This window comes from Melopsittacus undulatus, chromosome 6 (genome assembly GCF_012275295.1).
Source record: "Melopsittacus undulatus isolate bMelUnd1 chromosome 6, bMelUnd1.mat.Z, whole genome shotgun sequence".
NCBI classification, from domain to species: domain Eukaryota; kingdom Metazoa; phylum Chordata; class Aves; order Psittaciformes; family Psittaculidae; genus Melopsittacus; species Melopsittacus undulatus.
In genome coordinates this window covers 56696062-56966214 of record NC_047532.1, presented here as the reverse complement: position 1 = coordinate 56966214, position 270153 = coordinate 56696062, and the positions used below count along the sequence as shown (strand labels likewise).

The following is a 270153-nucleotide window of genomic DNA, read 5'->3' as shown; positions in this document are numbered from 1 at the left end:
CAGGTTCCAACCACTTATTGCAGTCCATTCCTTTCCCTCCATGACACAGGATTCCCTTTTTCCTCAGCCACACACTTACTCCTCTCCATTGGTACTCATAGTCAACCCTATTTCTCCCCAGCCCTGGGTGTTGCATTCAAAATAGAGTATGTTCCTGGGTGGCTTGTATTTTGGGAAATGGTTGATTCTCCCAGCTGTGATTCCTCTCTGTGATCCCATTCCTGTGAAATGCTCCTGAAATTTTTTAGCACAAGATTCAATCTAAAAATAAGGAATGTTTTCTAACAAAACAAAGCTGAAACATAACCAGGTTGCTTTAAAATACTTGAAAAGAGTAATTTACCAGGACATCTAGTCTAGGTCATGCTTGCCTAGAAAGATGATGCCTAGAACAGATGATGCTTGAGGTCTCTTCCAACCTGGTATTCTATGATTCTTAGCTCTTACATTCAGCTCTTCAGTGAAATATAAGAGCTTGCCTACATGAGAGCCAAAAGTAGATTTAAAAATGCCACTAAACTTCCTAGCTAGAAGGCAGTCTGGGAGACAACTTTTTTCCAAACTGGGAAGCCTAAGAATTTTCTTTTCAAATCTAAAAGGAAAAAAGTTCCTGCCAGGCTTTCACACCGAAGCAGAATGACCTGATTTTCAGCTCCATCTAAGCTAGTGGGTATTCCGGGAATTTCATAACTTTGAAAACTCATTGACTGGTACTGAAATGCCTATATATGGGTTTGAATACCTGTTTAAAGGCACTCTGGTTAGAACAGATTGGCTTTAAGCAATAGAACCAGATGACTGGTTTCCTAGTTCCTCCTTGCGCCTTGGCTCAGGAAAGGAAAACACTTCCTCTTCCTTCTGAGGGCCCCAGATTTCCTGTGCCATCTATTTATACAACTGTTGTAATGAACCCCAAGTTAACCACTTCCTTGCCTAGCCTGGCTTTACATCTTTTCAGTCTCCTTTCACTTTATGTCTTTATACTCCAACTGCAACTTCTCTTAAAGGTATGGTCAGAGCTGCTTCCCAGCAAACCCATATTTGAAGTATCTTGGTCAAGGTTTTCTCTTGGCCAGTGGGCATTGCCTGGAGATAATGAAGTAGAGGAGACTTAGGTTGTGTCCTGTTGGCCTTTTTACAGCAGATGTAAAGGAAAATTGTATCATCTCAGCCATACAAAAACCTGTTGAAAAGTTTAGATGGGTGAATTTGAAAGGGCATTGCAAGACTTGACAAAAGACTAGTGATTAAAGGCTTTAGTTGTACTTTTCATCATGAAGGCAGGATCGAGTTGTAGAAAATTGTGTTCAACCCTTGTACAGTGAGTGTACAGAAGATGGAAGGGAAATTGGTAACTCGAAGGGCCTGCAGAATTCAGGGCAGTTTCTGGAGGCCAGGAGACACCAGGACATCCTCTGGGAAAGGAGGTCTCCAGCCAGAAGGGCTGAAGTCAGAAGATCTGAGAGTCCACGGTTTGTAATGTAGTTGAAATGGCTGGGCTCGTCATGACAAGTGTGGTCATGTTCAGCTTTACCAGTCTCCTCCAAGGATACAGCAGGATCTGGACAAAGAGGCAGCATGCGGATTTGCCAAGGGCTTCCTTAGGGACAGCAGTGAGGCCTTATGAGGTCTCTGATCCCAGTGTTTGTTCTGTTTTCAGGCTGAAGCAGGATCAGCCAGCTGGGAGAAATGCCTCGGTAGGATAGTCAGCACTGAGATGCTTCTAGAGACATGGACACACACTCCCCCTGTGTAGCCTGACTGTGCTGTCTCTGCCTGGCAAGGTTCCTCAGGATCTAATGTAAACCTCCTCTACTGCAAAGTAAGCCAGCCACATCTGCTGTCCTTGAGGGACTTCCCACACTGCTGGTTGCCATCATCTTCATAATAGAATGTAAAACTTGTAAGACTGTGCTAGTTTTACAAGTCTCCACATCAAACCAGTCCCTGGCTTCGGAGCCTTCCTCCTAAATCACAGTTTCCAGCTCTTCAGCCATGCCCATATTTTTTCACTAGGACTCTATATGGATTTCTACATGTTCCATAAAAAGTGCTCTAGGCTGGACACAACACTCCATCTAATGCCTTATGGCACCAAGTACAGCAGAAGAGTTTCTTCCTGCATCTCATATGACACTCCTACTAATAGATCTTAGAAAGGCACGCTTTTTCTAGTGCAGTTTCCCACTATAAAATTCCTACACAGCCTCTGATTCATTATTATCTAGATTCCTTTGTGCAACTCTGCTGTTCTACAGGCTGTTCCCTATATTGCGTATGTTCACTAGGTGTTTCCTTCCTGTATGTCATGGCTGTGAGCAGTGCAAAACTGAGGTACCAGCAGTGGTGCCATGGAAGGAGTGCCTGTGTCCTGGGAGCAGTGTGAGCACAGGTCTGGGGGATATGTGTGTTGCCATGGAGATGACACTTGCCATCCACGTTTCTAATGACTTGGAACAATTCACTTGGCAATTAAAATGAGATCTATCCTGTGATAACCCCGAGGAAATACTTACTAAATGGCAGCGGGAAGGGGGTGGGAAGTGGATTTCATTGTTGCGCTCTGCTCGGGTGGCTCCAGCTTGCTCTGCTTGGTTTTGTTTGCAGTGCTGTGTTCCACGTCTGCACCTTCAAAAGCCTGAGCAAGTTGGCACGAAGTTTAGGCTCCATTTTGCCTCACTTCTGTCATGCAGTGTGGTTGTCTTGAGGACATCTATTCAGAGAGCACCATCAGTCCAGTTTTCACTAATGCACCCTGCAACGCAATGTGGAACGACTCAGTGCCAGTATGCAACTATCCATCACTGCTTTTCCTTCCCAACCTATAAATCTTTGCCACAAGTTCAAGTGTGAAGAAAGCATATGTCCCAGCTACATGCTGCTTTCCTTACTTGCTGGCAGTGCAGATTGTTTGACCAGCCTTCAGGTAGGTCACCTAAACATGAGCGCTAGCTGCAGCATTACTGAATCTGGTTTTCTGTGTTAAATGATGCTACGCAGCCATCATTTAATGAGCACGAGCAGTGCTAGGCTGGGAACACATGGCCTGGGGGATAGTTCTATTGTGCTGTGGCTGGTAGCAAAGTTATGGGCTGTTGGATCTTGGGAGGCTCACACAGCATTCATCACTAGTGGTATCTGAGCACCTTGCAGTCATGTCAAACAACATGACTAACATCTGCAGGCTTTGTTCTCATCCTTTCCCCAGGGGGAGAAGCAAGTGCTGTGGCAAGGTCTTGCCTTTGCTGTTCTCTGTCCCAGTTCCAACAACATAGTGTTTGCTGTGCCTCTGTGCAGAGGGAGGCAGAGCAAAGCAGTGTGCCTTGCTCTGTTGGGTGAGTGAGGAAATCTTGGGGGTGCCTTGAACCAACAGGAGCTCATTTCATAGTGCAGGCCAACGGGCAGAGAGGGTTATTGGGCACTGCTTTGTGCTGGAGGGGCACGGCCCTTCCCACACGCTTCCTCTTGAGGCCCTTGCAAATAACAGCAATAATAGTACAAAAGAAAGTGAGTGAGAATAATGCAGCAATCTTTACTTTCAGGCTCTGGTGATGGCAAAGTTAATGTATAGCAAGGTGGTGCTTGCTGTGGCTTTTGTGGTGCAGGGCAGGGCCTTCGAGCTTCCCCAGTGTGAGTGGGTGCTGAGCAGGTTTGAGGGTCCCCATACTTCCCTCTGAGCCTGACCACAGGTGGTTCCCTGTTTCCTTATTGCAGCTCCTACTGTTTCTGTGCAGCTGCCTGGGATACATGTCAGCTCTCTGTTGAAGTTTGTCTCCAAATATATGAAAATACCATCTTTTATTTTTACTGCGTGCTGTGGGGAGTTGGTCCTTTCTATCCTGACTGGACTCAGGGAAGGTGGGTTGCTGGAGGAATGTAGACTCCCTCTCTTTGGGAATGAATGATCTTGGTGAATGAAAGACCAGCTCCTCCTCATGGCCACAAATACCAGTGGAGAGAGTAGATGGTGGCATTCAAGGAAGATGGCTGGAGATGGTGGGAAAGTACCAGGGCAGAAAGGATGCATAACAGTGGGGCTGCTCTGTGCGTGTATCCAGCTACCGAGCACGAGCTGGGCGTATGGCCACTGGGGGAATCTAAGCAGGACCACAGGCTTTGGTCACCTCTTGAAACGTGGTGCAATGAGTTAGAGGAAGGAGGCCTGTTACAAAATGCTCCCTCTGGTTACCACAGAGACCAGCCCCGTTTTAGAAACTGAACTGTCCTTGGCAGCAAAAAGTGCTAATTCAGCCTTTCCTCCCACTTACATCAAGGCTCCATCTGACCTTGAAAGAGCTGTGCAGGACAATCCATCTTCTTGCAGGTGCTCTGGGAGAGCAGGAGCTGAGAGGAAAAACAAGGCTGAGAAGACAGTACTTGGGCACTGAGGGTGGGAGCGATGTTTGCAGGGGTGGGATGGAGGAGCTTCAGGGACAGTCATCCATCAGGGAGATATGGGAGAGCAGGAAGATAATGTGGTCTTTGGAAAGTGAAGTAGGAGTGTGAAGACAACTTTGGAAAGAGGAGGAGCCAGGGTAGACTGCAGTAATTCAAGAGGTGGGAGAGCACTGATGGCAAAGTTTTTCTCCTACAAATATGCAGATGGCAAACCCTGACCATCCTGTTTACCCTTGATGAGTTTCAGGTCAGAGCGTGTGCTCTGATGGGGCTGATGCCTTTTTCCAGGTGCCCTTTGGGATAGCTTAGGGCAAAGCAGTCCATCAAAAGCATTGTCTCCCATGTCAGTCCATCTATGGGTGCTGTAGGTGGTGGGCAGAAGGCAGCCCAGGCAGGTTAAATCCAGAGGATGAAGTGTGGGTAACACGGCCATGAGCTGGGCACGAAGGCTGTGCTGCCATCCTGCAGCCAGTGCTGCTAACAGAGCACTCTGGGCTGCCAGGGGGGACTGCTGGTCACAGCTACAAAATAAGCGCAAAAATGGGGATTTTGGAGCAGAGGAAGATACTGCAGGAAATATGAGCAGAGAAACACAGAACTGAGCTCTTCCAGGTCTATCCCAGCACAGCACCATGATTGCAGGATCCTTTCATATGATGGATTAGAGCTGAATGCATTTTCCTTGATGGTTTTCCCTGATTCCCCACCTTCAGAGTAGGCATCAAGAAGCAGAAGAGCTTTTGAGAACCAAGACACTATTTGCAGTATCTGGTGTAAACCATCAGTCACTCTGATCTTGCTCAGGTTGTGCTGCTCTAGCCAAGCAGGACCTGGCCTATGCTGTTATGGTAATATGAAGTTTTAAGCAGCAATTTGTTTCACCACCTCTGGCTTCACAAAACAGGTGTTTGCCCAAGCATTGCCTTCATGCTGAATGCGACATTTTCCAGGGTACAAGAATAACAGATGTTGATGAATGCAGGAACGTTCAGGAGACAGAAAAGGAGCCTGTATAGGCAGAGCTCTCAGAAACATCACACACGTTTGTTGCAAAAATGTGCCTTTCAAGACATGTAAGTGTAGTTAAAAACGATGCCAGGCCTGAGGGCACTGAGGGTTTCAAATGCAGTTCAGTATTGACAGGACTGCCCTAATTTCTGTCTCAAGATTTTGTTCTTTAGGAAGAATTAAAAGGAAATGTTGTTGCTAGGACTCACTGAAGATACTTTTCTGTGTTGTGCTCACCATGAGTAATGCTCTTGGTTTTGCTACCTTTGCCTTTTAAACACAAACTGTTAACAGACATAGAATCATAGAATAGCTAGGATTGGAAAGGACCTCAAGATCATCTAGTTCCAACCCCCCTGCCACAGGCAGGGACACCTCACACTAAACCATGTCACCCAAGGCTTCATCCAACCTGGTCTTGAACACTGCCAGGGATGGAGCATTCACTACCTCCCTGGGCAACCCATTCCAGTACCTCACCACCCTAACAGGAAAGAATTTCTTCCTTATATCCAGTCTAAACCTCCCCTGTTTAAGTTTCAACCCGTTACCCCTTGTCCTGTCACTACAGTCCCTAATGAAGAGTCCCTCACCAGCAACCTTATAACCCCCATTCGGATACTGGAAGGCTGCTATGAGGTCTCCACACCTTCTCTTCTCCAGACTGAATAGCCCCAACTTTCTCAGCCTGTCTTCATACAGGAGGTGCTCCAGTCCCCTGATCATCCTCGTGGTCCTCCTCTGGACTTGTTCTAACAGTTCCATGTCCTTTTTATGTTGAGGACACCAGAACTGCACACAAGACTCCAAGTGAGGTCTCAGAAGAGCAGAGTAGAGGTGCAGGATCACCTCCTTCGACCTGCTGGTCACGCTCCTCTTGATGCAGCCCAGGATACGGTTGGCTTTCTGGGCTGTGAGTGCACACTGCTGGCTCATGCTCATTTTCTCATTGACTAACACCCCCAAGTCCTTCTCCGCAGGACTACCATGAATTTCCTTTTTGCCCAACCTGTAGCTGTGCCTGGGATTGCTCCGACCCACGTGTAGGACCTTGCACTTGGCATGGTTAAATTTCATGAGGTTGGCATCAGCCCACCTCACAAGTGTGTCAAGGTCCCTCTGGATGGCATTCCTTCCCTCTAGCGAATCAACAGAACCACACAGCTTGGTGTCATCGGCAAACTTGCCGAGGGCACACTCAATTCCATTGTCCATGTCAGCAACAAAGATACTAAACAAGACCGGTCCCAACACCAATCCCTGAGGGACACCACTTGTTACTGATCTCCAGCCAGACATTGAACCGTTGACCACAAGTCTTTGAGTGCGACCATCCAGCCAGTTCTTTATCCACTGAGTGGTCCACCTATCAAATTGATGACACTCCAATTTAGAGACAAGGATGTTGTGTGGAACAGTGTCGAATGCTTTGCACAAGTCCAGGTAGATGACGTCAACTGCTCCACCCCTGTCCATCACTTTTGCAGCCACGTCATAGAAGGCCACCAAATTGGTCAGGCAGGATTTCCCCTTAGGGCAGCTATGCTGGCTGTCACCAAGCACCTTTCTCTTTTTCATGTGCCCTAGCATGCCTTCCAAGAGAATCTGCTCCCAGATTTTGCCAGGCACAGAGGTGAGACTGACTGGTCTGTAATTCCCTGGGTCATCCATTTTCCCCTTCTTGAAAATGTGGGTTATATTTCCCTTTTTCCAGTCATCAGGAACTTCACCTGGCTGCCATGATTTTTCAAATATGATGGCCAGTGGCTTTGCAACTTCATTCATAAGAGACTGGACAAACACAAATAGTGTATAAATAAGCTTGTTCAAACTTGTGTTAAAACTTTGTGTATGTTAATTTTTACAGCCAAGAATTGCAATCCAAAAAGAAATTAAAATACCCTGCCTGTTAGGCAGACTGTCTAAAGTGTGGCTGTATAACAAGTTACTTCAAATTGGAGGCAAAGCTTTCATTAGTTAGTTGCTTACAGTGTTTCCTGTGCAAAATCTAGCTTTATGCATATAAAAGAGTGCAAGTCAAGCCTGCCATTAGCGTCATCAGGTCTTCCTTTTGATTGCCCACCGCTGCTGTATCCTGGGTTGTGAGCAACTCCCCATGTTAATCTTTTAAGTCAAGAACAGTTCTGTGGGCTGGTAAGCATCTACTCTGCACTGTTCTGCCTTGGGTCCTTTATGTTTTGCTGCATGTGTAGACAGGGCTTTCTTAGGCTGGTTTCTCTGGGAAAACCTTGCATCCACAAAAACAGCACCCCAGTGGGAAGAGCATGCCCTGGGAAGAGCTTTGGTTACATGTTGCTGTGGATTTGGATGGTACTTAGGTGCAGTTCTGGAGGTAATGAAGAGCTCTTTCTTTTGGTCAGTAGGTCTGTGCTGAGCCATTACAAATCATTTATCAGTCTGTGGTAGGGCCCTTTGTTGAAGCAATGGGCAAGGGTTGTGTGGACGGCAGCTCTTCTTGCCTGGTGAATCCAGCAGATTCACCATTTGCACCAATACATAGATATAACTGCTCTAAAGCTTTACCTCTGAAGACCTCTATAAACATCATATCCCTGTGTTTGCCCTCTGCAAGTATCCATTTCCTGAGATCAGTGGCCAGGGCTGTGCCAGAAGTGGGTTTAGTCACAGTTAAAACTCAGCTGGTGAGCTCAGTGTCATGCGTGGTGCATTCACCATCCTGGCTGTGTCTGGAGCCTCAGCTTTCTCAGTGACAGTACCTTGCTAGCTTGTCTCACTTGAGCCTAGTTCTGGGCCTTTGAATCCTGGAAGGGATGCTCATACCCAGCTTTAGACATGTTTATCTTGCAATTTCACAGCAGAATTCTTCCTGGATAGTACAAAATGTAATACAGTCCAGTAATGCTCTCATTAGAAGAGGGAATGCAAAAAAAGACTTTATTTTTAAAGTCTTCCTTTGCTTTGAAGCCAAGCACACTGACTCAAATGAGAGAGCTCTTCCATTTGGCTTCAGTGAATCTTTGAGGTTGCCATTTTCGCTGACTCTGGCTGGGACATGTGTGTGTTTATATCTGTTTCTGTTTGTACTGCAGGAGTCCTTCTGCACAGAGCCTGTGGTCAGATGGGCACTGAGAGCTGGGCTGGCTGACTACAGCAGTAATGGGGTTTTCTTTATGACTTTGTTTTTCCTTCTGTGAGGAGTGTTGTTTCTGCAGTAGGAAGTCCCATACCATGACAGCTTCTGTGTTCTGTTTCAGGCATCAGAGGGTGTTCCTGTGAAGTATTTTGAGAACTTGGTGGAATTGATAGAGTTTTACAAGAAGGAGAACATGGGTCTGGTATGGCACCTCAAATATCCAGTGCTAAGGGAAGCAGAGGAAGCTGCAGATGAACCAGAGGAGGATGCTGGTAAGAAACCCATGATGTGACTTGGTGATACTTGCCACTGACCCTTGACACATCCTCTGGACTGGATATACACAGTGCAGGCAGGGGGGTTACAGCATGTCATGGAGTAAAATGGAGCAGGGTGTAGAGAGGCCTGAGCTGGCAAGACCTTGAGGCAGTGAGACCTCATGGCTCTGGAATGGTATTGCATCTGAAGCATCTCTTTAGCCCACCTGAGGGAATACATTCAGACTCTTTGCATTATATTGTGTCACATACAGGGCTGAGTAATCTGTGGTCCTTCATTTGGACTCAAGATGGTTTATATCCAGCCATCTCGCATATCTCTATACCCTTCTCCCTTCACTGCATCAGTAGGGCCACTGTCTCAGCAGCAGAGGTGCTCTCCTAGAGACTAGGAGCATATCTCTCTGCAGCTGCTGCAGGTCTTGATTCATCTGGAACTCAGGCTCCCTTATCTGCTCTGATCCAGAAGACATTTTTAACAGCCATAACCAGAGGGTGCAGATGTTCAGTGGCAGAGAGCCTAACTTTATGTATAAAGGAAGATGTATGATGATGAGGTGTGGTTGGCATCATCCCAAATATTTTATACGAAATGTCGCTGTGGGTTCCTGACACTTGCTGGTCTTGGATCGTTCCTCAGATTTTTCCTGGATCATCTCTTAGATCTGTCATTGTTCTCCTTAATCCCAGGGGAAGGTCATACCCACAGAGCCATCCTTCCTGTCCTTTCTGACGTCTGTCCGGAAATGACTAGCATTACAATAAAACTTGTCTGAGGGACACAGTCCCTGTGACTATGACCCATAGTCCCTCATAGTCTGCCTGTGACAGGCAGATAGGCGTGTGCACTAAAGCAGATTGATGTGCCTGGGTACATTAATGCAATCCAATGGGTGTCTAATAGTAGCTGGAAGATTCTGGTGTGCAATTCTCATGAAGAAACAGAACAAGATTTTGCAAAGTTGCTCAGGAAAGATGTTCCTGGTTTCTGGCCAGCTGCAGAGTCTCCAGCTTTCATGGTGGAGGAGGGAACTACAGCAAAAATAATACACAGAGAGGCGAGCAGAAGGGAATTATGTTCTAGCCAAGACTGAAAGCCTTTAGATGAAGCAATACTAGCACTGAGGCTGGGCTGTTCATGTCCAGGATTTAATTTTGTTAAGGCACCTGTTGCCATCATGCTGGAGACATGTAAGGCCTATAGATGTCTGGCCACCTTACACATAGAATTGCAGAGGTGGAAGATGAGCACCCTGCAGATGCACAACCCAGCTGTGCCATTGCTCAGTGCTGCAGTGGCTCTGTGAATAACAGCTTCTGCCCAGGAGCAATGAATCAGTTTTAAATGTCTCTTCGTAATGAAAATGTCACCATTAGGAAATAACCAAACAAAACCTCACAACTCAACCAGCTACATACAACATGTGTAACAAAGTGTTGGAGCAATTGCTATGAAAAGAAAGACAACCGTGAACCATGGCTAGGATAAATGAAGATGAACCTACTCTTCTCCCAGGAGAGGAGAGTATGCTGAGCAACAGCATTACAGAGCAGGAAAACCATTTATGCTTCCAACTTGATGCCCTAAAGACAAGGCAGGATGCTCAGCCCCTCTGTGTTGGATTATGGGTTCTATATTCTTCATCTGTGTTTCCTTACTTTAGCTGTTCATTTCTTTCTATTATCAGCTTCTGGTGCTCTTTCAATCATGTCCCTCCACCTGATTCTGCCCCAGTGGCAGATCTGGTAATGATATGTATGAGGTACATCTATGCTGTCTAAGCATTATATTCAAAGTAACTAATTAACCTTCATAGTGGCTGTGCAGATGGGAGAGTCAAACTGACTCGGATGAGGTTACACTGCCAGGCAGAGGCACACACTGCTTGTACATGAAGCTTGGCAGCTCAGCCCACTGATCTCACACCACTGATGTCCCCAAGAGCAGAGCTTGGCCAGTATCAAGCCCTGAGCTTTCCAGCTCTGAAATCAGAGGCAGTTCAGAATGGATGGTTCCTGCAGTGACTGCCACTGTGGTATAGACTCTGCCCTGCCTATGGGTGAGGGGGTCAAATTGCCATGCTGGCGGTGACTGTACCTTTCCCTTCCTCCTTGCCAGACCTGGTACCCACGCCTCCTATCCTGCCTCTGCGCAACATCCTCATGACATTGCCAAGCAGCGAGACAAAGGAGGTATCTGCTCTCCCTGAGAACTCCAAGATGGTAGATGTTAACAAACTGTCCCTTTCCGAGACACTACTCCAGCGGCTGCAGCACCAGGACACAAGCAGGTGAGGATGGATGGCAAGTCACAGCGCTGCAGAATCAGCCTTCAGCCCAGCTCTGTTCTTTCTGGGCCTCTCTGTTTAGACCTATTTGATTTCATGAAACTACTTATTCATACTAACAAATGAAGAACAGAATAAGATCTACAGTGCATTGGCTACTCTTTACAGTCCAGCTGTCATCTAGAAAAAATACTTTTTGGAAGTATTAAAATCACCAATAGACTTTCTCTGCTGGGATATAGGTTTCTAATATAAAAGCTGTTAATATCTGAGTGAACTTGTATCAGCTATGTACCTAAAACTACAGATTGTATCAGAAAGCACCAGCCAGTGGTCAAAAAGAATAAACTTGTGTGAGGATTTCCAGGTACTCACTGATTTACTGCAGCTACAGGTCTGACTCACATTGTCCCACCTGCTGTCAAATCTGGACATGCACTGAAGTTGCAGAGGAAGCCACATGACATTTAATGACTAGATTTAAAAGTAAAATGAAAACAGAATCAGAAGGCATGGCTGTTGGCAGGGCAGTGAGGGGTTGTGAGCAAACAGGGGTCATGGATGGCAGCACAGGTCCTGTTGTGGTGGCTTGGTAGCACACTGGGAGGAATCTAGTTTTGTTCAGCTGCCTGCACCATTTCATCTGCATCATCAAAGCCAGCTGGGACCTCCTGCATTTATCGAGGCACAAGACAGCACAGTCTACCTGGTTCATCCTTCCCTGTGGTGCTGGAGTCCAGGCACCACAGAGACAGGGAAGAGAGCATCCCGTTCAGCTCTGTGGTCTCAAGCCCCTTAGGACAGTTTTGAATTATCTGGAGTAAAACCTTCAAAGTGGGACTTGGTGAGGTGAAAGGGAGCCTTCTTGTCCCTGGAATCTCTGAGCTGTTATTAGCGACCTCACAGCAGCCTGGCTTCACCTGCCAAGGCTAATGATCCCACAGCAGTTTTGACAGAGCTGGGTTTCAGAAGACTTCTCCTGACATAGTAGCTCAGCAGTCATGGGGAGAGGATTTGGTATGGAAGAGGAGGAAGAAAAGATGTCACCAGTGTAACAGGGAATCTGTGTTTCAGTTCTGAGAACTGTGTATTTACACTGAAATCCAAGGGAAATTGCTTCCCATCTGTCTATGCAACCAGTGGAAGTTTCAGAAAAATAATAGAGCTGTGTATATTAATAAAAATAATAAAGCTGTCTGATACTTGGGAACAGGGGGAAGAGCTGGCTTTTGACCTGCCTGTTTCTCTCACAGTGTCCCTGATGAGCATCTTAGGCTCATCCAAGATTACCTGCGAGTTCACATCATCAGTGACTCTGAGATGGTGCAGACTGGCTCAAGCAACCTTCCTCAGCTGAAGAAACTGCTTGCACTTCTTTGCAAAGGACTCTTCAGGTAACTGGGGGCCGTTTTTCAGAGTATAGTGTTGTGACACTGTAGTCTAACACAGGTTCCACGTGCATGCATTCAGAACCTGTATTTCTGGCACAGGAAATCGGCTTACCCTCAAAAACATTATATTTAGATCTCATGACCCGTGATTCTGGTCCAAAGCTGTGAAATCTATATAAAAGAGACAGCTCTGACAGCGAAGTTCCCCTGTAGGCGGTTTCAGTCAGTGGAGTATTGTTTTTTTAGGGTTTGTTTAGAAAGAAACAAAATGAAAAATGCTCTAATGATTAACTGCATAATTTGGTAATACAGAAGTGACACCCACAGAATCGTCAGGCAGGAATCATTTATGGAAACAAGCACACACTGGTGTATAGCTATGTTTTAAACACTGATTTTTCCTTCCCACTAATGCACTGTGAACCTGGAGTGGTTCCAGTGATGTCAATGAGGTCCAGCTCAAATGAAAAGAGAAACAAGCCTCAACTCTACTAATTTTACCTTTGCCATTTATAGACCTTCCAGGTCCCAAATAGGTAAACTCCAATAGGGAACTAGAACCTTGCAGAGCTCCCTCTTTCTCTGGTGAAAGGATGTGATTCCACCCTCACTCCCCCACCTTGCTGCTTGTAAGCAAAAGAGGAAGTTATTGCATACGTCTGCAGAGATCTTAGAGTACTCTATGGCAGAGGGCACATAGTTCCACACTTGTATCTGTGGCTTGCAAAATCCTTCTCTCCGGTGTATTTAGAAGTGAGGCTGGTAGTGCTAGTGGCCCGATCTTGTTTTCCAAGTAGCCTAAAATGAGGGATGTATATTACTGATTTGCTTGGCTTTTAACCCGTGGAAGAAAGGCAGGGAGTGAGAGGCTCAGTTGCTTGGTACCATGATTGCTCCTCTGAAGTGATCACTGTGCATGTTTTACCAGGCAAAAGGGGAAATATATGCAGTTCTGTTCCTTCTTTGAGAGCCCAGCTGCCCACAGGCAAGCCTCTGGCTTGTGCAAAATGCTGCCCTTCCTCTGCGCCCTGCTTGAAGGTTTTGCTTCTCTACACCCACAGAGAGGGAGACCCAGGTGGCTTGCTAAGAATAAACCTGAACAATGGAAACTAAAATCTAATGAAATCACAAGTGAGAGTTTTGTGTTAAGAAAATACCTCCACTACCGCTGTTATGATGAAGGTTGGCTTTTTCCATTTCCCACTTACTCCTCTTCACCTTATCTGGGTTTTACATTCCTGCTCCTCACAAATGCACATGGGATGGCAAGACAGAAGATACAACAAGGTCAGAATCCATTCAAGTATCATAGAATCACAGATTGGTTTGGGTTGGAAGGGACCTTAAAGTTCATCCAGTTCCAACCCCTGCCACGGGCAGGGACACCTTCCACTAGACCAGGTTGCTCCAAGCCCCTGTGTCCAACCTGGCCTTGAACACTGCCAGGGATGGGGCAGCCACAGCTTCTCTGAGCACCCTGTGCCAGTGCCTCAGCACCCTCACCGGGAAGAACTTCTTCCCAATGTCTAATGTAAATCTCCCCTCTTGTCAGGTTAAAGCCATTCCCCCTTGTCCTGTCCCTATGTGCCCTTGTATAAAGTCCCTCTCCAGCTTCCTTATCGGTCCCTTTAGATAATAGAATGTTAACAGGTCTTCCCATCCCTTCAGCAGAATTTTCTCCCCACACCTGCAGTATTTCAGCAAGATGAAGCTGCCTTCTCAGTTTTCTCATGAAGTCCAGAACTGCAGCCTGTTTCCAGTCCCAGATCTCTCTGAGAAACCTCTCCTCCTCTGTTCAGATTGTCCCATGGATGTCTACCATCCAACCAAGCTATTTGCTTAGCCTTAGCTGACTAATAGTCAAGTGCTTGGGTATCTTACTGCTTTCTGCAGTCTTAATCTCCAAGGTTATCTGGGTTTTAGCTTACTTCCCTGATTGGACTTCTGAACTCTCCAATTTAATCAGTGGCATTACCTAAATTTAGTTTTTTATTTACCTCAGCTTTCTTCAGCTTCACAGGGATTCCAGCCAAATGCACAGGTAATTCCTAGGCTGCTGCTCAGTGGCTGTGTCCTCTTTTTCTTAACAATGTTCAATTTCATTATTTTCACAATATTCCAGAACAGGTTAAACAAACAGACAAGAAGAAGAAATTCTAATTGGCACAGCTTGAGCTGATGCTCCTTTGAATTTCCTGGCACTGCCAAGGGCTCAGAACGTGCAGGAGGACACTCGCTGTGGCTGTTTGTGAGCCACACTGATTTGCTGTGAGCCTGAGGTTTTGTGATGCTGTGTTCTAGCTTCTCCCTATCTCCCAGAACCCAACTGTGCCATCTTTCAGAGCTGCTCCCAGACACACTGCCATCACTGTGAAATACGAGCACCCTGATGACTTTTGTCTCACTCACTCCTGCATTTTGATACCAAGCTGTGGGTAAATACTGACTGCCATTGCTAGCAAGGTAGAGGGGATGTATACTGGAGCTGCTGAGTGGTTAGGAGAAGAAAAGAGCTTATAGTGAACCACTGGATTTGGAGAGGAGTTGGGCCAACTGTTAGTGACCAGTCTGTGCCTTTTGCAGTTCACATATTACCCATGGACAGGCGCAGGACCCATTTCTGACTGACAAGCTCAAGCACTGCTAGGCTACAGCAGACTGGGAAGGCAGAGTTTGAGATCAGTTACCCTTACCCTCTTCACCATTGATCACTGATTAATCCAGGAATGACCAGACCCCAGTATGCATTAGAGGCACTGAAAGCTCACTAGGGCTCTCTATGGCCAAAGAAGTCCAGACAACCATGTCACATCTTCTTTTCAGAGCCAGAGGGACAATGGGACAACCACTGTTGGGAGAGGTTGTTCGCTCTGGCAGCTCATATACTAAAACTGAAGTTAAACAGAGACTTGTAAGGCTCATGCATACTTTTGTGGAGCATCCATTGCTAAAATAAATTGGCATAAAAGGGTTTCCATGGTCAGGGAATCCTCTAGGGGCTGGAAAACTGATTCATGAAGAGCTTTGTGCCACTGCAGCACACAGTGGGGATTACCCATGCAGGTAGACTTTGTTCAGAGTTTAATACCAGCTTGAAGTGAAAAACTCTAGTAGAGGCCTAGTCAGCCTGCTACTGTCTGGAGCCATGATTTGGTCATAGATCACTGTTCTGCATGCTTCTGTTTATTCTCCCTCACTGGATAAGTGGTACATGGAGTCTTTTCAAGCACTTGTGATACCAGCATTTGTGCAATTGTATGTGTACACACAGGCCTCTGACACTTCAGTGATGATCACTATATTTATTTCCTTTTATTCTGTCAAGAGCAGAAAACAAATGGAGTTATCAGTGCTATTAAAACCACTTTGTGGTTTTGTTGAGTTTGATTGCCTGCACTTGGTCTTCACCCATCCTCACACATGTGCTACATGTTGCACTGTACAGTAAACAGAGGGCAGTTTTCCTATAAGAAATCATTTCTGAACTGCTTCAAGCAGCTGCTGCTCTCTTTTCAAAAGATGGCCTACACATCCTGCACTCTTGGTCTTGTCCTTCTGTGTGCCCCATAGCATTTCGTGTCTTCATTTCATCTGCATCTTAATTTCAGTCTGAATTTCTTTCAGGCTGACATTTCAAACATGAGTCCTTAATTTAGGCAATTAATCATCCATGGTTCAGCACCTAGACAAATATCTAATCTTTAGACAGTCAGGCATACTTTTGCTTTGAAACACTTTTCCCAGCAAACAGGGCATAAAATCCAGTCCGATCAGGCTTAGGAAAGTGAGGGAAATCATTAATATCCACTGTTGACTAGGCACAATGCAAGCATCCTAGCGCCACTCACCACCACTACCTTCCTTTTGACCTGTGCTCCCTGGCTGCTCTTTCCCTGATAAGTCTTGTCATTATCACAGCATGGCTTCTGTGCCAAATTCGTACAACAGTGTTTTGACAAATGAGCATCCTGTGGAATCTTAATTGGGAAATGCTGAAGGAGTCTCGTAATCTCACAAACAGTTCCCGTTCAGGAGATTAAAGGCTGGCTTTTCCACCCCCTCGCTGAGTCCAGCCCCTCTTTGGCATGTGAGCTGAAAATCTGAAAATGAGTTTCCTCTTCATGCAGTGTCCCCAGCATCCTGCGTCAACATCAGCAGCTGCATGAGACCTTTGCAAAACCGAGCTGCTCCCGCTGCTGCAGCCTTCATAGGTACCAAACCTTGCTGGGCATTGAGATCTCTGAGTGCACTTTGGTCTGTGAGTTGGCATAGTTATAGTGATGCTCCATCCCTGGCAGTGTTCAAGACCAGGTTGGATGAAGCCTTGGGTGATATGGTTTAGTGTGAGGTGTCCCTTCCCATGGCAGGGGGGTTGGAACTAGATGATCTTAAGGTCCTTTCCAACACAAATCATTCTGTCATTCTATGACACTTGCGAGAGCAAGCCTACTGTGAATGCATGCCTGTAGTGACTCTGTCTGAAGAAAGCGCTAATCTACCCAAGGACCTCACTACAGCCTTAAACCTCTGCCATGTCTCTGTTCCCAGTGAAGCCTCTAGGACTCTCCCATCTCTGGAATCCATCCAGAAGGTGTTTGAGCAGCAGCTGCACACTGGTATCCATCAGCGCTCACAAGTAAGCTGGGTGAAAAGCAGGAGAAGGAGGAGAGAGGAGTGCGGGTGGCTATCAGCATGGGGGGAGAGCACAGCAACGACCCGTGGGATTCTGGTGATCAGTTACAACTTCTGTTCTCTCTAGCCTCTTTGTGGCTGCAGTGCAGAGGGCACACAGTGAATTGTATCCCCACCGTTTCACTTATCCCGTAGTCCGCTCTGCCTGCTCCCATCTCTTGCCCCAGAGGCAAGTGCAGTGAACGTCAATCTCCTCACTCTTCCTCAGCCTGTGTGCTGGGACTGCACATCTCATTCCATAAACACTCCAGGATGTTTCAATGCCAAATCCTTCCTTTCCCCAAGCCCCCTTAAGCCCCATGACCTTCCTCTCCCTACCAGCAGCCCAGAAACCTCAAGTCCAGGACTTCTGTATGTCCTGGTCATGCAAAAGTGTCCCCCAGCAGCAAGCTGAGTCCCTTGCGTGCCCAGCTGCCTTTAACTTATGGACAAGGTTTACAAATTCATCCTTCCACCCTCCCATACTTCTGCTTGTTGAGCCAAACTCTGTGCTCCTGCACTGCCTGTTAAGGATTAGAGTAGCAGAGGAACCAGTGCTGCTCCTTGCTCTGTTTGTGAGGTGTTCTGGGGCGAGACTGCTGCACTTTCAGGCCATGCCCTGTGGTTTAGTAATGATGCATATCTCTCTCTTTTTGTTTCTCTGTTGTGGTTATCAGATGCTCGGTGAAGCTAGTCCAGTCAATATTGTATTGAAACTCAATCAGCTGATTTCTTTGCTGTCTTCTATTGAAGAAAAGGTAGAGTTTTAAAGCTATTTATATTACCTTCTTGTCATATTTTGCCTCTAGTTATGCATCTTGTTCATCATCAGAGCAGTTTTCTGCTACAGTAGGATTTCTTTGCTTTGACTTCATTACTCTCAATGTAGTGCAGAATCACCAAATGCAATCTGGTGCACATCAATTCCTTTACAGGTGAAAACGCTGTTGATTGAAGGTCCCGATTCAACACACCGGCGCTCCCTCATCCCCCCTGTCACTTTTGAGGTAAATGTTCTTTTTCGACAATGCTGATCACAATGTGGCAGGGCAGCAATGCAGATTTTTGTTGACATCTCGGTTCCTGAGAACTTTGCTGTGCTGCCACAGAGATAACAGCTATTCCTGGATGCTGTTTAGCACCATGCAAATGCTTGAGATGTCTAGTGAGATTGGCAGAATGATTATATGTGTCCATGAATTCAGGAGGGTGTTGCTTTTGCAATACACAACTGAAGTGTAGATTGCTTATGGAAAATGTCTGTTTTCTAATAGGTGAAGGCTGACTCCCTAGGAATTTTCTCAAAAATACATCTCAAGGTTGATGTGGAAATGGGAAAACTGATTATCAAGAGAGCTAAGGATGGTCCAGAGGACAAGTTTTATACCCACAAGAAAAGTAAGATGCTTAAGTTCACAAATGCTGGGCTAGATTCTCAGTCCCTTGAGTGATGGAGAGGGGTTCTCTTTGGCCCCACTGAGGGGAAGGTTTTTTCCCAAAGCGCAAATAGCTCTGCTAGGTCCTGGGTGTTGCGCAAGGCTTCAGTCAGTCTAGACTGCCTAGCCACAAAGTGGCCTGCAGGGAGTCATCACTGGGCTAACCAACTTACACAGATTGGTTTAAACCTGGCCTCTTGGTCTAAACGAAGACAGAGGTAGCAGCGAGCAGGTTTTGATACAAGATTCCTCATAAAGCTAGTTGCAATAGATCCATTTTCTACTGAAATTCAATGTCACTTGAAAAATAAGTTCTGCTGGAACATATTAACTTCTGTGACAATTTTTGGTGGCAGAAAGCCAGATACTCGGTTTCAGTAACATTTTTCAGTGAATTTCCCTTTGGTTTTGGGTTGGTTTTTGCTGGCATTTTTTCTGTATGTGAATCAATATCTCTACTGATGAGCATTGCTGGTTTGGTCTTGGACGGCCCAATTCAGACAACTTCCCTTTTTTTTCTGTTGTGTTTCTAGACAGGCAGCTCACTGAGATTGAGCCAAATGGATTTATTAGGGGGAAGATGATACCCTTGGCCTCTTTCCTGCTAGAAAATCAGCCTGTTGCTGGCAGTGATTTAAAAAGATTAGTTATCATGCATGGCTTTCTCCTCCTGTCATTCATAATTACTTTGCTGCTATTTTAGATGGGGAGGAACCACCTTTATCATCAAATGAGGTTTTACCTCCTCTTTCAGAGGTGGGGAAGGAGTATATGTAGTCTGACTCAGGATACAAAGAGATTACCTGCAGGAAGCCAAGGTTTCACTTCGGACAGGAGGGCTTGGTATGGACAAGAGCTCAGGCAGAATGAGTTTTGGAGGGGTCCTCTTCACTTCAGAGTCCAAATCTATTCATATAGAAAACAGGACTAAGCAACATTACAATGTAGTTATGCGGGGCAAAGTGAGCCTCAGACATAAAAGACCATATAAGAGTCTGTGAACACTGTCATATTAGTTTTGGTGGGATTCTAGTCTCAGTGTCTGTAGCTCATGAAACTCAGTTTCTGTTTAGTTCTGCAGCTGATCAAGTCCCAGAAGGTCCCAAACAAACTGGTCATTGTGCTGGAAACGGAAAAAGAAAAAACACAGCGGAAGGAATATGTTTTCTCTGATTCCAAGGTACACACACAGTGTATTTCCCTCCCACCAGCCTGGAGCAGGTAGCAGGTAGCTGGGTGGGAGTGGTACAAGGGGCATTCCTTGGCAGAAAGAGGACCTGATGAGGAACAGTGGTTTTTGCACTGCAAAAATGAAATTCCTCCTGTGTTCTGGAAGCATCCAGAAAGTGAACAAGTGTACCATGTAAAGGGATAAACTGGAAAAGGCAACCATACTGCGTGCTGTCACCAAGGCAGGAGAACAGTGTCAGCAAGCAGTGAGAAGAGGCAAGGAGTCATCTGAGGGTAGCTGCAAGGAGATTCATGTAGACAAACAAGAGGGAAGCCTAGGTTTTATTCTGACTAGCTCAGCACTTGTTAAAGTAATACACAAGCTAAGTGCCTAAGAAAATACCACAGGAAACAGAGCCTCCCTCTTTGAAGGTTCCAGATAGTGGGGAGCTAACATGCCCTTCCAGTGTGGAGGGAATTTCCTGGTTCAGCTAGTTTTCCAGGATGTTGTGTTGGAGAAGTTAACCAACTTGTTAATTGTCTCTGCTCCTCCCTGTCTAGAAGAGAGAAGGGTTCTGCCAACTTCTGCAGCAGATGAAGAATAAACACTCGGAGCAACCAGAGCCTGATATGATCACCATCTTTACTGGGACTTGGAATATGGGTATGGGCTCATACAGTCCCTTCTGATGTGGGCATTCCTCTGAAGGAACAGACACTTCCCAAAATGTGTGCTCACCTGTCATGATATGCTCCAGACACTGTTTTTGTTCTGTAGCAGATCTGTACACCAGGATTTTACTGGTGCAGGGGAAGAGCTGATCTCTAGGCTAATTCTTGCATATGGTTTGACAGTTTTAATGGTTCCAGTCAAAGGACCTTAAAGGGTACTGAAGGATTCCTCCAGTCACAGGCACTTGTGGCCAGCATGAAGCTGCCACAACAAGCAGCAGTGTATGCTATCCTCCACCTTGCATGCCAGCTGCTTCTGAACCTGACTGTTCATGTCCAGCCTGTGAAGAGAGCTGAGTATCTGCAATATTTAGGGAATGGGACAGGGTGTAGTTGAGGACAGTGGAATTTAAGTTATTTTTCCAATGTGGAGAGAAAAGCCTGGTTCAGCTGCTGTAAGCTGAGCTGTCTGTGCTCAGTCATACTTCAGGGGTAAGGTAAATGCAGTGGCAGACCAGGACTACACTTGGCTAGCCTTGGCCTTGGTAAGCTAATGAAAGACAGGAAGATGGCCAAAGCAGAGTCAGTCCTTCATCAGTGACTCAGTTAGGGTTAACATCTTTGTCATCTTAGAATAGTGTGCCTTGGCTAATAGGGAACTGGTACAGGACAGAGTACATGTGAAGCCTATTATTTCTGTCCCCATGGATTGTCTGTATCCTCAGTCTGACAGAGCATACTCTGACTTACTTTGGTGTTTGATTTGCTAATAAAAGGTGCTGCACCTTCCCCAAAGAAGATCACCTCCTGGTTTCTCTCCAAGGGCCAGGGGAAGACCCGTGATGACACTGCTGACTACATTCCTCATGACATCTATGTGATTGGCACCCAGGAGGATGCCCAAGGGGAGAAGGAATGGCTGGAGACCCTGAGGCAATCCTTGCAGGAAATCACCAGTATCAGCTTCAAAGTGGTGAGAGGTTATTCCAGCTATTGCTCAGGCATATGAGGAGAGTAGATTTTGTGCAAATAAGAGACAGAATAAGTTGTGTTTTGCCTACATCTCCTCCCATGCCCTCCCTTTTATTGTAATTGCATTTGGATGAGGGAGAGTGAACTGAATCTGCCTGTGGACTCCACAAGATCCTCCCCTCGAACTTGCTAGATGGGCTTATTGCTATGGATAGTGACCCCCTCACTGCCAAAGCAGGGACCCTGCCTTGAGCTCCTCTGCCTGCCAGTCTGTGAGCACTGCAGATGCTGAGCACTTGAGTCAAGTGGTGGTGATATTTTGACCTTCATAAAGGAAGAGACTGTAAAACTTTCTGAGCCAGTGGCAGCCTAGATCTCACCCATGGCTAATGCACTTACAGTAGGATGTAACAGCACACGGGTATAATTATAAAAGAAACTGGACCTTATTAAGACCATGTTCAGACATTCCTGAATTTCCATGATGTCAAGGAATAAATCTAAACATATCTGGAAGGCCACAGTAGAACAGGACTTATGACTCTCGTGATAGTTAGAAAACTGCAGATTTTGTACAAGCAAGGCAATCCAGTGATTAACTAGAAAATAGCACTAGCAAATACCTAGGTCCTTCCTTCCACCTCTGATTAAAACGACTAAAAGCGTATCCTAAGCACAGGAAGAAAATTTGTGTAGGAGAAGTACTACAGAAGGAGCCAGGATGGCTGCAGCTACAGTGCAGCTCTGCAGCACGTGAAGAAATGCAACCTCTAACCTTCCCATCCCTGCAGATAGCAATCCATACCCTCTGGAACATCAGGATTGTCGTACTGGCCAAACCAGAACACGAGAACCGCATCAGCCATATCTGCACAGACAACGTGAAGACAGGCATTGCAAACACACTGGGTAAGGAACAGACCTGGTCTTGTCCAAAGGACTGAGATCTGCTCAGTCCCTGCCAATGCTGTCCTTGAAATGGAACAGCTCTTTCCCCACAAGACTCCTCTGACTGCAGATATGTGACACTAGTGTTACTAAAATTATATCCCACTAGCACTGATTATAGGTTACCCTGTAAAAAAGGAAATTTATTTGTGTGTATACTTAGCACATATATATTTATATTCCCAGCAAACACCTTTGACTGGCTATTGGATTGCTTTCCCTTGGGTTTCACAAGGAAATTGCACTTCTTTCTCTTCAACTAATCTTTTTTTTAGCATCCTTAGAAAATTTGTTACCACAATCTGTGCTGTATGCACTAATTCTTTCTGTGCTGATTAAGTTAACTTATTTCTTTCCTCCATCCTCCACTTCACTTCAGATGTACTGGGTACTTTATTATCTTTGCTAGACTCAGCCTGGAGGTGGATTGATTTCTTGACATTTTTCACTTACCTTTTTCCAGGTAATAAAGGAGCTGTGGGGGTGTCATTCATGTTTAATGGAACCTCCTTTGGTTTTGTTAACAGCCATTTGACTTCAGGAAGTGAAAAGAAACACAGGTAAGACACATCCTTCCCTCTCATCCCTGCCCATGGCAGGGGGTTGGAACTAGATGATCTTAAGGTCCTTTCCAACCCTAACTATTCTATGATTCTATGATTCTAAAATGGATGTTGTCCCAAGATGAAATTCGCTGGGCCATGTTTGGAAGGAGGCCCCACCAGACAGTCACAAGCATGTTTTTCTGATCATAAAAGATTATTAAATGTCTCCTGTGAGGGCAACCTGTGCTAAAGATACTGCTCATTGTGTCACCATTTAAACAAGGGACTTCTATATAGCCATTCCACAGGGGCACAGGTGAAATGAACAGCAAAATACCTTCAGAGCCAAGTGTAAATGCCATGCAAGCCCAGTACATGAGGAAAACAGTTTCCTGATCTACAGTATTTTGGAGACATGTGGGAAGGTTTTTCCCACCCCAGAATCATGTGCTGAAGGGTACTGTCTGCCTCCTCACTGTGGGCAGTGCTGCGAGCACGGGAGCTGTGGTGCACCCTGAGGCACAGATCCTGCTGGGCAGAGCATTCTGTCAGGAATACCAAGAGGGAGTTGTGCAGAACAGAAATACCTCCATGGTGGCTAATTCTCTATAGCCAGCTGTGAAATGAGTATCCATGGTCTAGGCAGGTTCTCTGCTGCATAGGATTGAAGGCAAAGGTCCTGCCATTGGTGGGAGATATGTGCCCATGCTGGGAAGAGATGGAGCAGTCAAAGGGATGGTCTTGAAAGCAGAGGTCTTGAAATGGAGAGTTTGGCTTTGCCATCTTTTCCAGTCCAGGACCCAGAAAAGATACAGTGTGGAACTTCTGCACAGTATCTTTGCCACTGATGGAGTTAACCTCTATGGAAGGGTTCCACAGGGCTTGGAATAGCTGCCAGAATCTAGGAATGTGTTTGCTGCTGAAACCCGAAGGCAACAATCTAATGCTGGGTTTCTAGGACATGCAGCTCAGAAAAGCACAGCCCCAGGAGACAACAGAAGTGGCTTTAGGATAGCTTTCCAGCTTTTCAATTCAGGGGGAAGCAGTCTGACACCCAAGGAGCTGCTCTAAATGCCACTGCCCCTCCTCAGAGCAGGCTGCCCCCCAGCTCACCAGGTACACACCGTACAAGGTGCAGCATGAGCTGTGCTGTGTTACTGGTTGCATTGAGTAGGCTGGGAGATACTGAGCATGACACCTGGGCCTGTCTGCTGAGGTGCAGTGCCAGACAGGGGTGGCAAGTTCTCAGCTTCTGTTGTGCTCTCCTCTAGATGTCAAGCCAGATTGGTTCCTGCCTGGTAAAGCATCAGTCTGTGCCAGTGCAGGCACTTAGAAACTGCATGGCAATTTAGTTTGTCAGGCAGATGTTTCTTGTCTTGACAGACGCAACCAGAACTACACGAGCATCCTGCGCTTTCTGACACTGGGAGATAAGAAACTGAGTCCGTTTAACATCACTCATCGCTTTACTCATCTCTTCTGGCTGGGAGACTTGAACTACCGTGTGGAGCAGCCCCCAACGGTTAGGGATACTGTGTGAATCCCTGGGGAGAGAAAATACTGTGTTGCCATAGAAGCGCTGTCTTTTCCCAATCTCAGGCAACATGGCAGAGACAGTGGCAGAAAGAGGGAAGGCAGAGAGGATCCCCAGGGCACAAGTGTGACACCAGTTGAGGGAGGAAAGGAAATCCCTTTTGCCCTCTCCAAGCATTAATGGACCCAGGAATGCCATCTGGCACACTCTGCTGCTCCAGGCAGCATCACTTCCCCAAACTCCCAGCTCCCCTTCCCACTGTGAGTAAGCATCTGTCTGTGAAGAGCTTGATGCAGAGATTGCCTTTTTGCACTATTTGGTTAGCTTTTAACAGCTCTGAATCGGCCTTCAGAATGAGGCAAGCCATAATAAATACTGGATAGATTTCAGTGGGTAGGAGACAACAGTCAGCCTGGTGTTGATGTACATCTGTCGGTGTATGTGCTTGGGGGGGGGGGGGGGGGGGGGCTGTGTGGGCATTTTGATGCATGTTTTGATAGAAAAATGTTTGGTCATGCAGAAAGACTGGGGCCTTTCGGTGAAGGGCACAGTGGGGAAGTGGCAGAGGCACAGCTCTGGGAATCAGTTCAGAAGCACTTGCTGGCTCCCCAGTGAAGGGAGCATTTATAAGGAGATTTTGCATCATCTGCAGCTCTGCTGTTTCCCTGTTGGCAGGAAGCGGAGAATATTATCCAGAAGATCAGGCAGCAGCAGTATCCGGAGCTGCTGGCCTTTGACCAGCTTCTCATAGAGAGAAAGGACCAAAAGGTGTTTCTGCAGTTTGGTAAGATTCTGAGGTTGTTGGCAGGTTCATCTCCCGTTTCCACCGACTTTCTCTGCCAGACTTGATGTGGGGCAACGTGTACAGAGCAGTGTCTGTCTCAGCCAGATGAGGGTTCTCAGTGGGCCACACTGTAACAGCTATCTCTCTGTTTTAGAGGAAGAAGAGATCACTTTTGCTCCAACCTACCGCTTTGAAAGAGGAAGCCGGGAGAAGTATGCTTACACCAAACAAAAAGCTACAGGGGTAGGTGAAAACTCATGTCTCTTCAGAAGTATGTGGCAGAGCAGGGAAATAACTCCTACAGAAGGAAGTGTCCTAAACCAGTCCCTGCATTTTCTGCCCTTGTACTGTTTTGAAAGGAGTCAATGCAAAGAAAAAGAATTGACACAAATCTGTGGTGCTTGAGCAAGTGAATTTCCTGTTCTTTTGTGAGCTGGTCCTTTCTCTTCTTCTTGACATCACTTCTCCTTTGGTTTGCAGATGAAGTACAATTTGCCATCCTGGTGTGATCGAGTGCTCTGGAAATCATACCCCATGGTGCACGTTGTATGTCAGTCCTATGGTGGGTAGATAACAGATTGTAGATAGCAAAGCAATCAGTCTGAAGTGGAAATGATTCAGAGCAGTCTGTAGGATCTCCCTGCACTGCCAGGCACACAGCACAGAAGGACCTGATGTTAAACCAGGCAGAGTGGAGCCAAATCTCTGTGCCTATAACCTTACAAGGTTGGGAATTAATTCTGATACTCATTTATATGCAGAATACCCCTCAGACAGATGCAGCTATCCAGTTTCAGGCCACTCTGTACGATCATTTAACACTAGTCATTTCTTGGCAACAACAACATTTCCTGTGCAGTTACCATCAGGAGCTCCTTACCCGATGGTGCCAGCAGGGTACTGGGTACTGTGTACTGCGTGCACAGTCCAGTCTGAGGCTGGAGCTGCAAACATCCCTTTTCTGTCAAATCACATTCCAGAAAGACTGTATGGTACCAAGAACCTGTTCCCTTTCTTGCTGAGAAGCATCACAGAAATGCAGTGCAGGAAAGAGAGGAAGCTCTCAAGACCTGTTTAAAAAATGACTCAGAATTTCATTGAGTCTGTGTAGGACCAAGCATCTGAGTATGATGTTGATGGTTTCCTGTGTATGGGATTGAGAAGAGGGCTGTAGATGTCTCTTGGGGTATAAGGTGGACTGTTCTGATCAGAGAGCCTATGATGATGAGGTGTGTGATCAAATAAGTACCCCTATAAAGTCTGTTCAGTGGACTGGGCTTGCTAGAACTCAGTGTGCACTTAGGTCAAGACAGGACCTTTCTCACTCATTGTTAATCCTGAGCCATGAGTTGCAGTGTAGCCCTGAAGCAGCACCAGCGTATTCTTGTGTGATTTCCTGCCATATCTGTGCTTTAGCTGTGCATGTTGCAGAGGCAACCAGAAAGCCTGTAACTGCTTTTTGTGCTGGAGGAATCTAACACTGACAGTCGCTTGCAAAATGATATGGTAATGTTGTGTCCATTAACCAAATCTTTATGTATTTTGACAGAAGAGTTGCATTACCAAATACTAACATGAGATTATGTAGAAACACCTTTGACTGGAGACAGTTACCACAGCGACAGTTATGTTTGCTGGAAAATTACTGAATAATATTGCTATTGCAGTGATTTCACCAGAGCAGAACACAAGGCAGTAACTCTCCTCCCTTTCTCCTTGGCAGGCTGCACCACTGACATCATGACAAGTGACCATAGTCCTGTCTTTGCCACCTTCGAAGTGGGAGTCACCTCACAGTTTGTTTCAAAGAACGGTTAGTCAGTCTGGGTACAATCATGCTGTCCTCACCTTTGGGCACAAAACACAGTGCTTTGTATATGTTAAAAGAAAAAGCTGACCCTTTAAGAGTCGAAAATGCCCTCTCTTTATCTCCCATTGAAAATGCTGTTATTTTCCCTTCCTCTTTTCTAGACTCTAAGTACACGAATTCCCAAGGGGAGATAGAGTTCCTCCACTGTTATGCCACTCTGAAGACCAAGTCTCAGACCAAGTTCTACATTGAGTTTCACTCCAGCTGCTTAGAAAGTATGGTTTTGCCCAACTTTATTCTTTTTGTCAGAGTTTACTGCTTGTTTGGGTTAGTTCCCCTTCCTCTTGCTTGGATCTCAATAAATAGCTGTGTGGATCACTTGTTGCAGTGCAAAAAAGGGATGTTCTAGAGATCTGTTGTAGTTTACGAATCATCCTATACTGTCAGCAATACAATCCAAAACACACAGCCATTTAGCTGTAATCCATGCTTAGACATGTAGTCTTCCACCATTTCTTCCATCTTGTTTGGCAACCTGATAATTTCTTGAAGAGAAGCACATGTTGTTCTTGCTTATTACACAGGCAATCTCTACTGAGCAAGCACACAATCAGTTGTATTTCTGACTGTGCCATTTGTAAATGATCATCTGCTTTCAAAGCAAAGCATCTGCTTTAAACTAATAAAAATAATTGCCCTGGTTTAAAAAAGAATAAACCAGAGGATCAGCTTCAGGTGAAAGGAAAAGGAGTGATTTGACTCTGTAAATGTGCCCTCCAGTGCTGCAGGTTTTACTCCCTGTCCCTGTGCTCCAGGGCTGAGCCTCAGCTGTTTATGTAATGCAAGCCTACATGCCCTTGCTGTGTGTTTTTTTTAAGCGGCTCCCCATCACAGGACAGCTCCTGTAAGTGGGACAGCATGCCTTCAGTGTATGCTTCATCACATTATCGCATGTCAGAGCGCCGTGTCAAAGACAGCTCCATAAAAGATTATTTTTTTGGCTGTATCGAAATTTGCATAAATTTCTATGGAAACAGTGTATTACGAATCTTAAATTAGAATTTCAAAAGTGTGCTATCTTGAGTGGCGTAGGAAGAGCTGTCATGTTCTTATCCTCCAGTCCATGTATGCACTGAGCTTCTCAGTACCAAGTTTAACTGTAAAATAAAACCATTTAGCAATGCACCAGGAAAATCACTTGTAAAGTTACTGTGTAAACATGGGTCCAAAGCTCAGACTTGAAGATTCTTAATACTTTTAAAACTTGTGTGCAATTGGGATAATAATTGTAGGTGTTTTGGAGATCTGGCATCTGAGGAGGATTCATAGCCAAGTTCTTGGTGTCTTTCTTCTGGCAAACTCCTTTCTCATCGCTTTGCAGGTTTTGTGAAGAGCCAGGAAGGAGAAAATGAGGATGGGAGTGAAGGGGAGCTTGTGGTAAAGTTCACTAATGCACTTCCAAAGGTAAGCAAGGACTACATTTCCATATCCATATGGAAGAGAAGCTTTCCACTTGCATCCCATAAGCAACATAAAGTCTTTTACTTACATAAACAGTATTTTCAGGAACATGGCTGTGGTTTTGTTTACACTCAAAAGAGGCTGTAAGAATGCAGGATGGGCTTAAGCTAACCAGGGTATGTTATAAGCAGGAAAGAACTTTCTTGCCAGTATACTATAAATACAATATACAGTCATCTCTATTAGGAATTTTGCTGGTGTGATCATGTCACTCAGAAGCATGGCTTTCTTCTTACACTTCTAGTGACCATAACTATGCTGACAAGTCTTTTAAGCAGGCCCTATTGTTTTTTAAGTTTAAGATGGAAGAGAAAACATCTTACAGAGCAGCTCTACCCTGGAGTTTCTCTGCTCTGTCAGGCAAAGTTTTTCTCAGTATTTTATAGAAAAGTTGACTATTTTTTAGTTAAAGAAGACCATGAGTGGCCAGACCTAGTGTTCCATGTGTCAGTGTCAGAGACAAGTCCTATCCTTGAGATCAGAGCTCTTCTCCATTTTCTGGCATGGTGAGAGCTGGAAGAACTATCAGAGCTCCTGGATTTGGAGTAAACACACGTCAGTGCCCTTCTGAATAGCCCAAAAATTAACAGCTGCTGACTTTGGAAAGAGTGCCTTAACACTGAAAGATTGGGGAAAGGCTGTACAATAGCGATTGTAACAACAGCTAAACAGATTTTGGGGAGCAAACTGAATCAAAGTCCAGATCACTTCCTCCTAGAGCAGTTTTTAGTCCTTCACTGCAGAAGAAAACTGCAGCTCAGGCCGTTCGTATTTGATTTATAGCATTCCGTCTGCTGTGCTGGGAGGGAGAGTGGGGGGACTCTAAAAATATGTAGCCTCCTACCACAGATCTCTGAACATCATCAAAGAGGCTGATCCTGGAGGTGGCATGATATCCTCATGGGTTTGTCCAGCTGAGCTTTGCTCACTGGGGACTGAGGCATGATATCCTCATGAGTTTGTCCAGCTGAGCTTTGGTGGATGGGGACTGAGGCACAGGGATAACTGTTCGTGTAGCCCACCTATTGTATTGACCCACATTAACTTGTCTTTGCAGCTGACTCCCATTATTTCAGACCCAGAATACCTCCTGGATCAACACATCCTGATCAGCATTAAGTCATCAGACAGTGATGAATCTTACGGTAAGTGTTTAGCTCTAAAGTTATGGATGAGTCAAAATCTACTTGGATTTTTCCAAACTGCTGAAGGAGTGGGAGAGAACAGAAGTAACTCTTACAGACTGAACATCCATGATGCTCTGACTTCTGATTTGGAGCTCAGTACACACAAGAATATATTGTGGGCAATAATTTGTGAGCTAAGGATGATTAGAAGGAAATTAACTTGAAGCAACAATCTGTGTGAGCTTACCAGCCCCAAAAGAGCAATGGCTTAAAACGAAAGTACAGAAATTAAATCAGGAGTCAGTCTGTTTAAATTAGTTAACTCAGAACATACAAATCCTGTTTTATGGATTTGGCTCATGTTTTCTTTACCAGTAATGGAAGCTCAGAACCCTGTAGCCACCTGCAGCTGTCTCCAATGCCCAAATCCTTCACACATATGTGAAGAAGTGAAATGAATGCCGCTGATTTCTCCAGGGACATTACATTCCTTACTGTGATCCAGAGCAGATTCTCTCTGGTAGTCTCAGCCCTGTCAGCACAGTGATAGTAGATGACTGACAGGAGAAAAATACTTCAATGCTTTTTTTTCCAAGTCCCAGGCTCGTTGTCTCCTTGTCTCTAGGGGAAGGCTGCATTGCCCTGCGAACAGAAGCAACAGAATCCTTAGTTCCTATCCACACTGTGCTGACACACCATGGTGAGAAAACAGGAGTCTTCCAAGGTGAAATCAAGTTACAAACATCACAAGGAAAACAGAGAGAGAAACTGTATGGTAAGGAATGAGATTATCTCTGCAGTGCTCACCCCAGAGAATATCCATCTCTAAAGACATCTGTCAAGGAACTGAAAATTATCCTTGCAGTGCCTTTTTGTCCCAAAGAGGCAAGAACTTTTGATGCTGACTGCAAGATGTGAGTATCCTTAGCTCTCAGGAGTATACCTGTGCTCTTTCAGAAAGGCACAGCAATGTGATTTGGGTTTTTTCCTTTTACATCATTCAAGTAAATTCAGCAGACTGAGAGAGCCCCCTGTCTGTCACTAATACTGGTTTTATTGAATGGCGATGCCTTAGCTCCACTTGTGGCCATACGACAAGGTGCCGAAGCTCTCCATGCTCTGGTCATCCTGGGGAACATCAGCAAAGAGCATGTGAGGCTCTCAAGTAGCACTTCCTTAGCTAAAGGATCACAAACGCTGCTCATTTTCGCCTTGCTACCTGTTGTTCTCTTTCAGAGTACAAAAGCAGACTCTACATTTACTATTATTCTTGATGGTAAAATGACCTATATGTGGCTGTTTGGTGGATCATGACCTTTCTATTTCAAGAAACACGATTTTCCCTGTGTCAATGAACATGATATGAATTAGTGGGCAGTTGAAAACAATACCATCAGCTGCTTAAAACTTCATTCTGATAGTCAAGAGAGATGCCTTAATACAAGCAGTAACATAGAAAACTTATGCAGTCATACTGTGAAGCTGCCAAAACTCTTTTTAGTGCCTTTTCTTTCCTTCAGATTTTGTCAAGATTGAATGTGATGAAATTGCTGGGCAAAAACCAAAGAATATCAGCAACTTAGAGTCTAACAAAGACTGGGATCAGACAAACAGGTAAAGGGCAAGTGTGTAAGCTGGTTATGGAAAAGTAGTTGACTCAATAAAGGTAAAGCTGTGCTTGCTGTGGGAGCAGTACTAATAGGCATGCTGAATGCTGGGAAGCTGCCTTTCTGGCTCTCTGGTCAGGGCTGGTCAGTGCTTCTGTGCCCAAAGCTTTACAAGCTGAGAATGCATTAGTCAGCTTAGGTTCCTGCACTTCACTTAAAATGGGCCCTTTTATTTCCAACAGAAAGTCAAAATCTACTCATCTGGTGGCCAGAGAGGCAGCGGCCATTGCTCGCTATTGGGGGAGTGCTTCCTCTTCTCCAGACAACCTGGGAAAGGAGGATACATTACGGTAATCTTGCTGCTTCACCTCTGCCAGCTTGGGGTGGGAAGCTGTGCTCACACTACCTGTCTTTTCTTTCCAAGAATCACAGGGTTACAGTTTCATAGGTGCATTTCTTTGCAGGCAACTTCCTGCCTTCTCCCTGCTAGTCTATATATAGGTACACCTCAAAAGACCTCTCCTGTTGTTCCTTATTCCTATGCTGTGCAATGCTGCCCAGTGTTGCCATTTGCCTCTTGCTTGGAGCCATCCTGCTGCAGCTTCCAGCTGAACTGCTGGGCCTAAAAACCGGTATAAGCCTCTGAGTGCTCTCTGCAGCCTGGAAATGGAAGTGTCTGTGACAGCCAGGGAAACTATTTGGTGCTGGGGCCTTGACCCAGCTGCATCCTCTCCAATGACCCAGGGCAGAGAGAGGCACTAACAGGACTCCTAATTATTCTCTGATTCCAAAGCATCAGTGGCCAAAAAAAGAAGTAGGTGGCACTAAATCTAAGCACTCAGTGGGCACTAACTCTTTAGCTGGCAGGGAGACAAGAAATGTATTTGTGCATGTGTCTTCCTAACAGTACTTTTTCTCTTCAGCAGCTCCACTCCCACAGACATCAGCAACCCCAACTACCTGGGGATGGCTGCTTTCTCTCAGCAGCCCTCTGCAACTAGCCAGCTTAAGCAGATACCTTCACCAGACCAGCCACCTGCTCTAGGGAGCTACGAGCAGCAGCCCAAAGAGACTACGTCTGTAATGGGACAGAGTCAGTCATCCTCCACATCACCCTCTGTGTTGCCTCTATCTCCAAAATCATCTCTCCAGCCTACAGTAAACAGAAGCATTTGTAGTCGAAGCCAAGAGTACCTGTAAGTTGCACTGGGGCTTAGTGGCCTCTCTTCTGTCATTCTGCACAGTCACTGTTTCATGATCTGTAGAGAGTTCAAGGTGCTGCATATTCTCTCAGACTTTCATCTCTAGAATTAGAGAAAGATAACTGAAGGTCACAAGCGCAGCACATTACATACTCAAAGAAAACTAGTATAGCTAGTTTTGTGAAAGGGAAACACAAAATATATGTGTAAATTTCATTCTCTACCAAGAGAAGGAGAAGGCCGCAGAGTTGGTAACAAAGAAGAAAAGGGAAGAGTGGCATAGATCTTTCCACTGGATGGGAAGGAGGAGAGCTCCTTCACATGTCCTGTGTGAAGTACTTAAACTGAATTTCTGTGTATACTACTACAAGTGTCCAGCTTGCCATAGAAGTTAGCATCCATCTACTGCATCTGTTACAAGTCTTGATGCAGAATTTCCATCCAGCAATTGAAAATATCCCATCCATACACATCTAAGTAAAGTGATGAGGCTACTCCATCCTAGTGTCTACACACTGTCCTCGTTCAGACCTCTTATTCATAGTGACAGATGCTTCCTGTGTCTGGGCTATAGTTCACTATAGAATCATAGAATAGTTAGGGTTGGAAAGGACCTTAAGATCACCTAGTTCCAATCCTTCTGCCATCGGCAGGGACACCTCACACTAAACCATATCACCCAAGGCTTCATCCAACCTGGCCTTGAACACTGCCAGGGAGGGAGCATTCACAACCTCCCTGGGCAACCCATTCCAGTGCCTCACCACCCTCACAGTAAAGAATTTCTTCCTTATATCCAGTCTAAACCTCTGCTGTTTAAGTTTCAACCCATTACCCCTGTCCTATCACTACAGTCCCTAATGAATAGTCCCTCTCCAGCATCCCTGTAGGCCCCCTTCAGATACTAGAAGGCTGCTATAAGCCAGAACTTGCAGAATTCAGAGCTGCAAGCAGTGCCTCAATCCGTTACATACCTGACAAGGCTTCATCATGCTCTCAGCTCTTTTCTTCTGCATGCACTGGCTTCCAGAAAATAACTTGAAGCAAGAAGCACAGTTCATTTGAAGACTTCCAAAGAAAATGTGCCACTCACAGCTATTCTCCTCTGTTCGGTGATATTGTGGCTGATCTTTTAAGTAATATGATGGCTCTCCAGATGAAAGCCTTGCCAAATCAGGTCAAGTCATATAAAACCCACGAAACCTCCCTTGTCCCACTGTACAGCTGTGCTGTCATTCCAGGCTGAGCCTCAATTCAAAGGCCTCAGCTATGAATTAACAACGATTGCCTCACCTACAGAATTATAACTATTACTCATATATAGTGCATTTGAGTGCATTAAGGAGTCTTATCCCTTCCCCAGGAATACCATGTAGCATTGGTAGTGAGAGGAGATTGACCTAGTTGTAGAATGCTACAGTATGATGTGAGCTATGACTCAGTTAACTGTCCAGACAGACATTTCAATCCTTTCTGCCAAACCTGAAGATTCCTTTTAGTATTTAAATTCAGATTTGTGTGTGTCACAGAGCCTTCAGAGCACTTGGCACAGTTTGGCTCAGTAGCTTATCTCTGTTTGAAGAGAAGCCAATTACCACTTGGACAAAGACTGTAGTCCAGCAGGGAGTTTACACAGTACCATGCTTATCTGGTCTCTGCTGTCATACTAATAATGATTAAACAAAGTAAAAACAGTGCATAATTCTGTTCTCTCCCCAGATTTTACTGTTATTCTGCTACCCCTTTGCACAGTCAGTTCAGTCTTATTATACTCATTTCCTATTCACTTTCTGTTTAAATCAGTGTCTCTTGCCTGCTATTTACAAGTCTCTCTTCACACTGCTTTGATGACTCTAGGCCACCTGAACTGGGGAAAACCATAGCAGAGCCTTCATTTCAGGAGGAGGGGCAGCAAAAGCCAGAGATGTTTGAGAACCCACTGTATGGCTCTATGGGGTGTAAGGGCAAGGTGGCACCAAAGAAAGAGCAGGACTACCCCAAGGCCTCGCGAAAAGAGCAGCCACCACTGCCTGACCAGAGCTGTCATCTCACAAAGCCCCAGGAGCCTGAGAGCAGCAAGGTCCCCAGCAAACAGTCATCACCACCTTTCCTGGTCCCCACACAGCGGTTTCGGTCCTATACCTGCTCCGGCCAATCCGAAGAAAAGAATACAGGTGAAAAGACTCAAGGCAAGACGAAGATTACCACACCATTAGAAAACTCAGCACCACTCAAAAAGCTAGTCAAGCCACTGAGGTCTGAAGTCAGCCCAAGTAGCCAGGGGCAGCAGAATAAACCGCCCCTTCCCTCGAAGAGCCGGGCAGTGCTGGACATGCAGAACTCCACAGGCCGAGACTATCGGGACAGTTCAGAGCTGCCGCACTCTGGGAAGCATTGGAGAGAAGAGGGACCTGTCGGCAGGACAACTACACCGGTGTGTTACTTGTGGCAGTGGGCAGGGTAGAAGTTGGCCTCACAGCAGAATGCTGCTAGAGTGGCACTGGCTTAATCACTGTGCCCTTGCTCTGCTTTTCCTAACCAAGCTCAGAGCACTACCAAGTCTACAGGGCCTGCAGAGCAGGGAGTGTTGTACAGCAGTATTGCTGCAGAAGGTGTCATGCTGTGAAGCCATAGTTTTGCATGAAGTGTTAACTTCTTCTGGAATGTTTAAACTTGATGGCCAGAAGAGGAACACATGTAGTCAGCTCCTTCATTATTGCTCATTTGGTGCATACTGCATTATTCCTGAAAATGTCCAAACCTGGCCTTACAGCACAAACCTACAGTATTGGCTAAGAGATGTGCTTTGCTATAAATAATAAAAGGAAGATTAAAAGTAGTTATCCGTGGGAAGCACTTATCAGCTTAGAGCAGTGGTGTCCAAAACCATTACTGAACCCCCACAGAAATAATCACACATCTACTTCTCTGGGTGGTGGTTTGGTTTTTTTTTTTTGGGGGGGGGGGGGAGGTTATCTTTTTGCTTGGTTTTGGAGTTTCTTTTGTTTGTTGGTTTTGGTTTTGTTTGGGGTTTTTTGTTTGTTTGTTTTGTGGGGGGTTCTTTTGAGTTTTTTATTTTTTTTTCTTGTGGGTTTTGTTTGTTTGTGGGGGTTGGGGTTGGTTTTTTTTGGCTTGGGTTTTTTCCTCCAGAACATCAGGAGCTGGATGGGAAGCAGGGGAGGTCTCCGTAAATGGGCTTGGGAGAAAACAAGATCCCACTTGGGAGAGCTGTAGGACTATGGGTTTTTTTTCTTCTCCATCAAGACTTTGAGAATTGACACTAGGGAAGCTGATGTCTTCTCTTGTCTCCACAGTGACAAAAACACAGCAGATGGCACCCTAGGAAGAATCCTGATGGGAAGAAAGATGGAGATCGCTGCTTTGTTCAGACTGATGTCCTCTGGTCTGGTTCTAAAAAGACTGGGAAGTTTTACTTCTGAGGGTGTATCCCTCCCTAAGATTATGAAAATGTTCTAGCTGAGAAGTTTATCCTATGTTGCTCAGACCAAGAGGAGCCAGGACCACAATACCAAATGCAAGTTAGCTTTTTGTAATGTCACCCTGGTACTGCTGTTAAGAGGCAGGTGATTCAGTACACGCATTAGTAAACGTTCTGAAAAAGAGGAAGGTACGGTAAAAGGCCCAAGAGACAGAAGGGGTGTTATTTAAAGAGCTACCTTTCCACAAAAGCAAAATTTTCATTTTGTGTTACAGAATCCGTATTGAAGAGTGATGCGTAAAAGAAAGCATTTTGAAAGCGGTACAGCTCCAAAAGCATGCCCTGCCTGTGGAGCAAGGAGTTAGGGGAGGGTGGGAAAACAGTAGGAATAGCAGATACTGATGAATAACACACACTGCCAGTGGAGCCAGCTTTGCCTATAGCATTAGCTTGCAGGCTGCATTCATGCATGATTCATGCAGAGTGTGAGGGCTGGCCCTTGGCAATGTGGCTCTTTTTCTTTTAGCAGGTAGTGCTTTTATACACCTAATAAACAAAGGGAGCTATCAGAACTACATGCAGGAATGGGAGAATAGGCAGGACCCCATAGGCAGTTGAGGAGTATAACTGCCTGAAGGGATGGACAGCAGTCATTCCAGCCTGTCTTACAGCAAGCACTCTGCTTTTGAAGGATACTGTCCAGCTGGTTTTGTAGCATTCTTAATAGATTAATGCTGACCTTACTGTACACTTATGTTCAATGACTGAGAATGAATAATATTAACATACTTGTAATATCTGTTATATTCACATTAAGTATTAATGCCGTGGTTACAATTAGGCTATGCCTGTTTGTGACTTCATTGTTGCTACTGTTTCCATGTTGATTACTTAAAAAATTAAAAAATATTCACCTTCTGATCATTCTTTACTGGAAATTCAGCACTGCCTGCCATGATTCAGCTTCAGCTGGGTGCTACACTCAGTGACTGTAGTCCCTGGCCAGAAGAAACACCAAAGGCACCAAGGAGTGCAGGGAAGATACAACTGAGAACTTATTTGTAAGTGTGCGTGTGCACAGACCCTTCATGGATACAGCTGGTTTGAAAACAGCACCTGTTAGCAGGTACAGTTACAGTTGTGTGAGTATAGAAAATGCACAGTAATTTTACTGGAGCAGAAGATGCCAAGCATAGGCTTGTGAGAATGGGTGGAAAAGGTAGAAACCTTTTAAAAAGAGAGATTTTTCTGCCATGCAGTTTAGAGTTTCAAGGCATCATTACTGAAATACCTGGCACTCCACCTAGAAGTCAGCAAGACAGGGCATGAATTTACATTCCTCTTGCTTTATTCAACAGAGTCCTCTCTGTGTAATCCTCATAATTCAGTAGCTGTGGTGTCTCCCTGAACATGGGGAGTGTTTCACTTTTCCAGACTGCAGAAGAATTCATACAGCTGCAGAGTAAAACCTTCTTGGATCAGGTGAACTTCATGTGCAATATGGAGAGTGAGATCTCCACGCTAATCCTGTGTTCTTGTATGGTCAGAGATGGAAATGTGACAGGATTTCTACAAAATGCTTTTAACTTCTCAGCAATGAGACAGGGTCACATTTTCTCTGTTTATCCACTGACTTCCTAAGCTCTAGAAAAGAAAGTAGATTCCACAAAGTTTGTGAAATAAAGGCTTGATATAAAGCAAACAGAGCTTCTTGCAAAAATATTCTGTTTGGGAATACTGCTTAAATTTGGCACAGGTTTGCAGATGAGCAGAGTTTGAGAACATGGGACTTACTAAGGCAAAACATAATATCCAGGTACTTAATCTGGCCTGTTCTTTAGAAAGGTGTATTGCTGGGGAGGAGAGAAGCTCTCTGCCAAGTTTCCAGCAGTAAGAAAATGCATTTCCATTCCCTTGCTAAGAATGCATTACCTACTAGATTGAGAGCTGGGTAAAAGTTATCACTTGTGGCTACAAAAAGGGTCTGAGGTATCTTCTGTATCAGGAATGATGGAAAATGCCACCAGACTTTTTGCAAGTGGAAAATGTGCAAAAGAAAGTTCTGTAAAGAGTTTTCTGAGGCCTCTGCAGAAGACAGTTCTCAGGTGTGCAGTTTAGACCTACAGTGGTAGAGATAGGCTGGTGCAAAAAAAGTAGGGGCACACTGCACAATACTTGTCTCTGTGGTAAGGCTAGCAGAACCCTGAGATGGCAGAGTTGGTAACACCAACTGTGGGAGCTTCCCAGATGTGAATATTAGAAAAACTAAATTTAACAAATGTCTTGTGCTTATGTTTGTTTTATATGTGCTTTCTGTCATAATGCCTTTAATATTGAAAGGTTTTACTGCCTTGTCTCCTGAACCAGATGAAACCTGGACTGAACACAAGCTTCTTCTTTCCCTTATCTCCCTGGGCTTATGAATTTCTTGCCAAACCAGGCGCATTATTCTGCAGTTAAGTTGGTACAGACAGTACAAATAGAAGACATGAAGGGTCTGAATTGATCAGTTTTCCTCATACCTGTCTGCAACCTTCCAGCATCCTTTAACTTCTTAAAACAGCTGCAGTCTTAGTGTACTTATTTCAGTGTAGACCCAGCTGTCAGGAGTGCTTTAAGTTCCAAATTACAGGATGTAATGTGTTGTTTAATGAGCTTTAAAATCCTGTTTCCTGCCTGCACCTGATGCATCTAACACAAGGCTCTGTGTCCTCTCAACTGTGAAACTACCACAGGGCGCTGGTAAATCTCTTCCTAAAAAGCTGTAGTTGGCTACATTTTTCCCTCCTGTTGAAGATAGGGTCTTACAGAAAATGGCTCAAGGAGGAGGGAAAACAGAAGGAAAAAACCCAAAGCAAATGAAGATGAGTTAGTCCCTTCAAAATAGCAATGGGATAATTTTTATGTTGGTTACGAATTATGATGCTTAGGCCTCTAGTCTGCTGGGGCCAAGCACTCTTTCTGTACAGCTTAAAACCAAGCATTTAGTCACTATCTTTCAATTTGTTTTTTAAACTTCAATTTATCCTAAAGTCTTTGTATTTTTCTGTTTTCCTTGTCATAGTACAGTTAAATTAGGGATATATTGTCCAAAAATCAATTGATACCCCCACCCCCAGCTCCTAATTTTTATAATGAAGGCTCAGTTACTTGTGCATGATTAAACTGTGGGTGCTAGGACTAGCTAACTGACCAAAGTGATTCAGGGCAATTCCCAGAGACCTCCTAACCAATGACTCCAGATGGCGTTAGACTGATTGGAAATGCACAATATCCAAATGTTTATTTATTTTCCTAATCTCTGCCTAAGAGCAATACATGCTTTTCCCTCTGGGACATTTGCTGAAGAGACTCCATCCCTACCCTCGTTTGTTATATCCCTTGCTGATAACATAAATGAGAAATGGACTGTGCATCAGGAAAGTTAAGGTGATGGTGAAGGCTTCCCTTGATCTGCAGTTATAACTGACAGTTTGGTGCCTTAATATATGTCAGCTGCATCTGGGTGGTGCTTGTTTTGTGATGGCTGAAGTATTGAATGAAGGAGTCGATGACTTTCCTTATTTTCTGTGCACAGCTAAAGCAAGAGGCCAGCACAACCAGAACTGTCCTGTAACTGCTCACATCTGCCACCCCAGTGCCTATGGAGGGGGCTCATTATGCAAGTGATATAGAATCCAAATAGTCATTTCAACATGCCAAATTTCCCTAGTGTAGAAAAGGTGTTAGCCGTAGGGGTACAAGATGTTCTTTCTATATATATATATATAAGCAAACATCAGTTTATTATTCACAGGAATATGAAAAAGATCTCCTTTCTAATTCCACAGAGTGCATGTGGTGTTGTTTCAAATGTGTCTCTTAATAAGAAGTATTTTAAGATTGCATTTGTGTCAAAACTTGTGAAGTCTTTCAGAAGCTCTTTCACAGTTGAATCCCAGGTTGACTGAGGCAATTTCTTTTCACCTACTGTAATTTGCTCTATTTTCTTCTGATGCATCACCAAATTTCCCTGAACTTCTCTTCTCAGTTCATCACCATTATCCTGTTTTATTAATTTTATTTGCAGATCATCTTTGTACTTGCTCCCAAGTCAGCTAAACAAAAGGTACATTAGGCATGCAGAGATTCATTCAGCTCAGCAGAACCATTCGCTGGTTCGTAATGTCATGTGTATGAATTCAGTCTATATTGAAGCCGTGGTTTATTTCTGTCCCAGTTCTGCTTCCTTTTATTTCAGCTTCTACAGATGGATAAAGGTTTTTGTCCAAAAAGACTCAGTTTCTGCAAACACACAGAAGGGCTTCAGTGTATCCTTTTAAATCAAAAATAACATTCCTCTGTAGTATTCAGGAAACTGTAATCAAAACTGTATTCTCAAAATCCCTGTTTTTCAGCAGACATCAGGAACATTAGCCATGAGCATTTGTTGAGATTTAGTTGGACTTGAGGATTTCCAGAGGCCCATCCAGTCTCAACTATTTTCTGCTTCTGTGTTTATACTTAAATGAAGTCAATCTGTGCCAGAGATGCTGATCTGCTACACATTATGGTTATTACTAACATTTTATTGCATTTTTTACAGGGTCTGGTGTAGATTGCATATAGAATAAATTAATCTCTGATCATAAAGCATTACATTATATCATAACTAACAGAGATATAGATGGCACACAACAGAGTAGTAAATGGTTGACTCGGAAAAGAATTAATGAATCGGAAAGGATGAAGCAGACAGGGTAGAGCAACAAGCAGGAGGTTGCAGTAAAGCAACCAATGAATTGGAGACTGTGGAATGAGAGAGAATCCAGCAGAAAGCAGGTGGGTAAAAGCCATCTCTAAGAGAAAGGTCGAGCCAGAGAAGGGAAGAAGGAACAGAAAAGAAATTGGAAGAGAAACAAGAGACCTGTAACAGACAGGATGAAGAGTTAGCATGGAAATTGTGTCTGCTCCGTACTTTACAGCAATTTGCATCTTCACAATTACAGCTTGTAAACACAAAGAAAAAGACAAGATGTGAGAAATGTTCCCTCTTTTCAAATGTAAACTCCAAGATCCAAAACAAAGCCTAATTTGCAAATGGAGCTTTGAATTTAATTTAGCCTTTGGGGAGTACACTGATGATCAGCATCTTCCCAGAAAATGAGTATTTCCAGTTCTGTCATGGTTTAAGCCACTGGATTTCTGTCAGAAAGCAGTGTCGGTCAGGACATGACCCTCTCAGCATACAATTTCTGAAAAATTAGACTTGAAGGGACCCATGTAATCCATTCCCCATGCCAGCAAAGCATAAACTGCTAAATCCTTCATGGGGAAATGCTTTTACTGACCTTATACACCTCCAGTGTGGAAGTTTCTCATCTCCCTCGAGCAGTCTGTTCCAGAGCTTTACTTGCCTTACCAGCCCTTCCTTGTCTCTAGTGGGCATTTCCGGTGGACTTTAAGCACTTTTTAGATATAATCTTGTCCCCCTTGAACAAGCAGATCAGGTTATTGTCTTCATTTTCTGATGCCCTATATTTACATACTGCTGTCATGTTTCCCATCAGCTTCCTCCTCTTTAGCTTAAACAGTCCCAGCTTCCCAAATCTTTGCTCTGGGCCACTCCTTATATGTATTTTGGCCATTCCTTCTATGCTACTTTGACACTCTGGATTTTTCTTGATATGTGCTGGCTAAAGATGGACATGTCTCCACCAGAAGCCTTGCTCTTGCTGACTAAAGGGGAAGGATCATTTCATGTCTCTTGTTGACAACAGCCCTGTTTATCTCAGAGGTGAGGTTTGCCTGTTTCATGATAGTATGCTGCTGCTGACCCATGTTCAGCTGGTGAAAAAGCACAAATCCTACGTCCTTTCCTACAGATTTTTCTGCATTCATGTGTTCAGTTCCTCCTGCCTGAGGTAGTGCCTTGCATTTATCATTGCTGAACAGCATCCTGTTCATCAAGAGAATTTTGACCTGGAAGTCTGCTCACCAGCATAGTTGCAGTCTTCAGTCTCTGCCTGTGAAACTGCAGCTGCTACGGGTGTTTGAGTGGAGCTTGCTATCAGAAACAGAAATGGATTTAGAAGCATGACAGAGACCTCAGAAAATAGACAGCACCTTCTAGGATTGCTGGAGTTACACAAAGTGCTGGGTGAAAATCCTTTTTAAACACAGATTATAGCATATAGCTTTTGTCTCCTGTGGCACCTCAGTGCGGTACTGGGCTACATTGAGATACTGCTGCTTCTTCACATCCTTTATTTGTAAGTAATGAAGCACAAATGGTTGTAACCTGGGGTTAAGGAGGACACTATGCCTCATGTGGAGGTGAGTTTAATCTCACAGCTAGGATGCACAGCCTGCACCTGCTTGTGTGCTGGGGGAGCTGGTGAAGATGTATGGCCCCACATACAGGCACACCTGAGCGCAGAAGGAAGTTGTCCCAGCATTTTTTCTTTTACCCAAGAGTCTGTAACCAGTACGGTGCATGTCTCACTGTTCTGCCTGGCTCCACTATGAACCTCTCTGACAGGCACTTCATGTCTGGCCTATCACTTGGTACAGAACTGGCCTTCACGGCAAGGCAGTCAGTGAAACAGTTTTATATTAACCTTTTCTGTGCCTTTATGCAATATGGCATGCTTGCTGCAAGAATCTCTTAATACCTGAAATAGCCTCAATTTGTTTCCCTTTCATATCTGCTGAAGAGGGTTTATTCTCCTTTGCCTTTTTTTGCTTGCACAACTTCCAAACCCACAGTAAGCTTCCTGTGGGAAGTAAAGTTTCAACCTTTAGAGATGTAGAGCACAGCACACTCTCACTGGAGACAGAGTTTTCACCTTTTCACTGTGGGAATGGTTTTCTGAACATCATCAGAGTTGTTAGAAGTCCTGAATGTTTATCCCTGAAGGAGGCTGTTGAACAAATCAGCAGATCTTAATGGCAGAGGTAGCAGAAAGGTGCTCTAGGCAGAGAAAGAAGCCACTTCCAGTCTGAATGAGCTATTTTATCCCATGTGTTCTTGAGCTCTTGTTCATATGAAAGGAGAGCAAGATGACAGATGATGACATGGAGCAGGCATGTGCTATTGGAAAGACCGTCAGAAGCTTAAGATGAGTTTAAGAAGAAAGAGTTACTTCGTGCTGGAGTGGAAAAAATTGTTACAGGTATCATATAAAATGTAATCAGGATGTCCTGCCACTGCGGAAATCATAGATTACAGAAAGGTGGATATCTTCAACATAGTGTGGATTTTCTAAGACTCAGACCTATACAGACGAGAATTGATTGGCATCCTTCTCTTGGAACAGTCTCGTTGTTATTCTAAACAGTAAATACTGTGTTTCCAGTACCCAATTTATCTAATGCTTGAAGACACTTTTCTTTTTGTATTTTTTTCCATGCCAGTTCTGCTCACATTGATTCTTTCCCCTGCCCCCCTGAAAGAAGCAGTGGACAATTACTTTCTCTCCCAGTTTTAGTGGGAAAAACCTTCTCTCAGAGATGAGCTGAAGGATTTTTGTTGGAGAGGCTGGCAGCAAGCGGTGGTTGGCCACTCAAAGATAGTGAGGCACTTTAGGGTTGGTTGTATATTAAGGCCAAAGTAAAAGCATCAGGAAACAAGTACCTAAGTCTAACCCCTGTATTTTTCTCTTCTCCCTTTTTCCTCGTGCTCTATGTTTGGTTTCTGCTTTCTCTGCAGAGCATTAAGATGAAGAGAAGATTTGGAAGGATGAATTTCAGCACTGCCCTTCGGGAGTCCAGTAACTGTATCTGTAGATTTAAGACTTAAGCTTACAGTTTCAAGTAATTTCATGTTTTTAAACATCTAATTTGGTTTTATGATGTATAAGCAGAAAAAAAGTAGGCTGCGTGCTTACAGTTGGCTAAATGAGTTTCATAGAGAACATGTATAACCTTGTGTATTATGTACTTGATAAGACAGAGCTGTGCAAGAACTATTATTAGCTCAGCTCCAGCGTAATAATTTAGTGAATCATCTGTTTTATTCTGTTACAATTTAATAACTGCATCTTCATTCATTTACCCAAAAAAGAAACAAAGCTCTTTAGCTAGACCAAGACAAAAAGCTTTGTGCACCCTGAGCAGTTTCAAACTGAATTACAATAATATGGTTACCTAACCATACTTAACAAGCCAAGCAGTTAAAAGTAAAGCAATTAAGCAAGAGTTAGGGATTTTTACATTCACCAGAGCACACATGGTTTCTTTGTGATGCTGTGCAGGATGTGCTGATGCTGTGCAGGTTGTGCTAGTGCTGTGAAGGCTGTCCTTGTAGTTTATGCTGTGTTCCAAGTAATTTTTCAAAGTAATTCTATCTAAAAATCCCCAAACCGCACTTTATTTCACTGCTGCCCTCCTTGAACAGCTTGCAACTCAGTAAAGCTTCATGACTGATGCTCTGTATGCAGTGCAGGAACTGGATGTTGTCTTGTAGGGAGATCTGGGGGGAAAGGCTACAAAAAATAAACAAGTACTGCAGGTGTATCTCGGGTGATGCAGTACATCACCCTTCGGGTAGCTGTGGGGCTTTTAATAACTATTTAATGTTCATTCATTCATAGCAATAATAGGGTACGAACGCGAGGGTAGAGCCCTCTTAAGATGGCGGCTCGGGCTGGACGGCTGCGCTTGCCGCTCTCAAGATGACGGACGCTCATCCGGGACAGGACATAAAATGGCGCAAGGCCCCCTCCCCTCGGAAGGGTGTCCTTGTGCCTGCTTGCCGGCGGAGGCTGACTCCGCGGTTGCCGTGCAGCTTCGCCGTGGCATACAGCCCGGTGCTGAAGCGAGGTGGTGTGCTCAGCGGTGCCGGAGACCGCCGGGTAGGTGGTGCCAGGCAGTGGTGGCGCAGCCGCTGTCGCCATTGCTGTGCGCCTCTGAGGAAAGAGGGCCCCTGACAGAGCGCGGCCGCAGTGCCATGGCGGGCATGGGGCGGCGGCTGCGGGCCGAGCCCCGGTTCTGAGCAGGCACTCCTCGGCCCGCGGGCCAGGCACCGGCCTCCCGCCGCCCTCTGGTGCTCCTGCCCTCCTCACCCTCCTCTCGGGCCGCCGGCCTGGGCCGCGCTCGCCCTCGCTGCCCCTTCCCGCCGCGGAGATGGCGTCGGGGCTTCGCGCCGCCGGGTTCCCCCCCTGGAAGCGGCACATCGCGGCGGAGCTGCGGCGGAGGGACCGGCTGCAGCGGCAGGCTTTCGAGGAGATCATCGGGCAGTGTAAGTGGGCTGCGGCTCCCCCCGCGGGGCCGAGGCCCAGAGGCTCCTGTTCTCTCTTCTCCTCAGAAACGGGGGGAAACCGCCTTGGTAGGGGGCCCGCAAGGCCTCGCCTCTGTCGTTTCCAGGTCACTGGCTGGGGGATACCTAATAAAACTGAGGAAAGTTGGGGGCTCCTCATTACTGGGGTAAAAAAGTAGTTCTTCCTCTCAATCCCCTCATAGGCTAAACCGGGTTTGTGCTGTGGACAGTGACTGAATGTCTAAATTGTCAGCACAATACCCACTTAGATGTTTGTGGAATTGAGAACAATAGCACTATTGACCGTGTTCATGGTCTTCTGTAAAATTTGGAGCTATTCAGGGCCAGTGCTTTCTAACCAGTGCTTACTTGCCCATCCCTTTCCTGCCTCAGCTATGACAGGACTGAATAGGAGTGGACGTCACCTAAGAGCTTCTGACTTAGATGCTGAGGGGCTGCATGTTATGGAAGGGGGGAGCAAACACACCTTGACAGGACTGTGCAGTGTTGGATGTGACCAGATTTTTTCATTGTTATCGCTGGAGGGGCTATAAAGATTTTTGTACTTTGAGCTTCTGTATTGGCAGATAGCAGGACACTTGGGCAACCTCTTAAGACCAGTCCCACACAACTTCTGAATTAATGAGGAATTCTTGGAGTTGTAGCTGACTGCTGTTTTAGACATCAAAGAGGAGTGCATGCTAATGTGGCTTGCATAGCATTAGCTTGTGTCAGTATAATTAAAAATACTAAATCTTAGTTGTTGGAAGAAGAATGTGGGAATCTGGTTTTGTTTTTTGGTTATTTGCTTACTTGTACCTTTTGCCCTTTCAGATAACAAGCTACTAGAGAAGTCAGACCTTCATGCGGTGCTGGCTGATAAGCTTCAAGCAGAAAAATATGACATGCAGAGCAGACATGAGATCAGGTATTTAAAATTACTTTTCTGTCAGTCAGCTCTCGGTCATACACACTGTAACCTAAACTATTCTTGGATGCATTACACAAACAACTTCTAGGTTACTGCAGTAACTTGGAATAAAACAAACTGGGAAATCTGTTGATATAAAACCAAAATATAACTAACTCTAAACACATAATGAAGTTACACTACATTTGCAGGATATGATGTAGGAAGATCTGACCAAGTTTGGTCACATTTTTATCACAAACTTGAGGCATGGAAGTAGACCAGAATGAACTGCTTCTGATCTGTTTGCCTTGTAATGCTTATAATGTTTACCTGGTGTTAGTTCCTCATGATTGTGGTGTGACTCTTTAAGTTGTTTGATCTTGCAAGCAGTACAGTGGAGGGAGAAGTAGATACTTGGTTTCTTTCAATCTGTGTTATCACATAGAAGGGTAGAAAGGAAAAAACTAATGATTGTAAAGTGTCAGTCCTAAATAAGCATCATATTCTAAAGAGAATCACAGAATGGTTTGGGTTGGAAGGGACCTTAAAGCTCATCCAGTTCCAACCCCTCACTGTGGGCAGGAACACCTTCCACCAGACCAGGTTGCTCCAAGCTCCATCCAACCTGGCCTTGAACACTGCCAGGGATGGGGTGGCTACAGCTTCTCTGGGCACCCTGTGCCAGGGCCTCACCTAAAAGCAAGAACCATCACTGGTTTATAGGAATCTGTTTCTTGTTGAGCACCTACTCTAAGAGGTGAGGCTGGAGTAGATGAGTAGATAAAGAAATGCACAGAAACAGCATCTTCAAAGTAAATGCTAAGCTGAGCTTTGATTCAACATTTTTTGGAAACAGAATGAAGTCCCTAATCCTAGTTAGCTGAGGAAAAATGCTTTTATTTTCCTTAAGGCCAAGGAGGAGTATCTAGCTCTGGCTGTAGGGGTGTGCATGGCCAGAGTTGTTGGATGTGTTGGATATTACCACAGGTCCTGGCTTCCTGTCTGCTTGGACACATTTTCTTGGAAATGCAGTGTTAGCTCAGTCAGGTGTTTGGTGCTGAGTGTAAAGTTACTAATAGCACTGTGAGACCTTTCAGCTTCTGGATGCATTATCTGTTTCCCATTGGACCATTATAACGCTGAATGACTGCAGAAACAGATGCTTGCAATTACCTTGTATTGTGTGTATGGTATAATAGTAACAAATCTAAAATTATTACTTTTAAAAACGGTAATTTAAAATGTAGCTGCTAACTTGCTCAGAGTCTGTGTGTGTGATGTGTGTGTGTATGGTGTTCTGGTGTGGGGATATCACAGCTTGTGTCATGGTCTTACTGATTTGTAAAACACAATTAATATGCCAAAACTTTTACAAAGGAAGAGGCTAGAACATAGGACAGTGGAGGAGTGACTTGTAACACTTGCGACTATAAACCTAGGGGCCTGGAAATGTACCCTTGGTTCCCTGGCTTTTGGTTCTGTGCTCTGTATAATGCTTTCTCCAGATATCTGTCATCTTCATGGTCCATCAGCTCAATTGAAACAAACTCAAGGTGCTAAAATATTTGTAATTCTATCAGAATTTGAAGAGGGTACTTCTAAGACTTGGTTGTCTTAATGCAGATTAAACCAAAGCTTAGTTATCTTTCATTTGAGTTTGAATTCTCTTTTAGAAATATACAAAAGGTGAATCGAGTTCTCAATAAATTTAATTTCCAGTACTATATAATGTCATTTTGGTTGGTGAGAAGTGTGTTGAAGGGGAGCTAGTTGTGGTTTAATTCTTCGGGAATGACCTGCGTTTCTGATGTTGTATGGAAAATCCAGGGGAGGTAGCATCCAGAGTTCAACTATCAAAGCCACAGAACTAATTAGGTTCTAGTTTGTGACATGTCATTTTCATCTCTCTCAAACTCCAGTCCAGGACATGATGGCACATGGAATGATGCTCAGTTGCAGGAACTGGCACAGCTGAAGATAAAGCATCAAGAGGAGCTGACAGAGCTGCATAAGAAACGTGGAGAGGTTAGAAAACCTTCTGTTCTGTATGGTGCATACTTGGCCTATTGTGAACATGACCTTAATTTTACCAAGATTAAAAAAAAAAAAATAAAAAAAAATGAGATGAGGAAAACCAACCTTTTTAAGCTCCTTGTGTTGATGATAAAAAATAAACCAGAGATGGCTGGTCTTTAAAACTGACAGATGGGAGATGAGAACTTGCATTGTCAGTATAGCATGAGTGTTAAGAAGTGCTTAATTTTGTGTTTTCATGAATAGGTTTTTAACTGCATTTATTAGAGGGGGAAGAAACTCTTTAGAGCTGTGCATAACCACTAGTTCTACGTTGTCAAGACTGAGCAAGTGAGAGAATAGGTGGCTGTGTGAGGTTTCATTTGTCTCCCTTCGCAGCACAAAGAAAGATTGATGGTTCTGTGGTGTTGAACTGAAAATGGAGTACTGGTTCTGCTGTGTATATGCAGTAAGGAGCCCAGGAGTCCTGTTAGCTATGAGGTTCAGGCCTGGGAGAGAGGAAAAGCTGCTCCCTCTCATTTGTTTTCCTTTTCCCTTTCTTTTTGATGGGAAGATGTGGAAGCTTCGTCGGCAGAATTCAGTTTTTCAAAATCCCAGCAGTGGTTTGAGTGTGCCAGAAGCTAGTACCTGAATGGTGCTGCAGACTTCAAAGAGAGACCTGGAAAATGTTGTCATGCTCATTTTCTCACAGAGGAGACAGCTTTCTGCAGGAGGTGTGCACTGACTAGTCAAAGCACTGAAAATTCCTTCTTTGCCCCCAGCCTGGTAACCTAAGCCATATACCCAGGCAGGCACCTCTCTCAAAACTCAGTCTTTCTTTTCCCTGGGCGGCTGAGGCTCTGCACACCGTGGGGCTCGCTGCTGCTCCTTGTCTGGTTGTCACTGATGACTAACTTGTCATTAGTGCTGACCTCTGCACCCCTATTTCCTGTAGAGACTCCACAAGCAGCTTCCTTTGTGGGAAAGACCTGTGTGTACAGCGTGTGAACATCTCTGCCCTGGCCATACCAAGAATATTCATTGCTTAGTTATTAGTACTCATCTGTTGGTTTACTTACTTGGCAATTTTTAGGTTCTATGTTGATTTTTCCACTACCTCAAAAAATGTCTTCCTAATACATATTCTGTTTGATGTGACTTTATTAAAGAAACTTTCTGAGAGAAGGGGTGAGTTATCAAAGGACAGTAATTTTTGACAACTCATTTTTGGAAGTGCATTCTGTAATTTAATGACCTGTGTGATAGGTGAAGTCCACAGATCTGTATAGGAACCTGTGAAAGAACAGCTAAAGGATGTGTTCCATGCTTGTTATATTAGATTGCTCTATACTCCTGCTGGTTGCTGCTCAGTGTGTATTATCCAGTTGGCACCCCTGCATTTTGTAATATGATTTTCTACTTTCCCCAGTTGGCCCAATCTGTAATTGATCTGAATAACCAAATGCAGCAGAAGGACAAAGAGATGCAGATGAATGAAGCAAAGTGAGTAGGAACTGTTTCTTCATCAGTGTGGTTAGTATGAGACTCAGATTTCTGGTTGTTTATTACAGTTATAATATTCTCTTAGGGTCTTAGTAATGGGCTAAAAATCCCTTTGTTAGGCATTGTGCAAAGAGCACAAAATGATGGCGTATGTCCCAAAGGAAAGCTTCATGGTTTTATATGTTTTGTTGTTCCAGGATTGCAGAGTATTTGCAAAAGATCTCTGAACTGGAAACAGAGTGCCAGGAATTGCGTAGCAAACTGCAAGATCTTGAACGAGCTAATCAGACACTGAAAGATGAATATGATGCTCTCCAGATCACCTTCAATGCCTTGGAGGAGAAACTGAGGAAAACTACTGAAGACAACCAGGAGTTGGTCTCCCGTTGGATGGCAGAGAAAGCACAAGAAGCCAATCGTTTGAATGCAGAAAATGAAAAGGATTCAAGGTGAGGTTGATGACTTCTTGTCATGGTTTGAGCATGTTTTGAGGGTGTTTTTGTTCAAGGTTTTTTCCAGCCAGGTGGAGGAGGGGAGTCCGGGAGGAAGGAGAGACAGGACACCTGACCCAGGCTAGGCAATGAGGTATTCCATACCATAGCACGTGATGCCCAGGATGCAGACTGGGAAAGAGAAGACAGGAGGGGTAGAGTGGGAGAGGAAAAATGGAGGAGGGAGCACATGGTGCTCGGCCAGGCAGGGTGGAGTGAGTTATGGGTCGGTGGCTGGTGGGGTGTTGTATTCTTTTCACTTGCTGTTTGCTGCATCATTATTATTTGTAGTAGTAAATGGCAGTAGGGGTTTTGTGTTATGCCTTAGCAATTAAACCGTTCTTATCTCAATCCGTGGGGGCTACATTCTTTGGATTCTCCTTCCTAACTCTCAAGGAGTTGGGGGACTTGGTTTAAACCACGACACCTCTGTTTAATAAACAATTTCACAATATGTATTTGACTAATAATGAGTGCATAGGATAAAACCAGATTTAGTTTTGGTTTGAAATCCCTGTATTCTTGCAGAACATGAGAATCCACAGCTTTGTGTTCATCCTTCTGGCCAGCACAGATGGATGCTTTATGAAAACATTCCTGTCTTCTAAATGGATAAAACATGTTTTTGTTTCTCGAGAAACACCTGACTATGGCCTTTAGATCATAAATCAGATAGAAACTGTTGGGTTTTTTCTGGTATTCAATTTGAACGTCTCTTGTTCATATTACATCTTGAGACTATTTGAAGTTTTCTTTTTTTTGACTTAACTAACTTCAGTGTTTTTTGCATTCTGCTAAAAGGAGCAGCTCCCATGAGACTAACCTGTGTGTAACTTGCAAAAAGAAGTTTGCACATTTTCTTTTTTTCCCTCTGCAAAATAATATTTTTTTTCTTCTGAATTGCTTCAGCTTGCTTGCCAGCTGTGGGTGCTTGGAGACTAAGAGCTGTAATTCAAGTCTTGTAGCACTTGGCAGCTTTGTATTTCCTAACAGTCATTGTATTACTAATATAATTAGTATTTTTGCAAGTTCTTGCACTCCAAACAAGTCCTCATTCTTGTGGGTCATAAAGGGCCATAGGTACATTTTGCCTTGTTCCTTCACTTGATTGACCTTGTCCTATGCTATTCATAGTAAGAAAACTGCCTCTCCTGCTCTCAGTATCTTGAAAAGCAGGATAAAATTAAGGTAGTGGTCTGATTTCCCCATCAAAACTGTGCAGGGTAACCTTTGAAATGAATTAAGGGGTTTTGGTGTGGTTTTGGTTTTCTAATAGCCTTGTTTTCTCCTTTCTTAGGAGACGACAAGCCAGGCTGCAGAAGGAACTAGCAGAAGCTGCCAAAGAGCCCCTGCCTGTTGAACCGTAAGCAGTCTTGATTTGTGGAGTCTCCTTCATCACTTCATGCTTCAGTTTTATGCAGATGTATGATAGATGGTATTTTTTCTGTTTCTAAATTTGGTGACATAGAGGAGTGTTTAAACTTTGGTGTAAAGTCACAAACGTACAGTAACTCTTCCTACTTGAACTTTCAGAAGAAGGAGCTCTGTTACAACTAAAAATAGCTGCTTGGACTGAAAGTCTCAAGAGTTGTTCATATGATGAATATATATTAATATTTCAGCATTAAAACATCTATTATGAAGTGTTCTTGGTTTTCAGAATAGTTCTTCATTTGTGCACTCTGCAGATGCCTACATTTTCAAGTGTTAGGCTACAAATACATTCATGGATTACCTATAGGAACAGGTACTGAATGAGTTAAGGGGGGTGAAAATATACTTCCATACTGGGAGAGATTTTTTTTCCCTAGGAAAAAAGTCAGATGTGGAGTTACTTTTACTGGCAAGCCAGAGCTAGATCTCTCTAGTCTCTTGTTCTTTTCACTGCTGTGTTTACTCCTGGGTGATTTTTAATCAGGTAACTGAAGTAGGCAGCTGGTAGTATAGGTGTTTTGCACCAGATTGATAAAGTTATTGGCACTTGTTTTAGCCAAATCCAGAAAAACTATACCTGCTGCATTATTATTGCATTACATCGCTGAGAGCTCTTCAGAGCACAGTGACAGAGCAGTGTGCAGGCTTTTCCTTGATATCTGTTGTCTTTGTAAACACACATGGAATATCTTGGAACTTTAAGCTTTTAAATAAATAATGTTGCACTGAGAAGGAAAACACACATACAATGTCTGTGGCTGTTTTCCCTGTTAAGTTTCTTCCTCTCCATTACCCAAAGTGAGATCTTCTTATCTTAGACCTGAGCTCAGAGGTAGCTGTAGCACAGCAGCTTGAATTTTTGCTTCCTGTTGTGGGGGGGATGGTGGTCTCAGTGTTTCATAAATAATTTCAAATAAGAAATTGAGAAGTTAAAAAGAAGCCTGTTAAAATCTGTAAAATCTATAAAATAATTGTTTCTGTGAATGACTCAAACTCTGCTTCACAGGTGTTTTTGATTCTTCTTTGATTTTGTAATTTTAGAGGGTTTGTGTTATTTAAATGTGCTGCTTACTGAAGGGGGACTTGCAGCATTTCAAGGAGTGTGCCCTGGTGTTTATAGTCACTTCAAAAATAGGTTAACATGGAAAGTTCATGGAAAGTATGAGCAATTTTTTAAAATCTTAAGTCTGAGCTATTACAAGAAATATCAACAGAACTTGGTAGTGTTTCATTGAAATATCAGCCTGATATTTTAAATCAGAGTATGTATTTTCCATAGCCTTTTCATACATACTGTCCTCCAGCATCTTAGGACTTGAAGTGCAGCTGTATTCTGAAATGAGAGATTAAAAATGGTCCCATCCTTTCCAATTCTTTCCCAGCAGGGTGTTATCTGATGGCAGGAATTGGTTTATTCCTTCTTAAATGCTGAATTTAAACTTCCTGTTCAGTCAAATGGCATCAAGTTGATAAAGCGTGTTTAAAAATAGTTTGTCCTGCAAAATCAACAGTGGAAGAAAAATCATCACTGAAGGAAAAAAATACTAGACTGTTAGAGCCTATGATGATTAATGGGGAAAATCCTTTTAGCATCAGATGAATACTTGAGCTGTATTCAGTAATGTTATATGTATTGGAACCTCACACTTCTGTTTGGTCATTCACGAACACTTCAATGAAGTGAACCAAAACATCCCTTGTACTTAGTGGAGCAGTAACTGAAGTAAAACCACGTAGAAAATATCAGAATGTCTTTAGCATGAATGAACAAGGAAAATTCAGACTCTTGTGGTTTTTTTATACGTCCTTGTTTTGGAATAGCAAGAAAAAAATAGTGATGTGAAGAGAGGATATCACCCATATCTGGGGTTGCAGTAACTCATGTTTTTACTGTTCTCTAATTGTTCCAGCAAATATTCACTCCATAGGAAAGTCTTGCTCAGATGTGATAGGTCATTATAATGCCATCTGTAGTGCTGCAAGCTGGAATATAATGTCTTTAATGGATGCCTGTCAACATAACCCATAACCATCCAGGAATATAATGTCTTTAATGGATGCCTGTCAACATAACCCATAACCATCCAGGAATATAATGTCTTTAATGGATGCCTGTCAACATAACCCATAACCATCCAGGAATATAATGTCTTTAATGGATGCCTGTCAACATAACCCATAACCATCCAACACTGCTGTCAGTGAAGAGTGTAATTAGCAGCTGCAAAGAAAAGATAAACAAAACCTAAAATATATATAGGTGCATATACTTGTTTGCAGATACTGTATGTTAAATGTAGTACCTCTGGCAGTGACAGCCAGATCAGCCTTTGCATTGTCTGGATATACCTACATGTTACTACAGCTCAGTACACCTAGATGTGGATTGGGTGCAGACACTTGCAGACCGTGGAACATGTCATCCATTCAGTTCATATGCATCAGCAGGTGGTTTCCATAGGAAGCTCTGACTGATTGAAAATGAGGTGTTTTCTCTCCCTTCAGCAGGGATGATGATATTGAAGTGCTTGCAGATGAAACCTCTGACACAGCTGAGGAGACATCTCCAGTGCGAACTGGCAGCCGAACAGCCAGGTTTGTAGCCCAAAAGATTTCTGTACCATGTCATTGAGGAACAACAAGGGGTGTAAGAGAGTTGGAACTATGCTACTTAAGGTTCTTACTTGCTTTTCAGCTGGAACAGAGTTTAGTGTTTTCCCCGTAGTATAAAACTCCTGTGCTGTGTTCTGTGTAACTGTGCTATAGATAGGATGTTTTTCATTTGCTGTTTTAACTAAATTACACAAGTGTTTGAAAAATCTGTGTTTAATCTTAAAACCAAAGGTTTAAAAACAAAACTGGCAATAACATGCAGTGCCTGTTGTGTTATGCTTCTGTGACCATTCAGATTATCGAGGTGACTTTGCAAACAGCCAGGTTTTTGGATTTAGCTAAAATGCTGCAAATAATCTTCAGCCAGTTTAAATGCATCTTTTTTCTTCCTTTAAAATAGCAGTGAGTGGAAAGTAAGAGGTAGTTACATGAGAGCACAGATTAATTTGACTGAAACTTCAGACTTGTTATATCTGAAACCAGTGATTCACGAGGTGGAGGTTGAGGGGAAATTGGAGAAACTTCATGTGCAGATTATGTCCTGAGTTGTAGTTGCTAGTGACTTTTGAACTGATGACTGCCTCTGGTGTTTTCTGTCTTTGGACTGGGGCTGCAGGGGAGGGAGTCTTTCCAGAGACTTGTTGCTATGAAATGTGTTTGTGTTGATCTTTATGTGGAGAAGCTATTCACAAGGTTTAAACCTGTCCTCCCCTCCTTCAGTAAGCGACTCTCCCAGCCAGCTGGAGGCCTTCTGGACTCTATCACTAATATCTTTGGGTAGGTTAGAACACTTTCGCCTCTTTGTTTTGTATATTGGTTTAAATGTATGCCAAAATCTTGGTGATGCAGGGAATGCAAACAATAATTTCAGCTTTCTTCTAGCTTCTGCCTTTTTTCTTTTCTTTTTTGTTCTCCTCAACTTCCTGTCTCTTCCATCTTGCCGTGTGCTGACCTCTGACCTTTCCCTCCAGTCTGTCTGAGTCTCCCCTTTTGGGACATCAATCTTCTGATGCTGCCAGGTGAAAACATTATCCACTCTTAGTCCAGCATGTGATTGTATTCCATTGAAGTAAAGTGGAACCCAGCTGCATTATCCTGATTAGATTTCAGATGTTGATAACAGTGACTAGAAACTGTCTACAGTTAGAGAGGCAATGAGCCCCTCTTTGTGGAGAGAATACATGGGGTCTGCTCTTACTTTCCACTGAACTTTGCTCCTTTAATAGGGCTATATAAGTCACTGGGTTCTGTGTGTAAGCTGCACAGGGGAGCCACTCCTTCTAAGTTAAGCTCTGCTTTATGTGGACAGTCTTTGGTTAAAGCCTGAGCTTTTGAATGGAGCTTTTTGCTGCCTGGGAGGTAGTGCTGCGATGGTGTTCCGTTTCCCCAGGCATAATGATGGAGTTGCAGTCTCTCCAACTGAACTCAGCTGCAGTTATTCCTATGTTTCTCTTTGCTATTAACAAAAACAAAAGGCTACTCCAAAATGAGGTCAGTAATCAGTTCAGGTAATTTTTCTGGCATATCATGGAACATCTAAAGCCACAAGTGGATGTAGTGTGATGACATGTAATTGTTGAAAGATTTGATAAAAGTTAAAACCTCCTTCCCCCATTTCTTACTCACCATGCTGTGTAGTTAAGTGACAGGTACAGATCTGGATGAACTCAAGAGAAGCAGCATTCACTTCTCATTTTAAAATATTTCTAATTTGTTTCATCTCAGGAGACGTTCTTTGTCCTCATTCCCTGCTCCCCAGGACAGCACAGAGCCACATCCAGGTGCCAGTAAAGAAGTGAGAGTGCCCACTATTGCCATATGTGTCTTTGTAAGTACAGAGGGAATTCTTGGGTTTAATAATCCTTTTACTGTCCTTGGAGGAAGTAAATTCCTTATGTGTGGGAATTGATCTCCCCAGACTTTTTACTTATATTGCCAAACATGAAAGGAATTTGTGATTTGGTAGCATGGTTTGTTCTATTTAATTCTTAGCACAAATGCTTCTCAGAGCCAATGAGCTTGATGTCTGTCATACAGAGGTCAATGATGACTTAGTAAAAGGTCTGAGGGCACAGGGGGATTACACTCTATTACCCTTTTGGCTCCCAGCAGTCCCTGTTCTGTCATGCTATAGTAGAGCTATGATTGAGGAAGGGATGGCTGACAGTTTGGGATCAATTCAGTTCCAGTTCCCCACAGTGAAGGGAGTTGTGGCACTGCATGTTATCCAACAGAGCTGGTTAAGAGGAGCTCATGGTAGTGGGGTGTCTTCATTTTTTGTGTGTGATCTAAAGTTTTCAAGCTGAGACCTCTTTCATGTGTTGTTTTGGCCTCTGAAGGGCATTGCCTTCTGAATGAAAGATACGGGGGTAAATTGTCTTGTACCGTAGCTACTTGTTTCAACACTCTTGAGCTTTCACAGGCACTGCAATGCTGGATATGGATATTTCATGCGTATGAAATGACTTAACTTTTTTTTTCATCCAGAATAAGAGTGACTCACAGCAGTATGGAAGCTTGTGTATTCTTAGCCTGCCCTGTTACCATCTTCTCCAGTGGAAGTCATGGTGTGGAGGGAGTACCAGTGTTACTTTAAGTGCGAATAGGGTCATAACTTAAGTGACAGCCTGGTGCTGGCTTGACTAGGGAACATCAGAGGAGGTGTTCATGGCAGCAGTATGTGTTGCAGCCTCTCTCCTCTTCTGGCTATGTATAGCAAGCAGAGTTGATGAACAGATATAATCCTGACTAATTTCATCAAAAAAGGTGTTGGAAAGCTATATGTGTGAGGCTATGCTGTTTTCACTCTTGATGTTCTTTAATGTATCTGAACTTACAAGAACAGTGCAGCCTGTCTTCCTGATAGAGGGGGCAAACCACAGTAGGCTGTGCTGACCCCCTAGTCTTGGCAATGTGGGGAGTGGTGCCTGTCTTGCAGCAGGACTAGGAACAGCTGCAAATGTAAGCATGTCAGACTGTTGCACTATGGAGGCAGTATGTGGTTAGCACTGCAATACTTGAAGGAGAAAGTCCCTACTGTTCCATGGGAATCCATATGATCCTTCTAGAGGTGATCTGTGTTACATTTTAGCTCCTGTGTTTGGTGGTGGAGGTGAGGACAATGTCTAAGTCTAGCAGAGCATTCTAGGAATTAATGCAAGGACTGTGTGCCAAGGGTTTGGCAGATACAGAGAGCAGACCAGGCTCACTTCCTGAGAGATGAGTAAAAGAACAGGCTTGGAAAGGCAGAGAAGGTAGTCACTTCAGCCATTATTCTCAGGCATGGTTTCTGGGCAGGACATTTGACCAGTTTTGTTCTGAATGGCTCTTCTGCACTTGTAGAAAGATCAGATTTGAAGTGTGATGACCCCTAAATATGAGCTGGCAGACCAAATTCAAGCAACAAGTTCCAGAAAAATACAAGTTTCTAGGAAAATGGATTTTGAAAGAACAGTTACTGAAAATACTTAAAAAGGAATGCAGCAAATGAATTAAGGATGTGGTATTAATACCGTGTGGTAAGTAGTATAAAGCTGTGAAGTTAACAAAGGATACAATAGAAAGGAATCTTACATTTTTCATATATTTTAAAAGGTAGAAGAATCACTATTAAGAGGCCAATTCAAATTTCAAAACATTAAGGTGTGAGAAAGCAGGGGTGCAGGGATGTCTCTGCACCTTCAGGTAGGAACCACAGCTCCACCCCAAGTTCACCTTCAGAGAAGGTACTGTCAGAATTGTGCTGGTACTGCTAGAAGCACCAATATAAAGTAGCGTTATCACCAATACAGTAAATGAATGCAGTTAATCTGTCATACTGTTTTCTAGCAGACTTTCCTAAATCAAGCGTGACTTGATTGTTCTGTGATTGCATGAACTGATTGGATCATGTTCCATGGCTAGCTCTAGGTGAAGAAATGAAAAGTTAGTTTCCTTCTCTGGCGTATCATCTGTTACTGTTTTCTTTACATGTTGTTTCCTTTTGTTTTTTTTTTCTTCTGGTGTACTCTTAAAAGCCTTACCTTATAAAGCCTAAACTTATGAAGCATTGTAAAGCTTCTGGCAATTTATCTCTGTTGAATCCTTGCTAGTGGTTTTTCTTTATGTACTTTTGTTTTTACCTTTAGATAAGGATCAGCCCTTTTTACTCTCTCTACACTCCATCTACCACAGCAGAGTGTTAGTCTGTGCCTTTGTTTCCTGTATGCTGTCAAAAGATCAGCAGCTGTGGTTCTGTATAACCTTTAAGTTCTATAGCTTTCTGATCTGTGGGTTTTGGGTCTAATTTGATTTTGGGTGGCTGTTCTGTTCCTCCCATTCCTCAGGATGCACATGATGGAGAGGTGAATGCAGTGCAGTTCAGCCCTGGCTCCAGGTTACTAGCAACAGGAGGCATGGACCGGAGGGTTAAGCTTTGGGAAGTCTTGGGAGGTAAATCTTTTGCTTTGGCGTATGGTGGGATGCTAAACCAACTCACAGTTCACGTTGTGTCAGCTTCTGTTCTAATCTACTGCTTAAGTTTTGTTCATCTTTCTTTGTGCAGACAGGTGTGAGCCCAAAGGTTCCCTCTCTGGTAGTAACGCTGGGATTACAAGCATAGAATTTGATAGTGCTGTGAGTATCTGAGCAATACCCACTGTTTGTGATGGAGAATAAAATAATTCAGTTATGTTGTGGTCTGCTATCAGTTCCCATTTTAACACTTTGAAAAGTTCCTTAAGAATGAATTAAAATACTTACAAGAGTAACTGCAAATAGTTTAAAACTGTACAAAAGATTTTTATTTGGTATGCTACAGTCTAATTCTCTTATGCTTTACAATTCAGAAGATGATATGCAGCTCAGCCATTGGCTGTTATGGGCTATTATGATAAAATTACAATACAGTATGCTAGGTTATGTCTAAAGTAAGAAGTCAGTCTCCAGCTTCCCACTAAAGCTGGTAACAGCCTAGAAGAAACAAATACTCTGAGGCTTTATTTCTGTGAAGTTTATTTTCATCAGTGCTCTGCTGAGGTCTGATGAATAGAAAAAGATCTGATTATCCCAAATACTTGTATTTCCATGGCCTTTTCTCCCAGCAGTTTCTCAACAGTCACAGCACAGTAATGTTTGCTGGCACCCTGTGGTGTATGTGGTTCTTGTTAACCTGAAGTCTCAGAGCCATGATTGGGATCAGCATCCAATAGTCCTACTTGGAGGAGTTTGATGTCTTGGATTGTTCTAACTGGACATGTGATCTGTCTTTTCTGCTCAGACCTCTTTCACTGTGCATGGGCAGTAGACCAAAGCTGACATTTCTTCCATTCAGTGATTCCAAGTGCTGAACTTCATTGATACACACCCAAAGGGGTCCTTCCTTAAATGCTAACCAGCTCATTTGAGGTTGCTAGCACCATTAATTTGCAGGAGATAATTCTGATTTTGGCAAGTTGCTTGAACGCATCTGAGGCAAGAGCTGCCTGAAGTGAGATGCTGGTGGTCTTTAGATGTTCAGGAAAGTCTTTTGAGATGGACAGGAGTGCAAGCATAAATCTTATGGTGACCATTCTCCATTATGGCATGAGGAGCCCTAAGCCTAAAGTCATGAGCAAGTCATTTTTTCTATCCTTGGACAGATTTAGTTGTTGGAATCTTGTTTTAAAATGTTAGAATTTTAATGGAAATTGCAAGAATTGGGTGAATTCCACTGAGGCATATCTAAGCAGTTGGTACAACAGCTTTCCATCATGGTTTTGTAGTTTTATTTTCCCTTGGCAATATAGCACTAATGTGGTTTTAATGATTTACTGGAAATGCTTTTGGGTTTAATTTACGTATTGACTTGCAGAAGTAATTTGAAATTAATTTTGTGTCCACAGGGTTCTTACCTCTTAGCAGCTTCAAATGACTTTGCCAGCAGAATCTGGACAGTTGATGACAATCGGTTGCGGGTGAGTCTCTTGGAGGCAAAGCAGTGCTCAGGCTGTTGCTGTCTTGTGTTTCCAGTTTTGCTAATGGGGACATGGTGATTTGGGAAGCTGGGCATTTCAGACACTTTAAATAGTTCTTTAGTTAATGGGATCTTGTTTTCTTAAGGGTCTTCACAGCAAGGCATAAAATACAGTGTTGGTCTCTGCACAGACTTGCAGGAAACTCCAGTTACTGCATATTTTCACAGTACAGCCCCCCCCCCCACTAGCCACATAAGTCCAGTGTACTTTTGCAGTCCTCTCTGTGGAAATTTAAATGCTTCTTACGGTCTTTTGAGAACCATTTATCCTCAATCCAAGGAACGAACTGCTGAAGAAAGTTTGCAAAAGAGGGATTCTGTTGTCGTAAGTCAGGAGTGGTGTTTTTGGACTCTTCTGGCTAGCTTTTAAGGTCTTACAAGTCTTTTCCAACCTATTTGATTCTATGATTCTGAATGTCTTTTGAAAGATTCCTCTTCTGCTCCTGATTTCTTCATACTCATGTTCTTCTCCAGTATTTAGCTCTAGTTTAAAGAAGAATTTGCCTTTGGCCAAGAGAAAAGCTTATTTTCATCTTTCTGAGAGCGTTTTTATTGTCATTCTTACGTACACTTTTCCTCAACTTTTTGTTTAGGAAGATGCTACTTTGTTCTGAATCTTCTGACATCTCACATGTCAGTTCTAACCTACGGTTGCACTGCAAATCACTGGGTAATTCTCAGTGTGGAGATACCAGGAATCATTTAGGAAAGTTAAGAATACCATTTCTTTTGCAGTTTCTGTTTGGCTGCAAAACCTACTGTTGGATATGAATTACAGTGAATAAAAGTTTAACAGACTAGAGATTACTCACAGCAGGAAGTTAGTTATCCCTACAAACATCCACCTGGCTTCACAGTACCTTCCTGTAGTTCTTTGGTGTCCTGGTGACTGCCAGCTTTGGGCAAGTGCATTCACTGTTTGCTGAGATTCTTTGTGCATTCTTGGTTTCAAGTATGTGTTTCTTATGGCTTGCACATGAGTAGGAGGCAGTGAAGCTGAAATCACGGTAAATTTTGCCAAAAACTCCCTATTTAAATCGAAATATCTGTAGTAATGACTGTGCAGCAGGAGAGAGATATAGAGTGAAGGTTTAGATCCTACTTTCTGGAATTTGTGTCCTTAAGACAAAGTGGGTTTTATGGGATGATTTGTTCATTCATAGCTTGTGAACTGTTTTGTTTTGTTTTGTTTTTTAAGGTTTGCTTCTTTTCCCCCAAACTTTGCTCCCATTCCTTTCTATTCTTAAGGGATTTTTATTTCCCAAGCCCAGATCACTTTGTGTAATTTGATATTCCTTTGAGTATTAGGGAAAAGAAATAAATCTAAGTGCATGCCACAAAGGCTTCTCTCTTGTTTTTCACAGTTCTTACTTGCAGAATCCCAGACTGGTTTGGGTCGGAAGGGACCTTAAAGCTCATCCAGTTCCAGCCCCCTCCCATGGGCAGGGACACCTTCCACTAGACCAGGTTGCTCCAAGCCCTGTCTAGTCTAGGCTTGAACACTGCCAGGGATGGGGCAGTCACAGCTTCTCTGGGCAACCTGTGCCAGTGCCTCAGCATCTGTCTCACTTCAGTCATTCATTACCTGTTTTACGATTTTGGTATGTAAATATTCAGCAGTTTGAAGTGAATGTGGTTCATGTTCTTGTCAGCCCTATAAACTGCTCCAGGGAGTTCTTCCGAAATCTCTGGTTGCCTCGGCTTTCAGGCTTGAAGATAGTAACAGCTGAGACTAGATAACCTGTTGCATCCTTCACAGAAGCTCATTGTAAAAACCTGAAGGCACAATTTCCATTTTCAGCTTGCTTTAGCCCCTTCTCATAGTTCCTGCAAGGCTGTGTTGCAGTTGCCATCTGTCTTGAAACATAGGTATATGGAGTGTTGAGGAAGAGAGCTTGCAGGTTCCCTGAGTAGATGAGGAACTGCAGCCAAAGGTGACCTGTGTCTCCCAGCTTAAGGTTGAACTCCGTATTGTTGACATTCCTACTCCGTGTTAATCTCTGTGTTTAACTATAATAGATTGTCTTTTTTTTCTGCAAGCAATGCAGTACATATGCCAGTTATGATTTAAGATTGTCTTTGAGCTGTTAAATAGCAAGCTACAGGGAAAGGGAGGAAGTGGAACTGTGCAATTTAATCACGTCAGTCTCTTGTTCTCAGCACACCCTGACAGGTCACAGTGGCAAAGTTCTGTCAGCCAAGTTCTTGCTGGACAATGCACGCATTGTTTCAGGAAGTCACGACCGTACCCTCAAGCTCTGGGACCTCCGCAGCAAAGTTTGTAAGGAAACCTAACTTCTGTCTTTAATCCATGTTCTGTGCTTCTGCTAAATGTAAATAGAAGTAGCTGGATTATTTCATCTGCTTGCTAGTCTAAAAATAAGCACGAACTATCCCTCCCATCTTGTGTTGTTATTCAAGTAATTGGATACTTTCTGCCTGTTACCTGAAATAAGAAAGCATGTGTACGCAGGAAGCACTGTTAATGCTATTACATTAACAGCAGCTGTGTTCTGTGAATGTTCTTTGTTTACCAGTCTGGGGGTGGGTATTTTAGTCTTCCACTAAAAATCTGGTGCCAGTTCAGAATTTTTAACCCTAAGGTGGATGGAAATGTCTCTTGGAAGTGTACAAAAAACTCACATGAAAGAAATGCTAGGATTCAGATTTTTCTTTGGGAAAAACACCTTATTTCCTTGGCTTGTCTCCTTATAGTTCTTAAACATGCTTGCACTGATAGAGAAGTGGAGATTCAGAGTTACCTTGATACCTGGACTGCAAACATAGGTCAAGGACACAGTTTCATGTTGTTCAACAGCAGCAAATTATAGCTGTCTAAATACCAAGTGGAAGCAAAGCAGTTCTCTTGGGAGCCTTTAAAGGGATATTAACCATAGCAAAGGAGATTGAGCAGGGCAGAGAGGTTGTTGAAGACTTAAGTCAGGATTATTCTAAGACAGAATTTGTCTGCCCTGTGGCACTCCTTGGACACTGCTTGTGTGACCACTGTGTGTGCATGTGGTATAATGATTTTTCTGTCTGTTTTCATTAGTCTGTACCGTCTAAACTTCAGTGTGTCACCATTAGCTTATCTTTTTTTAGGTATAAAAACAGTGTTTGCAGGATCTAGCTGCAATGACATCGTATGTACTGAGCAATGTGTAATGAGTGGACATTTTGATAAGAAAATTCGTTTCTGGGACATCAGGTAAAACTATTGTAAAGAGAGGTAACAGCATAGGAGTGGTTATGGGATTGCCGTCTGAGTAGAATCTGAACTAGGGAATTTCTCTTCCTGAGCTTGGAAGCAGATGATGTGTTGTAAGAGTTGCAGAAGGCCATTGGAAGAGACTTTTGTTACTGCTTTTACGCTGCTTGGTGGTTTGGATTTGGGATACTTTTTTTTTTTTTTTGAGGGGGGAGGGATGACTTTTCCAAAAGGGCAGTTTGCTTTCTTACAAATATTTTGCATTGGTTAGTATTTGTCATTCTGGACACTGTTTAGCCTTTGGAGGGTGGGTAGTGATGACAGTAGTATCTAACTATTGTTAGACAGCTGGAAGTGTTATCCACAAAGTGAGATCTAGCTTGGACAAGAATCAAAACATGAGAATAAACCAATAAACTTTTTCTCCTCTTCTTCCACACTGGGGCAAGTCAAAGCTTTAATGTGGAGGTGGTTTGGACTCTGGATGCTTGGTTTACCCTTCCTTTTTTCTGTCTTTTTTTCTTCCTTTCTTTCTTTCTGTCTTCAGGACTGAAACCATAGTAAAAGAACTGGAGCTGCTTGGAAGAATCACAGCTCTGGACCTGAACTCAGAGAGAACAGAGCTTTTGACCTGTTCCCGTGATGATCTACTAAAGATCATTGATCTACGGGTTGGTGCTGTCAAACAGACATTCGGGTGAGCCTGTTCTCCACAAGAACATTATGAATTTCAGTGCTTTTGGATTGCAGATAGAAGTGTTTTTCAGTATCTCCATGGAGAGAGCAGTCTCCAAGATGTTTTTCTACATGGGTAGCAAAGTTCTCTCAAGCCTAACAGCAAAGATCTGCTCTGGTGGGTCTCTTCATTTATCTTCTTAAAGAAGATAGCTTGGCTTAGAAGTCTTTGGCCTAAAGGAAAGAATTTCTTCAGGTGGAGTTGAGGGTTGGTGTGTGAGAAATGCCAATTGTGATAAAGAGGCACCAGAGCTTATTCCAAATCTCTCATAGAAATCCTTACCATACTCTTTAGTGAAAACCTGCAAGTCTACCTGCTTATAAATGAATTTATAATTATCTGATTCTTTTAACTTTTCAGTGCCCAGGGATTCAAATGTGGCTCTGACTGGACAAGAGTTGTGTTCAGGTAAGGTCAGATATGTAAGCAAGATACCTGATAAATCTTCCTCCAGCCAAAGTCAGTGATTTCTGTTGCTTGGCTGCATTGTCCCCATTTACAGCAAAAGTAACTGGGGCAGAGTTTGTGATTTGGCCAAGATTACATCTTGGTCAAGACAGAGTTTATCTGTAGGTGTTGATACAATAGGTTGTAAACTTTCTGATTTTAGAGGGCTTTCACCGCGTTGTGTTAGCAGCTTGTAATACTACATAACTCTTGGAAGACTTTAAAGCTGAGTTGCTTGCTTAGGAAGCTGCTGGTGAAGTGATTATGTGTGCTGATAAATTGCTGACTTGACAATTGTTCTCTGCCTTCTGCACCTTCTGTTCTCATAGCCCTGACGGTAACTATGTGGCTGCTGGTTCAGCTGATGGGGCCCTTTACATCTGGAATGTGCTCACTGGGAAATTGGAGAGGACACTAACAAAGCATCACAGGTGAGGGGAAGCTGGCCATATGATCTAAAGCAGGTATCTGGGTTGTGAATCTTGCTGAGCTATGGAATAATTATAGTTGTACAGCTCCGCAACTTACATTGGCATGTCAGAATTCTTAGTATGTAGATTCTTTATGGCTTGAATTAAGGTTGGGTTTGTTATTTTTCAACTTCTTAAACTGAAATATGATTTTAATAAAGTACATTTGATATAGTCTAAAGAAACTGTATCTCTCATAGGCTTATGAAAAGCCCAAGTCTCCTGAGAGCTGGGAAAGTGCCTTTTCTTTGATAGAGTACTGTAATACTTCATTCCAGTGTTAAGTGCTGTTGTGGAATTCAGTGTTTTTGTGAACTTATATGTCTTCCATTTCAGTTCTCCTATCAATGCAGTTGCGTGGTCACCAGCGGGTGCCCATGTGGTGAGTGTGGACAAAGGAAACAAGGCTGTCTTGTGGTCTGAATTCTGACTGGATGCAGGATGACAGGCAGAGCATCTAACACCTCTGAGTATGGTGGTGCTGGTCCGTGGCTGAACAGAATGGAGACCCGAGCCCAGATCCATCCGGAGCCGGGATAGTGACCAGCGCATGGGCTTCACTTTCCAGAGGAAAGTTCTAATGCAATGGAGAAGGAGCCTGAGTCAGAGACTTCTTAATGCCATAACTGCACTGTGGCACTCAGACTCAGCAACAGATTTGCTGTTCTGGATGGAGAATGCTACTTAGTCATGCCTTTACATGAAGTATCTATGCACCAAGTGGAGCTGAAGATACTAATGGGTTTCCCCACCAGTCAGCTGTGCCAAATACCCTGTAACACAAATGTATCCAAGCACCTCTGAGTCGGTAATATTGGAAAGAAGTTACTATGTATGCTGAGTTAATACATGTCCTGCCTCCTGTGTCCTGTTCTTGTGGCCTAGTTCAGGCATGGGGTGAGAAGATCCTGAATTGTGGACAGGTCCTAGGCAGCCTGAAGTGTTGGAGCAGCTTTTGAAGAGTCTCCCATGGTTCTGGCAGCTCTGCCTTTGGGTTGCCAGATCAATTCAGATCTGTTCTGATTCTGACACAGGTTCTCCAGCACTGTTGTGTGAACTCTTTGTATCGGTTTCGCCTGTTCTTAAGGCAGTGGTCCCTTGTTCAGGACTTCAGCACCCTTTTGTTAAAATGCCTTTCAACAGCTTGGGTATCACAAAATAGGAGATTTTTAATCTTTTTATTCCACAAGCAGTTTGGTTACTGGGTGTGAGGAGAGAGAAGTTGAGCTTCTGTTGTGCTGCTGTGATAAGGAATGTAGTCATACTGTGATTTCAGTACCAGAATATCCATGTTTGGTCCCTTTTTCTGTTCATCCGTCCTGTCCTGGCGGCTGTCAGCAGAGCACAGGGGAGCAGTGGGTTTAAATCCCAAATCCATTGTTTTGGTGCTGGCAATTCCCGGCCACTTGCCCCCTTCTTGAGCACATGTGCAATATCCCCATTTGCGCTGGAGCCCTCTCTGTGCTGCGGAGTGGAGTCTTGGCTCTGTCCCTGTTGAAGCATCCAAAACCATGGTGTGGCTGGGTGTGAGCTACCTGGCATACCGTTATCCAGCCAAACCTTTCCACATTGTCTGGGCCTCAAGACAAGCCACCAGCGGTTTATTGCCTTTTTATTTGCACTTTATTTTTTCTTTCCTGATAGTGTTTTACTGAGGAAGTGTGTTCATTGGAGGGACTGGATTAGGGGGCAGTTGCTGTAACAGGCATCTCTTTAACCTAGCCTTTTGTTCAGACACTTTCTGCAGAGGGGAATTAGAGTATATGGGGCAAAGTTTTTTTATTTATTCGGCTGCCCATAAGAACTTGATTGTAAATAAACCTGTGTTCTGCTTTTAAACCCCCACAATGCCTGATTCATTTATTTCAGTTTGTGTGAGATCTTCTGAATGAGATCTTTATTCTTCTGAATGAAGACGGGATCCTGAAATGTGTTTTCCTGTGCTGTTTTCCTGACGAGTTGTGGATTTGTGTTCAGCTGCATTGTGGGATTTGGTGTAGAGCAGGAAAGAGGATAATGCTCTTAGATTGAAGCTGGCCATCCTGCAGATGCACCTGTTCTCGCCCTGTCTCAGGAATGCTGCCTTGAGACTGAAGGAAGTTTTAACATGTTGAACAAATGCCTCTGTCTTTGAAAAGTTGATGTGTTCTTGGCTGTTTTGGATAAAATATTGAATTGGGGAAATGGGTATCTGTTACAGACACCACTGAAAATAGAAGGCTTTTTCTGCTGTGGCACTTTGACTGCTACCTTGTGAAGTTTCTAAGCCAGGAATAGGAGTTGCACGTTTCTTTAGAAAACACAAAAACCCTTGTTGAAGTTAATGCTCTTGTTCCTACTTCAGAGTAATGAAGCAAAGCCTTCAGCTGTTCAACATACAAATTCATACATAACTAAGAGCCATCACTAACCATCCTCCTGTTTCTGTAAGAAAAGAAGCCTTCTGTCCAGTTCTTGGGAGTGAGAACTGTAGCATTCACTTCGGCATTCTGAAGCATTTCTAGAGACGAGTCATTTTCTGTTCTGCCTGTTGCTGTTGCAGAAGGTCCTGAAAAGGCACCTACCAAGAGTCCAGGTGACCTTGGTTACTGCGGGAAAGCTGATCAGTAAATGACAAGCCAGCATGATGAAAGATTATTGGAAGATTAATGTAATAAAAACTGCAGGCTCCACTGAGGAGGATCAGAATGGGTTTAGGATGTTTATAATTCGGGCTGCTACATTTGTGGTTTTCTACAGCGTGGGCACAGGTCTTACACAAGGGCTTTGTTTCGCCTGCTGATGCTGTTATGTAGTAGGTTAATAAAACTCAAGGATAGGGTTAGCTAGCTAAGACCTTAAGCATTTTAGATTAAAATTCCGTAGGACCAAGGTATGTAGGAAATTCTGGTAACCAGTTTTTTCCCCTATAGTTTATTTATTTCTGTGACCCCCTTTTCTGCTTCAGCCTGCGGAGGGAAGAGAAGGAATTGATGTACCTGTTGTGCAGAGGTGGCTGTTGCAGTGTTTCTCTGCTAAAGGTGCAGCTGCCCTTCAGGTGGTTTGGGGGGTAGGCACTTTCTTCAGACATCAGGGTGCATTAGGAACATGTGCTACAGCAGAGCTGCTTCCAAGCTGCCCTGAAGATGTTTGCAGTGGTGCATTTACCCACAGCTCCCAGGCCCTCAGAGGAGTAGCAGGTATAACAGAAATGCTTCTTCCTCTCCTGAATGACTAGTAATCCTGTAGTGGCAACAGCACAAACTTAACAAACCCAGCTTCTCTCTTTTGCTTTTGCACTTCATAACTGCACAAATGTGTTGATTTTTGTGGGCTAATTTACGAGGTCTCTTCCCTGCTTTGTGCAGCCAGGATCTGGCTTTTCTTATGCAACACAGGCATGTGTGAGTTTCCATGGTTTAGGGCTGTCTGGTTTGTCTTTGCCAGATGATTAGGCAAAGCAGTGATTAAGCTTTCCAAATAATCCACCTCCAGTTAATAAAATATTGCTCAAATTTGGAAAACACTGAAAGAGCTGATGAACGCTGGTTCTGTATTCATTTTATTGGGATAACTTGTGTACCCAGGCCACTATACCCAGGCAAATGCTGGTGATTGTTTGCAAGAAAAACGATCTTGATTTGTGGCAGCAGGATTGCCTGAGATGTATGGTGCTGTTCAAGCTGGCAAGTGGATGGGATATCATGTGATCCTTCTAATCAAAGTAACAGATGCAGCCCAGAGGAAAGCTACAGCTGTTTATTCAGGTCGCAAACCGAAAATTATACATACTGTTGTACATAATAACAAGACCAAATTCAAGGAGGGGAGGGGTAGAAGCTACGCTTAGACATTCATCAAAAGAAAAGCTAAATTGACTGAAATCTCTGTTCATGTCTTAGATCTTGGGTGTTGTGCCTCAGTCTATAAGTCAATTAAGGAGGGGAGGTATATTAGCTAGCAATATACTGTTTTGCATCAGTATGCCAGTGGGATGCTGGTGGTGCAATAATAAACAGCTTAGTCGTTACGAGAATAACACATTGTTCTCAATGTTTGGTAATCTTTCATAATGGCATCTATTTATAGAGACTTTGTTTGGTGTTTTATGAACTCCCTTTTTCATAAATGGCTCTTCTCTGTTCAGTTTGTCAGGCTGGATGGCTTGCAACCTTAGGAAGAAGAAGATAGAGCTTTAGAATAAAGCTGCTTTCAGTAACTATCTTGTTCTATGTAAGTCTGTAGTCTTTACAGATGTGAGTTTGACATTGGAGACCTCTTCGTTAATAATCTGAGCTTCCTTAGGTAATGCTTCATGTTGCTGACTTAGCCACTTTCTAGTAGAATCTTAGCCCAGGTACAATATTTGCTTTTGGTGGGGGATTAATTCTTGAAATCCTGGATGGGACGCAACGAGGGACGTGCTTTCAAATCCCCTACAAATTGTCTTCCTTGTTTGAGAAGAGGTTAGTGATTCTGTCTGGTAGATGTGAAGAAGAATAGGACACAGCTGCGTGGAAAATCCATCTTTCTCCAGTAGTTAGGAGTTCATGTCTTTGTCCTGTGGCAGCTCCTGTGGCATTTGAAACACAGCAAGGTATTTAATTTTATTTGCTGGTTTGTTTATTTGGGTCTACAGCATGAGTAGGGTGTCTGTTCAGCAGCAAATACTATTCTGCAGTTGGGAAACTTACCTGTACTTGATAGAAATTCTTAAACGTGTGTTAAGTCTGTCCTTAATTCTTAAACCTTACTTTTTTTTTTCCCCTAGCTTTCCAAGAAGGGAAATGTTTTCTTTTCTACAGCTTGTTGCATGTAAATAAGGCCTAGAAATTATTTCTACTCTTGAAACAGTTTTTAAATGGGAAAACAAGCAGAAAAATAGTATGGAAGCAGACTAGAAGGACAGTCACTGACACTGAACACTGTCAGACCAATAGTCTCTAACACAGTATGGTAATTCGCACAGGTCTGATAGACAGAAGTGCGTGAACAGGGCACATGTAGCATCATCCTTTCCTGATGCTGCTCCTCAGCTTCAGAGTCTTAGGGGGTTAAGGTTGCACTTGGGTTGTCCTGTCCAACATCTGCCAAAAGCCTTTTTTCCCCTCTGAACACATCTAACTCTGAATCCATTCATGTTGGTGATTTCCCTTTCCCTGAAGAATCATATTCCACCTGTTTTATTCCTTGGATACAAGCTGTATCCTACCCCTGGATATAATTGTTACCTTTCTGGGCCCATAGCTGGACTCTTACATTCTTGAAGTGTGTTCTGATTTGAGTTTAGTGTTACCCTGCAAGCAAGGAGTTGCATTTGGTTCTGATTTAGTAAAATGCAGTAAGATGAGTGAGTTAAGTTCTTGTTTCGGGTTTGGTCTGACTGCTTATCAACACATGCCACCTTTTTAGGTCTTAGACTGAAGATGCTGTATCCCAGATGTGGGTATGTAAGGAGCTCTGAAACGGTATAAATGGATTCTCTGTGTTCTTGATTTATTTCCTAATAACTATTCTGCTTATATCAACACATACTCTTGATGTGATACCAAGTGTAACTGCACGTCGGACTATAGTTGTATATTCCTTGAGTGCAATACTTTTCACTTACCATTATAGAATATACAGTATTTCATCACCTATTCCATCTACATCATGAAGGGATCCTCCAGCTTAACATAGCTTAATTTTGGGGAATCCAGAATAGCTTTGTGTCTGTGGGCAGGCTTTTCACCCCTTATCTAGGCTTCTTTCCATTCATTCAAGGATATGCTCAGTAGTAATTGTCCCAGCACAGATGACATTGCACTGTTGAATACTTGAGGTAGTGGTAGAAAAAAACACCAAACCAAAGCCAAGCAACCACCCCACACACACCTTAAAACAGCCAAACCCCTTAAGCACTGATACTTCTTGTTTCCTGTATTTTATCTGATTGTTAACAAGTGAAATGACTTTCCTTCTTATGACCCCTTAGAGCCTCTGATGACAAATCTTGAGGTAACTTCTGAAAATCCAAGTACCTTGTGTTGATTAGATTAGCTTTATCTGTCCTCTCACAGATTTCTTCACAAACTTACTCACTACAAAAGTCTCTGCAAAGGCCAAGCTATCCCTTCCCCCCCAGGTTTTTCTATTAGTCTATTAATTTTTATATACAAATTAGAAGTTCTTGGTCTTTTGTAATATTCCTGAAGACCTGTTTTTAAATCATTGTTATGGGGGGGGGTTTAATGAGGAACTACTAAAATAAGAAGAAACCCACCTTCTGTGCTGTGCCTGAGTACCTCTTGAGAAGAGTCTTTGGTGAACTGTACATGGGAGTGTAGAGAGCTTTACCCACCAAGTATAATTCAGCTTGTATCTCATCCAGCTATTTTATTCTGACATCTTCCCCAGGGCATTTTGGGGCAGAAAATCTTCATTTGCCGACAGTCACATACCCCTCTTTGAGCATGAGCTGCCCCGAGGCGCAAAAGACAAATGGGAAAAATGCTGGTTCTCAAAAACAAGTTATCTTCAAAAAAAGCACCCGTGACAAAGCTGTAAGTACCATGATTATGGGTTTATATAGGTATGAGTTTTCCCTGTAGTCAGACAAGTAAAGATTATTAGAAAGTTATTTCCTGTCTCCTTCATTCCTTTCTGAAGAAGGACCATGAATTATATTTAGTGCTAAGTTTGAGAAGATGGTGTAAACAGAGAATAGGGCAGGCTTCCATAATACAACAGGAAGGCAACTCACTTCTCACTACTCCTGGGTTGTACTCCTGCCGGTAGATGTTTAACAACAAAGGTAATTTGGTGTCTTTCCAGCCTGATGGCCCCAAAAATCTTTATAGTTCCTTGTCCTGTGTGCAAGAATTAATGTTGTACTCTTGGGAGTTTGTCTACATCTGGTCTTCAGTTCTGATGTCCTGAAGCATGTAAATAGTTCTGTTGCCTGGTGTGAGTTGCATGTTTGCTGGAAAAGAAAATCCATTTAAAATTGAATTGTTTTGATCTCTACAAGATTTATTGCTCTGTGCTGTGTGTCCATCCATGTGACACACAGCCATACAACCATCAATATTTTGTGGTTCAACCATGGTCTCGTATCTCCCTACAGCTGACTATCTACCTGGGAAAGCGGGACTTCATTGACAACATAGGGAGTGTGGAGCCTGTAGGTAAGTCCACAAGGATATATGCTGCCCTTCCTGCTCTTTGAACCCTGGTTATCCTCTGATAATATTTGTTATTTTTTCCTTTCTTTCAGATGGTGTTGTGTTGGTGGATCCTACACTTCTCAAGGAGAAAAAAGGTGTGAGGTTTTATGCACTATATGTTTCAGAGATTGTCAGTCCTCTTTTGAAGTGAGATACTGAGACAGAATCTCTTACTTTTATTGTTTCAAGGGTACAAATGTAACTTTCTTCCCTGGTGAATGGGCTTTTTGCTCAATGTAATGTATTTTCTTACAGATGATGTAAGTACTGGCTAGGTTGTGTAACACTGTCGAAATGGGTTTCCCTGGCTCTGTAGTGTATGAAGAGTTTGCATCCTGTGCTGGCTGCATTGTTAGCTTGCTGCATGATTTACCCATCGTGTGCTTCTTTTCAGTGTATGTGTCCCTGACTTGTGCTTTCCGGTATGGCCAGGAAGACATTGATGTGATTGGCCTCACTTTCCGACGTGACCTGTACTTCTCTAGGGTCCAAGTGTACCCACCTGCTGACAAGCCAGAGACTCTCTCCCACTTGCAGGAATCTCTGCTAAAAAAGCTGGGGAAAAATGCTTATCCCTTTTTCTTTACGGTAAGTATCTTATAGGAGCCTCTGACCCTCCTCTCCTTGCCTGTTATTATCAGGCTGCTGAGACTTGGTGATGGAGAGAAGATGGGGATTAATAGTGAATTCATATTATGCAAAATTCCAATATTGAGTTACAGGCAATCCACCATTTTTGTTTCCTTACTGTCCTAAGTGGTAAAGTGCAAGTAGATCCTAACTGTGTGAAAAAGTCCTTTTCTTGAAAAGAGAAAGAAATATGCAATGGCTATATGCTAGCAACAGTCCCATATAGCCTTGTCTTCCCATTCCTGAGGGGATGGAATACCTTCTACCATTGCCTCACTGCTCACAGAAGAAGTGCTAAATTCTTTCTCCTTAAAAACTTTATGGATCAAACAAGTGGATGAAAAGCTCTTTACCAGATGTTGTCAACACGTAACAGCTTGTTGCCAAACTCTGATTCTGACAGGATATGCTTCCAGAACTGTCAGTGACACGTCTGCCTTAGCATTCCCTAGGAAGACCCAGGTTTGAAAAACAGATGCTCTGATACAGCAATAAGTCCTTGAACAATTCTGCCTAGTGGGTTGTTGCCCACTGCAATGTTATGAACAACTCATATACAAGTAGTGATCTTCAAACCACTGGAGTCTCTAACAGGGTGTTAGTACTCAGTCCCCATGAGTTACTCTGCAGCCTTCCCAGTTGGTGTCAGGAGTTGCTGGCCCTGCCCAGGCCAGGAGCAAATGGATACTGGCTGGTGGCTGGCTGGTTGGTTTCATGGCCTTGTGTTTCTGACATAGACACACTTTACTCAAACTTCAAACCTATGTGAACAGTGAGTACCACTGCTGTAAGGTGTATTGAGTATCTTGGATGAGGAGGTAGATGTGGCAGCATCTACTCCAGGCTGTGCCTCTAGGGCTCTGTTTGATTTTTAGACCAGCTGTTTCATGTGTCTTTTGAAGTTTTTTCTCTTTTGACCCCTGCCCCTTTCTTTGCTATTGAAGTATTTCTGGAAGAGAGGAATGTGTTCATACAAGGCAAAATAAGGCCCAGCGTATTAAGGCCCCTATCCTAGCTAGAAGTTCAAAAAGCTGTGCACAAGTATGAGGAGGAACAGCTCAGGGAACTGCAGGGGTTTAGTCTGGGAAGAGAAGGCTTTGGGGGGACCTTATGGCTCTCTACAACTGCCTGAAAGGAGGTTGTAGGGAGGTGGGGGTCAGTCTCTTCTCCCAGAGAGCAAGCAATAGGACAAAAGGAGATGGCCTCAACCTGCGCTAGGGGAGGTTTAGACTGGATACTGGAAAAAATTCCTTCACAGAAATGCAAGCATTGGAACAGGCTGCCCAGGGCAGTGGTGGAAGCACCACCTCTGGAAGTGTTCACAAACAGTGTAGATGGGGCCCTCAGTGACATGGTTTACTGGTGGCCTTGACAGTGCTGAGGAACAGTCGGGCTGATGATCTTCAAGAACTTTTCCAACCTAGTTGATTCTGTGATTACAGTGAGGGGCCTGTTGTCTTCAGGATTGCTTTGTATCTTTTCTGAGTGATATGTTAACTACAATATTAACTGTATAATATTGCTTTTGGGTATTTTTCTCTTCTTCCACAGTTTCCTGATTACCTGCCTTGTTCAGTCTGTCTGCAGCCTGCACCTCATGATGTTGATAAGGTGAGACCAATGGGACACTTCTGCTTATCATGGTTGAGGGAAGTCAGATGGAAAAATTGATGTGAATTCATTTGGCTAGCTTGAGAAAAAAACTTATGTGATAATGGGTTTTACTGTGCTATGCCACAAATATCAGGAACCTGACTTAAGAGCTGCAAGGGAGTGTCACGGAGTTGAAGTTCTCCAAACAAGAAAGGGAATCTAGTCTAATAGCAGCAAGACTACGAAGTCTGCAATGCTTGTAGTTTCCTTAAAGGTACCACATGCTTTTCAGGTTGGCTGCACATAAAATGATTGCAGCTGTCAGGCGGCATGAGACAAAAGCAGAGTGCCTAAAATCTCATAGTACTCTATAAATAGCATGTGTTAGGTCCTACTTCAGAATTAAAACAAATGCAGAGAAGGACTGGCCTTTACGTGTTTGAACAAAACAAAAACCCTGGAGTAAAAGTCACAATAAGATGGTCTGAAAGATTTCTGACACCATTTAAAATAGTCCTTCTCTGCTTAACAGAGTGCTTCTCTGAACGGCAGAGCTAGGCTAACAGCTGAAAAGGTGGATGCAGGTTGTAGAATCCAGCAGAATCCAAGGATAAGTTGTGGGTTTTGTCAAGGGATGATATTCCAGCAAAAACTTCTATATTGCTCTGTTGAGAGCAATAAATCTGGGAATCACAGATGTCCCATGGTGGTATAAACCCATAAATCTTAGACACTGGGAAAGATGAAGACTAACCTTGAATCAGGAATTGGCATTACAAAGCCAACTGAGAAATTCAGTTCAGAAACCTAGGGTGGACTGGAGAGCCTTGTATGCTGGTCAGTCTCATAACCCATACCATGCTGTAACACTGCAGCACTGCTTTCACAGAAAACCTTTCAGGAGTAGGGATATCATCTGGCAAAGATTGGGAATTAAGCCTCATTTACTAGAAGCAGCATGGAACAGGTGGATGCTGCCATACTGCTTGGCAGGGGGCTCTATTACAATGGTAGGAGGCTGGAAGAAGTTGCAGTTGGCAGGAGTCTAAGAATTTCTGGTGTACAGAAAGATGTTTAAACACCTGCAGATGTTCTTGGCTTCTGACACTGATTTCACAGCTGTCCTCTCTCTGTCTGGCAGACCTGTGGGGTGGACTTTGAGGTGAAAGCTTTCTCAACAGAGAATCTGGAAGAGAGAATTCATAAGAGGTAACAGAACCTTTGATTCTTCAGCTTTGCTTTTCTTAAAGGGGATGGGTTGTTGGTCCAGTAGTGCACCTTGGTTGCTTGTTCAGCTTTACCCCACTTGTCATTAGACTTCTTGGGTGTTAGCACATGTGAATGCAGAACTCCTGCCTCTGCCAAGCACAAAGTACCACCTCATTCTCCTCTGCTGCTTCCCAGGAACTCTGCACGTCTGCTGATCCGTAAGGTGCAATATGCTCCAGAACAGCCAGGACCCCAACCTTGTGCAGAGACCACCTGGCAGTTCTTCATGTCCAAAAAGCCATTACACTTGAAGGCTTGTCTCAGTAAAGAGGTGAGGAATTTGCCCTGGGCTGGGGACATCATAGTATTGGTGTGCCAATATGCATTTCACTGCCTGAAGTAGCTACTTCTTGTGTTATTCAAATGGTCTCAGCTGAAACTGACTTGTCCCACCACTCAAGGGTTCTGACGTATTTTCTGTCAGTAGCTACTGTTAGGAGAGGCTGAGACCCTATTACCAGATATATTTGATGCTAAATAAGTCATTGAAGGGTTATGAATCATTGGGAAGGGCTTCTGTTCATTTTGTCTTCTGGCTTCTGTGAGGACATTTAGTCTGGGATGACTAGAGGGGTTTAGGGCTTAGGAGAAGGCTCATGGCTGGATATATGAGCATCACATTTCTTCCAGGTATACTACCATGGCGAACCCATTCCAGTCACTGTCACCATCAATAACAGCACAGAGAAAACAGTGAAGAAGATACAAGTCCAGGGTATGTTTTTACTGTTGCTTGAGGCTCTTTGAGGGCAAGAACACTGAATGATGGAGGGACTGAGAGGAAACCAGAATTGAGTGCTTGCAACACCTTAAGCAGGCAGTATGGGACAAGTTGGGAATTTGTCCCTCCACCCTGTTTCTATTTCTTTGCTGTTCATCAAGTGATACACTACAGCTTTTTACCTGACTCTCATGGTTACCCCTATAGCTTAATTTCAGGCACCAGTATGTCCCCTCTAGTACAAGGACGTATGCCTCTAGGACAAGTCAGGTGCCATGGGGGAAAAGCCACCTTTTGGGATGCCAGTGGGAAAGGCTCCCCTGTCAATGTAATGCTTCTGCTAAGTGTGATTGTGCCTTAGATTGCATACAATTTTGCTTGGGGTTTCAGACACATCTGGCAAAGTGAGAAAGGCTGCTCTGCCAGTGATGGTGTAACTCCTCCTGAGGAAGCTGTGGTCAGGGGCTGAGTTTCAGAGAACTGTGCTGTGCCTGTGCTTTACTTGTGGCACTGCATGTTTTCATTCCACAAACCCCATTGCATTTGGACCTGTGGAAGACAGTCTGTGACATAAAGTATGAGAAAGAGAAGGAGGGAACAACATTGCTGAGGTTTTTACAGAACTCTACAGCAGTGAAAGCCAGTTCAGAGCTGGTCTCAGATGTACTGTCTAGCAATTCCCAAATGTTTTCAGCTGACAGACCTCTGTCAGATTTAAAAAGACCTTGTTGGTCCCCACATTTTCTCCTCAAATCAAGACTGAGTGCCTCTCAGGGAAGATAGGAAGGTAGACTTTGTCCATTTCCGAGCTCTTGGTCTCCATCCAGGTCAGGCTGTCTGACCTGGTGATCCCTTCAGGCTCCAAATGGATGAGTTTTCCTGTTTTCCTCATACTTTCTTCCATTCCAAGACTTAGCTATGTTGTTTCTGATGCTTATGCAAAACTGATTGTCCTCTTTCTCACTCAGTGGAGCAGGTTGCCAATGTGGTTTTGTACTCCAGTGACTTCTATACAAAGGTGGTAGCTTCTGAGGAAGCACAGTGAGTAAATGCTCTGCTTATCCCTTCCTGCTCCTTCACACCCTTCTAATTACCCTCTTCCTGGGTACCCCTAGCTGTAGTCTGGCAGTTGCCTACTATTATAATACTCTCTCCTCTCATCTTTCTTTGTGCATGTGTCCCACACCACCTGTACTGTTTGGCTGCAGGCAGCTGGCCTCCTTTGCGCATAACCAGCAGGGACCCTGCACCTTTATTCAGAGAATGGGGAGTTTGCAGAAGAGGTTTGAAGAGTAATTACCTACTAGAAAAGCTTAGCAGGGGCTGTGGAAGGCTCCCCATTGTTTGAAAGCTTTATTAAATAGAGATGCAATGTCTTTCTGAAATGCATTGCTGTTTGGGTGGAGGTCATGGATGATCTAGCTTGAGATTAGTCTCTTCCACACCATTTGATTTGCTTTCTTCTGGCCTTAGAAAGCCCATTAAAAACATGAGCCTGTTGGCATTGTGGGGAGCCACCTGCTCTTTGTACTGCACAGTGCAGGACTGAACTTCACTTTGTGAGGAGGGTTAGACACACCAGACACTTTCCACTTTTCTGGTGCTTTGCTCTATAGCTCAGGGATGTGTTTTCCACTGAGCATTGGTCTTTTCGACTAGGATATATTTTGTCCAAATTTGGAGGTCTGCAGCATAGTTTAGATCTGCTTTAGAAGTCTGCCTTAATGTGAAATGGGTTATTTTCTGCAACTGCTTGTTCCTCTGTGATTACAAAGGGAATTTATTTACTAGCTTAGTTGTAGACATCTGCATTGTAGACAATTTGGAATTTGGGCGGATAAATCCCACTCCTTCTGGTTGGCTTTGTAATCTGTTTTAGTTGGGTGTGCAACACAATTCTGAGTGTATCACTTTTCTCCTCTCACCTGCTTCTTATTTTCAGGGAAAAGGTGCAGCCAAACAGCAGTCTGACCAAGACACTGACACTTCTGCCATTGCTCGCAAACAACCGGAAGACACGGGAAATAGCTCTGGATGGAAGGCTAAAGGATGAGGACACCAACTTGGCTTCTAGTACTATGTGAGTAGAGTTTTAAATGGTGGGTTATAAAGAAAAGAGGAGGATGGAGCAGACATTTCTATCAGGAGTTTGTAGCTGTAAATGTGTGTTCAGATGGGTACATCTAAGTTGCATTACTTACCCTACCATATTCATTTATGTTAACTAGTGACCACAAATCTGGAGAGATATTGGCTGTCCCTGAGCCTTGTCTGCTTTATCACTTCAAGGAAAATAAGATGTTCACCTAGTTCTCACTCCAGCTGTACATTGTCCCTATGTGCTATGTTGCACTGTTGCCACCTGACACTGCTGTTTTCTCTGATAGTATTAAGGATGGAATAGACAAGACAGTGATGGGGATTCTGGTTTCCTACAAAGTTAAAGTGAAGCTCACTGTTCCAGGGTAAGAGTATCAAACTTTTTGCTTCTGCATAGATTTAAGAGGGGAGTGTGTGTACTCCATTGATAAGTGGGGAGAGGGTAGGACAGTGTACCCCAAGAGAAAGGGCACAGCTATAGGACATGAGGATCCTCTAAAGCAGAAATTTACTGATAATCAGTTTTGGCCTGTCCAAAGGATTTGTCTTGAACCAGAGGTGTTGGATTACCTTCCGTAGATACCAGATGACTTTGCAGCTGAAGTATGAATCTCTGGTTTGCAGTTCATGTGAGGCTTTATGTTGGTATTCTTATTCTTTCAGAGCAGAGGTAGAGACATCTGCCTGAGAGTCATAAATACTGTGAGTCATAAGTACTCATTTTCTGTACTGACCCAGCTTTCTGGGAGAAGCTCATGTTATAACATGAATATAGAGTGCCAAAGAATACCGGGATAATAACTCTGCGATGCTTGTCACTGCTTATATTTGTATTTCATTCATCTGTCCTTCTGTCTGGTATAAAAATGAGGCAATGACTTGCCTAAAACGTGATAAAATGACTGCTGCCTTCTGTAGTCCTGCGATTGCCTTTGCCCTCTGGCTGTCAGAAAAGGAGCCATGCCCAATACTCGGTCAGGAGTTCAAAACTTAGATTTTTTTCTTCATGAGAAGGGCATGAAAAGTTAAAATTACCTTTTTTAAGAAAAAGTTTATTTGCATGTTGTGCTTTGTGGCATGTAGAGAAGAGTACATGAGGAAGGTGATTTCAATAGTACACCAGTAAAACATTAGGTAGAGCACCGGCACGGAAAGGTACTAAATATGCTTCTGTTTTTCTCCTTGTTTTCTTCTGTAGCATGCTGGGAGACCTCACCTCCAGGTAAATGTCATCTTCCCTTTCAGATCATGCAGTTATAGTTGATAATTTGTCTTTTTTTACCCTCTTACCTACTCCCTTTCCCACCTCTCCAAAAAAACATAACTATGCATTTAGCTGATAGAAGCCTGCGCATTCAGCTGTGAAAATGAAGCACTTACAGAAATACCTTGGCTTTTATGTACATGCAAGTACATAATAAATGCAGTTTATTAAAGCAGATGTATCTGGGATATTTGTGGATAAATCAGAGTTTAACTCTTTTTGAGGAGAAACTTACGAGTAGGTAAAGATGGAAGAATGGGTGAAGCTGGAGTTCAGGGCTTGGGCTTGGCCTGAGGTGAGAAGGGGATTGAATCAGGCATGAATGGAGCTGTGGATCTGACGCATTCTATCTTCTTCTCAAAGTGAAGTGGGCACGGAGCTGCCATTTCGTCTCATGCACCCCAAGCCTGATGAAAAGAACTCAGCAGGTCAGTTATGATTGGATTTTGTCTTTTTTCATTAACAGACTCAGATGAAATCTTACCATTGCAAGGCTTATAGTGATTTGTTCTACAGGAAGCCTTTAATGTCTACAAGAGTCCAGTATGGGGGCTGCTCTGTGTGTGTGTACGTGTATTTGCATGTGTGTATATATATATATATATTGTTCTTTCAACCTCAAACCACAAGTCAATAGGGAGGGTGGAGGCTAGGGAGAAGGTAGAAAGGGATCATGTTCTGGTTTTATCTTACATCTATGGAATCAGAATTTAAAGTGCAGTGCTTGAGGAAGCAGTTAAATCTCATGACTGCTGTGCAGAATGTCCTGAATGAAGCTGTCAGCAGTTCCCAGATAGATCCCAATATAGCAAACAAGCTGTCACAGAAAACACCTAAGACATGAGCAATGTAAAAAGCAAAATACTTTTAAGCAAAGAGGTATTAAAACTGTACATGATTTTATAGTTCCCATTATCTTTATGTGGCCTTGACCATGGTATCTATTCAGTGGTTATCTTGGAGGCATGTCTCTTCAGAGTCAGGTCAGTTAGTAGGAACTTTAAAACAGTGTAAGGAGCTAGCCTTCCCCAGCCATGTGAAGGCTTGAGATAAGATGCCAAAACATTCTTGAGTATCTGTGTTCTTCTCCCACTTCCTCAGGCCCTGGCTGGCTCTACTCTCTAATGGTGAACATACAGAAACTGCAAGTTGCTTGCACTGAATCCAAAGCTCCTGTACAGCATCTGAGGCAGCTACTGAACAAAAAACCCCACTGTGTCAGCCTTTCAGTTTTGGGGCTGTTGTAGATGGATCTTCTTGTCCTGCCCTCTGTATTTGGACAGAGTTACATGGGCTTCAAACAGAACCCCATGGCTGCTTCTGTGATGCTTTTCTTTTTCTTTCTTTTAATTTTCTCTTTGGACCCAACCTGACCTAAAGCTGCTGTTTCTCTTAGAAACAACTGGACAGTGATGGAACCTGTAAGAAGAGTTATCCTGAGACAGGTGATTTGCTCTATACTGGAAGCATTAGAAAGGACATGAGTTCTTATTGTATGAAATTGTTGGAGGAATCAAGTGTGAGTGATGAGGAGAGACTGGTGATCCACTCCACATTCGGTTGCTCTGGTTAGGAATCCGTGTTTGCTAATTATGGATTTGCTGGAGTGAGCAGAGTTAGGTTTCTTCACTCCTCTGAGAACTGCATTTTAGGATATTCTCATTTTCACTGGGAGAAGCCCTGCTGTGAGCTGTGCCAACATGGCCTGCTAGCACAGGGACAGAACATGCTCATAGGAGAATGCATGTTATGCCCCCATCAGAGTAGCACAATGAGTCTAGGAAGCACTTTCAGGACAAATCCACAAGATCTGTTCTCCTCTTATCCCCTTTATGCTGTGGCTGCAAAGGAGACAGCCACGTCATTGAGGAGTAGCACAGAACACCCCACAGCAGCATGCAGCCCAAACCTGCCCCCAGCTGTCCTGTGAAATGGAAATTGGGTCCTCAGAGTTCGTCCATAGGACTAACAAGGTTGGATCACCTTGGAGAAGCTGCTGTGAAGCAAATGCTTTTGTTGGCACAGCTGTGTCCACACTGTGGGTTTCCCTTTCATGCTGCAGGCCAGCAAAGCTCTGCAAGCAAAACACCGAGATAGCCACACACTTGATCTCAAATGGGTGCCTCACTGAGAGAACTGGTTTGGCAAGGGTCTTCTGTCTCATCTGCTAGCTTGTACATGCTGAAGCATTTCCCTCACACTTTCCTGCAGCAGTTCCCCTGCCAGGAACTTGGTGAGGGGCTAGGGCCAGGAGCAGTAGCAGGTGAGGGCCATTCAGTGTCAGTGGGAGCCCCATAGGGCAGAGGTGCTGGGTGGGCAGCTTAGGAGCTTTCATGAATATGGAGGAAAGGAACAGGCTGCCCAGGGCAGTGGTGTAATCGCCATCCCTGGAAGTGTTCAAAACTGTGAAGATGAGACCCCGGTGATATGGTTTAGTGGTGGCCTTGGCAGTCCTGGGGTAAAGGCTGGACCTAATGATCTCAAAGGCCTTTTCCAATCCAGCTGATTCTATGATTCTATGAAAGCTTGAAAACTTAAAACAAGGATTGTCCAAAACCTTAGGCAACTGTCGATTTTATATTTTTAGAATGGTGTGATTTTTTTTACATGAAAATTTTTGGTGTTAACAGTGCCACCATCCCTTTTTTATTACTTATGCTTCAGGCAGATAATTCTGGCAGAAGTATTTGTAATATGAGGAAAAATGGAGGTAATTTTTCTGTTAAAATATCATTTCAAAGGATGGCTGATATACTCCTTTATATAGGACGCTCAAAAGGATGTGGGTAGAAGACTTTACAAGGGAAATTAACTGCAATATTTCTTAGATCACTTCCCCCAACACATCCTCTTAACCAAAGGCACAGCCCATGTATTGTTTGCTACATCAAAGTCTTCTAGGAGCTGTCAGAAACCAGCTGTGGTTCATGTATTTTGCACAGGTTGAATTTTCAGATTTCTTATAAACTGAAAACCTGTATTTTTCTCAGTTATAAGAAACCTGAAATTTCCACCTTTCAGGAGCTATCCCATGGGAAAGCCTTACGGATGGTTAACTCCAGAAATGCTTTCTCATGAAAAAAGATACTGTAACACAACAGCAAATTCTTCTGAAGCCTGCACAGCTGACTTGAAAACTGTGTTGGAATGTGGTGTCTGAGCTCATTATAGGCAATAAGACAGCTTCCCATTTGAAGCTGGTAAATGAAAACTACTTTTAGCTTTATAGTTGTCCATGCGCTGTGCCTAATCATGCTTCCTAATTGTGAGTTAGTGGTTTTAAATTTTTATTCTACTACCTTAGCTCATAAATTCTGAGAAATCAAATGTGTTTCATTAGTGAAATACCATCTAAATTTGGAACCAAGCGAATCACGACTTGATTGCAGAGATGGAGCTTCAACAGTGCTTAGGCTCTCAAAGGCCCCAAAAGATGAAGTCCATCTTTTTGTTTGTTGGCTTGTTCCGCAGCCTCTGCAGTGGGTGTAGACAGGGATGCATGCACAGGGAATTCTGCAATCACTTCTTATCTTCTTTTTCCATTCCCTTTTGTTTTTATGGATGAGTCAGTAGTAACCAGTTTGCCTATTGCACTCCCTGCTGACTTGACTTTGGTTGGAACTAGATGATCTTGAGGTCCTTTCCAATCCTAACTATTCTATGATTCTATGATTCTATTCATCTTAAGGCACAGCTGGGAAAAAGGAAAGAAGTCAAACCATCTTATAGAGTCAAAGCTAAACTGGGATGAAAAGACACCGCATACTATGATTTATTCCTTGCAGTGGAGCAATATAATTTTCCTTTCTCTAGCCAAGATGATTTATGGCAAAGATAAATAAAACATGTGTAGCATCAGTATATTTAATCATAAAGGGCTGGTTTGAGTGTAGAGAACCTCAGAAAGATAAGCTTCTCAAGAGCATGGTTTCATTTTTTGGGGGTCACAGTGGGGTTAGTGTGATGAACTTATGTGTGCTTTATTTCACAGCAGATTGCTTTGCCCCTTTTATTTGTCTGTGAGTGAGCTGTGAAGCACTCCACTTGGTAAAAAGCAGGTCTCTCAGAGTCTATGGCTATTGCAGCTTACTTGATCTCTGTGCCTGGAGGAGACAAAAAAGGAATGGCTTGCTGCCTTTCCCTTACATATTTATTTATAGCTTCCTTGTCTTGGTCTTGTAGGCCAGCATTTGCATGTTTCATGTGTGCTGGTTTTGTAATTGCTTTTGTACCCATGTGTTTCACAGGTGGTTATTTTCAGTGCAAGCAGCTCCTGTCACTTTGGCAAGTCTGTCTTTTCCACCTGTTGACAAAAATGTAGAAAGATCTGTTTCATTTAAAGAGAGACTCAAGCTGGGCTGTGTCTCTTCATGCTTCCAAGACCTTTCCTGGTCAGCAGCTAGCCCAGAAGCTCCTACTGGGTTTTTCTCAAGGCTGTGGTCTCAGCGTGAGTTCTTTGGTCTGGGGTTTTCCTGCTCTTCTGATGTTTTACATTTTGTGGGCCTATGTCTTGGATACTGCCCTTTGTTTTGGCTGTTGTTCAACAAAAGGTCATTTATCTGCTCCCTTGTTAAACCTGCATGAAAGGGCCAGTTTGAAGAAGCCCATAAATGCTTTGTTCCTTTAATAATAAGGTTATACCTGCCCTATACTGGTATTGTAACTGTGAGAAATTAGGGAATTTTAAAAGCACTTGAATGTCTTGAAAAATAACAGTGCTTACTCCCTTCCCCCCCCCCCCCCCCCGAAGTTAAGAGAGGTTAAAAGCAAGCTTATAATGAAAATTACCACATGCCACAACTTTAATTATATGGAATCATTTCTGTGGCTGCCTAATAAAAGCTTACGGAAAACCCTCTGCAGAGAGTATGATGCCATTCTGAAACCTCGTTGTTTCTTGAACACAGTCCTTTCCCGTCCCAACCCTCAAAACAGCTGCTGGCATGGCAGTTAAAAAAAGGAAAGTCTTCCCATTTTCAGGCTCCTGAGAATTTTTCTGTGTCATAATGTTAAATAAGCCACAGGGCAGCAAGACAACTATGTGGAGTGGGCCTAAGCTGCTAATGTTGCCATTTAACAAGCACATGGGATGTAGTATAGCAGCCTGAAGGTAAGGTAGTGCATCTTTGAATACATCTGGTGTATATGATAAACATTACTCCCAGCAACCCATGTACTGATTCAGTAATAATTTATCTGACAGACAAGTATATCTCTAACTGAAACAATACTAATTTTGTAAAATCGGCTTCAAACTGCTTTGGTAGGTATCTCACTTAACTTCAGCCACACCACTGATGTCACTGTTCCCATAGTAATGCATGTACTTCAAGTGGGGAAAGAGAGCAAGCTATTTAAAGAATAGAAATTGGAGGAAAAATTAAATGGGAGCTATGTTTTATGTGTTGGAAATTAAAAAAAAAATCTAAATATTTCATTTTTAAAAATATGAATATATTTTTTAAATCCATTTCAGTCAAGCATACATGCCCTGAGACTTTCCAGACTTCATCTTGGCTTCTGTGAGTAGAGGAAGACATCCTTTCTGAGTCTGGATGGGCACCATCATGAATATCTTTACAGAATCCATGCTTTGAGGCATTTTGGCTAGAGTGCCCCCATTTGGCATGCTTTTAATGCTGACTTTTCCAGCAGTGCCAGTCACCTCTTCTTGCCCTTGATTTCAGTGTGTGTTGTGGGTGGGAATTCTCAAGGTAGTGAGTTATCCAGTCACTGAAGCATCTCAGATCCCAGATGGCTTCAGGAGAACAATGAACTAGGTGCATCTTGCTCTATGACTTCAACTCATGAGAAGTAAACAAGTGAAGTGACTGTTACTTGCTAAAGATAAAGTAACTGTGAAAACAAGAAGAAAAAAAATACCCACCCCTATTTCATCCCTGCAATACAGGCTGCTCTGCTTATTTTAGGCTGTGCTGGAAACAGCTGCCAAGGAATGCTGCTAGCAAGCAGAGTTTGTTACCTGCTTGTGGTGTGGTTAGCAAAGATCTCATTGAAGAAGTGTATGTGCCAAAGGTCTTAGGATTACATTTAGGAAAAGATGAACAGGGGTATTGCCTCAAGCATGTAACCTATCTAATGAGAGACCACCTAGGCCTTCCTGTATTCTGACCTCTGTTTGATTTTAATACCTTCATGTTTATTAAATGAGAACATCATCTTCATATCAGCTGACTACTTATATTACAGTGACAGACCAATTAAAACTAACATCAGGTCATGCAAGCACTGTCATCTCTGAGTAGAAATGTGTGCACAGATGTGTCTCTCAGCTGTGATCACTAGCAAGCCTAAATGGGCAAATCTGTCTATTTCCTAGCTCTTCTGATGTCTTGGGCACTGTTGCTTTCCTGTTTGGGAGATCAGGTTTTGCTCCATGGGGTGCACGTATGCACATTTTGAGACTTCCTGGAGTTCTCCTTGTACTGCTGCAAATCCTTCTGCTTGTCACTATTCTGTCTTGTCGGTTTGTAAGTTTTTGCTGGTTTTAGCATCTGCTGTTCTAACTACTTGGTGTGTCTTTTTTCCTCCTGTATGGCATGCTGATGACTGCAGGGAAGGATGGGTAAGTTTCTTTTAATGTTTCACATTCTAGCTGAAGTTGGGAATTGACTCTTTGAAAACTCCTCAAAACGGTCTGAAAATCTGTGGGGTTCACAGAGTACACTTAACTCCAAAGTGAGAAAGTTATTGTCTTGACAGGTTACTGATCAGTTGAACTGCTATGACTGACCATGTGAAACTAGTCTAAGAGAACATGGTTTTGCCTCACAGTTGGAGGGAGGAATGTGTTTGTGGTCAGCTGATATTCTCTAAACCTGAGTTTCAGGAACTCAATAAACTTGACCATGTGCCCTCTTTTACTACAGAAGGAATAAAGATGGAAGGTTTCACAGTTTGTATCTAGACAAAGACTCTCTCAGGCTGCAGACTATTCAGTTAGCTGATAAACATTTAGCTGGAATTGACATGATTTGGTACAGATGAAAACCTTCTCAGTTTGTGTCCTGACTTGCTCAATCAACTGCTTTTCATGCTAGCTAGAATACTACTAATTAAGATGGTGCCTGTGGGAATGTGATCTAAATCCCTTTGAAGACAAAGGAAACATTACCAGAGCCTGCTCCAAGTTTCTCTTCTTCCTCCTATATGTTGCCTGTAGTCTGCTGGTATAAAAAATTTGGTAACTGTGTGGTTTTGTTTCTTTTTTTTTCCGTTTCAGTGAAGCAGAGCTGGTATTTGAGGAATTTGCTCGCCAAGGCATAAAAGATATGGCTGATGATGAAGACAAGAATATGCCCTCTGCTGATGAGTGACTAAAAGAACAGGCTGCCAGAGGAGATACATAGTCTGGCATCAATTAGAAATGTTAGGACCTAGGTTTCTAGTAAACTGCATGTTCTCAGTGCATGCCTGGTCTTCCAGGGATCAGCCCTGAGGTCAGTGGACATAAAATTATCTCTACTGCTTACTAAAAGTTTTCCCTTTAGAGGAATGTAGCAAGCTCAAGACCTGATGCTTACTTGAGCTGCCAGAGGAGGACAGGGAAGGCTGTTGTACCATGACTTCTGCTTTTAGAGCTACCTAATAAAAAGTTTGGTTGCTTTCAGCACTGCTGGTGGTTTGTCCAGCTGCCTAGACTTATTCTGTGTCACTGTAGTGATAGGACAAGGGATAAAGGGTTAAAACTTAAACAGCAGAGGTTTACATTGGATATAAGGAAGAAATTCTTTACCATGAGGGTGGTGAGGTACTGGAATGGGTTGCCCAGGGAGGCTGTGAATGTTCCATCCCTGGCAGTGTTCAAGGCCACGTTGGACGAAGCCTTGCATGGCATGCTTTAGTGTGAGGTGTCCCTGCCCATGGCAGGGGGGTTGGAACTAGATGATCTTAAGGTCCTTTCCAACCCTCACTATTCTATGATTCTAAAAGTCTGATTTCGAAATGCTAGTGAATCAAATCCTAGTCTGGAACACTGGCTTACAGCCCCTGATGATTTACTGAAGTTTCTCAGTGGACTGTACAAAACTGATTTTATTTCCTTTTGGTTGCTTTTTTGTCTATGCTTTACCAAACTCATCTAGTGAATATTGTCACTGAGCTTGCACACTTCACTGTGGCTTATACCCACTTTCTGTACTGTGGAGACAGTGTTCTCACAGAAAAATGAGTATTTGGTAAATGAGCTCTGAATAACTCCAAGGGATACAGCAAGGCTGTGGGAGGCCTGAGGAAGCCTAAGCAAGCAAGATAAGAAGAAGCTGTAATTCACTGAGTTATGAGAACTGTGGACTGTTGGCAAGTGTTCGAGGTCAAGTTCTCACACCTGTGCTTAACCAATTATATGTTAGTCACTAAGGGTCTTCAAGACAAGTATCCAATCATGATATGCCAAATTGTTGTAGGTGTGTGTAAGCAATAGTATATAAGGAGTTAATGCTTTGCAATAAATGGCTTTTTGTCTGATCACATTGATCTCTGACTGAGTCCTTTCCGCGGCAAATGGTGCCCGAACAGGGACCCTCTATAAGTTCACATTGAAACGGAAGAGGGTGTGAATCGCTGGGCTGTGAAGAAATCGGCTGGAATCGATCTGGCTGGACCAAGATCGGGAGGCAGAAGCCTCGGAGGAGGGAATCCTCGGATTGGAGCCTTGTGAGCCTGGAAGACACTGCGCAGTGCAAATAAGGTGAGTAGCTGGACAGTTGGAAGTGAGCTTAAGGAGGGAAAACAGTTAAGTAAAGAAGAAGAAGTAATACTTAAGCTCTTCCAACATATCCTCTCTGTGAGAGGACAGACTATGATGAAGCTATGCTAAAAAGATTGTTGCTCTGGAGTAAGAAGTAAGGAGTTAATTGCGGGAGCCGGTGAAGCTTTTAATCTCGAGACTTGGGAGAAAATTACTAAGGAAGAAGCCCCTGATTTATGGATGTTTTCAGTCCTTCTTAAGGTGAAGGCAGCAACCCTTAAAAGAGACAGACTTAAAGTTAATGTTGAAATGGTTGAAGACGCATTATTCAGAGTTTGATGAGTCTACTGGATTTGAGATACCCTTGTGGAATGGGGCAGGAGTTAAACTGTGGAATGCAGCCATGATAGGCAATGACACTGTGAAAAGTTTGTTAGTCATTTGGAGAACTGTTTTAGAGATGTTAAAGTCAAAAAATTAGATCATGGAGACCAGCGTGCCCCCCCCCCCGCCCTCCCCACCGAACCTCCGCTATGGCTGCGAAGACTGAGGACAAGGATGAAGACGATCCTTTCAGCTCAGACCCTATTGACCCCAAGAAGGAGCCTGCGCATTTTCATCAGTTTGCTGTTGCTGCTCCTGAGATTCTGACACCTTTTCTCACTTCATGTGGGCCACTCCCCTGGCTGGCGAAGCAGCACGCCATGTAATTATGCATCTACGTGGCTGCTTCGCAGCTATGGGAGTACCTTTACAGCTCAAAGCAGACAATGCACCTAGCTATTCTTCTTCAACACTTTCTAAATTTTTGAGCAATTGAGGCGTTTCTCATGTTACTGGTATTCCTCATTCTCCTACAGGACAAGCTATCATTGAACGAACACATCAAACACTGAAACAGTTATTGGAAAAACAAAAAAAGGGGGAAGAAGGGCTTACGCCGGTAGCAAGAATACAGAAAGCTGTATATGTTATGAATTTCTTGTGACTAACAGGAGACTTTAATGACCCTCCTGCTGTAATACATGGCCAGGCGTTAGGCTCAGGTTATATGAATAAGACTCAGGGTATCCTGGTCCAATACAGGGACATGGAAACTGGCGTTTGGAAAGGTCCTGTGGAAGTAAAATTAAGTGGTCGAGGATATATGTGTGTAATTACAGACTCTGGCCTGCGGTGGGTGCCAGCTCGGTGGGTGAAGCCCTGGAAAGAGCCAGCAGCACCAAAGGAGAACCAGGATATCCCCCTTGTCAACAGCTGAATGAGTTAACTGGATGAACTCTGAACTTCTTTACTGTAAGAGTGACAGAGCACTGGAACAGGTTGCCCAGGGAAGTTGTGGAGTCTCCTACGTTGGAGATATTCAAGGTCTGCCTGGACAAGTTCCTGTGTGACGTACTCTGGGTTACCCTGCTCTTGCAGGGGGTTGGACTGAATCTTTCAAGGTCCCTTCCAGCCCTTGGGATTCTGTGATTCTGTAATCTATCCAATACATGGGTCTTGTAAACTGTGGGTCTCTCATGAGTGTTTAAAATATAAATGATGATTATGGGTTAGGTTACCCTTTTGCACAAAGTCGGTCTGTGATGCTTATGAGCTAGAAGTTAGTGAATATAAGTATATCCATGTTTCCAGTGACCTTTGGAGACCTTTATAGATATGGCTGACCACTTCTTCCAACATAGGCTGGCCACCTGTGTCGGAATGAGTGTGCTTTTTGGTCAATATAAAAGCCCAAGCCTCATGCAATGTGAGGGAGGCAGAGCCTCTGCGGGGACGCCCGCTAAGGTTGAGTCTGCCACCTCGCACTGCAATGATGCTTCTTGGAGCTGATTTCCTGATACTCTTCACAAGGTCCTTGTGCCATGCTCTCTATGTGGGACTGTGTAGAGGGACTAATGATTGTATGGATTTTGTGTTTCAAATATTGTAGTTGGGTGAAGTGTGCTTGTGGGATCCCAAGCGTGTGTGTGTGTGTGATGAGGGCAGACAGTGTTTTGTTTTGTTTTTGGGTTCATGTAATAGTTTTTACACCTATTAGGTAAGAATTTTATGCATGCTAAATAATTAACTCACTCTAGCTGTTATTAATGACTGCAGTTTTGATGTATATTGCTTCAAGCTTGTTTTCCAGACAATATGCATGTGTGATCAAAAAAAAAATAAAAGGGTAATGCTACAGCAAACTTGACTGTTAACACTGTACAGTTTACTTCTGCAGCTGCTTCACATCCCCTTTGCATTAGAATGCTTCTGCTTTAAGGAGTCACTTTAACCTGTCTACTTCTCAAGAACTGATAACCCGGAGGAAGGGGTATATTTCTGTCCTCCTACCTACAGGTCCATGGCGGCTGCCTGCGAAGTTTGTCAAACTTTGCCATGAGCTGGACAAATGAGTGGAAGAACTCGATGCATCAGCTACAGGAGCTGACCATGAAAACCCCAAGCATAATGAGATAGAGAGAAAGGAATGATTGTAAAACATCACTTGGGGGCAACTGAAAAGTAACAGCTTGAATATGTATGCTTGTAAAGTAGCTATTATTAGAGGTTGGGATTTTGCATATAAAACCACCTGTATTTACTAGCCAGTTGCTAACAAGAAACAATACCTTGTATTGTATGGATTTGTCACTTGTAAAAGAAATGTTAAAGAATGCAAATTTGCAGCAGATGCTAGAAAATGCTAAGGCAAAAGGTAGAAAGATTCTAATATGATGGTACTGTTACAAAACAGGTAATGGAACAAATTAAGAGGGTGGGAGAACTCCACTGTAAGAAATTTTTTTGGTTAGTCACTCGCTGTCATCAGCATCTTCAACATGCTGATGCACTCTGTGATAGTTACTCTGCTAATGTAAATCTATGTGTGCTTTGCTGTAGTAGTGACTTGTTACTGGGTTAAGCAGGTGAAACTCTGCACTGACAATAAGGTTCAAGGACTGAGATTGACCAAATGCCTGCTACCACAGTCAGGGGAAAGACTGGGTTGGCCTCTGTGTTTGCCACCAAGAAGAACCTTTAGCTCCGCTGCTGGCTGCAACCAGCAGGTGTAGAGCAGTGGAGACACATGCCATGCCAGACCTTGATGTGAGGGATGGCCTTCGCTGTTATCAGAGAGCCATCCAGGAGAAAAAGGGTAGGCCCAGTTGTGTACAGCTATCAACAGGACCATACTGGCTGCCAGCGAAACGTACAAAGCCCCAGATCTCAACAACATAAAGAAACAGCAATGACAGAAATCTTTGTATTATCTGTTCTATTATGTGTGACCGTGGGTAATGGACAAGTATACTGAGCACATCTGTTAAATCCCCATTAGTCCATCCTGTTACATGGTGTGTAGGATTCACTGGTTATGCCACATCTTATAAAGGTGACTTCAAGTGACTTCAAATCAGACTAATCTTACTGAAATAATGCTTCCTAGAGTAGTGGGTTATTATGTTACACAAGCCCAGCAGTGATAGAGCAGACATACCAAACTGTAAAAAACTTTTAGTAAAACTAAAAAGGGGGAGATGTGGAGACAGTGTTCTCACAGGAAAATGAATATTTGGTAAATGAGCTCTGAATAACTCCAAGGGATACAGCAAGGCTGTGGGAGGCCTGAGGAAGCCTAAGCAAGCAAGATAAGAAGAAGCTGTAATTCACTGAGTTATGAGAACTGTGGACTGTTGGCAAGTGTTCGAGGTCAAGTTCTCACACCTGTGCTTAACCAATTATATGTTAGTCACTAAGGGTCTTCAAGACAAGTATCCAATCATGATATGCCAAATTGCTGTAGGTGTGTGTAAGCAATAGTATATAAGGAGTTAATGCTTTGCAATAAATGGCTTTTTGTCTGATCACATTGATCTCTGACTGAGTCCTTTCTGCGGCACTGTACCATTAAATTTCTTGCAAGTTATTGTCCACAGCAGCTATAATGCTGAGATACAATATTAGCTTTCTAACAATATGCTTAACAATTTCATTATTAAAGATAAGAGAAATGTGAACTATTAATTCCTTAACAGAGCTCCCTTTATATAACCCCAAATAGCGAACTGCAAGTCCAGACTGATCCTGTATGTAATCTAATTTTCTGTATGCAACAGTGCTTCAAAAGAGGGTGCAGTAAAATAAAGGAGGAAATTATGGGGCAGCCTGCCCTGAAGAGCCTTTTCCAACATCCATCTTCCAGAGGTTGGTTTATGCTTTAAGAAGTTAGATTGTCTTCTGCAAACTTCTCACTTGTTGATCTGGATATTCTCATTATCCATGTAAATGTCTAACCCTTTCCTGAATTTCACTTAGATTTTGGCCGAAGTGAGTTGCATCAGCTAATTACATTTTGCATGTAAAACAACTGGTGTTTTCTTTCTCTTGTTTTTGCTCTAAATCTCATTTTCAATGTCTCTGGTTTAAATCTGGAAAGTCTGAATGCAGGGCCTTACATTTTTTAATATAAACTTACATTTTCCACCCTATGCACCGGAAAATGGAATTAAGAGCTTTCCACTTAGTTAACAATGATGTGTTTTTGACAGAGAAGAAAATGAAGGAGACATTGAGATGTCTGCTTCCTCCTGGCAGGAGCAGGACTGCTGCTGAAACCCTGCTGCAAGCATGATACAATTCTGTCCTGCCTCACACTGCAGAGGCTGATGAACCGAGCTTGCCTTCTCTCTGGCTTAGGTTACTGCTGATAACTGTGACAAGCTAAAGCAGTTAGAGAAGTGTGGGCTGTGCTCTGATACTTCTTCAGAATCACTCTATATACAGGCCTTGTTTTCTGAGCAAAGTTTTGTTTATTTTTTCTTACACACCTCATTATGGTTACAAGCCCTACTTTTACAGATGGGTCAAAGGCATTAACCAAACAGCTTTGTATGTGGCCTCTAACACAAACAGATTGGGTTAAAAGTTAAGCCTTCTCCTATTTGTTTCTGTAAACTGGTCTTGATTAAGATGAATTAAGACCACAGCTGATTTCACAGTTCCATCAGTGTTCTCACCCAATACCTCTCGGAACCATGTTTGGTTCCATTAGTCATAACTGCCTCACCTTAGATGAAATTGCAAGAGTCATATGTTTGCTCTGCTCTTTTCTGAGCACTATGTGCTTTGCTGCTGAATAAACCCTGTGGCCATTTTCAGGTGTTTGTGGTCAGTGTAATTGGTATGATTTCTGCTTTGGCTTTTGGAGGAGGACTAGGCATTTTCACTTAGATTTCTGGTGAGGCCTTTCTAATAATTGTCCTGGTATTTTTATTGCCAAGTTCTTGGTGGCTTGTGAAGAACACAGCAATACAGTAAGGATTGAACAAATTACTCATGAATATGATGATCTTGGAGAGCTAGTATTTAGGATTTAAAGATACTAAGAAGAGGTATGACAATCTTCTAGTATTGCTTCAAAGTGTGGCTTCTTCCACAGAGCGGTTTGCTTCAGTATTCGTGGCTACTGGACCCATAACTGTGGGACTAACAAACTTAAGAGGCCTGATGCCTTTTTTTCTTTTTTCTTCTTCTGTGTCATCCTTATTGAGTTACCTCTCACTGACTTTCAGATTCCTCTCAAATTCATCTGTGGTGATGACTTCTGTAAGCTGTATAACAAAATCACAGTGCACTGTTATGCAGCAGGGAGAAGTTGAAACGGTTGTTAATCTGTTCTTTTGCCTGGCCTTAGGAAAGCACTTTCAGACATTGACAGTTTGTTTAGCCATGTTGGATGTTTGCGTATTTACTCAGAGAGCAAGGGCTTTCTGCTGGTTCCCTCACCTCCACGTCCTGTTTCAGGCCAAGTTGGACTTGTATTCTCCTGCCCTTCAGTCAGCAGATGCTGAGCTCTGTCAGCAGAAAAGAGGTCTCTATCAGGAACTGTTTGCCTTTTATCTTTCCTTTCTTCTGGTTCCGATGTTGCATTGATCTTCCACCAAGTCAGACCTGTAGCCTGCTGCCCCTATTTACAGCTGGGGGAGAGTGATCCAATTTCCTGACCTTCTGCCTTTGATGTGGTGGGACTCCATTTACAGAAAGCCTGCCAGCTCTGGGAGAGGGATGTGCTCTGGTAGCGATAGTATCTCTGAAACATACGTGGCCTCCGTGCTGTAGCTGTCTGCTGATGGACTGGTTTGGTGACAGATGCTTCCCCCAGAACATCTTCATGAAATCGCAGCTGAGATGCTCAGTAGTGTCCCATAGCTGCAGCTAATGCAATGTTACCTTATGGAACCCATGAGGAATGGTGTGGTGATCGGCCGAGTCAGGCAAGAGTGTTTCTCTACTGCAAAATACAGAGGCATTTTGGCTGCAGGAATCAGTTTTGGTGCTGTATGTGATTAAAAGGATGCGTGAAGTGGAGGAGTTGCAAAGTCCCTTTGTCTGCAGGAGGTTGGTACAGCAGGTCTTACCTAGGGAGAGGAGGATTTACCTACAGTGTTTTATTAAACGGAACAACTGCAGTACTGCAAACAACCCCTGTGCTCGCCACCTCCCCGACGTCAGAGCTGAAACCCATTTCTCTGGCTCCAAGCAATCACGGTGCGCTGGGGCAAAGCAGGGGCCGGTGTGAACAAGCTCGGGACCGTGTCGGTTCGCACCCTGTCGGGCTGCGTGGGTAGGGCCGGGGCCGCCGGCCTGCCTGGGCCCGCCCCGCTCCGCCTCAGCGGCTCTCCTCCGACCTGCGCCATTGGGCACGGCTCCCGCCAGGGGGCGCCGCAGCGACGGGACGGGCGAGCGGCTGCAGAGTGCGGCGGGAGGGGGCGCCGGCCGCGCCGCCCCGCACCGTGCAGCATGGCGGCGGCGGCGGGCGCAGAGCAGCCCCAGGCCGGGGCGGTCGCCGCCGCCAGCGCCGCGGCAGAGGAATCGTCGGACAGCGAGCCGGAGCAGGAGCCGGGCTCCCCGCAGAAACTCATCCGCAAAGTCTCTACGTCCGGGCAAATCCGCCAGAAGGTGCGTGCGGCGGGCGGGGGCCGCGGGCAGGGCCTCGGGCTCCGGCAGCGCTGCGGCCGGCTCTGCCTCTGCGTTTCTCAGCGCCGCCGCCTCCCCTCCCGCCCGGCAAGGCCTGCGCCTCCGCAGCGGAGAATGCCCGCCGGCGACCCCACTCCGCCCCTTTTGGAGTTGCCGAGGACCCCCCAGCCTCTCTCGGTTGCCTGCTGGGGAGCTCCTCCAGCCCGTCCCTCAGGGAGCTGCCGGCGATCCCTTCTCCACTCCCCCGCTTCTCAGGGACTTGCTGGCGACGCCCCGTTCCCCGCAGCCACCCCTCAAGGACCTGCCACCCATCACCTCACACATACCCTGTTTCTCCGGGACCTGCCCGCCATCCTCTCCCACAGCCCCCACCGCCCCTCACGGACTAGCCGTTTTCGCTCTCCCCCTTCCCCACCCGCCCCTCAGGGACATGCCGGCGACCCTTAACCCGCACCTCGGAAACCTGCTGACAATACCTTCCCCAGCAGTTCTTCAGGGACCTGCAAACCCACAAATGCTTCTCGGGGATCCCCGTACCTAACTGTTTCTCAGGTGCCTGTCAGTAGCTGCCCCCTAAATGCCCTTCAGTGTATGCCAGTGACCCCCTAACTTCGCTCGGGCTCTTGGAATTGCCCCCAGCCACCATGCAAGTAGCACTCCCAATCTACCTCTCTGGAGTCATGTAGGAACCTTCCCAAGAGCCCAGCTTAAGCCACCTTCTTCCCAGTGCCTAGGTTCAGACGTGCCAGGGAGCGTTTCTGTCTTAAGTGATCAGTGTGTCCAGGCTGAGCGGGACCCTGGCTTACCTCTTCCTTGCTTTCTTCCCCTGCACTGTTTTCTTGGAGTCATGGAAGTCAGATCTGAGCTGTCCTCTATTATCTCATATATCTGACATATTTGAGCTCTAAGGGCATTCCCAGGCCCTGAAGTTGTATCTCCTCCTTTTTCCCCATATCAGACTTGCCAGGGCTCCCCTCCTCACCTCCCTTTGCTTTCCCTGAAGGACCCTGTCACAAGCTCTCCCCCACTGCCACTTTCCTAACCCTCTTCCTGTGGCCCTGTTGGACGTTTCACAAGTCACTGTGTCAAAGTCAAAGCACTGGGGTTTGAAAGGTGCATCCCTCATGGTGGGTGCTTTCCTCAGCATCTTCCCATCCTTTTTATGGTTGCATCCCAGTTTTCCCTATCTTTTATTCTTGTATTTTTCCTTTCTGTAACCATATAGTCTCCTGTCTGGTCAGCAATCACAGCTGGTTAGTCTTTGCGCCCATCTTTTTTTGCCCTGCTTTGCCTCCCTGGTCAGGCGACAGTGTTTTCTACCTTGCTTCCCTGGGCTGAGTCAGGTTTTACCCCTTTGTGGCTCATTCTGGAACTATAATGCCATTTTGAGGGGCAGGAATGGTGTTCCGCAACTGCAACTACAGCTGTAGTTCCTCTGTATTGTTACTGTAACAGAAGATGTGAAGGTTTCCTTGAGCCTTAGGCTAGGAACCACCCACAGGGAGTTGCCCTGTTCTGTACTATTTTTATTACAGCTGCATGATTTTTCTTTGTAGCCATTAAAATCCTGTATAACTCTTGGATAGTTGTGTGATATGTGTCTTCTTAGAAATACCAGGTTAAGTTACTCTTGTGCCATCAGCTTCCTGGAGCATGGGCAAGCAGCTCTGTGGGTGCAGAAGGCTTGGTCAGTGCTGATGCTGCTAGCTCCATGTTGAGTATCTTGTATTCACAGTGAAAGAGAGTAAATATCTCTTCATGATGCAGTGCTGAAGGGTTATTCATAGGGATCTTTTTTTTTTATTTTGTTATTCTGCTGCTCGTCATTATTATGCTGCATCGATTCCAGGTCTGAAACCCTGTTGACAAAGTATGGTCATGCATGAGGACCGTGTGCTCGCTTCATTATGCATGGCAATGCTGCTTCCTCCATCTCTGCAGTGCTGCTGATGCTGTCACTCATGGATTTAAGTCACTGAGGGTCTGGGCTGTGTGAGTGAGACAGTTCTGTTGGCCACAACAGGAAACAGTGAAGCCCTCTACATGGGTTGGTGTGCATTGTATCGAGCAGATCTGAGCCATGCTGTAGCACCAGGTGACTTGCTCTAGTCTGCTGTGAAAAAAAATAAGCCTTTTGAGATCTTTTCTTGTGCACAGGGTGCTGAATATGAGAAATTTGTCTCGCTGGAGAGTAGATGAACCTTGTGATTTCTTAATACCACTTGTGATGGGGGTTCCATGTGGGAAAGGAGGAAAGATGCCATAGTCTGATTTTTATACCTACATGGTGGTGTCTGTCATAACAGCAAGGATAACTTTCTCAGTGCCAGAGCAGGGACTCCCACTTACAGTGAGACGTTAGAGATGCTAAGTTAAAGGTACATTGGATTTTACTTTTGTTAGAGTATACCAGAACATGTATTCATTTTTCTGCTTGTTTGCCCTGTTTTACATACTTCCTGCATCAGCATGGCTGGAAAAAGCCTAAAGCAGCCACTTGTACTATGTGGACATAAACATGTTAAGAGCAAGGATTATAAACAAATATTGTCTACAGCTATTAAGTCTTCTGTGTGTTAATCTGCAGAAGACCTTCTAAACTGTAAAATTTTCTGAGTAAGCCCAGTTATTGTGATATCAAGGATTGATCTGTTCTGTTGCTTGTTGATGTCTTTTTGTTTCATCATCTTTTCTGCATGCTGCTGCATGTATACTTCTTCGCAAGGAGCAAAAGCAACTTTGTGAGAAATCATTATTCTGATGAGAGTTTAAGGAGCTTGCTTCCTCTGTAAAAGCAGGCCTAATTCTGAATCTGTCTATTGAGTGACAGAGTGCACACTGTAACCTGCAGAAGCTGTTGGACAGGTCTGTCAGAGTGACAGTAAGAGATGCAGGCAGACTTTTACTGTGCCCTGAGGATATAAATCTCTTCTAACCAAATCTTCTGCTGTAGGTAGCTCAAGACTATGCCTGTAAGTACAGTTACATCACCATGGGTACCTACTCTTAGCACAGCTTGAGTGTGAAGTCAGCTGTACCCATGGAGTTCCTCAGAATTTACTCGTTTGTCAGTCATGTTGAAGATATGTTTTCCCTACTCTGGTCTTGTCATCTGTTGATTTTCAGGAAGCACTGTAAAATAAAGCTGCTTGCTTACAAGACCCTAAAACTTCCCTGAACTTGTTCCTGAGCCCACAAGTTGCCCAGGTGTGTTTGACTTAAATACGTTAGTGTGGTAGTACTGCGGGGCAAATACAGTTGTTTGGATGTATAGGCACTGTGACTTTGTCAAGCAGTGTCTGAAGGCAAATCATAGCTAATATCTGTTTAGCTGAAAAATCTGTCCCTTATGAAGATGGAGGGTGGGGGAAGGAGTAGCAAGAAGCTAAGTGTTTGGAAAGTGAAATGTACTATGTTGTAATGTTTTATAGTAATGTAGTAATATTTTTTGAGGAAGAGAAGAGAAATATGTTTAGTAGTCTCTTGATTATTATTCTGGGGAAAGAAGGATACCTTCTATGATCAGGTAGTAGACAGTCAACAGCTAGTGTAACTGCTGTCTTAGTTGGCAAAGAAGTAGAGGCTGCGTAGAGTGCCTGATCAGCCATTTTGAGACCTGTTAGACTTGTACCAGCATCAAGCTTCATAGTAAGGTGCATTTAGCCCCTCTCTTCATCTTAGGCTGGCATTGGTGCAGAAACTGTTGGTCAACTAAGATAAAGTACTTTTGAATGGATGGGAATTAGGAAAGAGGTGAAATAAAGTAAGGCAAAGATGATGTGTAAGGAGGAGCAACAGTTTCTAAGCTTCCACCTTCTAAGCTGTGTTCACAACTCAGCTGGAATCAGCTAAAGTGGTAATATCATCTCAGGTGTCACCTGGCATGGATGAAGACACAATAAGTCAGAGGTGGTCTTGTGAGAAGAGCGTGTGAAATGGAGGAGCACTGCACCTTCCATGAGCTCTGATGGTAACACATGCTTCCTCCTTTGAACTTGACCTTTCATTGCAAGCGTCAGGTTACAAGCCTCAGAAAGCAAGAGTGTGGATGAACAGGACATGTACTTGCTTCATTCATTAGTTAGTGTGATTTCCAGCGTGACAGCTTTGGTATGTTGAGGCCTCAGCTTGTTTACCAGGCAGGATTTCAGCGATGTCCTTGCGTGGCATCAGGAGGACTTCTTGTTTAGACTAATTCAGTCTAACCTCTGTTCACTTTTATGAGCAATTTCTATGTAATATTTTTAGGTTTTATAACCATTTATAAAAAGTTTTAAGGACAAGGTTGCAATATATATTTCAACAGAGTTGCAAACAGAGCAAGCAGCTTTCCAAACTTTCTGGGATACTGGAAGCTGCCTGGCTGCAGTAGCAGAGATATGTCAGGTTAATTTATATTATGAACAGCAGGATAAATTAACTGGTATTGAGCTTTATGCTGTGGTGGACAGACTTTGTTCAGTATCTAAACTAGCAAGTTTCCGATTTCTGTGCTATGCAGCAGTCTGTGGTATAGATAACTTTAGCGCTATGGGAGGTTGTGATTCTCTTTCTGATCAGAGGCTTTGAGGTCTAGGAGCCACCCTGAAGCATACAAGCAAGAAAAAACAGGAGGAAGCAAAATGTTTCTCCTCATTTTTGTGCAGGTTTCCAGAACAGACGAAATGAGTTCTGAAACATATGGTAGGCAGCATTAGCAACTGAGGAAAGCTCATTTTGATTCTTCTTGTATTGCCTAATGGATAAAAGTCCATTTTTATAGGTAAAGTAGTGTTATTTTTACTTCTGGAGGGCAAGTTCTGAGATGAGAGTGAGGAAATAGGGAAGTTTATTAGTTTGATACAAGTATTGAGAGAAGTGTTATGATAGGAAGCAACGCATTTCAGTGAAGAGACAATATGAAAGAGATATGCAACAAGTGAGGAGGCAATTTTCAGTAATATATAGCTTAATTCATGTTGTGGCTGTGGCATCTCCACTGAAATGTCAAAATGTCTGTCTGGTTTTGTTATGATGCCTTCTAACAGGGTGTCTAAAGAGGACATTTTAGGAGCTTCACATGGTGTAAATTGTAGTGGCTCATGCTTTAGTCCAGGTAGAAACTGGGAACTCATCACTTAAAGAGGTAGATAATCACTGCAAAAGAGAAGTTCTTGTGATTGAATTGAAACCGAACATCTTGAGCACAGGTTTTATGAGCGTGAATTTTCTTGGATTAACACCAAACATACTAGTTCCTTCTCTGTCACTACGGAAAAAGGGAGGATTTTAGGTCATGGTGTATTGATGCAAGAATGTTTCTGTCCCTTAATCTATGCTATGTTTTGCGTGCTCTTCAGTCTCACCTGTTCTGACAAAATTTGGGAGGCCTCCCAGTGCTGTTACCAGTGGTGTACTCTTAAGTTTTGCCTCACTGCTGGAGAGTTTTGGATGCTATGTGAAAGCAACAGCTGTTACTTCCTTTAAAAAAAACAAAACCCAACACATAAACCAACAAAACAAAGCACAAAACCACACACACTTGTAGCTTTTCTCATTCTTTCTAACTATAGTTCAGGTTCCTGGAACCAAAAAGCTAACATTAAACTGTTGCATGTTTTGAGAGCATGGATTTACTTAGACCACATTGCTAAAAAGTACATTGTCAGGCAAGTAACTGTTCTCTCAAATTAGAGACAAAAATAACGTGGGTATTAAAGGGTTTGGTTCTTTTTTAAAATAAAACTAAGTGAAATATTTAGAGTATTTCCTCCTACCTAAAATCTGTTGTTACCAAAAAATCATTGATATTTTACTTTGGAGGAGTACTGGATTGTGAATGAAAACTGTAGAATATCTATCTCAAGATTACCCGGTGAGAAACTCTAGTATACTATCCGAGACACTGCTTAACTTTACCTTCTTTAATTACGAGTCCAGTGGGATTCTTTCTAAAGTAGCAGATATACCTGCATACTTATGAGAACAGAAATAAAGACAGGTTTTTCTATTCTCCATTTCCTTGAAAGCTTAAAGTTTAGAATAGATAGTGGTACAGCATCATTGGAAATTTCAGGGCAAAATGCTGGCCCAAGTGAAAAGCACCTTCCTCTTGGAAATGTTTTTTAAAGGTTTCAAATGTACAAATGATTATTTAAAGGTATTTTTATTAACTCATTACTTAAACCATTTGTTCCCTTCTTTTTCCTTACTAAGTGGTTATTGCTGCTTGTTTCACTAAGAATTTATGTGTCTCTTAAAGAAACATGTTTCTGTTTGGTTCTGCAGACCTGTGGGACAGTTCAGCTTCAGGCAAATAGCTGAGGCAGCAGCACTGACCCATCTCATCTTTTGTGGTTCCGTATAGCATGCTTTATATAAAGCACTCCAGAAAGCAGTGAGCTTATTGTACATGCCTGGTTCAGTAGTGCTGCACCCCTGCAGAAGCAGGCCAGCACTTCTATAGGGTATGGTGCTTACTGTCTGGGCTACACATGGAAATGGAAGCAATTATACAGAGGAAGACATCCAAAGCCTGCTGCACTCCTGTCATCCAGAGCGGAAAAAAAGTGGCTTGTCTGGTTAAAACATTACAACTGTTAAGTTTGGTAGTTGATTAGTAGGTGATTACTCAGTCTGGGTTTGGAGAAAATCTTTCCTCACAGTGTAGTTGCTATGTTAGAAAGTTTTATATCTGATCCCTATTCTAATGTTGTGGTTTGCTTTTTTGAAGAAGTTAATACTGTCTTCCTTACGTAATCTTTGCATCAAGCATATTGTGTTTCAGTCTTGCAAGTTTTAATCAATTTAGCTAGGTAATATCCTAGCAGGGAGAGGTGATATCATCTCAGTTTCCCATACAGGGAATTGAGATGCATGCTGTTTGTATCATGTACACAAAATCACATAGAACATCCCCAGGTGAGCTGGGCACTGAGGCAAGTATCACAAGCTTTGGGGTAATGTCTTGACCTGGGGGACAGCTGCCTTTGCTGGGTCTTGAAAGACAAGAGTGTGGCTGATAAAATAGTGTGTTTCTTCTCCTTTGCGACAATTCTATCTCTTTTTAAGTGAAGAGTTTCCAGTTTCTACTTGGGCTAAAGCATGAGCTGGTATTCTTTGCTTTTCAGTCTGCTCTCTGCCAAAGCAAGTCAGAGCTGTCTTTCAGAAGGTGTAGATCTGTCACTGAGAACTTATTAGAAATTAGTATTATACAAACTCACACCAGCCCCTTGTGTTCTTTTTAGCTGAAAGTTAACAAAACGGTGTTCCCAGGGTTGTGCTGATCTTCCTTGTTGTTGCTGGTGCTGACCAAGATGTCTTGGCGTGGTCAAAGGTATTTGCAGGACATTAAAACAGGGAAAATGCAAAAACAAATTAAAAACTTTGGAGTATCCTTTAAAAACTATGTTAAATGGATGAGGAAAAAAAAAACTTGCAAGCATAGGTTGTTTAATACATAAATATGGAAAATCTGATAATGCCAATTGTTACAGATGAGATAAAAATAAATTCTAAGATACCTTAAGTATTAATTAAATGGCCAAAGGCCAGAAGTTGCTTTCTGCTCTCAATAGTGTAATCCCATTGGAATACCAGTTGGTGTAAAAGGATCAGGATTTGGCCCTGCATCTACCAGCCACTACCAAATAAGGCTTCTTGCAGAATTCCGTAGCAGAGTTGATGGGAATCCAGACACAGTGGGAGGAAGCTTTCTCCCAGCCTCCTCGACACAAGAGCAAAGGATTTAGTTTTCTTCCTCAAGGTATAACTTTTACTTTCCCATGTCCTGAAGTCCTCGTACCAGTACTTTCTGCTGGCTTTTCCTTCCTACTTGGCCAAGATCTCCATGACATTTAGCAGAATGGGAAGGATGGGGTGGTTATGATTGCAAGGATGAGATCTACAGCTGTATTCTGGATGTGCTTTCCCTTATGTTCACTATTCTTTGAATAGCTCTGATCTCGCCTTCCCAGCCCGATACGCTCGTATCAAATGGCCCTGACAGGCTGCTATGGTAAGTCTCTGCCTCATTCTACCTGCCTGTGAAGTGGATGGGTGGGCTTAGATGGGCAGTGGTATTTTTTGATAATAACTTGTCTCTCTCTGAACGCATAAGAGTATTACTTAAGCTCTGGTGGTACAGACTGCAGCATTAGAGGGTTCTGTGTACGGTGCTGTGATTTGATATGAGATTATATTGCTGTGTTTCAGTGGCAAAGCCCTGTGCTTCTGAGCTAGTATAGGGGATTCCGTGGTGGTGGTGCATAGCTATGTGCCAGAAATGGCTTGGATATGAAGGTTTCACAGCAGGCAAAGTGTTTTGACATTTTTTGTGTGTGGGGAAAATGCCCCAAGGAAGGGATGTAGTTGTGCATGTGTAATTTGAGATGGTATAAAAAATAGCAGCATATTTTCATGTTTATACTTTAAATGCATAAAGCTCATGTTTAATTAGTACTCTTTAAAATTTTACTCTGTTCCGAAGTTTACAAGTAGCTTTTAAACTGTTGCTTTTTTTGGTTTGGTTATCTCTTTGGATGTATTTGAGCCCTTATCATCCAGCTTTGCTATAGTCTGCTGGGATGACCTGAGCTTTGTGCTCAGTTCCTCTCTTGTGATAAATGTGCTTGGGAAGTATGCCCAGAGCCTATGGAAAGCATACTCTGAGGGCTTTAAGCAGTTAACGTGCCAGGAGTTGTCCAGCTACTAACTCATCCTGAATCAGTGTGCTGGTGTGGTTTTCATTCTCTCTTCTAAGTAGCTGACTAGAGTATTCATCTATTTTAAGTACTTCATTTGGAGCTCTCTAACTGAGCTTATTTTACCAGGGAACTGCATGATGATATGCTGGTATGTTGTATTTCCTTTCCCATATATGTGCAACCTTTCTGTGTGCTTTCAAATTTGTTTTTCTTTGTTAATTTGTTCACTTTAAGTCTGTGGGTGCTTCTTCCTTTTAGAAAGAAGAGAATCATTCACAATAGTAGCAGCTGAACAGGATATCGAAAAGAAGCTGCTTCAAAGACCTGCTCTTTTCTTACTGGCTGCAGCATTAACTAGTGAAGAATAAAGTGTATTTGTTTCTCTGTGCCAAGGTAGATTCTAACTCAAGCTGTTTCAGTATTTTTTTGATGCAAACTGTTTTTCACTGCTGATCTGGGGAGTAAGCTTCATTTCCTGTTTCAGTGACATCTCAGATATGCTATCAGCAGCTTGCTGCACTCTGTTCTGGATTCTGCTTGTCTTAGTAGTTGCAGAGAGGCTGCACTGAGCAGTCAGCCAAAGCTTCTGGCTGGTCTCTCACTGAGTATGCAGAGTCCAGCTCTATCAGCAAAGCTGGAAGTTAGAAAAGAGGATGGATTGGGAGGAGGGTTGTTTGGGGAGATTTTGCAGGCTTCCCATGTGCTGGGACCTGACATGGGTGCTTCCCAGTTTATAAAACATAGGTTATTAAAACAAAATGGTGTCAAACAACTTACACTAAAAGCCTAGACAGTACCCCCTTCATCAATGGAGAGTTCTGCTCCTGTTCATTGACTGGCAGCCCTAGCTTCTACTTTGACATTGATTCCAGTGGCTGACCTCTGATTTTCTTTCTTTTTTCCCCTCTTCTGGAGTCCTTTTGTTACTGTGAATACACATAATAGCTTGTCTTTTTGATACCAGTGGAAGAAACATTTATGCAATTTTCACTTTTGCGAAAGGCAAGTGCATTCAATGTAGAATTCCCAAACAGGGCTACATAACCTGTGTAGTCCTAATTCCTTGTGCTCCCCTATGGATCTGTATAGCAGTCTGTGTGTCCCATACTTAGAGTTGCTTTGCTGATCCAGATTTCCCCCCTCCAAGCTTCCTGGAGTTAATTTCCAGGGTGTGACCACTGTCTGGTGGAAGGATGTTGCTCTCCGATTAGCTTGTTAACCCCTAGCCTTTTGACCTTTCATGTCTTACTCTGTGGAGTTGTTTAGATTTATTCCTGTAGTTTCTGTGTTGGATGTACTGTATTTCATTTGATTTTTAAATAATTATTAGTTCCGTATTTGTGACCACAAAGAGCTTTTATTGAACCAGCTACTAAAACTCTTTTACCCACAGCAAGGTAGAGCACTCCTGATTTGTACCTGCTCCAACATGGCAGGATGCTGCCATGTTGCCATGTTTAAGTGACTGCAGATCTACTCGTGTCTTGTATGTCATGCTTACCTGAAGTCATTGACTGGATGAGGTTGCTGGGTGTCTGGGGATCAGCTGCCTGTAAAATTCCATAGTAAACATGTATAGAGATAGTCAATTCTGCATATGCTTTTCAATTTGTTTTCTCCTTTTCTGTGCATTTGGTGCTTTCTTTAGGCAGTTATTTCTTGTTTGGCATCAGCACCCTGCTCAAAGTTTTATAGTATGTACAAATAAAAATAGGCTGTGCCCTGAAGTTTTTACATTCTGAAGACACATGGAAAACAGAAATCCAGATGCCGAGGATTTTGGTGTTTGGATTCTTTAATGGCTGTTTAGATAGATTTGAATGGTTTTCCTTGTACACAGTTCTTTTTCTACATTGGAAAGAAGCACCAGTGGATCAAACTTTGTGTTTCAGATATGCTGCACTGAGTAACTGCCCCTAAGAATATGTCATTATCTCAGTTGTAAAATAGGTTGCATTGTTCTTCCTCTGTCTATATTGAATACAGTTTGGAGCCTCCCTGTGCCAAAGGCCTCTTGTCAGCTTGGGTATGGTTGAGAGTTGTCTTTGCTCTGCTAATAGGGTCTTGTTTACCAGACTAGGAAGTTGGTTCTATCAAGAGCCGTACTTCCACATGGAGGTAAGAGGCTTAAGCTTCAGGAAGGAATGAGCTACTCCTGTGTTGCACACAGTGAGCAGTACTACATACAGGAGAACAAGGGATGCGGTCTGAAAGTAGCTGAAATCTGATGTGATTGTTCTTAACTTCCTGCTAGAATCATTCAGTTTATCAGTATAGAAAGCATTTAATCTGTGTAGGTTGGTGGGCTGATCTCCTGATGTGGGTTATTGGGTATAGAGACTCCTCTGACAAGTAATGCTGAAAAAAATACAACTCTGTCTTGCTGGTTTTGTGAATGACTACTGTTAATCATTTGGCTTCTTATTCTTATGAGGTGGGACTGTGTGAAAGGGAAGCAGTTAATCACAAGCCTCTCCCTGTATTAAGTCCTTATATAAATCCTCTGAGTTGTTTGAAACCATTCCCATTGAGGTCAGTGGCAAAACTTTTCTTTCATCATGTCAGGATTAGGCCTAAACCCTGCCTTTTTTTTGACAGGAGAAATCCGAGAACATATTATTTCTCTTCCTAAATATCAAGTCTTAAAAGGGGATGAGTTGGGGGAGGGTTGTGTGTGGCTCACCCTGAACTGAACTTTTTTCTGCAGGAAGTTGCTTTTCTTCAAGGCCAAATAGTGAAATACTAGAAATTTCCTAAGCCCTGCCTTTCAGCTGTCTAATCATATTCTTTGCAGAGATGCTTAGGACTCTCTGCTGTGTGCTGTGGTGCTTTAAATTGTCAGTTTGCTCAGTAACCTTTTTTTACACTGATTTTTAATGTGATAAAAGGTGGTCGTTATTGAAACTAGTCGCACATCATTTTAAGCTTGATCCAAGTTGTCTGCCCATGGAGTGCCGTGCCACAGGACACACCGTGCTGGAGATAAGTGTAGCTGGATAGAAGGCAGTCTGGATAGTTTCATCACAAACAATTTTTGTATTTACCCTTGATAGGATGCACATAATGAAACCTCTGATGTTTCAGGGCAGCAGCTTTTCCTGCAGGATTCAGTGTATGCCACTAAAAATAGATTTAATTCTCTTTATTTGTGTTATGGGAGAAGTAATTTCACTTTTGTCTTGATGATTTACATGCCTGGTAATCTGATCAGAGAGATCTTAAATTAAAAAGGCTACAGAGAGGCTGGTGAGCAGAAATAACTGTTCAGCTCCCCCCTTCTCTTTTATTTGCTGTCACTGCTGTCAGGTCCTTACCCAAGTTAATTCTCTTCAGCTGCATTCCTCTTCAAGTAGCAAGTCCTTTGGCTGTAAAATTAAAACAGAGGAGGAGAAAGGCAGCAATGTCTGAATCATTTTATAAAGTCATCTTGATCTTATCTCCAGCTCTTTCCGCCCAAACCCACCAAACTCTTTACTGAGCTGAGTGCCTATAAATAGAACAGCCGCTCTGGTGCGGAGATGGGCAGCTCTGAACCAGAGGCTTGTTTTCTCTGAGCAGTGTGTGCATGCGAGAGCTTGCTTCTCACTGGTCTTTCATGTCTGAGTTATGTAGCTGTGAGGTTTTCTATAGACAGAGTCCGGCAAATGACATAAACTGCAGCTTAGGGAGGGGCAAGGTGACCTCTGGGATCATTGCCTTTTGGTTATTAAAAAAAAGAGGGTTCTGTTTTAAAAGAGGAATGGAGGAATGCATGTCTTGTGCAGAGGTGAGTGAGCCCTACTGAGGTGCGGGGAGCTGAGCAGGGCAGGTGGGAGCTGAGGCAAGCAGAGGTATCATTCTGCTGGGAGTTACTGTTCTGGTGGGCTGGGCAGGAGTTCAAGTGGCCAGAGCGCTTCTGACTGAGCCTGGGGAATGCTGAGCTCTGGCTGACCCCAGTTTAAGCATATCTGAATAGGCAGAGCTCTGAAACCTCCTGCAAGTTGTTATTTTTTGATCAGACTCCTGGCTGACCTGATATCTTTGGGCTTTGCATTCTGGGAGTCTTCCCCAGGATTTTTAATTCCTCTCAGACTTTGGGTCAGGGCTTTGCAGAGTTCAATGGCTACTTTTCCCTGTCTCGTTTCTAAATTTTATATGCTTTTGGTCAAGAATGTTCTGTCTTAATCTGGAAAATCTGTTGCTACTGTCCCATTTTCTTCCCTTCAGAAAGAACTGCAGAAATGTGTGATTTCTTTAGCATGGTGATTTAGACGCTGTTGCTTTGCATTTTGCTTTCATACTCAGGTGCTGGAGGATAAAGTAACTCATCAGAAAGACAGACACACACATATGCATATTCTAGCAGGACTCCACAGAGTTAGTAGTGCTGTTTGTTCTACTTGGCAGATGGGAGGTGGGTACACACAGAGTGAAAATAGCTTAACTGGGGTCTTGCAAAAAGTCCAAGGCAGAGTAGGAACCTGAATGCAGATGGTTTCTGGTTCCAGATGATTGCCTTCAGCTCAGGCTCGCCTTCAGGGTCATTTCCACAAGGGATGCTGTTGGGTCAGTCTTTCAACTCAATTTTCTTTTACACTGAAGCTTCAGATTAAGATCATGGCCGAGTTTCATATTCTTTGCATGGCACCAGCTCTACGTTAGTTTAACATCCTCTTTTTGGGTATAGCTATATAGTGTGTTTGACTTCTGGACCCAAGAGCTTCTCCCAGATGCCTTATGGCATCTTAAGAGTGTATTCCTACTGTTCTATCCCTGCTGTGACTTGTGGAAGATGTGTACCCAGATGTCTTTCAGAGTCTGGGAAGCTGATGCAGGAGGTGGCCATTTTTTTATATGAGCTTAGTCATTGATCTTCCATTTTCATGATCTCTTTTCATTTTGCTGGAAATACTGTGGAGTTTGGTGGTTCCTGGTTGAACCACGCACACTGAGCTGGTGTTTGTCTGAGCACTGACAGGTATTCTTGCCAGAGTGCAGGTGGCTTTGTGAAACAGAACACTGGGAAATGGTGAGATTTGATGTTCGCTAGCCTCAGAGCTGGCCAGGTCCCAGCCTCCCAAGGTAGATGAAGCTTCTTTTGGAGGAGACAGGGGAGCTGTCACCCTTGTCTCTTTCCCAGCACAGTGGAGGAAGGTAAATAGTGGCTCCTATGGCTGGCAGCTCTCTTTCAAATGCAGAGGTATGCAGGAGCCCACTCCTTTCCAGCTGAGTTGGGAGCAGGGGAATCACCATGCTGGTCCAGGCCCTATGATCTCTCAGGCCAGTTTGAGGACAGCTCAGTGGAGCAAGAGAGAAGCATGTATTGTCAGATGGATGTTTCTTCTTGGAGTCAGCATTTTTTTCCCAGTGCTTTTTGAGGAAACTTAGCTTGGCAAGGGCCAGTGTGTGTGGAAAGTATTAAAATCTGCAGCTGTTTCAGAAAGGAAAGACCCACATTAGAAATATGTATAGCATTTTTAAAGCAAGCTTAGTGCCCTGGAAAGGATTTCTAAAATGAACTAAACCCTGTGGATCAGTAAGAGTATTTATTTTGTGCACTGCAGTAGCTTGGCACTGTACATTTAGCACTGTGTTTGTGAATTGATAATCATCAGTGACCTGACTGTTACAAACCTGAGCTCCACTGAGACCTCTGGTATGTTAAAGCTGTGTAATTTTCCTGGCATCAAGATACAGAATAACCTGTCTTACAAGATTGTTGGACCGTTTGTTTCTTGTGTTTTCACTGTGTGTTTATCGCATTGGGCTCTCTCAGCAAGAAGCGGGTTCCTGGGAGCTGTTTCTTGGGGAGAAAAGTAGGTATCTTGTGTTTCTGAGGCATGACTTAACACCCTTTCCAGTTCCTAGGCAATACCCTCAGTTAGTAATTTGCGGCTGAACCCTCAGCTCTGACTTTTGTCTTTCTAAGCTGCATTTTTTGAGATTATTTTCATGTAGCTATTCCAGCGAAGGAATCAAATCTATTTGATGAAGTAGAATGAAGTGCATGTGGATGAGATACATACCCCTAGGTATGCATAGTATGTGAGCAAGCATATGGGACTGTGTATGCTGGTATGTCAACCTAGTTATAAAGCAGTTAAAGGGGGAAAAAAGAGGCAGTGTGTGTAGACAGTTTTGGCACGGCAGCCCTGGGAAATGGCTGCCAGCCAGAGAGTGCTGAGGCTGGGCCAAGACTATCTGAAGAATACCAAATGCTGAAGTTGGATATAGCTCCTTCTTCACACTAGTTTCACTCTACCCTGTGGGCCTGTAGCTTGCCAGCTCTGTGCCAGGTAGATGCTGATAATTTTGCAAGGCAGAGCTGGAGATAGGGACAGATATACTGTGGTGTGTGTGTGTGTAATTAAATGCCTCTTAAAGGCTCAGTTACCCACAACTGAAATCTGACCACAGCAAGTTTAACTGTTGCACTCCCTGAGTCCTTGTTAGACTTTGAAATGCTCATTCAGTCATGAGTTCTTTATCTTGTTTTGGTGTTAACACTGGAGATGAAGATAAAACTGCACCCAGTGTGGGCTGTGCACTGTATGGTTTGATCTTAAACTTGCTCACTTTTGGTAGTGAATTTGTTAAGCATTTCCAGCAGAGGGCACTAAGATTATTGATCTCACGATTCAGTCTTCTTTGGTACCGGTTATGTAGAGGGAAGCATAAAAGATGCCTGTCAGTAAAATATGTGCTTCACTCCTCTCCTTGTTTTGTAGACTATCATAAAAGAGGGGATGCTGATGAAACAGACCAGCTCCTTCCAGCGCTGGAAGAGACGATATTTTAAGCTGCGGGGACGAACTCTCTACTATGCAAAAACTGCTAAGGTAAAGTCTTGATGATACATGAATCCAAGGAAAGGAAGTTAGTTGTGGGAGCTTTGGAGGCAGATGGTTGTCTGTGAGAAGGCAGCCCTCAATAGGTGGAAGAGCACTGCTGTTTAAGCACCTGTCTTCAGGCTTTATAGTTACTAGAAGATCACCGTGTCTTGCCTCATTCTTAGAAATCTTTGAGTTTTAAGTAAAGCATCATGTGGACATGTGATACTGATCTTCTGATCTTCCGTTCCCCCTCCACCCCCCCATTTTAGTAGGGAATGGGCTCTGAATCAATAGAAACTGACAAAGAAAGGGAAAAATGTGAATGAAAAGAGTTCTTGATATAAGTATGGCTCTTTTCACAAGAACAAAGCCTACTTTTTTAAAAAATTCTGTAATAAAAATAAAGTTGCCACGTTCACTGACTGAAGACAGGCAGGTGTGAGCCCCAGTGTATGTAACTAGATATCCAAGTCTTTCATGTGTTGGTGCTGGGTTTTTCCTTCAGATTACATACGGTTGTGACGGAGTCTGCCAGGCAGGCATACAAGCATGTCCCTTTAAGTGTGCTGCTTCTATGCTGGATTCAATAATTCATTGGGGTTTTGAATTTTTTCTTTCCAGTCCATTATTTTTGATGAGGTGGATCTGACTGATGCCAGTGTGGCAGAATCCAGCACTAAGAATGTCAACAACAGCTTCACGGTAGGCTTTTTTGCATTATTTTCTATTCTTGCATCTTTTCCCCATGTCTCTTCTGCAGAGCTTAAAAACATCTGAACAATCTTTGCAGCATCTTTCACTAAAAAAAGCTACTTGTTTTTCCTCATAACATCGTAATTCATCTCCATGCATGTGAGAAATACCATGGGTTACTACGTATAGTGCTAAAACTTTGCATTCAGGTATTTTCTTAACTATAAGGTAGGAGGATTTGGTACAATCCGTTTATGCAGTGGGACAGAAAAATTTGTTCTGCGGAGGGAATTGGGGGTGATACTGATGTTTATGCTGGAGATCTTCCTAAAGGAATTTAGTTTTCCCTTCAGGCCTTAAAATATGTAAACTTTTTTCTCTGACTTTATTTGTGTGTGGCAGTATGTGTATTTATATATGCACACTATATATAGTGGCAAAGCAAAAGGAGGAACAAAAGTCATAGAGAAATAACTGTAGAATTGATTTAGAATACTTGCTAGGTGTGTAGTATGATTGGAAATGTCATGGTGTCACTGTTTAATTTTCTCCAGCCTTAGTAACTGGGAGAAAAAATGTATTGCTGAGGTGCAGGTGTTCCACAATCTCCATTTTGGGGGAAATGCCTGGCGCACAGAAAAAAGCTTTTAACAGCCATGCAGGGTGAGTGTCAAGCAGCAGCATGAGCTTTGGAATTGGCTAATGGCAGTAACCTTCATGCAGCCTCTGAAGAGCTCGAAAGGGAGCAAAGAGGAGAGTGTGGAGAAAAGAAGCAGCAAAGTGAAGGCGGAAGCAGTCCAGGTGGAGAGAGGAGGCTGATACTGTAGGTTGGTGACCTGCAGGTGGTGACCAAGGCTGACTCAAGGTGACTCAAGTGTGCCTTGAGTTACTGCTTTAAACATCTGGCAAAGGGTGTTTCTGTTACACAGCTGTAGCTTTTTGCTTTGCAGTACCTGTGCAAAGTGGCTATGGTGCCCAACCTATGTTCAAATGAAATCTCAGCACTTACTCAAAGTTTGAAAACACTTTCTGCATCCATAATTGGACATATAGGAGACACATTTGGATCTCATAGTGAGTGTAATAAGGTGTCAGTGTGTGTGCACAGAGAGAAGGATTCCGCAATGATTTCAATAAGGGATTGCATTTTCAAGTATTTGAAGTTATTTACCTGGAAATAAAGATTTTTTTTTTCTTGGGTCTTACTTCAGTTGTCCCATATGCAAACAAAGACTGAATTTTCAGGTTACTTTTTTGCTTATTATTATAGCTGGGAGAGATCTAATCTCTATCAGGCATACTGTGTAGGGACAGGAAGAAATAGTGTGTTTGCTCTCTGATTGCCCCATCTGAGTTCAACAATGAAGAGTTATTTCCATGCTTATGGTATCAGGCTCTGCCTTCCCTAGGGTGTAAAAAGTATATGATTACTTTGATGCTCAAGTAGCAATCAGAGTTTGCACTGTCTCCAGCTGATCACTATATAATGGGGCTCAGGTAAACTTTAATTGAAACATCTCTCCTCTTAATTTCTATCAACTTTTTCTGTCATGGCCTGCAGAGGGGTTTGACTGTGATTTACCATAAGCTATAAAATTACTTAGAAAATCAGAAGGTTGCCTTGTCTTGCTGCTGTTTGATCTGCCACATCACTGCCATCAGTGCTTTGGATTCCTTGCAGTCTTGCCATTTCCTCTTGGTTTTCTTTGAGAGCACTCTGTTTTCCCCTGTATCCCCCCAGCTTGGTTATTTTCTAAAAATCAATGTTCTCTCATGCTTTTAATGCTTTTTATCTGTTTCGGATCAGTGGGACTTACTGAACTTTCATCCTAAACCAAAAACTTCCAACATTTAGTGTTGTATAGCAGAGAGAGTTATTCTGGAGTTTTAAGTGTTCTGGTTTTCTTTTTGTTTCTGTGTTTTCTTCAATGGAGACTGGTGGGTTTGGATTTATGAAAGAGTGGTTGCTTTCTGAGGAAGCTCATCCTCTGTCCAGGCATCAGTACTGCTTAACGTATAGATTTTGAAGGTCAGGTTGTGTTAATGACACTTGTGAAGTACTAACAGAAGAGGTGGAAAGCCAACACTAGATAAACCACTCCAGAGGAGCAGTGTGGATCCAACACAAAGAGATAATAAGGGTGACCAGTCAGAGGAGAAACTGATGAAAAGAACAGTACATGGAGAGACAGCACTATGAGAGAAAAAAAACAGAGCATGAAGCCAACAAAGGTTATATCACATAAATAGAGGAATAAAGGTTAAAAATACAGCTGTCAGTAAGCCTTTTACGTAGGACATAAGTCTGACAGCTGATTTGTTTGCTGTTAGCAGACAGGAGAGGAAGAAAAGTGAGTATTACAACACCAACCTCTTTCTCTAAAAAGAAGAGTGTGTAATACAGGTTCCACTGTTGTTTACTTAGTTGATCTTGCATAGATTCCTTCAGTAAGTGTATCCTGTTTGGGGACAGTTTTCAGGACTGCTACGCAGAGTTAATGGATATGTGACTATAGAATGGGCTGGGAGTATGTGACTAGGGACATCTTTGAGCTTAGGATGTCATAGAGCTCTGTCCGCTGAGAGGTATAAGGAAAATCTTTATGTTTAGCTATTGTTCCTTTAATTCAGGTCAGGCAGAGTAGCTGCAGTTATTTAGCAGGAAGCCTCTGGGAACAAATCAGATAGGAGTCCCATGCCAGGCTCTCTTCTTTCAGGAAGACTGTAGGTGTAATATTTGTTGCTTCTGTCACATCTCTGCCACTGGTGCCCTTCCAAGTCATCTATCTAGAAGGTAAATTATTTTGGGATGTCTGGGCTGTAAGTAGCTGGTTCTTTCCATGTATGGTCCCTTAGTAGCTGGTGCATAGATGTCTCACCAGTGGAGGTTCCCAGGGCTGCTGTCTTTCACAGCACCTTAGAGAGGATCTGCTGGGGTACAAACACAACCATCACAGAGTCACAAAATTGTGAGTGTTGGAAGGGACCTCTGGAGATCATCTAGTCCAACCCCCTGCCAGGGCAGGGTCATGTTGAGCATGCTACACAGGAACGTGCCCAGGCGGATGTTGAATGACTCCAGTCTGGAGAGCCCAGGGAGACTCCACGACTCCCTGGCCAGCCTGGTCCAGTGCGCTGCCACCCTCAACATAAATAAGTTCTTCCTCATTTTGAGGTGATATCCTTGTGGTTTAGTCTGTGGCCATTGCTCCTCATTCTGTCACTGAGCACCACTGAGAAGAGTCTGGCACCATCCTCTTGGCACCTGCCTTTGAGATATTATATGCATTAATGATAACCATGTTATCCTGGTACTTCAGACCCATTTATTTCAAAGATAGTGATCGTCTTCTAGCCTGGATTCTTGCTATTGATGTGTGCCTACATTTGTACTCCTTATGGAAAGAGAGATCAGCAGCATTGGATGGGTGAGGTCAAAGTCTGACCCTGACTTCTGAACAGAGCTTTCCCAGCCACACCCTGTGATTTCTGAAAAGCAGACGATTTGGGATCACATGAGTGCCCTGGGTCTTCCCAAAGAGTCTTCAGCTGTTTTCATGAGCAGTTTTTTCTTGGACAGTGCAGTTTTGCAGTAACTTGATTTGTGAATGTGCTCACCTAATGCAGTTTGCTTTTGGAGCTTTACAACACAATGCTTGATGAGGATGAGTTCTATACTTTGAACCTATAATAGTTTTTGATCCAGATCATTCCAGGAAGCCTGGATTTTGGAGATACGAAATGTCTGCTTTACTTGTATTATGGACTTGAACTATCCAGCATTCCCATTCTAAGCTGTGAAGCTTGTGAGGTTTAGGGGGCACCAGTGGTTCTAATTATTGCTCAGGCCAACACTTTGCCATCACAGTTATCCCCTCAAGAGTCTCTGAAAGGACTTTGGGTCATTTCCTTAGGCCCATTTTTGTAAATACTTGTGTGTTTAACAAATCCTTGCTCCTCAGGTTGTTGGTGTGTTGCCTGAAGATCCGCCCTTTTGTAGAAGGTGCCAACTAAATTAAGCCTGCTGCCTTCAGTGCAATTGGCACAGCTGAGGGAGGGATTGCTTCATTGACCCTTTCCTGCCTTGTGCTGCATTTGTGTAAAGGCAAGGGGGGGAAGCCCCTAAAATATTTCCAAAACCTGAACTAAAAAACACCTGTCATCAAAAGGAGAGGGCCAAGGAAGGACGTTAGATCTTTCCAGGTACATATTTTGTGTTTCAGTATGATTCTCATGTGTTCCAGATATTGCTAGGAAATGGTGATGTGGTGGTGTGGACTTTTGCCCTCATAATTCACATAACATGAATTGCAACATTCACTTCCCATCCCATTTTATTTTGAGCTTTGAAATCCCATAGGAGGAAGTTCCTCTCTGTGGAGGGACGTGTAGTTTCATCTTTCTGATGCTTGTGTGGAAGTGAAGCTGTCAGGAGCTGTGCTGCTGACCCCTCCTTCCTAGTTAAAGGCTCTTCACTGGAAGAGGTGGAGCCTGAACTCCTGAGCTCCTGTAAACCCTCTTGTGTTGTGAAGTACCTCTCAGCTCAGCCACAGACAGGAAACAGCATATTATTACAGTCAGGGGCTGCCTCTCCTTTTCACTGCCATCAGAAGGAAACTTATCCCAGCTCCTCCTTAAGCAGACAGCTAATCGGCTTGTGGCAAGTGGAACATAGCTCAGGAAGACTGACCACAAGAGGAGACTAATCCTATTAATCGAGTGTCAAGCAATCTGTTCAGGTTTCTTTTTTTTCTGAGGGAGTAGTCTGCTCTGGACAGATTAGAGGAAGATTGAACGTGAAAGGTAAGAGCAGGAGTCCCAGGTTTTCTGGACTGAGCATTGAGAACCATGGTACCTGTGCCAGCATACCAGATCATTAGATGCTCAGGTTCTTTGGAATAAGTTTGCTATGAGCTCTCAGTGTTCAGATGTTGTCTCCTGTGTGGGTTTATTTAGGCAAGTTCTACAGCACAAGCATAGAGGGAAACGTGTCTGCAGTGCTGTTGAAAATGCTGCACCCATCAGTTTAGAAAAACTGTTTATTAAGTGATGATTCATCCTCATCAGTGGCACGGGAGAGAGGAAGTATTGAGATTAGAGTAATACCTCTCTTCCAGAGCACTTGTGTGTCTGGAGGCAACGCTGGTTGTGGTAGGTTGAGGAACACAGATTTCCTGGTGCTCCTGAATCAGCGTGCTGTCATCTCTGAGAAGCGGTATGGATGTCATTCTTCAGCTGTATGGAAGCCTGAGGTGTGCTATAACTTTTTGTTATTACAGTGCTGTTACTTAGTGACTTTATTCAGTAGCAGAAATACCAGTTTCTGTCATGTGAAGCTTTATTGTGACTGATCTCCTTCAGACTGTAGGTTTTTTGCTGTGTTGTCCTAGAGCTTGTTGATGCTGTGGAGAAGTAGGATGAATCCTCCTTTTTGGGGTAATTAACCTTTCCTAAAAACACAGGGCAAAGAGCTTGAACTTTGACAGAAGATGAAAGTGCTGAGGGTGCTTCCTGATGGGGGTGTTGATGTCTGCAAATACATTTCACAATGGAGGGAAAGTACCTTTGCCTCTTCTGTGATTTTGTGTCAAGTTGAATTATTTGTATTAGTGCTTTTAAGTGAGAAGATCAGTGCTTTTTAGTAGAGAATGCACTCTGAGAGTGCATACTCTGAAGGGTATGGTTTTGAAAGAGTGAATAGCACTGCTGAAGCTGCGTGTCAGGCAGAAAGTCTTCTGCTTGTGTGTAGTGCAGGAGCTGTGTGCCTGTGAGGCACTGTTGAAATGAGAACCCAGATCAGAGGTTATTTGTGCTGATTTGAAATAGAAGCTTCAAGAAAGAGCATGTGACTTAGTTTTATGAGGAGAATGAATATAAGAACTTCTGTTACAAGCTGTTTGCAGAAAGTCAGACTTGGACTTCCAGCTTGGGCTGATAGAGATCAGGGAAATCTGCATGGTTTGACACTTGCACAGGTTCCCCAAACTGCCCTGTGTGGCCTCAGCCCTTCAAAAACAAATGGGCCTGAACAAAAAGATGGGATTGAATGTATGCAGCAAGGAGTCACTGGACTTCCCAGTGAGAGAGGTGATCTTCCTCCCCTGCTTCCTCAGCATGGGTGTGAGGGGACCGGGGGGAAGATAGCTGTTAGAAGTGGGCAAAAAGACTTACTGTCTGGGGACATAGTTACACACAGGGGAGTCATCAAGTGTCCTGATTCCTCACCTTGCTCCTTTGCACACAATCATGGATTGCCTTGTTAAGGTTTGGAGAAGGGAACAATTGGAAAAGAGGGATTTGTAAAAGGGATGGTTCTTTCCTCCTTCTTTTTAAACTCTCTTCTCTGAATTGAACAAAATTAGTGTGCATTGGAAATGTCAGGCTTTGCTGGAGGTTGTTGTCTCTTCCTCACCCATGTGTGTACACATTCAGGAATTGTACACTCTCTGCTAGTGCTCTTACCCTGTTTATACTGGCAGCTGTCAGAATTTCCTTTATAAGCAAGTGAAAATACAAGTAGAGCCATGAATTACCATGTCCAGAAGCACTCTGCTGTTCTTCCCTCCCTCCCTTCATTAAGTGCAGTTCAGTCCCCATTTCCTGTCAGAACCACTGCAGTTTCAAAATACCTTGCTATTTTAGTAGTTTGAAATCCAGACTCAGTGCAGCCTTTTCTCAAAGAAAAGGCTCTTTGGTAAACAGACCATTCTGAGTCACTGTTAGTCAGTGAAAATAGTCATTTAAAATCCTTTAGTGACAAGGATTTTTTAGACTCTTAATCCAGGCTGCTGCAGGAGCTGGTCATTAGGCTGCTTGCACAAAAGAAGGAAAAATGTGGAGAAAAAAACATGGAAAAAGAGAGTCTGGAAGAAGTTACTGTGCGTGGAGCGATCTGGCGGTTGCTACTGTACATTACAGAATGACCCCAAAATATGCTGGGAGTTTTTGAGAAAGATGAGGCTACTGTAAGAGAAAGAGATCAGACTGTGCTTTATGGATGTTATTGTCAGACAGAATAGATAAGAGAGCTGGAAAGTGAAGGTGACTGTTTGTGAACAGCTTTTGTTTCCCTAGAGGGAAGTTTACTGCTTTGAAATCAGTGTCTGTTACTGCCCTTGTGCCTGAACACTAGCAGCCTTTGTTTGATGATCTCTTTGTAATCTTCCTGCTGTGTTGGTGTTTTATCTACCATCCTGGGCAAGCCTGAGGATTTTGGCATCTTCTCACCCTTCCAGGTGAGGACACAAAGGCAGCACAACCTGTGGTAAACAGGTAATTTGAGAACATGATGGGTTTAGTTTTACATGGGAGCTGCTCTAGAAGGAAAAGACTTTTTATGCACATCTCCCTACTTCTGGTGCCTCTGATGGTTTCATTGCTGCAGTGTGTGGAGTAAGACTTGTCTTTGACTGATGATCCAGTGTGGAAAGCCCCTGGGTTCATCAACCTGTTGAAAGCTATTAATTTCCTTTTATGCTAACTACCAGCCTCTTTTCAAAAACTGAGGTTGGGGGACTGTGAGGAACTATTACTAACAATAAGCTGTCAGTAACAGGTCACTTTCCTACAGTGGACAAGGTCTTTTATTGCTCGGTCTGTGATTTATTAGCTGCTAGCCTTGACGTGTAGGAGCCCACTGAGACAGCAGTTCTACCACTAGGGAACACTGACCTGCCCCTCTGTTCTTTATGGTTTTGCTTCTGTTTGAGTGACTAGGAATGTTTCTCAGAAATATCCTTTACTTTCCCAAATGCACTGCCCTTTCTGAACAGGGTAGTTCTGTTTGGGAACTTCAGGAAACAGATGAAGGGATGAGTGTGTGCATCTGCTGCATGAAGTAGAGAGTGGGTGGACAAGGGAGCTGTGATAAGGTTCTCTGGCACTTGGAATGCCCATCTGGTGCTGCTCCATCCATGTAGATCTCTAGTGATTAATATGCATGAATTACCAGGATTGTCTGCTAACAGTGGCAAAGACCATGCATGTTCTAGGTTTTGACTTCTGTTAAGTCGTTATAAAGTCACAAAATCCTTTCATTCTCTGTGCTCCTCTTACCAATTGCCAGGAACAGGAATGTGCCTTGTTTAGGAACAGAGTTTCCAGAAGCATGTCGGAATGTGACCCTGGTATGAGAGATGATAATTTTCCCAGGGAACGCTCTGTCTGGTCTGCTTTCCTGCTGCAGGACTGGAGAAGATAGGGAGTGGGAGAAAGCACAGATGGAGGTTCAGTATGAGCTGAACTTGATCTGTGGATACAGCAAAGTGACAGTAAGTGCCAGTGCTCAGAGATGTGCTTGTAATGTGTAGCCCCATGGTAGGTGAGGTACATATTGCCATACAAATGAACCTAATAATGTAAAAATGGTCCTAAAGAGACCACACCATATGCTGTACTTATTTTTTCTGTAGAAATGAGCTGTCCTGGAATTTACAGGTTGAAAACCAAGGTAAAACAGCCACGTGGAAGTTGGGGATAAAATACCTGGTATAGTGTAAGCAAAGATTTAGGCATATAGGCCTCTGAGGAAAATCTTGTTATTGCTATAAAAAAGGACAGAATTTGGCTCAACTGTAAGAACATAAACAACATGTTTTATTTGGTGAAATGAGAGTTTCAGTAGATGAAAGGTGGTCATTGTAGCAGGAAATAAAGATCTGGCACTATAAAACTAAATATAAAACTGGTGCATTTCTTCAGTGTCATATAAAGAGCTTCTTTTTCCTTCCCGCCTCAGGGTAGCATCCAGGTTTTGAGGAAAGACAATTGATGCAGTTCTGGAGAGCTCTAACTGACTTCTGCAGTGAGTTAACAGGACTGAACTTCTTAGCAAAACGGGTGAAAACTGAATTGCAAATCAGAAGGGGGGTGTTGTCTGTGGAGGAAGGGAAGCCTTGGTCCCCCATGTGTCTAAGGCTTGATACTCATAGTATTTCTCTCTTCCAAACTATAAAGACTTACTAAAATCATGCCACTTGCTGTCTAAGGCTTTGCTGGCCTGATGCTCAATTCCAGCTGGTTTCAGAAGCTAGTGTCAGTGAGGCAGGCATTTAAGGTTTGGATTTAAGATTTGGAGTGTAAAGTACTGGTTTCAGTCTGAAACTCATACTTTTATTTGCATTTCTTCTCCAGTTTTCACAGTCCTCTTTATAACCTTCTGCACTTGCTGAGGGAGTAGCACTTACTTAATCCACTCTTAGTCTACTTTTTCCTGAGTTCAGCAATCATATTTGTAATGTGTAGGGCTTTGCTGATTTTGTGAATCTTGCTGATGAGCACAGGCAAGGTGTTTTCACATATACCAGTGCTCATTTCACTGCTGCTGTTGCTGGAACATGAGCTGCAGTGGATAAAATGGCTGGGCCCTTATACAATCTCACCCAGTTTTCCTTCCTGAGATTTTATGTTTGTAGGATACCAAGAGTTTATTCCACTGTACAAAAGCAGATGCAGCAGTTAGCTACAGATGGTGGATGTTTTTGCTGCCATATGTGATCAAGCTGACATTTTTGCCTGCACCAGCACTGTTCTGGTATCTATTTTTTTTTTCTTTTTCTAGTTGCAGTTCCTAGGTCTTTTGAGCTCCAGAAATTCCTGTTGTTCTTGTACCCAAATCATCAACTGTTTGAAATAATCCAGGATCTCTTTGGGGGATTTATGGCTAGCACCTTTGAACATAGTACTATATTTGAACAGGATGTGAGTAAAAGGAAGCAGTCAGAATGAGCAGGTGTTCTCATACACCCACTTTTGGCCACTCTGAGAAATGTATCACATCAGAAAAGCTATATTTAACAAAGTTTTATGTCCCCTCTGCCCCATTTCCCCCAGCAGCATTTCTTCAGCCGGCTCCGTGATTGGGCCAGTGTGATCTTAAACTTGTTTTGCCGTCTTTTGTGGTCACTGAGCTCACCAGATCTGCTCTGATAACAAACAGTCCCAACGCATACTTGGCCAGACTGTCACTGTTTTTGCTGAGAAGTTTCTGGGCAGCCAGAAAATGCTGAAAAGAGGAAGTGAGCAGAAATGATAATGTTGTCTTTGATGGCAGCAAGACCAGAAGATTGAAGTTAATGCTGCGGCTGTTGGGTGGAGGAAGGTTGCTCAATACAGCCAAATGCCAAAGGGTGAAGTATAGCAAATTTCTATTTAAAATTCAGTCTAATGTAAGGGATCTTTTTTGAACCGCCTTTCTAATCCAGTTATTCACAGCTGTTCATTGGGGAAGGACATCCAGGGACATCCAGTCCATTTTTAGAACATGAAATGGGGAATTTTCTTTGGTTGGCTCTGTTGTTTGCCAGCTGGCCGGATTTGAAATGTCGGTAGTGTTAGTTTTGGACGGGGGAGTGTGGGTCCGCATGAGGGGTGGAGGTTAACAGCTGGCAAGGGGGCATGTGCTGTGTGAGGAAGAGTCAGAGGAGATGAAGCTAAATACTGGAGAAGTGATGCTGCCATGCATATTGGCACAAGACAGACAGTGAAGGCATGGCTTTTTTAAGCTTTAGGTTTGTTTTGATTTAGAGTGAGCAGGCTTGAAAACTGAGGGTTTCTCTAATAGACCTGAGATAGCTCATCTGCACAGAGGGCACATAACTGCCTGCGGACGGTTGACCCGGTGGGTAGTTGATGGTCGCTGTAATTCCCACAGCTGGTATTTCTGGGGATTCAAATGCAGTGAGGAATTTGCAAGCTAAACTGTGTCCTGATTTTAAATGTCCTTAAGCTTTCCTGCCATTCATCATCCTTACGGCTCTCCAGGATTGGTTAGGGAGATCGGCAGATTTTTTTTCCCTCATGACTGTTGTTGAGCTCTTTTCCTGGTGAGTGTTTAGGTCTGGATAAAGTCACCATGTAGTGAGATCTGGGCACAGGTATCTGGGCATCCAGTTCTTACTGAAGAGTGAAATCTAAAGAACCACACCTGGAAGTTCAATAGCATTTAGACTCAGAAAATTATGTTATTTTTTAATACTACCTTTTTAGGAAGAACAAGCACTCTTCATTTACATAATTGCTCATATCTAGATAAAATTTTGCACTGTTTCAGGGCAGGAACAGTCTGAGTTCTGCCAATCCCCAAACAAGCCAAAAATTCATGAAGTTATAAATAAATCTTAGAATCTTTACTGTGTTTTCTTTTTAACTCCCAGCAAGGCAGCCCCCATCCTAACTCAAAAGCAACCAGATCCTTGTTTTTGTGTTCTCCATTTATATGAGAACAAGAGGTCACTGGATGACATTACTGCTTTGTAAATTTAGAACAAATAAAAGGAAATGCTACTTCACCTAGTGCGTCGTCATCCTGTGGAATACACTGTTCCAGGATGTTAGTCTAAAGCTGTAGTCGGAATGTGAAAAAATAGCTGGACCATGCTTGTTTCTAGCCGTGTTTGCCAACAAGGATAACCAAGACCCGTGTTCCAGAGCATCAGTTCATCGTGGGTGTAGCTCAGAGCAAACACCCCAGGCTCCCCAACTGGGAAAGGACAACTTTTCAGGGGAAGGCTGCCTTAGCTTCTTTTAGAGAGGACAAGATTGATTTCTTTTATTTGTTTGTTTTTGGTGTGAGATGCTAGATTGATCGTCAGTCTCATCTAGACAGTGCAGTGAATGACTGCCTTTCTTTCTCTGTTAGTATGCTTCAACAGGTGGGTGTCTGGCCATTACTGGCTCAAGTAGAAGGAGTTAAAGTGGTAGGATCAGTGTTTTTTTCCCTGTGAGTGAGAGCATTTTTCTGTTAATCTCATTTCTGCCCTTACTGAGGGCCAGTGTAGTAGCATGGCTGTTGTACATCAGCCTGCACAGCAAGAGACCTCTGTCTGCCTGCAGTGCAGGGAAAAGCGGGAGTGTCTTGTGCTCACAAGGTACTTGGCTGTGTGTGTTGTGTGTCTGAAGCTGTATGAAAGGTGAGGACTGCTGAGCCACTCTGCAAAGGAAGTGTCCCTATTAACATGTTTCTGGATTCCTAATTAACCTCATTAAAATGTTTAATTGTAACACCACTGCATGGTAAGCAGAAGAACAGGTTTGTATGGTTGCTTAATTTCCCCAAAGAATTGTTGTGCTAATTACATTAAAATCTTATCTGTCCCTCACAGTGAAGCCTGAACTGTTCCAATTTGTTCTCCTTAGAATAGGAGTGAGGTTTAAGATTGTATTCTTTTATTTCCCCTCTCTGATGATACCACTAAATCCCAGTGTAAATGTTGCTTTAGAATTGCCTAATGGGGAATGCTCTTCATAAACTTATCTTGCACAAAGTTACATTTTATTTGCAGTTTCAGTTACATAGCAGACTCTTAATTCTGTGACTCCTCGTCTGGACAGTTTAAGTACAAAGATCTTCTTGATCTTTTTATTTCTCCTCTTGTCTTACAAACTTTATTCTTTGAACAGAGGATTCCCAACACTGAATATAGAGATTTTTAAAATGACAGAGTGATGTAAGAAGGAATTAGTGATTTTCTATGTTGGTCTATCCAGGGATCTAGGAAGTAAGTAGCTTCTTATCAAAGGAGTGTCTGTATTTCTGTGTTTTATGCCAATATTTGAGATTTCATGTCTTCCAAGCTGATCTAAAACTGATACTATGTGCTTTGCATTTTCCTTTTTTCCTTTTTTTTTCTCCCCCAGAAAGACACAAAATTAGGAAAAGGGACATCACTGAATAGGAGTGATAATAAATCAATTTTACCAGCTGTTTTAAATTACTTTACCCCATTGCCCAAGAGCATGCCAGTGGCTTGTTGAATGATCTGGTGGTTCCTTTTAAAAGATGACTGGTTTTTAAGTGATGAAAGGTCCTTGGATGCTTCATCCTGGGATGTTTGAATTTTACATAGGGTACTGTTGTACAGATGCAACTGTAGATATTTTTGGCTTTGCCGCCCTGTGCTGTCTGAACAAATTATTTTGAACTGGGTTTTACTTCCAGGGAAAAAGCTCCTTCCTCTTAGCAGGACCTCAGAGATGCTGCTCATTATTCTCTAACATCATACGGATTTTTGCAGTAGTATTTCATGTTCTGTAAAGGTTTTCTCTAGGAGAGCCATTCTTACATAGCACAGTTTTTGATGGAAATGCAGTTAACCACCCAGTTTCCCACTTTTCCAAGGAAAAAGAAAGATTCCTGTGATTATCTTTGGGAATAAATTTTATCATAGCCTTTTTTTTTAATAGTATATTTAAAGGAAAAGTCAGGGAAGAGGGAAGGAGCTCTTCAAAGTTTTATTTTTAGAAAACTGTCAGTATTTATTTGTGCTTGCTTACAGCTGATACAGATCAGGGCATTTTGTCCAAGAGAGAATGCTCCATGCCAAATCCCTGTTTCTAATATGAATGGACAGCCCTTGCCTTAAGAAGGTATTTGGCTCAATTCATTGCCTAAGTTATGTGTCTGTAGCACCCTTTTCTAGGTATTGGTAATGCCTCCGGATAAAGTTAGTGTTACTGCAGATGAATGCTGCAGCCTATCGTATGAAAAGAAATATATTCTGAAAATGAAACAACTTAAAATAAAGCAGACTTTACAGGTGTATCCTTTTTATTGACATCACTTACACATTTTTTAGTGGATGCTCTGAGGCACTTCAGCCTCAGCTTGGTGTTGAACTTTCAAGTTTGATGCTCAGCTTCAAAGGTATTTATTTTTAATCTGTTTTATGAATGATAGAGAATTGAGAAACAGATTGGGAGGTGGTGATTAATAGGGGTCATGTGTTGAGGTGATGTGTGTGGTTTTTTAGTGTTCATTAGCAAAATCTGGTTGCATGCTTGCAAGAGCCTCACAGGCTTTACCAGCCTGATACAATCTAGTTTGGTTTAGTCATTCTTAAAGATGTAAGGCTACAATTTGCTGAAAAACAGATGATGTAGATGGGCTTTTTATATACAAAATATGTAGAGGGGTGTGGGAGAGTCTGGGCTGCTGAAAGGTTTTAGAGTTGGCATAAAGGAGAGCCTTTTGAGTTTTGTTAATGGAGCTCAACTTAATAAAGCTTTTTTTACATCCAGGTCTTGCAAACACTTCAATATTGGTCTGCTTTAAGAACTCAGTTTGATGGAAATTGATACTGAAATGTACGGAAAGAGACAGTGTTAGTAAGATAAGATAATTACAGTGTGGGAAAGAAAGACTTTTGTCTTAGGAAGAATGAATGTTGATTTATAGTCAAGTCTGGACCACAGCTGAATGGGCTGGCCTGTGGGCAGCAGACATGGTCCTCTGGAAAGCTAGGAGCTTTTATTTCTCTCTGCTGCCACCATCTGACAAAAGGAGAAAGTATTGATGATAGGTAACACAGACTCATCTGCTTTCCTGGGCAGAGGGGAGCTTCGGCTCCCCACCTGTGCTTGTCTTCTACTCGTTTGGTAAAACACTGAACTGAGTGTTAAACACAGGGCAGCTAATGCGTGGGAATTAGCCCAGAACAGAAACACATTGAGGGCAGTATTTTTAGAGGAAGGAAAACTCACCACAACCTCAAGCTGCTAGTGTTGGAACACCTTTTATGTAATACGTGTAGAACAAGCCCTTAGGAAACATGAGGTTTCAAAATGCAGTGATTTATCTTCTAAATCACTTATTTGATCTCTCTTGCTGTGTATTTTGTTTGGTTTCTCCCCTCCTCCCTGGTCATAACTCTGAACAGATTTTTAGTATGTTGTTATGGAGCATGTTCTCTAATTCATTAATTGTTAGAAACTGATATATTTTACTGTTAACAAAATATTTTAATGTGTTGTCAATTTCAAAAGTAATCAAGTACTTAAACTAGATGATCTTAAGGTCCTTTCCAACCCTAACTATTCTATGACTTTATGTAATATACTTACTCTTACTGCTCTGTGCTTGATTTGTGTTGTGCTGGTAGCTAGTTATAAGATTTCTTTAGTCAGTACAGTATTGGGAATAACAGCTAAAACGTCTGTGGTTCTGAACATTTAGGAAGGAATTGAGTATGTTATGGTGAACAACATGGTTGAAAGGTGCAGATACTTTCTGTTGTGCAGCTCATTGCCTCTGAAAACAGCTTCAATACCCTACACTAGTATATTATAGATAGATACAGTATAGCTAGATATTATAAAGAGAATGTTCTCTTGCTGTCTCTCACTGACATGCCCAGAATGCACACTGTTCATTTTCTCTCACTCTTCAGATTATCACTCCATGTCGGAAGCTCATCCTTTGTGCTGATAACAGAAAAGAGATGGAAGATTGGATTGCAGCACTGAAGACTGTACAAAACCGTGAACATTTTGAGGTAATAAGAAAATGTGTTCCTTTGCACTCTGTGTTTCATCTCCTACCATTATTTAATGTTATTCAGCTTGGTTTGAGATTGGAGTCAGCTTCCACAAAAGTTAACAGAAGTCATATTATTTGCTATAATGGGTATAGTGTTAAGCCTTCTGTAAAAGCTATCCCAAATACACTGAAGTGATTCTCCAAAGAACACCTGTGGCTTTGTATACCCTCCCTTAGTAACTTCAAGAGCACTTTTCTGAATATGGGTAGGTTATGAAACACAGTTCTCTTCCCATTTTCTTTTCACTCTTCAGTTGTCCTCCCTCTCCTAATTCATGTCTTGCTGCTTGGTATTCTGCCTACTTCAGAACATCTGTTTGCTTTCTGGGGCTGTAGTAAGACCAGCACTGTCACCAAAAGAAGCTTTCTTGTGTTCTCCCCACTCTGATGCTTGTCTCCTCCCTTATGCTGGCACAAGCATTCCTCTGCTGCACAGTAAGCCAGGTTGGGGAACTGATCTTACTGAAAACTTCATCCAGCAAACAACTGGGGAAGGGAAGGATCAACTCTCCAGCAGATAAATTCTCCAGTTTATTTCCCTAAACGCGCTTGTAGTGAGACAAGGATGGGAGGTAGGACAGGAGCAGAAATGAAGGTGTGTCATCTTCTTCAAGTACTCTCTTCTGACTTAAAGACAGGTAGTGTGTATAAACTGCACATGGCCTACTCTTCCCTAGTGAAAGTGTTCTGTTTCTGACTCCCATGTGCAAGTCTTTGTTTTACAAAGGAGAAAAGGTCTTGTTGTTTTTGCTTTCGACTTGGCTGTAATATATTTATTTTATTAGTCTACCCAGTACAGCATGGACCATTTCTCAGGGATGCATAACTGGTACGCCTGCTCGCATGCTCGGCCAACATACTGCAATGTGTGTCGGGAGGCATTGTCTGGAGTCACATCACATGGGCTCTCATGTGAAGGTAAGCATGCTCTCTTGTCTCCTGTTTTGGGATCACCAACTTTATACCTCAGTGCCATGTTTCAGAGGTAATTTAAGAGGAATATTGCTAGCAGGCTGCAAAAAAGATGTAGAAGAATGCTGCGTAATAAACTTGAGACAGCTCCAGGCAGTGTATGAGTAGAGGTCTTTTCCAGACATGATGCTGAATCCCTTTGCTGTTGAATCCCTTTGGCTTTAGAGAATTTTCATGCAGAAGTCTAGATCAGGATTTTGGCATTTTGCAAAAGGATAATAGATGTGATGATGTTTTCATGCTGGTTTTAGTGTTGTACCTGGTAGTAATATAGCTGATTCCCTCCCCTCCCACCATACCCAAATATTGCCATCCCTTACCTTATTTAAAATCATGCTTCTGAAGTGAACAGGAATGTACTTCTGAGGCATCAGAATATTCATAATAATACTTCATAAGAATAATCATATTTGTAAGAACCTCATTGTTATGTGTTTGAATGCCAGAAGTTTATTCTTTTTCAGCTTTGGCATAGCAGACATGCCTGGCTGCTCATAGCTTGTTCTTCTAGCATGAATAAGGTTACACCCACACTGTGTAAAAGGATGCAGGGATGTATGACTATGCAAATCATGTCAGATTTAACAGGGTGATAACTAAGCTTTGTACAAGCAGCTGGCAAAAGTGACAAGGTAGGAATAAATAGCTAGCTCATCTTACTCAAGATGCTTAGAGCAGATAGTTTTGGCAGTGCTAACAGGGGTAGTGTGTGCCCATGCTTGCTTCTGGAGCCAGATATAGTCACTCGGGAAAGCTTTTGCACAGACTGCCACATTACACATTCTGAGACAGGATTAATATATTCTCTTCCTCTCTAGTGTGCAAGTTTAAAGCCCACAAGCGGTGTGCTGTGCGGGCAACCAATAATTGCAAGTGGACAACTCTGGCCTCTATTGGGAAGGATATCATCGAGGATGAAGATGGGGTAGGTGTTAGTCTTAACTCTTTCAGCCTTACCTTGATGTGGAAGCACAGCATCTACAGCTTTCTTGACTGTACAAGGCAGCAGATTCTGCCTCTGTGTGTTTGCAGTGTGGAAAAGGCCTTTACTGTCAGAACACGATATTCTGTGTGATAAGTCTGACCAGGTTAGCAAGGACTTCCTAATAGGAAAACCCTCCTGTTATGGACTGGGGGAGCTGAGGTTAAGTGATTGTAAGTACAGGCAGCCTGGTGCAATTTTTGGCAAAAGGAAGATAAATGAGTGGTTGGAACAGTACCTTAGCATATGGGATGTCTGATGGATGCCAGTAGGTGTTTCTTGGGTACCCTGGGGTGAGTCACTTGGTCTTTTTGTGCTTGTGCAAGATGTGAGAAGGCAAAAGACATCCTCAGGTGTTTCCTAGAAACTGTCTTTGCTGCCCTTAAACAATGCATATAAAGACTTGCCTCTATGTCTCAGTGCCTCAGGGCATCCTGTGCCCTTGAGTTGGACTCTGAAAAGTCCACATTACTTCTCTCCCTCTGTACCATTTGCAGATCTCAATGCCACATCAGTGGCTGGAAGGAAACCTGCCTGTGAGTGCCAAGTGCACTGTGTGTGATAAAACTTGTGGCAGTGTCCTGCGACTGCAAGACTGGCGCTGCCTTTGGTGCAAAGCCATGGTGAGTTGAATAAACATGATCATTTCAATAAAAGTATAGTCTTTGATCAGCTCTGTGGTGTGTTTTTTTTAATGACATTTACTTAAAAAGAAATCCCTAACTGTGCTATCAGTATTTGCCATGAAGGACTTTACTGTTCTTTCTCCAGATGATAAAACAGCCTGCAAGAGAGAGAGGAATTTAAATTTGTGCTGAAAAGTATCATTGTGATGCATAAGAAGTATCTGACTTCTCTGCAACCTCATTTTCTTTTGATAGTGAGCTTTCATAGAGAATCTAATTACAGTAGTTATGAATCAATGCCTTGTGAGATGCTGGAATCATTATTTGTCATTTCTGCAAGTTGAAAAGGTAGTAGAAAACAGGGCAATAAAAAATACTAAGCTATTTTAATAATAGCAGTTTCCCTTCCCATAGGCTTCTCCTGCCTGATCACTGCAGTGATGCAGATCTTACTATGTTTCCAGTTGTCTATAATACTAGTAAGAGAAGTATCACAAATACGTTTTTATAATGCAAATCCTTTACTTTGCAGTCTTTGTGTACCAGAAATGATTGAAGTGCCTACTCTGCTTTGTATTCCCTTTTTCATTGGGTGGCTTGATTAATCTCTTCTTCTGCTATATCCCTCATGTCTTCCTGCTTTGTTTTTGAATTCTGGTTTGCTTGAATCCCTAGGTGTTTCTTTTGTGCTATTTCTCACCTCTCAACTGAGGCTCAGATTTTGAAAGCAGAATGGCTGAAAACTCTTAAAACCACAGAATCTGCTACTTGGTCCTCTCAGCTCTCAAAGTGCTAGTCTCATAAGTTGAAATGGCAGAAACAGTACACACTAATGGAAGGAGGAGAGTTAGTAGAAGACTAATTAGATAATTCTTGAAGTAACTTTATTGATTGACATTTCCTTGGCTTCAGTCCTTCTTCCTTTTTTGCTCTTTCTTTACAACCTCTTGTGAGACTTTATGAGTTATACCACAGCACCCCAAAGGGTTTGAATGGTTTGTTTTAATTCTTCGACTTTTTGTGCTGTTTTCAGGTACATACAGCGTGTAAAGAGTTGTTGCCAAACAAGTGCCCTCTTGGGCTGTGCAAAGTATCTGTGATTCCTCCTACTGCTCTTAACAGCATTGATTCAGATGGTAAGTAGAGTTAGTAAGTAGTGCCTTTCCCTTCCTCTCAGTCCCAGTCCCTTCAGCTAACAGTATTAATGGCATTAATTCATCTGAATATTCTGTTTTGGTGTTGCTGAAATTCCAAACTGGAAGACATTGCTGAAATATGGCAGTGAACTGTTTGCTTTGGGTTTTATTTGCTTTATTACCCTGTAACATCAGTATTTGCTGAAATGCAGCTGTTAAAATTTATTGAGAACAGCTATATTGCAGAAGCAGCTCAGGAACTTTGGAAAAGCTGAAGATTTTGGCATACTGCTAGGAGATAAGCATAACATTTGGTAGCACAAGGTGTGGTTCGTGCTGGGTTCAGGGCTCTGCGCATTTGGCATCTATCCAGTGAGTGCTGTAAGCACAAGAAAAGTATTAGCTTCCTCATAGCTGTCCTGGGCTCTGGGGTCTTGTTTTCTCTCTTCATCTCCATAGGCAGCTTTACATCTCTTGGTTTTTCCTCCCTCTCCCTTCCCTTTTTGCCCCCCCAACAGGTTTCTGGAAAGCTACTTGTCCCCCTTCTTGCACAAGCCCTTTGTTAGTATTTGTTAACTCAAAAAGTGGAGACAACCAAGGTGTAAAATTTCTACGAAGATTCAAACAGCTACTGAATCCAGCCCAAGTCTTTGACCTCATGAATGGTGGACCTCACCTTGGGTAAGCAGATACTGTGTGGAAGTACCCGTTCCTTGTGAACACCAGAAAAGTATGAGTGATTTATTTGATTGTAAACTCGTCCACAAAGATAGCAAGGAACCTATTTCTCAGAGAAGACTGAACACATGAAGTTTGGAGGGGTTTTCCCCTCTCTCTGTTTAGTGTTATTGGTTAGCTAAAGCCAAAAATGTTGTTGAAAAAGGTTATTATTTCCATCCATCAGTAACAGCAGGACAGCTTGAGGAGGTTTGGGGGAATTCCAGAAACACTCCTCTGGAAGAAGACCAAACATGGAAAGCTTGAATACAGAAGAAAACTTGTCAGCAGACAGACTTCTAACAGGCATCGTGAGAGATAACTTCACTTAAATTGGGTGAACAGATGTCATAGGTAGCAAATGAATATTGTCAAAATGAGATTTATCCAGAGATAACCTGGGAAGCTTGGGAAGTATGTGGTGATGATATTGGAGAAACATCACTTACGAGTGCTTTTGGTAAAGTTGGTTCTGCACTGGGGTACAGATGACATTTCAGTCTTATCTGCCAGCTTACACTAGAATATCTATGGATTTTAAAAAAAGTGAGCACTGTGGAATAAATTCCTTGAAGGTATTTCTGCAACTCAGTTTAAAAAAAGACAAAAAGTTTGCTCTCTAGTTTGCCTCCTTCCAAATATTTCTCTGTTGCTTCATATTTGAGTAAATTTTATCATGAGTGGGTGCTTCTTACAGTTAGGGCAACACAAGGTGAATTTCCTTCAGATATGTCTAAATGTGGCTCAGAGTCTGTGGTTGAGATCTGTAGATGCAGGGTGTTAAATCTAGGAATGTCCACCCCTGGATGGATGAGTGACCATTAGGTTTTGCTCTTCTCAGAACGGTTGTGGTTTCTTGCCATATTGCATTGCAAAACGCTGGCCTTTAAAACCACAACATACTGTCCAGGGGATGTGTTTGGCTGATAAATAATTTACAGAAACCTTTTAAATACTCTTTTTCTTCTCCCGAGTTGGGGTGACTGTAGAGAGGAATTTTGCTTTTAAGCAGAAGAGAAGGCAAGAGAGGGAATCAGTAATTTTCTCAAGCTGTGGTGCACACTTCTGAAGTAGCTGCTCTTGGATGCTTTCTTAAAAAGGAAGTGATGGTACATGGTAAAGGCTGCTGCTTGATGATTTAAATACTCTCAGCTGTTGCCAGTCAAGCTATACCATAAGATGTCATTCTGACAGCCATTTTTTATGTGTCAGCAATGCCTAAAGAAATAAGGATTTCCATGCATTATAGCAAATCCTGTTTATGAGGTAATAAATCTACAAAACCAAAATAAAAGCAGGCAGTAGTTCTAGAACATATTAACATATTCAGTAAGAAGCGCAGTTTCAAACAGCTTAAGAAGAGGTTGTTTTTAATATTCTGGGAAGGGTGAATAGAGAAAGTCACAGTTGTCTTGCTGGTGAGTTATTTGCCTGCCTGTGGCACAGACAAGGCACCAGAGCATTGACTTATGTTGCTTTCCCAGAAGAGGGACTAAAGCTTGTGAGACTTCACAGCCTCTTACAGTTGTTTGCTTATTGAATGACTGCATAAAGTTCCCACTCTCGAAACATTACTTTAGCTTGTGTGGCCTTAGTGCAAAGGCAGTGACATCAGAGCACTCCAAACAGTGACAAATAACTAGCGTTAGGCTTAACACAGCAAATCTGCAGAAAAGAATTAGTTCTGTGGATAATCAGCTATCACATGCTTGTTTCCTCTTCTGTTCAGACAAAAGTGCCTTGCTTTAGTAGAAGAGTGTGTCTGGGACATATTTCTTTAGTGAATAGCTGTTGTAAATCCTTCACTGTATTTATAATTTCTTATTTATAATAATTTTAACTAATCTGTAATCTGACAGTGGCCCATATTCATTGCAAAATCAGAGCCTACTTTAAGCAGATCTGCTATATTTATTGCCTAGATTGGAATTGTTTATCGTTTCTTTCTGTAACAGCGATTGTTCTTCCCTCCTGCTTTTTTCTTTCCCTTCTCCGTAGTTTGCGCTTATTCCAGAAATTTGACACTTTCCGGATTCTAGTTTGCGGTGGGGACGGAAGTGTTGGCTGGGTTCTCTCCGAAATTGATAGCCTCAATCTTCACAAGCAGGTACCTGCCCAAAGAGCTTGGTTGGATGAAGGATTGAAGTAGTTTCAACAGCATAGGTTGAAGAGAACTTTCTTTGATTGTACAGATGTAGTTTGCCTGAGGACTGAAGCTACTGAAAGCTTACCTCAGCAGTGCTCTTGCAGTAGTTTCCTGCAAGAAGTAGTGCTGGACTAATTATTCCTATCTCCAGTGCTCCTCCACAACTCTCTCTTACATGATCCAGCTTTTGAAGTAGCTCTGAATTACTCGTGCTCCATTGCCAGCAGAGGCTTACATTTGGAGAGGGCTGCAGTTAGTAAACTGGGAGTTCCACAAGATGCGCCTCATCTGTTCCCTTTAATTGTCTGGTGTAGTTTCTGGGTCTTAGGATAGACAGAAACTTCATTAGGGCAGAGGTATCTATGCAATGTTTAGTTTCCATTTTGTCTTGGAGACGTCTATGTTGATTTTACAGAAGCGGCAATAGCACCACCTGGTGGTTGACTGAATACACCTGTAGGAGGGGTTACTTTCAGCAAGGTGCTCCTCGAGATGGTAGCTGTAACACACTTCTCTCTCAACTAACAACTTCAGTAGAGGACATTTTTCCTTACTTGCCTGCTCTTCTGGCTGTTTTCCCCACCCAGTTACTTTCTCCTCACCCTGGGACTAGCTGTTTCTCAATGACTGGTCTGTGTAAAGAATCAGTCATGTTACTTGTGGCTGTTTGTGGCTTGTGTGTTCCCATTTGAATATCAGTTTTTCTTTCCTTTTCTCTAATGCAGTGCCAGCTGGGAGTGCTGCCTTTGGGAACAGGGAATGACCTTGCTCGTGTGTTAGGGTGGGGGTCTGCCTGTGATGATGATACCCAGCTCCCACAGATCCTGGAGAAGCTGGAGAGGGCCAGTACCAAAATGCTGGACAGGTGGGTAACCATCACTAATGCCCTCAAGAGTTGTGTGAAAATACCCTTCCAGGATAACTGGCCAGTTCTTGATTTTGCCCACCTGCTGGACTTCTTATTAATGCCAGTTAATGTTTCTTCTTCTCTGTCCCCCTTTAGCAACAAGACATAGTCTCGTTTTCTGTGTCAGTGCATCAGAATAGTAATGAGTAAAGTTGTCTGATGTCCAGTGTCCTGTTTTGAGTTCTAGAGTTCTCATCAGTTGATTCTGTTAGCCTTACAGTCATGGTTTATTTTCTTTAAGCTATTTTTTTTGAACCATTTATCTTGAAATTTGAACCAATTTATCTTGAGCTTGCCCTAGAGATGAAAGCTGGATAGAGTAACTGATATATTTAACCCTAGTATTAATATTGCTTATGTATGTTTCTACATTTAAAAATGCTTCTTGTCATTAGAGTTGCATCTTGGCATCTATTATGTTGTAATGCCCATATTTCTGTGAGAGAGGGAGGAAATATAGAAAAGTTCCTTGTGCTGTAGGGGACTTCTTCATAGTGTTATCCTTCCCTCTTCCCCCAGTTCAGCCTCCCTGCAGTTCCATTGCACCCCTGTGGCTTCCATACATCAATCGTGCCTTAGCCAAAGTGCAATTTGCTCTGCTTTACAGTTCTAACCTGTTGCGTGCTTTGGATAAAGGAGGAAATCATCTACCTTGTACTGACAAGTGTGATCCCTCCTTTTCAATAGGTGGAGCATCATGGTTTATGAAACCAAACTCCCCCGCCAGGCCTCCACTTCTACAGTCACTGAAGATTTCAGTGAGGATTCTGAGGTATGTCATGAGATGCAGAGGGCAGCAGACTGTGAGCAACAGCCTCAGCACAGACAAAATAGGAGGCAATGTTGAGCTCAAATGGAGCAGGCCTAAGCCATGACTTTGATGTAGCAGGAGCTACAAAGACCTGGGAGCTTTAAGTTAATGAAATATTACGGAGAAGGATGGAGGCTGGGTCACTAGAGTCAACAACTGTAATGAGGGATGAGAAGAAGATGCTTTAGAAGAGGACAGAGAGGAAACAATTGACTTTTATTTGCTGTCATGACCTGAAGTCATTGAAATTGTGGAAAGCTGCATAGCAGTCATACAAAAATAGTTTTAGATCCACAGTTGGTCAGAGACTTTAAGAACTGTGCTGATGACGATTCAGAATTAGTTTCTTCATCAGATTCAGGACTGAGACCTGAACAACAGAACTTCTCCAGGGCCAAAGAACCTGTAGAAGGATGGGTACTCTCTGGGGAGCCAGGGTTACACTGCATATGTTGTGATGTTGGGTGGCCTTTTTCTGCCTGTCTCCAGGTGCAGAAGATTCTCTTCTATGAAGATTCTGTGGCTGCTCATTTGTCCAAAATTTTGACGTCTGACCAACACTCAGTGGTCATCTCCTCAGCCAAGTGAGTACTTAGAGAACAACTGCTCTAAGTGAAAGTTGCACTCTGAAAATCCTCAGACAATCCTTGTGTGACTTTCTCTTCATTACTTTCTTTGTCTAGGGTGCTTTGTGAGACAGTGAAGGATTTTGTGGCTCGAGTAGGGAAAGCCTATGAGAAGGCAACAGAGAGCTCAGAGGAATCAGAGGCCATGGCCAGGAAGGTAAGCTTGGAAAAATTGTTTTCTACTTCTGAAGTGAAAAACTGCTGTTTTCAGAGAACCAATACAGCAGCAGTTCAGCAAGCACTAAAAGAATGAGGTACCCAGTCTACTGTTAGTTATAAGCAAATGTTGTTGTTCTCCTTGTAGTGCTCTGTCTTGAAGGAGAAGCTTGACTCATTGCTGAAGACATTGAATGATGAATCTCAAGCATCTTCATCTCTGCCAAACCCTCCTCCCACCATTGCAGAGGAAACTGAAGATGGTGATGGATCAGGCAGTGCTTGTGATTCTTCTAGCGACCAGTCAGTGGGCTTGTCATGTACTGCACGGCCCCAGATATTTCGTCCCCGAGAACAGCTCATGTTGAGAGCCAACAGCTTGAAAAAAGCCATTCGTCAGATAATAGAGCATGCAGAAAAAGGTAACCTGTTTGGAGTCCTGCTTGTGACTTGTTACAGGCTCTTGAAAAGTATACATTTCCTTTATTCCGTAGGGGAGTCATGTTCTTAATTAAAGACAGGTGTCCTGAGCTACAGAAGCTATTCAGAAAGACTGGCTATTTGATTTCAGTATCATCTCTGCCAAGCCCACCTGTTTGAAACATTGCTTGGTAAATGGGCCCGAAGTTCAAGATACCTTGTCTCCCATTGGACTGGTTTAGGAAGTTACTACCTTCCCACACTCTGTTCATTTGTATTTACTGCCTGTCCCCACCCATACCACGACTGTGTCAGCACAACTGTTTGTGTGGCCTTGCCCTGAAACAGATCTGAAAATACCTAGAAAGAAAGTACTTTAAATATTTTAACTTGGATTGTTTCAGAAATCTTTTCATATTAGAGGCCAGCAAAACAGTGCAGTGGTGCAGTGGTACAACTGCAGGAGAGGGCAGGGACTTCTTAAACTAGCATTGTAACTGGGAAAATGTTTTAATACTGCACCTTGAGGCAAATCAGTTCTTTTCCAGTGTTAACTTCTTAGGCATGTGACCCTTTTCTCCACATCTTGACCCTTATCTCTCTCCAGCCCACTCATACACATAACTCAGAGTTCCATTTCCTTTGAAAGGCGTCAGTCTCCCAGATGTTAGTCATAAACTCAGTGGTTTAACTTAGACCAAAGGAAGTACCTAACAGCCTATTTTGTAGATAAAAGCGTTGAAGTTGCAGATGTGACATCCACGCACACCTAAATGTGCACTACAAGCATCTGTGTAGTAAGTTACACAGAATTGTAATATTGCTTGGATTTCCAACATTTCAATATTGCATCCATCCTATCCTGAAGGTGAAGTTATATGAGATGATGGAAGTAGGGTGGCCAGCCTGCTTCTTATGAAGTAGAGTTCTTCACGTCACTGCAGTCCCAGTTTACTGCTGCTTACCTTATGCCAATTTGATGTTCTTTTAGAGCTCAACCAATTTGCTTAATCCAGCAAGAAGCATTGCTGTTTCTGCTGGGCTTGGATTACCTTGTGGATAGTTTTGATGAACTCCAGAGTCAGCACAAGGGAGGGGAAGAGACTGAAAGAAGCTGGGCTTGTCTCCCTGCAGAGGCAGTGAGCTAGCAGATCAGCTCAGGGCTGTACCTGGTGAGGGGTTGCTGGAGAGGAAAGCGTGTCGATTGCATGCAAAGGAAGCTTGATTTCTTCAGGCAACATACTGGCATTTATTTCTTACCAGTTCTTGGGCAAACTTCAGTTACATTTCAAATGTATTTGTTTAACTTCTCCAAACTGTTTTTCTCCTTCCAAAGTATGTAATTCAGTTCTTTCCTTTGTATTGCTTTCTACCAACTGCTATTTTCTTCCCCCTGACTGTGTGTCTAATTGCTCTTTTCAAGTGGCTTATCCTATTGCCCCAGTACAGATTAAGCAAACAGAAAAATCATTAATCATTTAATATCCATCTGGTTAGAACTTCTGGCAACATTTAAATGCAGGTAAATAGAAGCCTATCACCTGTAGCACAGTTTACATCTCAGGGAGCCTGAATACCTGTAACATCAAAGGTGGACACTTCTGGTTAGAACCTCACTGCTAAAGAGATCAGCAAAGAAAACAGGAGGCTAAGCCAGCCCCATTCCGAAAGCTTTCCAGAGCGGAGCTTAGTTGAGGCAAATGATGTAGGAAAGCTTTCTGTTATTTCTGTTCTTTCCTTTAAGGAATTGAGGCCTTTAGACTTCCATCTTATTGTTATTTACATGAGTGGGAGATGTTCCTTTCTAGAAGAGCTGAGGCACTCACTTTCTCTCTCCTTACAGCTGTAGATGAGCAGAATGCCCAGACCCAGGAGCAAGAAGGCTTCCTCCTTAGCCTCTCAGCCTCTGAAGAGGGCAAGGAACTGAGGAATGAGGATAAGATCTCCTTGCAGTCATCACACAGCAGCAGCTATGGAGTGTCCAAAAGGAGGAGCCAGCGGAAAGGTACTGCTCTGGGGCTGCCACCATGCGGATCTTGCCTGTGAATTCTGTTAGTTATAAAAAGTGAGGGAGGTGGTACATGTGTCACCTTCCAGGTTCTGTTTTTCTCTAATTTTTGGATGATTGCCCTTCAGATGCCAGGCCTTGCACATTTCTAGGCTCTAGCCTGTGCATAATACACCCCACTTCACTACATCTCTGATGGCTGGTCTGTGAACTTAGTATCTGGAGCCTAGGATTCACAAATTTTCTTGCACCTTAGCCAGTAATCTGGGTTCTCTTGGCTTTCACTGCTTGACAGGATTGGTCTTGAGCATTTTTCATGTCATTTACTTGATGACATTTCCCTGTAAGCCTCTGACATCGTTTGCAGATGACAAGAGACCAGAAGCCAATTTGCTTTAATACCTGTATTATGTGAGTAATTTATTAGAGCTCCCTGATCACTGCAGATTTATTTGGAACTTATCTGAGTATTGATTGGAAGCTAATTACCCTGTCTGTTGTAGTGCTGGCACCAGCTTTTTCTCATCTCCATTTCTAATATTTGAATGGGGCATTTTGGTCCCTCTTGTCTGTGAGCTTTTCTGGCTGCACATGTGCCACATCTCTGTCTCCTAATGACTGATTCTGTCAGCTTTTTGTTTTATGGTGGCTGCTGCAGTGTTTTGCTGTTGTGTGCTTCCTAACCCAGCCTTGCTGCTTGGGCTGTGCTGCTATGTGCTGGTCTGAATCACAGTGTTATGTTTGTCTATAGCCATGTGTTTGTTGTGTTTTACAGCATCCAAGTCTCCCTGTGAAAGACTAATAAACAAAGGAAGTTTGTCACTGGGCAGCTCTGCATCTCTTCCTCCCCAGACAGGAAACCGAGACAACTTGCCAATGCTCAACACAAAAATTCTCTACCCAAGTAAGTGTAACACCTGCCACTTCCCACTGAGGCAGCCAACTGGGGTACGGGTGACAGCAGCACAGGCTGCAGTCTCCACATAAAAGCATGAAGTTGACCTGCCTGATGTCCTTTTGTGCATGGTCAAATTAAAGAGAAATTCATTGCTGGATAACTTTCCACTAGGGCTGAAAAGTGGAGACTTGGAGGGAGCTGTAGCTCTTTCCAGTTTGTAGCTGAGACCTAGACATAGATGTGCAGTGGCAGAATTTAGATGCCAATTACAAGGAAGTACTAAGCTCAGAGTAACCTTAAGAACACTGGTAGAATGCTGCTGAGAGGTATCTGAAGAGTGGCAGCCACTGACTGAGAGGAGCAGTCCCTTCATGTGAAGGCTGAAGTCACTGGAGGTGCACACGCCCAGCAGAATTCAAACCTCCCCCATCTTGTGTAGCAACTTCCCATCACTGGTACTGTCCTTCTGCTTCTTCCCTCAGATTACTTGTTCAAATTGTTTTTTCTGGAGGAAGGTTGTTTCCTTTCACTTTAACAAATCTACTGTTTCTGTGTCGCCAGCTAATCATTTAAGAAACAGGAGGGAGTAATTCTTGAACAACTTGAAGAATAACTTGAGTCCTACTCTGTCTTTCCTCACTGAAGCAAGGATGTTGCATGTGTTACCCTGGAACAAAAAAGCTGAACACACTCCTATTTCCCGTTTCCATGTGTCTGTTACAACTGTGCTGCTGGCCTTAGGTGATACCATGTCAATCAAAACCCCTGCAGGTGGCCTCAGAAACCCTTCTCTTTATTGAGAGAGCTAAGCCATCTGTAGTGGAAGAAAGCACTATTGCTCTTTGCTTTCCACAGTGAACAACAAGAGTTAATATGTTCTGCTCTGTTGTCTCTGAGATTGAAATTACCTGTTTTCTGCTTATTACCAATCATGCTCTTCCCTGTGGTCAATATTCCTACAGATATCCGTGCTGGTATGTCTGGTTCTTTACCTGGGAGCTCTGTCATCAGCCGATTGTTGATCCATGCTGATCCCTTTAACTCTGAGCCTGAAAACCTGTGAGTATGTCCAGGAGGCTGCAGGGAAAGAGTGTGTATTTCTAAGTGGACCTCAGCAGAGCAGTAGATTAGTTTATAGAGCTAAATAATGGGCTGCAGCAGCCCAGGGTTACATGAATGAATTAATATGCTGAGTGCCAGTGAGGGTCAGTACATGCAGTTATATACGTGTGGTTATGCGTTATGCATTTTTAGGGTCTAGTGAGAATGAGATCTAGATCAGCCTTCCCCCTAGACTCAGAGATGAGTCTGGCTTCTAGTTAGTGAAGAGGAACCTATGGGGAAATCACTACCCTTTCAGCATGAAGGTCCAAGAAAGGTCATGGGCACACAGTTACAGGGGAAGCAGGTGGGAAATACCATGTGAAGGCTTTCTCAGGCTCTTTCTGCTAAACTGTTTACCAGTAAAAGCCCAGTGATACAATGACTTTTACATTTTTTTGCATGGGGTTCAGTGCCCCTGAGATGAATGGCTGACACATTTGAGCTCATTTGTCAGGCTTTCTGTAGGTAACACCTAATATATATATATGTGTGTGTGTGTATATATAGGCGCAATTAGCATTGCTAATGTTTCGTGACACCTTTTGCACAATGTGGTGACCAGCTCTTTGTAAATGAAGTGTAGGCTTCTGAGTTTCTGTGGCAAGGGGAGAATTCCTGTGCAAATCCTGGCTGTGGAGTCTTGCAGACAGAGGCTGCAGGCCAGGATCCTCTGCTCATCAGTAGCTACTTCTATGGTATTCCTTGTGGGTTTTAGGCATTTCCCAGCAGTGCTTATCAGAGCATGTTGGCATACAGTGTTCTTCTTTTTCACCATTTTATGTAAAAGGATTATGAAGTGGCTAGAGGAGGCATGTGAGCTGTATACCAAATGGGAGTTTTGTTCTTCTGTTTGGCAGTGAGTGTTACACAGAGAAGTGTGTCATGAATAATTATTTTGGAATTGGTCTGGATGCAAAGATTTCTTTGGACTTCAACAACAAGCGTGATGAACACCCAGAGAAATGCAGGTGGGTTTGGCTTTGGCTGACCTTTGGGCACTGCCAAAAGTGACTGAAACCACTTTATGTGCGGTTTTGAAGCAGATTGTGTACAAGTATGCTCAATTAGCTTATATTGTCATTCTTGTCTGCATAATCCTCCTTTAAGGCTTAAAATCATGAGGGAGGAGATAATTTACTGATTTATTGCTGATTCATTATGCTGTTGTGGCTAGTATTAGGATCTTTGAGTAGCTACATTGGTATGGATATAGTGCATTGGTTCTGTTCATGATCTCACAGATTTTACTACTGGACTTGCTGTTTAGCTGTGAAAGAAGCACATCTCAGCTCTAACTGCTGTGGACGCTGATTTTGGCTTGATTCTAACTTAATATAAACCATGAGGTTTGGCCTTTTGAATACCTGGGATGCTTTATGTGTGATTGGTACATTTGCTATACTTGAGCTCGTACAGCAAAATGCTGTTGATGTCCTGGTGCATGAGGTAATAAACAGGTTCTGTACCAAGGGAATCTGTGTATCTTTCTGGTAGCATGTGTTACTCAGTTATCCTCAGTTCCTATCTGTCATTAATTTAAAGGGGAGTAGTTTCCAAGCACATGCAGTGACCATGTTGAGTGCTTGACCCTTTTGAAAGCAAAGCACCTTTGTGTTTTAGGATGTAGGAAATAGCATTTCTTTGTGTTTTATTTTTCCTTCTAAGTGAAAAGGTAAATGCCTGTGCTTTTCCTCTTTTAATTTGGCTCCTTAGAAGTCGTACTAAAAACATGATGTGGTACGGAGTACTGGGGACCAAGGAGCTGCTACACAGAACATATAAAAACCTGGAGCAGAAAGTCTTGCTGGAGGTGAGGAATTAGCATTCTCTTCTGTTCCTAAAACTGGGATGCCCTTCAAACACTTGAACTTTGGTGTAGTGATTCTATTTGCTGACATTAGGGTTTTTCTTCCTTGCCTGCCTGATACAATGTACTTGCTGTATCTCACCCTGAGCTAGCTAAAAGTGGCTTCTTCTGATTCTGCAAGGTGACTTGTATTCTCAGCCCATAAAGTGTCATTCTGTGGGAAAGTATTAGCTGTCCCTACTCAGTATTTAGCATAGGTAAGATTGTTATATGTGGTATCTCATGTGAATACATCATTTTAGATAGTAGGTGCAGTGTAAAGCTCTCAGTGTAACTACTCTATAATGCGCATCAAACTAGAAAAGAAGTATTCTTGTATAGGCCATGTACAGCATAAACAAGTACCTTGTGGAAGAGACCCTCATCACAGCAGACTGCATAGGTGTTTCAGGACTTTTATTCCCCTTTCTTGAAGAATAAACCAAGAGGCTTTGCCAAGCGTCTCATAGGTGCGCTATTCCTGTCTGGGGAAAAGAAGCAACAGCATCTCTCTAAAATCTGTGCTGCCGAAAGAGATGTGGTTGTTGAGACATGAGTGGATACATTCTACCCTGCTAAAGCAAGAGTAAGCTGGAGAAAATGGGAGTAATTTATTACTAAGCTGTGCGGGCTGTTTTCTGTTCTTGGAGCATGTGCTCCTGTGGGAGGGGGTCCTGCTGTGTTGAGAGTAATGTTGCCTTCTTTTCTGTGCAGTGTGATGGGAGGCCAATCCCTTTGCCCAGTCTCCAGGGAATTGCTGTACTCAACATTCCCAGCTATGCAGGAGGCACCAACTTCTGGGGGGGAACCAAGGAAGATGATGTGAGTATTCTCTAAGGCAGTATGGGAAATGTTTCTACTTTACTCTTGCTTTTGAAGGGACAGCCCCTGAGAGTAGTGCTTGGAAGAAGAGGGCAAGGGGCCCATGCGCACGTACCTGCTATGTGAAACGAATAAGATACTGAAATCCAGTCTTCAGCAGCTTCACACCCAACAGGCTATAATGACTCAGAAAACAAACAAACAAAACCAGACCATTTGGACTTCCAGGAGGTGCTTGAGATTCACCTTGTCCTCAGACTGTCTGAGTGGTAAAGTCCCTTGAAGGCAAATGGAGCTAGATCCAGTCAGAAACATTTTACATTTGAGATGAAAAAGTGCCTACTCTCGTAAGAATAATGACTGTTTTGTGGCCTACAGCCTTTGTGTTTGAATGATACTTTAGCTGTCACTGGAAGCCTAGTGACAATACTGGGGCTCCTGTTTCTCTCACTGCAGATCTTTACCTTCTAGCCTCAGCTGTTAATTTTATACAGATTAAGTAGTACAATTGAAAGCCAACCCCCAGATCTGCACCAAAAGGGGGTAAAGGTCTCCAGCAGAGCTGTATGTCAACTGAATTCTCTCTCTCTTTTATCTGGGTAGACATTTACAGCCCCCTCCTTTGATGACAAGATTTTGGAGGTGGTAGCAGTGTTTGGTAGCATGCAGATGGCAGTGTCACGGGTGATAAACCTACAGCATCATCGAATTGCACAGGTATCAATTGCTTTTGTGAGCTCTTGTCTCCCCCATAATCCATTTTGTGATATTTTTGCCAGTCAGTAAAGCCCTCCTTTGTGCTCTCTCTGGTCCATGGACAAAGCATCTACCAGGGCTGAAAATGAGCATATTCAGGGGCAATTTGGGCACAGAATTGTTTGCTAGCACTCCTTTGGTAGGAGTTAGACCTGCAACTCAAGTACAGATTTGTCCAAACACACAGCAAATGGTCCCTGCTGCACAAGGGCAAGGCATGCCCTGCCACTCAGGCACATGTGCCTCTAGTAGCACCAAAGAAAAAGTACCTGGAGAAGTGCTTTGGAAAGAAAGAGATTGTCTCATGCTTTCGGAAAACCAACATTTTAGAGCTTCTCTGATTCAATCATTTGCAGTGTCGGACAGTGAAGATAGCAATCCTTGGAGAAGAGGGAGTTCCTGTGCAAGTGGATGGAGAAGCCTGGATCCAGCCTCCAGGTTACATTTGGATTGTTCATAAGAACAGGGCACAAACCCTCACTCGAGACAGGGTAAGAGCAGCTTTGCATATACTGTGTAGTACAGACACGTTTCGATGGCACATACTCTCAGGGAGCATGGTGAGCTTATCTCTAAGAAGTGTATTTTACTACATCCCATAGCGTTTTTTTGGAAGAACATGGTTAAACTTGCATTCTCCACTTGGGAAATCACAGAAGTTAGGTTGTTTATGCAAGCTTATTTTGCTTCCTTGTCTAGGTACCTTGGGACAGTGTTCCTTAACACGCCTGCATGCTGTTTTTTCCACAGGATGCCTGCTTCACTGAGTGCCATGGATTGTCTAGAGAAAACTGCTCATTGTTTTAATTTCTCATTATTGTTCAAGATGTGGCTTATACCTTCTTGACCAAGTAAAGCACTGCCTTATACCTTGTTCAGCAGCATGTGTCTTTCTCATGTCATAATTTATATCTGATGAATACCAGCACATAAGGAAGTGTCCTAGTTGGTTTACTGTATTCCTGAACGGTGTAAAGCTAGAGGAAAGATAAAGGCCTTGCTGTGTTACAAATAGGCTTTATAGTTCCTTGCAGCTCTGTATACAGACAGTTTGGTTGATAGCAGCTGTTAATACTTTCCAGCATAACACCTCTTTATCCAGCTTCCAGAACAAATCAAAGTCCTCTACAAAGGACTCACCTGCTGCCTAACATGAAAAGAGAGAATAATGAAGAGGAAAAAAGGAAAACAGTCTGATATAGGCCTGATGCACATTGTCTGGCAGGAAGTTACAAGTATGATAGTATGAAAAGAAAGCAAAGGTGGGCATACAGAGCCCCTGTTATGGTAGATCAGGGCAATACCCAAGACCCTTTGAGCTGGAAAAGGACATTTTGATCATAGAATCACAGAATGTTTTGGGTTGGAAGGCACCTTTAAATGTCACTAAGTCCAACCTTCCTGCCATAAGCAGGGAAGTCCTGCTCAGACCTTGTCCAACCTGACCTTGAATATTTCCAGGTTTGAGGCATCTACATCTTTGGGCAACATGTTCCAGTGTTTCACCACCCTCATCATAAAAAATGCCTTCCTTATATCTAGCCTGAATCTGCCCTCTGTTAGGTTAAAACCATTGCTCCTTGTCCTATCACCCCTTGATGCAAATGTTGTGGGAGAGGATGAGACAGGAATAGTGCACAGTCTTTTCTGGAGAGAGTTTCTGCAGCGTCACATGGAGACTTGGAGGGGAAGTGACCAAAGGAGATAGCACAGAGGAGAGACAGGATTCCTGCAGAAAAGGTGGGAGGGAGAAAAGGAGAGTCAAACTACCTGTGGGTAAGATGGGAAAGGTGGAGTGAAGCACAAAGAGGTAGAGAGGTCACACAGGTCCTATAGTGACTGTGCTGTGTGTTAGGCCATCTGAAGACATGGCTATGATTGTGCCATCCAACTCCTCATTGCTTGCAGACCCAGTTTTGCAAGCATGGAGTTGCTGCTGAGGAAGAGGTTCCAGTTTTGCAGAACAACATTCTGTTTTTGTCTTGATTGTTGGCTTATCTTTATTTTTCCTGCCATCCTTGAGATCACCATTGCATATGTAACTATATATATATATATATATGCATATTCCAGCAGGAATATCGGTAAGGGTGTAAATGGGACAGGTCCTAGTTCTGATTTGAGCTGCTCCGCCCACCAGGGAGGCACAGTTTACTTCTAGATAAAGAGGAGCCTTGAACATACTTAATTCCAGCTCTGAGATGTCACAGTAATACTGAAATGTAGAGGTGATACAGCTGCTCAAAGAAAAGGCTGCCACCAGTGGGGAATTGGTGGGTTCTGCTGGTCTGGCCCTTAGAACTGGCCTGCAATTTTGGCTAAAGCTGGCCTTAAGGAAAAGTTGAGCCAAGGCAAGCATGTGGCACGGAAAACTTCAGCCCAGACAGCTAGTTAGCAAAGTTATCATCAGCTGAATAACTGAGTCCTGCAATGGGAAGTGTCTCTACCAGATCTACATGTTTTACAGGTATAGGCACAGTTATTGTTTTTTATAGGATGTTTACAAGGTATCTTATAGTTTGCTTGCTGTGGTTTTAGGCATTTGAGAGCACCCTGAAGTCCTGGGAGGACAAACAGAAGTGTGAGTTGTCCCGACCCTCCTCTTTCTCTCTGCAACCAGAGATCATGTCCGAAGAAGAATCCACCCAGATCAACCAGTTTGGTCAAGCTGCAGGTGCTCTGATCCACAGGTAGGACTCAATTTGCTTTTGGTGAACAGAGCCCTCCTTTGGTGCCTGAAGTTCTTTCCTAGTCCTTTTTCCTGGAGATATTTCTGTTCACTCTTTCATAGTGCTGGTAAATGTCACTGGGCATACCATCATTCATTGTGCACTGTCCCGGCTGCACAAGGACTGAAACTGTATACATTTCCTTTGGCCATTCTGGACAAAAAATAAAAGTTACTTTCGTGAGCCAGCAGGAATCCTTTAATTGTGAAAGAGCCCATTATCTTTAAATATCAATGATTTTTATCGGGAATGAAACAAAAACTTCTCTAGGAGCTCAAATGACAAGTTGAGTTCTTGCAACCCCTGATGCTCAGCAAAGACTTGTGGAGGAAGTCACTATATGCTGATCTCCTCATCCTTTAGTTGGACATTCAGCTCCTTGATCTGGGCATCTGAGAGGAAATTCCCAGAGACACATCAGAGAAGTGTTAGTTAACCTGCAGAAGTGCAGCTGTTTTTCACACCACCATGACCACACTAAAGTGTCTAGGTCATTTTTCAAACTGATCTCAACCTGTGTGCAGAATTGAATATGCACCTGGAGTTCTAATGTGAAATCTGCCTTCCTTTGCCTATGCATGCTCACTACAGCAGGGAAAATTGCCCAGCTTTGCCAGAGGCTGCATTCCTTCCATGCTTTCTCCCTGCTCTTGTCATTCAGATGGGTATTCAAAGGAGATACCCAGTCAGAAAACAACTTCTGCTTTTAGCATATGCTGATGAAATCTGTAATTCTCTCTTTAGCATTCGGGAAATAGCCCAATCCTATCAGGACATGGAACAGGAGCTTGCCCATGCTGTCAATGCCAGCTCCAAGTCTATGGACAAAGTCTACGCTAAATCCAAGTCTACAGAGGTACTTCACTCACCTGGCATCTCCCGTTTTGTCTTTGTCCCATAGCTCATTTTCCTTTCTGATTGACCAAAAGTAGGACTTGCTTATCTAGGACTTTTTCCTTTTGACTGCTCAGACCTCTGCATTTCCAAGCTTAATTTGTGCACAAATTGCTTCCCTACAGGGTCTGAACTGCAGCCTTGTTGTAGAGATGGTGAATAATGTCAAAGCCATGCATAATGAGACAGAGCTGCTGCTTGCAGGCAAGATGGCACTGGTAAGAAGCACAGAGCAGCCTCTCCCTTTCTCTCCTCTGCTACTGTTGCCTTGGCAAGCCACTGGTCTTGGTCTTCTTTGTCTTTGTAACAAGTCAGTTTAAATATTACCATACAGGAATTAGGATGGTGTTGCTACATAGGCATGATGAGCAGTCAGACTGACTTGTGTGCAGTTTGGAGCACAGAAGATTCAAATTGTTAACTTGGTAATGTCTGGGCAGAGTGCCTGCTGTGCATTTCCTTTTAAAAGCAGGAACTGATTTGTTAGCTAGGGATTTCAAGGCAAAGGCCTGATTGTGTGTTGGGCCATATGGCTTTTAACTTTGCTTTGCTTCCATTTCTGATCCAGCAATTAGATCCTCCACAGAAGGAACAGCTCCAAGCAGCTCTGGCAGACATGGACCTCCAGCTGAGGAAACTGGTAGACATCCCTTGGCTGTGGCAGCTTATGGAGCCCTGTGACGAAGAGGTGAGGAGGACCAAGGCTATATTTCTTTAGCTGTTCTCTTTTTCACTAGTTGGCTTTGAGTGTTTGACTTCCTGTGAATAATACAACTGATGTAAGAAAAAATCATTAAGAAGGAAATTTGACTCCCTAGGGCTAAAGAAAGAAATACTCTGCTAAGGTCCCTTGCCTGACATGGGATCAGCTTTCCCTGTTTCCTTTCCTGTCTTGATCAGAATGAGTTTAGAAATCTTTTTCCTCTCTTACAAGGTCAGGGAGCTGAGCCTGGCAGTTCTCGGTCCATTCCAGTCAATGTATGACTCTGCCTGATTTTCCCTTTTTGTTCTTACAGAACCAGATGCTGGATTATTCTAAACGCAGCCGCAGTGGCAAATTCCGGCTGGTGACCAAGTTCAAAAAGGAGAAGAACAACAAAAACAAGGAGGCTCATAGTAGCATGGGATTGCCGGGTACCAAGTCTGTTTCTTCACTGTGTTTCTGCCATATCAGTGTGGTCACACCACTAGCTGTTCTCTGTTTCCTCTCAAGTGCTCTTCTTCTGTTTTACATGAATCTGCCTTTTCTTGAAAGTCTAGTCTGTCTTTCTCATGTGGCAAAGCAGCTTATTGCTCCATTCTGTCTAAATCCCCCAGTACGACACAAATATTCCTGAGCAGAAACAGGCAGTACCCTCTGAAGAATTCAGCCTATGTCCAGATATTTTTAGGGATATTTTAGGAGTGTTTAGTGAAGTGAATTTGAGAATTTTGGCATTTTAAGTATCAGAATGACTGTGGGGCCCAAGTCTGCACAACTCCAGTCTTTACACTGCTAATTCTCTGAATTCTCTGTGATACAGTTAATGATGTTTTTCTTATTGATTCACCTTCAAGCTTTAATCAAGTTTCATGTTTAATTGTCTGGGATCAGCATCACCACAGGTGTACCCTGACCTTTAATCCTACTGATCATAGATAAAACCTGGCTATTAATCAACAAAAAAAACTTTCTCTCTAGTTGGGTTAGTTGATTTTTGGTTTGTACTCTCCTCATGAAGACTTTCTTCTAAACTTCAGAAGTACTACCTGTTCTGTGGGCTCCTGGGTACTGTCCTCTGCCACAGAGTTCTGGGTACAGTCTTCTGTTTGACAGCCTGGTGCTCATTCATTGTCTCCCAGAACCTGGGAGCTTTATTCTCTTATTTAGGGGCTGTGCAACAAAATGGAAGTCTGAACTCTTCTTCTCTGCCTCAAATCATGGGAGAGAGGTTGCCATCACATTTTCTGAACAAAAGTGCTTGTATGTAATAGCAAACTAATTCTTCATGATATATTTCATGTATCATACATTCATTTTGCTGTATCGTAAGCAAAGGAATGAACTTACTTTTCCTAAACATGGTAAACTTTAAAAACCATATCCAATCCCATTAAAACAAACCTGCAATGTTTCTTGTGGCTTTACTGCAGCAAGCCTCTGCTTAAGAGAATGCCCCTTAACCTTTCTCTGTCCTACCTCCTTTGTTTGATATAGTAGGTCATGCTACCAGTCCTTGCCCTCCCTTTGGTTTGAGGCTGTGGTACTGCTTGCCCTCCTATTCTGGCACTGAGCGCTGATGGTGTCCTCATCTCTCACTGTCTTCTGGGATTCTGGGTACTCAATGCACTCCTGCTTTTCCATCTCTGACAGTTCACCTCTGGGGAACGGAGGAGGTTGCGGCCTGGCTTGAGCATCTCAGTCTTTGTGAGTATAAGGATATCTTCATCCGGCATGACGTCCGGGGCTCTGAGCTCCTGCACCTCGAACGGAGGGACCTCAAGGTACTTTCATGATTGGCTCATGAGAAATAGCCAGCTGCATCTGCATGACCTTCTGTCCTGAATGTGCTCGGAAGTGGTCTGCCCGTTGTTCATTCCGGGTTCATTGCAGCCTCGTTTTGTTTTCTCACCATATCAGGTCAGCTGATTTTTAATAGCAGGGAGGTAGAACTTGAGGAACAAGATGTCAAATCCTGTCACACCTTCCTGAAGATGTAATACAGTGCAGCACACAGTCTGTAGATAGTATTCCTGGGAGTCTCTGATTTTAATGATGGACCGGAAAATTTCAACTTTGCTACTGTGCCATCTTTGCAGAACATGTTGTGATTGGGAAAATTTGGTTCTTGTGGTGTAGTGACTGGCCAAACAGATCATCACACTTCTTTGTGACAAGAACAGAAAACAATCGTGATTTTTGATGGGGCTGCTAGATGGAGAGAATCTTTTAAAATAGTGCTCAGTAACCACAGTGTGCCAGTTTTCATCTCTGCACCAGGAGATGCTTTCTCTACAGAGAAAATTTGAAAGTGGTGGTTCTTTGTGTGTGCAAGAGACTTATGTCACCAGTCTGGTGACTTGCATATTGCAGAAAAATACTTTGTTATAAAGTAGTGCATGGCATTTGCTGAATGCCCGTTGGATCTTCATTTGTGATTTTTACCATCTTCCCCTTCTGAGGTTTGCTGTAGCAAATCTGTGTAGTTGATTTCCTTTGCATGCCAGCCAGCTACAGCTTGTGTTTTGCTGCATGGTGCCCAAGTGTTCACATGTTTATTTGACGTGACTGATTGGTTCTTCCTGCATGTTTTGGCTCCTAGCTTAGGCCCTTGAGATCTGTGTGCTCTTTTCTGTTCTCTTGCTTTGGTGTTAACAGTCAAAGCAATTTGCATTTCTGCAGTTGTTTATCTGTTGCTCTGTGCCTGTTCTCTGTTCATTACCCTGTCATGCTCTGATAGTTCTTGACACATGGTTTGAGGTTCCATTTATAACCATCAGGTTTGTAATCTTTCCAGTTGCTTTCCCTCTCTCTATAACTGCCTGACTAGATTTGTAAACATTGCTTGGCCACCTGCAATTTCCCCCCTACCTTTCATCTAAGGTAAGGTTTTCTCTTTTCTTCCAGGACCTGGGTGTGACCAAAGTAGGTCACATGAAGAGGATACTGCATGGAATCAAGGAGCTGAGCCGGAGTATTCCTGCCAGCGAGGTTTAACTTCTGTTTTCACAGCTTGTATCTACCATTCCCCCTAACTGCACAGCAGTCACCTCACAGAGCAGATGTGCTCACAACTGTCTCTACTGAACAGCCAAATTGTAGCTGTTCAGGGCTCATATCAACCAAGCATGGTGCTACCTTTTTTCCTGTGGGGTACGGCTGTATCCAGGCAAGAGGCCAATTATCTGCAGCCACGCAAAGCCTCCCAGAAGAGAATTCACTTGCTGTTTGAAGAACTGTGTCATCCGACATGGGAAGTTCTGGTTCCAAGTGACAGTGCAAGACTCCTGAGAATTACAACACAGCTACCTTTACTGGATAACTTCATCACAGTAGAATTATTCAGGGCAAAAGATATATTGGCCAGTCTTAGTTCAGGAGCATCTGACAGTCTTTTCAGACCCAAAACTTTTCCCCTCATCTGTGTCGCACCTGTATCTTAAAACATTTATGTGGGACAAAGCTTGTCCTTGTATCTTACTATTCCCTTTTTAATGTGTCTGTAGTTGCATGCAATTTGCATCAGAAATTCAAAGCCAGTACAGACCTCTTGCCGATGAATACCCAGTGATTCTCACTCACTTATGCCTTGCAACAAACAATGCATGTGGTTCAAACAGCAGTTTGCACCATCTTGAGGAGTCTTCCCTGGACCTGGCTCTGCTCTTCCAGCCAGTGGCAACGGTACAACCTGTAGGTTTTCAGGCATCACAAACAATTGTTTGTGAACAATTCCTGGCAGTAAGAAAAGATAAAATTGCGGAGAGCCAGATTACAGGAGATCAGCTGTGATATTCCACCGTCTGAATTCATCTTCAGGAGACCACATGAAAGGGAGAGGAATGCTAACTGCTCGGGCTGTGGAGAAGTGTAGTGTAATGGAGTGAGATATGGAACAATTTGTCTTAGGGGAGGGAGCAGCATGATTGGCAGTGTTCAGGAGTGTCTTCCTGCCCATTTAGTGCTACCCTCGTGGCCATAAACAGCAGAGCTGTTTCTTTACTTCAGCTTGTATTACAGAAGACTACTTCTGTCACAGAAAAAAAAAACGATATGATTTCTCTGTAGTACCTGCACCTTTTCACCTGTCTTCCTTTTAGTGGCTTTCCCCCCTTGCTTCTCTCTCTTGCTGCCTTGCTTCTTCACTCCAAGATGGATACCAAAAGATAAGGGTGCTGAACTTCTCCTGGGTTGTACCCCTGAGAGAGATAATGTGTGCTGTCAAACATCAGAGCTCCTGTAAGTGCACTGAGAGGAGGATTGTTACTGAGCAGATGAGCATCACAATGAAAATGGCAGTATGTTGGTGAATTGGCTTTGGTACCACCAGCAGTGGAGCATGGAAAAATTAGTGCCTCTGAATCAGAGTTCCTAGATGCTCTTCATATTTCCATGGAACTGCCTGACCCCAGCTGAATGACTGTTAAAGCCTGAAGACCAGCATGCTTAGTTATATTGCCATGTTTATCACTGCAAAGGGAATCTGGGGACATTCAGTTCTCTATAGCTGGAGAGACAGCAGAAATTTTTAATTACTTTGTCATTTTGTATGTATTTATTTTTATTATTATTACATAGTGGGACCTGTCTGGCTAAAGTTGCAGACAGAAAAATAGTCACATACATAGTGGCATAAAAGGTAATTCCTTGAGGACATCATTGTTCTTTTGTTATTTTTAAGGATTTTATCTAACTTACATCAGCTCTCTGCTCTAACAACAGTCAGTCATGTGATCTCATGTAAAGACTTGGCAGCTTAAAAAGGTTACGGGCTGATTTCATGATGGGCAAACTCCATTGCATTCTTTAAGATTTCACCATGGACTATTCTATTTGTTTATAACTAGTTGTCATTCATCCGTGTCTCCTCTCAGCCTAGTGGGTATCAGGGCTTGCTCATGAGAAATCAACACAAGACTAAACATGCTTGATCCAGCTAGCAAAATTTCTGCTATAAATACTGTGGGGACTGAGCAAGAAATGTGTTCAGCTCTCCCCAGCATTTGTTTCTCCTGTCTATATATTGGCAGTTGCCTTAATAGCCATATTTTTTCTCTATCAGTACAGGCCCCCTCACTGCACTGAATTCCTGAGGTATCAGATAAGTAAGAGATGTAGACATACTGTACTTGCCCACTTGTTTGTTAAGGCACAGAGCAGAGTCTGCATGAGAATGAGGAGAAACCTACACTAAGCGTAGCTGGTGACAGATGCACCTCATTGCCTAACCCCAGCAGCATGCATGGTTAGGACATTTGTGTGCCTGCCCAGGAGAGCACAGCAGGGAGCACAGGGCAGGTGATAGCAATGGAGAAGAGGTGAGATCTCTGTGTGTTCCTCTATGTGGTAAAGAAGCTGTTCTTACTGTCAACTTTCTCCAAGCAACCTCATGGTTAAAGATACATAAGCAATATGCATTTGCCTCATATAATTCCTGAGGGATTCAGTTCTTGCCTTGGTAGAAGCAGCTCCTCTCTGCTCAGAGTAATAGGGGAATCCAAAGACATTTTATATTCAGGCATGTTTCTTAATTCATGTCATATCTGGTTGAGGCCTGATGGCCATTTGCCATCGCTATGAGTGATGATGCCTGCATAGGCCAATCTTAATTTTTTTTACTTTTTATGATCTGTTGTGTTTATGGGTTCAGATCTTATTTGTGTACACACACATTTTATCAAAGGGTTCATAGCCAGTATATTCCTGTCTGTTGTTTACCAGTGTGGGGAGGGAGTTCTGCCTTCTTTTAAAATCTAGAAAATGGGGTTTGCATTTAACCTGAGTGCCTTTCCATATTTATTAAGATTTGTAACAAACAAAAGGGTCGTAGCTCTGTGTGTCTTGGAGTAATGCAGATTCCTGTTGCAGAATTTTTGTGGTTAGATGAGGAGAGTTTGTCCCAAACATCAGTGAGAGCTATCTGCAAAGTAGGGAACTAGGCTGAACTTCGGGCTACATTATTCCAAGGTCCTCTTATGGCAACTGGTAAGTTTCTGTGGGAGAGAAACTCAGGAAAGAAATAGGACAGTAAAAAATCTGCTGCTTTGCCAAAAAGGAGACTCTCCTGCAGTCTCGGGTAAAACACCAACTTGAGGGAAGCTAGAAGTGGGCATGTCACACATATGTTTAGTCTCTTGAAAACTGCTCCTCATGTGAAAGCCATGTGGCACCTTCTGTTTATTATCCCTCACCCTTGGCAGTGATACTGGGGCAGTGTCTGCAAGTGAGCTGGTCATACAGTTTCTTTTGCTCAGAAAGAGGTTTTAGTACTCACATTCTGGCACTGCCCTGTATGTTTAATGGCAGATTCTGGGCAATAATGTACCCTGTGTTGTGGTGTTTCAGTTAAATGGGATTGCATGCAATGGAGACTCAAGGGAGGTTTGGCCTGTGAAGCAGCTCTCAGCAGTGTCCTGCTCTGGGCTGTCTTTGGGAGGGCTGTTGGCCCTAATGCAGTCTCTGGTTTTGCTCATGGTATCGTAGTGGTGAGAGCACACATACCCTGCTGCAGCAGGAGCCAGCTCTTTGCAGCAGAGGGGAGCTGTGCTGCTGGGCCCTGAGGTGCTAGCCTGGCTGGAGCCACACAAGCACCCAGGAGCTTCCATCTCTGCTGAGGCCTTCAGTGCCAGTCCCGGGAATGTTGTTTCAAATCATATGGACAGCTTTGTTCGTTGTTTTAGTATTATTTAAAACTGTGCATACTATCTATGTGATTAAAAAAAAAAAGACTGTTTACACAAAACATTTTGTATCTTAAGATGTGTGTACTGTAAAAAGAAAAAGGAAAGGATGAAAAATGATGTTTTTCTACAACCGTCAGCAGTGACTGCATGTCTATATCATCGTCTACCAACCGTTGTTCCTCAGGGGTCTCCCCGCCATTCCTGTGATCCTGTCAAAAGCATAGGGAAGCAAGTGAATCCCTGTACAGTCTTGGGAAGAAGGTTTTGTGCCTTAAGAATGGGACCTGCTTCCCTCCTATTTATTGTGTTAATTTATACAGTGATTACCATGGAAATGTCTCTTGTAATTTTTTTGTACATAGTTTAGTGTTGATTGTTGTAAATAAGTTTTTCTTGTATATTAAGTAAACACATTTCTGAGCTTCCAGTGAAGATTCTGTTACTGATTTCATTGTGTGAGAGGGCTGCAATACCCATCTGGTGAAAACCAGCTAATAAAAAGCTGTTCTATGATAAAATGGCTTTATCCTGAGTTGCATCAGAAATTTAGAGAGGAGTGAAATGGTAATTGTGATTGTTGTACATTTTGTAACAGTTCTTTGCATTGGTTTAATTGGCACAGAGTACAAGACATCATGTAGTTTATTTTTACTATCTATGTATCTGCAGACATGAAAAGAAAAGATGTTTTAAACATGGTTCTACTGCTGCTCATCCTGATCATAGCTCCACTGTCTGGAAACCAACAGGTAGATGGGGAGATACTCTCAGAAACCCAGCAAGGGTGTTTGTTAGTTACCTCCATGTGCTTGCAGACCTCTCATGAGGTGGTGTGATGGAACCATGTCTTCCTGGTCACGGTCGTGCAGTTCCATGATGAGAGAGGAGCAATTGTTGCTCTGCTGCACTTGGGCTCCTGTGCATTCAATTTTTTGCAGGCAATATGTAACCAGGAATAAGCAAAAGTGCATTTACCAGAATGTGGGAGAAATTAATTTTCTTGTGAAATGTAGAAACTGACTAAAATGACACCTGTAAATTTGAAACAAAAAGATTTAGAGATGTTTGGAGTGAGCAGTTCATGGGTTAGTTTGTGATCAGCTCTCTCTTCCATCTGTACAGACTGATGTGTTTGTAAGTTGCTGACAAGAAACTTCAGGCATTTTAAGTTAAAACGTGAAGGTGCTTGTAAGTGTTCCATAGTACCATTGCAAAGTAAATGGAAAGTAACTTAAAATGGTTGTGAATATTTTCTATGTGAAAAAGACCTTTGTATTTTATAGTTAAAGTGTGGAGAGAATAGTTTATGTAACAGAACGTAAGAAACTAGTAATGTTACATACTGTTGCAAAATGAAAATGGTAAAATTGATCTTTAAAATGTTAGTTACCTAGAGAAGTAATAAAGAGAAAAAGAAAGTTATTGCATTTGCTCACACAGACACTAGACTTGAGTGTTAGGCTCTGCATTAAGTATTACTACAGAAAACATGCAAAGGAAGCAGCAGCAGAGACACAAAAGATACACTTACTCGTCTGATACTGGTAATTGATTTTGGTCTTTTACCTATTTATGTGGCAGAAACCAATAGCAAGAAACTCTTGGCCCTACTCAGTGCACTCAGTGTACCATTACTGGGATGTCCAAACTCCAGCTCAGGGCTGGTTTGATTGGTAACTACTTAATGCATCTTGGTAGGGTGCAGTGGTTTAAAAGGGAGGTGTGCTGTAAACATCTTGAAGAACCAATGAGGGTTTTCTTAATGTGTTCTGCTGGTGTTCCACTTGTCCTGATTGTTGAGTTGGTGGGGTTTATGTGTTTGGTTTTTTTAACACAGTGTAAAGTATCAGGATAGGTGAGGAGATCTGCTCCCACTGAATGGGCAGCACTGCAAACAAACAGGTTGAGAAGCCCTGTCGTTCCTCACCTGTAAAGCAGCTTCAGAGTCATAAGGTAAATTCCTCATTCCTATGGGGCCTGGTTGGGATGAATATCTGTGCACCCACCGGCTGGGCCTTGAGCAGCTTGAGGTATTTAGTTCTCATGTGGGAAGGATGAAAAGGTTTTCAGACCATGGAAAGTGACGTTTTGTTCTAGTAATACCTAAAAGATACATGTCAGTTCTGTAGCAGTTTCTGTCTGAAGAGTTCCAGCACTTGCTGGCTTACCAGATGACCTGGAAGGTAGTAAGTCTTTGTCTTCACAAGAAAGGAAGAAGTGGGGGCATTTGCATGTGACTTAAAAGACCTACCACTTCTGTTGACTTCAGACTGCAGCCTCAGGTGGGTGCAAGCATATACCAACCAGGGAAGTAACAGGCTAGGAAGGACTGTCATGGGAGCAGTTGTGGCTCTGTCACATTATTCTTGCTCCCAGGTTGCAGACTGGATTCACAGCACCACTTCCCAGCAGCCTGCTGGGGGATGTGCTCAGAACTGCCTTCCCACTCATCGGCTCTCCACAGAGAGGTGTTTTCTGCTGTCCTGGTAGTGTGTTCCTGTGATTATGTGTCAGCTATGCAAAACCTTGACCTTTTGTTTTAAGAGGAGCAGCCTAAGGAGACTTAAATATTCCAGCTTGGTTTTGTAGGGAAGCATGAGCGGGTTGGTTTGTTGCTGTGTGTGTCAGCTTGTCTTTCCCCTTTTAATGCCTGTTGGGAACTTTCTGTCTCATTTCAGATGTATTCAGAGGGGACAGATGGCTCATAGAACATTGTGTTTCTGCAAATCTGGCAAGAAATCAGTACTGAGGATGAGAGGGAGATCTTGCTCTGGCAGGGAGAGGCACCAGTGTGCATATAGAAATAGGATTAGTGCTTTTATTGCTAGGTGAATTGTTCAGATTTGTTACAAATTAAAAGATCTGTTGGTGAAGTAGGAAGAAGTGATGGATGCCACACAAGATTGATTGCTGAAGAGCTGTGATTTGAGGACTTGCAGCTTTACTGCCTTAGTTCCCCCTTCTGTCAAAATTTACATCTGCCTATAAATAATTTATAGAAATTTACATTTTAAATTTAAATTGCAATTTGGAAGAATTTGAGAGAAGTGACTCAGCACTCCTGGCTCAGGAGATAAAGGCTGAGAACACATTCTTGAGTTTTCCAGAAGTTTTCCTGTAGAAGAGGCAAACCCAAAGCATTTGGCTATTTTATGCACAGGGAAAACAAGAGGAACAAAGTGTATGGTGTGGTGTACTCCTTCCTGTCAGTTTGAAGGCTACATTGAGGATAAAGAATGGAGCGTCAGAGGTTCACAGTGCACACATCTTCCCCACTGTGAGGCTGGGTGCCGCACAAGTCTTGAATGGATGAACTTTGAAAGCTTTGTTTAGAGAGAGCTTGTTTTCAAGGACTAAGGATGGCTCCACTAAGGACTGATGGCTGCACAGGTTATTTGCATGGAGTTGTCATGCTCTGTACTGCCCGCGGAGGTGCTGCTGCTCCCAGAGAAGGGGACTCACTAGTTTGTACTGTCTCTGATGCAGGAAAACTTGTGAAAGGATTGTGGTTTTGCTCTGAAATGTTGAATACTCAAGGTTCAGTCAGAGGTTCTGTGCTGATGAGAGCTGGTCCAGTACACCTAAAGATGCAATATGCTGCTACAAGCTTCTTGCCCTGCCTCCTCACAGCAGGCAGCTGATGGGCAGGCGCTGCCTGCTCACGGCTGTAAGGGGGGGGGGGGGGGTTAGTTACCTTGGCTGTTGTGCGTTGGAACCTTGGATGAGGAAATAAAGTGGGAGGACTTAAAATAGCAATATGTGTCGGTTTTGGGGTGATTGCGTGCTGTGAGAAAGCGGTAGGATCTCTCAAGAAAGCTCAGCACTGGGTGGTTGCACTTATAAACTAAATATAACCATTTCTGCTTGCCAGGGGATTAAAAGGAAAAATAAACAGAACAGATTTGCAAAAGGCAGAGTGGGTGCCTCAGCTGTTTCGCTTTTCTCCTGCATGCAGGTAAATCGTAAAGCTCCCCCTGAGGGCTGTTTGTTTAGTGACTACAAAGAAAGCACTTCATGTCACTCCAAAGAGTAAATAGCTAAAGTTATGGATTAACTAAATTCCAGCAGAGCTCATGGTGGAAGAATAGATCTCGCTGGTTCACACTGAATAAAGCAGTAAGTGCTTCCGAAGTATTGTATCCTTTGGGATTTCACAGTAGCGTTTGCTTTAATGAAGTGTAAAGCTTGTCAAAAATGTGACAAGGGGAGGATGCTGGGGCAGACATGGAGTGTTCTGGGAGAGCTGCTGATGGGTTAGATGGATCTAACTAACCCGTCTGAAGGGCTCCAGTGAGCGGCTGCTTTGGAACTGGAATCACAGGAAGTCACAGCACAACACGGCACTAAGGGAGGGAGGTAGCAGAGCTCTCTGACTAGCAACTGTCCGCAGCATGGGGGTCCTGCTACAGCTCAGCAATGACTGCCCCTTCACACCTACCTTCTCTTCCATAGGTAACGCCTGCTGCAGTATGTGGAAGCTTGTCACTATAGGGGTGCTGCTGGCTGCTGTCTCTTCACGTGTCTGTAGTGCCTCAAGTAAGTTTTCATTTTAGAGATACCCTTTATCCTTTTCCAGTCACTGCAAGCACATTTCCTGCTCCTCTGTGAGTCCCGGGAAGTGGCTGGAATCACTTCCACTTGGGAGGGTTGAATTCTTCTAGTAGATCTTGACAGACCCAGTGCTGGGTTGTGCTGGCTGCCTGGTCACAGCCCTCATGGAGCCCTGTGAGCTGAGCACCACAGAGCAGAGGCCGCAGCACAGCACTGACAGCAGTCCTGCTGTGCTAGGGAGGGGCTGTTGCTCTGGTGAATGTCACTTGGGAAGGACCACTGCTGGTTTTCAGCCAGCTTGTTTCCCTTGCTTTGTGTTTTCATGTTCTTGCTTCCAGTATTTTACAGCAATAGAGATGCAAACCAGGTCCTGAAAATCCAGAAGCGTGCGAACTCTTTCCTGGAGGAGCTCAAACCAGGCTCTGTGGAGCGTGAGTGCGTTGAGGAGCGGTGTGACTTTGAGGAGGCCAGTGAGATATTTGAAACCAAGGAAGCAACAGTAAGTCTGGGGGGTTTAAGGATGAATGTGGGATTTAACCAACCATTTACTTAAGTATTTCAATGCAGGGCATGAGATCTTGCTGTCAGCATCAAACAGTCATCACTACTGACTACTAAGGTGCAGACATGATTTGAATGTCCCTGTGTTACAGTAATTGTCACATTACCACCTGTATGGCCCACAAAACTTGGCTGCTTATGCATGTCCCACCTGACCTAATTGTGAGGTTTAGGTCCCAGCTGGGTATTCCCAATCCCTGCTTGACCCGGTTGGCTATTCTTGCTGCCACTGAGTTTTTCACAGCCCTTTTCCCTCTGTTATCAATTAGCCATTCCTGGAAGCCTTACACTCTATCTTCCCAGTCTCTCACTTGTGCCTCACAAACATTTCTGTTATTACGAGGTTCTATCTCCTTCTCCAAACTTCATATTTTCAATTGGACGCTACCTTTATTGTCAACATCACTGATTCCTGCCCCTTTCCAAATCCAATTGTTGTGTTGGATTGGACTTTTTCTTACTAAGCAGAGCAGGCTCACCACATAGGATGAATCAGTCCTTGCTGTCCCTCAGAACCTAGAGTGAAGTGGGGTCTGTCTTCACAATGTCCATGTTTTGTCTAACTGGGCACAAATGAATTGTGCACTCAACAACGCAAGTATCTGGTAGTAAGTGACAGGAAACAGAATCTGTGGGGATATTGAGGGGTTGTGGTGCTGGTAGGTTTGCAAGCAGGGGAGGGGGATCTGTGCTGCGTACACGTATGTCTGGGTTGGCCAGTTTTGTTAGTTTGTGGTGCCAGTCAAGAAGAATGAGACCAAAGCTGTTGACAGGGGTGCTGTGTTCTGTTGCTGTGCTGTCATGATACACTTTAAACCAACTGCTTGTTAAAAATCTGCTTCCAGACTTAATGTCAGTTTTGTTTCTCCACAGCGAGACTTTTGGAGCAAATATGTAGGTAAGTAAAAGACTTCCTCAATCGCTTCTCTGTGTTTCCTCAGTAGTAAGTAGTACTTACACTTCCAGCTTCCATGTATCACATATTGATTCCAACTCTCATTCTCATATGGGGTGTACAAAGAATGTTTTCCTGTTCTATCATACAAGCAACCTTCCTAAAAAACTTGAGGTGCCTGTCATCAGTTCCTGGAGCTAAGGCACTGCACTCACTGCAGCTGTAATTTAGAACCCAAATAAACACCCTTGTCTCTGGGCTAGCACCATGGAGGTAGCACCATTATGTGTCAGAAACCACCAGTGATGCTTGGGAGTCATGGGGGGTGTCTGTTCATGTTCATGTTTGATCAGTGAGCTCTCTGTGATACAGAGACTGAGTTTTCCTGCCTGTTTCAGATGGAGATCAGTGTGACCCACAACCTTGTTCCAATGGGATTTGCAAAGACAACATTGGAAAATTTTCCTGCATCTGTAACAAAGGCTGGGAGGGCGTTTTTTGCAATTATGGTAATGTTGCCTTTAATCCACTATAAAATAGCATTCTTTGTGACAGGGGTCTCTGTGTCATAGAGGTTGACACTTTTGTCACCGCACAGTGTACTCGCTTGCTTTACTAATTGTGATTTTCCTTTTTATCTCTGCTTATCTAAAACAAAATGAACTTTGTGTTGCCATGGGAGAGGTTTGGAGATCTGAGATACCTAATTTTTTACAAAAATACTGGAACTAGTTATGTAAAGCAGGGTTTTCAGCTACTTCAGAACTGTCAGCCCAGAGATGATGGTGGAGTTTATTATCACACAGGGAAAAAAACAATCCACTGCAAATACTTCATTGTCATTACCGTGACAATATCTTCCTTGCACAAAAGCTGTATAGCATTTTTAGTGATGAGTGTGTATGTCATGTATCAACACTTTGCACTGTCTGACTTGTGCTCAGTGACAATGAATTTCCTGTTCTCTGGTCTACCTGCCCCACAGTAACCTGTTTTGTCCATCTCCCCGCTGCCACCTTCTGGACCAAGGGCTGTTTGCTGTCTCAGGGCCTGAGTTGCCATTAAAGCCTACAGCTGTTATCCTAAATCCATTGTCAGCTGTTGCTCACTAGAATCATGCTGTTGTTTTGCTGCTTTACCCTCCTGTGACTCTTTGGCTTTACAGCTTCTCATACATCTCTTGGTCTCCATTTCTTCTGCAGAAGTCAAGTACACCAACTGTTCTGTCAATAATGGAGGATGTGAGCATTTCTGCACGGATGACCCTGCCAACCAGTACCGCACTTGCAGCTGTGCCTCTGGGTATCAGCTGATGAATGACCATACCATGTGCAAGCCTGTAGGTACGAGGCAGATGTTCATAATCCAGATTTGACAGAGGATTATTCAAACATGAAATAAGATAGTTCTATGAGAGATTTGTCTGCAACGGACTTTGTACTAGCTTTCAAAACATCCATTCCATGCAAAGCAACTCCGTGCCTGCCTCTCCCAACTCCATACCCACTTTATGTCCTTTAACCTGTGTTTGCCTCCTGGAGACATACAGGGGAATCAGGAAACTGCCTCCTTTGCAAAGCACTGAGGGATGTCTGTGAAGTCATTGAACAGTATTGCCTAGGTTAAAGAGACAGAGGGAATGCCTTAGAAGGAGGGTTTGTATTGGGTGATCTGGTGTTTGCTAGTTAACTTCTCTGTGTCTCCTGTAGTGGAGTTCCCCTGTGGAAGAGCGAAAATGGACTACATTGAAGCCAAAGCAGGATTCAATATTCGTCTCATTGGGGGAAGAATAGGAAGAAGGGGAGACAGCCCTTGGCAGGTAAGAAAAAACGATGTTTTTTTACCACAAATATTGAGGCTGCTCCTAAACATCTTTGCCTGATTAGCTGCTTCAGAAAGGCTCCTACATTACTAGTGGTAGTGTCATATGAAACTAAGATTCCCTTAGCTTTGCTTTTTCAAAAGCAACCCATAGGTTGGAGTAACAGGAAAAATGATTTATTATCTTCAGACTCTTGACCTGTTTTTTAACCTTGCCTTGCCACCAGTGTTAAGAGAGAGGATAGTGATGACACTTAACCTACTCTGTTCATACATCCTGGCAAGGGCCACTTAATTCCTGCAGCTCATGCTACTGTGTTACAGCGGCAGTGTGGGGCAGCCTCCTCTCCCTTTGTGCACTGAGCTGTTTTTTATAAGCCTCATCTGTCATAAATCCAAGTTAGCAGATTTAATCAGCAAAATATGACATAGCTTTACAGAGCAGGCTGGGACATGAGAAAGGGAAAACTCTGTGGAGCTTATTGTGGAACCACTGAATGTATATGATCAGGGCCTGGTTCTCTTTGACATTAAAGGCCCTTTTATACCATAGCATGCGTGTTGCAGCCCGAGATGACACACTGTCTGTCTCTGGTGTGTGCTATGGCCACAAGAATAAACCACGAATATGAGCTCTGTGTTTCAAAGCTTGGAAGTATCCGAGTGCTTCTTTGCAGTGACCAGCATCATCCCATGCTGATGTGGGTGAAGCCAGCCCTCAATCAAGAAGAATGTCCACATTTTTTTTGTAGGTGTTCCACAGACAGCTTACTGTGCTTTTGTCCCACTGTTGAGCTTTGGCTGCAGTGAATGTGACATTGGTGCATCTGGGTATTTTGGAACCACAAAGAAGAATGTATACAATGTGTTGTGAGCTGTGCTCCATGCAGTGTCAGCACTCTCCTTCTCTTTTATTTCAGATTATGCTGCAAAATAGCAAAGGGAAATTCCTGTGTGGGGGTGTTCTCATCCATCCATCCTGGGTCCTGACAGCAGCACACTGCACTGAGAGAGAGGATGGTCTCAAAGTAAGACTTGGTATGGAAAAAAAGTCTGTCACTATGTTTTTTTATCTATAACTGTTTCATTCCCTTGGTTTATCATCTCAGGAGAAAGACTAGCAGGTTATGATGACAAAAATCTTTTTGGCTTTAGGAGTACATTGTCTGGGAAATATTTAGGATGCACCTTAGCACAAAACAAAAAGGTTTAGTAAAAATCTCATTTAATTTGAGCCACTATCAGCCTCACTGTGGAAGTGAGCTGATGTTTCCTGAACACTGATGCTTGTTTGTGAAGTAGCAAGGCTGTCTCTTCTGCTTGTGTTTTTCTGGTGACAAAACTATTTGAGGTCATTCCAATAGTGAAACAGAAAAGTCCTGATCTCAGGAGGAGGATGTCACAGCTTCTCTTCCTGACTTTTCACACATTTGAACACCATGATGAGAGTTTCACTAGCAAAGGAGGAAAAGTGCTGCAGAATGGCAATGCTGCCTTTACTGGCATTTGTGCTTTTAAGCATAAGAAAGTCTATGTCAGGTACAGTACTGCTTCTGAGTTAACAGACAAAAATAATCATTGTTCTATTCACACTTCAGTAGATTTTTTAATTACTGTTTTCTGTCCACCACTGGTGACAGGCATAACAGCTCAACTGTGCCCTTTCTTTGTTAGTAAAAAGATGGGTTGTTCCCTGTAGTTGTGGAAAATCTTGCAATTTTGTTGTCTCTAAATGTAGTCTTGGAAATATATTGTTTATATGCATGTTCCATATAGACTGTGGATGTGCAGATGTTTGAGAACAGAGGCAACAAGGCACATAGATATGGATATGTTAATGTGCGTCCTCTGTTGTTCAACGTAAAGGATGAAAGGAAAAGAATGCAATATAGCCTTGAGTCCTCTTAGTGCCAAATATACAGCTTTACTACAGAGGGACATCAAAGCAGAAGTGTATGTGGTAGTTTGAAAATGTGCATACAGAGTACACATCTCCAAGCAGTTCCATTTACTAGTAAGTAATTTTCTTCCCTTCTAAGTGATTGCCAATATGTATATTTAGTTTTAGTAAGGCCCAAGAAGGATCCTGTGCAGTTTGCTTGGTAAAAAAATCTTGTAATGTTTTAGGGGAAAAGCAACCATTGGGTATCATGTTTGAAGGCTCTGTAGTGCTAGATGTAGCTTTTAGTGTAACTTGAAGGGAAAGGTCAGCAGGAAAATGGTAACTACAGGACATATTGAGGCTGGACTTTAATTATTCCAACCTGGCCTCTTACTGCAGGTCTTTGTAGAGATCTATGGGATCTGACAAGCTTTCAGCTGGAATAGCCATGCCCAGAGAACTCTGCAGCAAAGACAGAAGGGTGAGATCTGTCAGGAGAATCCTGTGCTAGCCAAATACAAAGTGGTTGTCAGCGAGTGAAGAAGTGTTGGCGCTTGAGAGCCCTGATTTGAGAAGGTATTTTTATTGGTTTAAATAAAAGTCAAGAGATATCTCACACATAAATTTGGAGTGAGCCTACAGAGTAATTTATACTATTAAGGGTGATCAGCAACAGGGGCTCTAGCTGCCCAAAAGACCGGCCTTATTAATAGGGGAAGAGCAATTGTGTGGCCACGGAGTGAGAGTTGGTATGTATGAGAGGAGAACCCCTCTCATTCATCCTTAAGCAATATTGCTATGGTGGGATGGAAACAACAGAAGGGCCCTTCGCTGGTGTACTGGGGTGGATGTGTGCAGGACTGAGATGACCACAGGCTGAGACTTCACCAAAAGAGAAGAGATTTTCCTCCAAAAGATACTCCAGGTCAAGCAGAAGGGAGCCTTTTTAAGACCCACATGGTTTTCCTTTTAAATGTATCTTTTGGGAATTCTGTTGCCATCAGAAAAACATTTCTCATCAGAAAAATGTGTGCTCTAAAACCTGGAGACATCTAGTGAGGTACATGGAACTGATTTTGGAATGGAGACATGGCCATGTCTGAGGGATCAGGTGTGAGTCCCATAGCAGTAATGAATGCTCAGTTCATAATGAGCCTGCAGGGGTGGTGCTCAGCCTGCCTCTGTCAGGCTGGGATACCCAGCACTTTTCTCAACTCAGTTCATTGTAGCACTGCTTGCCATCCGTAAGAGCAAAACTGGAGGGGAAGCTTACAGCAGTTTGCACTCACAAGCAATAGTTTTGCAGCAGGATTCACGCAGATTTTGTGTCTGAAATTAAGTTAGCTTTCAGAGTAGCTGAAGTTGGAAGCCCCAGTTTAAGAGCATCCAGAAGTGTGTGCACACAAAGTCAGAGCAACTTGGCTGCAGAGTTTGTATCTGGAGGGATTCAGATAAGACTGAAAGAAGGCAAGAGTTAATGAGGGAGTGAGGGAACAAATTTAAGGGCTAGTATTGTGAAACATCACATTTGAAAAGGTGATGATAAAGAGCAACTTCCAAGTCACCTGTAGTGAGACTGAGCAGGAAAACACACTTCTGTCACACACATGCAACCTGGGCAGAGGTAAGGTGTCAGCCTCAGTGTCCTGCTACCTCGTGCTTGGATGTGTGCCTGCCTGCAGCTCAAATGTGTATTATGGACACTTCTCTGAATAAGTGTTTTTATCAAGTATATACTGAAGTAGGCCTTGATATGAAGCTTAAATTAGCCAACAGCACAGTTTGGAAATGTGACAGCCGCTGATAATTATTTTTGGGGTTATCTCTTCACAGCCTATTAGAGAGATCTGTCTCTGTCTGTTCCAGTGTATCACAATTTACTTATTTGTGCCTTTCTGGCCCTTTTCAGCTTAGTTTCCTGCTTACTGTTCCCTAACCGCTTGGCCCACAAAGTAGCCATGATCATGTAGCACAAATAACAACTGAGAAGTCTTAGTTAGTCAAAAATAACTAAATCTTGCCTACAGAGGCAAGATTTGAGAAAGAAATAGCCTTACCAGTCAGTCACCTTTATGTTACAAACCCTGAAGTTCAGTCATTCAGGCACTGGTTATACAGCATAAAGCTCACGTACTGTTGAAGTGTCTCACTTTGCTGTATGCTTGTTCTCCCAGCTTTTAACACTGACTCCAGGAAGATTGTTTTCCTCCTGAAGATCTCTCATGTGGCACAAGCATACTGTGTTGTGAACTCAGCAGGGCATTTCAGTTTCTCAGCCAATAACAACAGCTCTAGGGTATTAAAATCCAATTAGTACTGTATGTGTTCATGATATAGGTAAATATGGAAAATGCACATATTTGTCCATCTCGTAACACTGTTAACCTGTAACATAAATGAGTGATTGTCTATATTGCAAGAGAAGTAAAAACATGGAGTGCAGTCCTAAAGCCCGGTGTCATCCGGATGCTTTGCTGTTCAAGGTGAAGGAAAGCTCCATAGCATCTGTCATCTTGTTTGTTCTTTCAGGTAAATTCCACCGTCTCCGTCTTGAGGCAGATGAGCAAACCATTTGGGTTGATAAATGTGTGAGCCATGAGAACTACACCAAGGAGACATCTGATAATGACATAGCCATGCTGCACTTGGCTGAGCCTGTGATGTATAACAAATACACTCTCCCTATCTGCCTTCCTACCCGTGACCTGGCAGAACAGGAGCTGACAACAAGTGGGAAGCAGATGGTGGTAACTGGCTGGGGCAGCACAAGTGATGCTAACAGCAATTACTCTACTTTCCTCAGTTATATCCAAATCCCCATGGTTCCCCGGAATGAGTGTGCCCAGGCAATGAGATTTGCTATCTCTGACAACATGCTGTGTGCTGGGAGCTTAGGAGACAGAAAAGATTCCTGCAGTGGGGACAGTGGAGGCCCTATGATCACTAAGTATAAAGATACTTGGTTTTTGGTAGGACTGGTGAGCTGGGGCGAAGGCTGTGGGAGAAAGGAGAAGTTTGGAGTCTACACCAAAGTTAGTCAGTATCTTGAGTGGATTCAACACCACATAGATAAGATGTCAGCTTCTTGGCAGGGTTGATTCTGATACTGAAAGTCTGGAATATTGTGGCTGTGCGCTACTGACATTATGCAGTGTAATGTACTGTCAGATCTTCAGTATTAAATATGGAGTATATGTTAACCTCGTGTACTGTTTTCCTTGGTACCTGTTTTGTCTTTTTTTATTATTATTTCTTTTTTACCTAGTTTATATTGGTTAGTTTCCAGGTTATAGGGTTTATTTGTAGCATGGTCCTACACGAGGCCTTACAGACAAGAATGTAATCATTATTACAGCGTTGCAGAAAATAAGATGGTCCATGGTCAGGCAGCTCCATCTTTGTGTATAAAGTGACTGAATTGGTTGGGGTGAGGGATGGGAGGGGTCAGAAGAAAGTGTTTTAACAACCATTGTAGTGATATAGTTCAATCATTTCAGCTTTACTGCAACATATTCACAGTACCTGATTTGGTTTGCTGTATAGTTGTATAGTTTTTCTTTGAACATGATGGAATTCTAATAACACCATCATTGCCTCCACTCATTCACATCTTGCTCCAGTGCTCACAGATTAAGCTAATTCAGCAGGTCACTAGAATGTCTCCATTTTTTCTGTTCTATTGTTTGCATGCCTGATTTTACCCCCCCATAAGACTTCCTTAGAAGTCAAGGGGAATTCTGTGTTATTACAAAAAAAGAGGTTTAACTTCAAGCTTTTGCATGCTCTATTTAACTTAAGGCCTGTAAATCTTTTCTAATTAGCAAGATAAACAAATGCTTGTGTTCATTCCTATTCTAGTGAATGCAGTAAGCTACGGGCTATTTTAGCCTTGTGAATACTTACTGATATGGGTGTCTGTGTTTGCACCTGGGCCTGTATATCTGTGTGTATATCAGTAACTGAAATAAGCACAGAGCACCAGTAAGTTCATAGGAAGAGCAGTAGTCAAAATTCAGTTTAAATCAAATTTATACTTTTAATCTTAGCACTTAAGCTTGCTAAATATAATATACTATTATAATATTGTAGAAACAAAAAGGTGAAGGTAACTGCTGTAGTGATGTATGTTTCCAGCATCTCAATCAGGATTTGGATCCATCTTTGTATCAGTGAAGAGCTTCAGTCTGCTACAGTGATGAGATTGCTAAATGAAACAAACTTCAGGCACAATAACATTGTGTTAGGCTTTGTAAGAAATGTAATATGGTGCCAGCAAAGAGGTTTAATTCCTCTTGAACTTGTGGACTTAGTCTTGTTGACTTACAAGCTGCTTACATGTTTAATAAGCAAGTGCTGAAGTTGATTCATGTGTTAAAGTAGCAGTCAGGCTAAGGGCTTCATGTCGGAGGTAAGCTGAGACCGAAGAGCACAGTCAGCAGTCTCTTGTCTCCCTTTTTCTTTGTCCCCTGCCCTTTTTCATTTGGCACTGGATTGAAGGATAAATGGACCTTATAGAATAATGCTTTGAACAGCAGCCTTCCAGCCAGAGCCTGCACCAGGAACATGTGCTTCTGAGAAGGCCGGCATTGCTAGTCACTGAATTGCAAGGAAAAATGTTATTGTGTTCAAAGCCAGTAAAATATGGCTCTAATTAAAGGCAGAAATTGCAATATCCATGAATAGCTGTGACTATTTCAGGGCAATATTTGCCTTCCTGCAGGTGACTGCTATGAATTCTTCTACACTTACAGAACAGATGCTTACAGAGCAGTTTGTGTATTTTCCAGATCAGTTGGTATTACCTTAAAGATAATGGAGCATCAGAAATCTCTTAAACAATCTAGATTTTCCTAAAGAAATCTGTTGCAAAGATGTGGCTTTCATTGTTAGAGGATGCTTTTGAGGACTTTTAAATTAATTTTTTTTTTAGTGCACATATGTATGTGTGTGGAAACACCCAATTTTCTTCTGGTTTTGGATTTCAAATGTGTTTCATAGAACCCAGAAGGTCGTCTCTTCTCTGTCAATATTTGTGACTGGTTAATTATCAACCCCTTGACCTCCTGGCTGTTCCTGGTGTACATCCCAATCTCTGTCTTGTCTTTCCCTAACAAAAAAGTAAAGCAAAAAAGTGAGTATAATTGCATGGTTCTGTGCACAGTGAACATGTTCTGGATCCTGTGGGTTTGGCAAATGATCCGTGTAGCAAAGTGGAATGCGCTGTCGAAGCCTTGTAAATTATTTAGCCTGGGAAGGTAATGCGCAGAAACAGAGACTTCTGTCTTGTAACTTTTACTGCCAGGTACGTGGTGATGGTTTCCTCACTGGGGTGTGCATACATGGACTGATTTGACAAGGCCATGAGAAGCTGCTGGCTGCAGTGTGCAGCTCAACCCTCAGCCTGGGGTCCTTTGCGTTTTAAACAAGGCTGTCACTGGAACTGGCTTATGCTCAGTTTGGGCCTGATCCACACCTCCCATGTTCACCATAGGGGTTTTATTCCTTTTGTGAGCTTCGGATCAGGTGCTGCACCACATGCTGGGCTAGGTCAATCTCTGCACATTGCCTTGCAAACTGTTGGGATTCCTATTGTTGTGTGCAGCATCGGTGTGGCTTGAAGAAACAATGCGCATCAGGTCAAAAATGAACTGGGTAGAATTTGCTTTCTTTATCCCTTTTCCTGCCCTCTTGCTTCTACTTCTGTATTTTTTTGCAGGTTAATTTATCCTTGTTTTTGTGATACCAATTACATGTATTTGTTGTATCTGTTATGTTTTGTTTTATTATATCATATTATATTATATTAATTCCAAAATATACCAGTTTCATTCTTCTTTTCCCTCCAAAGGAAGTCAGCAGGAAGTCAAGAGTATTCTGAATGCACCCTAAAATGGAAAGCAGTTCCTCACTTGTGATGTTTCTCCTACTGATGTGTTCCATCAACAGCAGCTGTACATATGCATATTCAGGTAGGTACTTCTGAATTACCTTTTTAACTTTATTGTCTCATTGTGACAATCTTGCATTTAAACTGAAACTACATCCCTTTTCTGAACACAAAGTCCTGTGAGTCGCAGAAGCCACTTCCAAAAATGCACGCAAACAAATGAATATTCATATTTATATTTCCAAGAGAAATCAGCCTTTCTTAACTTCCTACTTAGACCACTAAGAACTTTGCTGTTGCAAAGTATTATCCTTGTGACACTCAACCCATCATCTGAACTATTTTTGTATGGCAAAGCTTTCCAGTTTGGGAAGCTAAAATTAGGCATTTTTAATGTGCGTTCCTGAACCTCATGTTTATTTTACTACAACTACACAAGGTTAGGAAATGGCTTCAGAGAGCTTTAGAACAAGTGTGAGAGTGTGCAGGATCTCAGGAATCATTATGGCTGTCCTTGCAGAGGAGGAAGAACAGAAGTAGAAGTGGTATCTGCAAACCAGAAACCTTTACACAGGCATATGCTCTATGGGGGATACCTGCTTACAATAGGTAAATCATTTAAAGATGACCCCATAACTCAAGGTGAGGTAAAGGGCAATTTCATGTAAGTGTCATGGTTTGAGCATGTTTTGAGGGTGTTTTTGTTCAAGGTTTTTTCCAGCCAGGTGGAGGAGGGGAGTCCGGGAGGAAGGAGAGACAGGACACCTGACCCAGGCTAGGCAATGAGGTATTCCATACCATAGCACGTGATGCCCAGGATGCATACTGGGAAAGAGAGAGCTGGAGGGGGGGAGCTCTGGAGGAAAATGGAGGAGGGAGCACATGGTGCTCGGCCAGGCAGGGTGGAGTGAGTTATGGGTCGGTGGCTGGTGGGGTGTTGTATTCTTTTCACTTGCTGTTTGCTGTATCATTATTATTTGTAGTAGTAAATGGCAGTAGGGGTTTTGTGTTATGCCTTAGCTATTAAACCGTTCTTATCTCAATCCGTGGGGGCTCCATTCTTTTGATTCTCCTTCCTAACTCTCCGGGAGTAGGGGGACTTGGTTTAAACCATGACAGTAAGTAAAAGACATTTTCCTCATTACAAGACAGCAGGATATGCTCAAAGTTTTTCTCAGCTGAGAGTTTTTGTGGGCTGTTTCCAATTGCCTAGAAATGAAGCAATTTAATATTCTAGAATTTCAGTCATTGCTGTAGATACCAACCATGCAGCTGCAAGGAAATGTCTGTCTTGATGGTCCATCTCCAAAGCTGGGGTTCTTTGTCAGGTTTTGACTTGTCTAGGGCACTAAACAATCACTAGGAGGGAAAGAAAGTCCTGTTAAGTGCTGTGTCAGTTTCAGTAGGCTTTGTCACGATTGCAAAGTGAGCTTTCTTAAAACTCTTTACACTCTTAACAGCAATTGTTCAGTCTGTCGGGTGGGTGGGTTTGGATATAGGGACACACTTCTGGAGATTTAACAAAAAGCAAAACACCCATCTTCTCTAAGTAGTGATGGCACATATCAGTACATCCACAGTGGCTGAGTGAGCCTTCACTTCCCTTCCAAGCATCCTGACTGGAAAACCCTTGGAGCACTGTGCTTCAGCTAGAGGTGCCATATGGAGCAGCAGCATATGTGGGGAGGGCCTTACTGCCGTATTCCCTCTTCTGGCCACTCATCTCTTAATTTATTGGCAGTAATAGCTCTAACGACATTGCAGGAGGAGGGCCGATAGTGAAGTTGTGAATAACTAAATGTAATTACAAACGTGACAGTTTGTTTATTTCTTTTAATGAAGGAGTGGTGTCTCTCCTTTTGTGGCCTGTAGCTACCTGGAAGGTACAGGTATTACTGAATATCTAACAAAGCTGACACCAAATACAAACCAGACCTCTCCCTTCTGCTTTATTTCTGCATGCACACACAGGCAATTAACATTTGTTGTGGATCAGGACTGTTAGGCAGAAAAATACAACCAGACTCACTGAAATACTCAGGAGTCTTGTGGAGTACAACATGATTTGTGCACTTAACTTCAGGTCTTTTGATCCACTAAAAGAAAGCGTAAACTAGCAGTGTCTTTTGTTGGAACACAGGTTCATGTTATTTAGTTCTGGGCTATTTATGTAGATTCCCACTCCCCTTCTTTGTGTTATTTACTCAACTGAGAGCTCATGTGACTGTGACTATAATGGTGCCAGTTTGCTCTCTTCCAGTATCAATTGTTCTGTTTTGTTTTCTAGTGTTCATGAGGAAGGACGAAGCACACGAGGTGCTCAAAGTCCATAAACGTGCCAATTATTTTCTAGAAGAGATTTGTCCAGGGAACTTGGAGAGAGAGTGCAACGAGGAGAAGTGTTCCTTTGAGGAGGCCAGGGAGATCTTCCACTCGCAGGAGAAAACAGTGAGGAGCTTTATTTTACTCAAAACAGAGGAAAGTTAACAATGGCTGGTGCTGACAGCCTTGCAGCACCATGTTTTGGGGGTGAGGTGGGAGCTGAAACTTGTAGGCTGGTACCACACACCTTTCACTGGCTGGAGCGTTCATGGATCTAAGCTTTCAGTTTAATTCTCATTCCAACACAGCCTGGTTTATGCACTCTGTGGCTGGTCCATGACACGACTGAAAACGAGCTGCATGGTGATGATCAGATCTGCTCTGGGAATGTATTTTATGGTTCTAATCAAAATGCTAATTTGCATGCACCCTAAAGCCCCACATTACCATTTCCTAAATGATATCATCAGTAACCAGTATGACCGCTTACTGACTGCTTTCTTCATTTGTGGTTTGTTGCAGATGGAGTTTTGGTTCAATTACAAAGGTAGGTTAAAAAAGAAATTTAAACAAAGAATGATCATTTCTTATGTCCCTTCTGGGTACAAAGAATTATGTGGCAGTTTAAAACCAGGCTTCTCTTAATTGCACTGTGCCTTGTTTCTTCTTAGGTTTAAATCCATGTAATACAAATCCATGTAACAATGGTGGAGTCTGCAAAATAAGACACTACAATTACTATTGCATCTGCCCCCCAAGATTTGGAGGAGACAACTGCAAAAAAGGTGAGTACAAGGCACACTGACATTCACTGTAAAGAATTAAGGCTGGCATTTGCTCACTGGATACTCAAGTTGAAGCTTTGCATAGGCTTCTCACAGAGGTGGTGAGTGGTGTCACCAAGGTTGTCAGTGGTGACTTCTATCTGCCTGATCCAAAGCTGGTCAGTTGTTAAAGATTCTTACATTAGAACAGTGTTTTCTCACTTGACAAACTGGGGAACCACCACCCCAAGAAGGGAATTATGCTGACAGGGGCTGTAGCTACTTCTGCCTCTGCTGTGCAGAAAAAGAGGGTAGCACCACCTCCTGTCATACAGCTGTGGCAGTCCTGGGCTCTTCATTCATTGATGCAAGTCCTGAGGAAGGCAGGTGGCCACTTTCCATAAGGATAGGGAATTAGCTCCTGTTATCACTTCAGAGTGGTAATACGTCTAGTGACCCCTGCCACAGCTACCTCCACTGGAGGTGGCTCCTGGTGAGGCTCTCTTCTCTGTATAATTTCCTTGAGTAAATGCATCAAGCCAAAGCTTAGTGTAAAGCAAACAAATTTGAAATCATATTTATGTTGTAATATGCCAATAATGAAAAATTATTGGAAAAGCTGTCTCCCTCTCATCAGATTTTTGGTCTTCTGAAATAATGTATCAGATTTGCAAATGACTGAGGCACGAAATAGAGCAAAACCCAAACCCGCATGGAAACTATGAATCATAAGTAATTTTTTCCCCCAAGTACTTTTCTCAAACTTTCTTTTTTACTGTAAAGCAATGAAACATGTTTGTTTAATGGAGCAATGTAGAAAGATCTTGGTCAGTTCCTCACAGACTTGGCCCCCATCAAAATGCCCACTACTTTACATCTGTCATGATAGACCAGATAAGATGTGCAAATGGATGAAAAATGGATGCATTTAGAAGCCCTTGTTCTTCCAGGTATCTTCTTGCCCCTGCTCTACAGGCAGAAAGGCCTCAGGTCAAAACTGGCAAAGGAGAAATGGTAGAAACAGGCAAGCAGCAGACATAAGGCCATGTGTTTGGTTTGCTACAAATGAGCAAGGTTTTCTGGAGCTGTGAGGTAGTTCCCTCCATTCCCCTGTGAGATTTCAGCAGGTTTTATTTCTTGCTTTCTTTCCTGTAACAGTGGTGCTAGAAGCTACTTGGGTCCATGCATAGCAATAACCTGTGCCTGTGTGTTTCCATGGCAGAGAAGTTTGAGTGCTGGTACAAGAACGGCGGGTGCTGGCAGTACTGCAGGGACAGCAGCAGTGCCTTTCACGTGGTGTGTTCCTGTGCAAAGGACTACACCCTGCACAAGGATGGGAAGAGATGTGTGCAAGCAGGTAGCGTGGTTTGCTCAGAGTTAGAATTCTGGAACCATAGAATGGTTTGGGTCATAGTTATTCCTGGGCTCTTACAGGAGTATTGAATCCTAAACTCATATCTTTATTTCTGTCTGTGTTCCCTCCAGCACCATTTCCATGTGGCCTGATTAAAGCCAGACACGCTCTGGAGGAAGAGTGGCTGGGGCTGGAAAGGCTTCCAAGGGGACTACGGGAGCATGGGGATGATGAAGCCAAGAAGAATGAGAGCACAGTTATGCAACTGGAGTTGAAACACAGTGCTGCTGGGGAAAATGAGACCTTACAGGATGGCTTTGGGCAGAGCATGCACACAGAGGGTGACATAGGACAAGCAGAGGTGACAGGGAACAAAACCTTGGTGGACTCTGTGATGCAGAAGCCACTGGGGGCTGGTTTCTCTGCACACAGTGAGGCAGTGGCAGGCACTGCCAGGCCTGGCAAGCCTGGGGGAAGCCTGGCTCTGTGGTATGAGGCCACCCAGGGCCCTGTGTGGCAGGAGGAGACCACAGAACCTGCTGCCAAGCAGGAAGTGGTGGGAAATGCCATCCAAACAGCACAGACTGGGCTTCATTGGAGCAGTGACTGGGGACGTGTTTCAGACACGCCTCAGTTTGTCCGGATAAATGTCAGCTCTAATTTACAGCACAACGGCTCCAGGATAACAGGAGGATCTTTGTGTCATCGTGGACACTGCCCCTGGCAGGTAATATGTCCTGTCTGGCCATAAATACCACACAAATTGTATACTTTGAATACTTTCTTACTTTGTCATCACTGGTTGCAGCAGGAACAGAGTTCATCAGGCCATTGTTCAGAGGTTTTCGGAGGGAGAGCCATGTAGCCACATGTATTTCTCAAACTTCTGCGGGTCTTTTTGATGATAACACACCTTAGTTGTCTTTTTTCATCATTCTTCCTGCTATCCCACCCTAGATACAGCTGCTTTTGTGATCTCAGCTTAATGCTTTCCCTTTAATTCTATCAGTTGGGTGTTCTCCTGCTCTGTTACTCAGTTTCTTTGTTTCTCAGTGTTCTCAGTGAAAAGCTGTCCTTCCACTCCCTTTGCAATGGCTGCTGCTACTTTTCACAACCATTTTCCTATGATCAGGTAAGATTCTCCATTAGACTGCTCAGCTTCTCAAACTTGGTAACAGTAAGGGAGGTAAAGCTGAGAGCGCTCAGATATGGAGGTGGGAATCCCACCTTCATATAATAAAAGTGTTTCTTTGATTTCCACTGTCTTTTTTTGTTCAGGGGTGGTTTGGGTTTTTTTGTTTGGTTGGTTAGTTGGGGTTTTTTAGGTGATTTTTGGATTGGTTTGTGTGTGTGTATGTTTCGGGTTTTTTGGGTTTTGGTTCTTTTTGGTTTGGTTTTGTTGGTGTTTTTGTGTGTGTGTGGTTTGCTTTTTGGATTTTTTTTTTTTAAATCTTGGTTTGGGGTTTTTTGTGTCTCTTTTGTTACTGATTTTTCACTTGTTTATATTGTCTCTGTTTCGTCAGTGCACTGTTATTTAGGGGCTCGTTAACAGACTGATCTAAACCAGCTGTGGTTGCTGCCAGTGTTTTAGTGCTGTCACACAGACAACTTTCCTGTTGCACCAATCAGGAGATACGCAGTTTAACACATGAAGTTAACAAGTTCAGGGAGGAGTTTAATTGAAAAGAGGTGGAGGCGTTTCTAGAGCTTGTAATTCTGAATAGACAAGAAAAACATCTAACAGTGAGCAGCGTGTTTTTACTTCTCCATTTTCTACTGTGTAGATAATGCCAGATTTTATTATCAGCAAAAGCAAACCAACACAGTTTCTCAGTCTGCACTTAGTGGCACTTTCATTTGACAGCTGGGAATGTGAAAAACTGTTTTCTATACCTTGTTCATGTACACAAATGCTGCTCTCTTATTTTTTAACCAGAGTACCAGTGAAATATACCTTGTGTTACCCTTCTCCCACACCCCCAGAGAAATCTGAAGGCACATGATAAATCACACTTGTTTCCTTAAAGGAATGCCAGTCAGCATAGCTCTAATCCTGTTGTATTTGGCAAGCCTGGTTCATCGTAACATTCTGCTCCATTGTCACTGATGTGCAACCATTTTATTTTATGACTGTTTTAGCAGCATCACTGTATTTGCTGCACTGTAGATATTGCCAGAAGTGTTGTTTTCAAGACACAGAGCTTGCACAGAGCTGCACGAGACTGATGGTGTGCACACATACACAACAGAGCTCTGGTGACATGTTCTTCTTCCTCCTGCAGGTTTTAATCCGGAATAGCAAAGACATTGGTTTCTGTGGAGGGAGTTTAATCAGCAGCCGCTGGGTGGTCACGGCTGCTCACTGCCTTGATCTCGTCAGGCCACACCACGTCACCATAGGTGAGTACAATTTGTGTATTGTAGAAACGCAGGGTAATCTCTTAACATAAGATGCACTTTGCATTGTACGTGAATTGAGTAAGATATGATTAAGAAACAGACATTACATCCCACCCAACACGGATTTACAGACTGCTTCCTTTTGTTGGTGACTTCTAAGGGTGAAGGAGCTCCAGTTGCTCCCTTTTGCTCTCATAGCAATCCTGGGACCATAAGGCACAGGTCTACCTTCTTCAGTCGCCCATTTTGGCAAACTCATCATGCCAGGAAACTGAGCATGGCTCAGGGTGCATGTTAGAAGGAAGAAGAATTCCTGTAGTTGATGGTCGTCTGCTCTCCAGTCAGGATTGGTTTTTAATGAGCCTTAATATTAATTTCTTGCTCTGCTGCCTGCTTCTCATGCCTTTAACTGCTCCAGCAGAAAGCCTCCCTTTCTTGTAGCATACCACAGCACTGGTTTCAGTGGCAGGGACTGGAACCCTTTGCAGCTTAGACACACTGTTCAAATCACAGCGCTTACTGAAAAACAGTGAGTTATTTATGGCAAAATCTCTACTCCAGTACCACTCTCTGTGTGTGTCTATTCCTCCAGTCCATAACTTTGTTTTGCCCTCAGAGGGCAAACTGCGAAGCTCTATTTGTCTGATCACATGAGCAGCCTAACTTACTGTCCTAGAGCATAATCTGGTTTGATACGTCCTGTCTTGGTACAAGAGGTCAAAGCAGTAATTCACTCCTTTTCCTGTCCCCCCGATGGCCATACCATAGGGGCTATTTACAGTCTGCTTAACATTTTAACTTGTGACTACAGGAGACTTTGACAAGTATCAAAGAGAGTTTAAAGAACAGAAGATTAATGTGGAACAGAGCTGGACACATCCACATTATGATTCCAATAACTACAACAGCGACATCGCCTTGTTGTACCTGAGCAGTGCTGTTGTTTTCAATGAGTATGCAATTCCCATCTGCCTTCCAAGCCCCAGCCTTGCCACCCTGCTATCCGAAGAAGGAAGAATAGGGATGGTAAGCGGCTGGGGTGCCACTCACAACAGAGGTTCGACTCTGCGCTTCCTCATGAAGGTCCGGCTGCCCATTGTAAATATGGAGACCTGCCAGAAGTCAATGGACAGACTCGTTACTGATAACATGTTCTGTGCAGGGCACCACACTGAAGTGGCAGATGCCTGCAAAGGGGACAGTGGTGGCCCTTTCACCGTGTCTCACCACAACACCTGGTTTCTTCTGGGGATTGTAAGCTGGGGAGAGGGCTGTGCTGAGAAAGGGAAATATGGCGTGTACACCAGAGTGTCCAACTACATCCCCTGGATTAAAGAGGTTGTTGAGAGTGTAGCAGATTCTGAGAACTTTTCCATTAACTTTTCCTAATACTGTCCTTGAAATCAGGAACAATGCTATTATTACGTTTCATTTTCAGACTCTACACATTTCCTGGCCTTAATGGTGTAAAACCAAGGTTATCTTTAAAGAAATGTTAAGTCTGTTTACCATAAATGGTTAAAGTGTTCATCTGAGTATTACTAAAACAGTTGTTATAATAAAGAATTATTCCACAAATAGCAAATGGGAATGACTACACCTTTTCTTAATGTAAATTCTTACCAGAAAAGTTTCTTGTTTCAGAAAGCAGTGCTTTCCATTCCCCAGGCTGGTATGCATCTCAGAGAAACAGGCAAACAGCCCTCTAAGTGAATTACCTGCTTAGGAAAGGAAGTGTATTTCTGCCAGTGCAATCTGACCTCCCAGTTCTGAAGCACTGCTGAACCCAGGAGGTAGGGATCTGTGAGGATTTGTCACCAACTACAACAGTTACCTCAGGTAAAATTCAGTTTACCCAAATACAAATGTTTTGTGATACAAACCTAAAGTGTCTATGGAATCCTGTCTTACAAAGTGCAAAGTGGATAAACAGCCTGGGGGAAATCCTCCCTCTGCAGCTGGGGAAAAAAAAAAGGACTGTGGGGAATGAAACAAGTGTGAAAACCCTTTATGGAGGAAAAGCAAATACACTGCTAAAGGACTAAACAGCTTTTCCATCACCCTTAACAAGAAAGCAGAGGGATGGTGTGAAAAACCCCAACCTCCAAAACGTTGATTACAGCACACATAAAAAGCACCTTCATATACCGATTACTTATATATATTTAGCATACTATATACATTTAATAATACACTAATACATTAATATATTTACTACCATTGAAGCATATGAAATGTATATTTATGAATATTATATAATATTGAAATACTATCTTAAAATTCTGAATATCGTAGATTTTCAGCAAATGATAGGGGACGCTGCAAGCACAGTAAGCATGTTTCCTGAGTCGGGTGTTGCTTCCTTAGGGGCCCCGGGGGGCAGTGTCGGCCCCCTTTTCCTTGCTGGCATGTGGAGGCCACAGGGGCCCGTGCCGGGTGTTCCGGACCCCAATTTCTCGGTGGGGTGCTGCGGAGGGTCAGGTCCGTGGCGGTCCCGGTTCCTGTTGCTGGGGAACGTGTGAGGGAAGGAGCGTGGCGTCGGCTGTTCGGAGGGAGAGGTTTCGGGGTGTCGCGGGCAGGGCCGCGTGGGGCTCAGTGCTCGGGGGTGCTGGCGCGGTTTGGCGTCACGAAGGTGTCAGTGGCTCTGGGTGCCGGTGTCGAGCGGTGGCCGGGAGAGTGTGCGTGGGGCCGAGAGCGGCGGTGGGGGTGTTCAGGGTGCCTACGGCCACACCACCCTGAAAACGCCCGATCTCGTCTGATCTCGGAAGCTAAGCAGGGTCGGGCTCGGTTAGTACTTGGATGGGAGACCGCCTGGGAATCCCGGGTGCTGTAGGCTTTTGCCAGCCGACAGGGGACCCTGCGAGCCATGTCAGCCGCTTTTTTTGGATGCGGGCTGTTGCGTGTTCAGGGGCTCCGGGGGGCAGTGTCGGCCCCCTTTTCCTTGCTGGCATGTGGAGGCCACAGGGGCCCGTGCCGGGTGTTCCGGACCCCACTTTCTCGGTGGGGTGCTGCGGAGGGTCAGGTCCGTGGCGGTCCCGGTTCCTGTTGCTGGGGAACGTGTGAGGGAAGGAGCGTGGCGTCGGCTGTGCGGGCGGAGAGGTTTCGGGGTGTCGCGGGCAGGGCCGCGTGGGGCTCAGTGCTCGGGGGTGCTGGCGCGGTTTGGCGTCACAAAGGTGTCAGTGGCTCTGGGTGCCGGTGTCGAGCGGTGGCCGGGAGGGTGTGCGTGGGGCCGAGAGCGGCGGTGGGGGGGTTCAGGGTGCCTACGGCCACACCACCCTGAAAACGCCCGATCTCGTCTGATCTCGGAAGCTAAGCAGGGTCGGGCTCGGTTAGTACTTGGATGGGAGACCGCCTGGGAATCCCGGGTGCTGTAGGCTTTTGCCAGCCGACAGGGGACCCTGCGAGCCATGTCAGCCGCTTTTTTTGGATGCGGGCTGTTGCGTGTTCAGGGGCTCCGGGGGGCAGTGTCGGCCCCCTTTTCCTTGCTGGCATGTGGAGGCCACAGGGGCCCGTGCCGGGTGTTCCGGACCCCACTTTCTCGGTGGGGTGCTGCGGAGGGTCAGGTCCGTGGCGGTCCCGGTTCCTGTTGCTGGGGAACGTGTGAGGGAAGGAGCGTGGCGTCGGCTGTGCGGGGGGAGAGGTTTCGGGGTGTCGCGGGCAGGGCCGCGTGGGGCTCAGTTCTCGGGGGTGCTGGCGCGGTTTGGCGTCACAAAGGTGTCAGTGGCTCTGGGTGCCGGTGTCGAGCGGTGGCCGGGAGGAGTGTGCGTGGGGCCGAGAGCGGCGGTGGGGGGGTTCAGGGTGCCTACGGCCACACCACCCTGAAAACGCCCGATCTCGTCTGATCTCGGAAGCTAAGCAGGGTCGGGCTCGGTTAGTACTTGGATGGGAGACCGCCTGGGAATCCCGGGTGCTGTAGGCTTTTGCCAGCCGACAGGGGACCCTGCGAGCCATGTCAGCCGCTTTTTTTGGATGCGGGCTGTTGCGTGTTCAGGGGCTCCGGGGGGCAGTGTCGGCCCCCTTTTCCTTGCTGGCATGTGGAGGCCACAGGGGCCCGTGCCGGGTGTTCCGGACCCCACTTTCTCGGTGGGGTGCTGCGGAGGGTCAGGTCCGTGGCGGTCCCGGTTCCTGTTGCTGGGGAACGTGTGGGGGAAGGAGCGTGGCGTCGGCTGTGCGGGGGGAGAGGTGTCGGGGTGTCGCGGGCAGGGCCGCGTGGGGCTCAGTGCTCGGGGGTGCTGGCGCGGTTTGGCGTCACAAAGGTGTCAGTGGCTCTGGGTGCCGGTGTCGAGCGGTGGCCGGGAGAGTGTGCGTGGGGCCGAGAGCGGCGGTGGGGGGGTTCAGGGTGCCTACGGCCACACCACCCTGAAAACGCCCGATCTCGTCTGATCTCGGAAGCTAAGCAGGGTCGGGCTCGGTTAGTACTTGGATGGGAGACCGCCTGGGAATCCCGGGTGCTGTAGGCTTTTGCCAGCCGACAGGGGACCCTGCGAGCCATGTCAGCCGCTTTTTTTGGATGCGGGCTGTTGCGTGTTCAGGGGCTCCGGGGGGCAGTGTCGGCCCCCTTTTCCTTGCTGGCATGTGGAGGCCACAGGGGCCCGTGCCGGGTGTTCCGGACCCCACTTTCTCGGTGGGGTGCTGCGGAGGGTCAGGTCCGTGGCGGTCCCGGTTCCTGTTGCTGGGGAACGTGTGAGGGAAGGAGCGTGGCGTCGGCTGTGCGGGGGGAGAGGTTTCGGGGTGTCGCGGGCAGGGCCGCGTGGGGCTCAGTGCTCGGGGGTGCTGGCGCGGTTTGGCGTCACGAAGGTGTCAGTGGCTCTGGGTGCCGGTGTCGAGCGGTGGCCGGGAGAGTGTGCGTGGGGCCGAGAGCGGCGGTGGGGGGGTTCAGGGTGCCTACGGCCACACCACCCTGAAAACGCCCGATCTCGTCTGATCTCGGAAGCTAAGCAGGGTCGGGCTCGGTTAGTACTTGGATGGGAGACCGCCTGGGAATCCCGGGTGCTGTAGGCTTTTGCCAGCCGACAGGGGACCCTGCGAGCCATGTCAGCCGCTTTTTTTGGATGCGGGCTGTTGCGTGTTCAGGGGCTCCGGGGGGCAGTGTCGGCCCCCTTTTCCTTGCTGGCATGTGGAGGCCACAGGGGCCCGTGCCGGGTGTTCCGGACCCCGCTTTCTCGGTGGGGTGCTGCGGAGGGTCAGGTCCGTGGCGGTCCCGGTTCCTGTTGCTGGGGAACGTGTGAGGGAAGGAGCGTGGCGTCGGCTGTGCGGGGGGAGAGGTTTCGGGGTGTTGCGGGCAGGGCCGCGTGGGGCTCAGTGCTCGGGGGTGCTGGCGCGGTTTGGCGTCACAAAGGTGTCAGTGGCTCTGGGTGCCGGTGTCGAGCGGTGGCCGGGAGAGTGTGCGTGGGGCCGAGAGCGGCGGTGGGGGGGTTCAGGGTGCCTACGGCCACACCACCCTGAAAACGCCCGATCTCGTCTGATCTCGGAAGCTAAGCAGGGTCGGGCTCGGTTAGTACTTGGATGGGAGACCGCCTGGGAATCCCGGGTGCTGTAGGCTTTTGCCAGCCGACAGGGGACCCTGCGAGCCATGTCAGCCGCTTTTTTTGGATGCGGGCTGTTGCGTGTTCAGGGGCTCCGGGGGGCAGTGTCGGCCCCCTTTTCCTTGCTGGCATGTGGAGGCCACAGGGGCCCGTGCCGGGTGTTCCGGACCCCACTTTCTCGGTGGGGTGCTGCGGAGGGTCAGGTCCGTGGCGGTCCCGGTTCCTGTTGCTGGGGAACGTGTGAGGGAAGGAGCGTGGCGTCGGCTGTGCGGGGGGAGAGGTTTCGGGGTGTCGCGGGCAGGGCCGCGTGGGGCTCAGTGCTCGGGGGTGCTGGCGCGGTTTGGCGTCACAAAGGTGTCAGTGGCTCTGGGTGCCGGTGTCGAGCGGTGGCCGGGAGGGTGTGCGTGGGGCCGAGAGCGGCGGTGGGGGGGTTCAGGGTGCCTACGGCCACACCACCCTGAAAACGCCCGATCTCGTCTGATCTCGGAAGCTAAGCAGGGTCGGGCTCGGTTAGTACTTGGATGGGAGACCGCCTGGGAATCCCGGGTGCTGTAGGCTTTTGCCAGCCGACAGGGGACCCTGCGAGCCATGTCAGCCGCTTTTTTTGGATGCGGGCTGTTGCGTGTTCAGGGGCTCCGGGGGGCAGTGTCGGCCCCCTTTTCCTTGCTGGCATGTGGAGGCCACAGGGGCCCGTGCCGGGTGTTCCGGACCCCACTTTCTCGGTGGGGTGCTGCGGAGGGTCAGGTCCGTGGCGGTCCCGGTTCCTGTTGCTGGGGAACGTGTGAGGGAAGGAGCGTGGCGTCGGCTGTGCGGGGGGAGAGGTTTCGGGGTGTCGCGGGCAGGGCCGCGTGGGGCTCAGTGCTCGGGGGTGCTGGCGCGGTTTGGCGTCACAAAGGTGTCAGTGGCTCTGGGTGCCGGTGTCGAGCGGTGGCCGGGAGAGTGTGCGTGGGGCCGAGAGCGGCGGTGGGGGGGTTCAGGGTGCCTACGGCCACACCACCCTGAAAACGCCCGATCTCGTCTGATCTCGGAAGCTAAGCAGGGTCGGGCTCGGTTAGTACTTGGATGGGAGACCGCCTGGGAATCCCGGGTGCTGTAGGCTTTTGCCAGCCGACTGGGGACCCTGCGAGCCATGTCAGCCGCTTTTTTTGGATGCGGGCTGTTGCGTGTTCAGGGGCTCCGGGGGGCAGTGTCGGCCCCCTTTTCCTTGCTGGCATGTGGAGGCCACAGGGGCCCGTGCCGGGTGTTCCGGACCCCACTTTCTCGGTGGGGTGCTGCGGAGGGTCAGGTCCGTGGCGGTCCCGGTTCCTGTTGCTGGGGAACGTGTGAGGGAAGGAGCGTGGCGTCGGCTGTGCGGGGGGAGAGGTTTCGGGGTGTTGCGGGCAGGGCCGCGTGGGGCTCAGTGCTCGGGGGTGCTGGCGCGGTTTGGCGTCACAAAGGTGTCAGTGGCTCTGGGTGCCGGTGTCGAGCGGTGGCCGGGAGAGTGTGCGTGGGGCCGAGCGCGGCGGTGGGGGGGTTCAGGGTGCCTACGGCCACACCACCCTGAAAACGCCCGATCTCGTCTGATCTCGGAAGCTAAGCAGGGTCGGGCTCGGTTAGTACTTGGATGGGAGACCGCCTGGGAATCCCGGGTGCTGTAGGCTTTTGCCAGCCGACAGGGGACCCTGCGAGCCATGTCAGCCGCTTTTTTTGGATGCGGGCTGTTGCGTGTTCAGGGGCTCCGGGGGGCAGTGTCGGCCCCCTTTTCCTTGCTGGCATGTGGAGGCCACAGGGGCCCGTGCCGGGTGTTCCGGACCCCACTTTCTCGGTGGGGTGCTGCGCAGGGTCAGGTCCGTGGCGGTCCCGGTTCCTGTTGCTGGGGAACGTGTGAGGGAAGGAGCGTGGCGTCGGCTGTGCGGGGGGAGAGGTTTCGGGGTGTCGCGGGCAGGGCCGCGTGGGGCTCAGTGCTCGGGGGTGCTGGCGCGGTTTGGCGTCACAAAGGTGTCAGTGGCTCTGGGTGCCGGTGTCGAGCGGTGGCCGGGAGAGTGTGCGTGGGGCCGAGAGCGGCGGTGGGGGGGTTCAGGGTGCCTACGGCCACACCACCCTGAAAACGCCCGATCTCGTCTGATCTCGGAAGCTAAGCAGGGTCGGGCTCGGTTAGTACTTGGATGGGAGACCGCCTGGGAATCCCGGGTGCTGTAGGCTTTTGCCAGCCGACAGGGGACCCTGCGAGCCATGTCAGCCGCTTTTTTTGGATGCGGGCTGTTGCGTGTTCAGGGGCTCCGGGGGGCAGTGTCGGCCCCCTTTTCCTTGCTGGCATGTGGAGGCCACAGGGGCCCGTGCCGGGTGTTCCGGACCCCACTTTCTCGGTGGGGTGCTGCGGAGGGTCAGGTCCGTGGCGGTCCCGGTTCCTGTTGCTGGGGAACGTGTGAGGGAAGGAGCGTGGCGTCGGCTGTGCGGGGGGAGAGGTTTCGGGGTGTCGCGGGCAGGGCCGCGTGGGGCTCAGTGCTCGGGGGTGCTGGCGCGGTTTGGCGTCACAAAGGTGTCAGTGGCTCTGGGTGCCGGTGTCGAGCGGTGGCCGGGAGAGTGTGCGTGGGGCCGAGAGCGGCGGTGGGGGGGTTCAGGGTGCCTACGGCCACACCACCCTGAAAACGCCCGATCTCGTCTGATCTCGGAAGCTAAGCAGGGTCGGGCTCGGTTAGTACTTGGATGGGAGACCGCCTGGGAATCCCGGGTGCTGTAGGCTTTTGCCAGCCGACAGGGGACCCTGCGAGCCATGTCAGCCGCTTTTTTTGGATGCGGGCTGTTGCGTGTTCAGGGGCTCCGGGGGGCAGTGTCGGCCCCCTTTTCCTTGCTGGCATGTGGAGGCCACAGGGGCCCGTGCCGGGTGTTCCGGACCCCACTTTCTCGGTGGGGTGCTGCGGAGGGTCAGGTCCGTGGCGGTCCCAGTTCCTGTTGCTGGGGAACGTGTGAGGGAAGGAGCGTGGCGTCGGCTGTGCGGGGGGAGAGGTTTCGGGGTGTCGCGGGCAGGGCCGCGTGGGGCTCAGTGCTCGGGGGTGCTGGCGCGGTTTGGCGTCACAAAGGTGTCAGTGGCTCTGGGTGCCGGTGTCGAGCGGTGGCCGGGAGAGTGTGCGTGGGGCCGAGAGCGGCGGTGGGGGGGTTCAGGGTGCCTACGGCCACACCACCCTGAAAACGCCCGATCTCGTCTGATCTCGGAAGCTAAGCAGGGTCGGGCTCGGTTAGTACTTGGATGGGAGACCGCCTGGGAATCCCGGGTGCTGTAGGCTTTTGCCAGCCGACAGGGGACCCTGCGAGCCATGTCAGCCGCTTTTTTTGGATGCGGGCTGTTGCGTGTTCAGGGGCTCCGGGGGGCAGTGTCGGCCCCCTTTTCCTTGCTGGCATGTGGAGGCCACAGGGGCCCGTGCCGGGTGTTCCGGACCCCACTTTCTCGGTGGGGTGCTGCGGAGGGTCAGGTCCGTGGCGGTCCCGGTTCCTGTTGCTGGGGAACGTGTGAGGGAAGGAGCGTGGCGTCGGCTGTGCGGGGGGAGAGGTTTCGGGGTGTTGCGGGCAGGGCCGCGTGGGGCTCAGTGCTCGGGGGTGCTGGCGCGGTTTGGCGTCACAAAGGTGTCAGTGGCTCTGGGTGCCGGTGTCGAGCGGTGGCCGGGAGAGTGTGCGTGGGGCCGAGAGCGGCGGTGGGGGGGTTCAGGGTGCCTACGGCCACACCACCCTGAAAACGCCCGATCTCGTCTGATCTCGGAAGCTAAGCAGGGTCGGGTTCGGTTAGTACTTGGATGGGAGACCGCCTGGGAATCCCGGGTGCTGTAGGCTTTTGCCAGCCGACAGGGGACCCTGCGAGCCATGTCAGCCGCTTTTTTTGGATGCGGGCTGTTGCGTGTTCAGGGGCTCCGGGGGGCAGTGTCGGCCCCCTTTTCCTTGCTGGCATGTGGAGGCCACAGGGGCCCGTGCCGGGTGTTCCGGACCCCACTTTCTCGGTGGGGTGCTGCGGAGGGTCAGGTCCGTGGCGGTCCCGGTTCCTGTTGCTGGGGAACGTGTGAGGGAAGGAGCGTGGCGTCGGCTGTGCGGGGGGAGAGGTTTCGGGGTGTCGCGGGCAGGGCCGCGTGGGGCTCAGTGCTCGGGGGTGCTGGCGCGGTTTGGCGTCACAAAGGTGTCAGTGGCTCTGGGTGCCGGTGTCGAGCGGTGGCCGGGAGAGTGTGCGTGGGGCCGAGAGCGGCGGTGGGGGGGTTCAGGGTGCCTACGGCCACACCACCCTGAAAACGCCCGATCTCGTCTGATCTCGGAAGCTAAGCAGGGTCGGGCTCGGTTAGTACTTGGATGGGAGACCGCCTGGGAATCCCGGGTGCTGTAGGCTTTTGCCAGCCGACAGGGGACCCTGCGAGCCATGTCAGCCGCTTTTTTTGGATGCGGGCTGTTGCGTGTTCAGGGGCTCCGGGGGGCAGTGTCGGCCCCCTTTTCCTTGCTGGCATGTGGAGGCCACAGGGGCCCGTGCCGGGTGTTCCGGACCCCACTTTCTCGGTGGGGTGCTGCGGAGGGTCAGGTCCGTGGCGGTCCCGGTTCCTGTTGCTGGGGAACGTGTGAGGGAAGGAGCGTGGCGTCGGCTGTGCGGGGGGAGAGGTTTCAGGGTGTCGCGGGCAGGGCCGCGTGGGGCTCAGTTCTCGGGGGTGCTGGCGCGGTTTGGCGTCACAAAGGTGTCAGTGGCTCTGGGTGCCGGTGTCGAGCGGTGGCCGGGAGAGTGTGCGTGGGGCCGAGAGCGGCGGTGGGGGGGTTCAGGGTGCCTACGGCCACACCACCCTGAAAACGCCCGATCTCGTCTGATCTCGGAAGCTAAGCAGGGTCGGGCTCGGTTAGTACTTGGATGGGAGACCGCCTGGGAATCCCGGGTGCTGTAGGCTTTTGCCAGCCGACAGGGGACCCTGCGAGCCATGTCAGCCGCTTTTTTTGGATGCGGGCTGTTGCGTGTTCAGGGGCTCCGGGGGGCAGTGTCGGCCCCCTTTTCCTTGCTGGCATGTGGAGGCCACAGGGGCCCGTGCCGGGTGTTCCGGACCCCACTTTCTCGGTGGGGTGCTGCGGAGGGTCAGGTCCGTGGCGGTCCCGGTTCCTGTTGCTGGGGAACGTGTGAGGGAAGGAGCGTGGCGTCGGCTGTGCGGGGGGAGAGGTTTCGGGGTGTCGCGGGCAGGGCCGCGTGGGGCTCAGTGCTCGGGGGTGCTGGCGCGGTTTGGCGTCACAAAGGTGTCAGTGGCTCTGGGTGCCGGTGTCGAGCGGTGGCCGGGAGAGTGTGCGTGGGGCCGAGAGCGGCGGTGGGGGGGTTCAGGGTGCCTACGGCCACACCACCCTGAAAACGCCCGATCTCGTCTGATCTCGGAAGCTAAGCAGGGTCGGGCTCGGTTAGTACTTGGATGGGAGACCGCCTGGGAATCCCGGGTGCTGTAGGCTTTTGCCAGCCGACAGGGGACCCTGCGAGCCATGTCAGCCGCTTTTTTTGGATGCGGGCTGTTGCGTGTTCAGGGGCTCCGGGGGGCAGTGTCGGCCCCCTTTTCCTTGCTGGCATGTGGAGGCCACAGGGGCCCGTGCCGGGTGTTCCGGACCCCACTTTCTCGGTGGGGTGCTGCGGAGGGTCAGGTCCGTGGCGGTCCCGGTTCCTGTTGCTGGGGAACGTGTGAGGGAAGGAGCGTGGCGTCGGCTGTGCGGGGGGAGAGGTTTCGGGGTGTCGCGGGCAGGGCCGCGTGGGGCTCAGTGCTCGGGGGTGCTGGCGCGGTTTGGCGTCACAAAGGTGTCAGTGGCTCTGGGTGCCGGTGTCGAGCGGTGGCCGGGAGAGTGTGCGTGGGGCCGAGAGCGGCGGTGGGGGGGTTCAGGGTGCCTACGGCCACACCACCCTGAAAACGCCCGATCTCGTCTGATCTCGGAAGCTAAGCAGGGTCGGGCTCGGTTAGTACTTGGATGGGAGACCGCCTGGGAATCCCGGGTGCTGTAGGCTTTTGCCAGCCGACAGGGGACCCTGCGAGCCATGTCAGCCGCTTTTTTTGGATGCGGGCTGTTGCGTGTTCAGGGGCTCCGGGGGGCAGTGTCGGCCCCCTTTTCCTTGCTGGCATGTGGAGGCCACAGGGGCCCGTGCCGGGTGTTCCGGACCCCACTTTCTCGGTGGGGTGCTGCGGAGGGTCAGGTCCGTGGCGGTCCCGGTTCCTGTTGCTGGGGAACGTGTGAGGGAAGGAGCGTGGCGTCGGCTGTGCGGGGGGAGAGGTTTCGGGGTGTCGCGGGCAGGGCCGCGTGGGGCTCAGTGCTCGGGGGTGCTGGCGCGGTTTGGCGTCACAAAGGTGTCAGTGGCTCTGGGTGCCGGTGTCGAGCGGTGGCCGGGAGAGTGTGCGTGGGGCCGAGAGCGGCGGTGGGGGGGTTCAGGGTGCCTACGGCCACACCACCCTGAAAACGCCCGATCTCGTCTGATCTCGGAAGCTAAGCAGGGTCGGGCTCGGTTAGTACTTGGATGGGAGACCGCCTGGGAATCCCGGGTGCTGTAGGCTTTTGCCAGCCGACAGGGGACCCTGCGAGCCATGTCAGCCGCTTTTTTTGGATGCGGGCTGTTGCGTGTTCAGGGGCTCCGGGGGGCAGTGTCGGCCCCCTTTTCCTTGCTGGCATGTGGAGGCCACAGGGGCCCGTGCCGGGTGTTCCGGACCCCACTTTCTCGGTGGGGTGCTGCGGAGGGTCAGGTCCGTGGCGGTCCCGGTTCCTGTTGCTGGGGAACGTGTGAGGGAAGGAGCGTGGCGTCGGCTGTGCGGGGGGAGAGGTTTCGGGGTGTCGCGGGCAGGGCCGCGTGGGGCTCAGTGCTCGGGGGTGCTGGCGCGGTTTGGCGTCACAAAGGTGTCAGTGGCTCTGGGTGCCGGTGTCGAGCGGTGGCCGGGAGGAGTGTGCGTGGGGCCGAGAGCGGCGGTGGGGGGGTTCAGGGTGCCTACGGCCACACCACCCTGAAAACGCCCGATCTCGTCTGATCTCGGAAGCTAAGCAGGGTCGGGCTCGGTTAGTACTTGGATGGGAGACCGCCTGGGAATCCCGGGTGCTGTAGGCTTTTGCCAGCCGACAGGGGACCCTGCGAGCCATGTCAGCCGCTTTTTTTGGATGCGGGCTGTTGCGTGTTCAGGGGCTCCGGGGGGCAGTGTCGGCCCCCTTTTCCTTGCTGGCATGTGGAGGCCACAGGGGCCCGTGCCGGGTGTTCCGGACCCCACTTTCTCGGTGGGGTGCTGCGGAGGGTCAGGTCCGTGGCGGTCCCGGTTCCTGTTGCTGGGGAACGTGTGAGGGAAGGAGCGTGGCGTCGGCTGTGCGGGGGGAGAGGTTTCGGGGTGTCGCGGGCAGGGCCGCGTGGGGCTCAGTGCTCGGGGGTGCTGGCGCGGTTTGGCGTCACAAAGGTGTCAGTGGCTCTGGGTGCCGGTGTCGAGCGGTGGCCGGGAGAGTGTGCGTGGGGCCGAGAGCGGCGGTGGGGGTGTTCAGGGTGCCTACGGCCACACCACCCTGAAAACGCCCGATCTCGTCTGATCTCGGAAGCTAAGCAGGGTCGGGCTCGGTTAGTACTTGGATGGGAGACCGCCTGGGAATCCCGGGTGCTGTAGGCTTTTGCCAGCCGACAGGGGACCCTGCGAGCCATGTCAGCCGCTTTTTTTGGATGCGGGCTGTTGCGTGTTCAGGGGCTCCGGGGGGCAGTGTCGGCCCCCTTTTCCTTGCTGGCATGTGGAGGCCACAGGGGCCCGTGCCGGGTGTTCCGGACCCCACTTTCTCGGTGGGGTGCTGCGGAGGGTCAGGTCCGTGGCGGTCCCGGTTCCTGTTGCTGGGGAACGTGTGAGGGAAGGAGCGTGGCGTCGGCTGTGCGGGGGGAGAGGTTTCGGGGTGTCGCGGGCAGGGCCGCGTGGGGCTCAGTGCTCGGGGGTGCTGGCGCGGTTTGGCGTCACAAAGGTGTCAGTGGCTCTGGGTGCCGGTGTCGAGCGGTGGCCGGGAGAGTGTGCGTGGGGCCGAGAGCGGCGGTGGGGGGGTTCAGGGTGCCTACGGCCACACCACCCTGAAAACGCCCGATCTCGTCTGATCTCGGAAGCTAAGCAGGGTCGGGCTCGGTTAGTACTTGGATGGGAGACCGCCTGGGAATCCCGGGTGCTGTAGGCTTTTGCCAGCCGACTGGGGACCCTGCGAGCCATGTCAGCCGCTTTTTTTGGATGCGGGCTGTTGCGTGTTCAGGGGCTCCGGGGGGCAGTGTCGGCCCCCTTTTCCTTGCTGGCATGTGGAGGCCACAGGGGCCCGTGCCGGGTGTTCCGGACCCCACTTTCTCGGTGGGGTGCTGCGGAGGGTCAGGTCCGTGGCGGTCCCGGTTCCTGTTGCTGGGGAACGTGTGAGGGAAGGAGCGTGGCGTCGGCTGTGCGGGGGGAGAGGTTTCGGGGTGTCGCGGGCAGGGCCGCGTGGGGCTCAGTGCTCGGGGGTGCTGGCGCGGTTTGGCGTCACAAAGGTGTCAGTGGCTCTGGGTGCCGGTGTCGAGCGGTGGCCGGGAGGAGTGTGCGTGGGGCCGAGAGCGGCGGTGGGGGGGTTCAGGGTGCCTACGGCCACACCACCCTGAAAACGCCCGATCTCGTCTGATCTCGGAAGCTAAGCAGGGTCGGGCTCGGTTAGTACTTGGATGGGAGACCGCCTGGGAATCCCGGGTGCTGTAGGCTTTTGCCAGCCGACAGGGGACCCTGCGAGCCATGTCAGCCGCTTTTTTTGGATGCGGGCTGTTGCGTGTTCAGGGGCTCCGGGGGGCAGTGTCGGCCCCCTTTTCCTTGCTGGCATGTGGAGGCCACAGGGGCCCGTGCCGGGTGTTCCGGACCCCACTTTCTCGGTGGGGTGCTGCGGAGGGTCAGGTCCGTGGCGGTCCCGGTTCCTGTTGCTGGGGAACGTGTGAGGGAAGGAGCGTGGCGTCGGCTGTGCGGGGGGAGAGGTTTCGGGGTGTCGCGGGCAGGGCCGCGTGGGGCTCAGTGCTCGGGGGTGCTGGCGCGGTTTGGCGTCACAAAGGTGTCAGTGGCTCTGGGTGCCGGTGTCGAGCGGTGGCCGGGAGGAGTGTGCGTGGGGCCGAGAGCGGCGGTGGGGGGGTTCAGGGTGCCTACGGCCACACCACCCTGAAAACGCCCGATCTCGTCTGATCTCGGAAGCTAAGCAGGGTCGGGCTCGGTTAGTACTTGGATGGGAGACCGCCTGGGAATCCCGGGTGCTGTAGGCTTTTGCCAGCCGACAGGGGACCCTGCGAGCCATGTCAGCCGCTTTTTTTGGATGCGGGCTGTTGCGTGTTCAGGGGCTCCGGGGGGCAGTGTCGGCCCCCTTTTCCTTGCTGGCATGTGGAGGCCACAGGGGCCCGTGCCGGGTGTTCCGGACCCCACTTTCTCGGTGGGGTGCTGCGGAGGGTCAGGTCCGTGGCGGTCCCGGTTCCTGTTGCTGGGGAACGTGTGAGGGAAGGAGCGTGGCGTCGGCTGTGCGGGGGGAGAGGTTTCGGGGTGTCGCGGGCAGGGCCGCGTGGGGCTCAGTGCTCGGGGGTGCTGGCGCGGTTTGGCGTCACAAAGGTGTCAGTGGCTCTGGGTGCCGGTGTCGAGCGGTGGCCGGGAGGAGTGTGCGTGGGGCCGAGAGCGGCGGTGGGGGGGTTCAGGGTGCCTACGGCCACACCACCCTGAAAACGCCCGATCTCGTCTGATCTCGGAAGCTAAGCAGGGTCGGGCTCGGTTAGTACTTGGATGGGAGACCGCCTGGGAATCCCGGGTGCTGTAGGCTTTTGCCAGCCGACAGGGGACCCTGCGAGCCATGTCAGCCGCTTTTTTTGGATGCGGGCTGTTGCGTGTTCAGGGGCTCCGGGGGGCAGTGTCGGCCCCCTTTTCCTTGCTGGCATGTGGAGGCCACAGGGGCCCGTGCCGGGTGTTCCGGACCCCACTTTCTCGGTGGGGTGCTGCGGAGGGTCAGGTCCGTGGCGGTCCCGGTTCCTGTTGCTGGGGAACGTGTGAGGGAAGGAGCGTGGCGTCGGCTGTGCGGGGGGAGAGGTTTCGGGGTGTCGCGGGCAGGGCCGCGTGGGGCTCAGTGCTCGGGGGTGCTGGCGCGGTTTGGCGTCACAAAGGTGTCAGTGGCTCTGGGTGCCGGTGTCGAGCGGTGGCCGGGAGGAGTGTGCGTGGGGCCGAGAGCGGCGGTGGGGGGGTTCAGGGTGCCTACGGCCACACCACCCTGAAAACGCCCGATCTCGTCTGATCTCGGAAGCTAAGCAGGGTCGGGCTCGGTTAGTACTTGGATGGGAGACCGCCTGGGAATCCCGGGTGCTGTAGGCTTTTGCCAGCCGACAGGGGACCCTGCGAGCCATGTCAGCCGCTTTTTTTGGATGCGGGCTGTTGCGTGTTCAGGGGCTCCGGGGGGCAGTGTCGGCCCCCTTTTCCTTGCTGGCATGTGGAGGCCACAGGGGCCCGTGCCGGGTGTTCCGGACCCCACTTTCTCGGTGGGGTGCTGCGGAGGGTCAGGTCCGTGGCGGTCCCGGTTCCTGTTGCTGGGGAACGTGTGAGGGAAGGAGCGTGGCGTCGGCTGTGCGGGGGGAGAGGTTTCGGGGTGTCGCGGGCAGGGCCGCGTGGGGCTCAGTGCTCGGGGGTGCTGGCGCGGTTTGGCGTCACGAAGGTGTCAGTGGCTCTGGGTGCCGGTGTCGAGCGGTGGCCGGGAGAGTGTGCGTGGGGCCGAGAGCGGCGGTGGGGGGGTTCAGGGTGCCTACGGCCACACCACCCTGAAAACGCCCGATCTCGTCTGATCTCGGAAGCTAAGCAGGGTCGGGCTCGGTTAGTACTTGGATGGGAGACCGCCTGGGAATCCCGGGTGCTGTAGGCTTTTGCCAGCCGACAGGGGACCCTGCGAGCCATGTCAGCCGCTTTTTTTGGATGCGGGCTGTTGCGTGTTCAGGGGCTCCGGGGGGCAGTGTCGGCCCCCTTTTCCTTGCTGGCATGTGGAGGCCACAGGGGCCCGTGCCGGGTGTTCCGGACCCCACTTTCTCGGTGGGGTGCTGCGGAGGGTCAGGTCCGTGGCGGTCCCGGTTCCTGTTGCTGGGGAACGTGTGAGGGAAGGAGCGTGGCGTCGGCTGTGCGGGGGGAGAGGTTTCGGGGTGTCGCGGGCAGGGCCGCGTGGGGCTCAGTGCTCGGGGGTGCTGGCGCGGTTTGGCGTCACAAAGGTGTCAGTGGCTCTGGGTGCCGGTGTCGAGCGGTGGCCGGGAGGAGTGTGCGTGGGGCCGAGAGCGGCGGTGGGGGGGTTCAGGGTGCCTACGGCCACACCACCCTGAAAACGCCCGATCTCGTCTGATCTCGGAAGCTAAGCAGGGTCGGGCTCGGTTAGTACTTGGATGGGAGACCGCCTGGGAATCCCGGGTGCTGTAGGCTTTTGCCAGCCGACAGGGGACCCTGCGAGCCATGTCAGCCGCTTTTTTTGGATGCGGGCTGTTGCGTGTTCAGGGGCTCCGGGGGGCAGTGTCGGCCCCCTTTTCCTTGCTGGCATGTGGAGGCCACAGGGGCCCGTGCCGGGTGTTCCGGACCCCACTTTCTCGGTGGGGTGCTGCGGAGGGTCAGGTCCGTGGCGGTCCCGGTTCCTGTTGCTGGGGAACGTGTGAGGGAAGGAGCGTGGCGTCGGCTGTTCGGGGGTAGAGGTTTCGGGGTGTCGCGGGCAGGGCCGCGTGGGGCTCAGTGCTCGGGGGTGCTGGCGCGGTTTGGCGTCACAAAGGTGTCAGTGGCTCTGGGTGCCGGTGTCGAGCGGTGGCCGGGAGAGTGTGCGTGGGGCCGAGAGCGGCGGTGGGGGGGTTCAGGGTGCCTACGGCCACACCACCCTGAAAACGCCCGATCTCGTCTGATCTCGGAAGCTAAGCAGGGTCGGGCTCGGTTAGTACTTGGATGGGAGACCGCCTGGGAATCCCGGGTGCTGTAGGCTTTTGCCAGCCGACAGGGGACCCTGCGAGCCATGTCAGCCGCTTTTTTTGGATGCGGGCTGTTGCGTGTTCAGGGGCTCCGGGGGGCAGTGTCGGCCCCCTTTTCCTTGCTGGCATGTGGAGGCCACAGGGGCCCGTGCCGGGTGTTCCGGACCCCAGCTTTCTCGGTGGGGTGCTGCGGAGGGTCAGGTCCGTGGCGGTCCCGGTTCCTGTTGCTGGGGAACGTGTGAGGGAAGGAGCGTGGCGTCGGCTGTGCGGGGGGAGAGGGTTCGGGGTGTCGCGGGCAGGGCCGCGTGGGGCTCAGTGCTCGGGGGTGCTGGCGCGGTTTGGCGTCACAAAGGTGTCAGTGGCTCTGGGTGCCGGTGTCGAGCGGTGGCCGGGAGGAGTGTGCGTGGGGCCGAGAGCGGCGGTGGGGGGGTTCAGGGTGCCTACGGCCACACCACCCTGAAAACGCCCGATCTCGTCTGATCTCGGAAGCTAAGCAGGGTCGGGCTCGGTTAGTACTTGGATGGGAGACCGCCTGGGAATCCCGGGTGCTGTAGGCTTTTGCCAGCCGACAGGGGACCCTGCGAGCCATGTCAGCCGCTTTTTTTGGATGCGGGCTGTTGCGTGTTCAGGGGCTCCGGGGGGCAGTGTCGGCCCCCTTTTCCTTGCTGGCATGTGGAGGCCACAGGGGCCCGTGCCGGGTGTTCCGGACCCCACTTTCTCGGTGGGGTGCTGCGGAGGGTCAGGTCCGTGGCGGTCCCGGTTCCTGTTGCTGGGGAACGTGTGAGGGAAGGAGCGTGGCGTCGGCTGTGCGGGGGGAGAGGTTTCGGGGTGTTGCGGGCAGGGCCGCGTGGGGCTCAGTGCTCGGGGGTGCTGGCGCGGTTTGGCGTCACAAAGGTGTCAGTGGCTCTGGGTGCCGGTGTCGAGCGGTGGCCGGGAGGAGTGTGCGTGGGGCCGAGAGCGGCGGTGGGGGTGTTCAGGGTGCCTACGGCCACACCACCCTGAAAACGCCCGATCTCGTCTGATCTCGGAAGCTAAGCAGGGTCGGGCTCGGTTAGTGCTTGGATGGGAGACCGCCTGGGAATCCCGGGTGCTGTAGGCTTTTGCCAGCCGACAGGGGACCCTGCGAGCCATGTCAGCCGCTTTTTTTGGATGCGGGCTGTTGCGTGTTCAGGGGCTCCGGGGGGCAGTGTCGGCCCCCTTTTCCTTGCTGGCATGTGGAGGCCACAGGGGCCCGTGCCGGGTGTTCCGGACCCCAGCTTTCTCGGTGGGGTGCTGCGGAGGGTCAGGTCCGTGGCGGTCCCGGTTCCTGTTGCTGGGGAACGTGTGAGGGAAGGAGCGTGGCGTCGGCTGTGCGGGGGGAGAGGTTTCGGGGTGTCGCGGGCAGGGCCGCGTGGGGCTCAGTGCTCGGGGGTGCTGGCGCGGTTTGGCGTCACAAAGGTGTCAGTGGCTCTGGGTGCCGGTGTCGAGCGGTGGCCGGGAGGGTGCGCGTGGGGCCGAGAGCGGCGGTGGGGGGGGTGGAGGGTGCCTACGGCCACACCACCCTGAAAACGCCCGATCTCGTCTGATCTCGGAAGCTAAGCAGGGTCGGGCTCGGTTAGTACTTGGATGGGAGACCGCCTGGGAATCCCGGGTGCTGTAGGCTTTTGCCAGCCGACAGGGGACCCTGCGAGCCATGTCAGCCGCTTTTTTTGGATGCGGGCTGTTGCGTGTTCAGGGGCTCCGGGGGGCAGTGTCGGCCCCCTTTTCCTTGCTGGCATGTGGAGGCCACAGGGGCCCGTGCCGGGTGTTCCGGACCCCGCTTTCTCGGTGGGGTGCTGCGGAGGGTCAGGTCCGTGGCGGTCCCGGTTCCTGTTGCTGGGGAACGTGTGAGGGAAGGAGCGTGGCGTCGGCTGTGCGGGGGGAGAGGTTTCGGGGTGTCGCGGGCAGGGCCGCGTGGGGCTCAGTGCTCGGGGGTGCTGGCGCGGTTTGGCGTCACAAAGGTGTCAGTGGCTCTGGGTGCCGGTGTCGAGCGGTGGTCTGGAGGGTGTGCGTGGGGCCGAGAGCGGCGGTGGGGGGGTTGAGGGTGCCTACGGCCACACCACCCTGAAAACGCCCGATCTCGTCTGATCTCGGAAGCTAAGCAGGGTCGGGCTCGGTTAGTACTTGGATGGGAGACCGCCTGGGAATCCCGGGTGCTGTAGGCTTTTGCCAGCCGACAGGGGACCCTGCGAGCCATGTCAGCCGCTTTTTTTGGATGCGGGCTGTTGCGTGTTCAGGGGCTCCGGGGGGCAGTGTCGGCCCCCTTTTCCTTGCTGGCATGTGGAGGCCACAGGGGCCCGTGCCGGGTGTTCCGGACCCCGCTTTCTCGGTGGCGTGCTGCGGAGGGTCAGGTCCGTGGCGGTCCCGGTTCCTGTTGCTGGGGAACGTGTGAGGGAAGGAGCGTGGCGTCGGCTGTGCGGGGGGAGAGGTTTCGGGGTGTCGCGGGCAGGGCCGCGTGGGGCTCAGTGCTCGGGGGTGCTGGCGCGGTTTGGCGTCACAAAGGTGTCAGTGGCTCTGGGTGCCGGTGTCGAGCGGTGGCCGGGAGGAGTGCGCGTGGGGCCGAGAGCGGCGGTGGGGGGGTTGAGGGTGCCTACGGCCACACCACCCTGAAAACGCCCGATCTCGTCTGCTCTCGGAAGCTAAGCAGGGTCGGGCTCGGTTAGTACTTGGATGGGAGACCGCCTGGGAATCCCGGGTGCTGTAGGCTTTTGCCAGCCGACAGGGGACCCTGCGAGCCATGTCAGCCGCTTTTTTTGGATGCGGGCTGTTGCGTGTTCAGGGGCTCCGGGGGGCAGTGTCGGCCCCCTTTTCCTTGCTGGCATGTGGAGGCCACAGGGGCCCGTGCCGGGTGTTCCGGACCCCCGCTTTCTCGGTGGGGTGCTGCGGAGGGTCAGGTCCGTGGCGGTCCCGGTTCCTGTTGCTGGGGAACGTGTGAGGGAAGGAGCGTGGCGTCGGCTGTGCGGGGGGAGAGGTTTCGGGGTGTCGCGGGCAGGGCCGCGTGGGGCTCAGTGCTCGGGGGTGCTGGCGCGGTTTGGCGTCACAAAGGTGTCAGTGGCTCTGGGTGCCGGTGTCGAGCGGTGGCCGGGAGGGTGTGCGTGGGGCCGAGAGCGGCGGTGGGGGGGGTTGAGGGTGCCTACGGCCACACCACCCTGAAAATGCCCGATCTCGTCTGCTCTCGGAAGCTAAGCAGGGTCGGGCTCGGTTAGTACTTGGATGGGAGACCGCCTGGGAATCCCGGGTGCTGTAGGCTTTTGCCAGCCGACAGGGGACCCTGCGAGCCATGTCAGCCGCTTTTTTTGGATGCGGGCTGTTGCGTGTTCAGGGGCTCCGGGGGGCAGTGTCGGCCCCCTTTTCCTTGCTGGCATGTGGAGGCCACAGGGGCCCGTGCCGGGTGTTCCGGACCCCGCTTTCTCGGTGGGGTGCTGCGGAGGGTCAGGTCCGTGGCGGTCCCGGTTCCTGTTGCTGGGGAACGTGTGAGGGAAGGAGCGTGGCGTCGGCTGTGCGGGGGGAGAGGTTTCGGGGTGTCGCGGGCAGGGCCGCGTGGGGCTCAGTGCTCGGGGGTGCTGGCGCGGTTTGGCGTCACAAAGGTGTCAGTGGCTCTGGGTGCCGGTGTCGAGCGGTGGCCGGGAGGGGTGCGCGTGGGGCCGAGAGCGGCGGTGGGGGGGTTGAGGGTGCCTACGGCCACACCACCCTGAAAACGCCCGATCTCGTCTGCTCTCGGAAGCTAAGCAGGGTCGGGCTCGGTTAGTGCTTGGATGGGAGACCGCCTGGGAATCCCGGGTGCTGTAGGCTTTTGCCAGCCGACAGGGGACCCTGCGAGCCATGTCAGCCGCTTTTTTTGGATGCGGGCTGTTGCGTGTTCAGGGGCTCCGGGGGGCAGTGTCGGCCCCCTTTTCCTTGCTGGCATGTGGAGGCCACAGGGGCCCGTGCCGGGTGTTCCGGACCCCGCTTTCTCGGTGGCGTGCTGCGGAGGGTCAGGTCCGTGGCGGTCCCGGTTCCTGTTGCTGGGGAACGTGTGAGGGAAGGAGCGTGGCGTCGGCTGTGCGGGGGGAGAGGTTTCGGGGTGTCGCGGGCAGGGCCGCGTGGGGCTCAGTGCTCGGGGGTGCTGGCGCGGTTTGGCGTCACAAAGGTGTCAGTGGCTCTGGGTGCCGGTGTCGAGCGGTGGTCTGGAGGGTGTGCGTGGGGCCGAGAGCGGCGGTGGGGGGGTTGAGGGTGCCTACGGCCACACCACCCTGAAAACGCCCGATCTCGTCTGATCTCGGAAGCTAAGCAGGGTCGGGCTCGGTTAGTACTTGGATGGGAGACCGCCTGGGAATCCCGGGTGCTGTAGGCTTTTGCCAGCCGACAGGGGACCCTGCGAGCCATGTCAGCCGCTTTTTTTGGATGCGGGCTGTTGCGTGTTCAGGGGCTCCGGGGGGCAGTGTCGGCCCCCTTTTCCTTGCTGGCATGTGGAGGCCACAGGGGCCCGTGCCGGGTGTTCCGGACCCCGCTTTCTCGGTGGGGTGCTGCGGAGGGTCAGGTCCGTGGCGGTCCCGGTTCCTGTTGCTGGGGAACGTGTGAGGGAAGGAGCGTGGCGTCGGCTGTGCGGGGGGAGAGGTTTCGGGGTGTCGCGGGCAGGGCCGCGTGGGGCTCAGTGCTCGGGGGTGCTGGCGCGGTTTGGCGTCACAAAGGTGTCAGTGGCTCTGGGTGCCGGTGTCGAGCGGTGGCCGGGAGGGTGCGCGTGGGGCCGAGAGCGGCGGTGGGGGGGTTGAGGGTGCCTACGGCCACACCACCCTGAAAACGCCCGATCTCGTCTGCTCTCGGAAGCTAAGCAGGGTCGGGCTCGGTTAGTACTTGGATGGGAGACCGCCTGGGAATCCCGGGTGCTGTAGGCTTTTGCCAGCCGACAGGGGACCCTGCGAGCCATGTCAGCCGCTTTTTTTGGATGCGGGCTGTTGCGTGTTCAGGGGCTCCGGGGGGCAGTGTCGGCCCCCTTTTCCTTGCTGGCATGTGGAGGCCACAGGGGCCCGTGCCGGGTGTTCCGGACCCCGCTTTCTCGGTGGGGTGCTGCGGAGGGTCAGGTCCGTGGCGGTCCCGGTTCCTGTTGCTGGGGAACGTGTGAGGGAAGGAGCGTGGCGTCGGCTGTGCGGGGGGAGAGGTTTCGGGGTGTCGCGGGCAGGGCCGCGTGGGGCTCAGTGCTCGGGGGTGCTGGCGCGGTTTGGCGTCACAAAGGTGTCAGTGGCTCTGGGTGCCGGTGTCGAGCGGTGGCCGGGAGGAGTGCGCGTGGGGCCGAGAGCGGCGGTGGGGGGGTTGAGGGTGCCTACGGCCACACCACCCTGAAAACGCCCGATCTCGTCTGATCTCGGAAGCTAAGCAGGGTCGGGTTCGGTTAGTACTTGGATGGGAGACCGCCTGGGAATCCCGGGTGCTGTAGGCTTTTGCCAGCCGACAGGGGACCCTGCGAGCCATGTCAGCCGCTTTTTTTGGATGCGGGCTGTTGCGTGTTCAGGGGCTCCGGGGGGCAGTGTCGGCCCCCTTTTCCTTGCTGGCATGTGGAGGCCACAGGGGCCCGTGCCGGGTGTTCCGGACCCCGCTTTCTCGGTGGGGTGCTGCGGAGGGTCAGGTCCGTGGCGGTCCCGGTTCCTGTTGCTGGGGAACGTGTGAGGGAAGGAGCGTGGCGTCGGCTGTGCCGGGGGAGAGGTTTCGGGGTGTCGCGGGCAGGGCCGCGTGGGGCTCAGTGCTCGGGGGTGCTGGCGCGGTTTGGCGTCACAAAGGTGTCAGTGGCTCTGGGTGCCGGTGTCGAGCGGTGGCCGGGAGGAGTGCGCGTGGGGCCGAGAGCGGCGGTGGGGGGGTTGAGGGTGCCTACGGCCACACCACCCTGAAAACGCCCGATCTCGTCTGATCTCGGAAGCTAAGCAGGGTCGGGCTCGGTTAGTACTTGGATGGGAGACCGCCTGGGAATCCCGGGTGCTGTAGGCTTTTGCCAGCCGACAGGGGACCCTGCGAGCCATGTCAGCCGCTTTTTTTGGATGCGGGCTGTTGCGTGTTCAGGGGCTCCGGGGGGCAGTGTCGGCCCCCTTTTCCTTGCTGGCATGTGGAGGCCACAGGGGCCCGTGCCGGGTGTTCCGGACCCCGCTTTCTCGGTGGCGTGCTGCGGAGGGTCAGGTCCGTGGCGGTCCCGGTTCCTGTTGCTGGGGAACGTGTGAGGGAAGGAGCGTGGCGTCGGCTGTGCGGGGGGAGAGGTTTCGGGGTGTCGCGGGCAGGGCCGCGTGGGGCTCAGTGCTCGGGGGTGCTGGCGCGGTTTGGCGTCACAAAGGTGTCAGTGGCTCTGGGTGCCGGTGTCGAGCGGTGGCCGGGAGGAGTGCTGCGGGGGGCCGCGCGCGGCGGGGGGGGGGTTGAGGGTGCCTACGGCCACACCACCCTGAAAACGCCCGATCTCGTCTGATCTCGGAAGCTAAGCAGGGTCGGGCTCGGTTAGTACTTGGATGGGAGACCGCCTGGGAATCCCGGGTGCTGTAGGCTTTTGCCAGCCGACAGGGGACCCTGCGAGCCATGTCAGCCGCTTTTTTTGGATGCGGGCTGTTGCGTGTTCAGGGGCTCCGGGGGGCAGTGTCGGCCCCCTTTTCCTTGCTGGCATGTGGAGGCCACAGGGGCCCGTGCCGGGTGTTCCGGACCCCGCTTTCTCGGTGGCGTGCTGCGGAGGGTCAGGTCCGTGGCGGTCCCGGTTCCTGTTGCTGGGGAACGTGTGAGGGAAGGAGCGTGGCGTCGGCTGTGCGGGGGGAGAGGTTTCGGGGTGTCGCGGGCAGGGCCGCGTGGGGCTCAGTGCTCGGGGGTGCTGGCGCGGTTTGGCGTCACAAAGGTGTCAGTGGCTCTGGGTGCCGGTGTCGAGCGGTGGCCGGGAGGGTGCGCGTGGGGCCGAGAGCGGCGGTGGGGGGGTTGAGGGTGCCTACGGCCACACCACCCTGAAAACGCCCGATCTCGTCTGCTCTCGGAAGCTAAGCAGGGTCGGGCTCGGTTAGTGCTTGGATGGGAGACCGCCTGGGAATCCCGGGTGCTGTAGGCTTTTGCCAGCCGACAGGGGACCCTGCGAGCCATGTCAGCCGCTTTTTTTGGATGCGGGCTGTTGCGTGTTCAGGGGCTCCGGGGGGCAGTGTCGGCCCCCTTTTCCTTGCTGGCATGTGGAGGCCACAGGGGCCCGTGCCGGGTGTTCCGGACCCCGCTTTCTCGGTGGCGTGCTGCGGAGGGTCAGGTCCGTGGCGGTCCCGGTTCCTGTTGCTGGGGAACGTGTGAGGGAAGGAGCGTGGCGTCGGCTGTGCGGGGGGAGAGGTTTCGGGGTGTCGCGGGCAGGGCCGCGTGGGGCTCAGTGCTCGGGGGTGCTGGCGCGGTTTGGCGTCACAAAGGTGTCAGTGGCTCTGGGTGCCGGTGTCGAGCGGTGGCCGGGAGGAGTGCGCGTGGGGCCGAGAGCGGCGGTGGGGGGGTTGAGGGTGCCTACGGCCACACCACCCTGAAAACGCCCGATCTCGTCTGATCTCGGAAGCTAAGCAGGGTCGGGTTCGGGTTAGTACTTGGATGGGAGACCGCCTGGGAATCTCGGGTGCTGTAGGCTTTTGCCAGCCGACAGGGGACCCTGCGAGCCATGTCAGCCGCTTTTTTTGGATGCGGGCTGTTGCGTGTTCAGGGGCTCCGGGGGGCAGTGTCGGCCCCCTTTTCCTTGCTGGCATGTGGAGGGCACAGGGGCCCGTGCCGGGTGTTCCGGACCCCGCTTTCTCGGTGGGGTGCTGCGGAGGGTCAGGTCCGTGGCGGTCCCGGTTCCTGTTGCTGGGGAACGTGTGAGGGAAGGAGCATGGCGTCGGCTGTGCGGGGGGAGAGGTTTCGGGGGGTCGCGGGCAGGGCCGCGTGGGGCTCAGTGCTCGGGGGTGCTGGCGCGGTTTGGCGTCACAAAGGTGTCAGTGGCTCTGGGTGCCGGTGTCGAGCGGTGGCCGGGAGGAGTGCGCGTGGGGCCGAGCGCGGCGGTGGGGGGGTTGAGGGTGCCTACGGCCACACCACCCTGAAAACGCCCGATCTCGTCTGATCTCGGAAGCTAAGCAGGGTCGGGCTCGGTTAGTACTTGGATGGGAGACCGCCTGGGAATCCCGGGTGCTGTAGGCTTTTGCCAGCCGACAGGGGACCCTGCGAGCCATGTCAGCCGCTTTTTTTGGATGCGGGCTGTTGCGTGTTCAGGGGCTCCGGGGGGCAGTGTCGGCCCCCTTTTCCTTGCTGGCATGTGGAGGCCACAGGGGCCCGTGCCGGGTGTTCCGGACCCCGCTTTCTCGGTGGGGTGCTGCGGAGGGTCAGGTCCGTGGCGGTCCCGGTTCCTGTTGCTGGGGAACGTGTGAGGGAAGGAGCGTGGCGTCGGCTGTGCGGGGGGAGAGGTTTCGGGGTGTCGCGGGCAGGGCCGCGTGGGGCTCAGTGCTCGGGGGTGCTGGCGCGGTTTGGCGTCACAAAGGTGTCAGTGGCTCTGGGTGCCGGTGTCGAGCGGTGGCCGGGAGGAGTGCGCGTGGGGCCGAGAGCGGCGGTGGGGGGGTTGAGGGTGCCTACGGCCACACCACCCTGAAAACGCCCGATCTCGTCTGATCTCGGAAGCTAAGCAGGGTCGGGCTCGGTTAGTACTTGGATGGGAGACCGCCTGGGAATCCCGGGTGCTGTAGGCTTTTGCCAGCCGACAGGGGACCCTGCGAGCCATGTCAGCCGCTTTTTTTGGATGCGGGCTGTTGCGTGTTCAGGGGCTCCGGGGGGCAGTGTCGGCCCCCTTTTCCTTGCTGGCATGTGGAGGCCACAGGGGCCCGTGCCGGGTGTTCCGGACCCCGCTTTCTCGGTGGGGTGCTGCGGAGGGTCAGGTCCGTGGCGGTCCCGGTTCCTGTTGCTGGGGAACGTGTGAGGGAAGGAGCGTGGCGTCGGCTGTTCGGAGGGAGAGGTTTCGGGGTGTCGCGGGCAGGGCCGCGTGGGGCTCAGTGCTCGGGGGTGCTGGCGCGGTTTGGCGTCACAAAGGTGTCAGTGGCTCTGGGTGCCGGTGTCGAGCGGTGGCCGGGAGGAGTGCGCGTGGGGCCGAGAGCGGCGGTGGGGTGCTTCAGGGTGCCTACGGCCACACCACCCTGAAAACGCCCGATCTCGTCTGATCTCGGAAGCTAAGCAGGGTCGGGCTCGGTTAGTACTTGGATGGGAGACCGCCTGGGAATCCCGGGTGCTGTAGGCTTTTGCCAGCCGACAGGGGACCCTGCGAGCCATGTCAGCCGCTTTTTTTGGATGCGGGCTGTTGCGTGTTCAGGGGCTCCGGGGGGCAGTGTCGGCCCCCTTTTCCTTGCTGGCATGTGGAGGCCACAGGGGCCCGTGCCGGGTGTTCCGGACCCCGCTTTCTCGGTGGGGTGCTGCGGAGGGTCAGGTCCGTGGCGGTCCCGGTTCCTGTTGCTGGGGAACGTGTGAGGGAAGGAGCGTGGCGTCGGCTGTGCGGGGGGAGAGGTTTCGGGGTGTCGCGGGCAGGGCCGCGTGGGGCTCAGTGCTCGGGGGTGCTGGCGCGGTTTGGCGTCACAAAGGTGTCAGTGGCTCTGGGTGCCGGTGTCGAGCGGTGGCCGGGAGGGTGCGCGTGGGGCCGAGAGCGGCGGTGGGGGGGTTGAGGGTGCCTACGGCCACACCACCCTGAAAACGCCCGATCTCGTCTGATCTCGGAAGCTAAGCAGGGTCGGGCTCGGGTTAGTACTTGGATGGGAGACCGCCTGGGAATCTCGGGTGCTGTAGGCTTTTGCCAGCCGACAGGGGACCCTGCGAGCCATGTCAGCCGCTTTTTTTGGATGCGGGCTGTTGCGTGTTCAGGGGCTCCGGGGGGCAGTGTCGGCCCCCTTTTCCTTGCTGGCATGTGGAGGCCACAGGGGCCCGTGCCGGGTGTTCCGGACCCCGCTTTCTCGGTGGCGTGCTGCGGAGGGTCAGGTCCGTGGCGGTCCCGGTTCCTGTTGCTGGGGAACGTGTGAGGGAAGGAGCGTGGCGTCGGCTGTGCGGGGGGAGAGGTTTCGGGGTGTCGCGGGCAGGGCCGCGTGGGGCTCAGTGCTCGGGGGTGCTGGCGCGGTTTGGCGTCACAAAGGTGTCAGTGGCTCTGGGTGCCGGTGTCGAGCGGTGGCCGGGAGGAGTGCGCGTGGGGCCGAGAGCGGCGGTGGGGGGGTTGAGGGTGCCTACGGCCACACCACCCTGAAAACGCCCGATCTCGTCTGATCTCGGAAGCTAAGCAGGGTCGGGCTTCGGTTAGTACTTGGATGGGAGACCGCCTGGGAATCTCGGGTGCTGTAGGCTTTTGCCAGCCGACAGGGGACCCTGCGAGCCATGTCAGCCGCTTTTTTTGGATGCGGGCTGTTGCGTGTTCAGGGGCTCCGGGGGGCAGTGTCGGCCCCCTTTTCCTTGCTGGCATGTGGAGGCCACAGGGGCCCGTGCCGGGTGTTCCGGACCCCGCTTTCTCGGTGGGGTGCTGCGGAGGGTCAGGTCCGTGGCGGTCCCGGTTCCTGTTGCTGGGGAACGTGTGAGGGAAGGAGCGTGGCGTCGGCTGTGCGGGGGGAGAGGTTTCGGGGTGTCGCGGGCAGGGCCGCGTGGGGCTCAGTGCTCGGGGGTGCTGGCGCGGTTTGGCGTCACAAAGGTGTCAGTGGCTCTGGGTGCCGGTGTCGAGCGGTGGCCGGGAGGGTGCGCGTGGGGCCGAGAGCGGCGGTGGGGGGGTTGAGGGTGCCTACGGCCACACCACCCTGAAAACGCCCGATCTCGTCTGATCTCGGAAGCTAAGCAGGGTCGGGTTCGGTTAGTACTTGGATGGGAGACCGCCTGGGAATCTCGGGTGCTGTAGGCTTTTGCCAGCCGACAGGGGACCCTGCGAGCCATGTCAGCCGCTTTTTTTGGATGCGGGCTGTTGCGTGTTCAGGGGCTCCGGGGGGCAGTGTCGGCCCCCTTTTCCTTGCTGGCATGTGGAGGCCACAGGGGCCCGTGCCGGGTGTTCCGGACCCCGCTTTCTCGGTGGGGTGCTGCGGAGGGTCAGGTCCGTGGCGGTCCCGGTTCCTGTTGCTGGGGAACGTGTGAGGGAAGGAGCGTGGCGTCGGCTGTGCGGGGGGAGAGGTTTCGGGGTGTCGCGGGCAGGGCCGCGTGGGGCTCAGTGCTCGGGGGTGCTGGCGCGGTTTGGCGTCACAAAGGTGTCAGTGGCTCTGGGTGCCGGTGTCGAGCGGTGGCCGGGAGGAGTGCGCGTGGGGCCGAGAGAGGCGGTGGGGGGTTGAGGGTGCCTACGGCCACACCACCCTGAAAACGCCCGGTCTCGTCTGCTCTCGGAAGCTAAGCAGGGTCGGGCTCGGTTAGTGCTTGGATGGGAGACCGCCTGGGAATCCCGGGTGCTGTAGGCTTTTGCCAGCCGACAGGGGACCCTGCGAGCCATGTCAGCCGCTTTTTTTGGATGCGGGCTGTTGCGTGTTCAGGGGCTCCGGGGGGCAGTGTCGGCCCCCTTTTCCTTGCTGGCATGTGGAGGCCACAGGGGCCCGTGCCGGGTGTTCCGGACCCCGCTTTCTCGGTGGGGTGCTGCGGAGGGTCAGGTCCGTGGCGGTCCCGGTTCCTGTTGCTGGGGAACGTGTGAGGGAAGGAGCGTGGCGTCGGCTGTGCGGGGGGAGAGGTTTCGGGGTGTCGCGGGCAGGGCCGCGTGGGGCTCAGTGCTCGGGGGTGCTGGCGCGGTTTGGCGTCACAAAGGTGTCAGTGGCTCTGGGTGCCGGTGTCGAGCGGTGGCCGGGAGGAGTGCGCGTGGGGCCGAGAGCGGCGGTGGGGGGGTTGAGGGTGCCTACGGCCACACCACCCTGAAAACGCCCGATCTCGTCTGATCTCGGAAGCTAAGCAGGGTCGGGTTCGGGTTAGTACTTGGATGGGAGACCGCCTGGGAATCTCGGGTGCTGTAGGCTTTTGCCAGCCGACAGGGGACCCTGCGAGCCATGTCAGCCGCTTTTTTTGGATGCGGGCTGTTGCGTGTTCAGGGGCTCCGGGGGGCAGTGTCGGCCCCCTTTTCCTTGCTGGCATGTGGAGGCCACAGGGGCCCGTGCCGGGTGTTCCGGACCCCGCTTTCTCGGTGGGGTGCTGCGGAGGGTCAGGTCCGTGGCGGTCCCGGTTCCTGTTGCTGGGGAACGTGTGAGGGAAGGAGCGTGGCGTCGGCTGTGCGGGGGGAGAGGTTTCGGGGTGTCGCGGGCAGGGCCGCGTGGGGCTCAGTGCTCGGGGGTGCTGGCGCGGTTTGGCGTCACAAAGGTGTCAGTGGCTCTGGGTGCCGGTGTCGAGCGGTGGCCGGGAGGAGTGCGCGTGGGGCCGAGAGCGGCGGTGGGGGGGTTGAGGGTGCCTACGGCCACACCACCCTGAAAACGCCCGATCTCGTCTGATCTCGGAAGCTAAGCAGGGTCGGGTTCGGGTTAGTACTTGGATGGGAGACCGCCTGGGAATCTCGGGTGCTGTAGGCTTTTGCCAGCCGACAGGGGACCCTGCGAGCCATGTCAGCCGCTTTTTTTGGATGCGGGCTGTTGCGTGTTCAGGGGCTCCGGGGGGCAGTGTCGGCCCCCTTTTCCTTGCTGGCATGTGGAGGCCACAGGGGCCCGTGCCGGGTGTTCCGGACCCCGCTTTCTCGGTGGGGTGCTGCGGAGGGTCAGGTCCGTGGCGGTCCCGGTTCCTGTTGCTGGGGAACGTGTGAGGGAAGGAGCGTGGCGTCGGCTGTGCGGGGGGAGAGGTTTCGGGGTGTCGCGGGCAGGGCCGCGTGGGGCTCAGTTCTCGGGGGTGCTGGCGCGGTTTGGCGTCACAAAGGTGTCAGTGGCTCTGGGTGCCGGTGTCGAGCGGTGGCCGGGAGGAGTGCGCGTGGGGCCGAGAGCGGCGGTGGGGGGGTTGAGGGTGCCTACGGCCACACCACCCTGAAAACGCCCGATCTCGTCTGATCTCGGAAGCTAAGCAGGGTCGGGGTCGGTTAGTACTTGGATGGGAGACCGCCTGGGAATCCCGGGTGCTGTAGGCTTTTGCCAGCCGACAGGGGACCCTGCGAGCCATGTCAGCCGCTTTTTTTGGATGCGGGCTGTTGCGTGTTCAGGGGCTCCGGGGGGCAGTGTCGGCCCCCTTTTCTTTGCTGGCATGTGGAGGCCACAGGGGCCCGTGCCGGGTGTTCCGGACCCCGCTTTCTCGGTGGGGTGCTGCGGAGGGTCAGGTCCGTGGCGGTCCCGGTTCCTGTTGCTGGGGACCGTGTGAGGGAAGGAGCGTGGCGTCGGCTGTGCGGGGGGAGAGGTTTCGGGGTGTCGCGGGCAGGGCCGCGTGGGGCTCAGTGCTCGGGGGTGCTGGCGCGGTTTGGCGTCACAAAGGTGTCAGTGGCTCTGGGTGCCGGTGTCGAGCGGTGGCCGGGAGGGTGCGCGTGGGGCCGAGAGCGGCGGTGGGGGGGTTGAGGGTGCCTACGGCCACACCACCCTGAAAACGCCCGATCTCGTCTGATCTCGGAAGCTAAGCAGGGTCGGGTTGGGTTAGTACTTGGATGGGAGACCGCCTGGGAATCTCGGGTGCTGTAGGCTTTTGCCAGCCGACAGGGGACCCTGCGAGCCATGTCAGCCGCTTTTTTTGGATGCGGGCTGTTGCGTGTTCAGGGGCTCCGGGGGGCAGTGTCGGCCCCCTTTTCCTTGCTGGCATGTGGAGGCCACAGGGGCCCGTGCCGGGTGTTCCGGACCCCGCTTTCTCGGTGGGGTGCTGCGGAGGGTCAGGTCCGTGGCGGTCCCGGTTCCTGTTGCTGGGGAACGTGTGAGGGAAGGAGCGTGGCGTCGGCTGTGCGGGGGGAGAGGTTTCGGGGTGTCGCGGGCAGGGCCGCGTGGGGCTCAGTGCTCGGGGGTGCTGGCGCGGTTTGGCGTCACAAAGGTGTCAGTGGCTCTGGGTGCCGGTGTCGAGCGGTGGCCGGGAGGATGTGCGTGGGGCCGAGAGCGGCGGTGGGGGGTTGAGGGTGCCTACGGCCACACCACCCTGAAAACGCCCGATCTCGTCTGATCTCGGAAGCTAAGCAGGGTCGGGTTAGGTTAGTACTTGGATGGGAGTCCGCCTGGGAATCCCGGGTGCTGTAGGCTTTTGCCAGCCGACAGGGGACCCTGCGAGCCATGTCAGCCGCTTTTTTTGGATGCGGGCTGTTGCGTGTTCAGGGGCTCCGGGGGGCAGTGTCGGCCCCCTTTTCCTTGCTGGCATGTGGAGGCCACAGGGGCCCGTGCCGGGTGTTCCGGACCCCGCTTTCTCGGTGGGGTGCTGCGGAGGGTCAGGTCCGTGGCGGTCCCGGTTCCTGTTGCTGGGGAACGTGTGAGGGAAGGAGCGTGGCGTCGGCTGTGCGGGGGGAGAGGTTTCGGGGTGTCGCGGGCAGGGCCGCGTGGGGCTCAGTGCTCGGGGGTGCTGGCGCGGTTTGGCGTCACAAAGGTGTCAGTGGCTCTGGGTGCCGGTGTCGAGCGGTGGCCGGGAGGAGTGCGCGTGGGGCCGAGAGCGGCGGTGGGGGGGTTGAGGGTGCCTACGGCCACACCACCCTGAAAACTGCCCGATCTCGTCTGATCTCGGAAGCTAAGCAGGGTCGGGTTGGGTTAGTACTTGGATGGGAGACCGCCTGGGAATCTCGGGTGCTGTAGGCTTTTGCCAGCCGACAGGGGACCCTGCGAGCCATGTCAGCCACTTTTTTTGGATGCGGGCTGTTGCGTGTTCAGGGGCTCCGGGGGGCAGTGTCGGCCCCCTTTTCCTTGCTGGCATGTGGAGGCCACAGGGGCCCGTGCCGGGTGTTCCGGACCCCACTTTCTCGGTGGGGTGCTGCGGAGGGTCAGGTCCGTGGCGGTCCCGGTTCCTGTTGCTGGGGAACGTGTGAGGGAAGGAGCGTGGCGTCGGCTGTGCGGGGGGAGAGGTTTCGGGGTGTCGCGGGCAGGGCCGCGTGGGGCTCAGTGCTCGGGGGTGCTGGCGCGGTTTGGCGTCACAAAGGTGTCAGTGGCTCTGGGTGCCGGTGTCGAGCGGTGGCCGGGAGGAGTGCGCGTGGGGCCGAGAGCGGCGGTGGGGGGGTTGAGGGTGCCTACGGCCACACCACCCTGAAAACGCCCGATCTCGTCTGATCTCGGAAGCTAAGCAGGGTCGGGTTGGGTTAGTACTTGGATGGGAGACCGCCTGGGAATCTCGGGTGCTGTAGGCTTTTGCCAGCCGACAGGGGACCCTGCGAGCCATGTCAGCCGCTTTTTTTGGATGCGGGCTGTTGCGTGTTCAGGGGCTCCGGGGGGCAGTGTCGGCCCCCTTTTCCTTGCTGGCATGTGGAGGCCACAGGGGCCCGTGCCGGGTGTTCCGGACCCCGCTTTCTCGGTGGCGTGCTGCGGAGGGTCAGGTCCGTGGCGGTCCCGGTTCCTGTTGCTGGGGAACGTGTGAGGGAAGGAGCGTGGCGTCGGCTGTGCGGGGGGAGAGGTTTCGGGGTGTCGCGGGCAGGGCCGCGTGGGGCTCAGTGCTCGGGGGTGCTGGCGCGGTTTGGCGTCACAAAGGTGTCAGTGGCTCTGGGTGCCGGTGTCGAGCGGTGGCCGGGAGGAGTGCGCGTGGGGCCGAGAGCGGCGGTGGGGGGTTGAGGGTGCCTACGGCCACACCACCCTGAAAACGCCCGATCTCGTCTGATCTCGGAAGCTAAGCAGGGTCGGGTTGGGTTAGTACTTGGATGGGAGACCGCCTGGGAATCTCGGGTGCTGTAGGCTTTTGCCAGCCGACAGGGGACCCTGCGAGCCATGTCAGCCGCTTTTTTTGGATGCGGGCTGTTGCGTGTTCAGGGGCTCCGGGGGGCAGTGTCGGCCCCCTTTTCCTTGCTGGCATGTGGAGGCCACAGGGGCCCGTGCCGGGTGTTCCGGACCCCGCTTTCTCGGTGGGGTGCTGCGGAGGGTCAGGTCCGTGGCGGTCCCGGTTCCTGTTGCTGGGGAACGGGTGAGGGAAGGAGCGTGGCGTCGGCTGTGCGGGGGGAGAGGTTTCGGGGTGTCGCGGGCAGGGCCGCGTGGGGCTCAGTGCTCGGGGGTGCTGGCGCGGTTTGGCGTCACAAAGGTGTCAGTGGCTCTGGGTGCCGGTGTCGAGCGGTGGCCGGGAGGAGTGCGCGTGGGGCCGAGAGCGGCGGTGGGGGGTTGAGGGTGCCTACGGCCACACCACCCTGAAAACGCCAGATCTCGTCTGATCTCGGAAGCTAAGCAGGGTCGGGTTGGGTTAGTACTTGGATGGGAGACCGCCTGGGAATCTCGGGTGCTGTAGGCTTTTGCCAGCCGACAGGGGACCCTGCGAGCCATGTCAGCCGCTTTTTTTGGATGCGGGCTGTTGCGTGTTCAGGGGCTCCGGGGGGCAGTGTCGGCCCCCTTTTCTTTGCTGGCATGTGGAGGCCACAGGGGCCCGTGCCGGGTGTTCCGGACCCCGCTTTCTCGGTGGGGTGCTGCGGAGGGTCAGGTCCGTGGCGGTCCCGGTTCCTGTTGCTGGGGAACGTGTGAGGGAAGGAGCGTGGCGTCGGCTGTGCGGGGGGAGAGGTTTCGGGGTGTCGCGGGCAGGGCCGCGTGGGGCTCAGTGCTCGGGGGTGCTGGCGCGGTTTGGCGTCACAAAGGTGTCAGTGGCTCTGGGTGCCGGTGTCGAGCGGTGGCCGGGAGGAGTGCGCGTGGGGCCGAGAGCGGCGGTGGGGGGTTGAGGGTGCCTACGGCCACACCACCCTGAAAACGCCCGATCTCGTCTGATCTCGGAAGCTAAGCAGGGTCGGGTTGGGTTAGTACTTGGATGGGAGACCGCCTGGGAATCTCGGGTGCTGTAGGCTTTTGCCAGCCGACAGGGGACCCTGCGAGCCATGTCAGCCGCTTTTTTTGGATGCGGGCTGTTGCGTGTTCAGGGGCTCCGGGGGGCAGTGTCGGCCCCCTTTTCCTTGCTGGCATGTGGAGGCCACAGGGGCCCGTGCCGGGTGTTCCGGACCCCGCTTTCTCGGTGGGGTGCTGCGGAGGGTCAGGTCCGTGGCGGTCCCGGTTCCTGTTGCTGGGGAACGTGTGAGGGAAGGAGCGTGGCGTCGGCTGTGCCGGGGGAGAGGTTTCGGGGTGTCGCGGGCAGGGCCGCGTGGGGCTCAGTGCTCGGGGGTGCTGGCGCGGTTTGGCGTCACAAAGGTGTCAGTGGCTCTGGGTGCCGGTGTCGAGCGGTGGCCGGGAGGAGTGCGCGTGGGGCCGAGAGCGGCGGTGGGGGGGTTGAGGGTGCCTACGGCCACACCACCCTGAAAACTGCCCGATCTCGTCTGATCTCGGAAGCTAAGCAGGGTCGGGTTGGGTTAGTACTTGGATGGGAGACCGCCTGGGAATCTCGGGTGCTGTAGGCTTTTGCCAGCCGACAGGGGACCCTGCGAGCCATGTCAGCCGCTTTTTTTGGATGCGGGCTGTTGCGTGTTCAGGGGCTCCGGGGGGCAGTGTCGGCCCCCTTTTCCTTGCTGGCATGTGGAGGCCACAGGGGCCCGTGCCGGGTGTTCCGGACCCCGCTTTCTCGGTGGCGTGCTGCGGAGGGTCAGGTCCGTGGCGGTCCCGGTTCCTGTTGCTGGGGAACGTGTGAGGGAAGGAGCGTGGCGTCGGCTGTGCGGGGGGAGAGGTTTCGGGGTGTCGCGGGCAGGGCCGCGTGGGGCTCAGTGCTCGGGGGTGCTGGCGCGGTTTGGCGTCACAAAGGTGTCAGTGGCTCTGGGTGCCGGTGTCGAGCGGTGGCCGGGAGGAGTGCGCGTGGGGCCGAGAGCGGCGGTGGGGAGGTTGAGGGTGCCTACGGCCACACCACCCTGAAAACGCCCGATCTCGTCTGATCTCGGAAGCTAAGCAGGGTCGGGTTGGGTTAGTACTTGGATGGGAGACCGCCTGGGAATCTCGGGTGCTGTAGGCTTTTGCCAGCCGACAGGGGACCCTGCGAGCCATGTCAGCCGCTTTTTTTGGATGCGGGCTGTTGCGTGTTCAGGGGCTCCGGGGGGCAGTGTCGGCCCCCTTTTCCTTGCTGGCATGTGGAGGCCACAGGGGCCCGTGCCGGGTGTTCCGGACCCCGCTTTCTCGGTGGGGTGCTGCGGAGGGTCAGGTCCGTGGCGGTCCCGGTTCCTGTTGCTGGGGAACGTGTGAGGGAAGGAGCGTGGCGTCGGCTGTGCGGGGGGAGAGGTTTCGGGGTGTCGCGGGCAGGGCCGCGTGGGGCTCAGTGCTCGGGGGTGCTGGCGCGGTTTGGCGTCACAAAGGTGTCAGTGGCTCTGGGTGCCGGTGTCGAGCGGTGGCCGGGAGGAGTGCGCGTGGGGCCGAGAGCGGCGGTGGGGGGTTGAGGGTGCCTACGGCCACACCACCCTGAAAACGCCCGATCTCGTCTGATCTCGGAAGCTAAGCAGGGTCGGGTTCGGGTTAGTACTTGGATGGGAGACCGCCTGGGAATCTCGGGTGCTGTAGGCTTTTGCCAGCCGACAGGGGACCCTGCGAGCCATGTCAGCCGCTTTTTTTGGATGCGGGCTGTTGCGTGTTCAGGGGCTCCGGGGGGCAGTGTCGGCCCCCTTTTCCTTGCTGGCATGTGGAGGCCACAGGGGCCCGTGCCGGGTGTTCCGGACCCCGCTTTCTCGGTGGGGTGCTGCGGAGGGTCAGGTCCGTGGCGGTCCCGGTTCCTGTTGCTGGGGAACGTGTGAGGGAAGGAGCGTGGCGTCGGCTGTGCCGGGGGAGAGGTTTCGGGGTGTCGCGGGCAGGGCCGCGTGGGGCTCAGTGCTCGGGGGTGCTGGCGCGGTTTGGCGTCACAAAGGTGTCAGTGGCTCTGGGTGCCGGTGTCGAGCGGTGGCCGGGAGGAGTGCGCGTGGGGCCGAGAGCGGCGGTGGGGGGTTGAGGGTGCCTACGGCCACACCACCCTGAAAACGCCCGATCTCGTCTGATCTCGGAAGCTAAGCAGGGTCGGGTTGGGTTAGTACTTGGATGGGAGACCGCCTGGGAATCTCGGGTGCTGTAGGCTTTTGCCAGCCGACAGGGGACCCTGCGAGCCATGTCAGCCGCTTTTTTTGGATGCGGGCTGTTGCGTGTTCAGGGGCTCCGGGGGGCAGTGTCGGCCCCCTTTTCTTTGCTGGCATGTGGAGGCCACAGGGGCCCGTGCCGGGTGTTCCGGACCCCGCTTTCTCGGTGGGGTGCTGCGGAGGGTCAGGTCCGTGGCGGTCCCGGTTCCTGTTGCTGGGGAACGTGTGAGGGAAGGAGCGTGGCGTCGGCTGTGCGGGGGGAGAGGTTTCGGGGTGTCGCGGGCAGGGCCGCGTGGGGCTCAGTGCTCGGGGGTGCTGGCGCGGTTTGGCGTCACAAAGGTGTCAGTGGCTCTGGGTGCCGGTGTCGAGCGGTGGCCGGGAGGGTGTGCGTGGGGCCGAGAGCGGCGGTGGGGGGGTTGAGGGTGCCTACGGCCACACCACCCTGAAAACGCCCGATCTCGTCTGATCTCGGAAGCTAAGCAGGGTCGGGTTGGGTTAGTACTTGGATGGGAGACCGCCTGGGAATCTCGGGTGCTGTAGGCTTTTGCCAGCCGACAGGGGACCCTGCGAGCCATGTCAGCCGCTTTTTTTGGATGCGGGCTGTTGCGTGTTCAGGGGCTCCGGGGGGCAGTGTCGGCCCCCTTTTCCTTGCTGGCATGTGGAGGCCACAGGGGCCCGTGCCGGGTGTTCCGGACCCCGCTTTCTCGGTGGCGTGCTGCGGAGGGTCAGGTCCGTGGCGGTCCCGGTTCCTGTTGCTGGGGAACGTGTGAGGGAAGGAGCGTGGCGTCGGCTGTGCGGGGGGAGAGGTTTCGGGGTGTCGCGGGCAGGGCCGCGTGGGGCTCAGTGCTCGGGGGTGCTGGCGCGGTTTGGCGTCACAAAGGTGTCAGTGGCTCTGGGTGCCGGTGTCGAGCGGTGGCCGGGAGGGTGCGCGTGGGGCCGAGAGCGGCGGTGGGGGGGTTGAGGGTGCCTACGGCCACACCACCCTGAAAACTGCCCGATCTCGTCTGATCTCGGAAGCTAAGCAGGGTCGGGTTGGGTTAGTACTTGGATGGGAGACCGCCTGGGAATCTCGGGTGCTGTAGGCTTTTGCCAGCCGACAGGGGACCCTGCGAGCCATGTCAGCCGCTTTTTTTGGATGCGGGCTGTTGCGTGTTCAGGGGCTCCGGGGGGCAGTGTCGGCCCCCTTTTCCTTGCTGGCATGTGGAGGCCACAGGGGCCCGTGCCGGGTGTTCCGGACCCCGCTTTCTCGGTGGCGTGCTGCGGAGGGTCAGGTCCGTGGCGGTCCCGGTTCCTGTTGCTGGGGAACGTGTGAGGGAAGGAGCGTGGCGTCGGCTGTGCGGGGGGAGAGGTTTCGGGGTGTCGCGGGCAGGGCCGCGTGGGGCTCAGTGCTCGGGGGTGCTGGCGCGGTTTGGCGTCACAAAGGTGTCAGTGGCTCTGGGTGCCGGTGTCGAGCGGTGGCCGGGAGGAGTGCGCGTGGGGCCGAGAGCGGCGGTGGGGGGGTTGAGGGTGCCTACGGCCACACCACCCTGAAAACGCCCGATCTCGTCTGATCTCGGAAGCTAAGCAGGGTCGGGTTGGGTTAGTACTTGGATGGGAGACCGCCTGGGAATCTCGGGTGCTGTAGGCTTTTGCCAGCCGACAGGGGACCCTGCGAGCCATGTCAGCCGCTTTTTTTGGATGCGGGCTGTTGCGTGTTCAGGGGCTCCGGGGGGCAGTGTCGGCCCCCTTTTCCTTGCTGGCATGTGGAGGCCACAGGGGCCCGTGCCGGGTGTTCCGGACCCCGCTTTCTCGGTGGGGTGCTGCGGAGGGTCAGGTCCGTGGCGGTCCCGGTTCCTGTTGCTGGGGAACGTGTGAGGGAAGGAGCGTGGCGTCGGCTGTGCGGGGGGAGAGGTTTCGGGGTGTCGCGGGCAGGGCCGCGTGGGGCTCAGTGCTCGGGGGTGCTGGCGCGGTTTGGCGTCACAAAGGTGTCAGTGGCTCTGGGTGCCGGTGTCGAGCGGTGGCCGGGAGGATGCGCGTGGGGCCGAGAGCGGCGGTGGGGGGTTGAGGGTGCCTACGGCCACACCACCCTGAAAACGCCCGATCTCGTCTGATCTCGGAAGCTAAGCAGGGTCGGGTTGGGTTAGTACTTGGATGGGAGACCGCCTGGGAATCTCGGGTGCTGTAGGCTTTTGCCAGCCGACAGGGGACCCTGCGAGCCATGTCAGCCGCTTTTTTTGGATGCGGGCTGTTGCGTGTTCAGGGGCTCCGGGGGGCAGTGTCGGCCCCCTTTTCCTTGCTGGCATGTGGAGGCCACAGGGGCCCGTGCCGGGTGTTCCGGACCCCGCTTTCTCGGTGGGGTGCTGCGGAGGGTCAGGTCCGTGGCGGTCCCGGTTCCTGTTGCTGGGGAACGTGTGAGGGAAGGAGCGTGGCGTCGGCTGTGCGGGGGGAGAGGTTTCGGGGTGTCGCGGGCAGGGCCGCGTGGGGCTCAGTGCTCGGGGGTGCTGGCGCGGTTTGGCGTCACAAAGGTGTCAGTGGCTCTGGGTGCCGGTGTCGAGCGGTGGCCGGGAGGGTGTGCGTGGGGCCGAGAGCGGCGGTGGGGGGGTTGAGGGTGCCTACGGCCACACCACCCTGAAAATGCCCGATCTCGTCTGATCTCGGAAGCTAAGCAGGGTCGGGTTGGGTTAGTACTTGGATGGGAGACCGCCTTGGAATCTCGGGTGCTGTAGGCTTTTGCCAGCCGACAGGGGACCCTGCGAGCCATGTCAGCCGCTTTTTTTGGATGCGGGCTGTTGCGTGTTCAGGGGCTCCGGGGGGCAGTGTCGGCCCCCTTTTCTTTGCTGGCATGTGGAGGCCACAGGGGCCCGTGCCGGGTGTTCCGGACCCCGCTTTCTCGGTGGGGTGCTGCGGAGGGTCAGGTCCGTGGCGGTCCCGGTTCCTGTTGCTGGGGAACGTGTGAGGGAAGGAGCGTGGCGTCGGCTGTGCGGGGGGAGAGGTTTCGGGGTGTCGCGGGCAGGGCCGCGTGGGGCTCAGTGCTCGGGGGTGCTGGCGCGGTTTGGCGTCACAAAGGTGTCAGTGGCTCTGGGTGCCGGTGTCGAGCGGTGGCCGGGAGGATGCGCGTGGGGCCGAGAGCGGCGGTGGGGGGGTTGAGGGTGCCTACGGCCACACCACCCTGAAAATGCCCGATCTCGTCTGATCTCGGAAGCTAAGCAGGGTCGGGTTGGGTTAGTACTTGGATGGGAGACCGCCTTGGGCATCTCGGGTGCTGTAGGCTTTTGCCAGCCGACAGGGGACCCTGCGAGCCATGTCAGCCGCTTTTTTTGGATGCGGGCTGTTGCGTGTTCAGGGGCTCCGGGGGGCAGTGTCGGCCCCCTTTTCCTTGCTGGCATGTGGAGGCCACAGGGGCCCGTGCCGGGTGTTCCGGACCCCGCTTTCTCGGTGGGGTGCTGCGGAGGGTCAGGTCCGTGGCGGTCCCGGTTCCTGTTGCTGGGGAACGTGTGAGGGAAGGAGCGTGGCGTCGGCTGTGCCGGGGGAGAGGTTTCGGGGTGTCGCGGGCAGGGCCGCGTGGGGCTCAGTGCTCGGGGGTGCTGGCGCGGTTTGGCGTCACAAAGGTGTCAGTGGCTCTGGGTGCCGGTGTCGAGCGGTGGCCGGGAGGATGCGCGTGGGGCCGAGAGCGGCGGTGGGGGGTTGAGGGTGCCTACGGCCACACCACCCTGAAAACGCCCGATCTCGTCTGATCTCGGAAGCTAAGCAGGGTCGGGCTTGGTTTAGTACTTGGATGGGAGACCGCCTGGGAATCTCGGGTGCTGTAGGCTTTTGCCAGCCGACAGGGGACCCTGCGAGCCATGTCAGCCGCTTTTTTTGGATGCGGGCTGTTGCGTGTTCAGGGGCTCCGGGGGGCAGTGTCGGCCCCCTTTTCCTTGCTGGCATGTGGAGGCCACAGGGGCCCGTGCCGGGTGTTCCGGACCCCGCTTTCTCGGTGGGGTGCTGCGGAGGGTCAGGTCCGTGGCGGTCCCGGTTCCTGTTGCTGGGGAACGTGTGAGGGAAGGAGCGTGGCGTCGGCTGTGCGGGGGGAGAGGTTTCGGGGTGTCGCGGGCAGGGCCGCGTGGGGCTCAGTGCTCGGGGGTGCTGGCGCGGTTTGGCGTCACAAAGGTGTCAGTGGCTCTGGGTGCCGGTGTCGAGCGGTGGCCGGGAGGGTGCGCGTGGGGCCGAGAGCGGCGGTGGGGAGGTTGAGGGTGCCTACGGCCACACCACCCTGAAAATGCCCGATCTCGTCTGATCTCGGAAGCTAAGCAGGGTCGGGTTGGGTTAGTACTTGGATGGGAGACCGCCTGGGAATCTCGGGTGCTGTAGGCTTTTGCCAGCCGACAGGGGACCCTGCGAGCCATGTCAGCCGCTTTTTTTGGATGCGGGCTGTTGCGTGTTCAGGGGCTCCGGGGGGCAGTGTCGGCCCCCTTTTCCTTGCTGGCATGTGGAGGCCACAGGGGCCCGTGCCGGGTGTTCCGGACCCCGCTTTCTCGGTGGGGTGCTGCGGAGGGTCAGGTCCGTGGCGGTCCCGGTTCCTGTTGCTGGGGAACGTGTGAGGGAAGGAGCGTGGCGTCGGCTGTGCGGGGGGAGAGGTTTCGGGGTGTCGCGGGCAGGGCCGCGTGGGGCTCAGTGCTCGGGGGTGCTGGCGCGGTTTGGCGTCACAAAGGTGTCAGTGGCTCTGGGTGCCGGTGTCGAGCGGTGGCCGGGAGGATGCGCGTGGGGCCGAGAGCGGCGGTGGGGGGTTGAGGGTGCCTACGGCCACACCACCCTGAAAACGCCCGATCTCGTCTGATCTCGGAAGCTAAGCAGGGTCGGGCTCGGTTAGTACTTGGATGGGAGACCGCCTGGGAATCCCGGGTGCTGTAGGCTTTTGCCAGCCGACAGGGGACCCTGCGAGCCATGTCAGCCGCTTTTTTTGGATGCGGGCTGTTGCGTGTTCAGGGGCTCCGGGGGGCAGTGTCGGCCCCCTTTTCTTTGCTGGCATGTGGAGGCCACAGGGGCCCGTGCCGGGTGTTCCGGACCCCGCTTTCTCGGTGGGGTGCTGCGGAGGGTCAGGTCCGTGGCGGTCCCGGTTCCTGTTGCTGGGGAACGTGTGAGGGAAGGAGCGTGGCGTCGGCTGTGCGGGGGGAGAGGTTTCGGGGTGTCGCGGGCAGGGCCGCGTGGGGCTCAGTGCTCGGGGGTGCTGGCGCGGTTTGGCGTCACAAAGGTGTCAGTGGCTCTGGGTGCCGGTGTCGAGCGGTGGCCGGGAGGGTGCGCGTGGGGCCGAGAGCGGCGGTGGGGGGGTTGAGGGTGCCTACGGCCACACCACCCTGAAAATGCCCGATCTCGTCTGATCTCGGAAGCTAAGCAGGGTCGGGTTGGGTTAGTACTTGGATGGGAGACCGCCTGGGAATCTCGGGTGCTGTAGGCTTTTGCCAGCCGACAGGGGACCCTGCGAGCCATGTCAGCCGCTTTTTTTGGATGCGGGCTGTTGCGTGTTCAGGGGCTCCGGGGGGCAGTGTCGGCCCCCTTTTCCTTGCTGGCATGTGGAGGCCACAGGGGCCCGTGCCGGGTGTTCCGGACCCCGCTTTCTCGGTGGCGTGCTGCGGAGGGTCAGGTCCGTGGCGGTCCCGGTTCCTGTTGCTGGGGAACGTGTGAGGGAAGGAGCGTGGCGTCGGCTGTGCCGGGGGAGAGGTTTCGGGGTGTCGCGGGCAGGGCCGCGTGGGGCTCAGTTCTCGGGGGTGCTGGCGCGGTTTGGCGTCACAAAGGTGTCAGTGGCTCTGGGTGCCGGTGTCGAGCGGTGGCCGGGAGGATGCGCGTGGGGCCGAGAGCGGCGGTGGGGGGTTGAGGGTGCCTACGGCCACACCACCCTGAAAATGCCCGATCTCGTCTGATCTCGGAAGCTAAGCAGGGTCGGGTTGGGTTAGTACTTGGATGGGAGACCGCCTTGGAATCTCGGGTGCTGTAGGCTTTTGCCAGCCGACAGGGGACCCTGCGAGCCATGTCAGCCGCTTTTTTTGGATGCGGGCTGTTGCGTGTTCAGGGGCTCCGGGGGGCAGTGTCGGCCCCCTTTTCCTTGCTGGCATGTGGAGGCCACAGGGGCCCGTGCCGGGTGTTCCGGACCCCGCTTTCTCGGTGGCGTGCTGCGGAGGGTCAGGTCCGTGGCGGTCCCGGTTCCTGTTGCTGGGGAACGTGTGAGGGAAGGAGCGTGGCGTCGGCTGTGCGGGGGAGAGGTTTCGGGGTGTCGCGGGCAGGGCCGCGTGGGGCTCAGTGCTCGGGGGTGCTGGCGCGGTTTGGCGTCACAAAGGTGTCAGTGGCTCTGGGTGCCGGTGTCGAGCGGTGGCCGGGAGGGTGCGCGTGGGGCCGAGAGCGGCGGTGGGGGGGTTGAGGGTGCCTACGGCCACACCACCCTGAAAACGCCCGATCTCGTCTGATCTCGGAAGCTAAGCAGGGTCGGGTTGGGTTAGTACTTGGATGGGAGACCGCCTGGGAATCTCGGGTGCTGTAGGCTTTTGCCAGCCGACAGGGGACCCTGCGAGCCATGTCAGCCGCTTTTTTTGGATGCGGGCTGTTGCGTGTTCAGGGGCTCCGGGGGGCAGTGTCGGCCCCCTTTTCCTTGCTGGCATGTGGAGGCCACAGGGGCCCGTGCCGGGTGTTCCGGACCCCGCTTTCTCGGTGGGGTGCTGCGGAGGGTCAGGTCCGTGGCGGTCCCGGTTCCTGTTGCTGGGGAACGTGTGAGGGAAGGAGCGTGGCGTCGGCTGTGCCGGGGGAGAGGTTTCGGGGTGTCGCGGGCAGGGCCGCGTGGGGCTCAGTTCTCGGGGGTGCTGGCGCGGTTTGGCGTCACAAAGGTGTCAGTGGCTCTGGGTGCCGGTGTCGAGCGGTGGCCGGGAGGATGCGCGTGGGGCCGAGAGCGGCGGTGGGGGGTTGAGGGTGCCTACGGCCACACCACCCTGAAAACTGCCCGATCTCGTCTGATCTCGGAAGCTAAGCAGGGTCGGGCTTGGGTTAGTACTTGGATGGGAGACCGCCTGGAATCTCGGGTGCTGTAGGCTTTTGCCAGCCGACAGGGGACCCTGCGAGCCATGTCAGCCGCTTTTTTTGGATGCGGGCTGTTGCGTGTTCAGGGGCTCCGGGGGGCAGTGTCGGCCCCCTTTTCCTTGCTGGCATGTGGAGGCCACAGGGGCCCGTGCCGGGTGTTCCGGACCCCGCTTTCTCGGTGGGGTGCTGCGGAGGGTCAGGTCCGTGGCGGTCCCGGTTCCTGTTGCTGGGGAACGTGTGAGGGAAGGAGCGTGGCGTCGGCTGTGCGGGGGGAGAGGTTTCGGGGTGTCGCGGGCAGGGCCGCGTGGGGCTCAGTTCTCGGGGGTGCTGGCGCGGTTTGGCGTCACAAAGGTGTCAGTGGCTCTGGGTGCCGGTGTCGAGCGGTGGCCGGGAGGATGCGCGTGGGGCCGAGAGCGGCGGTGGGGGGTTGAGGGTGCCTACGGCCACACCACCCTGAAAATGCCCGATCTCGTCTGATCTCGGAAGCTAAGCAGGGTCGGGTTCGGTTAGTACTTGGATGGGAGACCGCCTGGGAATCTCGGGTGCTGTAGGCTTTTGCCAGCCGACAGGGGACCCTGCGAGCCATGTCAGCCGCTTTTTTTGGATGCGGGCTGTTGCGTGTTCAGGGGCTCCGGGGGGCAGTGTCGGCCCCCTTTTCTTTGCTGGCATGTGGAGGCCACAGGGGCCCGTGCCGGGTGTTCCGGACCCCGCTTTCTCGGTGGGGTGCTGCGGAGGGTCAGGTCCGTGGCGGTCCCGGTTCCTGTTGCTGGGGAACGTGTGAGGGAAGGAGCGTGGCGTCGGCTGTGCGGGGGGAGAGGTTTCGGGGTGTCGCGGGCAGGGCCGCGTGGGGCTCAGTGCTCGGGGGTGCTGGCGCGGTTTGGCGTCACAAAGGTGTCAGTGGCTCTGGGTGCCGGTGTCGAGCGGTGGCCGGGAGGGTGCGCGTGGGGCCGAGAGCGGCGGTGGGGGGGTTGAGGGTGCCTACGGCCACACCACCCTGAAAACGCCCGATCTCGTCTGATCTCGGAAGCTAAGCAGGGTCGGGTTGGGTTAGTACTTGGATGGGAGACCGCCTGGGAATCTCGGGTGCTGTAGGCTTTTGCCAGCCGACAGGGGACCCTGCGAGCCATGTCAGCCGCTTTTTTTGGATGCGGGCTGTTGCGTGTTCAGGGGCTCCGGGGGGCAGTGTCGGCCCCCTTTTCCTTGCTGGCATGTGGAGGCCACAGGGGCCCGTGCCGGGTGTTCCGGACCCCGCTTTCTCGGTGGGGTGCTGCGGAGGGTCAGGTCCGTGGCGGTCCCGGTTCCTGTTGCTGGGGAACGTGTGAGGGAAGGAGCGTGGCGTCGGCTGTGCCGGGGGAGAGGTTTCGGGGTGTCGCGGGCAGGGCCGCGTGGGGCTCAGTGCTCGGGGGTGCTGGCGCGGTTTGGCGTCACAAAGGTGTCAGTGGCTCTGGGTGCCGGTGTCGAGCGGTGGCCGGGAGGGTGCGCGTGGGGCCGAGAGCGGCGGTGGGGGTGTTGAGGGTGCCTACGGCCACACCACCCTGAAAATGCCCGATCTCGTCTGATCTCGGAAGCTAAGCAGGGTCGGGTTGGGTTAGTACTTGGATGGGAGACCGCCTTGGAATCTCGGGTGCTGTAGGCTTTTGCCAGCCGACAGGGGACCCTGCGAGCCATGTCAGCCGCTTTTTTTGGATGCGGGCTGTTGCGTGTTCAGGGGCTCCGGGGGGCAGTGTCGGCCCCCTTTTCCTTGCTGGCATGTGGAGGCCACAGGGGCCCGTGCCGGGTGTTCCGGACCCCGCTTTCTCGGTGGGGTGCTGCGGAGGGTCAGGTCCGTGGCGGTCCCGGTTCCTGTTGCTGGGGAACGTGTGAGGGAAGGAGCGTGGCGTCGGCTGTGCGGGGGGAGAGGTTTCGGGGTGTCGCGGGCAGGGCCGCGTGGGGCTCAGTGCTCGGGGGTGCTGGCGCGGTTTGGCGTCACAAAGGTGTCAGTGGCTCTGGGTGCCGGTGTCGAGCGGTGGCCGGGAGGGTGCGCGTGGGGCCGAGAGCGGCGGTGGGGGGTTGAGGGTGCCTACGGCCACACCACCCTGAAAACGCCCGATCTCGTCTGATCTCGGAAGCTAAGCAGGGTCGGGTTCGGTTAGTACTTGGATGGGAGACCGCCTTGGAATCCCGGGTGCTGTAGGCTTTTGCCAGCCGACAGGGGACCCTGCGAGCCATGTCAGCCGCTTTTTTTGGATGCGGGCTGTTGCGTGTTCAGGGGCTCCGGGGGGCAGTGTCGGCCCCCTTTTCCTTGCTGGCATGTGGAGGCCACAGGGGCCCGTGCCGGGTGTTCCGGACCCCGCTTTCTCGGTGGGGTGCTGCGGAGGGTCAGGTCCGTGGCGGTCCCGGTTCCTGTTGCTGGGGAACGTGTGAGGGAAGGAGCGTGGCGTCGGCTGTGCGGGGGGAGAGGTTTCGGGGTGTCGCGGGCAGGGCCGCGTGGGGCTCAGTGCTCGGGGGTGCTGGCGCGGTTTGGCGTCACAAAGGTGTCAGTGGCTCTGGGTGCCGGTGTCGAGCGGTGGCCGGGAGGATGCGCGTGGGGCCGAGAGCGGCGGTGGGGGGGTTGAGGGTGCCTACGGCCACACCACCCTGAAAACGCCCGATCTCGTCTGATCTCGGAAGCTAAGCAGGGTCGGGCTCGGTTAGTACTTGGATGGGAGACCGCCTGGGAATCTCGGGTGCTGTAGGCTTTTGCCAGCCGACAGGGGACCCTGCGAGCCATGTCAGCCGCTTTTTTTGGATGCGGGCTGTTGCGTGTTCAGGGGCTCCGGGGGGCAGTGTCGGCCCCCTTTTCCTTGCTGGCATGTGGAGGCCACAGGGGCCCGTGCCGGGTGTTCCGGACCCCGCTTTCTCGGTGGGGTGCTGCGGAGGGTCAGGTCCGTGGCGGTCCCGGTTCCTGTTGCTGGGGAACGTGTGAGGGAAGGAGCGTGGCGTCGGCTGTGCGGGGGGGAGAGGTTTCGGGGTGTCGCGGGCAGGGCCGCGTGGGGCTCAGTGCTCGGGGGTGCTGGCGCGGTTTGGCGTCACAAAGGTGTCAGTGGCTCTGGGTGCCGGTGTCGAGCGGTGGCCGGGAGGGTGCGCGTGGGGCCGAGAGCGGCGGTGGGGGGTTGAGGGTGCCTACGGCCACACCACCCTGAAAACGCCCGATCTCGTCTGATCTCGGAAGCTAAGCAGGGTCGGGCTCGGTTAGTGCTTGGATGGGAGACCGCCTTGGAATCCCGGGTGCTGTAGGCTTTTGCCAGCCGATAGGGGACCCTCTGAGCAATGTCAGCCACTTTTCAGTAGTTCCTTTCCCCTTTTTTTTGATGTGGTGTTGTGATTATAGGATCCTCTTCCGGATATTTCTTACTCCTTTTTCTGTCTAGGGTGTTGAGTTCATAGTTTTTCTTGTGTGCAATTCCATCCCCTATTTCCTTCAGTTGCCGTCATAGTGATACAGGCCCCTGAGGCCAATGCTAGATCCATTGTCTATGCTGGGAATTTGAAGCCGTTTCTTCCTTAGGAGTGAAAGAAAAGTATACATAGACATCGCAAAAGAAAGCAAGGATGTTAGACCAGAAAGAAGGAATACTGATTCTTTCTTTCTCTCCCTGCTTCCTATCTTGCTTTCATTCGTTTTTGCTTTCTGGCATTTTTTTTGTGGGTCTTTTTTTTTTTTTATATCCCCTTCATATACTGGAAGGCTGCTATGAAGTCTCTATTCAGCCTTCTCCATCATCCATTTTCTCAGCCTGTCTTCACACAGGATGTGCTCCAGTCCCCTGATCATCCTCGTGGCCTTCCTCTGGACTTATTCCAACAGTTCCATGTCCTTTTTATGTTGAGTGCACAAGAACTGCACCCAGTACTCTAGGTGAGGTCTCACAAGAGCAGAGTACAGAGGCAGGATCACCTCCTTTGACCTGCTGGTCACGCTTCTTTTGATGCAGCCCTGGATACGGTTGGCTTTCTGGGCTGTTAGCGCAAAATGAAGCTGGCTCATGTTCATTTTCTCATGGACCAACACCCCCAAGTCCTTCTCTGCAGGGCTGCTCTGAATCTCTTCTCTGCTCAACCAGTAGCTGTGCCTGGGATTGCTCCAACCCAGATGTAGCACCTTGAACTTGTCATGGTTAAACTTCATGAGGTTTCCACTGACTTCACAAGCATGTCGAGGTCCCTCTGGACAGCATTCCTTCCCTCCAGCATATCAACTGAACCACACAGCTTGGTGTCATCGGCAAACTTGTTTCATTGTTTTTTGTGGGGATTGAAGGTGATAAGATTTGCATAATAAGTTTTTGGGAATGAGCTCTGAGGCCTGGTGCTTGACAAGCCCTGGGGTGATAAGTTGGAATGTTGAAAGACAGGGAAGGTAAGCAAGGAAACCTTGTGAGGATGAACCAGGATGTGGTTGTGGCAGGAATCTCAGTTGGAGGCCAGAGGATGTGGGGGTTGTGAGAGTGTCTGCAACATTGTGATTGGACTGTTTACCTGGAGAGTTTGACAGTCATCAGTGAGATTGAATGTTGTATGTATGTGAAGGTTGGGAAAGTACCAAACAAGGGGATAAAAAGGGTGATAATAAATGAGGATTGGAGTCTCTGCATCAGCTTGAGTCTGTGTAGTGAAATGCCACAAATGATGCCCACCATGTGGAGCATGAAAAGTGATTAATTGTTGATCCGGTGATGTGGCTCAGCTGAACTGCTTGCTGAATGTAAGCAAAGGTGTATGCTGAAAGGAAATGAATTCAAACTGCACAGATTGCCTCTCGCAGGACCCAGGTAAGCAGCTGAGAGCTATGGGGTCTGCTTTAACAAAGGAGCAGGGAAATGTTCTAGAAGTTTTTGCTATGATTTTTATGCAGTATGGGAAAAAAGTTGACAAGGAAGAATTGAAAAGTATCCTTCTCTGGGCATCAAAAGTTGATCCATCTATTGATTCCACTATTTATACCCCAGAAATTTGGGACAAAATTAGTGTTAATTTGTGGGACTGTGCTATAAACAACAGTGAAGTTGCCACCACTTTATTGAGCTCTTGGCAAGTTATTTCTGAAGCTTTGAAAGTTCATGGTGGCTCACAAGCACAGGGGGCAGAAGTGGCACCTTCGGCTCCCTCACCACCTCCCTCTTTGTCGGACTCTGCAATGAGATCAAAAAATCAGTCTGCTGTTGCTGCTCCTGTTGTTCTGACACCTGATAATTCCGATGCTGACCTGGATGGTCCTTTTGACACAGGGCCTATGCATCTGGAAAAGGAGCCTGATTTATATCCCCCAGATCCTTATGGGCAGCTGTAAAGGGAGAAGCGAGACAGGTGGAGGATGCAGATAGATTGTGTGCTTTCCCTGAGGTGTATGTGCTGGATCAAGACCCATGGTGGCAAAGTCCCTCTTATGCTCTTATCAAAGATATCAGGCGCATGGTGATGGACCATGGACTTGGAGCCCCCATATACAACTCATTTGATACAGTCTCTCTGTGATACTTGTGTCTGGTTTTTGTGTTTCAAATATAGTAGTTGTGTGAAGTGTGCTTGTGGGATCCCTTGTGTGTGGATGTGTTGAGGGCAGATGGTGTTCTGTGTATTTTTTGTTGTTTGGTTTGCATAAAAGTTTTTAATGGGGGGTGTAAGAGGGCAGTGATGCCCCTCTAGTTGTTTCATAACCGTGTTCAAAAGAAGCTGCCCTCCGATTCGGCTCCCAGTGCACCATCAGTGGAACGGCCAGGATGGACATCAGAGCCGTGGAGTGAAGAAAAAATACCCAGATCTATTGCAGTATTGGAGCAATTTGTAGGGACACCACAAACAAAGCCTGAAGAGCACCTGCAACATGCTGGGCGCAGGGGAGGAGCCTTGCTTAGTGTGTTTAAAGTAGCCTGGGGATGAATCTAGGAGGAGCAGATCGGTTGAAACAAGAAGTGCTAACTGAAAAAGCAAGAGGGGCAGCATCAGGGTGGCAGAAGAAGAAAACCCCAAGACGAGGAAGACCTGAAAAAGGAAGGAGCCAGTGCAGCTTGTGTGTTTCCAACCTACCTGGCCCTTTAACTGTGGGTAATGACACAGCAAACTCCTTGATTCTTAACACTTTGCAATTTACTTCTGGGCTGCTTCACATTTCTTTTGCATCAGAATGCCTCTACTTTAAGGAAACACTTCAACCTACTGATAATCTGGGAGAGGGGGTATATTTGTGTCCTCCTACCTACAGGTCCATGGTGGCTGCCTGCAGTTTGTCAAGCCTTGCCATGAGCTTGACAGATGAGTGGAAGTACTCGATGTATCAGCTACAGGAGCTGACCGTGAATACCCCAAGCAGAATGAGATAGAGGAAGTGAAAAACAAATGACTGCAAAACATCACTTGGAGGCAACTGAAAAGTGACAACTTGAATATGTGTGCTTGTGAATTATTAGAGGCTGTGATTTTGTGTATAAAACCACCTATATTTACTAGCCAGTTGCTAATAAGAAACTACACCTTGTATTGTATAGATTTGTCACTTGTAAAAGAGATGTTAGAGCATGCAAATTTGCAGCAGCTGCTAAAAAATGCTAAGGCAAGAGCTACAAAGATTCCAATACGATGGTAGTGTTATAAAGCAGGCATTGATAGTGCATATATGAAACAAAAAGGGGGAGTTCAGGGTTACCTCCACAAGAATGTATAGTGAAAGTTTGTTATGGTTTGAATTTTTAAATCACTGGATGGAGGATAGACATATACAGCACCATTTTGGGGGTTCTAAGAATTTTAAAATACATGTCAAAATATATGATCTTGAAACTCAAGAACGGGAAGGCTTGTTCCCTTTAACAACCTGGGGACGAGGGTATGCTTGTGCTTCCACAGATAAAGGACCTTGCTGGGTCCCTGCATGATGGGCTCATCCTGCCTTTTCTTCTGTCTCTTCATCACAAGAGGACTGAACCTGCCATGGTTTCTTGCCTGGCCAAAAGAGAACATCTGTAGAACATTAGCCAATGCGACAGGAGAAGACACCCTGTGCCTGTTGGTTGCCACATCTACCAGTCTTTTCGGACTGCTGCTGGAAGCAATGGCAGCCTTGAATCTTGTTGACACGTGGGATGGTTGAGGGGTATAGCGATACAGCTGCAAGAAATCGATTTGTTAAGATCGGTAAAAATGGAGATGTATCTGTATTTTCATTATATAGTTTGAAACTACAGATCCCAAGCATCCACTTTTCTAGGCAGATGTTCTCTGATTTTCAGTGGGTTGTTTAAAACTCACGCTAATGCCACTGTACCAAAGAAACCAGTTAAACCATTTCAAAGGGCAAGAGCTGACTCAGTCAGCTGTGGAGACAGTGTTCTCACAGGAGAATGGATATTTGGTCCATGAACTCTGAATAACTCTGAAAGATACAGCAAGGCCATAAGAGGCCCGATGAAGCTTAAGCAAGCAAGATAAGAAGAAGCTGGAATTCACCGAGCTATGAGAACTGTGGACTGTTGGCAAGCTTTCGAGGTCAAGTTCTCACACCTGTGCTTAACCAATTATATGTTAGTCACTAAGGGCCTTCAAGACAAGTATCCAATCATGATATGCCAAATTGCTGTAGGTGTGTGTACGTAACAGTATATAAGAAGTTAATGCTTTGCAATAAATGGCTTTTTTTTCTGATCATATTGATCTCTGACTGAGTCCATTCCACGGCAGTCAGCCAATCATTTTAGTGTGATTTATGGAATCAAACAGTGAATCCTTAAACCTGATGATATAAATGACATCTTTGTACCCAGGAAAACGTCCAGATTCCTCACAAATCCAGGATGCAAAGCATGCCTTTAATTTTTTCTTCGAAGTATCACAACTTGCTGAATATTATACTATTTTCCAGTTTGAAGAGTTGTGAAGCAGAGAGCAGAGCACTATATGATATATGCTATAAATTACACAACCTAAAATCAGCACTTTATCGTGCAGAGTTCAAAGTCACATATAACCTAATTAAAGAGAATCTGTAAACTGAAAGTTCATGAATAGTGAGACGTGATTACCAACCAAAAAAGGCTAAGAGTGATCACAGATAGTAATAAATATTGAAATGTTTCCACTGTGTTTAATGATAACTTTCCCTATTAAGAAAAATGTTTCTGAACTATGTTATTGCATTGAAAAGGATAAGTTATTTCCTCTCTGATACACATCTATTAATGCAAGGAAATGGCTGAAAATCAATGCTGCTTTCAGACAGGTTACTCTTTACAGGACGTGCTTCCTCTGAAGGTGGAGTTGCCTCACCAGTTAATGGATACAATGTGATAATGCTGTAACAACTGAAAGAACTCTTGAATTTATTGGTAACCATGGAAAACTGTTCAAATGTGCCCATATGTCCACTGCAGTCAAACAGGAAAAAAAAATATATATTTAGGGAAAGGTGCATTAACTGCATGATCTTCATTGGTACCCAAGCAAATTCCATACTTTCCTCAATAAAAACATGAAAGTGGAAAAATTGAGAGATGTAAATCTTTGTTTTTAGAGGTTTTCCCTTAACTAAGCCCTAATCTCTGCTTGGTTCCTAACCAAAACCTATTATCCTCCTGCCTTGCCCCTGAGTATGCAGCCAGTGGATGTATCTGGAATCTAGCAATAAGGAAGCAAGGGTATAAAAACCGATGTTCCTTTCCCAAAGTGACTCACTTCAGTGACTGATTTTAAATATTAAAAATACAGATGTTCTTTGCCCCTGCTGTATCCTTCTGATTTCAGTAGGTATTTATCATGGGTTAAAGGGCTCATAGTGTAAATTAACCAAGCCAAAGCTGGAAAACCAGTTACAGGTTAGCCATCTGAGCTGATCCCAATCTTGCCATAAATTAAAAAAAAAATAAGTAAAATTAAGGACAGAAGATTTCCACTGCTTCATACAGGTGGGTTTGGTCTCAAGTGCCCAATGCATCACTAATATCACAGTGTATTTTAACACTTCATGCCTGTGCATACTGATTAGAAAACACTAGTGTTTTCCTTCACTTAACAGAAACGTAAATTGTAATTTCAGATGGAGGGACAATGGGCAGTCAAGCCTGAAAGGGCAGCAGGGTGAGATGGCATCAAGAGAAACAGATGACATCAGGAATTAAGAGAAAGCAGCCACGGATCTTGCTTACTCTTGTTCCTCTGCTGCCCCTTTTTTCTTGTCTAACATATTACAGTCTGCAGTCTTACTATCATTACAGCTATCCTTCCCCCCCCCCCCCCCCCCAGATAATCTGTGGTAATCTGAGTATGGAAAAGATCTGCTTTCCTCTGAACTTTGATACCAAAATAAGTTACCTGAATGTGGATCACCCCCGGTTATGATTAGGAAGAGGGAAATTAAGGAACCAAATACATTGTTAGTTCTGAAAAGAAAGAGTTTTCTGTGGTCACTAAGCATAGTGCAATCACTCTAACTGAAGTATGATATAACCTTATTCCTATGTGTATTAACATGCATGTCTATGACAACTATTGACAACTAAAGATGACAACTATTAATACCTGTAAATAATAGAGAATGTTGTATTATTTGCTGTGATCACATTTATAACTCCAAACCATGACTGATGGAATTGCCAAGGTAAGCAGGGCCTTTTTTTATTCTTCTTCCATGTTCATAAAGGCCTGATCTCCACAGATGCTGACATTTTATAAATGTCATAGTTTACGGGGAAGTAATAAAACCCCAGATAACACCACACAGCACTGTGACCTTTAGCTGAGGTATTGCTGTAAGTTCTTAAGTAAGCTCAGTAAAGAAATTCAGAGGTGAAAATTCAGGTTCTAGTAAGTAATTGAAGACTTAAAAGGTCACAGATTTAAAAATTCTGTCTGAGAGTTGGAGACAGCAATCCTTTTTTATTAACATGTTGTGATTTTATTTTGCAAATGAATCACTTTAGCAACCCATCAGAAATGGCTTTTTGAAATTTTGAAATTTTCATCATTATTTGGAACTGAATTTGTTTACAGTGACCAGTCTAATCAAACTCAAAGGCATTCCCAGTTTTCATGTTATTGCTTAGGAAGCAGATTTTGTGGATGTTTCCACAACAGTATTTCTGGCAGATACTCTCAACAGATGTTCATTTAATGAGCTGTGCCCAAAATACACCTAGAAAAAAAGTGTATTTTATCCATATTTAAAAAAAACCCAAACCTGTTTTGACAGTGTTTAAGTGCATCATAGCCTGAAGAGGTGTTTTGAAATTTGAGGAAGAATCCTTCCCTACAAGGAATATCTGCTGCTCTTTCCATGAGAAAGAATCAACTAGTGGAATTACGGGGCTCCAAAACCAGGAGAGAAATAACAAAATGTTCCTCCACACTCAGAAGTTTATTTAATTTTGACATCTCTAGCATTTGGAGATTCTATCCTTGCTGACAGTGCTTGGGACTACCTCATCTACCAGGGGCCTATGCACATGTGTCCCAGAAGAACTACACAAATGTTTATTCCCCAGATTTCAAGAACTGAGCAGAGTGTACCAGTTCAATTTGTACTGCCTAGTGAAAATGGAACTGGACACACAGTGGCAAGTTACTTAGATTTTCTAAGCCAGATATTAAACTATATCTCATTGCTCAAAGTATAACATCTGAAGCTGCATGGAATGTGAAGCTATAATAATAAGAAGGACAACTAAAAATGACCTATATGATTAATACTTGAGCCAAAAATCAGTATGTATAAAAAAAACCAACAAGAAATAAAAATTAGAATATTAAAATATCAAAAAAATCAGAATATCAAGTAGGTACTTGATAAAGTGTATTTATTGAGTCAATGAAGTGCAGACTTATAAGTGCAGTGCTAATCCTATAAAGACAGAAATAGCCACTGTTTTTCTGTGTGTTGCATTTGAAATAAAAGGAGAACCAGACATCCCCTGTGATGCTGTGGAAATAAAGAGTTTGCAATAGGCAGCAAAAGAGACAGGGGAAAGCTTCTTCCAAAATTAAGTATTATTGGAACCCCCCCTAAGATATCCAATGTAAATGAGACATTTGCTACAACAACATGAAATTTCATAAAGACTTGTGACAGTACGGGTAACAGTTTACTGTCACGGAAGTTTTAGTTGCTTGTTCAAATAGTCTTCAAACTCCAACTTGTGATTTAATACTCCTGGGAAGAGAAAACTTAAGTTGACAAATGGTGAAAAGAAATTATTTGATCAAAGTCTAAAGTAAGCATTTTCTTGCAAAGTCTGCCAACTATTAAATACTCTCATTCATGTACCATGTAATTATATGAGATCCTGCTAGAGTGGCATGAATACTGTGATACTCTTGACACAAACACTTAGGAATAATAACAAAGGAACCATTTGAGTAGCTTGACACTTCTATTCCAATAATCTATAACTACTACTTCCCGTGCGAGCACTGGATCTCTGAACTTCCAAAGCACTGCGTTTATTTAAGAACTGGGAAGTCAGGCAAAAGAAATACAAAAATATTCCTAGCACACATAGAAACATCTTAGTAGTAGGCTACCTTGTAGCTCCATAATTTTTGTTGTGTTAGTGATTGAATGCATTCTCTAAATATTGCAAAAAACCCCAAACAGTTGCCTTGCTACAACTGTGCATTACAGTAGTACCATTTTGTAACACCATTTATTACAAAACATCACAAACCCATCAAACTTGCCAGCTTGAGTCATGTACAATAATCTCCTAACACATGAACTGTAAAAAGAAACTTATTTAAAACTGCGCTAGAAGTTCTTCTTCTATGTCCTTCTTCATTCAAATTTTATGAATGTCAATTTGCTCCAGCTTACTTTCAAACATACTCAGTCTTGTTGGGTTTTTTGTCGAAAGTCCAGGTTTGAGCTTAGGGGGTTTTTGCATGTCACAGCTGATTGTATACCAGCAAAAAGATATATCATTGTATCCCAGCCCTCAACTACCTACATATATAATGTATTTCACAATAAAAGATTCATCTGCAACAGTTCAGAGTAGGTGAAATCATAGATTTTCCTGTTAATAATGGGAACTCTTGCACTCACATAGAATAATTTCAGAGAAAAAGGTTTATTTCATATCCAGATACAAGTTTGTCTCTTCCTTAAATCTTAAAAAAAGAAATTTGCTGTTAGATACCTACTTTTAGATGTCAAATTGAAGCAAAGTTGTAACTCTGTGCACTAAACATTGCCACTGCTAAATTATAAATGCTTTGCCAATACAAACACACATTTTTTAAAAACATTAACATGCAATGATGGTGAAAGACAACATGAGATTAACCTCTACAGATTTTGCAGTGACTCATTCATAATAATCTTTAATGCTCTTCAGCAAAAATTTAATGGAAGTTATTCTATCATAGCAAAGAGTATTTTGAATACTTTGAATATACTCTGCACATTTAACACCAATTTGTATAATTGTTTTTATTACAATAGTATTTTGCACTTCTATTGCACCTTCTACAATATTCAATTTTAGAAGACCTAACAAACAGCTGAAGTCAAGTTCATAAAACAACCATGATTGAATACAATAATTGCTGGGTATTAGAAAGAAGTAAGACATCAGATTTCATATGTAGACCATCATTTGGAAAATATTAATTAGAAGTTATTAGGAACCTAATCTGAGGGTTATCTAGGAAAGGTCAGTTGAAACTATTTCAAAGAAGAACTAGAAAGAATATGAATGTCTCTCCCTTTCCCTCTTTCATCATTAAGCACTCATTATGAGACATGATTAAGCAAAGCATTTGAAATCCTGCAACTAGCTGATCACTTACAGTCTGTGCAGAGGCTTAAAAATGGTTCCACATTAGATTGAGCCATTTAATGAGATATTCTGATGAAGATTTTTACGCAATAGGAATCTTGTTTTTGAAAAAACCTTAGAGTTTAATTTTTCCTGTGTATGGATTCTTTTTCTCCCTAGAGAAAATGATGAATCACTATACAAAACCATTCACTGCTAAATAAAATTAACATTGTAAGGTGCTGGGACAAGGAAAATGAAATTCTCTTTTCAAGACGGACAAGTAAGGGAGACTGTAAAAGTATGTCATTATTGCTTCAGGAAGAATGAGAGGGGGAAAATACCTTGTTCTCATTTCTTGAGCAAATCTTGCTTTGCCAAATTTTGCTGCAACAGCAGAGCAATGCTCTGAAGCAGGATTAAGGAGGCTTGAGTTTTATGAGCTACCCACTGAGAGGTCTCAAGGTGGGAAGAGGAAGGTCTGAAAATACAGCTCCTATTAGGGCTTCTGACTCTATTTCAGTAGGCTGTGGATGTATTCGGATCTATGCCTACCTCTTCATTGACCCATTAATCCTTCCCAGGTTCAGTGATCATCTTCGAGTCTAACTTCAAGAAGCTGCTGTTTTTCACAGGAGTTAACAGGTTTGATTCACAAGTCCTATACATCAAAGAGATCTCAGATCTGATGCTGCATTTTCCTTCAGATCTACTCTCTCCTTCAACCAAATGAGATTTAAATCAACTCTTCCCATGTCATGGTGTACAGATAGTTAAGTTACTTCTCTTGGAAAGTCACTTATTTCTACACAAAACATGCAAATATTTAAAAAGAAAGAGTAATCCTGAAGGGAAACATGTGATGCTGTCCTGCCCTACTGCCAGATGCAAGGCGATGGTTTTCATTGAGATATTATTTTCTAGTTTTGTTATAACAAACAAACCACTTCTCATATTTTAAGCTTAGCTGGTAACTCAGAACCATGCAACCGCTCACTTGCTCCTTTCTTCTTCCCCACCACTCCAAGAGGGATGAGGAGGAGAATTGAAAGAATGGAAATGCTATGGGTTGTGATAAGAACAGTCCAATAACTAAGGTATAACACAAAACCCCTACTGCTACCAACAGTAATAATAATGATAAGGGAAATAAGAAGGGGAGAGAATACAATTGCTCACTGATACCCGCTGACTGATACACAGCCCGACCCGAGCAGCAATCTGGGCCTTCCAGCTGACTCCCCCCAGTTTATATACTGGCCATGACGTGCTGTGGTATGGGACACCCCTTTGGCTAGTTTGGGTCAGGTGTCCTGTCTTTGCTTCCTCCTGGTTTCTTGTGCCCTTAATTGGAGTAAACATTACTTAGCAACAACTAAAACACTGGTGTGTAATTAGTGTTTTTCTCGGACTAAAGCCAAAAACACAGCACTGTACCAGCCACGAAGAAGAAAAATAACTATTACAACTGAACCCAGGAAACTCAAGCAGTTCAAACTGTCTTCCATTTGGTAACAGTTACCAGTTTAAACATAAAATTGATGAATACTAGGAAACAACTACTAAAACTATCTGCACAAACTGAAAAAGCATTTCAAACCACTTCCTCCATTACAAAAATATCATAACTAGCTCTCTAAGATTAAAACTTTTATTCTTAAAAACTAAAAAAAAAAAAGTTTGAAAGCATGTAAGAAGTTTTTTTCCTGTCTTTCCTTTTCTTTCCATTTTTCTTCAGCAAGCACAAATATACTTGCCAGTTCAGTTCCAAAAAACTTATCAATACAAATGCAGGGGAAAAAAAGGGTATTTAAGAAGCAGATATGCCCCTGGCACAGAACTTAATGCTCCACTTACTCAAAAGGTATGAGGAAAAGAGCCTTCATTTGTCTCTGTCGTGGTTTAAACTAAGTCCCCCAACTCCCGGAGAGTTAGGAAGGAGAATCCAAGGAATGTAGCCCCCACGGGTTGAGATAAGAACGGTTTAATTGCTAAGGCATAACACAATAATAATGATACAGCCAATAACAAGAGAAAAGAATACAACACCCCACCAGCCACCGACCCATAACTCACTCCACCCTGCCCAGCCGAGCACCGCGTGACCCCTCCTCCATTTTCCTCCAGAGCTCTACCCCTCCTGCTCTCTCTCTCTCCCAGTTGCATCCTGGGCATTACGTGCTATGGTATGGAATACCTCATTGGTCAGCCTGGATCAGGTATCCTGTCTCTCCTTCCTCCCGGCCTCCCCTCCTCCACCTGGCTGGAGCACATGTTCAGAAAAAACCTTGAATAAAAACACCCTCAAAACATACTTGCTATCAGCAACTGTTCCCAGCCCAGAAGTCAAAACACAGCACTGCACCAGCTACAAGAAGGAGAAAAATGACTGCTACAGCTGAACCCATGACAGTCTCACATGCAATAACCCACCTCAGCACATGTAATTTTATTTGAAACAGTGAGACTTCTCACAGTCTCAAATGCACCACTGGAACAGCCACTTCTGTCAAACATGCACAACCATTATTTCTTCAAATGACATGCAGAGATATACCAAAAAATATAAAAGTCCCAAATCAATATAAAGATTTCAAAACCCTTCAGCCCCTGGTTAAGAAGTTTCAATTGCTGACAGTAGAAAACACTACTTTTTTTTTCCCCAGAAAAGTACCACTGTCTTTCTCATTTATTACCTTAAGAGTTGTATCCCTTCCTCTCCAAATGCTGTTATATTTCATATTTCCAGATTTTTCCTAGGGCCTAATTTTAAAATGTAGGGCTCTTTAGAGAATAAGAATTCTACTTCACTAATATTTCAAAATACTGTTTTGCTCTGATTCTAAACCAACACATTATATAATCCATAAGAGAAATACATTTATCTGAAGACACTTTCCTTTGTCCCAGTTAATTATTGAACTTTCTTTTTATTGGGTATTATAACACAATTAAAAAAAATCAATACAAAAACTTGTTCTAAAATATATGTACTCTTTATAAAAAGTTTTAATATAGAATAAGCTGAATTTGCCAGGACTTCTATGATTCTATGGTTTTATTTTGTGTGTCTCGAAACAAAATTCTAAGAATAAACCCCTGGTTTTAATCAAAGATTTTCATTCAATTTGAGCAATACATTCTCACAGAAATAGATCTGTTACTTTTTCTACCTGTCTCAGTTGGAAACCTTAGCCATAGGGGTTTTGTTCAGTAAAAAGACCTGGCTAACCTGGCTGCTCTGTGCAGCTACAGCTGCACCAGGTATGCAGTTGTTATTTGCCAGATTGGGATGATTTCCAGATAACCTGAAGAAATCTGGGTGTGTCCTGAAAAAACATTCCATGGTCTGTTGGCTAACCTCTGGCTGAACTCAGTGGTCCTGCCAGAATTCACAGGTATGAAATCTCTAGAGAACCTTCCACTTTGGACAAGTTACAGACAGGCTTAATGTAGACAAAGTTACTTTTTGTTCTTTTACAATATTCTTAGGTATTTTGGACTTAGCATTGTGTAAACTTTAAAGCAGACAGAGCACTACAAGAAAAATGTTCTTCTATTCCACACACGGTAGTTCCGTTGTTACATTGATTTTTCCCAGCTTCCTATGTTCATGAAAATACTTCAACTCATTCATGATTCAAATCTCATACTACATACGCTTTCGAGGGACAAGTTTTTTTCCCTGCACAACTTTCCTCATTTGACTTCATACAAAAGTGCAGTTGGCACAAAGATATTAATAGTGGGAATGCCATTTCAATAAGATGTCTTAATGTATTTGAAGAGTTTAAAACATTTCTTTTGTGGAACTTACTATGTGTAAACTCTATATTATGAGAATATAGTTACTCCTCTAAAACACATCTTGGGTTCACTGGATATTATTCTTGGAGCAGTAGGCAGCAATGTACACAGATTAACTGTGCTCCATTATCACTGCATTCAGGTATACCACAGTCTTATTTATTTTGTAAACCTTTTTGCAAGATCAGGAAGTCCAGCATAAAAGAAATTGGTTCTGTACAAATAAATACACAAGCTCAAGTCCTTATCCAATAATACAGGAAAACTATGAGCATACTGTGTTAAGGAACTTATGTACTTGCTGTAGAATTATATATGAAAGAGAAAAATTATGGAAAGTTACAAACTTGGAATAAAACAACAACAGAACTTTTTGCCCTAATTATGATTGAGCATCCTTTTTTCCCAGGAGCTGCTCGCTAACTCTTTGTAACCAGCTTAAGGGAATATTCCAAAGTTGTCTCAGTGCCATCCACTAAATCATAAGTATTGTAAGCAGTAATCCCAGTGTCCTCCTTCAGAAGGGCTTTTTAAACCACTGGAACTTTGTTAGTGTCAGCTGACCTACCTCTCAAAACAAAATCTTTACACCAAGAGAGGCTAAGACCCATCACTGAAACATTAAATACTGGGAGACTCTTCTATAAATCAGGAAGACTTTTCCTTCCGCCACTGCTCTTCATGTAAAAATATGCCATTAAAGACGTTCTGAATAGGCAGTCTGTAAAGGTGAAGGTCCCCACAGTAGCTTTTTTACATTTTACCTCCTTATCCACAACAGCCTAGAGACAGAGGATGCTACATTTTCATATATGTGACAGAAATATGAACACTTTAGCCATAGGGTCACATTCTCTACTTCCACTGTTCTTCCAGGGCAAAGTATTCCCCTCTATTTCAGAAGGACTGAGTGCATTCTATGGCCACTCATTTTAGTTATGAGAGATACTCATTGCCTCAAAACCCAAGAATCTTAATTCTTGATAGACAACAAGGCAGGTTTTCAGTTAGTTTCAGGAATTATCATTTTGTGACATTAATGTTTTTATCTACATAGTTTAGGCTACTTTATTACATATAACCAAACATATCACAGGTTTGTCAATGCTTGCACTGAGCAGGCAGTCATATATCTTGTTTTAGACAGATTAATGAGAGATTTTAAGAAGGAAAGAGCTCATTTAGGAGTTAAGTCTGTGACTATTGCAGTCTTGTCTATATGAGTACATTAAAGGGGATAAAATATTTACAAGTACTTTAATGAATCTATTCTTATTTCTAAAGGAAAAAGGGTGGGGGGAATTCATGCAGTTAGTACTTAATAGAAAAAGGTTTATGTGCTGATACATACTGTTTTGTTAACTTTCTTCTAGTTAATTCATTATATATATTATTGAAAAGCCTCTCAGCAAGACACAGGAAGAGGGCTTCTCCTGTAAGCCAGACAAAATAATTAACAGAGATGCCCTGGATTTATACTGCTGCCAATATAAACCATACTTTCCTGTGTCATCTATTATCTATTCAATATCTTATAGGTACAACCATTTGTCATCCCTTTCTTTTACAAAAGGGGGGGGGGGGGGGGAAGGTATCCTGACACCATTCTTTCCCTGAAATAGTCCAGCCATTCTTGAAGAATCCAATGCTAATTGCAAAATATTTGACTCATATTTTTAAATTATTCCATCTGTTCACACAATTTGGAAGTCCAATGAGTAAAAATACACCAAACTAATGGAAGAACTTTTCAGCACAATTTTGCGATTAGAAAGACTTGGTTTTCCTCTGATGTGCATGATGAGAACAACTTGATGGCCATAGTTCTGTTTTTCTTCATTTTCATAGCCTTCTTACACTGTACAAAAACTGTGGAGAGGGCACACACTGATCTGAGTGAAAGATGTTTTTCATTAGCTCTGGTGAAAATTTAGATTTTTTTTTCATTAGCTTCGGTGGCAGTGATTTTACTCTATAGCAGATTTTACTGGAGCAACTTCAGTCAAATTCACCTGTGTTCTAATGATAAACACTGGCAAGAATCTGGTTCTTTTCCTCCCGTGTGGCCCAAGCTTTTTCAGCAATGTCTTTTCTGGTTTTGACAAGCCATACTTACTCTTCTTGATTTTCAATATACTTATATGCTATTTTTATTCAGTCTCACCAGTGAAGCATGGCAGACTAGTTTTTCCATCCAAACAGTGCTGGATTTGCTTAATGAATATGATTTACATTTGCATTTTTCTGGTAGTATCAGATACAATGTGGCAGAAAGGTCTTAATGGTAGTGAAAAAAACAATTTTTCACATGTGAATGAAGCATGCTATACCATTAAAGCAGGGGACTGAGAGTTACATGATCCGGGTCATTAGGCAGTTGTGGGCAAATCATTTAGAACAACCTTCTCTAACTTTTGTTGAATCAGACAGTCAATTTAGTTTTCATATGTGTAACCATTAACATCATGGATGTTGCACAATCCATGAAAGTCAGCTCAGTCATCTGAAGTGCCCATATCTGAATTTATCACACATGCTTTATCAGGTAAGTGTTAAAGTCTCTGTGATACTTTTTCTCCCTATGGTTAAAAATCTCTTGGTTCTTCCATGAAGGTATATAATAAGTCTTTACTAATGTACCACTATTACGGAATTATTAAACCTCTCAAATATCCACAGATAAAAGCTGCTAATGATACCCTATCATTAAGAAGCTGGTGCAAAGAAACGTATAATTCATGGCAGCAATTGCAAATAGCTCTAATGATGTCACAACATACCTCTTTTCCTATATCTTTGGGTATAATAATCCATTTGGATTGGGAAAAAATATGGTAACAGATATTTCTTCTTTCATGCTTATAAGTAAGAAGTGTAAAGAAATGCTGTTCATCCTGTTGGTGCAAATTCTGACACTGAGTGGCTGAAAAAAAGCCTTTTAAGAATTGCATTTTGTCTGAAAGAAGGAATTAAAGGTTTAGAAACCAATTTAGAGCTTAACATTATCCTCTGACCTACTACATGTAGTGACTTATGCATTTCACAATTAGAGGGCATGTCCAGACAGGATGTGGAAAGGCTGTACCTGAATGATGCAGCACTTTAAATTGCTGACTATTAGAGGCAGATTCCATCAGAAAGATGCTCCATCTGTCTTTTACAGTGCCCGTCTCCCACAAATGTGTAGTTGTACAGAAAACAACACATTTTCTGCCAGTTTGTCAGTCTTTTTTTACCTAATTTGTGACTTTTAAAAAAATTATCTAGAACTATCTGCCATCATAAAGAATCTGCTTTTCCCAAGTTTTAAATTTAAAGCTGTATAATGAAGATCTCCCTTTCACTTGCAGTACTCCTCATTTTGCAAAGACCTCATCCATGCCCTGCAGGTTGACCTGGTCTCAAGCAGGTTGTGCTCATGAGTCACCAGTGGAATCATGTCTGCTGATTATTCTACAAGTTCCCACAAGACTGAAGAGTCTCAGGGGTGAACCAAGACACTGAAGATGATGGACTTGATCAGAAGTTCAGAACTGGATCTCATACTGGAAAGCCTTTGAGGGGCAGGCCAAATGAGACCTCAGTTCACGTTTTTCCCCAATTGAACTGTCTTTACTGCATCAAGACCAGCAGAGAAGCCATTCCTCAATTTGACTGTCAAACAAGGAAATTTTAGGCTTGGAAAACAAATGCAAAAGTTGCAGCAGCTACTTTTTTGGTTAGAAATACTTTTTGAATGCTAACCAATGCCTAATTTCCCAGGACATTAAAAGTTACTTCCCTTTCCCATTTCTTATTATACCACATATTTGCAAAAGCAGCACTTCAGAAATGAAATCTTTTCCTGTGAACTCTATTTCTTTCCACTTTGAAAAAAACCCACCCCAAACTTCCTGTCTGTCATGGGCTCAGCCGTGGCAGTCATGTTTCTCCTTCTTGTAGCTGGTGCAGTGCTGTGTTTTGACTTCTGGGCTGGGAGTGGTTGCTTGGTGGTGGGCATGTTTTGGGGGTGTTTTTGTTCAGGGCCTTTTCTGAGCATGTGCTCCAGCCAGGTGGAGGAGGGGAGGCTGGGAGGAAGGAGAGACAGGACACCTGACCCAGGCTAGCTAATGGGGTATTCCATACCATAGCACGTGATGCCCAGGATGCATACTGGGAGAGAGAGAGCTGGAGGGGTAGAGCTCTGGAGAAAAATGGAGGAGGGAGCACGTGGTGCTCGGCCGGGCAGGGTGGAGTGAGTTATGGGTCGGTGGCTGGTGGGGTGTTGTATTCTTTTCGCTTGTTATTGGCTGTATCATTATCATTGTGTTATGCCTTAGCTATTAAACCGTTCTTATCTCAACCCGTGGGGGCTACATTCTTTGGATTTTCCTTCCTAACTCTCCGGGAGTTGGGGGACTTGGTTTAAACCACGACACTGTCAAACCAATTCTTTTACGTAAAAAGATTCTCAACAGCTAAAAGCTCTGCGTTTTATTTAGCACATAATGAAGGATTGGTGTTTATAGCCGTGCAGATGATTTTGCTGTTTACTTTCTAGATCACCATCTGCACAGGAAATTCATGACTACTGCATCAGGTATAACTGTGTTCAATAAAGCCATTTTTGCCATTTTTTTCTAGCATACACTGGATTTAGTTAACATAAAATCTGTAAAATAGTGTCAGCTTGTTAGTCATATTTCAGTGTAATTAATTCAAATATCCTACATAACTAGAAACGCCAGAAGTGAAGTCGTACTCTTCTCCCTGGTTGAGGTCAGTTAACTGTCCCAGCTGAGTCAGCTTAGTTCTTCTGAGATGCAAATAATATTTGAGGATCCTTTCCTGAGAAGTGCTATAGTTGTTTTGGATTTTTTTTTTTTTTTTTAACCACAGGATAATGCAATATTTAGTTAAAACTTCTGTGTTTTACCCCATTATATAATTCAGAATTGGAAGATAGGAAATATGCCATTGTTTCACGAACCTTTATCTCACATGGTGGGCTGGATTCCCTGACAGTTTAGCCATATGATATTATTATAGAAGACAACTGAATGGAAACATTACTCTGAAAAACCAGACATGTCACCCATATTAAAAAAAGCAGCTGACAAGAAAAAGTCACCATAAAGTAGCAACCTTACTAGTCTAGTAATGTGCTATATCTGCAAGGCAACAGCATCACTAAGATTTCACCATCTAAATAGGAGAGAGCTTAACAAGCTGCCATATTGTTCAAATCACAGGAAGAGAAACTGAAATACCTTTGCACACTGGAACAGTGATAGCTTTTCAAAATGAACATAAAAGTGTGTAATCCGGAGAGTGTCTATTAGCCTTATAAAGCAGAAAGAGGACAAATTACATCAATATGATAAGTTTATTATTTCAAATAATATAATTCAGTACATAGTATCTAAGTTGTGTTGGAGACCTTTCTTCCTATGAACTGAGGATTAATAAGTTGCCATGCATCATCTTTCACTACCAGAAACAGTGGAAAGCATATTAACAACTAATATGTATACTGATACCATGGTACCTGAAATACAATGTTCACAGACCTAAAGTAGATTAAAAAAACCCTTCTGCCAACAGTTCACGCAAAGCAAGAAGACCACCTTTTTTTTCCAGACAGGGATTCTTATCCTGTTCTTTACATTACAAATATTCCCTAGTACAAAACAGCAATGGTTTCAGTACTGCCTAGAATACTCTGATGGTTTGCATATGCTAAGCCACTGTTATAAAAGTACAAATTTCACTTAGACCAAAAGACCAGGAAGGTAAAGGTCACATCAGCAGATCCTGGTGGAAATTTTCACCTCCTTTCCTCAGCAAGACCTCCTGTTTTACAAAGTAGCATTGTCTTTTCATAATAGGCATTTCATCTTCCAAACTAAGCGGCAAAACTACACAAAGCAGCCTGTCCCCGCTCTACACAGCATGAGGTACCTCTTCCAGTCAGTGGGGGTGTAAAGAAAGAAAATGAAAGAACCCACCATTCTGGATGGGAGAGAGGTAAGGTCAGTATGCTGGTTGAAGCTCGCAAGTAGACTATCATGACATTTTGCAAACTGCTTTTAAGAATTTGTTGTGGTTTAAGCCCAGCCAGTAACTCAGTACCATGCAGCCATTCTCTCACTCCTCCCCTTTCTTCCCCCCACTGACTGATACTCAGGCTGACCAAGCAGTGATCTAGCCCTTCCATGTAACTGCCCCCAGTTTATATACCAGGCATGACATTCTGTGTTATGGAATACCTCTTTGGCTGTCTCTGCTTCCTTCTGGCTTCCCCTCCTCCCTGGCAGAGCACGAGACTAACAAAGTCCTTGGTCAGAGTAAACATTCCTGAGCAGTAACTAAAAACATTGGTGTTATCAGCGCTGTTCCCAGGCTGAAAGTCAAAACCACAGCACTGCATCAGCTACTAAGAAGAAGAAAAATGACTGCTACTGCTGAACCCAGGACAGTATCCAATGGCTAAATTCAATCTCGTTTTTTTTTCTTTTTTTTTTTTCTTTTTAATATAAACTTGTAGCAAACTGCTTTCATTTCTTGGTTAGTATTTCTAACTATACCCTTACATTACTTGTGGCACAGGATCACGACACAGCTGAGGACATAAGGGGACATTAGTGCAGAAGTGCAAATCCTGGAACTGTCAATCACTTCAACGGACAGCTGTCAGCTCATATACAGTATCAGCTAAAACCAACTACTGGAAGTATAATTGAAAACAGAAACTCAGTGAAAGAGATAATGTTGAGAACAGCTATTCTCCAGAGCTCTTGTTAACTGATGGCATGCAAACTTCCTGAAGGAAAAAGAGGACATCCCTGAAATAATTCTACCTGTGACAAATATCTATAATAGAAACAACTCAGAAATGCAGACGGACAGACTGGATCCCTAAATTACACAGCTTTGGTTCTGGTGTTCTCTTCTACAGGTCAATCAATGTATCAAACTGAAATAGAACAATAATTAAATTACTGTGTTGAAAAGCCTACATTTTATTATTTTTCTCTTAATTTACTTCATATAAAATTCTGGTAATAAAGCAATTGTACTCATTTTGAAAATCAGTCAGAAACTTAGACTCTTCAGTTTTCAGGAAAACCTGTGAATACACATAACTATCTTGATGTTAGGGAAACATAATGTGCTGCAGTGTGCAAAATCACTCCTGCAGCCTGCTTCTAGATAAACATCTGTAACACAGTGGTAACTGGGATGTGAGAGCACAACAAGGCTACTTCTGAACAGGAGGGTGGCAGAAGGTATTCAGACAATATTTTAATGTACTGAAGTGGATCTGATTCAATAATTAAGGAGTCAGTGAACCTTTACATATTATCCTTTAGCAGACACTCTGCTGAAGCATTTAATGGAACTGGTAAGGAAGTCAATTAATCAGCTTAAATATTAAAGGAAATTACCCCTGAACTTTCAAGACATAATAACCGTTAAAAAAGATGCTTCAAATATTCAGTTGCAGAAATCTCAAAATTATAATGATAATCAGATAAACACCTTTGCCTTACAGTACAAATGCAAATTGCAAATGCACTTCTCCAGAAAATACAATTATAAGAAAAAGATCAAAGTATTAATTCAAGCATAACTTCCATGATTGCAAAAGCTGTTTTTAACAAGGGAGTACTAGGAATTAGAAGCCTACTGTGCTTGTTATCTCACAATATTTAGTACGTTTAGACAATGAGATTAATATCAAGCCATTTCCAAAGCTTTCAAGCCTCCACAGTTATTTACTACATTGGAAAAAAGTTTAACTGAAGGTAACATTTGGAAATTTGTATCATGACCAATACCAAAAAAGATGGTGCATGCAACTGCTGTGCCACAAGCAGTACCTACAAAAACAGGCCTAGCAAAGTTAGACACTTAGGTGAAATTTATAATCTGTCAAAGGCTGCCTGAGCTGTCAAGAATATTGCTTTTGCAACGCAGTCATCTTTGGTTTCTCCTGACTGAAACATATGTGCAAGCTGTAGGAAAAGGAAGCTCATTTTTATGGAAGATGTTATTCCTGGAATATTGTTCACAGTCGCAAATGCTCTATTGATGTAACAGCTTCTATTTCAGTATATCTTTTAGAAAAACTGTCTGTAAGAGTCGTTATGTCTTCAAAGTATCACACAAAACCAAGGCTATGGGATGGATCAGCCCTCTCAATTTATACCCCCCCAAATATTAATTCCTCCAGATTCCATATTCAGTAAAGCTTTGATAATCTTAATGCCTAATATCCTACCTTGAGCAAAATACAGCTTTTTGATAACCACCCCATTCTAGCTTCTCCTCACTGAGGACAGAAGTGAGTCCTTAAAAACTTATCACAGCTGAAATTTGCAAAGTTGCTCTACAAAGAAAAAAACCCCACTGCCTTGAAACAAGCCAGAACTCTAACCAAAGTTCAAATAAATAAATGATTTAACTGCTTCTGCTTAAACGGTGCTTTGTAGCTTGTTAAAGAGTTTCACAGATCTTGTCTCATGATGGGATGAAAGGCAGAACCTGGAACAAACTTAATGTGTTTTCCCATTGCTGATCTCAGTGGAAACACAGTATTAGTTTGTTTCAAGTACTTGTAATGCAAGGCAGGAACAAGGGTTATGGCATAATGGTACTCTATTTTTGGAAATATGCTTTTATACTAGCACAAACGTTTGGTACAGGCTGCTTTTTCAGTTTTATCTCAACTTGAAAAATGTAGATGATCAGATATCTGTCAAAGGCAATATGAGATAACCGCTTTGTTTGTGATGACAAACTTTTGTATATGTCATGGTTTAAACCAAGTCCGCACAGTTTGTTACTCACTCCCCTTCCTTGCTCCCCCGACCCCTGGAGAGTTGGGAAGGAGAATCCAAACAATGTAGCCCCCACGGGTTGAGATAAGAACGGTTTAATAGCTAAGGCACAACACAAATCACCACTGCCATTACTACTACAAATAATAATGATAAAGCCAATAACAAGTGAAGAGAATACAACACCTCACCAGCCACCGACCCATAACTCACTCCACCCTGCCCGACTGAGCACCAAGCGATACCTCCTCCATCCCCCCAGAGCTCCACCCCTCCAGCTCTCTCTCCCGGTTACATCCTGGGTATGACGTGCTATGGAATGGAATACCTCTTTGGCTAGCCTGGGTCAGGTATCCTGTCTCTCCTTCCTCCGGGCTTCCCCTCCTCCCTGGCAGAGCATGAGCTCAGAAAAGGCCTTGGACAAACCAAACACCCGAGTAGTAACTCCAAACATACTTGCTATCAGCAACCGTTCTCCGCCCGAAAGTCAAAACACAGCACTGCACCAGCTACCAAGAAGGAGAAAAAATGACTGCTACTGCTGAACCCATGACAGTATAACATGCTGAAAGCCTGCCACTTTCTAAATAAATATATTAAAATATATTCAAATAAGCAAATTTAATAAAATAAATCATCAGTAGGTGTTTTCAAAAATTGGCAGATTTTTACTGATGAGATATGTAGTGGTTCTGCTCAAAGGAGCAGTTTGTTTATGTCTTGAATGTTTTAATGTTATTATGCTTGAATAACACTAAATATAGAACATATATTATATACAAGAAAGATGGTAATTTCAACCTGCATATTTTTTTTCCAGGTGAGGAAATCTGGCAAGGAATACATCAGTAAGATTTGGATACTTAAATTTTATCTCTGCAACCTCTAGTACTTTGGATGCAGATTGTCCCCAAAATCCAAAGTAACATAACACATATTGTACATCTTGTTAAATTATTCCATAAAGCCATCTTTAGCTAAGCAGGTGAAGATTTTTTTTTTTATTTTTTACTTTTGCAATGGAAATAAATCATTGGGATAAAAAAAAAGGAATTGATAAAGAAAATACAAAACACAACCATTTTCAACTATATGCTTTATGTTTATAATCTGATCCTGAAGTCATTTTACCCTATAGTCAAAGCCACTACATAACTAAAGAAAAAGCATCCTTAATCACCTGGAAGAGCTAGTAACCTGATCAAGAGTCTCAAATTCAATTCCAAATGAAGTCTAGGAGCTGAAAACTGCAAAATAGCCTTGTCAAGAGGACTCTCTAAAATGCATAAATATTAAGCTTTCAGATTTCATGCTTCCTTCTGACTTTACAAAGACTGATTACACAGCTGAATTTGTAAATTCAACTATAATCACATTTTGACATTGACTTCCGTAACTGCTTTATTCTATCATATCTCAGATGTTTGCTGTGACTTTTTGATGTTTCAGGCTGTCATGGGTTCAGCTGTGGCAGTCATGTTTCTCCTTCTTGTAGCTGGTGCAGTGCTGTGTTTTGACTTCTGGGCTGGGAGTGGTTGCTTGGTGGTGGGCATGTTTTGGGGGTGTTTTTGTTCAGGGCCTTTTCTGAGCATGTGCTCCAGCCAGGTGGAGGAGGGGAGGCTGGGAGGAAGGAGAGACAGGACACCTGACCCAGGCTAGCTAATGGGGTATTCCATACCATAGCACGTGATGCCCAGGATGCATACTGGGAGAGAGAGAGCTGGAGGGGTAGAGCTCTGGAGAAAAATGGAGGAGGGAGCACGTGGTGCTCGGCCGGGCAGGGTGGAGTGAGTTATGGGTCGGTGGCTGGTGGGGTGTTGTATTCTTTTCGCTTGTTATTGGCTGTATCATTATCATTGTGTTATACCTTAGCTATTAAACCGTTCTTATCTCAACCCGTGGGGGCTACATTCTTTGGATTTTCCTTCCTAACTCTCCGGGAGTTGGGGGACTTGGTTTAAACCATGACACAGGCATATCACATTAGCTTCTTTAAATGACCTGGTGACAAGAATACTTGCTTATAATAGTGAATCCTCTTTTCGAATAAGTTTCTCTTTCAGTACCTACATCTGTTCTAGGAATACACACGAAAAAATCCACTGCAATTAAAAAAAAAATACCAGTGGACCTGCATTTACATTTTAACAGATTCTTGTAGACTACTCCCTTTCCCAGGCTTCTGCAAAGATTGTTGAGATGAAGGCAAGATAGCTTGGAAACCCAGGTACTAACAAATGAAAAGTCATGGTTAGTGAATGATAGAATATCAGATCTCTCCTGAAATTAGACTCACATTGACACTAGTATCATGCCTAACATGCACTATATAGAATTATAGAATCATAGAATAGTTAGGGTTCGAAAGGACCTTAAGATCATCTAGTTCCAACCCCCCTGCCATGGGCACGGACACCTCACACTAAATCATATCACCCAAGGCTTCATCCAACCTGGTCTTGAACACTGCCAGGGATGGAGCATTCACAACCTCATTCACAACCTCCCTGGGCAACCCATTCCAGTGCCTCACCACCCTAACAGTGAAGAATTTCTTCCTTATATCCAATCTAAACCTCTGCTGTTTACGTTTCAACCCATTACCCCTTGTCCTGTCACTAGAGTCCCTAATGAATAGTCCCTCACCAGCATCCCTGTACCCCCCATTCAGATACTGGAAGGCTGCTATGAGGTCTCCACGAAACCTTCCCTTCTCCAGGCTGAACAACCCCAACTTTCTCAGCCTGTCTTCATATGGGAGGTGCTCCAGTGCCCTGATCATCCTCGTGGCTCTCCTCTGGACTTGTTCTAACAGCTCCATGTCCTTTTTATGTTGAGGACACCAGAACTGCACCCAGTACTCTAGGTGAGGTCTCACAAGAGCAGAGTAGAGGGGCAGGCTCACCTCCTTTGACCTGCTGATCACACTTCTTTTGATGCAGCCCAGGACACGGTTGGCTTTCTGGGCTGTGAGCACACACTGAAGCTGGCTCATGTTCATTTTCTCATCAACCAACACCCCCAAGTCCTTCTCCACAGGGCTGCTCTGAACCTCTTCTCTGTCCAACCTGTAGCTGTGCCTGGGATTGCTCCGACCCAGGTGTAGGACCTTGCACTTGTCATGGTTAAACTTCATGAGGTTGGCATTAGCCCACCTCAGAAGCGTGTCAAGGTCCCTCTGGATGGCATTCCTTCCCTCTAGCATATCAACAGAACCACACAGCTTGGTGTCATCGGCAAACTTGCTGAGGGCACACTCAATTCCACTGTCCATGTCAGCGACAAAGATATTAAACAAGACCAGTCCCAACACCGATCCCTGAGGGACACCACTCGTTACTGGTCTCCAGTCGAACATTGAACCATTGACCACAACTCTTTGAGTGTGGCCATCTAGCCAGTTCTTTATCCACCAAGTGGTCCACCTATCAAATTGATGACACTCCAATTTAGAGGCAAGGATGTCATTTGGGACAGTGTCAAATGCTTTGCACAAGTTCAGGTAGATGACGTCAACTGCTCCACCCCTGTCCATCACTTTTGTAGCCCCGTCATAGAAGGCCACCAAATTGGTCAGGCAGGATTTCTCCCTAGTGAAGCCATGCTGGCTGTCACCAAGCACCTTGTTGTTTTTCATGTGCCCTAGCATGCCTTCCAAGAGAATCTGCTCCCAGATTTTGCCAGGCACAGAGGTGAGACTGACTGGTCTATAATTCCCTGGGTCATCCATTTTCCCCTTCTTGAAAATGGGGGTTATATTTCCCTTTTTCCAGTCATCAGGAACTTCACCTGTTTGCCATGATTTTTCAACTATGATGGCCAGTGGCTTTGCAACTTCATTCGCCAGCTCCTTCAGGACCCGCGGATGGATTTCATCAGGGCCCATGGACTTGTGTACATTCAGTTTCTTAAGATATTACTCTTTTAACTCATTTTTGCCTCAACCTCGTTTCTTTCAGTAAGGTTTAATTTGCTCTTTATTAAACCAGGCCTTTACTGTATAATTTCATAATAACCACTTATGCTTTTTTATTATATTTAAATTATACAGATATTTGGGGAAATGTGCAACCATATTGTTCTTAGTTCTCATGCTTCAGGCAAAATTATTAAGATGACAGCAGAATCATCTTCTTGAAAATAATTGTGACAAATAAATTTACCTTACTGCAGTACTCCAGGCATTCACTTCAACTTGGAAAATATGCTACCCAATAGTAGAAAGAAATAAAGCAGACTTTTAACAAAATGCCTGCTTTTATTACTAGGCAGGTGATTAACAGCAAATTTTCCTTTACCAGACAATTGTTTTCATTCATGAGGAAGTCTGGCTGGAACTGGGAGCTACTGTCAAATATTGATGCAATTTGCTGCCAATGTTCGACGATCTCTTGCCTTAACACACAATGCCAGTCCTTGCCTCAGATCAAGTTCCAGAATGGGTATTAGTCAGGGGAGGGATGGGGAGGAGAATCGAAAGAATGTAACTCCCACAGGTTGAGATAAGAACAGTCCAGTAACTAAGGTATAACAGAAATCATTGCTTCTACCACCAATAATCATAATGATAAGGGAAATAACAAGGGAAGAGAATATGATACCACCTGCCGAAATGAGCCTGACGAAAAAGAGAGTGCCCTTCTGAGTAACTCCCAGTTACATCCCGGGTATGATGTGCTGTGGTATGGAATACCTCTTTGGCTAGTTTCGTTCACGTGCCCTGTCTCTGCTTCCTCCCGGCTTCCCCTCCTCCCTAGCAGAGCATGAGGCTCACAAAGTCCTTGGTCAGAATAAACATTACTGAGCAGCAGCTAAAAACATCGGTGTTATCAGCTCTGTTCCCAGGTTGAAAGTCAAAAACACAGCATTGCACCAGCTACTAAGATGGAGAAAAATGACTGCTACTGCTGAACCCAGGACAAGGGACTATGAGGCTCATTTGTTTTAAAGAAGAATGTTACTGTTGGTTATTTCACAATAACGCCTAGCAGACTGTGTATGGCTTCTCAGAGTAATTTCTTGGATTTCACTAATACCTGAAAGATATAAAGAAAAATGGGCAAGTGTGGAAAGGTATTTACAAAGCGGAGAATAAACACAGTTTTAAGTGTGGGGTGCACCAAAACTTGCTGTGTTAGTGATGTGCCAGCACTATCATTGACAGTCACTTTCTGCAAGATAAACGCTAGGTGTCTTCAATTCATCATATTCAGTCATCTTAACATCAAACATGATGTGACAATTCCACAGTAGCTACATCCCTCAGTATCCAAATACTTGTTAGCATATCTGTCAATCCTGACATGAAACAATAAGTTTCACACTATTAGAAGAGTATGTTTGTATTTACTTTGATTAAAAATAAACAAATAAAACAGAGCAAAACAAAAGCAAAAAACGAACCAACCAAAAAAACAAACAAAAAAAAATCCACAACCAGACAGTTCTGTGAAGAAGGGAAAGGAAAGAAACTGGTCAGGTAGAAAGAAAAGCAAGATTGATGGGAATGCTAAAAATTCTGTGATTAGGTAATGTGTTCCAACGCAGCTTAAGATCTGCAAAGTTAAGATTCTTGTTCTGCCAGGAAAAGGTACATGCATCTTAACTAATTTTGCGCACTTTGTTTTTTAAGAGTTTAAGAGCTTCCTTTTCACTTTAACTTAGTGAGAATACAAATGGATAATTAAGGAATACAAATGGATAATTAAAGTGGTGGTAAAATACTTGTCTGGGTATTGAATACCACATGGAAAACTAAGCTCAAAGTGGAACCACTACCCATAAGGGCTGGGCTATGAGATAGGAGGACACTCACTTAGGATTGTGGTGTTGGTCCACACTGGACTAGAGGATCTGAGACCTAGATTGCAGTATGTATGTAGTGTGCAAGTGTCATAAGGTAGGAATCGGTGTTTTCATCCTGGTTAGTAAATAGATTTTAGATATTATGTCATTTGAATGTTGGGGTTTTACTCCTGTGGACATGTAACTGGCCATCTGTGGACTTGCATGCTGTCAGAAAACCTAAGGTGAAACAAAACCAATGCAGGTTCTCTGGATCTTTCATATCCTACAGAGGATGCTTTGTGTTGTGCCACAGATTTTATAGTGGAAAGAAAATGAGTTCAATATAAAAGGAAATTTATTTTAATTAGGCAATGAGAACCTTGATTTTATACCTCCAAAAAATGTTTTAAAATGATAGTACAAATGTCAAAGTTCATAAATCTGGGCTCAGAACAGTTCTAGTAATGATCCATGGATAGTTAAAAAAAAAAGTAATTTGTTTCAACAAACAATACATTGTGCTTGAATACATATGTTGATAATAAACTTCTCTATCTTTAGTTCTATAGATATGCATCTTCTTCATCTGTACTTTTTTATATTCAGAAGAGGAAAGAGATAGGAAACACTACTTTCTAGACTTCTGTCCTATTCTTTTTCTCTCTCTCCTGCTAATCAGTCACAAGGATTTGGTTTTGACTATGAAAATATCACCTTATTTTTCTCCAACTAAATTTTCTTTCTGAATACCATTTCACAGATCTGGAGTGGGCAGGGAAAACTAACTGAATCCCAAGTTCAGAATGCAAAAAATTCTCAGACACGCAAAAGCTTAATGAAAGACCCTAAATCTTAACAGGAACGGAGGAATTTATTTTGCCTTTCAAGAGTTAAATTACAAATTAAACACTCAAACCAGTAAATCACACAACTCTAGAGAAGATTTTTCCAAGTTTACTGCCTGTTTCATATTAAAAGAACATAGAAAATAGTATTTTTTTTGCGTATGAATTGTCAAAGCTCCTGGTATAATGGGAATATAAAAGCTGAATGTTTGTTTTTCCCCTGAGCCCTGGCTTTTGACATGTTTTACATATCAGACAATACTGACAACATGATATTTTTAATCTCCCCACAAAACATGGGCTAGTGTTCCCCATAAGCAGCTTTTATTTGAACAGTTCTATTAGCATTATTGGAATTCTACATGCATAGATGTGTAAAATTTGAATCAGCTGATCACAGTATATTTTTCTACAGGAAAACCTGCCATATGTGCTAGTAGTATAGAAACCTCCCAACTAAAAAGAAAAAAACCCAAACAAAACCCAAAACTAGCCCTAAGCTTAAAGCTCAAAAGATTAAGCCCCACCAGCCAACAAGAAAAACCAAGATAAAGGATTCTATTAACACAAATTTGCATCTTTCATTTTTAATGTAGAAGTACAGCTCTACTTTGATTAGGCATTCAAACAGCTGTTCTGATGTCCTTCTGGCATCTCTTAACTAACATCTCTTAACAAGGAAAATAAAAAAGGGGGGTAATATAATGATGGTTTTAAGTTGAGACAAGGAGGCACAAAATCACAAAATGGAATATAAACCTTTGTAAATAAATAGAATTAGCTTTAAGTAATGTTAAGTATGTGTCATGGGTTCAGCAGTAGCTCATGCTCTGCCAGGAAGGAGGGAGAGATAGGGAGCCTGGTCTGGGCTAGTTGGGGAGGTATTCCATACCACAGCACATCCTGCTCAGGGAGGGGACTGGAAACTGGTCGGAAGGGAAGGGGATAACATTCCTCCGGGCTGAGCTCAGAGAGGGAACTGGAAGTTGGCCAGGAGGGGAGGGGTGAGCTCTCTCTTCCAGGCTGGGCTCGTTTCAGCGGGTGGTATTGTATTCTCTCTCCCTGTTTATTTCCTCTAACATTGATTTGTTAGTGGTAGCAGTAGTGATTTGTGTTATACCTTAATTGCTGGACTGATTTTACCTCAATCCATGGGAGTTGTATTCCTCCAGCTCTCCTCCCCATCCCTCCGGGAGTGGGAAGGTGGGGGGGGGGGAAACAAAGGTGTGTGTGGACTTGATTTAAACCACCACAGTGTGATGTCTTTGTAACACTTAGTATGTAGCAATGGAAAACAACTGAGGTGCATGATTCACAGGGAAAAAAAAAGTAGAGTGTGGCTAGAGAACATACTGAGAAATCTTGTATAAGATAAAACATTGTAAACTGACACACTTTTAGGTCCTTATGATCTTAGTACAAAATGAACGTAAGAAAAACAGGATAGAAAAACAGGACGTGGGGATGGGAGTATCTGGGACTAGCAAGTGTCCAGGATGGGCTGGAGCTAAACTAACTGATAAGTTGAAGGACAGGTTGATTGCTATGTCTGTAGTGTTAACGAACCAATTAAGCTGATTTAAACATCTACTTCGCGTGCTTCAAAGGCTGCCAGAGGTGATGAAGATTGTTGGAAGAAGTAAACGACCCCCAGAGACCACCACCACATTTCTGTATGCATGCAGGGAAACTTTCTGGGAAATGATGTAATTCACACGTAGTCTCACGAATATGTATGTATGCCCAGGGACTGTGTAAGGACAACTCATGTAGTAATAGAGACATACGCTAGATGGAGCTATACCCCGTGTCTCCCGGCGCCACAATAAAGATACCTGCTTGTCAAGTTTGTTAGGGAGTTTGTTCCAGGAATTTTCTCAGAATCAAAGTGTGACTTTCTAAAATCCACTGTATGCAGTTACTTTTATTACTTGTTTTTTTTTGTTTTGTTTTTTGTTTGTTTTTTTTTCTGTGGGATTTTTTTGTTTGGTTGGTTATTTGATTTTTTTTTTCTTTAAGAAATAATTTATGATTAGAAGAGATTTCTCTAGAAATATGTCAGTAAGGACATTATAGTTACATTTACAGAACAAGTCTATTTAAAGATGGTACAGAAATCGATGGAACACAGTTCTATCTTTATACAGCAATAGTCAGCTGCGCTTTCACTAATATGTAATTTTAATTTACTATTGTAAAATTTTATCAAGCGCAGTTGACCTAACAGGAAAGCTGAATGGATTTTAATCTTCAGACCTCAGTTACACATTGGCAATAACTTTGTAAGGTGTGTTTTCCATAGCAGTCTCTAATGTTCACAGTAAGCCTTTTATGACCATGAAAGTAAACTATACGCAGGCACACAAACTGTAAGACACTTAAATCTTTGCCTCTATGGGCTTGCATTTTTTGATATTTATTTTGTAAATTCATTACTAGCAGGCAATGTATTTACTCTATTGATAAGCTACTATTACTGCAGCCTTCCAAAACTGTTCTAAGAAGTAACTAGCACTTCTTAGTAATCAGCTTGTGGATAGCATGGACCCAGAGTATCAGCATGTTTGATAAACAAGTACAAAACTTTTTCTTTCTGCAAATTCCACAGATCTCTGTCCCTTCAATAATTAATGGCATGATTTTTCATTTGTAATGTTGACTTAAGCTATATGATATCGTATTCAGGAAACAGTTGGATGAGCTGAGCTCAGTTGAAGCCTGCCACAGAGATCCTGAAATCTTTAATAGGTTTACAAGTGTGGAGGTTTGCAAGATCAAGACTTGATTGACCACAGCTAGAAGCATGTAAGATTCAATATGAAAATACTTTAAAACTCCTATTAGTTCTTAAAAGAATCAGTTGAAATGAATTCTTCATGTAGTTCACTGTTGCTCATCTATGTCCTATTTAAAGGAGTCCACATAGAATCATGGAATAGTTAGGGTAGGATAGGACCTTAAGATCATCTAGTTCCAACCCCCCTGCCATGGGCAGGGACGCCTCACACTAAACCATATCACCCAAGGCTCTGTCCAACCTGGCCTTGAACACTGCCAGGGATGGAGCATTCACAACTTCCCTGGGCAACCCATTCCAGTGCCTCACAGTAAAGAATTTCTTCCTTGATATCAAAGGAAGATTTTATATCCCCCTAAGTTTCAACCCGTTACCCCTTGCTCTTTCACTACAGTCCCTAGTGAAGAGTCCTTCACCAGCATCCTTATAGCCCCCATTCAGATACTGGAAGGCTGCTATGAGGTCTCCACGCAGCCTTCTCTTCTCCAGGCTCAACAGCCCCAACTTTCTCAGCCTGTCTTCATATGGGAGGTGCTCCAGTCCCCTGATCATTCTTGTGGCCCTCCTCTGGATTTGTTCCAACAGTTCCATGTCCTTTTTATGTTGAGGACACCAGAACTGCACCCAGTACTCTAGGTGAGGTCTCACAAGAGCAGAGTAGAGGGGCAGGCTCACCTCCTTTGACCTGCTGATCACACTTCTTTTGATGCAGCCCAGGATACGGTTGGCTTTCTGGGCTGTGAGCACACACTGAAGCTGGCTCATGTTCATTTTCTCATCAACCAGCACCTCGAAGTCCTCCGCAGGGCTGCTCTGAACCTCTTCTCTGCCCAAGCTGTAGCTGTGCCTGGGATTGCTCCGACCTAGGTGTAGGACCTTGCACTTGTCATGGTTAAACTTCATGAGGTTGGCATCAGCCCACCTCAGAAGCGTGTCAAGGTCCCTCTGGATGGTATTCCTTCCCTCCAGTGTATCAACCAAATCACACAGCTTGGTGTCATTGGCAAACTTGCTGAGGGTGCACGTCTGAGTATATGCAGCAAGAAGCCCAATTTAAAACATTAGTCAGACTCTTCATAAATAAAGTACATCATGCTTCCTAATCTGTGAGGCTGTGCTAAGAAGGAAAAGACAAGCCCCTAAGTAAAAAGACAGAGGGGGAAGTACTACATACTACTTCTAATTGTTGGGTTAAGTAGCTGTGCACAGGCATTTTAATTTCAGTTGTCACCAGCTGTCAGTTAAGGCATTTAGAAATAATGCCATCAACTGCACAATCCTGCCTCTGTTACTGAACTGAACACAACTGAATACATTTTCTGGACACTGTATTTTCTAAGAATGTTTTAAAAACTTGATATGAACTTGATCTTTTCTAGTTTTGAAAAATATATTTTAGAAGATTTTTCAGCAGTCTCCTCAAAACTGTAGAAGCATGGAAATTAAACATCAGTGGAAAAATAATGTACTTTCTGCATTTGCTCAGTGTGTAATATGATGAAGCAGCACATCTGTTACTTCAGAAAACAAAGTAAGGCAAAGATCCAACTCATCAGTACACACAGCAGCCTTGTTATAAAGGGGTGAAGTTTTATTGATGAAGTAATTTCTTTCTAAGGACACAAATGTGTTTGCATTTCATAGATAGCAGGATTTAATAGTGAATGTATCTCCCAATAGGTAATGAAACATAATTCTGTCACTTTGTCAACAGGAGTGCAATATTTCCATGTTCTAATTCTGAGGAATATAACATTAAATTATTATTACGAAATAGTCTACATCAACATAATTAGACCTAATAGCTGAGTTTAGTGATACGCACTGCCATTAGAATTTATGGCACCATGCACTTACATTCTAATTCTGCAGGCTATTAATTTGCCTATAAACATCTTATTAGGGGCACTTCATGATTTTCTACTTTACAACTAAGAGGTGGATCATGGTTTCCTCAGACTGCAACAAATATAGTCCAGTTTAAGAAAGCTTTTTGCCATCCCACATATGGCCTAGCATTGTTTAAGGACAGAGTCCGTAAAATAACTGCATTTGCCATTTCATTGCCTTTTGTCCTTTCCCCAGTGTCTCTCCAGTATACTGTTACTCCATCATTTTCAAAGGGGTCCTATGAGACTCCTCCAAAACAGACATCCTCAATAGTACAGCAACAAAAGGAATTCCCCTGCAGGAAATCAGGCTTTTCTGCATAGTACGAAGGAACTGCAATGAGAGCAGTGACTTTTCCTTTACTGCCTCTACTGCCTTTAGCTAACTCTGTGGCTGTACACTGTTTTTAAAAGTTGTCCTCAGAAGCCAGACACATTCTATAAGTTAATACATGAAGCTTACAGAATTCGTAAGAAATGGAATGAAAGAAATGCAGAGGCTAATGAGGTCTTTCACACTGTTCTTACTAGCTACACAGAATTATAATCAGATAAAAGTGATGCTCAATATAATAACAGGATACAGAATCAGAGAATGGTTGAAGTCAGAAGAGACCTCTGAAGGTCATTTTAACCAAACCCCTGTTCAAGCAGGGTCACCTGGAGCATGTTTCATATTGAGTCTTCTGTGCTTTACATAAAATAAAGGCTTGATACTGCAAACCTCTACACTTGTAGCCTGCTGAAGTTTTGAGGATCTTTGCAGCAGGCTTAACCTAAGCTTACCTCATCCAATTGCTTCCTGAATGAGATAGTTTTGTCACACAGGTCAACACTAGAAGTAACTGAGAACAACATTCTAAAAGGATGAAAGAATTATTGTGTAGACCCATAGACCTTATTGTGTAGACCTGTGTAGCTCAGGAACTGTGGTAACCTGAAATTTAGCATTATTTGCCTCTTTGCCTCTAATTGTAACCATGAACTGACATAAAGACAGTATTGTACAGTTATACCTATGGACATATGTATTGTGCATGTCAGAGCCTCAGATAAGCAGTAGTCAAAGGCTCAGTTAGATGATCTAGAATAACTCCTCTTTGCAACTGCTGTTATGAAGATTTGGGCTTCTCGCTTTCATAAAACCTGTGATATGAAGTGTTTTACTTGAAACTATAGTACCTTCTGTCATCTATGTCAAAACTTAAAAAGTAACAGAAATAATTAGTATTCTTGAAAGATTAAATTTGCTTCATGCAATACCTTTCACAGCAATTCAAGCTTCATCTCAAAACTGCCTTAGTTTCGATGTTTATTTTCTAGCTTATCACAGGAGACTATAGTCTGAGATTGGTACTCCCTCTTCTCTGTTTTACAGACCATTACATGCTAAAAGAATAGCTTCCACAGAGCATGATTTCTGTGCTAAGAAGACAGTAATGATTAGCATTTATTTTGTGGTCATTAAGGTTACAAAAAATGGGTGCCTTCATCTACATGTGTTCCATTACATTAACTAGAGTGCATATTTATACAGGTCTATCTAGGAACAAATCCTTTGGATTAAGACCATTCATAAATTCCGGTTCCATGCAGGTATCCTCAATTTCCAGGGAAAGGTTCTTTTAACCACAAGAAGTACCCAAGTCATAGCCATATACAACAATTAAGTGATATAAGGATAAACTTAAATACTTTAAACCTTAATAGATATGTAGATGTTTTTTACAATGTGTACATATTTTTTTCACTCATGGAGTCTCCAAAAACTACAATGTTAAAACCAGAACTAGAACAGAGTCTAAAATTACAGGTTGATTTGATCTGGAAAAAATTATGATTTCTGAATTTTGATATAGTCTCCCGCTCATATCTATTTTTCCTCTACCTTTTATAGAATAAGAAGTTAGCCAAGTGTTATATGTCTACATAAATTTCTGACACAAAGAGCTCATTTAAGATGGTATCTTTTCTTAAAATACTGCCACTCATCTCTTTGTGCTGTGGATAGTATCTTCCTAAATATTTAAGCTTCTTTGGGACAGAATAAAAGGAAAAGCCATTCTTTCCCCTGGATGAACCCTGCCATTTAGCTTTGAATTGTGATTTTTTGTATTTTCAAAACCTAAGGAATTGGGAAAACTTGTGCTTCATCTTCATGCTTTTTCATCTTCATTTTCCTTTTGAAGTATAAAGAAAAGTCCAGACAGTGTATTATGCTAGTGGTTCGTTGTATCTCTAGGTGAGGAAATGCTATAGCTCCAGCTGTGAGACATTATATGGGTCTGCTTACTTCTAAACTAAAGGAAACATTTTGTATGGGGAACCCTGCAATGTTCACTATCCCATTCAGTACGTGAAAGCCATGTTATTGGCTATAGTAATTACTCAGACTATCATAGAATCTCATAGGATCATTTAGTTTGGAAAAGAACTTTAAGACCATGGAGTCTAACATAGCACTGCCAAGACCACCACTAAACCATGTCCCGAAGTGCCACATCTACACATCTTTAAAATACCTCCAGGGATGGTGACTCCACCACTGCCCTGTTCTACATTGCCTGCTCCAATGCTTAAAAACCCAGTGAAGAAATTTTTCTCAATATCCAATCTGAACTTCCCCTGGCACAACTTAAACCATTTCTTTTGTCCTACTGCTTGTTACGTGGAAGGAAAGACCAACCTCACCTTGATACAACCTACTTTCTCACATCCAAACTTACAGTCCTCAAAATATCTATGTAACTTCTGCTTAATGCTAGAGTCTAGATGGAGGTATCTAAAATCCATCAAGTTAGTTCTCTCAATGAACACCTGATTTTTCCTTCTAGGCTGGAAGAGATGACCACAATGTTGATAAAGATGACTAGTTTTAGTGAAAATTACCATTCAAAGCAAAACATAGGCAAATACAAGCAATTTGTGTTTTTAAAACAGCTAAATTTGTCTCAGATGTTCCAAGGGTATGATATGAGGAAATTTACTGAATTATAGAGGACAATGATGCAGGCAAAAATAACATTTTTACACAAAATGCTTCCTCAAAAGGTATTACAAGAAAGACAAATTGCGTATGTCTTTAATTTCATGAAGTGTGTGAGGAAATCATTAAAGTATATACACAGAATTATCTGGAGTATGGATGAAAAGACGTTTTTATGTCCGCAATTTCATTAATTTTATAACTGAAGACTGAGAACTGGCAAAGTAGAGGGTAACAAACCATGAATGGATGTCATTATAGGCTAATAGAGAATTAGGATGATTCTGATTCTATAAAACTAGTTAGCTTTGATGTATATGCAGAAACATAGAAGTATGTACAAGTTAGTTACATCTTAAAATCACTTCAGGCATGAACACTGTAGAAAAATTATTCATATTCCCTCCCCAGTGCAATGGGGCAGATTAAAGTGTTCAAAGACCATTTTACTTCTCTCCCTTTCTAAAGCAGATGCCCAAGCTTTTCTTGGTGCCATAGATGTACAGTAACTGCCACTGAGAGTTTGTGATGATGGTTGCATAAGCTGTGAGCTGGAATGGCCTTTTACTTTCTGTATCATCTTCCTGCCTTCCTTTCTTTTTACCACATCCCATTCTTTTTACCACATCTGCATACAAAGCAGTTGCTTCGCTTTGTTATTGGAAAAGCCCTGAGGAACTATTCGCATCTCCCTCAGTCAACTCTCTCCTGGGCTGCATGATATAGTGCCAGCCTGCAGCCAGTGCTCCTCCAGAAATACCTGGGGGATGATTGCAAAACTGGGGAGACTGCCTGCTCTGCTGAGGGAGGGAGGAGGGCTGGGGGAACCTGTGCGGTGCAGCAAACTTTTAGCTAAAGGAACTAAGCCTTCATATCATAGAATCATAAATCACAGAATAGTTGAAGGGACCTTAAAAGATATTCTAGTTCCAACCCCCCTGCCATGGGCAGGGAAATCTGCCATTAGACCAGGTTGCTCAATGCCCCATTCAGTCTGGCCTTAAACACTTCCAGGAATATGGTGTCCACAGCTTCTCTGGGCAACTTTTTCCAGTGTCTCACACCCTCACAGTGAAGAATATTTTCCTAATGTCTAATCTAAATATTCCCATCAGCTTAAAGCCATTCACCCTTGTCCTATCCATACATGTCCTTGTAAAAAGTCCCTCTCCAAATTTCTAGAAGGCACCCTTTGGGTACTGTAAGGCTAGTACGAGGTCTCCCTTGGAGCCTTCTCTTATCCAGGCTAAACAAGCCCAATTCTCTCAGCCTGTCTTTGTAGGAGAGGTGCTCCAGCCCTCTGATCATCTTTGTGGCCCTCCTCTGAATATGTTCCAACAGGTGACATCCTTCATATGTTGGGGGGGGGATGGACGTGGCCATGGATTTGGACTTGTACCAGGCCGTCCTGCTGCTCTTCACTGTCCTTGTCCTTGTCCTCACCTCCATCTGCGTGACGCTGCGTGTAGCCGGGAAGGAGCGGCCCCGGGAGCTGCCGGCAGCTGAGGCTGCCAGGGAGAGCGGCACGGGGAGCCAAACGGCTGTGGCAGAGCAGCGGGAACAGGTGGGGGAGGAGCGGAGCAGGGCGGTAGCTGAGCAGCGGGATCAGGCAGCGGGGGAGGTGAGTCCCGCGGCCGTTCCCGACCCTCCGACGGCCGAGAGTGTCCCCCGGAAGTCGCCCGCAGAGCCCCAACAGGATGCAGGAGACCACGCAGCACTTCCCAGCAAGGCAGTGGAGGAACCGAGTCCCACAGCCGTTCCGAACCCCATAGCGTCCGAGAATATTCCCCGGAAGTCACCCGCCAAGCGCCAGCAGGATACAGGAGACCACGCAGCATTTCCCAGCAAGGCAGAGAAGGAAGATCTGGACTCAGGAGAAGAGAAGCTGGTGGTGGGAGAACTGGCAAGCAGGGCAGCTACATCAGCCCCAATTGCAAAAGTTAAGCAGAGTCAGGTTTGGGTCTTGTCTAAGGTTAGACAAGTACATAGGAGCACCAGTAGACTGTTCCCAAGGCTGGACAGTCATGAGTGGCAGGGCATGTGGGACAGTATGGCCAAGTATCTTATCCACTGGGCCCCTCCAGTGCTTTGGAAGCATTGGAAGTGGAAGGCAGCTGTATAGAGTCCCCGGCAGCAAGCTGTAGAACTGCTGAAGGGGACGGTGAATGATTTTGAGCCTGGTGGGCCCAGATACTTCAGGCCATCATTCCAGAGACGAAACATAGAGATGTCTCATGTTCGAGGGGTGGATTTAAGAGTGATGGTGTATTGAAAATGTGGGATCTGGGCATGACGTGAATGGTATGGAATAAGGGGTGGATAATGTCATGGTTTGAGCATGTTTTGAGGTTGTTTTTGTTCAAGGTTTTTTTCCAGCCAGGTGGAGGAGGGGAGGCCGGAAGGAAGGAGAGACAGGACACCTGACCCAGGCTAGCCAAAGAGGTATTCCATACCATAGCACATGATGCCCAGGATGCATACTGGGAAAGGGAGAGCTGGAGGGGTGGAGCTCTGGAGGAAAATGGAGGAGGGAGCACGTGGTGCTCGGCCGGGCAGGGTGGAGTGAGTTATGGGTTGGTGGCTGGTGGGGTGTTGTATTCTCTTCACTTGTTGTTTGCTGTATCATTATTATTTGTAGTGGTAATGGCAGTGGTGATTCTGTGTTATGCCTTAGCTATTAAACCGTTCTTATCTCAACCCGTGGGGGCTACATTCTTTGGATTTTCCTTCCTAACTCTTCGGGAGTTGGGGGACTTGGTTTAAACCACGACAGCAAGACTGGCAACTGTACTTCTGTGACACAACTTGAAAAATCGTATTCTTTTGACATTCAAAATTTAGTTTATGTTTTCTCACAGTTGCACATATGTAACAGTTTGTTACTATATATGTAATAAATGTAGTTAATACATTTTATACAGATAAACATTTCTGGTTGTTTTAAAAACATTTAACGCTTGTTGCTTCAATTTATGAAAGTAAAACATGGAATTAATTAATTCCTCCTGCTACATTTCTTGAAAGGAATAGTTCTTGAAAATATTCCTCTAGACAAAAGACAAGAAAAAGTGTTTTCAAGGAAACAATAATAGAGATGCAGTACACAAAATCAAATAGATTTTGATCAACATCTTGAAGAGATTTTCAAGAAGCATGAAGAAAATCAGTGATTTACCCACAATGACAACCCCCCAACATTTTATCCACCTAATCTATCAGAAGGGATAATATGAATGGCAGGTAAAAAATGAAATTAAGAAAAAATACTGTTCTATTGTTACTGAAAACTAGAGGATACTCTTTGGGACTGGGATTTTACTAAAATCAGACCCCAGAAAGGTGTGCTTTGTTTTATTTGCTTGTTTTTTTTCAGGAAAAGATAATAAAGGGTCTCACTTAATATTATTTATTTGCCCCTGATATTCAGTTCCTTGATAATTAGAAGACAGTTTTTACCCTTTATCAGGCCAAACATTATGTGGAAGCCTAATGATGCCACCCCCAAAGCATCATTAGGTTACTTGATGGAGAATATAATTTATGTATGTTACAGAAGCATTTACTTCAGGGAACCTTTCCAAAACAGCAAGAATAAAATTCTGTTCTCTGGTAAACAGAAACGTAATGACAGGCTATTAGTTTTGGGTGGCTGATGTTTGATTTCCTGGAGTTATAAAGGCAGTCTGCTTTTGTTCTAAAGGCATTATATATTTCTGTGATGGAAATAATTAATGACTGCACAATTTAGGTCATTACTGTGCTAACAAACATTGTTCAATTGTACTTTAATACATAAGTTTTAGTGGGTAAATCAAATTCAACTCATACTTGCAAAAAGAAAAAAGAAAATGTATCTCAAATTCCTAAATATTTGCAAGCCTTCTTACCACAGCAGAAAAGTTTTACTATTCAGTTCTGCTTAAGAAATTTAGGTTCAGTTGTTCCTTTAGTCACAAAGTAGTGCAGTCAGAGAAGTATCTAATCTCTAACAAAAGGTTAAGATGGAGAACTGCATTCACTCACAACTACTCATCTACAGAGTTCAACAGCATCCTGTGAAGTAGATTAAAAGGATGAAGTTAAGTACCAGAAGAAACAGAAAACACAATGATCACAGAAAGGGACTTTTTTTGTTACTTTCTTCTCCCACCACCAGTTGCAGCATTGTTAGTTCCACTAAAGCCTTAAATGTAATGAAAGTTGGAATCCTCACAGAATCATTTTCTTTGCAAGTTCTGCTGCACAAGGAAAATCTGCAGAAACTTTCCCTAATCAAAGTTTTATCATACTTAGCATGGAGTTTGACATACTCCAGAATCAGACCTATCACATTTTACTTTACAAGTGAAATATTTCAATTGATAATCACCAAGAAAAAGTACACACTTGCAGGTAAACTAGGCTTGGGATACACTGATGAAAGCACAAGTCAGTTCTAAGGCACAACTTATCAAGTAATACAATCCACGAAAAGATAGCCTGTTCAAATTGACTCAAGGTAGCATTTCTGTTAAAAATTTGCTTGCTAATGGAAAATAAATGGGAGAAAGAGAGGAGGCAAATGCAAGTAGAGTGATAGTTGAGTTCATCAGACAGTGGCCTTTAAGGATCTTATTATGAACCTTTTAGTATTACATAAGTGCAAGAAAATGTGTCCATTCACAGCATTACTGTGATACTGGGAAGCATTTATTGTCTAGAGTATATACCAATATACACATAAACACTCCAGGATAATTCAGTGTGGCAAATAAAGGCTGTGAGTAAAGATCCTGGAATCCTAGTAATGTTGTGTGGTTTGGAATTACTGCATCAGTGGTGATAAAATAAAGCATTATGGGATTGAAATTCTCTGAAGTTGTAACATTAGTGTTTCTTGCTGCTGAAGTTGACAGATCCATGGAAATTTTTATTGTAAGGTTTGTAGAAATACAGATTTGGCTGGGCTACAGTAGTAGTGTTATCCAATGGATAACTTCAGTCAGGTGAGAGAAGTACCAGAAAAGCTAAAGACAGACCCATTACTTTTTTTGATAATGTCTTGAGGTTATTTCATTTTTGGCCCTGGAGATGCAGAGAAAATACACAGTTCTTGAAAATTATGAGTAGAATATAGATGCCCAAACAGGAACAGCTTAAGGAGTTGCTCTTTAACTCACCACTACAGAAGTTCTTCTGATACGTGGAAGTCAAAGAGAAACACATGCAAAACTTCAATGTATCCTTTACTTCTACCAGGTCATGTAAGCAGACCTAGGGCTACTTGCTTCATCATTAAGCTATAAATCACCCTTTTAACTTTTTATGACCCTAGAGTTTCTCCCTTCCCATTGCCAGGCTACTATTTGCCAGACTAAGTGACATAAGGAGTTTCTAGTGCAGAAAGTGACACTGTCAGCAGTTGAGGCTATGTAGGTATGACAAGCATAGTATTAACTACAGTAAAATATCAAAGATGTGTAAAGCTCAAGGTAAAAGGCTGAAATTCATAGTCTTTAAAGCTAGCTCAGAGATTCCTCCTACCCTCTTTGGCTTACAACTATAAAGTATTGAAGTTCTTTGACTTGCTTAAAAATCTCAGTGTAATGTGACTTAACAGATAATAACCACTGAAGATTTGTGAAAGGTACACAATAGCTGCAGATTTTACTTAAAAAAAAAAGAAGTAATGACACAATATTGGGCATAAACATTTCCTTCACAAAACAGCACTGAAGCTGCAGAATGAAATTCAGGTATATTTGCATTTGTTCATTTCACTCCATCAAACTGATGTTAATAGAAGTAACCTTAAGGTACAAAAGAAATTAAATTGCTGAAGGTATCGAAAAGCATTTTGCTAACCTCAGGCTACTTGGGAAATAAGGTGCAGCTATAGAGAGTTTTATTGTGAAGTAATTATTATAATTTACATTCTGGGTTGTTACAGTTACAACCTGTAGCCAAATGCTTCTAATCCCTTGGGTCCAATTACTTCATGATAATCATGCCAGTTGATGCTATATTTAGTTTTATTCAAAATACAATACAATGCTCAAAGGTAAAATAGGTACTTCCTGATCATAGGGAAACTTGCAGACTGTCTTTTTTTTTTTTTCTGGTGGGTTACTATGTGGGATGTACAGTCCTTAATAAGCAGTCAAAAAGTTTTGAGTAGCTCAAACTGCTCTTAAGAAAAATCCCAAACTTATTCCTTGAAAAGAAAAATAATTCCAGAACTGCATCAATCCAAGTGGAAAGGCAACAAGGAACTAGGTAGCATCAACCTTTATAAAAGGTGAGGAATGTCTCTTGACAAATATAATATTTCCTTAATTCATGTGAAAAGATAAAGTTAGGTATGTTCAAACCTCAGTGCAAGGTAAAGCCACTGAGGAATACACTGGACTTTTCAGATCAGTGAAACAGAGGAATGTCAATCAGCAAACTAATTTTGGACATCACTATAGGCATTTCAGCTTACAAAATTTATGGCATTACACTCTGAATTTCAATATGACTTACCATGTCCTCCAACAGCAAGTGGTAAACTTCTGTAAACTGCAGGAAGCTAACTGTACAACTTCTACTTTGTTCCATAGTGAGAGTTGACAATATATTATAGAGATTCATTTCCACACTGTAGGCAAGTGAAACAAGTTTACAGAACCAATTATACAAAGCCCCAGATGTCTAAAGAAGTAGTGGTGTAAAGAATGCTAATGTGTAACATAAATAAACAGTATCATCACAGAGTCTACTGAAATCCACAGGCACCTGAAGGGATATCTGTCTAAAAACTTAATGAGCAACTAGAAAAAGCTACTTACATATGCATTTCCCAACAAATACCTGGTTACACCATAGTGAATTTTTACTTTAAATTTCAAAGGCTTTTGTGGTGAACTACATTGCTGAGTATATTTCAAATGCATTCCCTTGGAGAGCAGATCTTTAGATACCTAGGTTAACAATGTGGAATACAGAGACTTGAACATGGAGATCTCATCTGTAACATACTTGACAACTGTCTCAAAAAGCTATCCTCAATCTACATGAAATAACACTACAATGTTATCCCATATTAGCCACAGAAACTAAGAAGCATTTTTGCTTTCTTTAGAAGTCTGAGCTTTACATAACTTGATCTTCCATATGATAATACGCTTTGCAAACTTCAGATATTGTAGCATTCAGTCATACTTTAAGAGGTCCAAATGAAGACATCTGGTGCCTGGCAAGTGGATATCAAGGACACCTCAAAATATCCAGACTTCTAATACTCAAGTGATCATTGCATATTCCAATGATATCATGGAATGGCTACATACATTTTAGAAATATAACCGCTAACATACAAAGCTTGGTCCAACATATTCTGAATAAACAAGGAGAAAAATATTTTAGATTTGTGACATGGGCAAAAAGAGCATAGAAAATGTCAGATGCTATGAAAGTAATTTTGTAAAATAAATAGATTTTTTTTCAATTTCTTAAAAATTATTCTTGTTTTACCTGGATTTATAGAGCTTTTATTTCAACTAAATAAAACATATCCCCAGTTAAGACCCTTTAAGAATACAGTAGAATAACAGGGAAAGATCAGATAGAATGGGAAGAGATATGAAACAGTGATATGGTCTGAAGTGGTGTTATAAAGCATCCTGACTGATCTTACCATCATGCTTTTTAACTAGTGTAAAGCAGCTTCTTCCCCTGTAACAGAGGCAGCCCATGTCTGATAAACATATCTGCAACTGTCTGAATTGTGAGTAGCAGCAAAGACAGCATCAGTTTAAATGGTCTGTATTTTCTGAATGGATAACTTTTGTTGTTTTGTTACCACTGTTTTGTTCTCAAAAATCAGTAAAAAGGCTTTTGAGCTCCTAAATAAAATATTATACCAAAGTATGTAACAGATAAACTCTTGCAACCCTTACTGGAATAAACCTTAATTAGTTTGTTATTTTTTTGTTTTTATTTTTTTCCTAAGAGTTCTTCCAAGATCACAAGAGGACCAGATCTTGATTCTACAGGACCCTCATAGACCTTCAAAATGTAAGGTGTGGTAATACAGCTTTCTATTAAAAGCCAGAAAAGCAAACTTTGAATGTTTTTATGCTTCCCACCCCCTTTTTCTTTTTAATGTCTGACAAAAATTAATACTGCATTGACTAAGATATTACAATGGGGAGAAGGTTTATTGTGCATATATGTGAACACACACATACATATTTTCTTTGTATCATGTGAAAGCATATTTCATTATATTAAATATAATATATAATAATATATAAAATTTCATAATAATACAATATATATAATTTCATTATATGAACCACCTGCTTGAACCCCAAACATCATTCTTCTATCATAGCATTAGAGCTATACAGATTGTGATGTTTGCCTCCTACGTCTTAAATACGAACTCTTAAGCAGAGTAGCTTCTTCGGCCAAGATCAAAGAAAGACTGTACCTCATCATGTATTTCAGTAACTGCCTGTGCTCAAACCTGCAGCAAATCTTAGCAGTAAAAGCCTGGAGACTTTTCACATAACGCGAACAAAACACAACTCGGAGATACTCCTGCTGTAAGATAAGAGGTAGACAGAAAAATACTCTATTTTCCTGCTGGATAAAGTCAAATTTATTTTTCATCTCACATTCACCCAGGCACTGGGGTTCAGGTGATAATTACTTCCTTAACCAGACAAAGTAGTTTCAGCTAATAAGATAGGTCCTTAGGGTTACATTTTGCAATTAAATGTTTATAGTTGTGCAGTGTTATCCAAATACTAAAATCACTTTTCCATTTTCTTTTACCCTACAAATTAGAATGTTTTGCTTTTCACAAGTTTTATTCATAATCAGGTTAGTGTCCTGGTGATCTCAAATCTTTTTCATGTCATTATTGCATTTCTTAATGACAAAAATTTCAGGAACTCTTCTGAGCATCTTTCCAGTTATATATAAGAGGAACTGAAGATGGAGTTTCTAGTCTCATCATAAAGTAAGAAATTGATTGGTTTCTATCCAAACAGTCAAAGATCAGTGGTCATGCCTGGGTCTACTTCATAAAGTAGATGAGCAATTGAAATCTTATGGAAAGAAAAAAAAAGGTTGGAACTAAACCTTTATGCAACTAGCAGGACTTACCATAACAGTATGAAAAACACATTAACCAGAGAATCTTTTTGTGCACAAAAGAATCTTTTTGTGCTTTACACAGTACTTTATTATACCAGATGGCCTTTTTATGATAGAAATCAAACACAGTAACAATTCACGTTTCAGAAGAAATTAGTAAGACAAAATATCTTTTTCTAGGCATGATCGGATTCTTGTGGTATTTTAAGGAAACAGATTAAAAATGCAGTAAGAATGCATTTGGTCAGTAGCTATATTATTGTTTGTGACTTAATCAAGCATAAATAGAGCAGGAAAAATGTAATAAAGATGCACAGGTTTTCCCCAAAACTCACTGAAGCAAATGGAAATGTGCCAAGTGCTAGCATTTTCAAGAAAAGCTGATGCAGTCAAGAAATAGCTAAAAACTAGTGCTTTTAAAAAGCAACCTAACTCCTATGGTTTTTCTATGACAGTTCCGATATATAATACAACAAATACAAGCTACCATTGTCTATCCTGGAGTACGGCATTCCGTGATACGCAAACTCATTGTAATTATGCCTCAGGCACACTATTAAAGCACTGTTTAAGTGGAAGTTACTTGAGGTAGATGGTACACATTTGTTGTGTGGG

At 46.5% G+C, this 270153-nt stretch overlaps 6 protein-coding genes, 1 long non-coding RNA gene, 81 other non-coding genes and 2 pseudogenes across 91 annotated transcripts in view; 89 read left to right on the top strand and 1 right to left on the bottom strand.

Annotated features, from left to right (window-relative positions):
- INPP5D (inositol polyphosphate-5-phosphatase D) overlaps window positions 1-36834 on the top strand; it is a 57067-nt gene extending 20233 nt beyond the window's left edge. Inside the window, exons 3-28 of the mRNA XM_031043681.2 lie at window positions 8643-8793; window positions 10919-11090; window positions 12341-12481; window positions 17027-17114; window positions 17827-17907; window positions 18085-18156; window positions 18424-18547; window positions 19659-19765; window positions 20317-20419; window positions 21204-21400; window positions 22191-22308; window positions 22811-22907; window positions 24276-24414; window positions 25102-25210; window positions 25365-25453; window positions 25691-25772; window positions 26934-27023; window positions 27182-27295; window positions 28402-28484; window positions 29599-29686; window positions 30294-30443; window positions 31189-31282; window positions 31518-31625; window positions 32199-32471; window positions 34335-34911; window positions 35792-36834. Coding sequence (XP_030899541.2) covers window positions 8643-8793; window positions 10919-11090; window positions 12341-12481; window positions 17027-17114; window positions 17827-17907; window positions 18085-18156; window positions 18424-18547; window positions 19659-19765; window positions 20317-20419; window positions 21204-21400; window positions 22191-22308; window positions 22811-22907; window positions 24276-24414; window positions 25102-25210; window positions 25365-25453; window positions 25691-25772; window positions 26934-27023; window positions 27182-27295; window positions 28402-28484; window positions 29599-29686; window positions 30294-30443; window positions 31189-31282; window positions 31518-31625; window positions 32199-32471; window positions 34335-34911; window positions 35792-35794 — 3450 coding nt within the window. The 3' untranslated portion in view covers window positions 35795-36834. The remainder of the gene's footprint in view (window positions 1-8642; window positions 8794-10918; window positions 11091-12340; window positions 12482-17026; window positions 17115-17826; window positions 17908-18084; window positions 18157-18423; window positions 18548-19658; window positions 19766-20316; window positions 20420-21203; window positions 21401-22190; window positions 22309-22810; window positions 22908-24275; window positions 24415-25101; window positions 25211-25364; window positions 25454-25690; window positions 25773-26933; window positions 27024-27181; window positions 27296-28401; window positions 28485-29598; window positions 29687-30293; window positions 30444-31188; window positions 31283-31517; window positions 31626-32198; window positions 32472-34334; window positions 34912-35791) is intronic.
- Window positions 30262-33703, bottom strand: LOC115945489 (uncharacterized). The gene is made up of 3 exons (XR_004079811.2): window positions 33452-33703; window positions 32470-32579; window positions 30262-30310 (listed from the first exon to the last, which is right to left on the bottom strand). It is a non-coding gene; the product is annotated as an uncharacterized lncRNA (long non-coding RNA).
- A 7765-nt stretch (window positions 36835-44599) lies between the features above and the next one.
- ATG16L1 (autophagy related 16 like 1) lies at window positions 44600-66819 on the top strand. 4 transcript variants are annotated; one of them, XM_005143046.3, is made up of 18 exons: window positions 44600-45136; window positions 45989-46082; window positions 47987-48092; window positions 49510-49583; window positions 49781-50032; window positions 51372-51437; window positions 54017-54103; window positions 54842-54898; window positions 55847-55949; window positions 58447-58552; window positions 58665-58735; window positions 59983-60054; window positions 62274-62394; window positions 63216-63321; window positions 63869-64018; window positions 64418-64465; window positions 64834-64935; window positions 65311-66819. In XM_005143046.3, exons 1-18 carry the CDS (start codon window positions 45022-45024, stop codon window positions 65402-65404), a joined length of 1824 nt encoding a protein of 607 aa, XP_005143103.2. In that variant the 5' UTR covers window positions 44600-45021; the 3' UTR covers window positions 65405-66819. The 4 variants fall into 4 exon arrangements, with proteins under 4 accessions (XP_005143103.2, XP_030899510.2, XP_005143104.2 ...); XM_031043650.2 differs by having other exon boundaries at window positions 54014-54103; XM_005143047.3 differs by lacking the exon at window positions 54842-54898.
- LOC115945497 (small Cajal body-specific RNA 6) lies at window positions 56160-56431 on the top strand. The gene has a single exon (XR_004079824.1). It is a non-coding gene; the product is annotated as a small Cajal body-specific RNA 6 (non-coding RNA).
- Window positions 66820-71393: 4574 nt separating the features above from the next.
- On the top strand, window positions 71394-87368 carry SAG (S-antigen visual arrestin). The gene is made up of 15 exons (XM_031043678.2): window positions 71394-71498; window positions 72062-72122; window positions 72212-72256; window positions 72556-72749; window positions 74343-74402; window positions 75526-75593; window positions 75789-75924; window positions 76284-76368; window positions 77343-77415; window positions 78317-78454; window positions 78762-78839; window positions 79673-79696; window positions 80102-80166; window positions 86315-86324; window positions 86982-87368. Exons 1-15 carry the CDS (start codon window positions 71409-71411, stop codon window positions 87073-87075), a joined length of 1221 nt encoding a protein of 406 aa, XP_030899538.1. The 5' UTR covers window positions 71394-71408; the 3' UTR covers window positions 87076-87368.
- A 7958-nt stretch (window positions 87369-95326) lies between these two features.
- Window positions 95327-155283, top strand: DGKD (diacylglycerol kinase delta). Its single transcript, XM_031043653.2, has 30 exons — window positions 95327-95390; window positions 110800-110910; window positions 111526-111606; window positions 126762-126866; window positions 127696-127828; window positions 128701-128807; window positions 129362-129487; window positions 130524-130626; window positions 131145-131307; window positions 133342-133450; window positions 134215-134354; window positions 135084-135168; window positions 135697-135791; window positions 135891-135990; window positions 136138-136411; window positions 138253-138414; window positions 139193-139321; window positions 140278-140374; window positions 141277-141387; window positions 142133-142229; window positions 142980-143087; window positions 143691-143804; window positions 144200-144334; window positions 146382-146533; window positions 147317-147428; window positions 147592-147684; window positions 148035-148154; window positions 148483-148600; window positions 149820-149950; window positions 151074-155283. The coding sequence occupies exons 2-30, from the start codon at window positions 110818-110820 to the stop codon at window positions 151161-151163; spliced, it is 3483 nt and encodes a 1160-aa protein (XP_030899513.2). The 5' UTR covers window positions 95327-95390; window positions 110800-110817; the 3' UTR covers window positions 151164-155283.
- A 3784-nt stretch (window positions 155284-159067) lies between these two features.
- On the top strand, window positions 159068-167719 carry LOC101881563 (vitamin K-dependent protein C). Its single transcript, XM_031043696.2, has 9 exons — window positions 159068-159205; window positions 159302-159385; window positions 159739-159899; window positions 160835-160859; window positions 161255-161365; window positions 162059-162199; window positions 162566-162675; window positions 163598-163715; window positions 167089-167719. Exons 2-9 carry the CDS (start codon window positions 159319-159321, stop codon window positions 167655-167657), a joined length of 1302 nt encoding a protein of 433 aa, XP_030899556.2. The 5' UTR covers window positions 159068-159205; window positions 159302-159318; the 3' UTR covers window positions 167658-167719.
- A 2733-nt stretch (window positions 167720-170452) lies between these two features.
- On the top strand, window positions 170453-178871 carry LOC101874674 (coagulation factor IX-like). The gene is made up of 8 exons (XM_031043680.1): window positions 170453-170528; window positions 172734-172894; window positions 173291-173315; window positions 173440-173553; window positions 174755-174889; window positions 175018-175613; window positions 177169-177286; window positions 178098-178871. The coding sequence occupies exons 1-8, from the start codon at window positions 170474-170476 to the stop codon at window positions 178673-178675; spliced, it is 1782 nt and encodes a 593-aa protein (XP_030899540.1). The 5' UTR covers window positions 170453-170473; the 3' UTR covers window positions 178676-178871.
- Window positions 178872-180003: 1132 nt separating this feature from the next.
- Window positions 180004-180122, top strand: LOC115945495 (5S ribosomal RNA). The gene has a single exon (XR_004079822.1). It is a non-coding gene; the product is annotated as a 5S ribosomal RNA (ribosomal RNA).
- Window positions 180123-180544: 422 nt separating this feature from the next.
- LOC117436394 (5S ribosomal RNA) lies at window positions 180545-180663 on the top strand. Its single transcript, XR_004549822.1, has one exon. It is a non-coding gene; the product is annotated as a 5S ribosomal RNA (ribosomal RNA).
- A 423-nt stretch (window positions 180664-181086) lies between these two features.
- Window positions 181087-181205, top strand: LOC117436392 (5S ribosomal RNA). Its single transcript, XR_004549820.1, has one exon. It is a non-coding gene; the product is annotated as a 5S ribosomal RNA (ribosomal RNA).
- Window positions 181206-181627: 422 nt separating this feature from the next.
- Window positions 181628-181746, top strand: LOC117436391 (5S ribosomal RNA). The gene has a single exon (XR_004549819.1). It is a non-coding gene; the product is annotated as a 5S ribosomal RNA (ribosomal RNA).
- A 422-nt stretch (window positions 181747-182168) lies between these two features.
- On the top strand, window positions 182169-182287 carry LOC117436390 (5S ribosomal RNA). The gene has a single exon (XR_004549818.1). It is a non-coding gene; the product is annotated as a 5S ribosomal RNA (ribosomal RNA).
- A 422-nt stretch (window positions 182288-182709) lies between these two features.
- LOC117436389 (5S ribosomal RNA) lies at window positions 182710-182828 on the top strand. Its single transcript, XR_004549817.1, has one exon. It is a non-coding gene; the product is annotated as a 5S ribosomal RNA (ribosomal RNA).
- A 422-nt stretch (window positions 182829-183250) lies between these two features.
- On the top strand, window positions 183251-183369 carry LOC117436388 (5S ribosomal RNA). The gene has a single exon (XR_004549816.1). It is a non-coding gene; the product is annotated as a 5S ribosomal RNA (ribosomal RNA).
- A 422-nt stretch (window positions 183370-183791) lies between these two features.
- LOC117436387 (5S ribosomal RNA) lies at window positions 183792-183910 on the top strand. The gene has a single exon (XR_004549815.1). It is a non-coding gene; the product is annotated as a 5S ribosomal RNA (ribosomal RNA).
- A 422-nt stretch (window positions 183911-184332) lies between these two features.
- On the top strand, window positions 184333-184451 carry LOC117436386 (5S ribosomal RNA). Its single transcript, XR_004549814.1, has one exon. It is a non-coding gene; the product is annotated as a 5S ribosomal RNA (ribosomal RNA).
- A 422-nt stretch (window positions 184452-184873) lies between these two features.
- LOC117436385 (5S ribosomal RNA) lies at window positions 184874-184992 on the top strand. Its single transcript, XR_004549813.1, has one exon. It is a non-coding gene; the product is annotated as a 5S ribosomal RNA (ribosomal RNA).
- A 422-nt stretch (window positions 184993-185414) lies between these two features.
- On the top strand, window positions 185415-185533 carry LOC117436384 (5S ribosomal RNA). Its single transcript, XR_004549812.1, has one exon. It is a non-coding gene; the product is annotated as a 5S ribosomal RNA (ribosomal RNA).
- A 422-nt stretch (window positions 185534-185955) lies between these two features.
- On the top strand, window positions 185956-186074 carry LOC117436383 (5S ribosomal RNA). Its single transcript, XR_004549811.1, has one exon. It is a non-coding gene; the product is annotated as a 5S ribosomal RNA (ribosomal RNA).
- Window positions 186075-186496: 422 nt separating this feature from the next.
- LOC117436396 (5S ribosomal RNA) lies at window positions 186497-186615 on the top strand. Its single transcript, XR_004549824.1, has one exon. It is a non-coding gene; the product is annotated as a 5S ribosomal RNA (ribosomal RNA).
- Window positions 186616-187037: 422 nt separating this feature from the next.
- On the top strand, window positions 187038-187156 carry LOC117436381 (5S ribosomal RNA). The gene has a single exon (XR_004549809.1). It is a non-coding gene; the product is annotated as a 5S ribosomal RNA (ribosomal RNA).
- Window positions 187157-187578: 422 nt separating this feature from the next.
- On the top strand, window positions 187579-187697 carry LOC117436380 (5S ribosomal RNA). Its single transcript, XR_004549808.1, has one exon. It is a non-coding gene; the product is annotated as a 5S ribosomal RNA (ribosomal RNA).
- Window positions 187698-188119: 422 nt separating this feature from the next.
- On the top strand, window positions 188120-188238 carry LOC117436379 (5S ribosomal RNA). The gene has a single exon (XR_004549807.1). It is a non-coding gene; the product is annotated as a 5S ribosomal RNA (ribosomal RNA).
- Window positions 188239-188660: 422 nt separating this feature from the next.
- On the top strand, window positions 188661-188779 carry LOC117436378 (5S ribosomal RNA). The gene has a single exon (XR_004549806.1). It is a non-coding gene; the product is annotated as a 5S ribosomal RNA (ribosomal RNA).
- Window positions 188780-189201: 422 nt separating this feature from the next.
- LOC117436377 (5S ribosomal RNA) lies at window positions 189202-189320 on the top strand. The gene has a single exon (XR_004549805.1). It is a non-coding gene; the product is annotated as a 5S ribosomal RNA (ribosomal RNA).
- Window positions 189321-189743: 423 nt separating this feature from the next.
- On the top strand, window positions 189744-189862 carry LOC117436376 (5S ribosomal RNA). Its single transcript, XR_004549804.1, has one exon. It is a non-coding gene; the product is annotated as a 5S ribosomal RNA (ribosomal RNA).
- Window positions 189863-190284: 422 nt separating this feature from the next.
- Window positions 190285-190403, top strand: LOC117436375 (5S ribosomal RNA). The gene has a single exon (XR_004549803.1). It is a non-coding gene; the product is annotated as a 5S ribosomal RNA (ribosomal RNA).
- A 422-nt stretch (window positions 190404-190825) lies between these two features.
- Window positions 190826-190944, top strand: LOC117436374 (5S ribosomal RNA). Its single transcript, XR_004549802.1, has one exon. It is a non-coding gene; the product is annotated as a 5S ribosomal RNA (ribosomal RNA).
- Window positions 190945-191367: 423 nt separating this feature from the next.
- LOC117436373 (5S ribosomal RNA) lies at window positions 191368-191486 on the top strand. Its single transcript, XR_004549801.1, has one exon. It is a non-coding gene; the product is annotated as a 5S ribosomal RNA (ribosomal RNA).
- A 423-nt stretch (window positions 191487-191909) lies between these two features.
- Window positions 191910-192028, top strand: LOC117436372 (5S ribosomal RNA). The gene has a single exon (XR_004549800.1). It is a non-coding gene; the product is annotated as a 5S ribosomal RNA (ribosomal RNA).
- Window positions 192029-192451: 423 nt separating this feature from the next.
- LOC117436370 (5S ribosomal RNA) lies at window positions 192452-192570 on the top strand. Its single transcript, XR_004549798.1, has one exon. It is a non-coding gene; the product is annotated as a 5S ribosomal RNA (ribosomal RNA).
- A 423-nt stretch (window positions 192571-192993) lies between these two features.
- Window positions 192994-193112, top strand: LOC117436369 (5S ribosomal RNA). Its single transcript, XR_004549797.1, has one exon. It is a non-coding gene; the product is annotated as a 5S ribosomal RNA (ribosomal RNA).
- A 422-nt stretch (window positions 193113-193534) lies between these two features.
- LOC117436368 (5S ribosomal RNA) lies at window positions 193535-193653 on the top strand. Its single transcript, XR_004549796.1, has one exon. It is a non-coding gene; the product is annotated as a 5S ribosomal RNA (ribosomal RNA).
- A 423-nt stretch (window positions 193654-194076) lies between these two features.
- Window positions 194077-194195, top strand: LOC117436367 (5S ribosomal RNA). Its single transcript, XR_004549795.1, has one exon. It is a non-coding gene; the product is annotated as a 5S ribosomal RNA (ribosomal RNA).
- Window positions 194196-194617: 422 nt separating this feature from the next.
- LOC117436365 (5S ribosomal RNA) lies at window positions 194618-194736 on the top strand. Its single transcript, XR_004549793.1, has one exon. It is a non-coding gene; the product is annotated as a 5S ribosomal RNA (ribosomal RNA).
- A 424-nt stretch (window positions 194737-195160) lies between these two features.
- On the top strand, window positions 195161-195279 carry LOC117436362 (5S ribosomal RNA). The gene has a single exon (XR_004549790.1). It is a non-coding gene; the product is annotated as a 5S ribosomal RNA (ribosomal RNA).
- A 423-nt stretch (window positions 195280-195702) lies between these two features.
- On the top strand, window positions 195703-195821 carry LOC117436329 (5S ribosomal RNA). Its single transcript, XR_004549761.1, has one exon. It is a non-coding gene; the product is annotated as a 5S ribosomal RNA (ribosomal RNA).
- Window positions 195822-196245: 424 nt separating this feature from the next.
- Window positions 196246-196364, top strand: LOC117436359 (5S ribosomal RNA). The gene has a single exon (XR_004549789.1). It is a non-coding gene; the product is annotated as a 5S ribosomal RNA (ribosomal RNA).
- Window positions 196365-196786: 422 nt separating this feature from the next.
- LOC117436350 (5S ribosomal RNA) lies at window positions 196787-196905 on the top strand. Its single transcript, XR_004549782.1, has one exon. It is a non-coding gene; the product is annotated as a 5S ribosomal RNA (ribosomal RNA).
- Window positions 196906-197328: 423 nt separating this feature from the next.
- LOC117436398 (5S ribosomal RNA) lies at window positions 197329-197447 on the top strand. Its single transcript, XR_004549826.1, has one exon. It is a non-coding gene; the product is annotated as a 5S ribosomal RNA (ribosomal RNA).
- A 424-nt stretch (window positions 197448-197871) lies between these two features.
- On the top strand, window positions 197872-197990 carry LOC117436333 (5S ribosomal RNA). Its single transcript, XR_004549765.1, has one exon. It is a non-coding gene; the product is annotated as a 5S ribosomal RNA (ribosomal RNA).
- Window positions 197991-198413: 423 nt separating this feature from the next.
- Window positions 198414-198532, top strand: LOC117436347 (5S ribosomal RNA). The gene has a single exon (XR_004549779.1). It is a non-coding gene; the product is annotated as a 5S ribosomal RNA (ribosomal RNA).
- Window positions 198533-198954: 422 nt separating this feature from the next.
- Window positions 198955-199073, top strand: LOC117436340 (5S ribosomal RNA). Its single transcript, XR_004549772.1, has one exon. It is a non-coding gene; the product is annotated as a 5S ribosomal RNA (ribosomal RNA).
- A 422-nt stretch (window positions 199074-199495) lies between these two features.
- Window positions 199496-199614, top strand: LOC117436397 (5S ribosomal RNA). The gene has a single exon (XR_004549825.1). It is a non-coding gene; the product is annotated as a 5S ribosomal RNA (ribosomal RNA).
- Window positions 199615-200037: 423 nt separating this feature from the next.
- On the top strand, window positions 200038-200156 carry LOC117436395 (5S ribosomal RNA). The gene has a single exon (XR_004549823.1). It is a non-coding gene; the product is annotated as a 5S ribosomal RNA (ribosomal RNA).
- Window positions 200157-200579: 423 nt separating this feature from the next.
- Window positions 200580-200698, top strand: LOC117436330 (5S ribosomal RNA). Its single transcript, XR_004549762.1, has one exon. It is a non-coding gene; the product is annotated as a 5S ribosomal RNA (ribosomal RNA).
- A 424-nt stretch (window positions 200699-201122) lies between these two features.
- On the top strand, window positions 201123-201241 carry LOC117436402 (5S ribosomal RNA). Its single transcript, XR_004549830.1, has one exon. It is a non-coding gene; the product is annotated as a 5S ribosomal RNA (ribosomal RNA).
- A 422-nt stretch (window positions 201242-201663) lies between these two features.
- On the top strand, window positions 201664-201782 carry LOC117436346 (5S ribosomal RNA). Its single transcript, XR_004549778.1, has one exon. It is a non-coding gene; the product is annotated as a 5S ribosomal RNA (ribosomal RNA).
- A 423-nt stretch (window positions 201783-202205) lies between these two features.
- Window positions 202206-202325, top strand: LOC117436344 (5S ribosomal RNA). Its single transcript, XR_004549776.1, has one exon. It is a non-coding gene; the product is annotated as a 5S ribosomal RNA (ribosomal RNA).
- Window positions 202326-202748: 423 nt separating this feature from the next.
- Window positions 202749-202867, top strand: LOC117436393 (5S ribosomal RNA). Its single transcript, XR_004549821.1, has one exon. It is a non-coding gene; the product is annotated as a 5S ribosomal RNA (ribosomal RNA).
- A 423-nt stretch (window positions 202868-203290) lies between these two features.
- Window positions 203291-203409, top strand: LOC117436382 (5S ribosomal RNA). Its single transcript, XR_004549810.1, has one exon. It is a non-coding gene; the product is annotated as a 5S ribosomal RNA (ribosomal RNA).
- A 423-nt stretch (window positions 203410-203832) lies between these two features.
- On the top strand, window positions 203833-203951 carry LOC117436371 (5S ribosomal RNA). The gene has a single exon (XR_004549799.1). It is a non-coding gene; the product is annotated as a 5S ribosomal RNA (ribosomal RNA).
- Window positions 203952-204373: 422 nt separating this feature from the next.
- LOC117436332 (5S ribosomal RNA) lies at window positions 204374-204493 on the top strand. The gene has a single exon (XR_004549764.1). It is a non-coding gene; the product is annotated as a 5S ribosomal RNA (ribosomal RNA).
- A 423-nt stretch (window positions 204494-204916) lies between these two features.
- Window positions 204917-205036, top strand: LOC117436345 (5S ribosomal RNA). The gene has a single exon (XR_004549777.1). It is a non-coding gene; the product is annotated as a 5S ribosomal RNA (ribosomal RNA).
- A 422-nt stretch (window positions 205037-205458) lies between these two features.
- LOC117436331 (5S ribosomal RNA) lies at window positions 205459-205577 on the top strand. The gene has a single exon (XR_004549763.1). It is a non-coding gene; the product is annotated as a 5S ribosomal RNA (ribosomal RNA).
- A 422-nt stretch (window positions 205578-205999) lies between these two features.
- Window positions 206000-206118, top strand: LOC117436356 (5S ribosomal RNA). Its single transcript, XR_004549788.1, has one exon. It is a non-coding gene; the product is annotated as a 5S ribosomal RNA (ribosomal RNA).
- A 423-nt stretch (window positions 206119-206541) lies between these two features.
- Window positions 206542-206661, top strand: LOC117436343 (5S ribosomal RNA). Its single transcript, XR_004549775.1, has one exon. It is a non-coding gene; the product is annotated as a 5S ribosomal RNA (ribosomal RNA).
- Window positions 206662-207084: 423 nt separating this feature from the next.
- On the top strand, window positions 207085-207204 carry LOC117436342 (5S ribosomal RNA). The gene has a single exon (XR_004549774.1). It is a non-coding gene; the product is annotated as a 5S ribosomal RNA (ribosomal RNA).
- Window positions 207205-207627: 423 nt separating this feature from the next.
- On the top strand, window positions 207628-207746 carry LOC117436338 (5S ribosomal RNA). Its single transcript, XR_004549770.1, has one exon. It is a non-coding gene; the product is annotated as a 5S ribosomal RNA (ribosomal RNA).
- A 422-nt stretch (window positions 207747-208168) lies between these two features.
- Window positions 208169-208287, top strand: LOC117436327 (5S ribosomal RNA). Its single transcript, XR_004549759.1, has one exon. It is a non-coding gene; the product is annotated as a 5S ribosomal RNA (ribosomal RNA).
- Window positions 208288-208708: 421 nt separating this feature from the next.
- On the top strand, window positions 208709-208827 carry LOC117436328 (5S ribosomal RNA). The gene has a single exon (XR_004549760.1). It is a non-coding gene; the product is annotated as a 5S ribosomal RNA (ribosomal RNA).
- A 423-nt stretch (window positions 208828-209250) lies between these two features.
- Window positions 209251-209370, top strand: LOC117436355 (5S ribosomal RNA). Its single transcript, XR_004549787.1, has one exon. It is a non-coding gene; the product is annotated as a 5S ribosomal RNA (ribosomal RNA).
- A 423-nt stretch (window positions 209371-209793) lies between these two features.
- Window positions 209794-209912, top strand: LOC117436326 (5S ribosomal RNA). Its single transcript, XR_004549758.1, has one exon. It is a non-coding gene; the product is annotated as a 5S ribosomal RNA (ribosomal RNA).
- A 422-nt stretch (window positions 209913-210334) lies between these two features.
- LOC117436325 (5S ribosomal RNA) lies at window positions 210335-210453 on the top strand. The gene has a single exon (XR_004549757.1). It is a non-coding gene; the product is annotated as a 5S ribosomal RNA (ribosomal RNA).
- Window positions 210454-210875: 422 nt separating this feature from the next.
- On the top strand, window positions 210876-210994 carry LOC117436348 (5S ribosomal RNA). The gene has a single exon (XR_004549780.1). It is a non-coding gene; the product is annotated as a 5S ribosomal RNA (ribosomal RNA).
- Window positions 210995-211416: 422 nt separating this feature from the next.
- Window positions 211417-211535, top strand: LOC117436407 (5S ribosomal RNA). Its single transcript, XR_004549835.1, has one exon. It is a non-coding gene; the product is annotated as a 5S ribosomal RNA (ribosomal RNA).
- A 423-nt stretch (window positions 211536-211958) lies between these two features.
- Window positions 211959-212078, top strand: LOC117436354 (5S ribosomal RNA). The gene has a single exon (XR_004549786.1). It is a non-coding gene; the product is annotated as a 5S ribosomal RNA (ribosomal RNA).
- Window positions 212079-212501: 423 nt separating this feature from the next.
- Window positions 212502-212620, top strand: LOC117436406 (5S ribosomal RNA). Its single transcript, XR_004549834.1, has one exon. It is a non-coding gene; the product is annotated as a 5S ribosomal RNA (ribosomal RNA).
- A 422-nt stretch (window positions 212621-213042) lies between these two features.
- On the top strand, window positions 213043-213162 carry LOC117436341 (5S ribosomal RNA). The gene has a single exon (XR_004549773.1). It is a non-coding gene; the product is annotated as a 5S ribosomal RNA (ribosomal RNA).
- Window positions 213163-213584: 422 nt separating this feature from the next.
- LOC117436405 (5S ribosomal RNA) lies at window positions 213585-213703 on the top strand. Its single transcript, XR_004549833.1, has one exon. It is a non-coding gene; the product is annotated as a 5S ribosomal RNA (ribosomal RNA).
- Window positions 213704-214125: 422 nt separating this feature from the next.
- Window positions 214126-214244, top strand: LOC117436404 (5S ribosomal RNA). The gene has a single exon (XR_004549832.1). It is a non-coding gene; the product is annotated as a 5S ribosomal RNA (ribosomal RNA).
- A 422-nt stretch (window positions 214245-214666) lies between these two features.
- Window positions 214667-214786, top strand: LOC117436353 (5S ribosomal RNA). The gene has a single exon (XR_004549785.1). It is a non-coding gene; the product is annotated as a 5S ribosomal RNA (ribosomal RNA).
- Window positions 214787-215209: 423 nt separating this feature from the next.
- LOC117436403 (5S ribosomal RNA) lies at window positions 215210-215328 on the top strand. Its single transcript, XR_004549831.1, has one exon. It is a non-coding gene; the product is annotated as a 5S ribosomal RNA (ribosomal RNA).
- A 421-nt stretch (window positions 215329-215749) lies between these two features.
- LOC117436401 (5S ribosomal RNA) lies at window positions 215750-215868 on the top strand. The gene has a single exon (XR_004549829.1). It is a non-coding gene; the product is annotated as a 5S ribosomal RNA (ribosomal RNA).
- Window positions 215869-216290: 422 nt separating this feature from the next.
- Window positions 216291-216409, top strand: LOC117436352 (5S ribosomal RNA). The gene has a single exon (XR_004549784.1). It is a non-coding gene; the product is annotated as a 5S ribosomal RNA (ribosomal RNA).
- Window positions 216410-216831: 422 nt separating this feature from the next.
- On the top strand, window positions 216832-216951 carry LOC117436357 (uncharacterized; annotated as a pseudogene).
- Window positions 216952-217372: 421 nt separating this feature from the next.
- On the top strand, window positions 217373-217492 carry LOC117436337 (5S ribosomal RNA). Its single transcript, XR_004549769.1, has one exon. It is a non-coding gene; the product is annotated as a 5S ribosomal RNA (ribosomal RNA).
- Window positions 217493-217914: 422 nt separating this feature from the next.
- On the top strand, window positions 217915-218033 carry LOC117436336 (5S ribosomal RNA). Its single transcript, XR_004549768.1, has one exon. It is a non-coding gene; the product is annotated as a 5S ribosomal RNA (ribosomal RNA).
- A 421-nt stretch (window positions 218034-218454) lies between these two features.
- Window positions 218455-218573, top strand: LOC117436324 (5S ribosomal RNA). The gene has a single exon (XR_004549756.1). It is a non-coding gene; the product is annotated as a 5S ribosomal RNA (ribosomal RNA).
- Window positions 218574-218995: 422 nt separating this feature from the next.
- Window positions 218996-219114, top strand: LOC117436335 (5S ribosomal RNA). The gene has a single exon (XR_004549767.1). It is a non-coding gene; the product is annotated as a 5S ribosomal RNA (ribosomal RNA).
- A 421-nt stretch (window positions 219115-219535) lies between these two features.
- On the top strand, window positions 219536-219654 carry LOC117436351 (5S ribosomal RNA). Its single transcript, XR_004549783.1, has one exon. It is a non-coding gene; the product is annotated as a 5S ribosomal RNA (ribosomal RNA).
- A 421-nt stretch (window positions 219655-220075) lies between these two features.
- On the top strand, window positions 220076-220194 carry LOC117436400 (5S ribosomal RNA). Its single transcript, XR_004549828.1, has one exon. It is a non-coding gene; the product is annotated as a 5S ribosomal RNA (ribosomal RNA).
- A 421-nt stretch (window positions 220195-220615) lies between these two features.
- LOC117436358 (uncharacterized) lies at window positions 220616-220735 on the top strand (annotated as a pseudogene).
- A 421-nt stretch (window positions 220736-221156) lies between these two features.
- Window positions 221157-221275, top strand: LOC117436339 (5S ribosomal RNA). The gene has a single exon (XR_004549771.1). It is a non-coding gene; the product is annotated as a 5S ribosomal RNA (ribosomal RNA).
- Window positions 221276-221697: 422 nt separating this feature from the next.
- LOC117436399 (5S ribosomal RNA) lies at window positions 221698-221816 on the top strand. Its single transcript, XR_004549827.1, has one exon. It is a non-coding gene; the product is annotated as a 5S ribosomal RNA (ribosomal RNA).
- Window positions 221817-222238: 422 nt separating this feature from the next.
- Window positions 222239-222357, top strand: LOC117436349 (5S ribosomal RNA). The gene has a single exon (XR_004549781.1). It is a non-coding gene; the product is annotated as a 5S ribosomal RNA (ribosomal RNA).
- Window positions 222358-222778: 421 nt separating this feature from the next.
- LOC117436334 (5S ribosomal RNA) lies at window positions 222779-222897 on the top strand. Its single transcript, XR_004549766.1, has one exon. It is a non-coding gene; the product is annotated as a 5S ribosomal RNA (ribosomal RNA).
- Window positions 222898-223319: 422 nt separating this feature from the next.
- Window positions 223320-223438, top strand: LOC115946294 (5S ribosomal RNA). The gene has a single exon (XR_004080393.2). It is a non-coding gene; the product is annotated as a 5S ribosomal RNA (ribosomal RNA).
- Window positions 223439-223860: 422 nt separating this feature from the next.
- On the top strand, window positions 223861-223979 carry LOC115946295 (5S ribosomal RNA). The gene has a single exon (XR_004080397.2). It is a non-coding gene; the product is annotated as a 5S ribosomal RNA (ribosomal RNA).
- Window positions 223980-270153: the final 46174 nt, after the last annotated feature.

Bases quoted from the DNA above. Each gene is read 5' to 3' on its own strand.
- ATG16L1 (XM_031043650.2), top strand. From the start codon at position 45,022: ATGGCGTCGGGGCTTCGCGCCGCCGGGTTCCCCCCCTGGAAGCGGCAC. The intron at 45,137-45,988 runs GTAAGTGGGCTG...TTGCCCTTTCAG, and splicing joins CGAGGAGATCATCGGGCAGT to ATAACAAGCTACTAGAGAAG. The intron at 54,899-55,846 runs GTAGGTTAGAAC...GTTTCATCTCAG, and splicing joins TCTATCACTAATATCTTTGG to GAGACGTTCTTTGTCCTCAT.
- SAG (XM_031043678.2), top strand. From the start codon at position 71,409: ATGAGCTGCCCCGAGGCGCAAAAGACAAATGGGAAAAATGCTGGTTCT. The intron at 74,403-75,525 runs GTGAGACCAATG...TCTGTCTGGCAG, and splicing joins CACCTCATGATGTTGATAAG to ACCTGTGGGGTGGACTTTGA. The intron at 76,369-77,342 runs GTATGTTTTTAC...TTTCTCACTCAG, and splicing joins GAAGAAGATACAAGTCCAGG to TGGAGCAGGTTGCCAATGTG.
- DGKD (XM_031043653.2), top strand. From the start codon at position 110,818: ATGCTGATGAAACAGACCAGCTCCTTCCAGCGCTGGAAGAGACGATAT. The intron at 127,829-128,700 runs GTAAGCATGCTC...CTTCCTCTCTAG, and splicing joins ACATGGGCTCTCATGTGAAG to TGTGCAAGTTTAAAGCCCAC. The intron at 149,951-151,073 runs GTACTTTCATGA...CTTTTCTTCCAG, and splicing joins TCGAACGGAGGGACCTCAAG to GACCTGGGTGTGACCAAAGT.
- LOC101881563 (XM_031043696.2), top strand. From the start codon at position 159,319: ATGTGGAAGCTTGTCACTATAGGGGTGCTGCTGGCTGCTGTCTCTTCA. The intron at 159,900-160,834 runs GTAAGTCTGGGG...GTTTCTCCACAG, and splicing joins TTGAAACCAAGGAAGCAACA to CGAGACTTTTGGAGCAAATA. The intron at 162,200-162,565 runs GTACGAGGCAGA...TGTCTCCTGTAG, and splicing joins TACCATGTGCAAGCCTGTAG to TGGAGTTCCCCTGTGGAAGA.
- LOC101874674 (XM_031043680.1), top strand. From the start codon at position 170,474: ATGTTTCTCCTACTGATGTGTTCCATCAACAGCAGCTGTACATATGCA. The intron at 172,895-173,290 runs GTGAGGAGCTTT...GGTTTGTTGCAG, and splicing joins TCCACTCGCAGGAGAAAACA to ATGGAGTTTTGGTTCAATTA. The intron at 174,890-175,017 runs GTAGCGTGGTTT...TGTTCCCTCCAG, and splicing joins GAAGAGATGTGTGCAAGCAG to CACCATTTCCATGTGGCCTG.